The 288,358-nt window shown below is 36.7% G+C and overlaps 1 long non-coding RNA gene across 3 annotated transcripts; it reads left to right on the forward strand.

Moving 5' to 3' along the window:
* Positions 1-5,917: 5,917 nt before the first annotated feature.
* On the forward strand, positions 5,918-237,662 carry LOC118151523 (uncharacterized). 3 transcript variants are annotated; one of them, XR_013526387.1, is made up of 5 exons: positions 5,918-6,071; positions 44,254-44,330; positions 47,538-47,627; positions 50,643-50,713; positions 117,331-117,461. It is a non-coding gene; the product is annotated as an uncharacterized LOC118151523 (long non-coding RNA). The 3 variants fall into 3 exon arrangements; XR_004739886.3 differs by lacking the exons at positions 44,254-44,330; positions 117,331-117,461 and adding an exon at positions 237,602-237,662; XR_013526383.1 differs by lacking the exon at positions 44,254-44,330.
* The last annotated feature ends 50,696 nt before the right edge of the window (positions 237,663-288,358 follow it).

Here is a 288,358-nt window from a genome sequence, read left to right on the forward strand (position 1 = left end):
GATTTGGGCAATGGTGTATTGCAAGCACTTCCTTTTTGCATATTTGAGTGTCTCATCAAAATTGCTTGCTTTTTGTCATCGAACAATGTTCATTTATATGGTAAAGGCAACCTTCAGAGTAGAGATGTCCATCAACAGTCAAGCAGCATGGACCCTCCCAGTTCTTTCACACATGTCTGGTTTGGCTGCATAGCAACTGCAAGGTTATTCATATGTATTATCTATATAATAATGCTTCATTTGCATATCTTTGTGTATGCATGCTATAACTGCCAACATTTCAGTTAAAATAATATTGGAATTAAACATAAGCAGAAGGAAAAAATTAATAGAGATGGAAAAAGGATGCACTCATGTGTGATTAGAAAATGATGAGGATTTGATGAAGTGGAAAGGTAGAAAGTTGTTCTGGATGCCAAATACCTGTATAGGCTCCAGCATCAATGATAGTGACATGTGATGGCAGTCTGCTTCAGAAAGAATCCCTTTGCAATTTTGGTAAGTAGACACAGTAAGAAAGTCAGAATCCATTGATGAACTTAAAGAAGCATTTGCCAGGAAGAGAGGAGCAAAGGATCATAACGGTTTATTATTAAAATGCTTTCTGTGCCTGCAGTTCATTAACAGAACTGTTCATTCCTCTAGTCATTTGTTCATTTAAGACAAAGATATCTCTACCCTTTCCTGCTCTCTTTTTAGAGTATGACTTGGAAATGAATCCCTATGGGAAATTAAAGCAGAAAGCAAAATGAAGACTGAAATCAATAGCTATTTCTTTGTGTGCATGTGTTTTTATGTCATTTTGTTATAAGCAAAATTTTTGGCTAAATACTTATTTTCAAATTATTTGAACGATAGGAAATGGTAAAGCAATTAAAACTTTGGGGCAATTTCTAATTTCATTTTCTTTGGAAATCTTATGTTGGAGAAATACATGTAAAGATACATGAAATGGAGGCAAGCCACACACCAATTCAGTTTGATGTGGATTCTGTTCTATGGTGTTAGTCATGAGGGACTGAGGCCTTTCTTACATTGTAGAATCAGAGATGGTTAAACAGAGCCTGCTGTTTAGAATAAGAAACTATAGAAAAGGAAGACATACTTTTGCAATCAAAGATCAGGGGATTTGGTTGAAATTTTATTGTTAAGTTTAGTAAGGTGAAAGTGAGAGACAAGTTTCTATTTTTGGTGTATGAGAAAAATATATATGACCCAGTCCACTGTGTCAGAAATGGAAGTCTGGTGGCCTTTTTGAGTGCAGTTTTGGAGTTTTATTGCTGAAGTTCCCAAAGGCAACAGAGATATGGCAAAGAATTTATTTGTTTGATTGTTTTGTAATGTTGATTTTTTAAAAAATTAAGTAAAGCATTTATTCTTAGTAAAAGATGAACAATTTAGAAAAGCATAATAAGGAAAAGCATAATGAAGAAAGAAATACTACCATGGTATTAGATAAATTCCTACTTTGACTATTTTATAAAATCAAGATAGTGTTTTCAGATGAAAGATTACATGATTATATAATTTATAATTTTCGCAGCTATGACATATTAAATAGAATTTATCAGCATTCATATTGTGATTATGATTTAAATTTGTGATGCTTTTAATTATTAATGCTTTTTACATAATTTCCATTGTATAGAATAGTTAGGACAGATGTTATAAGACTTTTCCCTGAATATTTAGGAGGTAAACTGCACTCCAGCCTGGGTGACAGAGTGAGAGTCTATCTCAAAAAGAAAGTATATTAAATTTTGTCTAGTAATTTAATGTATGAGAAAATGGATATACTGAAGCAAAAAGTAAGCAATATTAGCACAAAATACTACAGGCATTTCAGAGAGGATATCCCATAAACAAAATCATTTATGTATTAATTTTAGAAAATAGAACAGTTAAACATACTTTACTTTTGCTATAACAAGTCTTTACTTAAGGATCATGATGTTTTATTAAAATTCCTTCTGTGCCTGCAGCTCATTAATAGAACTGTTCTTTCATTCCTCTAGCATGCCAAGCATATAGATTTTAAAAGGATTCATAGTGAGAAAACATTTTACATGGAAAGACTGAGGCTGCAAAGTAGAAACTCAATAGAAATTGAAATTTTAAAATATGGTCCTGCTTATCTGTTTTTTTTTTTTTTTAAGCTTCTATTTTGTAGCTGTGACCAATTTGGTCTCATTTTAAATATATTTCTTGGAAAAATTTAACAAATCTTAGTCAATTATTTCACGAAGGAACACATATTCCTTTTCCATCAGTCTGGCTCAGATTTTGCTGGTTAGAATGAATGAACACTGGGTCTTGAGTAGTGCAAGAGGTTGTTCTCCAGATGCAGAGCTGAGTATCTGTCTGGGGAGCTGGCAATGCTGATCAGCTCAATCTGATCACCCTCCTTTTCTGATGCTCTGTTTGGGTGGCCCAGGGATATGGCAAGATACTATTAGTGTGCCCAGATGGCTGGGTAGATTCCTCTGTCATCAGTCCCTCCCCTCTGCTCTGAGAAAAGTGCTCCCTCTACCTGCCTTGACTCTGGCCCAGCAAGTAGAGCATCCTCTTTCTTCCTTGATGGTCCTGAAGCCACACTCGGCTCCTCTGCTCTTTGCAATAATATTTTCAATAATATGTTAACTAGGGCTAACTTCTATGACAAAGTATATGTCAATTTCCTGCTTGTAATCTACATGCCTTTTATGTGCACTCTCTATCTCATGGACTGAAAGAAAAAGCACGAGGATCAACGGGAAAAGTTTGACCAGGTATGAAGGATAAGAAAGGGAGAGTTCCTTGTGAGAATGGAAGGAGAGAGAAAAGTGGAGTGGCTGGCTCTGGTCAGAGAATCTCCTTTTCCCACTTGCAAGGCATTTGTTTTCCTACCCAGTTTGCTAAAGCAGATTGAGTTTTTGTGTTCCTTGCTGTATAGAGTGTTGTTCATTGCTGATTTAAAGCTGATATTCTTTAGACTTCGTTCCACGTGTGTGTGTGCCAGAAGCTAAGACTGTTCACCATTTCTCCTTTTCCAGAATAGGCCAATCCTGATCAGAAAGGAGAGAAATAAAGGGGCCCTTACTGACAGTGGTATAATACAGCTGTGGGGTAGTTTTGGGGGAATATCTTCCTTTCTCCTATGCTCTGCTCAATCAAAGTTGGAGGATGTGATTCTCAATTCCAGATAAAAATTTAAAATTAATAAAGGGAGATCATTTCAAGGTGAGAGTCACCAAAAAGAAAAGGAACAAATATTTATCATTTTTTGTAGGCTCAAACCAAAAAGTACATTACAAGGACAGGAAACTATGTATCTTTGTCTCTGTTCATCTTTCATGACTTAAATACCAGTAATTGTTCTTTTTTTTCAAAAGTCCAATTTATACCGGACAAACGTAAGATGTGCTTAAGTTTATGATATGCTAGATTAAGCAAGAGATTAGCAAGGGGATGTTGTTTGTGGGGACAGAGAGTACTTTGAGGTAAGAGGAAGGAATTTGAACTAGGTGCTTAATTAATGCAGTCTCCTTTGGAAATCAACTAATATTTAAACAACTTGCATAACCATGAGTGCAAAAGCACAATAAAAGACTGGCCAGTATAAGAAAGAAGGTGATTATATTTTTCTGAGGCAGCAAGGCATTGTGGCTGAGAACGTGGATGCAGGATCTCTGTTTATGGGATTTGAATTGCGGCTTTCCCATTTACTGGCTGTGAGATTGTGGGCAAATTACTGAACCTCTCTGTGCTTCAGTTTCAATGGGAACAATGATGATGATAGTGCACATCTAGTAGACTGCTGAGGATTAGAACATTGTATATGGAAAATGCTTATACCATAGAAATCATCATAAAACAATTCTTATTGAACATAAAGCTTTAACCAAAAGAGGTTAGGTTTCTAATGGAGTAATTTTATCTGTAGGACCTTGTTTACTAAAGGCAGAAAGTATGGAGAGTAAAGCTGAGGTATAAATTAAGGGTCAGTGTTAATTGTCTTTATATTGTTAATTGTGCTCCACTTCCTAAGAGTGGTTTGACTATGCTGTCATTTGTCCTCATCAACCCATGGAACACTGTAATTAGGTAAGCTTGTCAGAAGAGACAACACGGGCATTTGCCTACTAACTGAAAAGTCTAAGAAAGCTAAACTTGATTTATACATCATTAATGATTATATTTTTTCAAAAAATTTGAGTCTAGAAATTAAATATATTTAAGCTGGGCATGGCATGGTGGCTCACACCTGTAGTCCTAACACTTTGGGAGGCCAAGGCATGTAGATCTCTTGAGCCTAGGAGTTTGAGATCAGCTTTTCCAACACAGTGAACCCCATCTCTACAAAACAATACAAAATGTAGCTGGGTGTGTTTCTGCACACCTGTAGTCCCAGCTACTCTAGAGGCTGAAGGGGGAGGATCACTATCCTAGGGGGTTGAGGCTACAGTGATCCAAGCCCTGATCACACCACTGCACTCCAGCCGGAGTGACAGAGCCAGAGTTTTCCTCAGAAAAGGAAAAAGAAATTAAATATATTTAGAAATTAGGCATTTAAGTCCTAATCACCTGTCTGTCAAAGACTTTTTGAGAACCACGTTGACAGCTACTCTGAATAGTCTCCATACACATAACCCTAAACTGTCTAGTATTTATTAAGGCTCTTAAAATATAGGTCAAATAATTTTTACAAATCATTTTTAAGGTGATATAAGAACAGGAGCACACAGCGCAATCCACCCAATATATGATTACCCAGTGTGAAAATGTACATCATTGCCATTTAGATAGTTCAGTGATCTACTGGTTTTAGAAATGCTGTTAATATGTATATGGCTAAATCTGTATTTAGTATTCTGCAGATGAACTCAAAGTACACTTTGCCCTTAAGGGGGAAGATGACAATCAGAGTACAAAGGGAATATGGCATAAGAAGACTGCCTGTTTGATTTTTGAAGGCCACGCTGTCCCAAAAGAAGATTAGGCTGCTTTTGACTGTCTTTTGTTTACAGAATCAGGAATAAGATTACAAATTACCAAATAAACTCCCTGAAGAGTACTGAAAGCTTTGAGTTTGCAATTGCTTCCTGTGTCAGTCAGGGGCCTGTGGAGAGGTGTGATGCCATTTTTAATGCATGCTCTAATAGATCTTTTTCATGATTCTAAATCATCTCATATTATCAGTCAAGCTGACTTATTCTCTCCATCTTCAAAGAGAAAATTCAAACTATATCCTTCCCTGAAATTTTCACTCATTATCTTCTATGAATGACTTTTAATGCACCTTTAGTATCAGTAACTTTCAGAATATCAGATGTTAGTTATATTCAATGCGTGAGTTTTTATTCACTATTAAATCAATAAATATACTGTTTGATCCGCCTTCCCCCGCCATGGGATGTTAAAAATGAACATTTTAGTGAGTTTAACTCTATGTTTCTCTGGAATTAAACTGAAATTATTTTATATTGAGAATGTTTTCTGTCTTGTTTTTATTGAAGAGGAAACATGAAAAGAAGGCACATTCAGCTTCAAGGTGAATGAATGGTGCTCAGTGTTGACACTGAACAAAGATGAGGAAAGACATCATCGTTTGCCTACTTTCTTTGCTCCTAGTTAAAACCTAAAATGGGGGGTCCAAAGTGGCTCCCGCCGGAGGTCATGGCACTCGCGAAGGCGAGGTCATCAGTTCAAGGCTAACCTGAGCAACCTCATAAAGCTCAAACTGATTGGCAAAAAAAAAAAAAAAAACAAACCTAAAATGGAATTAAAGCTCTGCTTTGTGGTACATGCAGAATTCTAGATAATGTTGATTGCTAATGTGGATGTCCTATCTGTGTCACCAGTGCACTCTATGACATCTCCTTGACACTATGACACTCTAGGACATCTCCTTAAGAATGGGCGTGGTGCTGAGAATGCTGATGGATGCCTGCTTATATTATAACAACACTGTTCACTCCCTGAACAGTAACTGCCTATTAAACAGAATCCATGCATACACCCTATGATGAAAATGTTTGAGCCTAGATGTGCTACAGAGAGGGAGATCTAAAGTCTTTTGGAAGCTGATGAACGTAAGATAGTAAGATTGAAGGGGGAATCTAATAATGAGATTTACCTATCGATCCTCCAATCCAGTGATTTGGATTCTGTGCTATTTCAGTCAAACATAAACTCAATCTAATTGTAAATTTCTGGACAAAACAATTTCTTATTGGGCAATGCCATTTTGGTTATAATTTAAACAGATACTAATTTTATCAGAAATTTGTCTACTGTGGGAGTACAAACTAAAGCTCTACCATTAGTTATATATATAAAAAAAAAGCTTCCACACATTAAATGTCTGTAAATATGCATCCTTTTAAATAGTTGTTTGTTCTTTATGTTAATTATAACTTAGACTCCATTTTATGTGCATTTCTGTTTCCAGACATGTAATACCCAAAGTAGTTCTTGTCAGAAGATACATGAGCAAGCAAGGATTTTAGTTTATCTTGTTCTTTGAATTTTTGAGAAATACATAGAGTCATTTAATTAATTCTTTCAACATTTTATTTCATATGGAGCAACCTGGTAACCTTGAGCAGCAATTAGCTATTTCTTTATTATCTCTCCTCATTTCTGGGGTCTTAAATATCTGTCTTGACTACAAATTGATGTCACATTTTTGTCATGACTGCTTACTCAACTCCTTCAGGTTTCATGTTGAATCGTGGTCATCTATTATATGCTACCTGATTATCTATTGGCTTTTCTGGGAGCTGCTGAAAATGGTATACAAATGGTTTGAAAATGGTTTCAAACATAATTTTATAAGCATAAACGGAGCTAATGCACTATTTCTCAGTATGGGATTTTACTTAGTCCACTTGACTACTTGTAAAGAATGTGTCTGGACAGTGACTCAAAGAACCTTTTTAAAAGAGCATATGAATCATACTCAATGATTTATTCACATATCTATTTTAAAAATTCCATTGGTCATGCTAAAAAAGGTTGCAAGCCCTTTGACTTAAGTATTTCTATAATGGCTGTTAAAATCAATTCTGGCATTAAAGTCTCTAAGAATGAACAATGCATTGAGTGGAAAATTGATTACATGGTCAAAGAACAGTCCTTTGTGGCCTCGTTTGCTTTTTCGATTAGCACAGCTGTCATAGCTGTTGTAGGTGGTCCTCAAAACTTATAGGAAAAAAAAAAATCTGTCCTTGACACTGAATGTTTGTCTATGGATTTCTGGGAAAGAAATATGTTTTTGCTTGCTTATTAGTACCTACTGATGTAGGTACCAATGTCAAGTTGAGTTTTGCAAAGATAAAGGGAAGGTACAGCGACTCCTGTGTGAAGAAAAATGAGCTGAGTGATACAGAAAACACTTCTAGGATTATTATCTTAGTTTATGAGAAATACATTCTTTTGTAAGGCAAGCTGTTCTGATTGTAACTATAGTCATGCCTGTATGACTTTTTTTTGATAAAAAATCAGTTGATATATGGATTTGTGAAAGACTGTAGCTAAAGATACATTTTCTTTTCTGTCATCAAAAAGATGCTTTCAGGCGAAGCCTTGTCTCTGGATCTCAGGGAGGGATTTACCCCCCTACATTGATCTTGCACACTTTACCTTGACTTACAACCTGTGAGTGCATAATAAGTGCTTATCAAGGTGTTATCAGTTTGTCTTGGATATATTTTTTCCTTATTGACTTATTTTATACTTTTCCTTTATAATGAATGGGTGTCAGATCAAAACTTTCTATAGTTCTGAAATGTTAATCTGCTCTGCTTGCTTTGAACACTGCCTAGAAAAACAAATATAATAATCCCTCTGGCTTTCCTCGCTAGCAGAAAAAGGACATGTTTCTACTTCTGTTCCTTTTGCCTACTATATTAGTTTCCTCTTACTGCCATAAGAAATTACCACAAACTTACTGGCATAAAACAGTACAAATTTATGATCTTACAATTCTGAAGGACAAAAGTCTGAAATGAGTTTCACTAGGCTTAAGTGAATGATGTGGTCTGGCTGTGTCCCCACCAAAATCTCATTTTGAATTGTAGTTCCCATAATCCTTATGCGTTATGGGAGGAACTTGGTGGGAGGTGATTGAATCATGGGGGCAGTTACCCTTATGCTGTTCTTATGACAGAGAGTTCTCACGAGATCTGATAGTTTTATGAGGGGATTTCCCTACCTTCACTCATTCTCCTCCTTCCTGCTGCCATGTGAAGAAGAATTCCTTTGCTTCCTCTTCTGCTGTGATTGCAAGTTTTCTAAGGCCTACCCAGCCCTGTAGAACTATGAGTCAATTGAACTTCTTTCCTTTATACATTACCCAGTCTGCGCTATTTCTTCATAGCAGTGTGAGAATGTAAGACAGTGACGATGTTGGCAGGGCTGTGTTCTCATTGGAGGCTTGACGGGGGATTTCATTTCCTTACCTCTCCCAGATTCTGGAGGCCCCCTGCATTCCTTGGCTTGTGATTGTCTTCTGTCTTCAAATTCAGCAATGTCCAGTCCATTCTTTTTCACATTGCATCACTCTGCCACTGACTCTCTTGCCTACATCTTTCACTTATAAGGACCTTTGTGATTACACTTGATCTACTCAAATAATCCAGGATAACCTCTTTATTTCAAAGTAACCTGACTACTAATTTGAATTCTCTCTGTAACTTGCCATGTAAGAGCATATGAACAAGTTCCAGGGGTTAGGATGCGGACATCTTTGTAGGAGGGGTGTGGCATTAGTTTGTCTGCTACACTTATGTTGACTCAAAGTAAATTACTGCATTCAAAGCATTTCCAATGAATATGTCATCGTAGCTGTGTCTTTGACTAGGAGAGGTACCATGTGTCTGTAGAATTTCAGTGGTCTTCCCATGAGCCTCTATGCAGCTGGTATTTCCATCTGCAACAGGGATTTTTAAATCTGAGGTTTATGGACTTTTGTGGGTTTCACACATATGAAAGTCTTTGGATCTTTTGAAATTCTATGTTAAATATATTGGTAAGTCCATTTTTTCTTTTCAAAGAAGTCATTAGCAAAGATTATATAATTTTTATATATAATTCTACATGTTCCTACATCCAATTGTCATTGTTCCAAAATTATATTTTTGATTCTTTTCCTTCCTTCTCAGAAAATGAGAGTAGTTTGCAACGATTTTGTGCTTACATTGAAACTTACAAGCATTTGATTCAAGATCTTCCACCAGAACCTACTTAGTATTCTAGAAAGTTAACATGGAAAAATTTCTGTTATTTTAGTGGTTTTTCTTTAACTGGACTAAGTACCTTTGGTGACTAAATTATTAGTAAATATTTGAGTCAAGTTTTCCATTTCTACAATTTTGAGCACCAGGCAAAACATAAATATATTCCAGAGCTGAATCAAGAAGAATTAAAGTTTATAGGAAGATTTTATCTTTCCACTTCCACTGCCAATCCTGTTTCTCTTTATTCTATTTGCTATCTGGGGTGCAAAACTTTCTCTAAACTTTTCTAAATGTCTTTTGCTTTTTACATCTAGAATTCTTTTATTTGCATAAATTGATGAGGTACAAGTGTTGTATGTTTGTTATATGCATAGATTGTGTAGTGGTGAAGTGAAAAAAAGATATTATTGGTATGGTTTTGATGTCACAGATAAAATGTGAAGGAAGAAGTAAGTTTGTTGGCTACCAAATTTCTCTCAGAAACACTTTCTTCTCTCAAGTGTCTTATCTTTCTCTCATCTCATTGTCAAGTAAAACTGTGTTTCTTAACTGATAATTAAGACTCTGGCTTTAGCGTGCTTGGATGGTAAAAGGAAGATGGGAATATAGGAGGAAATCTCCACATTTTTCCTCTTCCCTGGTCGTTCTATGAGTTGAAGGCCTGTGAAGCTTTTGTCCTTCACGTCCTTGGTATTCCTCTGCTGAGAAGCTTCTTAAAACCTTTTCATACTACATTGGGCTCTGATAGGGCAAGTAGGTGAATTGTTTGTGAGAATCTGCTATGCTTCCCTCTCCCCAAAGTAGTTGCCATCTATCCCACCTTGAGAGGCAGTGGATGAAGAAGGATTTGGCACGACACCTCTGAAATATTGCCAAGCCTTGCTAAACCCCACTGTCTAGCTACCTAGCACTTTCTCATCCTTCACATCTTAGCTCTTCAGTTTAATTAAGCCTTAGCAGACACCTGCCAGGCCTCCCTTGTAAGGGTAGGTTTTAAAAACTCATGTCCTAAATCAAGAAACTTTTATTAAACACTTACTCTATGCAAGACACAGTGTTATGTGTCATGAAATACTAGGCCATACATCTTACTTTACCTGATACTTGCTCTCATAAAGCTTAAAACATAGTTTTAAAGGTAAAGAAGAAAGAGACAGGGCGAGAGAGAGGAAAGAAGAGACACAGAGAGGGGAAGAGAAAAAGAGGGAGATATAGCCAAGTGGATTGATAGATATAGATATTAAATAATACCAATTAAAGAAATATTACAGGTGATATTTTTGCCAAATGGCTAATTGCCAAATGAGGGCTATGAAGTGACCTGGGTTCATAGACAGGAGATATCATTGTGGATTGGAGGGTGAACTTGAGATGGTTTTGAAAGGTAGCCAGGTAGAGAATAGAGTGGATCTTTTGAATAGACGGAAATAACATGGACTGGAGACTGGAATGATCTGATATAGACCATTTATTACAGCAGAGTTTTTAGCTGTATTTATGCCTTACAAACGTCCATGATTTACTCTTTTTAATTTTTTTTTTTTTTTTTTTTTGAGATGGAGTCTCACTCAGTCATCCAGCCTGGAGTGCAGTGGCATACTCTCAGCTCGCTGCAACCTCAGCCTCCATGTTCAAGCAATTCTCCGACCTCAGCCTCCCAAGTAGCTGGGACTACAGGCACACCCCATCACCCACAGCTAATTTTTGTATTTTTAGTAGAGCTGGGGTTTTACCATGTGGGTCAGTCTGGTCTCAAACTCTGGACCTCAGATGATCCATCCACCTTGGCCTCTCAATGTGCTGAGATTATAGGCATGAGCCACCATGCCTGGCCTATAGCTCCATGCAGTGGTAACCATAGAAGAAAATAAGGGTTAATTTACATTGACTATGCATGTAAATATATGCTTTAATTCATTATTTACAAGCAAAAAGCACACATTTGATTATTAAAATATATAATTAACCCTGCCAGCAATATTCACAAAGTCACATGCTGAAAACATGCTTTTATTTCAGCAATAGAATTTTTTTTTTGCCAAATTGCCTTCTTTAGAGTATGTTAACTTTTCACAATCATGAGCTTCTTGTGGGCCTCTGTCTTCAGCTTGACATTTCTTTGATATTATTTGTTGTTGCTGTACTATATTTGCTTGTGATTAAATGGAATGCTCAGCTTGTTGATGATAACTTTTAGCTTGTAAAGAGCAATACAAAAATTTAAATCATTTAAAGTATAGCCCTTCCTTGATATCAACCATCCAACATTATTCTAATAAAAGAATACCTAACATACTTTGAATGAATTTCCTTTTATACAAGATAAAATATTTAGCAAGAGAATTTAAGATGCCCATTAGAGCATCTCATTCATAAATGTCCAGGATGTTCATCTTGCAGGACCCAGTGATTCAAAAACAAGGGTTATGTACTGAATAGACTTATCCAGCAAGTGAATTTACCACTGGAGAAGACAGCACCAAAGCCATGACTATCAAAACTTGGCATACTAAAAACAAAACATTTTTCCTTCTTTAACAAATCTCTGTAAAACAGGAAACTCACCTTCCCCCACCCCCTGCCTTCCCCCGCCACCCCCGTAAGAGGCACATAGATGATAGAAAGGAATTTTCAGCTGAATTCTAGTTAGTGACTTTGAAGGAACTGTTAACATCTGTTCAAGGCCAAAATAGATTACTCTGTTTTATGCAAAACCTATCAGCATTTTTGCTATTGCACATTTTTTTGTTTTCTTAGAGTTAATTGCTAAATGTCATCCACTCCTTCTGTTCTAGTGAGCCTGAATTTTCTCAAGATGTTTTATAACTTTTTCCTTAGAGATTTCAATCTCTGTCAAATATTCTATTTTTTTCTGAAACAGTACCTTAGAAGGGGGAGCATTCTGAATGTCCCTTATGGTAAAGATAAGTAGAAACATTCATCTTCCTTTATGTTTTCCTTATTCTTGATTAGAAATTAGAAATTTCAAGGGGTCTATATATTTGAAAAAAATAGGTTGAAGTTTAAATATTTCATTCATATTCTTCTTGCCTTTTTATTTCTCTGGTCTCTTCCTTTACAGTAGCTGTGCTTTTCTAATTCTTGGATTAAATGATCAAATTGTATCCACTGTATTTTTCTATGTATGTCTGAAAAACATAATTTAACAGCGAGATCATAGGTTCTAAAATATCTTCTTTTTCAAAAATACTCATGCACTTTAGTGGGAGTCTCTTGAGCTCTTTCAAAAATGTCTAGGTTGAAGACATTTGTTTATATTCCTTACCTAAAGGGTATCTTCCTCTTTTCACAATGTAACTAGGTCCTTTAGTCAAAATGTCAAACACCAGCCTGTCAACAAATCATGAAATAGGTAAGTTTCCTCTGAAGGTCACGCATAGAATTGCTCATCATAGAATTATACCCAAGGTCTTGTAGCTTGACCACTTATGTTTGCTCATTTCTCATTATTATTTTTTCTTTCTTTTTTTGGTACAGCTACCACCATCCCATCTGGATTTCTCCACTTCGATGCTTACATTAGCATCAATTTTTTATTGTTTTGACTCATAAGGAGTGCTCATCTAAACCTCCACTGCATTCACTACTTTAAATAGGTAGATAGAAACAAAACAATACAAAACAACTCCCTAGGTGCCCAGGTATCTCTGTTTTCTGCTTGGTTACACTGGGCAGTGGGGATGTGGGGAAGGATGTCAGGAACTCTCAGAAAAGACAAACCAACAAAAAAACTAAAACCAAACCAGCAAATGTTAGGACCTTAACGAAGGAAAAACACCAACAATACCAGAGTGTAGATTTCTTCAGAATGAAGCTTTCCATACGGGCACCTCACATTAAAGGCTTTTTAGTTATCTCACTCAGCCACCCTGCCAAGTTGCCTAAAAGTTAATCACTGGACAAAGACACTGCTGCAGGTAAGTCACTGTCCCTGGAGGCTGACAGTTAAACATCTATTGGTTACCTCGGAGAAGTAACACACCACTTATCTTCAATGGCATGAACTTCTAGACACTTAGATATGTCGGCTACATTGTAAAGTGTGGGCTTCTGAGAGGCTGGGTACAGATTATGGGATAAAGATTTTGGAACATTGCAGGAGTAGAAAACCTATGTGGTCTCAAGAGGTCACGCCACAAAGTCAATGAGGTTACAAAAATAGGTGGCTATTGAAATAGGTGATGATAAATTTTGGATGCTTCAGTTTTTCTAGCCTTGAAAAAAAAACCTTGTCCAAAGTTCAGAGTGTACACTGTACATTAAAAAAAAAATAGAAAAACTGATGGTCCTTCCCAGAAAACAGTAATACTATTCCATGAATGCCACACATTTTTCAATAGCCTTGAATGGACTGGAAAGTCTTTAAGAATAACAAGGGAACCTGAAAAATCAGTTACATCGGACCACAGCATTTTAAAAAGAGTTTGAAAAGAGACATTCCTAAAAATGAAGGAGTTTGCCCCTGGTAGACTGTCACGGTTGCACTTGAGGTTGGATTTTTCCTTCTGTTGTATCCACTGAAGGCAGTGCCCAGGCTTATTGAGAGACATTGAGTCATTCTCAGCTGTTTTCTGAATATGGTGTTACTTATTCTAACTCATCCATCAGCTCTCTTGTATGAGTTATTGATAAAACTATTTTAATATTCTGTTTTCCAATTTTAAAAGGTTATACTAGATCTGTCATTATTTTTAATACCTGAATATTATTCTATTGTATAAAGGAACTGTAATTTAATAACACAGTCCTCTATGGTTAGACATTTAAGTGTTATTGATTTTTCAACATTACAAATAAACTCGTGATAAACATCCTTATTCAAACATAAGAATATCTCCATAAGAACTGGCTACCAGTCATAAACTCACCAATAGCACGTGAGTGCCCATTTCCACATATCTTTATAAACACCATATTTTTTAAAAAAAAACCTTTCCCATCTGGTAATTTGTATTTATTTTACATTTCTCTGATTATTAGTCATATTACATTTCTTTTACTTGGTTGAATCATAGGTCAGCAAACCATAGCCCACAGGCCAAATCTGATCCATAGCCTGTTTTTTATACAGACCCAAGTTAAGAATAGTTTATATACTTTTAAAGGGTTGTAAACAAACAGGAATATGTGATGAAGAATATGTGAAAGAGACTATATGACTTGCAAAGATAAAGATATTTACTATCTGTATGTTTGCAGAAAATGTTTAAAGCCCTGACTTAGTTGAAATAATAGTAATTAAAAATAGTAAACATTATTAATCCTAATTAGAGGGCAGATACAGTGCTAAAGGTTTTGTATGTACTATTTTATTAAACCTCTGCAGCAATTCTACCAGACAGATACTCTTTCACGACTAACAGCTCAGAGAGGTTAAGTAACTTGCCCAATGTCTCATCTCCTAAGATTGTACATCTAACCATTATGCTAAATTGTATATGATTTTGTTACATTCATACATTAATTTTGAGATAACTCAAATCTCTATTAAGGCTTTGTATTCAGAGACATGATGTCTCAATTTATTCACATCTTCTTTTATGTTTCTCTGTAAAGTTTTGCAGTTTTCTTTATAAAGATGCCATGTATCATTAATATTTTCTCCCAGGCATTTTATATTTTTGGTTGTATTATGAATGAGATAATTTCCCATATCTAGATTTTCGACAGTTATTACTACCTAGGAAAGGAATTGAATCATGTTATGTTAATTCTGTAACAAGTCATAGTTTTTAACGTCTCTAAGAGGTGTAGTCAAATTTCATTGGTTCCCTTTGGTGGTATCTAGGTAGATAATCATAACAATAGGCTTGCTGCCCCATCTATAATATTCGTATTTTTCCCTGTTTAATGATTTCACTGATTGTACTTTCAAAATGATGTTGACAGGCATCCTTGTACTCAGATTCTCTCTTTTTTTTTTTTTTTTTTTTTTTGATACAGAGTCATGTTCTGTTGCCCAGACTGGGGTGCAGTAATATAATCTCAGCTCACTGCAACCTCCATCTCCTGGGTTCAAGCAATTCTTGTGCCTCAGTCTCCCTAGAAGCTGGGACTACAGGTACAGCCACCACACCCAGCTAAATTTGGTATTTTTAGTAGAGACTGGGTTTTGCTGTGTTGGCTAGGCTGGTCTCAAACTCCTGACCTCAAGTGATCTGCCCTCCTCAGCCTCCCAAAGTGCTGGGATTACAGTCGTGGCCTGTATTCAGATTCTTATAGGGATGAGTCTATTCCCTATCATTCAACAAGATCCCGAATGTTGTTTTGTGATAGGTTTTAAGTCACGGTAAGAAAATGTTGTCCTACACCATCCTGGTCAACATGGTGAAACCCTGTCTCTACTAAAAATACAAAAAATTAGCTGGGCACGGTGGCACGTGCCTGTAATCCCAGCTACTCAGGAGGCTGAGGCAGGAGAATTGCCTGAACCCAGGAGGCGGAGGTTGCGGTGAGCCGAGATCGCGCCATTGCACTCTAGCCTGGGTAACAAGAGCGAAACTCCGTCTCAAAAAAAAAAAAAAAAAAGAAAAGAAAATGTTGTCCTACATACATAGGAACAATACACACTGGGGTCTTTTGGAGAGTGTAGGGTGGGAGGAGGGAGAGGATCAGGAAAAGTAACTAACGGGTACTAGGTTTAATACTTGGATGATGAAATAATCTCTACAACAAACCCCTATGACGCAAATTTACCGATCTAACAAACCTGCACTTGTACCCCCGAACTTGAAATAACAGTTAGAAAAGAAATTATTGTCCTATTCTTATTTTACTCAGAATTTATTATTTTGAATTTTTGTAGAATCTTATTAAATACCTTTTGTGTATCTACTGAGATGACTGTATACTTTTTATTCACTATCCTATTAATGTGATGTATTCAATTGCTAGACTTCCTAAGAGGAAACTATCTTTACATTCTTAAAATATCTTTATTTGGTCATGGTGTGTGCTAACCTTTAAAAACACTGTTATGGATTCATTTTGTTTGTTTGATTCAGGATGCTTTGTATTTCAGTCCTAAATAATTTGCTCTACAGTTTTCTTTCCTTGAACTTTTCTTTCTTTGCTAATGTTAACACTGTAAAAGGAATTATTATATTTTTTCATGGTTTTAATGCTTTTGAAAATATCTTTTAAAGCATCTGTAGGAATGATTTGTCTTTCAAAAGGCTAATCAGTAAATTTTGTCTGTTAAAAAATGTGGATCCTATGTTCTTTTCAGGGGTAGTTCTTTGGTGAACTTTCTTACATTCCATAGTTGTTAGATTGGATAGCACTTTGAGTCAGCTTTGGTAATTTATTTTGATCAAACATTTTAATTTTATTATTTATCATGTATAATATGATGCTTTAATACATGTAGACATTGTGGAAAGCTAAAATGAGCTAATTAACATACGCATTACCTTACATACTTATCTTTTTTTTTTGTGGTGGGAACACTTAAAATTTACTCTCAGCAATTTCCAAGAATACAAAACACTGTTATTAACTGTAGTCACATGGTGTCCAAGAGGTATCTTCAGCGTATTCCTCCGAATTGAAATTTTGTATCCTTTGACTATTATCACCCTAATCTCCTTCTCCATCCAGCCCCAGGTAACTACTATTCTATTCTATGCTTCCGTCAGTTCAGCTTTTAAATATTTCACTAATGAATGAGATCATGTCGTATTTGTCTTTCTGTGCATGACTTATTTCACTTAATGTAACATACTCCAGATTTATCCATGTTGTCACAAATAACAGGATTTTATTCTTTTTTAAGGGTATATAATCTTCCATTGTATGTGTGTACATATATGTATGTTATATATACACATATACATATATACACACACACATGCACATACACATAAACACTATGTTTTCTTTGTCCATTTATTCATTGATGGGTTTAGGTTGATTTCCTATCTTGGCTATTGTGAATAATGCTCTAGTGAACAAGAGAGTACAGATATCTCTTTGGCATACTGTTCTAATTTCCTTTGGATATGTACCCAGTAGTAGGATTGTGGAATCATAAGCTGTTTTACGGTAAATCTAAGTATTCTGTTTGCAACTATGTTTTCAACATCCATCCATTCGCTCATTCATTCAATGTATTTTAACATATATCCATTGGCCTCTCCAATGTGTTAAATTCCTGGAGACAGAATGCTGAAAAAAAGCATAGACTCTGTCCTCAGGAAGCTTTTATTTTTATGGCAGAGACAGGCAGAAAACAAAGAAAAGATGAATGATCAAAATAATTACAGAATGATCAAAACAATTCAGTGGTAAGGCCACTGAAGGAAAGAGCAGGTTATTGGGATAGGAAATGGCAGTGGAGGAGGTGACTGTGGTAAATGAGAAGAAGGCAGCCATGCAGAGCTTGGGTGGCAGAGGATAATGTATATGAAAGCTACATATTCCATCTCTGTGTCCTCAAGTGGGAGCAGAACCTGGCATGCTCTGGAAATGTTCAGGGTTGCAGAAGCTGGAGCCTGGTGAGCAGTTACATAGAGAGGCATCAGCTGTGGTGGAGTAGAAATGGTAACAGATTTTATAGGGCACATAAGCTTTTCTTATGGGTTTGAATGTTATATATAATGCAATGAAAGTCATTGAAGAATATGAAGCAGGGAAATGAAATTATCCAATTTGACTTTTAAAACGTATTTTTTGACAGCTGCATAGAGATTATGTTAAAAGCTCTTTAGGGTAGAGGTAGGGAGATCAGCTAGGAAGTTGTTGGGGTAGCCAGAGTGACAGATGATGGTGGATTGGATTAGAATAATGGCCCTGGGGACAGAGAAGACCAGAAAGTTTCAAAATATATATTTTGCATATAGAATGGAAAAGTTTGCTTGGTAGATTGAATATGGAGCTTGAAGGGAGGAGAGAGAGGACTAAGGGATGTCTCCTAGGCTTCTGGTTTAGCAACTTTGTGGTGCTTTTTGCTGAGTTAGGGAAGACTACACGAAGTGGAACAACATTGAAGAAAATTTTGTTGGGACATGTTAAGTTTGAGGTGTGTATGAGAGAGCTGAGATGTCAAATAGTAGCTGGACTGATGAGTCTAGAGTTTCCTGGAGCTATAAGCTGACAGTCATAAATATATACATGGTCTTTCAAGCTATCAGAATGGGTGCCACTGTATAGGACAACAGGTAAACATATGAGGACCGAGAATCCCAAGGAATTTCAACATTGAAAGTTTGGGTGGAGGAAGAGGCAGCAAAAGAGAGTGTGAGGAAAACTGGAAAGAGGTTGTGAGACTGAGCGAGGAGGACATTGTAAGGGGATTTCTGAAGATTCATTGCTTAGTGGTGCTCCTTCCATAAGTGATTTTCTTAATGGGGTTTTTATTTTGAATCATTTCTTAGTTGGCTGGAGACATGTTGTAGTTATTTCTCATCTCAGGTAGAATACCTACTGGGTCATTGATATCTGAGACAGTCTTGCTGTGTTACATGTGAATGAACTTTGGTAAATGTCTAAATCCTGGATCACAATTCTCAAAACTGAGTTATCCTCTCCGTGCACAGACTATTGCACAGGTGCTTATGGTCACTGTGAAGTTCAAGAATTCTACCAGGCTATTTATAATTATTAGTTCTTTCTAATGATGATTTTTCTAGCGCAGGACAAATTATTTTTATTCCTGATTCAGAATGTTCTTGAGTTTAGATGTGTTTTTTGTCTGTTATCTCTTTGGATATGGACAATTTTTCATTTCTACCAGTCGTGAGAAATACAAATTGCCTGTATGTAGGGTTTTGATTGTCAGTTCTCAACCTTCTCTCTAATCATTGCAATTGGTTTTTCTTTTGCAGTGTATTCTGGGAGGTTTTTTCAAGGCCAAACTCTGTATTTGACTTTCAGACAGTTCATTTTGTTCTCTGGACCTTATTAAACACTAGAAATTTTAATGAATTAAGTATTGACATTCCATTATTACCTGTTTCATTTCAAATCATTCCTGATCTCACATGCCTTCCTTTGCACTTCTGCTCACCAATTCGTTTGTTCTCTTTCATCTCTGTCCTGTGACTTATTGCCTTAATTTGCATCTTTATTTTTGTAGAAACAATGTTTTTTCCAGCTTACATCTGAAATACTTTTCCTGAATTAAATATCACAAAAATATTTTCTGCTTCTGATCTTGTTGACTCTACTTCAGTTAAAGATTTCTTTTACAGGCCCTATTATCTATATCTATTTTCCATTTATTTCTTCTCTTAAATAGTGAGCATTGTGACCAAGCATGAAATTATCTCTGGAAACAGGAAGAATTGTTGTTGGGTTTCCTGATTTGTTTGGATACAGATGGACACCTGCCTTTAAACATAAATCTCAAAGCTAATTCATGATCAGTTACTTGAGAGAAGCAGGAGAAAAAGGGAAGTATTTACTTACCAAGAACAATGGTGATATTGAGAAGTGTCCTCTGGAGATACTCCATTCAGTATTGCCACATGATATCTGTTCGTTATCCCACTGCCTCCACTACCTTGGCATTTTTCCTGGAGTTTTGCTTATTCATGGGATTTTCATCTGGAAATTTTCTGTGCCTTCTTAGCCCCTGAGTGTTTGAGAGGCCTTGGAGCTCCACCTTGAACTTTCTGTGATGAGTCATCTTTAGTACGTCTTCCTTAATCTTTCCAGCAGAACTTCTTTGGTGCTTCTGGCATTTTCATGACGCTCTTTTCTAGTTCCCAATGTTGATGCAGTCCTCCCATTTTATGTAATTAACATTATTGGTTTTAGTATTGGGGAAGGGGTTGGTGATTCAGGAAGTAATCATACATGTGCTCAAGTTCTCATCGTTCTCTACTCTCTGTTCTACACGATTTGTAACAATAGAATATTATGCAGCCACTAAAATTACTTGCTAACTGAAATATAGAAATGCTTTCTGTAGTATAATCTGAATTTCATTGACAACTGTTCCATATATTTTAGCTCTATGTATATAAACAAAAGGCCTAAAAGCAATATCCATAAAACATTACTCATGATTATTTCTAGGGTATAAAATTATAGGTGACTTTTACTTTCTTCTTTGTAACCAGGTATACCTCTCTAAATTTTCTATACTAAATATGTATAACTTCTAAAGTTATAAAATGTGCTGTCAATTTCAAATGCCACACACTCCATGCACCAGCCACAGGAACTTTCCATTCCTTTCCTAACACAGTATATTTTTTGCCAGGTCCTAGGTTGGAAAGTAGTTTGTCTTTGTTGTTTCTACGTGGCTCACCATAATCCTTTCTTCCCCTGAATGGTGGGGAGCTCACAGGGCTTAGAGTCCCTTCCATTTCCTTCCTGGGCACATTTCTCTCTCATAAGAGAAGAAAGCAGGAGCCGTCCATGTGCACATACCTCAGACCTTCCCTTTTACCTTATCAAGAACAGAAAATGTTTGAAATTTCTAATATGTGGGTGACAACCTTTCTTATTTTCAGGCTGCATTTTTCCACGTAAGTTTGTTTTGAGAAACTTTTTTGTTAAAGAATTTGAAAAACTTTGATGGGCTTGCTGGTTACTCAGTGGGTGATAGTAATACAGGTTAAGCGAAAACTTATTTTTTTGGGAGGGGAGATTTTTTCTCTTTAATAGAAATGAAAGGCTATTTACTGGTCCCAAAATACATACAAATTTGTCAAAAGGGAAGAAAAGTTACATTTAACACATTTCTACTATAAATGTGTGATATATTTAAAAAATTTTGTTATGGAAAATTTGAAGTACATTAAAAGATAAAGAGAATAATTAAAGTTCTGGATATTCATCACCTAACTTCAATAATTATTATCCCATTTCTGATTCAACTTTACTTTCACTTTTTTCTTATAGTATATTAAGCAAATCAGACATTTCATATAAATATTTAATTATGTTTGTAACATATAAGGGCGTTTAGAAAAAAATTAGCCACAGTGCCATTGTTGCACATGAAAAAGAAACAGGTTATAATATTACCTACTATTTATTATTATTCAAATCTCCCCAATTAATTTTTTAAAAATCCTTTTATAGTTTGTTTGTGATATGGTTTGGATATTTGCCCCCACCCAAATCTCATGTTGAAATGTAATTCCCAGTGTTGGAGGTGGGGCCTGGTGGGAGATGAATGGATCATGGGGGCAGATTTTTCATATGTGGTTTAACACCATCCCCTTGGTTCTGCCCCTCATGATGGTGAATTCTCATGATATCTGATTGTTTAAAAATGTATGGCACCTCCCATCCATCTCTTTTTCTTTCTCTCTCACACCTGCTTTTTCCATGTGATGTGCCTGCTCCTCCTTTGCCTTCTGCCATGATTGTAAATTTCCTGAGGCCTCCCTAGAAGTCGAGCAGATGCCAGCACTGTGCTTCCTGTAAAGTCTGCAGGATGATGAGCCAATTAAATCTATTTTCTTTATAAATTACCCAGTCGCAGCTACTTATTTATAGCAATGCAAGAATGGCTTAATATAATTTACTTAAATCAGGATCCAAACAAGTTATGTACACAATATGTTAGTCCTCAGGCTGCAATAACAAACTACCTTAGTCTGGGTAACTTACAAGCAACATAAATTTATTTCTTTGGTTATGGAGCCTGCAAAGTCCAAGATCAAGGTGCCAGCATATTCAGAGTCTGAGGAAGGTAAACTTCCTCATAGACTGTGCCTTCTAGCTGTGTCTTGACATGGTAGAATGGGCAAGGCAGTTCTCTGGGCCTCTTTTATAAGAACACTAATCCCATTTTTTAGGGGATGATCTAATCACTTCTACCTGCCTCCTTACCACCTCCCAATACCATCAGCTTGGGGTTGGGATTTCAACATATGGATTTTGGGAAAATGCATTCAGAACATAGCACCCAGCATCTGGCTGGTATGTCTCTCTCTTTTAAATCTTTGAGTGCCCTTCTGCCCTTTTTGTGCCATTTATTTTTGTTAAGGAAACATGGCCACTTACCATGAAGCATATTCTGTATTTTAGATTTGGCTGGTTGCTTCCTTGTAATGTTTTTAGCCTTTTGCTATTCCTTTTATTTAATGACAATGATTTTTAAAGAAAGTTTTGTTTTTGTTTTACACATCATAAAACTGTGCCTTAGAGAATTTAAGTAACAGAGCTGGAATTTAAATACTCACCTGCCTGATTTTAAGACCTAGACTCTCTCTACAATACCTTACTTCATAAAAATATAGAGACTTAAAAAAGGAATGAGGAGGCAGAAAGGAAGAATAGAGGTGGGAAAAAGCTGCAGAATTTTCTTTCCATTGTAGAATTTTTTCATGGTACAATACGAAGTAAGGAGAAACTGGTATAACTCCCTTGTTGGCTATCAGTTTGTATTCTCTTTCTTTTTATCACATACTCACGATATCTGGGATTCGAAGGCTTTTTACATTCCCAATAAAATGATTCCGCTGCACTGAAAGAATGAATGTGCAATGTAATCTGGGTAACTTATAAACAACAGAAATTTATTTCTCATAATTCTGGAGCCCGCAAAGTCCAAGATCAAGTTGCCAGCTAAAGATTTTACTAAAGATCTTGTGCACGGGCTGCATTTAACATCCCCTTGCCATGCGTATTATTTGTAAGGGTAGGTGTAACAAAGTGCCACAAACTGGGTATTTTAGAGAATAGAACAGAAATGTATCGTCTCACAGTTCTGGAGGATAGGAGTCTAAAATTAGGGTGTTGGTAGGGTTGATTCTTTCTAAGGGCTATGAGGGAAGGATCTGTTTTGTGATGTACATATTGGCCTTACGTGTCTTCATGTCTCAAATTCTCCTTATATACGGTCATTAGTTATATTGAATTAGGAACCCCGCCCCCACAATGACCTCATTTTAACTTGATTATTCCTATAAAGACCCTATCTCCAAATAATGTCATATTCTTATATGCTGGGATTAGGACTTCAGCATATGAATTTTGGGAGGGATAAAATACAACCCATCATAACATGTAACACATATTGCAGCACATGGCTTCACAAAACTTGTGTATTTCTTTCAGGTCTTTCTACCCTTGCCAGTATTCCTCATAAACAGCAAGCTTCATTACAAATGCATTTGTCTTCTTGTTTCCTGGAAGCAGCTCCATACATTTCTTTTTCTGCCAGGTTCCAGGGCCCTGTTTCCAAGGGGGTTTTCAAAGCATTCAACCTACAAAGAATCCTCCTCAGGAAGATTTTTATACTAGTGTCAAGCTAGGCAAAAACTAATGGCCAGTTCCAGGCATTTTAAATTCAAATATATGAAAATCTCGATTGAGGACAAGCTCAACTAGTACCTAAACCTAAAAATATTTTGTGAGCTCGAAAGAATCATTCCCATGTTTTATGAGGACAGACCCAACATTTCAATAAACTGTGGTTTAATTAGTGTTATACATTTTTTTATTTCTTTAGATTTTATTTTACTTTTTAATCCTAGTTGTTGGCACTGTAACTAATGTTCAGCTGCTTTTATTAAAGATATTACTTCTTATTTTTATGAAGCTGATGAATGAAGAAATTTACGTTCTATTTCAGCACACTGTGACTGCAATTTAAACCTGAAGATTTTCAGCTTACACAGTGCTACCTCTCCTAAGTGGATCTCAAGTCTACTCATGCTTCTTTGAAGGGAGCAAATAAACACTGAGAACATTGGATCTAAACATTCCAAATAAAAATGGTAAAAGACACCTTAGTGAAGGAATATAGAGTCATAAATGATCTAACATAATGTAAAATTTCAAAATATTTTGAAGTGTGTGGAATCACTTTTAACTTAAAAAGATTTTATTTTTCAACCTGGAGTTACTTAAGCTACTATTCCTTGAAGTAATGTTGGTGGCTATCCAGGAAAAGAGGGTTAGTTCAGAAGTGGGTCAGTTGTTAGGTAGATGCTAAGCAAGAATTAAAAACAATGTGACAAATAACCCACACATTGGATCATCTACGTTAATAATCTGAAGTTGTCTGAGGTTAGAATTTGTAAAATCTAGTAACCTATAGGAATATTTCACGTAATTTGTGTAGGGAAGAAAATCTCCTGCAATATATAGAAATCCAGTCATTTTTGATCTGTTACTTTCTCTCAGAAAACCTCGCATACATCAATGAAGTTTCAGTTAAAAACAGCACTCTAGGAATAAAGCTGCTCCATTATCTCGAGCTCTGCCAGTACCCTGCATGTCAATACTCAGACCAGAAACCTTTTTCTAAGGTTGATGGATGCACTGTGTCTCAGTGTGTATGTGCCTATAGTTAGATTTTGCTTTTAAAAAGGAGCTATTAACCATGCCTATTTAAAAGTGTTTTCCCTTTTTTATCTACACTATCAAGCTGATGTTTAACTATTTCACAACATGCATTTCTCTAAAGTATAGCAAAGGTAAACCAGAATTTTCTTTAGCACATTAATTTTATTTTGAATGATGTAGAGAGTGTCTCCCATCTGTTCAGAAAAGTACATTATTATAGAGGATTTTTTTCCCTCAAGTCTGATAACTCAAGCAATCTGGGGTCTAGGAAATTGCAACCAGTATCTGAAGCTAGACTCTTTGGTTGACCCATATAAAACTGCTAATACTATATCATTCTTTTTTTTTTTAAGCCGGAGTTTCGCTCTTGTTACCCAGGCTGGAGTGCAATGGCGCGATCTCGGCTCACCTCAACCTCCGCTTCCTGGGTTCAAGCAATTCTCCTGCCTCAGCCTCCTGAGTAGCTGGGATTACAGGCACGCGCCACCATGCCCAGCTAATTTTTTGTATTTTTAGTAGAGACGGGGTGTCACCATGTTGACCAGGATGGTCTCGATCTCTTGACCTTGTGATCCACCCGCCTCAGCCTCCCAAAGTGCTGGGATTACAGGCTTGAGCCACCGTGCTCGGCCACTATATCATTCTTTACCTGTTTCATATGTGATATGGTTTGGCTCTGTGTCCCAACCCAAATCCCACCTGGAATTGTTATAATCCCCACATGTCGAGAGAGGGACCTGTTGGGAGGTAACTGAATCATGGGGTGGGTTTTCCCTGTGTTGTTCTCATGATAGTGAATAAGTCTCATGAGATCTGATAGTTTTATAAAGGGGAGTGTCCCTACACATACTCTCTTGCCTGATGCCATCTTAAGATGTGCCTTTGCTCTTCCTTCGTCTTCTGCCATGATTGTGAGGCCTTCCCAGCCATGTGGAACTGTGAGTCCTTTAAACATCTTTCCTTTATAAATTACCCAGTCTCAGGTATGTCTTTATTAGTAGCATGAGAACAAACTAATATAGTGGTTATAATAATTTTTATAATTTGAAGAATTATATGTTACATTTTGACTGAAAATAGAAAAAAAGTTACTTAAAGGTGAATGGAACAAATAAAGAGTAACAGGTTTTTGTTTTTAATGAAGAAATAGATATGATTAACTACTTCCATGACTCAGGTTCGTCATTTTAAGAAGCATACCTTAATGACAGAGAATCAACTTTTGCGTTGGAACAGTCTAAATGTAATATACAAAATTTCACAATGGCAAGAGTTTACATTTATTCGTAATTAGTAAATAATCTTAGATAATTTCAGACCTGCATTCTTATGAAGCAGACTAAAATAGGATGATACGGTGGGGAGTGATGAGGGACCAGTGTTGCTCAGGTGGTCTGGAAAGGTCTCCCTGAGGATTTGAGGGATTAATTTTAAGAGACTGGATTTAATACCTCAGTCATGAGAATGAGGCAATGATATGAAGATTGGGGGAAAGATCCTTTTAAGGAGAAGGAACAGAAAGTGCAAGGGCTTTGAGATGGGTATGAACTGGGGCCTTTGAAAGAGAGAAGAAAGATCAATGTGTCTAATCAACTGTTGTGCACTTGAGGAAATCAAGAGAGAAAAATGTAAACTCTCTGCAAATAGATGTTGACTCGCTGGCTGACGCAATAGCCCTGGGCATGTGACTTAATGTTGCTGAATCACAGATTCCGTATTTACAAATGGCAAGAATTCATAACTATCACAACAGCTTTTTTGGACAATGATAAAGTATAAAGGGCATGTGACCGACACAAAGTAAATCCTCAGTCAATCCAAGCTTTCATTTTAGGCTTGCTATTTTCAGATGACCAAATCTTTAATGAACACTTTAGTGCCTAAGCCAGCAAAATAAATGAATCATATAATTTTTGCCTTCCTAACATTTATAATTTTCTTGAGGTTATAAAATAAGCTTCTAGATCATATAGTACCAACAAAATAAAAATGTACATAGAAGGCAGGGAAAAGTGAAGTGGAAATAACCTTGAGAAGATAAGAGAGTCATTTGGGAGATATGTAATTTAACTGGCCTTGAACATTGAGTAAGACCTTTTCTTTAAAGGGCCTTCTAGGAGGGAGTGTAAAAGCAGGAAAAAAATATAGTAGTAAGATTAAGAATGGCGTGTTCAGGGGAATGTAGGTAACAGGAGCTAGGTTGTTCTGAGTAATGGAAGCATGTTTCAGTGACGGAAAAATTGGCAAAATGTGTAGCTAAGGAAATTGAGGGCGACGAGCTAAGAAAACAACCTCGAAAGGGAGGAAGAAGAGCCTGAACTTGAAGCAGTAGGTGTCAGTATTTCTTTAAACAGCATGCCAGGAAGGCTATGCTTAACAGTTGGAAGGAAGGAGACCTTGGAAGGAGAGGATTTCGTAGGATAAGAGCCATTGGTCTAAAATGGAAGAAGTAAATATAAAAGAAAATTTGAAGGGATTAAGCAACACTTAGTGGCAGAACTTTTATTTTGACAATATAGCTACCCTGAATTAAGGATGATTATTTCAAGAACTAGACTAACTGCTGCACATGTGTCATCTCTATTAATCTGATGACCTAGGGACTATTATTCAGGTTTTACAGACGTGAAACTAAACCTTGCAGAGATTAAGGGATTTTTAAAAAATAATAGATTGGTCTCTTCACCATTGCTAATGGATATCCACACCTCCTAGAATAAACCAAGATGCTTCCTTAGCCCTGAAAATCTTAGAAGATTAGCATCGGTTTGGAGAGATTAAAATATGTTACAGAAGTCACAGCAACAAGCACAAGAGGGCTGGGCAATTTCACAACCTGCTCCCTCTTGTAATTTATCAGTTCTTCATTCTGGAGCTTCTCTCTCCTGACTGGTGGCCACAAGGAGCAAACGGCAGAGAGGCAATGTCAATGCATGAAGCTTGTGGAGACTTTTCTTTCTTTTTTGTCGCCAGGCTGGAGTGCAGTGGCGCGATCTCAGCTCACTGCAACCTCCGCCTCCTGGGTTCAAGCAAGTCTCCTGCCTCAGACTCTCAAGTAGCTGGGACTACAGGTGCGCGCCACCACGCCCAGCTAATTTGTGTATTTTTTAGTAGAGACGGGGTTTCACTATGTTGTCCAGGATGGTCTCAATTTCTTGACCTTGTGATTCGCCCACATCGGCTTCCCAAAGTGCTGGGATTACAAGCCTGAGCTACCGCACCCAGCAGAGACTTATCTTTATTACTTTGGTTGTCAAAGCTTGAGTTATTTTACATTAGTAACAGAATTCTCTTTATTTTTTCTATTCAGACCACCTGTTCCTCAGGTGGTCTGCAAAGTTTCCTCTAAGGATTTGGAGGATTGGATATTAAGAGATTGGATTTAAGACTTTAGTCATGAGAATGAGGCAGTGATATGAGAATGAGAATGAGGTTTTATATATATATATATATATACACATATATATATATGATATAGATTTTTTGCAAGTATCTAGCATGAATATACTTCTGTGGTCACAGATAATCAGTGGCAGGGTATGCATTTTCATTGGCTTTGTTCTTCTAGTTTGATCCACTCAAAGCTGAGCCTCTGAAGTTTCCAGAATAAATCTTAACTAATGAGGTGATAAATGATAGGATGTCTCTGACATGCAGGGCACTACAGTAGGCACTGTGAATAAAACAAAAAATGGCCTTTAAGAAGCTTATACACTTAAGCAGCTGAGAATCATGGTAGTCAATTACCCAAAGGGCAGGGAGACAACCCACTGTGATGACCATAGCCTAAGAATATTCCTTGGAATATGTTCTAAATGCTTTATCTTTCCTGCTCTTTCTCTCTCCTGCTTTGAATGTCTATCTCCATCTGCTATACCCTTTGCTTGTGTCTTTATTTTCTCCCCCTTAAAACTTTTTCTACCCCTGACTCCATTAATAAGCATATTTTTTAGTATCAGGTTTAAGGAGTAGGTTTTCTGTCCCTAGGTATTAATTTTAAATGCAGACAACTTTAACACCTTAATTGAAAAAAAAAATAAAACCTTGGATTAAGTTACTTTGTTAGACCATTAAGTTTTTGTCCCATGAACTTTGATTATAAATATGCTTCCTTATCTCTAACATTATTTGAGGTTTAATTTCCAGATATCTTCTTTTCAATTAGTTTTGTCTAATAAACCTAATCATAGACACATACACATACACATAGAGATCCCAGGAGTGTTAAACGAAATTTTTAATTTTTCTGGGCATTCAGCCCAAATTGATTTAGCTTTTGAAAAATTCTCATTGTGTCCTAGATCCTGTTTTAAAATAGGCAGTTTATAATTACTAATTAGCCAGAATATGAAGATAAGGAAGATGATTAGCTCATGAAAGCCTTGGTTTTTCTCAAATATTGAAATCACAGCAATAGATATACATAATGTAAACACTTTCCTATATAATGAAAGCTTGTTTCTTCCCCAGTAGTACAGATCCTCTTCATTATTATAAATGAATTAACCCTGTTAGAAAATTCAATCATCTTATTAGCCTACTGAATTTTATCTCCCTTTATTTTCTGTTGATCCCATTTTTTGAGCAGTGAATTCGTTCTAACAGACTTATATGTAATTCACCATTGTTCAGGTCTTTATCAGAGTGTTCCCAAAAGGTCACAAAAATAAGAAAATGTCTATTCCATAAATATTTTTACTGGAGATGTAGAAAGTATCTTCCGAAAGCTGAGAGGCTGTAGTTCTCTAAAAGTAGCTCTTCAAGCCCTGCTCAGTTTGAGACTTAAGATTTAGATAGCTTTTTAAGAGTATACAGCCAGCCCTCCATAGCCACAGCTTTCGCATCCATGGATTCAGCCAACCTGGTGAATCCAGGAGGATCTACTGTATGTGTTTTTCTTCCATGTTTGCTTTAATCTGAAGATGCAGAACCCTATATATGGAAAGTGACTGCACTATGCCATTTTATATAAGAGACTTGAGCATACATGGATTTTGGTACGATTAGGGGTCCTGGAGCCAACCCTCACCCTATGGATACGGAGGGCCAACTATATATAATGGGGTGTTGGTAAAAGTTCAGCAAAAAGCCCTGATTTGTGAAGTACACTAATTTCTGTGGTATATTCCCATCATATCTGATTTTAAGCCACCAACCTGAAATCACTAGATGCAAAGTTTCAAAGATGCCCCCTAGCCTATTATTACATACTGTCACCACTATACAGAAAAACAACCTCAAGAACATTGACAATAGTAAAATCTAGTGAAATTATTAACAAGTGATGAGTTTTGAGCATTTATTGCTTTTGTTTTAAATCTTATTTTACAAATGTGTAATAATGGCTATGTTTGACAACTACTCACAACATTCCTAAAAAATTAACAATAAACTCTGTAAACTCATATGAGCTAACTTTGGCATACCGTTGAATTACAGTATTAAAATGCTTAAGTGGTTCCAGATAAAGAAATTTCAAATTTGTTAATTTGAGCTTCTAGTTCCACCTAAATGTTCAGAGACCACTTTCAGTGATTTGGACAAAGAAAGGGAAGAAATAGCTAAAGGAAACAGAGAGCAATACAAATTTTTAAAGGAAAAAGACAGACATCTGGAAAAAGTGATGTATTTAGGAACCTAAGATGGGTGAATGAGTTGAGAAAATTGTGGGAGAATCTATATCTATATTTTTTGAGTTTAGCTCATCTCCAGTTCATGAATTTATCACTGATAAACCCTGAGCCATGATGAAATGTATTTCTCAGTTTATGTTCTGTTAACAAGAGACTTCCAAATATGAGTGGCTTATAGCATCAATGATTAATTTCTAACTAACACAACATGTCCATGGCAGGTTGACTGCAGTTCTGCCCCATGCTCTCTCTATTCCAGGACCTAGGTAGATAGAACAGACTTTATCTGGAACTTAGCGTGTCTCATAGCAGAGAGAAAAGAGAGATGGCTGAACTATGTCCGAGTTTCTAAAATAATGCTTGTAGTATGTGCTCATATTTCACTGGCCAAAGCAATGTACACGGCCATGCTTGATATAGTCAGGATGTCTACTCTTCTCTCAAGGAGGAATGTCAAAGAGAGGGAGGGAGCTGCCAGGAGGAACAGCAAATATTTTGAATATAATATGATCTCCCACATGGAGAAAGGAAAAGTTATAAAAAACATGACAATTATTGTAGCAGAGGATGCTGGAGTTCCCCAACATCTGTATTCTCCTCTTCTTCTTGATCAGACATTGTTTAGGCTCCATCAAAGACAAGAGTGGACACATAAGTGAGTTCTGGCCAAGGCCAGAGTTGCCACTTCTGCTTACCTTTCCTTGGCCAAATCAAGTTATATGGCCAAGCTTGAGTTCCACAGGTGAAGATGTACAGTGTTCCTCCAGAGAGGGCTGTCAACGGGTAGGGCATCCCAGGGTGAGGCAACAAATCTTTTGAACATTGATACAGTCTACCCCATGAAGGATGCAAAACGTGTTGTGGCCGAGGCTGCTGGTATTCTCCTTATGACCTCACAGTTCTCTGTCTCCTTCCCCATCTGCCCACTGACTGGAACAGATGCCAGGAAACAAGTGAAGAGCAGACTCCCAAGATGGAAAGCACCTGAATCCTTGAAGGATGAGGGGACACAGAACCCTCCTGCCACATTGGATGATGATATGAGTGGGAGAGACACTCTCATATGTGCCGCCACTGGGATTTCAGGCTGTTTTGTTTTTGTTGCCACAACATAACTGTATTAGTCAGGGTTCTCTCGACGGGCAGAACCCTATTATATATCTACATCTAATAGGATCTATTATATATCTACATCTAAATGCAATCACATGTATCCTTGTAAAAAGTAGTCAGAGGGAGATTTGAACACAGACCAGAATAAGAGATTTTGGTTTCAGCTCAGTGACAGTGATTTAATTGGCACCTGGTTCTCTGTCATCACTTTATCTCAGTGCTTGTATTAAGTTTTTATGGCTGCTACAACAAATTATCACAAATGTGGTTGCTTAAAAGAATGGAAACTTGACCAGGCACTGTGGACCATGCCTTTAATCCCAGCACTTTGGCAGGCTGAGGTGGGATCTACATCTAATAGGATAGATGTAGATATATAAGGGATTTTATGAAGAAGTGTTGACTCACATGATCACAAGATGAGGTCCCACATATAGACTGTCTGCAAGTGAGGACAAGGAAGCCAGTCTGAGTCTCAAAGCTGAACTTAGAGTCTAATGTTTGAGGGCAGAGACATCCAGCATGGAAGAAAGATGTAGGCCAGAAGACTAACCAGTCTAGACTTTCCACGTGCTTCTGCCTGAGTTCATTCTGGCCTTGTGATAGCAATTGATTAGATTGTGTCCACCCAGATTGAGGGTGGGTCTGCCTTTCATAGTCTGCTAACTCAAATGTTAATCTCCTTTGGCAACACCCTTGCAGATACTCCCAGGAACAATACTTCGAATCCTTCAGTCCAATCGAATTGACACTCAGTATTAACCATCACAATAACCTAGTTTGCTTTGACAAATATAGGTTGCTCCTGAAGTTATACATGAGTGTGGTATCAACCCTTTTGAACACTGAGGATTGAAAAATTACCCCCACAAAAATGTATTCATCGTAATCTCTGGAATCCATAAATGTTACTTTATATTAAAGCAGGGTTTTTGCAGATGTGATTAAAGATGTTGTGATGGGGAGATTGTCCTGGATTATGAGGGTGGACCCTAAATGCAATCACATGTATCCTTGTAAAAAGTAGTCAGAGGGAGATTTGAACACAGACCAGAATAAGAGATTTTGGTTTCAGCTCAGTGACAGTGATTTAAGACTTCTGGCCTCTAGAATTATGAGAAAGCAAGTTTCTGTTCTTCTCCTCCTTCTTCTTCTTCTTTTTTTTTTTTTTTTTTTTTTTTTAGAATGAGTCTTGCTCTGTTGCCTAGGCTGGAGTGCAATGGTGCATGATTTTGACTCACTGCAACCTCTGCCACCTAAGTTTAAGCAGTTCCCCTGCCTCAGCCTCCCGAGTACAGGTGCGTGCCACCATGTTCAGCTAATTTTTATATTTTTAGTAGATATGAGGTTTCACCATGTTGGCCAGGCTGGTCTTGAACGCCTGACCTCATGATCCACCCACCTCAGCCTGCCAAAGTGCTGGGATTAAAGGCATGGTCCACAGTGCCTGGTCAAGCTTCCATTCTTTTAAGCAACCACATTTGTGATAATTTGTTGTAGCAGCCATAAAAACTTAATACAAGCACTGAGATAAAGTGATGACAGAGAACCAGGTGCCAATGTTCAGTCTCAACAAGGTTTTGTCCAAATGAGAACAACCAGAGACAGGTTAGGTAGAATATTTTTGAATTTTCTTATAAGACTTTATAAAACTCAAAAGTCTTATGATTTAGAAACTGAGTTCATATAATTTCAAACCATCCCAAAATCTGAGAGCAAGAATAAGAATTTCTGCATCTAAAATCTCCAGTCTCCTAATTTTACATGTAAAAAGAAACCTGAGACCTAGAGATGTTATGAGACTTGTTCCCAATTAAACAGCTTAGTCTTCGAGTCAGTACTTGAACCTAATTTTTTCAGCTCCCAATCTCAAAGACATTAAAATTGCAAAAGCAAAGCTAGGGGTTTGTGTGTGTAGATAGGAAGAAAGTATGTGAAACCTCCTCTCAGATGCATCGCAGTGGCTCCTGTGTTGAGCTACTACATCCTGTTCTTTAGGACTGAAGCATTTATTCACCAGTGGCTGAGTGCTGGCAACTGACACCTCATAGCCCTCTTTTGAAGTGAGGCCCTCATCCATAGTCATGCTGGAGCTATTTTTAATTTTTTGAGAAGTCTTCCTACTGTTTTGTTGAAATAGCTATACTCACTTACAATATTACCACCAGTATATTAGGGTTCACTTTTCTCCAGATTTTCACCAATACTTGTTATCTGTCATCTTTTTTTATAACGGCCAGTCTAACAGGTATGTGGTGATGAGCTCATTGTGGTTTTAATTTGCATTTCTCTGATGATTAAAGAAACTTTATCAGGTGTCTGCTAGAAATTTGGATGTCTTTTTTGAGAAATGTCTCTTTAAGTCTTTTGCCCATTTTTAAATAGAGTTATTTGTTTTTTCTTATGAAATCATTTGAGTTCCTTGTATGTTTTGGATATTAGCTCCTTAGCTGATGCTTGATTTGCAAATGTTTTCCCTAATCTATGAGTTGTCTATTCGCTCTATTGTTTTCTTTGCTGTCCAGAAGCTGTTTAGTTTGATGTAATTCCATTTGTGTATTTTTGCTTATGTTGCCTGTGATTTTGGGGTCATATACCAGAAATCACTACCCAGACCAATGTCATAAAACTTTTTCTGTTTCTTCTAGTAGTTTTATAGTTTGAGGACTTCTATTCAAATATTTATCCCTTTTGAGTTGATTCTTGTATAAGGGTGAGACAGGGATCCATTTTCAGTTTTCTGTGTAGGAATATCTAGTTTTCCTAACACCAGGTAGTGAAGAGAGTGTTCTTTCTCTATTGGGTGTTCTTGGCATCTTTGTCAAAAATCATTTCACCATAGATATGTGAGTTTATTTCTAGGCCATCTATCCTACTTCATTGGCTAGTATGTTTGTTATGCTAGTACCATGTTGTTTTAATTACTATAGCTTTGTAATATATTTGAAATCACATAGCGTTTATACCTCTCTCTTTGTTCTTTTTGGTCAAATTGCTTTGGGCATTTTGGGTCTGTTGTAGTTCCATGTAAATTTCAGGATTATTTTTTCTATTAATATTTTTGTGAAGAATGACTTTGGAATTTTTTTAGGGATTGCATTGAACATGCAGATTGCTTTGGAATGTTATTATTTTTTAGTTTTATTTTTCATCTTAGCAGCATTTAATGAAGATGATCATTTTTCTTCATTGAAACACTTTATTTTGTTTTCAGAATTCTACATGCTCTTGGTTTTCTCTTTCCTCTCTGGCTCTAGTTTCTTACTCAGGAAGTAGATTTTGGACTTTATTTTCCTCTATCTACATTTTTCCCTTGATATTTCATTCAAGTTCATGGCTTTCTTTTTTTATGTTTTAGATGTAGAATCTTGTTCTGTTGCCCAAGCTGGAGTGCAGTGGTGCAATTATAGCTCACTGAAGGGACCTTGAACTCCTGAGCTCAAGTAGTCCTCCCATTTCAGCCTCTGGAATAACTAGAAGTATGTGTGTGCCACCATGACCGCCTAATTTTTTAACTTTTTTTGTAGAGATAGGACCTTGCTGTGTGGTCTCTGGGCTAAGTGATTCTTCCACCTAAGCTTCCCAATATGCTGAGATTATAGGCATGACCCACCATGCCCTCTTACCAAGCTCATGGCTTTAAATGTCACTGACATGCAGACAACTTTCAAATGTTTTGTTAAAAACCTAATATGTCCACTGAAGTCCAACTACCATTGCAACATCTGTACTGAAATATATACTAAGGGTCTCAAATTTAACTTTTCAGAATGTAAACTCTTGACTTTTCCCTGCAGCCTGTTCTACCTAGATCTTAATGGAGTTGTGCTTCACATCTTTTCTCTCACACAACACATTTGATCCAACAGCAAATCCTATGTGCATTACCTTTAACTTTTGTTTAAAATCTGACCACCGTCAACATCTTCTCTGCTTCTGTCCTGATTGGACACCGCCTTCTTTCTTCTGGATGACTGCAGCAGCCTCCTAATTTCTCCCTGATTCAATTATTTCCCCACTGCTGTCAGTTATTTGTGCAGCAACAACCAGAGTGAACCTTAACAATGTCAGATCATTATCATTTACTACTGAAGTCCCTCCAATATTCCCATCTCATACAGGGTAAAAGCCAAAATTTGTAAAATAGTATCTTTAGGTCTATTATCATGTGAACCCTTATGATATTTGTGACCTCATCTTATACTCTTCACTTACTCATTTTGATTCTGCCTCTCTGCTGTTACTCAAAGGCCCTGCTCAGGGCCTTTGCACCTGCTGTTCCCATTACCTAGAATGCTTTTCCCCAGACAACTGTGTGGCTCATCAAGTCACCTTTCCCAGGCCATTATTCAAATGCTCCTTTCTCAGTGCAGCCTTCTTGGACCACTTTATTTAAAATTGCACACCCGTCCCAACCCACCAATTAAATATTCCCTAGCCTCCTTTCTATTTTTTATTTAAATAACACATAATCACCAGTTAACATAATACACTAATTTTTTTAAAAAGTATGTATCTAGGGTCAAAAGTGCCGATTTCTTACATACATAATACATATTTGATTTATATATCCATTCATCTTCTCTCCTTGAAATGTAAGGTCTATGAGAAAAGAAATTTGTCTGTCTAACTGTTATGCCATTAGTACTTGGAATAGTGACTGGCACATAGCAGGGACTCAATAAATACTGACTGGATAAATACAGTGTATAGTTTGAAATAAAGACCTCCAGTGGTAGCCGTGGTATACTCACTGCCCCATCACCTTTTTCTACTTCCATCCATTGCCTCTTCAATCTTGTGATGAAAAAACATCAAATTCACTTTTGAAACAGTAGTGTTGACTCCTACTCTTCTGCTTAGTCTTAACACATTCTTGAGCAAATTGCTTAACCAATCCTAAAATTGGTGTGAAACTGCAAAAGACACAGAATGGTCAACGCAATCCTGAGAAAAAAGGTTAAAACTGGGATCATCACATTATCTGATTTCAATATGTACTACAAAACTATAGTAATTAAAACAGCCATGGTACTGGCATAAAAATGGTCACCTAAAACAATGGGACAGAATAGGAAGTACAGAACTAAATCCAAACATTTATGGTCAAATAATTGTCCACAAAGATGCCAAGAACACATGATGGGGAAAGGGCAATCTCTTCAATAAAAAGTAATCAGAAAACTGGATATCCAAATGCAGAAGGATGAAATTACATCCTCAACTCATACCATATGTAAAAATCAAATCAAAATGGAATGGATTAAAGACTTAAACATAAGACCAGAATCTATGAAACTACTGAATAAAATAAAGAGAAAAGCTCTATGACATTGGTCTGGGCAATAATTTCTTTGGATATGATCCTAAAAGCACAGCCAATATGAACAACAACAACAACAAAAAAGGAATTATATCAAACTAAAAATCTTCTTCACAGCAAAGGAAACAAGCAAGTAAAGAGATAACTCATAGAGTGGGAAAACTGGTTTGAAAACCATCTGTCTAATACGGTGTTAATATCCAAAATACATATGAAACTCAATAGTAGGAAGACAAAAATTAGATTTTAATATGGGCAAAGAATTTGAATAGATTTTTCTCAAAAGAAGACATGAAAGTGACCAAAAGGCATATGAAAAAATGTTCAACATGACTAATCATCAGGAAAATGCAATTTAAAACCACAATGAGATATCACTTCACAGCTGTTAGAATGGGTATTATTAAATACACAAAAGATAAGTATCAGGATGTGGAGAAAAGGAAACCCTAATACACTGTTGGTGGGAATGTAAATTAGTACAGCCATTTTTGAAAACAGTATGAAGCCTCCTCAAAATATTAAAGATGGAACTGCTATATGGTCCAGTAATACTGTTACATGGCATCTATCCAAAGGAGATGAAATTAGTGAATTAAAGAGATATCTTCATTCCCATGTTCATTACAGTGTTATTCAGAATAACTGAGATATGAAATAAATCTAAGTGTTCACCAATGAATGGATAAAGAAAATGTAGTGTATACACAAAGGAACACTATTAGTCTCCTCAAAGAAAATCCTGTCATTTGTGGCAGTGTGGATGAAACTGGAGGACATTGTGTTAAATAAGTCGGGCACAGTAAGACAAATACTATATGGAAAGCAGAAAAGTCTAATTCATAGAATCCTGTCATTTGTGGCAACGTGGATGAACCTGGAGGACGTTGTATTAAATAAAATAAGTCAGGCACAGTAACACAAATATCATATGGAAACTAGAAAAGTATAATTCATAGAATCAGAGAAAAATGGTGGTCACCAGAGCCTGGGAAATGGGCAAACTGGGGAGATGTTGGTCAAAGGACATAAAATTTTAGCTGGACAGAAGAAATAAGTTAAGATATCTATTATACGTTATGGTGACTATGGTTAATAACAATAGATTGTATACTTGAAAATTGCTGAGTGTAGAATTCAAGTGTTCTCACCACACACACAAAAAAATGACATGTGAGGTAATACAGACGTTAAATACCTTGTTTTAGCCATTCTACAATGTATGAATATATCAAGACATCATATGTTGTATGCCATAAATATGTACAATTTTTATTTGCCAAAAAATAAAAAATAAAATAATCTTAAATTACCAGTGTTGGTTGCTATGGCTTGTAAACAGATGAATTGGGATACAGAAAGATCAAAATATGAGAAAAGATAATCTCTATGATCACTCAACAGTCTCAACTGCTTTGAATATAGTCGCAGGCCACTCAGCTTGCTCTGTCAGGATATTCTCCTCCTGCAGCAGTAAGCAGTGGATAGTTTCTATCATCCACTCACAATTCCTACCTTACATCATTCTGTTGTAAAAAAAATTGCTCTTTATAAATAGTGTAAAAGAACAATATATTTTGCAGATGACATTTTCTCAGAAAAGGCCACAAGTAGAAAGGGATATGTAGTCGTTACAATTCCTCTTTTCTCCATCTTTTCACCAATCCAATTGGAAATGCATGAACCGAAATGCAGAGATAGTATGGAGAATAGGGCTTTGTTAATATAGAGGAAAAAATCAGAGACAGAACAGAGGATTTAATAGATGTATAAGCCCTGCTTTCCTTATTCCTGTTCTTTACTTTTTTTGTCCCTCTCCTCTTTGCCAATAAGAATCCTACCATTATCACACAGAACATGCTGTTGATTTTAAGTATCAATTTCAAGTAAAATACCTTAAATATTAAAGCATGGACATAAAAGATTCGCTTATGAACATAGGTGTTTATTGCAGTTTGGTAAAATGAAAATAAGGGAACAGAAGAGATATAAGAGCAAAGAAAGTACAAAGGATGTAACAGTAGAAGAGACACCAACTAAATTCTGAAGGCAGGAAATATTGTAGATGAGCAATAGCTGTTACTAAAATCAGAGAAAACCAAGAATTGCAGGTTAATTTCCACTAAAAAACCTGGAGTAAGCTCCAAAGGAGAGGCACCAGATCATTGTGCGGGAGAGGGCATAGTGAGAAGAGAGTGTTGGTTAGCAGTTTTTAAGCAGTAGTGAAACTCTGCAGACCCTTATTGTTGGCTAAGTGTTTTTGTACACAGTAGATAGCTAACAATTTTTATTAATTGAAATTGCATGGCTTTGTAGTAAATTTTCACTAACATTCGACAAATAAAGGCTGTTTTTAAAACCCAAGAGAAGATAAGTAACACTTGATTAAAGGTGCATTGAACTCTATGCACAGACATATTCCAGGAGGTGCCTATGATATAATGGTGGCGGACACTGGGAGAAAGAAAACGTAACTGGTAAAGCTGAGTGACAGATGCATGGGATTCATTTCACTATTTTCTTTATTTTTCCCCATTAAAAAGAAAAATTTTAAGTGCTTAAAGGAAAGATCCAAAGTTGGCAAAGTCTGTCTATTGCTTTACCTCTTCTCCGGAATTAATCTGAGTATTGACCTTATATGGGCAACCCATTTAAGAGAACAACTAGTTCATTCTGCCTGGTGCTATTGTTTCCACAAATCAATATTTCTACTGCATTGTTTGAGGTTGTGCTGCATATGTTTTACAAGTGGTTTAACTTGGAGGCACTTGTGGCTACACCCGAGTGGAGGGTGGTTACTGAATCACTGAAAGAACAATTGAAATCACATGAGTCTAGGAACAGACGAGAGCAAAAGAGGGACAGCTTCCTGCAAGTGACAGGGTGGTCTTTATAGTCTGTATGAAGACTGCAAATTGTCTTTGGGATGTTGTGTCTTTTCATTTCTGAATCGTGAATGGGCTTTTACTTCTTAAGAGATACAGATGTTATCATCACAAGACTGATTCGTTTGAGAGCTGAGATCTGGTCTTAACATATCATACTGTGATTAGGATATAAATCTTACTTGTTTAGAAAATTCTAAAATAAGGAGAGCTTAGAAATGGGAATGAGAAAGACAGGTATCAAGTAAGAGACGAAAGATGGATGGGAGCGAGATGGTGGGAAAGGGAAGGAAATGACATATTTTCCTTTCAGTCTGTGCCTAGCTCTTATTTTGAGTATAGTAATTTGATTCATGCTTATACTCTGTGTCTGATTTATTACTGATTTCATCATGAGTGCCCAGCTCCACTGGCTCTTGCCCATTTGTCTCCAAGGTAGTGAAACCACCATCCACACAATGACTGTACCAGTTGACCCTGTTAGCACTTTTAACTTTCCACTTAAACATCTCTTTTTGCTAGTTATTTTTAGATTTATAGTTGTATGGGATGTGTACGTTGTATAGCAATATGATACCTATGGAATGTTCTGCACTGTGTAAATCAATCACCATAATAGCGTCTCTGGGTGAAACCAGGGGCAGAGAGGACAAGATGAAATGGGAACAGAGAATGGAATAGAGGAGATGGGCAACAAAAAGCGACAGACAGGGCTGAAAATATGGCTGGAAAAAGTATTAGGAATTGGGAACAAAGAGTGATCTTGGAGGGGGATGAAAAATGACTTTTTAATGAGAGAGTAAACTAAACATGAAAATTTAAGCATGAATAAGGACAAAAGCATAATTAAGAAAGTTATTCTACAGACCGAGGAGCATTTGAGGACAAATTGTAAGTGGATTTTTGTATAACTTACCTGGGATTTAATAAAATGAGAGAATATGAAATCTTGATTATTCAGTGTATTATGCATACCTCTAAATAAAGGAAGTCTTTGATGATATTCTAAAGACTGGCACAAAAAATTATACACAAATTGGGGGCAGTAGAATGTCTTGGTCCCCAGGGACTGGTAAAAATTGGTTACAATTAAGAATCAAAAAGACATAGTAATCAAATGTTCTTGTGAAGAAATAAAATGAACAAAGTTTGAGGCTTATGTAAGGGTAATAAAATACAAAAGTAGTTTTCAAATGAGAGTCTTGGAGGAAAAATTACTCTTCTAAATTTTCTCTGTTAAATTGTTAACACTGGACTTCATTGTCATCTTCTTATTGTTTGTAAATTATAGGAAAACTTCTTTAGGTGTGTGGTACCTATGTATTGGTGTATTTGGTATTCTGCCTAAGCATGCCGTGTTTCTATTATGTCTCTTGAGTTAATAATGAGAAAAAAAAATTGAACCACCACCAATATCTTGTAGAAGAGTATAACATGCAGGGATGTACTGTCAAGACCCTTTTGATGATTTATTTTACCTCTTCAGAATAACTTGATTTTAAAATACCAGTAATTAAAGGTTAGCTTTAATTATGGAATAATCTTCACTTTGTCATTTTCTTCTTAAGACATTCAACAATTGTGTTTTTTATTACCAAATGTTCATACTTGGTTTTAAGCAGAGTTACAGCAATTGTTTTAGAATTTTTAATTGGATGAATAATAATTGAGGTGAAGGCTCTTTAGCTAATTTCCCTAAAAGTTGACTTGTTACTAAATAAGCATGAAAGAAACTTTGTTTCGATTATATTATTATATTAATAATTATACCAGTTAAAGTTTAAACACGCTTCAAGGACAAAATTCAATGTCTTAAGATGAAAATAAAATAAATTTACATTGTTCCTTGTCATTAACTTTATTTAAATTGTATACTTTACTAATTTTTAAATGAAATACTTTGTTTTCAATTCACATTTGAAGAACTAAGTGAGAGGTATTTAAAGCTGTGGACATATGACAAATATCTGAGACAAAATAACCATGGATAATCTTCATTGAACTGTGTTAACTAATACACTGATAATCTATTGATCTAAGAATGATTAAATAGATTTTTGGTTATGCCTGTCTTTTTGGAACCTTTTTTACCCCAACAACATAATCCCCTATAGAAAACAGACTAAATAAAACTGAAATTATACTCCTAACATTTGCAGATTATCTTTAACCAGAAAATATAACTTTAAATTAAATATAAACTTTAGTTTAATTATTGCTGTACCTGAAACATAAATAATTGTTTTAAACCAAAATTGTTCATGTAGTTTGTCTTTTTGTAGTGAAGCCAAATTTTCTGAAAAACCGTTGTGAAATGATTGTATTGGTTAAAGTACAAATCACAAAAATGAGGCTTGACTTTTTCAAACTTTAGTTGTATTAAACAACTTCCTGTAAGACAAGTTTCAGCAGATCAGCACAAAATTTTCTTAATTTCATTACAGTCTGTAAATTAAAATTAATGAGTCTGACACCCACAATTAACAATGAAAAATGCAGAATGTTATAATTACTTAAGCAATAACATTGCTTTACATAGAAGACTTAAGGTGCTCCACAAATTATTTACAAGTGTTACATAAAACACAAAAAATGACAATTTCAATTTATTTTGTCAATGCAAAAAACCAAAATCCTTACTAAAACCTTTCTCGTTTGGGAATCTCTCGCCATGCATAATTAAGCAAATTTGATTGCAATTAAGCCTGGCTTCTACAGTAGAGTTTTAATTAATGCAAATCTGGCATCTACATCTATAAGATTAATTTTAGTGAATTAAAAGAAAACAACAAAGCACATTTGAAAGTGCAGTTGTATTGTTGAAAGGACAGAATTTAAAAGCTGGTTATTTTTCAGCCTTCCATGTGTATAGCCTTTGACTCAGACTTTAAAGAGTGGATATTTTATTTAGATTTGTTGTTTTATTTTCAAATGCATTATTAAACAAGATCATCAAAATTATACAAAGCCACTTCAGAGAGAGATTTTAAAAATTCAATATACCTTAGGAGTAAAGTACACACACAAACACACTTATACACACAAAGTTACACACACACGAGCCTTTGCAGAAATAGACGCGAACTCATCCATAAATATATGAGTACGTAGATTTTATTTTGCATGTTTTAAAACACGTTTAATGTTTACATCTCAAATTTTATAATATCAATGGGGTACCATTGTTGAGGGCGTATTCTCTTTAATAATTGCTTGAAGTTGAATACTAGCTAAAGTATTGTCATGCACATATTTGTTAATACTATTGGATGTAACTGTATTTAATTTTCCATTGAAGTTTTCTCCATATTTGACAGAAATATAGATGTTCTTGAACACATTTTTAAATGATTAAGTATCTTAAACTAATACATGACATGGTTTAGAAAGAAACTTAAATATTTTGATCTTCTAAAGTTCCTGCTTTTTATTTTAACAATCATTTTCTGGAAAAAATCATTTGCTATTAGAAAAGGAATTTCTTGATATCTAAAATTTCATGCTCTTTTTTCATATGAATATGTTGATGAGGTGGCTATAAAATGGGAATATTTCTACCTTTATTTTGGTCAAGGCCCTAATACCTTAGATGATAGAGAAATTAGAACAGCGCAGGACTTGTAAGGGAGCTGGCAGACCACCGATTTTATGAGGCTCAGCCAACACTAACTTCAAACATATGAAAGTGTCGAAGTGGGAGAGTAAAGAGGCTACTACTTCGGAAAATGTTAAGGTAGTGTGACGTTGTCAGTTTTCCCTCGCCCCCAAGCGAGGGCTTCTTCTCTCTTACCCTTGTGGAGTCAGGGTTTTCAGGTTATTTGAGGACGTTAACAATGATCCTGAAATTGAGGGGCTGGTGTTGACCCATGTGAGTGCTCAAAGGGAATAGGTAGACTAGAGAGAGAAACTGGGCTGTACTGAGGGCTAGCTACATTTAGCATTTAACAGAAGACATTGTCTGGCCAAGAGAGCTACCAGAAAGCCCCCTACACCTGAGAAACACGCTAAGGTGTCAGTGAGGAAGAGTCAGCTTTTTCCATGTGCAGAGTCCAGAGAGTCTTGACTTTAAAAACTGTTCAACCTCAGAAGACTCCATTGCCATTTGCCATGTTGTTAGTCAAGTAAAACCTGTTCCTACCTATTATCTGCTCTGCCTCCTATAGTAACCTAGAAATCCAGAAGCATCTTGGAGGGAAAAGAAGACGCAGGATGTAAATTAAAGGTTAATAAACAGAAAAGAAGTCACTCACCCTCTTTATTTATTGCAGCAGTTCCAACCAGTGCACAAAGCTTTAACATTAAATGAGATTTGGGCTCTTAACTATGACACAGACTGTACATTTTCACTACTGAGATGAGATGGGACTTTTTTTTTTTTTTAATTAAAAGTGACCTTAGTTACTTATTTTTTGAGAGGCACAGAAAAGTCGTAGGATCAAGGAATAGAGACTATCTGGTAATGCTGAGAGGCTCTGAATAGGCACCCGAATTCTGTTAGCCAATTACATGGACAAGGTAACTTTGATAGGTCAAGGTCATGTCAATAACAAGTAAAATTGTAACCATTACTAGTTATTGAGCACTTACATGACACTGATTTCAGTCTACAGTGATGTCAAAACTATATTGTCTTTTAAAATGGATTTCTGTGAATTTATTGCTAAAAGGACTGTAGATTTCATATATATATCTATATATCATATATAAAAATCATATTTATACATTTAATATGATTTATTTATTAAATACTTATATATTTAATATTACCAGTACCATGGCTAAACAGTGACTCCATTCTCTCTCTAAAGGCAGTCTGAATGGGCAGGCAGAGCCTGTGTCAGGCCCCAACCCAGCAGGCCTGGATGGCCAGTATCGGACCCCAAAGGTGAGGACGGGCAGGGTCCCAGGCCCATCAGCCTCCCTAATGGGACAGGACACCTGGGGGCAGCTTAGGTTTGGCTTCAGTTATGGTGAGGGACCTTGCCCTTCCCCTCCCAGCCCCGGGTCCAACCTGACCCTGCGGTCTTCCATGGCCATTCTTTGTCCCACATGCACCACATCATATCTTTCCCCACTCCCACGGTTTAGCATGAGTCCTCCTTATTGTCCTGATTTGTCCTCTTTGTGGGTTTTAATTTGTGGGGAGGGGCAGCTGAGCCAAAGGGTCAGAATTCTGCCTTTTGTCTCTACCACATAGCATTCTGGTTTTGGTTTCTATTTAGTTTTGGGTTTTTCTATGCTGGTTGTATTTATATTAAACCTCTGTTTAGTATAAAAGTTTATCATATATGTAAGATTTTATCTATTTGATAAATTCTATACATATATATCTCTCATATATATCTCATATATATATATATGAGAAATACAGCCTTAACTGTATTACTCTCAGTGGCAGCATCTTACACAGTTATAATACAATATCAAAGCTAGTAAATTCATGTTAAAATTCACAGACATTATGCAGACTTCACCAAAGTTATACTTTCTTTTAGGATTTCTTCTACCTTCTATGCTTTAGTGTACCACCCTCTCAATTAGGCAATTTTAATATGTAAGAATACCTATATATTATGTATTATGTGAATAAGAGTATTGCAGTACATGGGCATTCACAGGGAGAGTCTACAGGGAGACGAAGACTCCTAATAAAGAATTACCATATTTCATGTAATCTGAAACACTCCCGATTGTAAGATGCATCATTATTTTATTTGACACTGCAAAATTACACCAAATAGTAACACTTTTGCCATTGTAAGAGACATCTTGATTTCAGAGATGTTAAAAGGTAAAATTTCAAAAAGCGCATTTTAAAATTGACAATATGCAATATAGTAAATACTATAATAGAGATATTAGTATAATATTACAGAACATGATTGAAGGAGCAATTTGTTTCCTCAGGAGATTGATGGCTGCGAAAGGCAGAGAGAAATGTGGCACAAGAAAAAAAATTTAAAAGCGTAGGAGCTCGCTAGATAGATAAATGTAAGAAAGGCACTCTAGGCTAGAGAACAGCCCATAAAGAGTGAGACATGAAAATGAGCAGGGCATTGTTCTTGAATATGCAGTGGCTGATGCAGAATGTTACTACGGTGGTTAATGTATGGAGGCACCAACAGGAAGCTGGGAAAAGCCTGGAAAGGAGGCTGGAATCCATTGGCGGAAAGCCATACATGCTGCTGTAGTGAGGGTGGACTTCACTGCGTATTCATTGTGGGGATATTTAAGCAGGAAAGTGGCATAATCTGTTTTGGAAAGTAAAATCTTGCAACAATGTAAGAATGAATTGTAGGGGAAAGACTGGTGGAAAGAGTGGTTGGTATCAGGTATGTAAAATTCATCACCAGTAGAAATCTAGATTTGACATTATGTTTTTTTCTTAAGAAGAGGCATTTAAATAAAATACTTAAAATATCTTTTAAATGAATATATTACAACCTTATAATGTTAGAAATCATTCTATTATAAAAACACATGCACACATATGTTTATTACAGCACTGTTCACAATAGCAAAGACTTGAACCAACCCAAATACCCATCAGTGATAGACTGGATAAAGAAAATGTGGCACATATATACCATGGAATACTATGCAGCCATAAAAAATATGAGTTTATATCCTTTGCAGGGACATAGATGAAACTGGAAATCATATTTTCAGCAAACTGACGCAAGAACAGAAAACCAAACACTACATGTTCTCACTCATAAGTGGGTGTTGAGCCATTGAGAACACATGGCTCACAGGGAGGAGAACATCACATTGGGGCCTGGGAGGTGGGGGTAAGGGGAGGAATAGCAGGGGGTGGGGGGATTGGGGAGGGATAGCATTAGGAGAAATACCCAATATAGATGATGGGGTGATGGATGCAGCAAACTGCCACCATGGCACGTGTACACCTATGTAACAAACCTGCACGATCTGCACATGTGCCCCAGAACTTAAAGTATAATAAATAAATTTTTAAAAAAGAAAAAATATGTATTATAGCTTCAAGAAAAAAAAAGATGAAATTTACAGAACTAGACTGTTTTATAGAGCAGCAAAAAAACCAATTGATTCTGAAATGGCGCATTGCCTTCCTTTACATTATTCACATAGGTTTTCAATGAGTTTCAGACATTCTTGCTTTTTCTTTATGATGTAGTTTATTTATCACCAATGAGTTTACTGTATAATATGGCTGAAAGATTGAATATTGTTTAATTATTATGAACCTTTCACATAGGATTAATATCTCTAATATCAGGAATGAAAAAATTAATAAAGTCATTCTTAAGCATTTAGGAATCACAGACACCTTAAAATCTGATAAAAGCAGTGGGTCCTTTCCCATATGAACCTTTATCTACCTCTGAGGCCTCTCCTTTTAACTCAGGACAGATGCAACTTGCTTGTCTGATGCCAAATGCAACTCACTGTATGATGGGTGTAGATTCTGGGCCAAACTACAGTAAATGGGTAGCTTAGCTTAAACTCCTGTTTAGCCCTAACTTTAGACCAGAAGAGTCTCATAATTCTTGAGGAGGTTTTATTCCTCATGCTGGGCTACCTCCAATGATTCCAAAGCCAATTCTCTCAACTTTTAAATCTTTACACAACCGTGGCATGAATATAATCATATTTACACTGTGATTGTGATGCCTTTGTCGGCTTTTGATTAAGCTTTTTATCAGCATCCATTTTTGACAGTAGCCCCCTCTTCATGGTGTCTTCTCAGATAGTTTTTCTTTATTATTTTGATGCTTTTGGCTTTCTAGTCTGACCACAGTATATCTTTCTTAGGTCTATATGAGTTTCGGGTTAGGTGTCAAATAATTCATAAGCTGATGAATATAGGTGAAAACTGTTTTCCACAATCTCTATACTACGTTACAAATGCATATACTTAGAAGAATAAATTTTAAAAGGATAAAATAACAACAGCCAAAAAATCCTCCCTTAAATGAACCCTCCCCCTCGTTAGTCACAATTAGAGATGTCTTCCTTTCAGGTGCTACAGCATATGATTTATTCATCTATCTAGTATGTATTCCACACTATCTCATTTTACAGTGTTCTTTGTCTTTTACATTCCCTTTAGCCTGCAAACCTCTTGGTCTGAAAGACTACTGATCACTGCACCTACAGGGAAGAGAATGTAGGAGCACGGAACAGGGGACTTCGAGTACAGGTGAGGACATCAGGTATGGAGTTACTGCAGTTTACACAGGAGAGAAAGTTCATTTAACGTAGGTGGTAGCAAAGAAGCAGATGCATAGAGTTGCTTAGGAACTAAAATTCAGAATTCCTGAATGTTAATGGTCTGTAATATGAGGAATAGGCGGGGACCAAAGAGGATTAGTCCTGATTGCTGGTAAGGGCATCTGGATGAAAAGCTGTCCTTTGTTGACCTGGGGGACATTGGAAAAGGAGAAGTTCTAGGGGAGAAAGTTGATGTGGGCATGTCATAGTTAACATCACTTTGAGATGAGGACTGGCTGAATCATTTACAGGCTATTGTTTGAATTTCAAGATGAAGCCAGCCTGAGTCCCTTGTGATGGCTGCATGCCCATGAATCCGGTCCTGTTTGAGATCTTCAGCAAAGATGTCTTAAACAGGCAGATCTATATATGAGCTCGAGCTTAGATCACTGTGCTGGGCTGAAGAAACCCATTAGTCAAAATAGTACAGAAAGCAGGTAAAAGATAAGAAATGGTTATAATCCTCTGGCACCCTTGGGAAGTCTTTCCTTCTAACTCGCAGGTCTTCTTTCTATCCCTTTGCATATCTTTGGAAGTCTCAAGCTGCTTCCAAAATTGCTGGCTCCTTACCTTATCCCAAGAATCTTAAGACCTTCTCAATGTGACATTGTATTAAAATTTCTCTTTTGGATCCATTAACTAAGTAACAATTTTTTAAAAAAGTAACGATTAAATACATCTGAAGAGAAAATATAGAGTGAGAAGAGCAAACTCTTGAAATGAAGGAGAAGCCACCAAAAAAAAAAAAAAAAAAAAAAGCTGCCCCCACCCCCACCAAAAAAAAAATAGCCAGAGATGTGAAGGGACTACTTGCCTTTCCCCTTTTGCAGTATTCATGTTATAATTGCCCTCCACTTGCTCTGAAGACAATTCTGTGAACACAGCTTTCTTTTTATCTCTTACACTGACACTTATGGAAAGGTGTTCATATATTACTAGGTTAAATTTAGCTGGAAGAAAATAGAAAATTAGCCATCCTATTGATTATGGAGATTAAAAAATTAAAAAGCCTCTCTTCTCATTACCACAGATCCATTCAGGAAATTCATGGAAATGTGTAGAAATCCACTGGCAATAACACACATTGCTCTGGGTTGAGCGTGGTGTGCTGTGTCCTTAATGTAAGTGGAAAACAACAGAAGCACATCAGAAGGATTGTGAGGTGTTGGTGTGGCATAACACCGAGGTGATTCTAGAGCTGGCGAGACAGGTCCAGTGGGGTAGTTCAGGCCCTGAGCAGCTTTCCTCTCCCATTGCCTTCCAAACATCTGTCTGTGGGCAAGAGACTGTATTTAGGAAGGCAACTCTTGGAAAGGAGTGTGTGGATACAGAGAGGTTCACTGAGGTTTGGGATTCAGATTCACCCAGTGGTAGTGAAGAACAGAGTCTATGTTGCTGTACTTACTCCCTTTTCTGACCAGGACAGGCACAGACTCTTCTCTAGGTTTTCAATAGCTGATACTATTGAAACTCAGATGACTTTCCCAAGAAAAATAGACAGTGGATAGTTACAAGCATTGTAACAGAAAGAAAGACAGCAAATTAAACAATGAAACAAGTTGAATTAGAATAAAAGGACAAGACAGAACAAGATTTTAAGACTAGTCTAGTAAATATTCCTCCAAACAGAGCAGTATGAGAAGTATGAAACAGGAATAAGCACCTGTAGAGAAAAACCAATTGGAGATATTGGATATATGAATATTTTAGTTGAAATAATTCAGCAGACATATTAAATAGCAGTGTGGCATAGCTGAAGAACAAACTGGGCTGGGTGCAGTGGCTCATGCCTGTTTTTCCAGTACTTTGGGAGGTCACGGTGAATGGATTGCTTGAGCCCAGGAGTTCAAGACCAGTTTGGACAACATAGTCTCTACAGCAGATACAAAAATGAGCCGGATGTGGTGGTGCATGCCTGTGGTCCCAGCTGCTCAGGAGGCTGAGGTGGGAGGATCGCTTGAGCCCAGGCTGAGCCTGCAGTGAGCCATGATCGTGCCACTGCACTCTCGCCTGGGTGACAGAACAAGATCCTGTCTAGAACAACAACAAAAAAAGAACAAAGTAAAGAGTTAGAAAATCAGATTGAAGAACTCTTAAACAAGGCACGAAGACGACGAAACAAAGAGATGGAAATATAAAAGGACAAATGAGATTTGAAGGAAACAAGAAAAGTAAAAACCTGTATAAAAAACCCGAAAGGGAATATAACATAAAGTAATAATAACATAGTCTTAAAGTGGAGTGCTAGATAACAATAATGGGAAACAAAAATTTCAGTTCAAACTTTAATATGCCTCTCTTAGAGATTGACAGGTCAAGCAAACAGATATCAGCAAAGACTTGAATAATATAATTTGGAATCTCAAAAGAATGTGTAAGTATTATGTATGTTAAACAAACAGACACACATGCACACACAGAGTCAGCTTTTGCTTTGTATGGTAGTGTGGGATTAGGAAAATGAAACTATATAAAGTACTTTTAATAATCAGTGAGAAAAATTAAGATTGTTCTGTAACCTTTAAAAATGGTTCTCAAAACATTGTAAACAGTGTCAAAATGTATGTGAAATTTTAAGTAACATTAATATTTACTTAGTTGACTAATTTAAAACATTAGAAAATTGAGAATTAAAACTTTTTTCAAAAAAGAACTTACCAAGAATAATTTTGTCTTCTCGTTGTATACTATGTGACACACACACACACACACACACACATGCACACACACACATCATTCATATATACACATATAAATAAATAAATAAAGATAATATATTGTATATATATCAAAGCAAGCATCTTTTTCTATGCCTTAGGGAATTGTTATACTCTTTGTTAAGTTTAAATCCGCTTTCAACAGTTTATCTTTGGCACTTTCAACACTTCCCCTGGGATATCTGCAACCTTTTTGTCACAAATACTTTTCTCGTTTATGCCCATAGGCTCGCCTTCACTAAGTTCCCCTGGCAGGATATCTACTCTCTGGAAGAGTGGCAGTTTCAACGTTTTCATGGTAAGTTATTTCTTCTGTAATTCCGTTTATGTTCAATTTGAATTTTACTTCTATCATGACCATTTTCCATTTCTTTGCTGCACTGTTATTTTTGTTGCCCAATTCCTCTTTTGATTGCCCATTTTTGCACATTATAACATGGGTTTATCACTGGGAAACAAGAAGACATCAAAAGTACATCCTTTGTGTCTGTGTGTGAACTAAGTAATAGATGTGTAGTGGCTAATCACAGACCAACCTTAAAAGAAGCGATGCGATTGCTCAGTGACCTACTGAAAAGGTGGCAGTGAAGTTTCGTGCTTAGTGGAATTACTCATAATTAATATACTATGGTAACGGACATTGCACCTGTGTTGTGGGGAGATGTGTTCTTTAACTATACCACATTAATGGAATATCATGCATATCAGAACCAGGTAAGGTGGGACTTCCTCTCTGTTGCATGGTCACATTTTAGAATATACAAAAATAAACTCCAGATAAATTAATGTAAAAACAAACTCTACAACGTGAGAACTCCAGAACTCTTTAAACATAACAACTCTGTCCAAACCACTGCACTAAAGGATGATCAAACTCTAACATGGCTTCAAATGGTATAAGACTGTCTCTAGGATGATTCCAGTCCCTTAGAATGCCTTCCTGAGAAAGTGCGATGCCACCGAGCATTTAGTTTGTTACAGCCAAAACCTCGCGACAGGCAGGCAGGCTCCTGGGATACTTAATTGTACGTGTGAACTTAATTGGGCCATGGAGTACCCAGATATTTGATTGAAAATCATTGTGAGCATATCTGTGACGGTGTTTTTCAGAATGATTGTGAGCATGTCTGTGAGGATGTTTTTTACAGAACATTAGCATTTGAATCTGTGGTTGAAGTAAAGCAGATTGCCTTCTCAAATGTGGGTGGCCATTGTTCAGTCAGTTGAAGACCTGAATGAAACAAAAAGGCTGACCCTCCAGCATATATGGGGAAACTTCTGCCTGACTACTTGATCTGAAACATTATTTTTTTTACCTGGCTTATCCTAATGGTTCTGCTTTCCTGGAGAACAAAAATAGCCCTGAACCCACTCCTAAAGCAGTTACTTTAAAAGGCTTATAACTATAAGTTCTTTTTATGCTGTTTGAGGTATAAAATTATCAATTCAAACTGTTTTCTCATGGACCTGAGAGCCATCTCTCTTTAAAAGGCAAGCAATTAAGGAGACAATTCTAGCTCCGTCTCTCAATCCTGTGGGAGGATAAAGGCCTAACTTTCATGGGTGCTGCTATAGTTTGAATGTTTTTATCTCCTCTGAAATTCATGTGCTGGAAACTTAATGCCTGTGTTAGTCCATTTTGAGTTGCTATAAAGGAATACCTGAGACTGGGTAATTTATAAAGAAAAGAGGATTATTTGGCTTATGGTTCTGCAATCTGTACAAGCATGGCACAGGCATCTGCTTGGCTTCTAGTGAGATCTCAGAAAGGTTTAACTCATGGCAGAAGGCAAAAGGAGAACAGACATGTCACATGGCGAGAGAGGCCGTGGAAGAAAGATGCTAGACTCTTCTAAACAACCAGCTCTTGCTTGAAATCATATAACAATAACTCCCTCATTACCATGAGGATGGCTACAAAACATTCATGATGGATCCTTCCCCATGATCCACACATGCCCTTCAGCATTGGGGATTACATTTCAACATGAGATTTGGAGAGGACAAACATTCAAACCGTATCAATCCCCAGTGCAACAGCGTTGGGAGGCGCGGCCTTTTGGCCAGTGTTCGGTTCATGGGGCTCCACCTTAATGGAAGGATTAATGACTTTATAAAAGGGCTTGTGAGAATGGGTTTGCTTTCTTTTTCTCTTCTTCCTATGAAGACACAGAGTTCCTCTTTTAATCTTCTTTCTGCCTTCTGCCATGTGAAGATATAGTAACAAGGCCCACACCAGATGCTGGTGCTTTGATTTTGGGCTTCCCAGTCTCTAGAACTATGAGAGTATAAATTTCTATTATTTATAAATTGCCCAGTCTCAGGTATTCTGTTATAGTAACACAAATAGGCTAAGCCAGATGCCTTGCTTCAAGGTGCACCACTGCATCCTATCATAAATATGGGAGAAGTGTGTTTTTCCTCCTGAGAAGCACAAGCTATCAAATCCAGGTGTCCTACTCCCACAGTCTAACTCTCCTGCATACCCCTCAGTGCCTTTTCCTTAGTATACCCAAGCCCTTCAAAAATCTTCAGCCTGCTGTTTTGACAAAGTTGAGTTTGGATCACACTGGATCCTCTTCCCTATTGCAATAGTATTACTGACTAAAATCTGTCCTTGCTACTATAACTAGCGCCTGTCTTCGCTCATTTTGAAAAGCTATTGAAAGAAAATGTAAAATTTTTTGTGACTTTGGCTGGAGATGCAGAGAGTGCTGCTTATATAACAACTCCAAAACATAAACCATAAAGAAAAATAATAGATGATTGGGCTAGATAAAAATAAGATCTTCTGCTCAATGATAACAATGTGGTCAACATGTGGATAAGAGACCATAAAAAAGCTATTTGCAAAATTTAAATCTATTTTGAAATAAGTATTTCAAATATACCCTGTAAATCCCCAGCCCCTCTCTATATATAACTTTTTCCTGACTTTCAGATCAGTTTCCCATTATATATATATATATATATATATATATATATATATATATAGAGAGAGAGAGAGAGAGAGAGAGAGAGAGAGAGAGTGAGAGAGGATTTACAGGGTATATCCTGTAAATATACATATATATATATATATATATATATATATATATATATAGAGAGAGAGAGAGAGAGAGAGAGAGAGAGAGAGGTGGTGGGGAGAGGGAGAGAGGATTTACAGGGTATATCCTGTAAATATACATATATATATATATATATATATATATATATATATATATAGAGAGAGAGAGAGAGAGAGAGAGAGGGGCGGGGGGGAGAGGGAGAGAGGATTTACAGGGTATATCCTGTAAATATACATATATATATATATATATATATATATATATATATGGCTGCAGGGAACACTGTGCAGCAGTTGAAGACTATGAACTGGATGTATACACAGAAACAAGTAGATTTTATAAGTATTATGTTGAATAAAATATGTAGGTGATTAAGATCTGTAATATAATTTTATCTATGTAAACTAAAAACCATACATGCATAAAAACTCAACATATATCTTTTCAAACCTATATTTATATATATAAATATACATATATATATATATACATATATATATATATATATATATACATATATAAACCTACTGTGTGTGTGTGTGTGTGTGTGTATGAGAGTGTGTGTTGGATAGCTAGGGAAGGAAGGAGAGTAGAGTTGAAGAACAAAGGGGAAAATAAAAATTAAATGAGACAAGAGAGGGACCTGGTAAAGTCTTAGTGGGCCACGATCTGAGGAGAGTGATTAATTCAACTCTGAACCCAAGATCTAATTAAAGAAAGAAAAAAACAAAGGAAAGTCTGAATCTAAGTCTCTATGACTGACTTTTTAAAAGCTGGTTTTATGTGTATATAGCTCTATATTTTGTAGATTTGAGAATATTTTAGCTGGAAAGCTAGTAATTTCATGCTCCTAAAACATCTAATTATTTTCACAAAACTGAAAAGGAGCCCTGGAATAGTAATAGATAATATTTATTATTTATGATAGGACAGACACTGCTCTCCTCAACTCATATGCATTATTACATTTTATTTTCAAATTGGCTTTGTAAGGTAAATTCTATTATTCTCTTTCTTATGGATGAGGATGCGTAGGCACAGGGAAGTTAAGTAGCCTGTCCAACTTTGGTTATTAAAAGGTGGAGACAATAAGTAGAAACTAGTAGAATCAGTGACTCTCTGAATTTAAAGGTGGTGCAATGAACTGATACATAAGATTGTCACCTGGCACTCACATCTGCTCCAGATTCTTTCCTAAATAACAGCATGAAGACTAAGTGGACTATATTTCAATTCATTCCATAGGTATTTTCTTCAAATAGGTAGAATGTAATGCATTCTATCTTTTTGGAGTGAACTTTTTCCTGACTTTCAGATCAGTTTCCCATTAGCTTATTAAGTTTTATTCAACAGAAATTCTTCTCAACGAAGTGTAGAATTTTCTTTCTTTTGTTACTTAAGCAACAGGATGTTTTTAGGCATAATTATTATTCTACTTACTGATTACTTTTACTACCTTTTCCCTGCTCCATTTCTTTGAGAAAACATTTAATCTCAGATTTAAGCTGTTTGCAGCATTCATCCATCTGTCATTATCTGAATACATTGATGAATATTTCCCATGGAAGAGATAAGGCTGATTTCTCATGGAATGATGAGATATTGAGAAACTGAAACTATGGGGTGATTTTTTAGAACACATGCAACAAAACATCAGATTATCTTTTAGAAGAATTCCTTCCTCCCCCTGAAAATTTCAAAGAAAAGAAAAATTAGGTCAGTTCTTAAAGGTTAGTACCTAATAGAAAGAAACAAGAAAGAGCTAAGAAAACAAACACTATAAACCAAGGGAGTAAAAGGATAATAATAATAGCAATAGCAATAATGATGCCAATGGCAGTGGCTAACCCCTATGTGGCACTGTGAGCCTGGCATGGTGGTGCGTGCCTGTAATCCCAGCTACTCAGGAGGCTGAGGCAGGAGAATTGCCTGAACCCAGGAGGCAGAGGTTGCGGTGAGCTGAGATCGCACCATTGCACTCCAGCCTGGGTAACAAGAGCAAAACTCCATCTCAAAAAAAAAAAAAAAAAAAGAGTCTTACTTAAATGACTTCATTCAGTGTTCAGTACAACCTTATGATCCAGCCAAGGAGGTGAAATTTTTGAGCCAGGCATAAACTTGGACTTTATTTCTTAATGAGTGATATGGTTTGTTTCTGGGTCCCCACCCACATCTCATGTCGAATTGTAATCCCTATGTGTTAAAAGAGGGGCCTGGTTGGAGGTGATTGAATCATGGAGGTGGACTCCCCCGTTGCTGTTCTTATGATAGACTTCTCATGAGATCTGGTTGTTTGAAAATGTGTAGCGCTTCCCCTCGGGACTCTTCCCTCTTTCTCCTGCTCCGCCGTGAAGACATGCTTCCTTCCCCTTTGCCTTCTACCATGACTGTAAGTTTGCTGAGGCCTCCCAGCCATGTTTCCTATATAGCGTGTGAAGCTCTGAGCCAATTAAACCTCTTTTTTTTCATAAATTACCCAGTCTCAGGTAGTTCTTTCTAGCAGTATGAGAATAGATTAATACAGCGGGAAAGGCAAACACATAATTATCTTACTTAATTGAAATCTGGGTAGCTTAGTGTTCAGGCAAAAAACAGGATATCAGAGGAAGAGATGCAGGAGCCACTGAAAGGATAAATTCTTAACAAGATCCTACTAAGCTGCAGACTGAAGTCCTTTGCCTTATTGGTACAAAGGTCTTTGTTCTTCTTTGCTTTCTTCATCTCTAGCCCTCATCTAAACTGGAATTTCCTAGAATTTGGTGTTTGAAAGATTATAGAGCTTGTAACACAGAGTTATTCCAAAAGAATTGTTTTGTTATGTGAGTTGTATTTTTAAAGGTATTGGTAAGATTTATGTTTGAGAAAAACATGAAAAACAAAGTGATCTTAGCTTTCCTCTGAGTGTCACTGTGGACAGAAAGATAAAACTTCATTTGGAGTGGGAGATGAAATCTATTCTGCACACCCTGAGAAGAAAGATGTAAATTACTGTCTTGGCCATTTAGAGAAAGTGAGGCAATAGCTGTTACTCTAAGAGATATGGATTTGTACCCGCCTGCCTAGAAGTGACACCGTGATTTGAAAACAAGAACACATGAAAATATTACCAATTCTTAATGTCAAAAGTGGTCCAGAAGGCAAGATGTGTGAATTGAGAATGTGGGACATTTGAGGCCTTTAGGGAAAGGGTAAATTGCTTTTGATGCAGTCTGTTTCTATCCCTAGGGAAATCCTACCACATATTTGATTTTCAGCTGCAATGTGTTACCATATATTTATGCCTTTGAATATGTATTTATTGCAGTTTTATACAGCCCATTTTCATGACGTGAATTGTTTGTCTCTCTTAAGGGATAACTATAGTTTTTTCCCAAGATCATATCAAATGAGAAAAATATGGAAAACAACTACATTTGAAGCAGAGGCAGTCCTATTCTCCTGCAAATCAAACCCAAACAATTAAACACAACTAGAAAAAAAAAGAAATTTGTGCCTCTGTTCTTTACAATTTTTTTCAGCTCATTTCTGATCACGGTTATACACTCCCTTTGAAAAATGTCCCCTTTCTGTTCTGAAATAAATTCAAACTTAAAAATACTTTGTAGATACATGAATCCAAATATTGGAAATTTTGAATACTGTAGGGAGATTTTGGCATAATAATCAGGACAGGGGCAGAGAAATTCTAGGCAAAAAAGGTAGGTCCCTGGCAAAACTCCATCTGTAAGCCAAAAAGCCTGAAACCCTGGCACAAAGTGAGAACTCATATTTCTGTTTTCCTATTCAAATGTTGCCTTTTCCTAAACCATGCATGGCTCTGCCCACCCACTCCTGTGTCTATAAAAATCTAAGACTCAGCTGGTAAACAGGACCACAGCTGGACATTGGAGAGAAGTGTCTTGAATTCAGAGGGCAGCTTAATGGCATAACTTTAGAGAATAATCCAGCTAGAGATGACTGGACTTCAGGGGAAGATTACCTACCCACCCCATCCCTTTTTCAGCTCCCTTCCTGCCGAGAGCCACTTTCATCACAATAAAATAACCCACATTTACCATCTTTCAGTTATTCATGCGACCCCATTTTTCCTGGATGCCAGACAAGAGCTCAGGAGCCATGAGTGCGGATACAGAAGGCTGTCACACTGGCCCTTTGCCCTTTCTGGTGGAGGGCAGCTGCCTCATGCTAAAGGGCAGAGGGCCCACTGAGCTGTTAACACTCAAGCATCCATGGATGGCAAAACTAAAAGATCACTATAACATGCCCTTAGGTGCTTTAAGGGTCACAGGCACCCCCACCTAGACACTGCTGCATGGCCTACATGGAGTTTGCTTCTGCGAGTGCCCAAAAGCACTCACTCTGGCTCCTGCACCCACTCACCTGTGTGCTCCCTCCTATGAGGGGTGGAATGCAGAGGATCTGAGCTAGTGAAGTTTGATCTCACCAGCATCAAAGTGGCTGGCCAGTTCCAGTGCTCAGGCACTCCAGTTCTTTCCTTGTTTACTCCCGCACTCCTTCCCTTGAGGAGTTGAGAGTGGTGGACTGAATAAACCAGGTACCCCTGTCACAAGTCCTGTGAAGGAGGGAAATATCCTGCTTTAAAAGCATTAATAAAGTTTACATTTCAGGTGCCTTCTTCTGTCTCCTACGAGTATGGAGCAATCACCAAGCACCCTCATCATCTCTGCTTTCACCCCTGCAGTGGCAAGTCTGAAATGAGAGAGGATTTTTTTGAGCCATCTTGGAGGAAAAGTAAGCTCAAGCTTTGGAGTAGTTATTGTATCCTGCCCAGAGCTTACCATTTTCTCAGATGGGCAATGAGGTCCAGCCCCACAGATCCAATAGTGATGGCTACAGTAATGAAAAAAAGAAGTAATTAGAGTTTATGTACTGTCTCAATCTACCTCTTCATTTTTATGGATGCCTTTTCTAACGATCATCATTAGCAATTTACCATGATTCCCTGGCCCCTGTTCTTCTTTTATTTTTTATTTATTTAAAAAATTATTCTAATTTTTTTTTTAGAGACAGAGTCTTGCTATGTTGTTCAGGCTGGTCTCTAACTCCTGGCTTCAAGCAATCCTCCTGCTTCTGACTCCAAAAGTACTGGGATTATAGGCAGGTACCACTACATCCAGCCTTCTCAGCCCCTATTCTTTAGCCCAAAGTGGCTAAAGCCAAGTTTAAGTCAGGCATTCTAAAGGCAAAGGTTACAGACATTGTGTTCATACATCTCAGAGTAAGCAACTGCTACATTGAAGAAGTCTTCCAATATTTGCTTCCAGAGACAGCAAGAGAGAGGTTCATTTCATTCCTCATAATTTGTACCAATGATTTGTTCAGTTGCTCTAATCCTTGATGTCTTTCAGCTTTTATCCTGCAATCTAGTAGGCTTAGAAACCAGCAGAGCCATTTAGCACCCACACAAGTAGCAGTGTAAGCACAGGGAACAGAAAAGCACAGAGGGAGAGCCTGCACTTGTCGGGATGCGTTTCAGAGCCTTAGAACACATCAACATGGAAACCTACAGTGCCACTGAGCCATGGAATGCTCAGCCAATCCAGTGCTGGTTAATGGTACCAGTCTTTGCTAATCACTGCTTTTTCATGAGCTTCAAGCAAGATAGCTTCCCTTAGCATCAGCCAGAGCTGGGTGCCAGGCATTTCCTCTTAATGCTTAGGCTCTGGTGTGGACCCCTGGGTTGGGCACTAGCACTTTGGTGGGCTATCTACCTCTGAGGAAAAGCAGTGAGTCAGGATTTGCTGGTCCAGGTGATTTTCTCTCAGAACCTCTTGGCTTGGTCTGTGCCACATGGACAGATACAGGGCTGGCTTTTCTTTTAGCCAATAATTTAGGGTTTTGCTTTTTGTCTTACTCATACTCAGCTTACATTTCTGTTCTTCCACTATTATCTGCTTCATTTTCTACACTAAGCAGAACCCAGGCTGCCCTTCTCACACCAAAGACTCTCTAATTAGATTTAAAGTTATTATTAGCTCACTAATATAACCATAAACCATGGGTCTTTCAAGCCATACAGGAGGCCTGGATTTGGATTTCAGCATGGATTTTCATTCAGGTCCAAATCAGTTATTATGCCCATGCCTAAGATGAGAAACCAAACCAGGGCTGGATTTGGGCACTTGCCCTCTTCTGGAGCCCTCTGACTCCTGGTTAGCTTGGAAAATGTAGAGACTTCAAGGTGTCCAGGCTCCAGGGCTCTTAGTGTGCCACAAGGCCACTGCTGCTCTGATGGTATATTCAGCTTCTGGTGTGGAATCATCACCTCCTGCCTTACCCTCTCCAGTGCTGTCTCTCTCTTAATGTTTCTGAACTTTCCCATTTCTGCCAATTCACACTTTCAAGTTCACACATACTCTTGCAGTCCATCTTGATGCTAACCTAAGAAGATCTGGTGGTGCTAATGGGCATTCAATCTGGAGAGAATATACTCAAGATGTCCCCATTAGTCACAAGAGTGGCCTTATAGACAATGGCCACACCTGTTGTTGAGGAATGTTCCAACGGGATTAGTGCTACAAGAAGATTGCAGGTACAAGCTGTCATAAACTGTGAAGCATCTCAGATGTTACCTTATTTGCAAGCTAACAAACTGGCCTGTCACAGTTTCATAGATGCTGGTAGGAGACACAAAACTCATTACTCAGAGACAAAGGACCTCATTATTCAAAGCAAGTCAAATAAACATCTTCATATTTGCTCTGGGGTACCTGAGCTCCAGTTCCCAGATGCTGCCATGAAGAGGGGGACCAGATGACATATTGCAGAAGTACATACAATGGATTGCATCACAAAAGAGAAATCATGAGCTTAATATACCCAATTCTTTCATAATGGGAAGTAAATGTGCCTACAGTTTGCTCAAGAGGGAAGCACAATCTCTACTCTCTAAGGTGGCAATCAAAGCTGCCCTTGGCTCTAGAGAGAGATACTATCTGTATCATCTTAGGATGTTCACCATATAGACATCCTTTAAAGGATGGAATAAAGGGATTGTCCTTGTTCATAAAATGTGCATAAATGTGTGGTGAGATCCATAGAAAATTGTCTATCAACAAAATCTACAAATGGGTTTAAAAAATGGAACAAAGAGAACCCATTCCAGAGAGAAACTTCAGAAGAAAAAAACACCAAATTTCTAAGGAATAAAAGAAGTCAGAGGTACTTAAAACGTGGTAAATGTGAGAGGGTAAATAAAAAACAATAAATATGTAATATTTACAAGAGTTGCTTCTAAAATATGCAGAATATTTGAAAGGGAATAAAACGTATGTTGGGCAAACAAAATGAAGAAAACAGGTACAATGAAAATTATATTTTATGTTGATGAGAGTTAAAAATCTACCAAGACTATATAAGTAGCCATAAATATGTATTAACTTCATTACATAACTTTGAAATATTAAAGTAAAAACTGCTTGAAACCCAAGGAGATTTTCACAAAAAGTAATTGTGAAAGATTTTACTCCATATATTTTACAGATCAAAAAAACAAAAATGAAAATGATAAAAAATATAAAAAACTTAATTAATTTACATATGTAAGTATGTTTATAAAAAATGAATAATACACATTTATTCAAACATGATGAGACAGTTATAGAAACTCTCCACATCACAAGGCAATATAAATCTTGCAGTGGTGAATAATAAAATTCTCATTCTGTGTGTGACCACAAAGTGATGAAAGTATGCATTAATAATAAAGTGATAACGTTCCCCCATCCTGTCACTTGAAAATGTAAATGCAATCTTCCGAAAAAATTTTGAGGTGAAGAAGAAATCAAAATATGTATTCTAAAAATGAATAACCCTTTCAAAACTCATGGGATGCAGCCAAAATACTATTCAAGGGAAAATCTGTAATCTTAGAATACATTCCTTGGATTAAAATCGACTGACAATATGTGTCTAGACTTTCAGTTCAATAAGTTAAAAAAAAATAAAAGTAGAAGGAAATATATAGGTAAAGCAGAATTTTGTGAGATTAAAAAATAAACATAAAGTTGAAGAATAAAACCAAAAAGTTGTTCTTCAAAAAGACAAATAAATTAGACTAACATTAGCAAAACTTTCTGGAAAAAGAATTCAAAAAACAAAATGAATATTATTATAAATGAGAAAAAGACATAATCATACTCCTTACAACTACATTCCTATAGATTTGAAAATGGAGATGAAAGATTTCCTGGTAATAGAAGAAGAAGAAGAGTAAATATTAAAAGCTCCTATAGGCCAATAATCATAAGGGAAATTGAAAAGGAGGTAACCTTTAACAAAGTTACAACGCCTAGATAATCCTATAGACAAATTGTGGCAAATCTTCTTACATTATTCCAACTTCTCAAAAATAGAAGAGAATTGGCAGCTTTCCAGAGCCAGAGCATAACCCTGACATCAAAGCCAGACATAATTTTAGGAAAAAAATGGGAAATCAAATAGCAACCTAAAGTATAAAGATTCCTTTACAATTTCTAAAAAAAATTAACAAATAGAAGTCATCCACGTATTAAAAGACTAATATATTATCAACAGTAGAGATTATTTTTGCAATCAATATATTTAATTAATAAATTTCAACATTAACATGTTTGTTAATATAGATAATTACAGTAACGTTTGAAGGGATAAGAAAAATAGAAGCATCCTGATAGTCACCAAAACAATTTGTCAGTCAATTTAATTAAATCAATATGAAAAAAGAAAAACAATTTTTTCCAGAAATAAAAGGAAATTTTCTAACCTGATGTTTGTTTGATACACGGAGTGCATATCTTAATAGTGAAATAATAAAAATATTCCCATAAATACAACAAGGATACCATTGCTATTTAATACTGCACTATTTAATATTGTAGTCATTTTAGCTCATGCAAGAAAATAAAGTAATATATAATGTTAGGAAAAAATTGTCACCATTGGAAGATATTAAAACTGGCTATGTAGAAAATTCAGAGATCCACTGAAAAACTGTGAGAACTAATAACTCTAATTTAATGAGGTGGCCAGATTAAAAAAATCAGCAACTTATTAGCCATTAAGAATTAATAAGAAGTTCAAATGGGGGAAATCAGTTTACATAAGAAAATAAGCCAATCAGTAAATAATTTAGAAGCAAATCTAAGAACAATGTGAGAATTTTGTATAGCAAGAACTTTAATGAAACTCATGTAAGAAATTCTTAATAGCAAGAAATATAATAATGGGGATTACTTAGTATAGTAACAACGTCTTTTCTCCTAAATAAATGCACCAATTGAATGCTTTTTTCTGCCAATCCCAACATAATTCTTTTGGCATTTGACAATCTGATTTTAAAATTTACTTAGGAGAGAAAAGGTACAAGATAACGGATTATTTTTGGAAAGAGAAATACAAAGTAACTTACTTTTAATCTGCTTATTATTTATATAGAGTGAAATTGAGAGATCCTAAATGTATTGTTTGATGAGCTTTGATAAAAGCATATGCCCACATAGCTTTCAGCCCAGTCAAGACTAGATCGATCACTCTCAGCATCCTAGAATGTTTCCTCAGATGGTTGTCTAGGCATCCTTCAACTCCAAAGAAGCCAGTATCTGTGATAACATCTATCATCACAGCTTGAGTTTTCCTGTTTCAGAACCTCATAAAAAATGTACTCATACAGTATCTGCTTTTTTGTGTATCTGGTTTTATTTGCTCAACATAATGTTTTTGAGATTCACATTTGTGATGCCCATATCAGGAGTTTGTTCCATTTTACTGGCAAGTAATATTCCATTGCATGAAACTACCACAGTTTGTCTCTTCTTCAGTTGAAGGACATTTAGGTTGTTCTGATATATGGCTTTTTCTCTGGAATCATTCTAATCTGTTCCTTTGATCTTTTGTTACTCTTGCTAAATAGGCTGGGTGTGCAAGAAGCTCTGAGGGACCATGCTTTCTCATTCCAACGTTGATTAATTTTATACGGATTTTCTGCCAAGAACAAGCCATATATATATATATAGTATAATATTCCTGATTCTACTATAAATTCTTATATTTGCCTTTAAAACTAGCATTGTATAAGGAAGAATGATAAAATTCATACAAACAATGCAAATGTTTTATTTTTTAATTAAATGATATTAAACAGCAAATAGAAATGATATTAAATAGCAAATACAAAGCATCATACAGACTGAAAGATTGTGGAAGAAAGAAAAAATACTTCAGGTTTTAGTACCTTTAATGACATGTTTTTCTTGCTTTCTGAAAAAGAGCCCTGCAGAGTATCTACCAAACTTGCCTCAAATACAAACCATATGGTATGAGAAAAAGAAAATAAGAATATCACCTTTTTCAGTATAGACTACCTCAGATATTTTGGGGCATCCCCTGAGGGTTTTCTGGACAAGAACAAGCCTGCTCCTGTTCCTTAGTTTTGTTTTTCTCTCTGTGAGTCCGTGTTGATTACTGCCACTGCCTTCTGCCGGTGCCAATGCTGCTTAGCTCATGTATCCACTGGGCATCAACATGCTTCACCAGGGACCATGAGGAGGGCTTCCAGTGAGTCACTGTTAGTCCTCAAACCAATTGTGCAACAGAATTTCACTGACTCCAACTTGACCAAATGTATTCTGATTAAAATTTAGGAAGCTGCTCAGGACAATGGTTTGTTTCAAACCATGATTTGGTTGAAAATGAATAATCTATAGATTTTGTAATTTCTAATTCATTTTTAGTGAAGGAACTATGAGAGTAGACAAACTGAAGATGAATTAGAAATAGCAATAAAGAAACAGAGAAGATATTCCCCTAATCCTGGGAAGACAAAAAAAATGATGAAGATGGATAAAGTATGGCAAAACCACTCTATTGTGCATTGATGTTTACTAATTAATTTCACCCTCTTTCTCATAAACAAATACACATGTTGTGACTGTGGAGCACTAATTTTACTTTTAGTTCTATGACTTTGTGCCTATTGTTCTGTCTGGTCCCTGTGGTCTGCAGTAGAACTGGAAGGCAAACAGCCTCTTCTCTCCTAGTGGTGACGGCTGTCTCCTGGGCACAGAAGTACCTCTGTGTGCACAGGAACACTGCAATTATATTGCCTCTGCTTCCTTCAGTGTCTGCCACTGACTGTTCTCCATTAGGGGAAAACCAGTGCTGGAAACAGCAGATTCAGAGGTTCTCATGGCATGCCAAGCACCAGTGTTCCTCCTCTCTGCTCCCCTATTCAATACACAGCCATATAAGCACATACCCAAGAAATAATCTTCCACTTTCGGGCCAAAAAGAAGCAAATCCCCATGGTTATAAGGGCACAATGGATAAAGATGCATGCTGTAAGAATCTCTCCACAGAGTCCATCAGTTCCACAAATAGCAAGCTGAGAAACTAGTTTGCTCTCATATAGGAGTAAGAGTGATGAATAATACCTCCTAAAAAATGTTTATAGGAGACTTAAATATAAAACAGTGACCTTACTAATCTTCCTTGTATTTTTTCCTACAACTAACCTGCTTTATATATTATGCCTGTCTTAGAATATTTGCTCTTCTGTAGCCTCAGGGATTTGTCTTGGCTGTGTTGTGCCATTGCTGATGTGTGTTGTTAAATTAAATTAGGTCCAAGTCTGTCTCCTTTCCTTGAGTTCCTTTATTAATGAACTGGAACCTAACTTCATATATAAACAAACTGAAAACCTAACTTAAGATTATGACAAAACTGAAGCCAATCCTAAGCAGCTGAGTTTCAGCCAACTATAGGCAGCCAACTGATCAGACCATGTTCAAACAAGGCAATGTCTAGCTGTATCCCAGTCAAGCTATTTGTGCCCTTTAGTCCCCTGTTCTGTTTGTAAATAATCATTCTCCGCTGTTACAGAGCAGAGCTCTCTGAGCCTCTTCTGGTTCTGAGTGCTGCCCGATTCATGAGTCATTCTTTGCTTCAACAAACTTTGTTAAATTTGATTTTTCTAAAGTTTTTCTTTTAGCAAAGTATTAGGTAATGTTTTCTCAAAAAGACAGAGAGCCAACATAACAAGAGTTGTATGTTAGGAGGGCAAAATGCTCCAATGATTTTTTTTTCTGATACTGCATATGTAATATGTTTATATGTTTATTTGCTGAGTCATATTTACCAAATGCCTCTTGTTGCTGTGGATTCAAAAGTGTATAATACATAGCTGCTTTATTTAACCAGCACTTAATTTACTGGGATAGCCAGCTCTATGCACAATTGCAAGACAGGGAGTTGAGTGCCTTTGTTAAGGTTCAAGCATGTTACTGTTGGAGCATAGAACTGGGAACATCTAGCTCTCTGCCTCACGTGGACAGTAGAAAAGAAGTTTCCACTGAATAACATGTCAGCAATGTCTCAAAGAATGACTAGAGACAGGATTTTCAAAAGGCATTTCAGGCACAAGAACAGAACTTTTGCACAGTTACAGAGAAGGAAAAAACAATGAGGCACATTCAGGAACTATGTTGTGAGTCGCAGTATGGCTGGAGCATCAAATATGCCTTCAGGAGTGACAGAAGGTACACTGGACCAAACTTCTATTCAATATGAAAGTGTTTGGACTTTATTCTACAGAAAACTTCTCAAGATTTTGAACACAGGATATTCATGATGAGGGTAATTTTTATAGAGATCATTCAGGTTAAGGGATAGAATAGAATTGATTGAAGCAGAATGGGAGTCCAGGAAAACAAAAACCTGTCATGAGGCCAGGGCAGGAATTAGACTAAAAATGCTGAATGAACAAACCAAGCAGGGACAACAGGAATAGGGAGGAGGTAATATTTCTGAGAAGCACAGAGATAGGATTTACTGGACATCAAAACTGACTTAATTCTGGGAGTGAGAGTTGAAAGAGCCATCATTAAAAATTTTTAAAACATTGTTCTTGATGCATAATAGATGTACATAGTTTTGGGGTACATGTGATAATACATTCATATAATTTGTAAAGATCAAATTGGTGAACTTGATATATCCATCACCTTAAATATTTGTCTTTAAGCAAGAAATTCAAATAATTCTCTTCTTTTTGAAATGTACAATAGAATGTTGTAAACTACAGTCACCCTACTTATCTGTCCAACACTATGTATTATTTGTTGTATAAAACCATATATTTGTGAGTGGGTGGCTCATACCTACAATCCTAGCACTTCAGGAGGCTGAGGCAGGTAGATTGCTGGAGCTTAGGAATTTGAGACCAACCTGGGCAATAGAGTGAGATCTCATCTCTAAAAGAAAATAAAATAAAAATTAGCCAGGTGCCAGAGTAGCTGATAGGAGACCAGACTAACATGCCGTTCCCACTTGGATGAACGGACAGCATGTAGAGAGCCACATCGTGAACTTTTGCTCCAAGATTCACTGCAGGAACATACCAGGAAAACTGATAGAATTCACAGACCCTTTGAAAGAAGTGGCTTGCTGCTGCAAACTCTGTGACACAGCTGAAAAACTGTGAGTTCCCAAAGGATGAGACACAGGAAAAGTCTGCCTCTAAGCATGTATTCCCACTGGCAACCTGAAAATCCAGATCATGAGCGGATTTAACCTTACCTAGAGCTGAAATGGATTTAGGGAGCTGAGCAAAATATAACCATAGAAGAAGCAGTGGGAAGTGTCCTGTAAGCCCTCAGTCCCCAGCTGAAGCCCAGGAAGCAATCTCTGGCTTTATCTCACAGGGGTTTGTGAGGAAGGCAGCCAGTAAGTAGAATTGGGGAGGGGCCACAGGGTAAAGAAAGCTTCTAGTTGAACTTTGTAATAATTTCAACTGACCACGAATTATCCTGAGCAGAATCCAGAGGGGCAAATGAAAAGCACGGATATGAGCACAGAAGCCACAGCCTGTGGTGTGGGCAGGTAGGAAGGGGCAAGTCCAGAAAGCCCTGCTTGCTCTCTCAACACAGAGGCTTGTAGTCAAAGGCAAGATCTCAGCCCTGTGTGCTGGCTGCCTGGATATAAACATGGTGCTGTTAGCAGGGCACACATGGAGGGGTGGGGAGTGAGACTGGCCTTGCTGGTGCCTAGGAGCTGAGTGAGGTCTGTCACTGCTGACTTTCTCCCACTTCCCTGACAATATATATACAGCAGAGGTAGCCATAATCCCCCCTTGGAACATAATTCCACTGGCCTGTGAACCACTTCCCCAAACCCCACAGTGGCTGCAGCAAGCCTCAAGGAGTCTGAGCTGAGACCTGCATAACCCTGCCCCCTGCTACTCTTTCTCTACCTTCCCGGGTAGCCAAATACCAAAGAAAAAAAAAGAACTCTTGGGAGCTCTATGGCCCTGTCTATTGTCTGAGAAACCTGAATACTTATCCTGGCCAACACAGGGCAAGCTTATATCCCCCTTTTACTACTGCAGCTGGTGCTATCTGGAAAGCGCCACCTCCTGGCTGGAGGCCAACCAACTCAAGCCATTACAGCAACTCATGACAGAACAACTGTATTAGTCTGTTTTCACACTGCTGATAAGGACATACCCAAGACTGAGAGGAAAAAGAGGTTTAATGGACTTACAGTTCCACATGGCTGGGGAGGCCTCACTATCATGGCAGAAGGCAAGGAGGAGCAAGTCACATCTTTCATAAATGGTGGCAGGCCAAGAGTGAGCTTATGCAGGGAAACTCCCATTTTTAAAACCATCAAATCTTGTGAGACTCATTCACTATCATGAGAACAGCACAGGAAAAACTTGCCCCCATAATTCAATCACCTCTTACTGGTTGAATTCTCTCACATGTGGGAATTGTGGGAGTTACAATTGGAGATGAGATTTGGGTAGGGACACAGCCAAAGCATATCATTCCACCCCTGGCCCCTCCCTAATCTTATGTTCTCAGAATTTCAAAACCAATCATGCCTTTCTAACAGTCTCACAGTCTTAACTCATTTCAGCATTAGCTGAAATGGGCAACGTCTGGTCTGAGACAAGGCAAGTCCCTTCCACCTATGAGCCTGTAAAACCAAGGAAAGTTAGTTACTTCCTAGATACAATGTGGGTACAAGCATTGGGTAAATACAGCCACTCCAAATGGGAGACATTGGCCAAAACAAAAAGGCTAAAGGCCAAAGGCCCATGCAAGTTCAAAATCCAGCAGGGCAGTCAAATCTTAAAGCTCCAGAATGATCTCCTTTGCCTCCATGTCTTGTTTCCAGGTCATGCTGATACAAGAGGTGGGTTCCCATGGTCTTGGGCAGCTCTGCCTCTGTGGCTCTGCAGGGTATGGCATGCCTTCTGGCTGCTTTTATGGGCTGGTGTTGAGATTAAAGTGGGAGGGTTGTTTGAGCCCCAGAGGTTGAGGCTGCAATGAGCCATGATAGCACTACTGTGATCCAGCCTGAGCAACAGAGCAAGACCCTGTCACAGAAAAAAAAAAAGGTTAAAAAAACTAACTAAAATCATATATTCATATTCATCAATCAATGTCTTTTCATACTCCCCTACTCTGTACACTTCCCAGCCTCTGGTAGCCACAGATCTACTCTGTTTCTTCATGAGATCCATTGTTTTAGCTCCAACATATCAGTGAGAACATGGTATAGTTGTCTTTTCTGCCTTGCTTATTTCACTTAACATGATTCACTTAACTCTGGGTTCATCCATGTTGCCACAAATGACAAAATCTCATTCTTTTTATGGCCGAATTATACTTCATTTTGTATATAAACCACATTTTCTTTATCCATTTATTGTTGCACACTTGGGTTGACTGCATATTTTGACTATTGTGAATAGTGCTTTAATAAACATAGGAGTGCAAATATCTTTTCAATATATTAATTTTCTTTCTTTTGGATAGATACCCAGTAGTGGAATTGTTGGTTTATATGGTAGCTCTATTTTTAGTTTGGTAAGGAACCTCCATGCTGACCTTCTAGTGGTTGTACTAATTTACACTCCCATCAATAGCATATGAGGGTTCCCCTTTTTCCACATTCTTGCCAGCATCCATTATTGCCTGTTGTTTGGATAAAAGTAATTTTAACTGGGATAAGATAATATCTCTCATAGGTTTTATTTTTCCAGAAAATTAAATGAATAGAGTGTGGCTACCCCATAGGCAGAGCAGTCCTCTCATTGTTGTTTTGATTTGCATATCTTCGATGATTAGTGATGTTGAGCATCTGTTCATACACCTGTTGACCATTTGTATGTCTTCTTTGGAGAAATGTCTATTCATATCTTTTGCTCATTATTAAATTCGATTATTTATTGTGGGTTTTTTTTTTGTAAATGAGTTGTTTGAGTTCCTTACATATTCTGCTTATTTGTCCCTTGTAAGATGGGTAGTTTGCAAATATTTTCTCCCATTTTATGGGTTGTTTCTTCACTTTGTTGATTGTTTCATGTGCTGTACAAAAACGTTTTAGCTGACGTAATCCCATTTGTCTATTTTTGATTTGGTTGCTTGTGCTTTTAAGGTCTTATACAAAAAAAAAAAAATCTTTCCCAGACCAATGTTCTGGAGCACTTCCCTAGTGTTTTCTTCTACTTTCAGAGTGTTGGTTCTTAGATTTAAGACATTAATCTATTTTGACTTTATTTTGTATATGTTGAGAGATATGGGTCCAGTTCCATTCTTCTGCATATAGTTATCCAGCACCATGGGAGCAGCACTGCTAATCACAGATGCTGTCCTTTCCTCATTGTACCTACTTGGTACCTTTGTCAAAAATGATTATGCGTCTGTTTCTTATGCCAGTATGATGCTGCTTTAAATATTATAGTTTTGGGGTAAATTTTGAAATCTAAGTAGTTTGATGTCTCCAGCTTTGTTCTTTTTGCACAGAATTGTTTTGGTAATTTGGGGTCTTTTGTGGTTCCATACAAATTTTACGATTGTTTCTCCTATTTCTGGGAAAAAATGTCATTGGTTTTTTGATAGAGATTGCACTGAATCTATAGATTGCTTTGGATAGATAGTTTGACTCTTTTAGCAATACTGATTCTTTCAATTCATGTTCTTTTTATTGTGTCCTGTTCAGTTTCTTTCATTAGTGTTTTATAGTTTTTCTGGTAAAGATCTATCATTTTCTGGGATAAATACATTCCTAAGTCTTTTATATTCTTTGTTGCTCTTGTAAATGGCATTGTTTTCTTGATTTATTTTTGAGATTGTTTGCTGTTGGGATATATAGGTGCTACTGATTTTTATATATTGATTTTCTATCTTGATGGTATATATAAGTGCCACTGATTTTTATATATTGATTTTGTATCTTGCAGTTTTCCTAAATTTGTTGATCAGTTCTAAGAGTTTTTGGTGGAGTCTTTATGTTTTCTTTCTAAGATCATGTTATTTGCAAGCAAGGCTAATTTGACCTTTTTTTCTTTCCAATTAAGATGATCTTTATTTCTTTCTGTTGCCTAATTGCTCTGTCCAGAACTTCCAGTACTATGTTGAATACAATGTGGTAAAAGTGGGGATCATTATCTTGTGCTCTCAGAAAAAAAAGACCTTCAATTTTTCCCCATTGAGTATGATGTTAGTTGTGGGTTTTGCATATATGATCTCTATTATTATGAGGCAAGTTCCTTCTGTAAGGCTGGTTGCCTTGCCGGGAGTCAAACAGACACATTCATCACTCTCCATGCCTGATAACTGCGTCATCACCCGAGCTCATTATCTGGCTTCTCCACAAAGCTACCCTGCACCTGCCTCTGCATACCATGCCCAAGCCCACACTCAGCACTAAATTATGCATCCAACCTCCAGCTCACTGTTAATAAACCCTGCAAAGAAATTTTTTTAAAAGAAGCCCCACCATTCCCTGCCCAGCAACAGCCTGCCCTGTACACCGCTGGCAGGCCTGAGTACCCAAGGTCCTGCCCCCTACCAATGGCAGCTAGTTTCATGTACTTCCTACTTTAACTCCATGTACTTCCTGCTCCTCAAAAGCCAATAGAAATGCCTTCTCTTTGTTTCCCCAGTAGTCAATCAAGGCCCACTTACCCAAGGTCCTGCCTACCAATGGCAGCTAGTTTCATGTACTTCCTACTTTAACTCCATGTACTTCCTGTTCCTCAACAGCCAATAGAAATGCCTTCTCTTTGTTTCCCCAGTAGTCAATCAAGGCCCACTTACCCAAGGTCCTGCCTACCAATGGCAGCTAGTTTCATGTACTTCCTACTTTAACTCCATGTACTTCCTGTTCCTCAACAGCCAATAGGAATGCCTTCTCTTTGTTTCCCCAGTAGTCAATCAAGGCCCACTTACCCAAGGTCCTGCCTACCAATGGCAGCTAGTTTCATGTACTTCCTACTTTAACTCCATGTACTACCTGCTCCTCAACAGCCAATAGAAATGCCTTCTCTTTGTTTCCCCAATAGTCAATCAAGGCCCACTTACCCAAGGTCCTGCCTACCAATGGCAGCTAGTTTCATGTACTTCCTACTTTAACTCCATGTACTACCTGCTCCTCAACAGCCAATAGAAATGCCTTCTTTTTATTTCCCCAGTAGTCAATCAAGGCCCACTTACCCAAGGTCCTGCCTACCAATGGCGTCTAGTTTCATGTACTTCCTACTTTAACTCCATGTGCTTCCTACTTTAACTCCATGTACTTCCTACTCCTCAACAGCCAATAGAAATGCCTTCTCTTTGTTTCCCCAGTAACCAATCAATTGCCTGCACTCCCCATAAAACCCCACGCCCTGAACAGCCAGGTGAGACTTCTCTGGCCCCCACTTGGGCCACTGAAGCTTGCCCGGGAGCTGAATAAATTGGCTTCTCACTTTTTTCTACTTGTCTCAGTTTCCTCATTTTACCTCGGCAATAAATCTTACACCTTCTATACCCAGTTTGATGAAGGTTTTTAAAATTATAAACAGATGTTGAATTTTATCAAATGCTTTTTCAGCTTCTATTGAAGAAATCATATGGTTTTTCTGGTTGGTTCTGTAAATCTGATGTATCATATTTGTTGATTTCCATTTGTTGGACCATCCTTGCATTGCTGAGATGAATCCCACTTGATCATGTTGAATGATCTTCTAATGTGTTCTTTTTTTTTTTCCTTTTGAGATGGAGTTTCGCTCTTGTTACCCAGGCTGGAGTGCAATGGCGCAATCTCAGCTCACCGCAACCTCCACCTCCTGGGTTCAGGCAGTTCTCCTGCCTCAGCCTCCTGAGTAGCTGGGATTACAGGCACACACCACCATGCCCAGCTAATTTTTTGTATTTTTAGTAGAGACGGGTTTCACCATGTTGATCAGGATGGTCTCGATCTCTTGACCTCATGATCGACCCGCCTCGGCCTTCCAAAGTGCTGGGATTACAGGCATGAGCCACTGCACCCGGCATGTGTTCTTGAATTTTGTTTGCTAGTATTTTGTTGATAATTTTGCCTTTTTTTAATTTTTATTATCATTCTCAACAAACTGACACAAGTACAGAAAATTTTGCCTTTATAATCATCAATAATATTGGCTGGTAGTTTTCTTTTCTTAGTTGGGTCCTTGTCTGGTTTTGGTATCAGGGTAATGCTGGCCTCACAGAATGAATTTGAAAGTACTCCCTCCTCTTTATTTTTTGGAATAGTTTGCACAAGATCAGTATTGGTTCCTCTTTAAAAGTTTGGTAGGGCCGGGTGCAGTGGATCAAGCCTGTAATCCCAGCACTTTGGGAGGCCGAGGCGGGTGGATCACGAGGTCAAGAGATCGAGACCATCCTGTCAACATGGTGGAACCCCGTCTCTACTAAAAATACAAAAAATTAGCTGGGCACAGTGGCGTGTGCCTGTAATCCCAGCTACTCAGGAGGCTGAGGCAGGAGAATTGCCTGAACCCAGGAGGCGGAGGTCGCATTGAGCCGAGACCACACAATTGCACTCCAGCCTGGGTACCAAGAGCAAAACTCTGTCTCAAAAAAAAAAAAAAAAAAAAAGTTTGGTAGTATTCCACAGTAAAACTGTTAGGTCCTAGGCTTTTCTTTGATGGGAGACTTTTATTATGGCTTTAATTGCATGACTGTTAATAATTTACTTACGTTTTCTGTTTCTTTATGGTTCAGTTTTGTTGGTGTTATGTGTCCAGGAATTTTTTCATTTCCTGGTTTTCCAATTTGTTGATGAATAATTGATAATAATATTCTCTAGTGATTCTTTATATTTCTATGGTCTCAGTTGTTATTTCTCCTTTTTCATGTCTGATTTTATTTATTTGGGTCTTCTTTCTTTTGTTCTTAGTGTAGCTAAAGGTTTACAATTTGGTTCATCTTTTCGAAAGGCCAACTTTTCATTTAATTAATCTTTTAAATCTCAATTTTATTTATTTCTGCTCTAATCTGTATTAGTTCTTTCCTTATACTAATTTTGGGTTTGGTTTGTCTTTGCTTTTCTAGGCCTTGCAGTGCATTTTTAGGTTGTTTATTTAAAGTCTTTCATAATACAAGAAGTGTTTATTTTACAAACTTCCTTTTTAGTACTGCTTTTGCTGTATCTCATAGATTTTTGTATGTTGTGTATTCATTTTCTTTTATTTTAATAGGAAAAGCCATCCTTTGAAGACAGGCAAATAGGAAGTGGTGCATTTCAGTGAGGAACAAAGCTCAGTGAGAAACAGAGTGGCCTCAGACATGCTGAACATCTAATGGCAGTTTTTCACAAATGTAATTAATATGCAGCAAAATTCACTTTTTGGTATACAGTTTTATGGATTGTGAACTACCATCAAAACTGAGATAGAAAATATATATCTGGCACCCTAAAATGTGTAGTGAGCATCTTTCCCCATTCCTAACCCCTGGAAACCACTAATCTGCTTTTTATCCTTACAGTTTTTCATTTTCTACAGTGTCATATAAGTGGAATCATTCATTGCACAGTTTTAAAATCTGGCTTATTTTATTTAATATAATGTTTTTGATATTCATATGGTTATTGTGTGGATTCACGATTTGCTAAATTTTATTGATAAACTGTATTCTACTCTGTGGGCATAGAAAAATTTGTTTATCCATTCATAAGTTCAATGGAGATTAATATTCTTCCCCATTTTGAGATTATGAATAAATCCATAGAAAACATTTACATACAGTTGTTGTGTAAACACAGGTTATTTCTCTAGACTAAATACCCAGGAGTGGGATTCTTTAGTCATATCATAAGCATATATTTAACTTCATAAGAAAGTGCCTATCTGCTTTTCAGTATTTTGGCATTATCATGAGCAAAATAAAACTAGCTGTTAGAAAAATTATGTACTGACATATCATTGTGGTTTAAATTTGATTTGACCTAATGATTAATGTCATATTTTCATTTATTTCTTTGATATCAATATAACTTTTTTTTTGAGATAGAGTCTTGCTCTGTCACCCAGGCTTGAGTGCAGTGGTGCGATGTGTGATCTTGGCTCACTGCAACTTCTGCCTCCTGGGTTCAAGCAATTCTCTGGTCTCAGCCTCCCAAGTAGCTGTGACTACAGGTGCCACCACTACTCCTGGCTAATTTTTGCACTTTTAGTATAAACAGGGTTTCACTGTATTGGCCAGGCTGGTCTTGAACTCCTGACCTTGTGATTCGCCCACCTCAGCTTTTCAAAGTGCTGAGATTACAGACATGAGCCACCACACCCAGCCTGATATCTGTATAACTTTTTTTGTGAAGTGTCCATTGTGTATTTTGCCCATTTATTTTTATTGTGTTGTTTGTTTTCTTCTTTTGAGTATATATTTATAAATATACTTGAGATACCAGCCATTTGTCAGATATTTATTTTGCAAGTATTCTCTCCTGGTTTGCGACTAATCATTTCATTGCCTTAACCCTTTTATTTTTTATAACAGCTGAAGTTTTCAAATTTTGATGAAGTCTAATTTTTGATGAATATACCAATTTATTTTTACAGATGGAAATTTTGGTGTTGCAGCTAAGAAATCTTTGTCTAACCAAGCTACTGGGGTTTTTCCCTATGTTTTCTTCTAGAGGTTTTATACTTTTAGATTTTACATTCCTGTCTATGATCCATTTTGAATTAACTTTTGTATGCAGTGTGATATATGGATTGAGGTTCACTTTAAATTTTTTGCAAACAGATATCTAGTTGTTCCAGAACCATTCGTGGAAAAGGCTATCTTTTCTCTATTGAATTGTCTTTAGACCTTTGTCAGGAGCCAGTTGAAATGTGTGTGATGTTTTTCTCTGCTTCTCACTATATTAAAATCTCGTGGAAGCTTAAGATCTTTCTTCAAATTATTTTTTTTCAGTTCCTATCATGATGCTTTGTAGATAGGAAATACTCCATATGTGTTGGAGGTAGCAAAAGACAGCTTTAAGAACATCAAAAACTAGGTTCAAATCTTCCTGCTTCCATTCATTAGTGTGATTTTAGATCAATTATGTATCTTCTCTACATTCGAGTTTCTACATTTTTGATTCTCATAATATTTAGCTTACAGAATATTGGGAGGATTAAATGAATACAGGGAAATAATTTGGTATTTGGTACTATGATGCCTAATGTGTACTAGGTATTCCATAGTTATTTATGTAATTAAAATTAATTGAATAAGGATGAATAATAAAAAAATGAATATTGAATTATGTGAACTCAGTTAATTTTGCATGTTTCCCAGAGACTACTAAGACTTCCATTCACCAATGAAGTAGCAGCTGCTTTCAATTACGTACTAATTTGAATAAACCAACATCTACTCAATGAGATTGTAGGAGACTAAGGAAGAGGCCAAGTAGGCACCTAAACAGTTTCTATTCTGAACTGAAAATCTCAGTAGCTCTGCCAGTGGGTCAGGGAGCAGTAAATATTTTTTTTATGTTTCTGATTGCAGAACAGAGCTTGTTTCTTTGGATATTTCTGCTAAGATGTTGCTATGTTGAAAGACTATGTGCATGGCAGAAAGCTTTGTCCATGTCACTACAAGGATCTTCTGACCTGCCACTGCCTTTGACATGCCACTGACTTCTCTGCAGATTCCCTTCCCCATCCTTTCATTAACATAAAAATTGCGAAACCTGTTCTAAAACTTTCTGGGAGCTAAACATAAGGCTTTTGTTTGACAACAGAATGAGTAACAATAGCTACTTTGACTATATGCATGTTGTTAGACATTCATTCATTTCCTGAGACTGCACAGGCCAGCTGGTGTAGCACCAAGTCAGTGAGTAGCACCTGGGCATGACTGACATGCTGCCAGGCCAGATGATTTGGGGCATTGGTACCAGAATTTTCTCACTTTGTTATCCCTTTTATGAGATTTTTTTTCTACTGTATACAAACTCTCAGGAATTTCAAGCTCATACACAAAATTTATGGTGACCATATCAGGGCTGGACACTTTTATTGGGATAGGAATTTAAATGGAGAGCTTTCCCTAAAAAAGTAGGTGGGCTGGTTGAACCTAGCTTGTACTTTGGCTGAGTGCGTTAGGCACTAACAGATTTATCCCAGGAGAGCACCTGGGAATGAAGTGTCAATAGCAGCTCTTGGCGATGCTGTGGATGCATGGCCATCTCTCAGTGGCAGAATAAATGGCACAACTGCATGTGGCTCTCTCAGGGGTAGAGTTAGGCTTGGACCTTTTAAAATGCCTTTGACTGACTTTTTATTTTTCTGTCTCAAAGTTATAAATCACACCCAGGAACTCTCTAAATTAGATATGTGCACAGATGAAAAATCGTTATTTTCTGAAGATACAGTAAATTCAGCCAAAGCTTACTAGTGCCTTGGCAATTCAATTAGGTTTAAATGAGTTTTATTAGATAGCTTGATTCTGACGGTAACATTCATTGGCTACCAACCACTCACACACATGATAAAGCACGGAAGATTCACATTTTCAGGGATTTCCCCCACCCCCCCACACCCAATCTAATCATTATCAGCCTCACAGGCATGCAACCTACACAATTACACAGGGTCCCACACCTAGAAGTGTCTCATGTTTGACCTCTATCACTGTTGTAAAACTCTAAACTAGTTTTTAACAGAGGAGCAGAGAAGGCATTCTTTGGAAGGATATGAGTGGCTCAGAGGGTCAATGGCAGGCCTTGAGAAACAGTCAGAAAAATGCTAGGAATTACTGAGACTGGGTATTTCACTCCTTAGCACACATCTTGCAACTGGGAAAGTGGGTCAGGCAGTGCTGCTGTCCCCCGTGCAGAGCACAGGGTGCCCAAGCCACTGTCCTGAGGGAGAAAGCATAAACCCTGCCTGCTTATTTGTGTTACTTGCTCCCAATCCAAATTCCTGCTTGGGAACCTCTAGTTTCCCGAGCATAGGTCATGGTTTCTAGCCTGGCTTCCAGGACTGGGATAAGAAATAAATACACTCTGCAATTTTCTGTGCTGAGATCTGCCAAGTTGGGTGAGTAGGACTCACACAATGACCCATTCCCCAAACAGTTAACGTTGTGGATTGCCGAAATACAAGGAAGAAAAGTGGCACGTGCTCATCTCACCTGACTTCCAAGTTTTCAAGATTCCTAAACATCTTCCATTGTGTTCTTCTCTATATTCTCTTCTAGTTATTTTCATGGTGTTGCCCTTGACTATTCTACCTTATTTTTGCTTCTCACTTACATGCATTTCTAGGTAAACACTTTTATCTACGTTACTGATGACCTTAAATGACTCTGAAATCAACTTACTTATCTTTCTCTCCCAGACTCAGGGAGAGAATATTTCTGGGTAATGTGACTGAAATGAGAAATCACTCTTATACTATCACAATTCAAATAAGCCTAATTTATTTGCATTATTGCTTATAACCCCAGTGAGAGATATCCACTGGCATCTTCCCCAAAACATAATGCTTCCGTATCTAATTTTATAGAAACAAAAGATCTTTTTCCCAATTATTAATCTAAGGAAGGGAGCTTACATATTGAGGAGGCTAAATGAAGATATCTAATTTTTGTATTATGCCAGGATTATTATACAGGCAAAATGGAATCATTTTAACTATTCAGCTGGGTTTTTTTGTTTGTTCTAGTTGTATATGGAACAGTATATTGCATTATTTCTGAAGTTATTATAGAATTTCCTTCAGTTCTTTTTGCATTGACCACAGGCTTATCGAGTCTTTGATAAAGTCCTTTTAATTTGCACATCGTTAAGAAATCCATGCATTACCAGGTTCAAAGGAGAGCAAGTCAGGTTTGAATAAACTTTACATAAGTCAAGGAGTGCAGTTATCCTGCTTTAATTTCACCATTTTTCAGGATCATTTTAATTTTTACTGGAGCCCTGTCTTAGGACTCTATCTTGCCACCTTTCTGCAAAGTACATGGAAGAAAAAAAAAAAAGACAGATGAAGGTGGAAGGATATAAAGAGGGATAAATTACTCCCAAGTTAAGACATCTTCCCAGCTTTTCCCCTCACTTTCTCTTACCTTGTGTTTCCTGGCTCTGGAAACATGAGCTATGCGCAGAAAATAGTGATGAGGTCTGTTTATCACATACTAGTAAATGTTCCTTAACTCTGTCTTTCACCGTGCTTTTATTAAAGTGAATGTATTCTGTAAAGCATTTTTGCTGTTTTTTGGTTTTGTTTTGTTTCGTTGTGTTGTGTTTTGAGATGGAGTCCCGCTCTGTCACCCAGCCTGGAGTGCAGTGGTACGATCTTGGCTTACTGCAACCTTTGCCTCCCGAGTTCAAGCAATTCTCCTGCCTCAGCCTCCTGAGGAGCTGAGATTACAGGTTTCTGCCACCACATCCGGCTAACTTTTGCATTTTTAGTAGAGACGGGTTTCAACATGTTGGCCAGGCTGCTCTTGAATGTTTGACCTCATGATCCACTCACCTCGGCCTCCCAAAGTGCTGGAATTACAGGTGTGAGCCACCATGCCTGGCCTGTAGAATGTTTTTATCAGATCATTTGATCAGTTAAAAGGTAATTTTGATATTATTTCCTAAATTAAAATCTTTACTGCTGTCTTCTATACAGTTTTCAGTAATGAGAGCAACCAATTTAAATGCCTCCCCCATGGACAGGTTTTATTTTCGTGGTGGTTATTTTAATCTATTCACAGGTGTTCATTTAAAACATCATCAATGAATACTTTATGCTTAATGCAATATTTTAGATATTAAATCATCATTTAAAGTCTTGCAGGGAGTCTCATGAATATAAGAATAACTGAACAGAATATGGAGCAGCATATAGACTCTGACAATCATGTGCTGGAAAAACTAGAATTGCATTCAAGGAAGAAAGGCATAAGTACACATAATGCAAAGATTTACATTTGGACTTTTATACATATTCTCTTATCTCAGTTATATCTGCCTCTTTTTCAGGGCATAGTCAAAAACAGAACACTGCAGTGAGAAGAACTGAGAGTGAGATTAAGTATTTAACTACACTGCTGCTCTTTTTATGGTGTATGTATTTTAGAAATGCCTAATGTTAAAATTGTAAATTTCACTTTCATGAGACGTCATGATTCTCACTGGTGTAATGCTTACCATTTTGTTATTGCTTGTTGTAAAAGTCAGGCTGAATGAGGCTAGATAGTAGCAAAAGAATGGAAATGACAAAATTAAACATATATGTTTAATATATGCATAATATATACTTACATAGAAATATATATTTTTCTATTTTTATATATATATGTAACTATCCACTTTATTCCTGTTTCACTTTCCTGTGTTTTTCAGAATAGCATTTACTATTAGAAATTAAGTTTCTAGAAATGCCATGGTCTCTGGATGTCTTAGTTCTGACTCCATTTGGTTCTCACTACACAGTGTCTTTCAACCATGAAGGACTATTATGGTATGCCAGTGTTAGGTTTTCTTATGATCATACTAGGTTTCTTAGGATCTACTCTCTTTCCTTGGTTCTATGAAGATTACAGTCACCTAAAACTATCAGAAACTTCCATACCCTACACATGTACATTGAGTTGACAACTGTATCCATCCGTTCTTTAACTGTACTGTCTGGAATCTCTCTCCTCTAAAGCCATTGCTTTAGTATGAAGCCATGTCACCTCCTGCGGAAATTATTATTGCACAATTCTAACAGGTGCTCCTATCTTCAGTTGGCTTTCTGTTGATATCACTCCCATTTACGGCAGAATTAACTTTCTAATATTCAGGTAATCAGTTTTATTTTGCGGGTAGGAACTACAATGGTACTCAACTGCCTTCAGAATAAAATATAAAATCCTTAGCATGACTTACGTATAAGTCTGACAACTACTCCTTCTTGTCTCATTGCACTACCAGCCCTAAATTTATGCCCAGACTATTTAAGCTACTCTTTCTTGCTAGAAGATACTGTTTTTCTGCTTCATCCACTCACCTGCCAAGGCCCAGTTTATATTCCACCTTCTCTATGAACACCTTAATTGCTGTCCTCCCACAACAAAGAATTTTCCAATCCTTTCTCTGTGACCAACTCCTTTATCCCTACTGCTTTGTACAGACTTCTATCAAGCAGAGGTAACATCCAAATATGTTTTATTTCTTTACCTGTCCTGATCATTACACAGAAACACAGGAATTATTTTTATGAAGACTTTGAAAGCAAATTTTAAAAAATTAAGATATAATTCAAATCTCATGAAATTCAGCATTTAAAAATATATATTTAAGTTGTTTTTTGTACTCACAAAGCTAAACACCAATCACTACTATTTTCAGAACATTTCATCATTCCAAAAAGAAATCTCATAGCAATTAGCAGGGAGATCTCCCCAATTGCCTCTTGCCTCAGGCCTCAGAAACCAATATACTTTTGGGATCCATGGATTTGCCTATTCTGGACATTTCATATAAATGGAATCATACAGTATGTAGCCTTTTGTGTCTGACTTCCTTTACTGAGCATAATGTTTTCCTGATTCCTCCATGTTGCGGCATGCATCCATACTTCCTGCTTTTGTATGGCTAAGTAATATTCAATTTCATGGACATACCACAGTATAAAAATCCATTTGTCTAAAAAAATGTGGCACATGTACACCATGGAATACTATGTAGCCATAAAAAAGGATGAGCTCATGTCCTTTGCAGGGACATAGATGAAGCTGGAAACCATCATCCTCAGCAAACTGACACAAGAACAGAAAACCAAACACCGCATGTTCTCACTCATAAGTAGAAGTTGAGCAATGAGAGCACATGGACACAGGGAGGGAAGCATCACACACTGGGGCCTGTTGGGGAGTGGGAGGCTAGGGGAGGAATAGGATTAGGAGAAATACTAATGTAGATGACGGGGTGTTGGATGCAGCAAACCACGATGGCGTGTGTATACCTATGCATCAAGCCGGCATGTTCTGCACATGTATCCCAGAACTTAAAATACAAGTAAAAAATCAGTTTGTCTGTTGACACACATTTAGATTGTTTTCCCTTTTGGCTATTATGGATAACACTGCTATGAACATTTGTGTACATGCTTTTGTGTGGGCATATATTTTCATTATTCTTAGGTATATACTAAGGAGTAGAATTTTGGGGTCATATGGTAACTTGATGCTTAACGATTTGAGGAGCTGACAAACTGATTTCTAAAGTGGCTGTGCCATTTTACATTCTCACCATTGGTGAAGCATGAAGGCTCCCATTTTTCCATTGGTTCTTGTCTAACTTTTTTATTTAGACATCCTAGCCAGTGTGAAGTGGTATCTAATAGATTGCATTTCACTGACTAATGATTTCTGTGTGCTTCTTGCTCTTTTGCAACCTTCTTTGGAGAAAGATGTATTCATAATTTTTGCCCATTTAAAAAATTTTTTTTTAAATTTTTTATTGGATTTTAGGTTTTGGGGTACATGAGCAGAGCATGCAAGACAGTTGCGTAGGTACACACATGGCAGTGTGCTTTGCTTTCCTTCTCCCCTTCATCCACCATTTTAAAAATTAGATCTTATGTTTTTTTTTCTTTTTTCTTTTTTTTTTTTTTTTACAAAAGTTCAGATGTTATGGTTTGAATGTCAAACCATATGCCAAAACTCAGGTGTTGGCAATGTGAGAGTATTAAAAGTTGGAGCCTTTAAGAAGTGATTAGGCCAGGAGAACTCCTCCCTTGTGAATGAGAATAGGTTCCCTTATAAAAGGGCTTTTCGGAGAAAGTTCATCCCTTTTTGCCCTTTTGCCTTTTGCCATGTGAGGACACAGTGTTTATCCACTCTGAAGGCTGCAGCATTTGAGGCACAGTCTTGGAAGCAGAGACTAGACCCTCAGCAGACAACAAACCTACCAGTGCCTTGATCTTGGACTTTCAGCCTACGTTACTGTAAAAAATAAATTTCTGTTCTTGATTAAAAAGGTTGGTGCAAAAGTCATCGCAGTTTTTGCTATTACTTTTAATGGCAAAAACTGTGATGACTTTTGCACCAACCTAATAAATGATCCAGTCTGTGATATTTCAGTATAGCAGCATGAAGTAATTAAGACAAGATGTGAGAGCTCTTTATACATTCTGGATACCAGTCCTTTTTCGGATATGTGATATACAAATATTTTATTCTATTTTATGAGTTCTCTTTTCCTTTTTGCTAGTGTCATTTGAAGTGCAAACATTTAAATTTTTCTTATGTACAGCTTATTTATTATTTTTTTGGTTGCTGGTGCTTTTGGTGCCATATCTAAGAAACCATTGCCAAATCCAAGTTCATTAAGATTTATGCTTGCGATTTCTTCTAAGACTTTTATAGTTTTAACTCTTACATTAAGGTCTTTGATCCATTTTGAGATAAATTTTGTATATGCTGTGAGGTAAGAGTTCAATTTTTTCTTTTGCACACGAATATCCAGTTGTCTCAGTGTTATATGTTGGAAAGACTATTCTTTCTCTATTGAATTGTTGTGGTACTTTTGTTGACATTTCTACATCATAAAACCATGAGTCTATGTCTTAATTTTCAATTCTATTGATTTACATGTGTATTCTATGCAAGTACTACACTGATTTAATTACTGTAGATTTGTTGCAAATTTTGAAATCAGGAAATGTGAGTCCTCTGACTTTGTTTATTTTTTTTTCAAGATTGTGTTGGCTATTCTGGTTCTTTAAATTTCCAAATTTATTTTGAGAGCAAATTTTCAATTTATGCAAAATAAGGAAGCGAGGATTTTGATAGAGGTTGAATTAAATAGGCTAGATCAATTTATCGAGTCTTAATAACATTAAGTTTTCCAATTCATGAACAAATGTTTTACTTTACTTAGGTCTTTGATTTCTTTCACTGATGTTTTGTAGTTTCCAGCATAATGTGCTTCTTTTGTTTATTTCTAAGTATTTTATTCTTTTTGATGTCATTATAAGTGGAATCTTTGTCTTCATTTCATTTTTAAATTTTTAAATTTTTATTTATGTTTTTAGAGAGAGAGTTTCATTCTGTTGCCCAGGCTGGAGTTCAGTGGCATGATCTTGTGATCTCGGCTCACTGCAACCTCTGCTCCCTGGGTTCAAGCTATTCTTCTGCCTCAACTCCGGAGTAGTTGGGAATACAGGTGCGTGCCACCATGCCCGGCAAATTTTTGTACTTTTTAGTAGAGACAGGGTTTCACCATATTGATCAGGCTAGTCTCAAACTCCTGACCTTGTAATCCACCTGCCTTGGCCTCCTAAAGTTCTGGGATTACAGGCATAATCCTTTATCTCAATCATATCTGGCATCATCATTTTTGAATTTTTTATTTTCGGTGTATGGAAATACAATTGACTTTTAAATATTAGTTTTTTATCCTGTAACATTGCTGAACTCATTTATTATTTCTAATAGTGTGTGTGTGTGTTTCTGTGTGCTTCCTAGAATTATTAAGATAGTTTTACCCCTTTGGTTCCACTTGAGATGCCTTTTATTTTATTTTATTTTTTTTGCCCAGTGGGTACAGCTAAAGCACACAGAACAATAATGAGCAGAAGTGGTGAAAGTGAGCATCCATCTTTGTTTTGTTCATGATCTTGGAAAGCTTTCACCTGTAATGTTAGTTGTGGGTTTTTCATTAATGCCCTTTTTCAGGTTGTGAATGTTCTCTTCTAGTTCTAGTTTATTAACTATTCTTTATGACCGGGATGGCCGGGGATGGTGGCTCACGCCTGTAATCCCAGCACTTTGGGAGGCCGAGGCGGGTGGATCACAAGGTCAAGAGATAGAGACCATCCTGGTCAGCATGGTGAAACCCCGTCTCTACTAAAAATACAAAAACTTAGCTGGGCATGGTGGTGCACGCCTGTAATCCCAGCTACATAGGAGGCTGAGGCAGGAGAATTATCTGAACCCAGGAGGCGGAGGTTGCGGTAAGCACTCCAGCCTGGGTAACAAGAGCTAAACTCCATCTCAAAAAAAAAAAAAAACCTATTCTTTATTATAAAAGGGTATTAGATTTTGTTAAATGCATTTTCTGCATCTTTTGGAATAATTATGATTTTATCCTTTATTCTATTTATATCATTTTTTAATCCTTCATTTCATTAATGTGGTATATTACACGGATTGATTTTCATATGTTAATGTGCGATAGTAATGCTAAAGTATGATGCCTGTCTGATTTTCTTGTAAATCGGGGAAGGCAGCTTTCTTTATCTTTAATGCAACTTCAATTTTTCTTCTTTGTGCTATCTTTTTTGCTTCATCTAGGAGAAGAGTTTTAAGTTCACGTGGTAAGTAAGAAAATAATTCTTCTAATTCCTCTATTGATCAGACACCATGACAAATCTCATTCAAGTGACCAATTCCTGATCCCTCCAACTATAACATCATCACAGTTCTTCTCTCTTATTATGTAATTTCCAGTGTCCTGTAGGTGACGTCCTGATTGAGATAAAGGACCAGTTTTCCCCCACAAAATCTATGTTATTTTACTAGAATTTTCCAAATGAAGTTAAGTACTAGGTCAGAACTTGCTTTGTCATTTTCTAAAGCTTCTGCATTAATCCTGCAAATATTGACTTCATGGAAGGTCAAGTATGGATAGGGAGATATGCCCATGATTATCTGGGACAGTTCAGATTTATACCTGTTGTCCAGGTAAATTAATAATAGTAGTCCTCTCTTTTATCCTAAAAACTGTTCTGGTTTGGATGAAAAATTGTATGCTCCGTCCCCCAGTAGGGACAATCTCTGGTAGTCAGAAAATGTTTTCCATCTCTTCTGCCAGTTTTGATTTTAGAAGACCCCTTAACTTCCACATTGGGCAGTTAAAATTGAACAAAACCTGAAATGTAACTACAAGAAATTTTGTTTTTTAAATTAGGTGTAGAGAGGGTGCTTGTAAATTACAAGTGGAATTGAAACGATACTCCTGTTATTCAAACAAATTTAAAAATAATTCCCACATGGTGTTCCAAATATTGGAAGAAATTAATGGCCAATTAATGATGTCTTTTATGGAAAACAATATTTTTCTTTCACAATGCGATCATTACATGAGCTTTGTTTTCTTGGAAAGATTACCTGTTGGTCTAAAGTTATTTATAATATTGAAAAGAATGTACAATAGGATAGTAGTTGGCAGATCACATAGTCTACGCTATCAAAAGGATCAACTTTTCCAGGAAATGTGGCCAGGAAGCCCTGTACAAAAGCACATGTAAACTAGTATAAGAAAACAACTTTTTTGATAATAAAGAAATATTTTGAAGAAATTAAAATTTCTTGGAGTGTTCTTAGTTCTATGACAAGTTTTTTCAATTCACAGGTCTGTGCCTATTTTTAATAACCCGTGAATTGCCAGATGCTATTTTTCTTGGTATTATCTGTACTTGCTTTAATTTCATTTATGGAATTTGTGGACATTAATTCATGAAATTGTCCCAAACTTATCTGATTATCTTGAGCATAAGGTCACTCTGAAAGAATGCTACATGGTAGAAGGATATTTTAAAATAAATATATGGGAGATTAGCCATTAAAATCTTCCAGGCTTCTCATAATTCAATTTTTTTACATCCCTGTAGGACTAGGCAAGACTTCCCAAACAAGGTACAGTTTGAATAGTGTTATGTCTATACCTATTGTTTTCTCTTTTTAAATATGAGAGTAGACGTTGCCATGAACTAAAGAAGTAGGACATCAGGGGTTACTGCCACAGTAGAGGTGACACAGGCTAATCTAAAGGGCTGTGATGATAATCAGTATGGCACCATTTTGAATAAGAGGAGAGGTTTTCTTCCCAGTTTAATAGATAACAGTATTTCTAGAGGCATTTTTTTTTTTTTTTTTTTTTCTGCCGAGGGCTGCCTTAGCTTTTGATATGGTTTGGCTGTGTCCCCACCAAAATCTCATCTTGAATTGTAGTTCTCACAATTGCTGCATATCATGAGAGAGACCCATTGGGAGGTAATTGAATCATGGGGCAGGTCTTTTCCATGCTGTTCTTGTGATAGTGAATTAATCTCATGAGATCTGATGGTTTTATAAGGGGGAGTTCCCCTTCATACACTCTCTTGGTCCACTTCTATGTAATATATGACTTTGCTCCTGCTTTGCCTCTGCCATGATTGTGAGGCCTCCCCAGCCATGTGGAACTGTGAGTCAATGAAACCTCTTTTCTTCATAAATTACCCCATCTTGGGTATGTCTTTATTAGCAGCATGAGAACAGACTAATACCGCTTTCCCCCCCACCCCACCAATATTTGATGACGTTTCATTAATACCTGGAGTGATGTAAATGACAAATATGGTCTGGAAAAGACAACTTTTTTTTTTTTTTTTTGAGATGGAGTTTTGCTCTTGTTACCCAGGCTGGAGTGCAATGGCGTGATCTCGGCTCACCACAACCTCCACCTCCTGGGTTCAGGCAATTCTCCTGCCTCAGCCTCCTGAGTAGCTGGGATTACAGGCACGCGCCACCATGCCCAGCTAATTTTTTGTATTTTTAGTAGAGACGGGGTCTCACCATGTTGACCAAGATGGTCTCGAGCTCTTGACCTCATGATCCACCCGCCTCGGCCTCCCAAAGTGCTGGGATTACAGGGAAAAGACAACTTTTAAAGAGTTGTTATTCATTAATTAATGTGTGATGATGGTCTTGCAAAAAGATGACCCATCTGTAAGTTAAAAGGCGGTGTTTGATAACAAATGGCTGTTAAAGTTGAAGAAATATTTAATCTTTCAGCAGTCAATGGAATGCAAATTTAAATAATACAGGTCAGTTTCCTTTATTAATTTTGTGAAGGTTATAAAAATAGGTAATACATATTGCTGGCGAGAATGCAGAAAAATAGGTAGTTTGTAATGTTCTACTGAGAAAATAAAAAAACACAAATTTTCTAGATAGAAATTTGGCAAAAGTGAACATTCTTAAAAATGTTGCTATCCTTTCATTCTAGGAATATATCCTAAGGAAAATATTCCAATTATAAAGAAGTATTATAACAAAGTAATCATGAATGTACATAGCATTTTTGTACAAAGATGGCACTTAAAATACTGTTTGTAATTATGAAACATTAGAAGTAACTAAATATGCAATTTAATTAATTTTGTAATGTGGTCTAAATGGGATATATTTATAGGTAGAAAGAATATTCATAGGAATGGAATGATATTTATTAACATTAACTACAAAAAAGCTGATTAAAAATAGCATGATGCTGTTTTTGTAAGTACGCCTGAAGGCACATGCACCAATGTTTGTTATCAGTAGAATGGACAAATAAATTGTGGTATGTTCCACAATGAGATACTATAATACAGTTAAAATAAATAAATTGTAGTTGTACACAGCAATTTGAAAGAATATTACAAATATACAATGCTGAATAAAACAAGAAAGAAACACAAGAATAAATACTGTGATTCCATTGATGAGGATTTCAAAAACAGGCAAAACTAAAGTACAGCAGTTAGAGATGATACATGGATGATAAAAGGAAAGGAAAGTCAGAAGTGAGGATGACTCCAGTCAAGGTAACAGTCACCTTGGAGAAGGGGTGAAGGTTATGGTTAGAACGAGAAACAGAGGACTTCTGGCATGAAAACAATGTATGCTTTTTTTTTTACATGGGAGTGGTTATATGAGTCTTTGCATCTATTTATTAAACTATAAATATTGGTTTTATGCACATTATATGACATATTTTATACTGAAATTTGAAAAAAAATGTTTTCAGAGAATATCTGTGGTAGTAGAATTATAGGTTATCCTGGTTTCCTTCTTTTCTTGTATATAAATTCTAAATTTTCTCTAATGAAGAGGGGTCAATTTAAAATAAAAATCCCCAAGATTTTTACCATAGTGTTAATTCTAGGGTAAGGATTGTCCTATGTATACAATACAATACAGTGGCTAACGGTGATTATAGTAATTTCTCACTAGTATTAATTTGATGATGAAGGCAATTCAGAAAACTTTCTTATAAAACTTCAATAAAAAATATTCAGAAAGTTGGAGGAAACTTCATAATCAACCTAGGAAAACAAACCTAACCAGCATAATAGCTTAATTATACATTGAATAGATTTGATTTCTATCTTAATGGTCATATGCATTTTTTCTTTATTTTAAAATCTAAATGGTCTACCAGTTTAGAGGTTTTGTAATTATGATCTTCAAACATGAGAGCAGACATCTCTGAAAATGTAGGATATTTACATTTAACCAAGACTTATCTGAAAAAGTCATTTTGATGACATTGCAATTACAACATTGTCCTGATGCACAATATTTTTTGTTCCTTCAAGGCTTGTAGTGATTTAGTATTAAAAAAAAAAAGCTGACAATTCTTAAGAGGATTTGTACCTGGTAGAAAAAGGAGTGGGACAGTGAGACTGTCTATTTCCATGGGAGGCTGTGTTGAGCTGAGCTTCTCTGTTTCTCTCTATCTCTCTCTCCCCCTCCCTTTTTCCTAGGAGCTGGGCACTAGGGAGGCTCCTGGCATAGTGTGCACTGCACAAAGGTCTGGGCATCAAGAGGGAATCAATGTTCCGCTAGTTAAGCTGGGACTTCTTTCAGCCCGGTGCCGTCTGCAGAAGGAAGGGACTTTATTTTTTCTGTAAAGGCTACATTTTTTTTTCTAATTTATTTTCCTAGAGGGGGCAACTTTTAAAATTTTATGCCAAGGTTTTTATAGAGTTACATGAACTGTGCCTATGACTCTATTGGGTATCTAACAAAGCAGTATTATCTCTTATTGAGAAGGCTCACTGAGCTTGAGTGAAAGTATGGTAGCGAGATATTTCCTTGTACATCTGAGAGTCACAGGCATTTGTAGAACTAACATCTAGGGAGATGATGCAAGTCAGTGAGTTCAAGCCAGGACTCTTAAATCCTGACCAATACCATGTCTAATGTATTTGCTTCTATTTTCTGTTGTAACAAATTACCACAGACAGTGACTTAAAACGGCACACATTTACTCTCTTATTTCCAAAAGTCAGAAGTCTGAAATCAGTTTCACTGGACCGAAACCAAGGTGTCTGTAGGGCTGTACTCCTCCTAGAAGCTGTGGGACAATCCATTTCTTTATCTTTTACAGCTTCTAGAGCTTCATTGCTTGCATTCCTTGGCTCCTGGAGCCTTCCATAATCTCCAGTGCTAGCAGTGTAGCATCTGTCTTCAATGCTCACATCACCTTCTTTTTGGTATCAAATCTCTTTTTTGCCTTGTGGTTCCATTTAGGACACATCCAGATAATCCATGGTAACTTCCTCATCTCAAGATACTTAATTCTGTATCCAAAGTTTCTTTTGCCACATATGTAGCATTCACAGGTTCTGAGTTTTAGAACGGACATATATTTTGCATCTGTTATTCAGTCTACCACATATGCAGTGTTCCCAATTTGATCAAGTAGCATGGACATACCTATTAATTATATACGGCACAACATATGGTTTTGGTGTTTTGATTATATGGGAGATGTATACAGGAATTAATTGTAAGGAAAAGTAAACACCACCTGCACAGAATATTTCCAACATATCTTTGAAGAGGGAAAAAGAGGGCCAGGCGCGGTGGCTCACGCCTGTAATCCCAGCACTTTGGGAGGCCGAGGTGGGTGGATCATGAGGTCAAGAGATCGAGACCATCCTGGTCAACATGGTGAAACCCCGTCTCTACTAAAAATACAAAAACTTAGCTGGGCACGGTGGTGCATGCCTGTAATCCCAGCTACTCAGGAGGCTGAGGCAGGAGAATTGCCTGAACCCAGGAGGTGGAGGTTGCGGTGAGCCGAGATCGCACCATTGCACTCCAGCCTGGGTAACAAGAGTGAAACTCCATCTCAAAAAAAAAAAAAAAAGAGGGAAAAAGAATATGGAATTATCAGCCAGGAGGCATCAAGTTCCTTTTATTGATGGGTTAGGTAGTATTAGGTAAGTCATAGAATCTCTGTGGGACTCAGTGACTGTTTGGCCTTAAAATGAGACAGCTGAATTAGTAACCTCTAAGTTCCCCTCTGGCCCTAGTTATCATCAAGGCACATTATTGGGCCATGGACAGTAGCTCATGCCTGTAATCCCATAACTTTGGGAGGCTGAGGTGGGTGGATTACCTGAGGTCAGGAATTCAACACCAGGGTGGCCAAAGGGGAAAAACCCCTCTCTATTAGATATACAAAAATTAGCTAGGTGTGGTGGTGCATGCCTGTAATCGCAGCTACTCAGAAGGCTGAGGCAGAACTGCTTGAACCCAGGAGATAGAGGTTGCAGTGAGCCTAGATAATGCCAGTGCACTGCAGCGTGGGTGACAGAGTGAGACTCTGTCTCAAAAACAAAAACAATCAAACAAAGAAACACCACGTTATTAAACAATACTGTGTATAAGAACAGGCAGCCTTGTAAATTGTGGGGATGTAAAGATGAAAAAGTTTACCTTTAAAAGTAATGAAAAAAAGCAATGGCATAAAATGTCCAAATGTTAAAAGAGAGCATAAAAATTAGAGAATAATCTGTGTTGATTATTTTGCCACCAAGGAGATAAAAGAAACTGGCAAGATGCAAGATGAAGGAGAAATACCTTTTCTACTGATAGCGTTTGATACATGTTACTGCAAAATATGGCACCGTCCCATGCGAGAAGCCAGCAGAAGCAGGAAGGCCACGCTCCACTTTCCCCCTTTCTCCTGAAACAGATTTTAAAACCTAGGAAATATTTTTTCTGCTCTTTCCCTGAAACTAGTCTTAAGACCCTCATTTGAGAGGTACCAACCTGTGCCTCTAAGGGAACATCCTTATCTCTGAAGACAGGGAAATACCTAAACAAACAAAGCTGGCTAAGTTTTCCCTAGTTTTTTAACCATTAGATCATGCCCTCTTTGTCCAATCATACTTCTCCACCACCATCCATATCTTCATTAAATCGAGCATAAAAATATACATTGCTTTACACGTTTCTTTAGGTTTTCATTTCCTTACAAAACTTACATTAAATACATTCATATGCTTTTCTCTTGTCAATCTGTCTTTTGTTATAGGGACCTAAGCTAAGAACCTAAAATGAGAAAGAAAGACACTGTTAATCCCCTAAACTATCTAGGATATGCTCTTGGTATTTATGTTTAGGAAGAGGGGATTTGCTGCTCATTTTTTAAATATAGGAAGGTTTTTTGATAGTTGATGAGTAGTTTCTATTTAAATATTGCAATTAACTTATAAAATATTTGTGCTACTGTATTGTATTAGTTTGTTTTCACACTGCTATAAAGAACTGCCCAAGGCTGGGTAATTTATAAAGGAAAGAGGTTTAACTGACCCGCAGTTCAACATGGGTAGGGAGGCCTCAGGAAAGTTATAATCATGGTAGAAGGCAATGTGGGAGTGAGGCACCTTCTTTACAAGGTGGCAGGAAGGAGAATGAATGAAGGAGGAACTACCAAACACTTACAAAACCATCAGATCTCATGAGAACTCATTCAGTGTCATGAGAATGGCATGGGGGAAACTGCCCCCATGATTCAATTACTTCCAGCTGGTCTCTCCCTTGACATATGAGGATTATGGGGATTACAATTCAAGATGAGATTTTGGGCAGGGACACAGCCAAACCATATCATGTATTCACAGATGTATATAACTTGAGCTCGTTATCAAATTATATGAGAAAGCAATGTTTTGTACTGGATAATGATAGAATTATATTCTCACATATGTAGATTAGGTATTAAATGGTAAATGTACATATCTAGAGTAAAATTTTTAGAACTAAGAGACAGTTTAGAAATCATGTATAAAATTTTTTAACAGATAAAAAGAGTGATTCAGAATCTCTCAAATATTTACTAAAGAAGAATAAAACTCCAAATATTCTTTTTTTCTTATATCAGTGTTTTTCTCCTACAAACATTGCCTCCCTCAAATTGGAGTTACAAATTGCTTAAAATATATGCTTTATCTGTAATTAACTCCAAATAGAATATAGAGAAAAGTGAAACATTAACAGATTAAAAAAATTGTGAAATTGTTTACTGTTTTATTTCTGACAATTATTATGCTTTCTGCCTGGCCTTTAACATGTGTTAACATGAAACCAAGTAATATAGTGGGGAAAAATGATAGCAAATCAGAAATCCTAAATTCTCATTCAGATCTGATAATTGTTAAAACTGCCATCATGGGGGAAAGTGTTTAAATTCTCATGGCTCTGTTTATTCATCTGTGATAAAGGTGAGGGTACAGGCACTGAATGAAATGAATCTGACTTGGTGAGGTAAAGAACAATCTTGTGAAATACAAAGTGGGGACAACTGCCAAAATAAAGAGCCGACAGAAAGGTAAATTGAGGCTCATTAATCAGTCTAGATAATTTTTCTCTATGTGAACCCATGTATTGGCAGGAATTGATATTGTTGTTGTAGCTTAAAGACAGGACCTTGACTGTCCTTTACCGTCAGCACCTACCTACCACTGTGGCGTGTGTGAATTAATGCATAAGACTTAGACCTGAAATAGTAGAGAAATTTGATTTCAATGCCATTGTAGTCTTCCTATCTATCAGTTTTCATAATATTTAGGAGGGAATACTGCTTAATTCTTTTTTTTGATTATGGAACCACAAGATGGATCTATATCATTTTATTTTTAATTACAGCTTTAGCAGGAAACACGTTTCTTGCCTGCACACCATTGCACCTTCCTTCTAGGAATTTATTTATTTTATTTCATGTGTGACATATTCTTCATCTCTTATTTGGGGAGGAGTCTTGGAAATAGAAAACAGTTGTGTTAAAAAGAGAACTACTTAAAAAACAGACATATTCATTGTATTGCGAATTTATGGAACATCCCTTTGTTATACTCCAACTGAGGTTTGCAGCAGGTTAAAAAGTCATAGTAAATTTACATCGGATTAAAAAAGTCATTGTTTGAGAACACATGGACACAGGGAGGGGACCATCACACACTGGGGCCTGTCGGATTGTGAGGGGTGAGGGACGGGATAGCATTAGGAGAAATACCTAATGTAGATGACAGATTGATAGGTGCAGCAAACCACCATGGCATGGTGTATACCTATGTTCTGCACACGTATCCCAGAACTTAAAGTATAATAATACAAAAAAAGTCATCGTTAAATACCCAAAGACCATGAAAATCAGATTTACTGAATGTTTTATGTTTAACACTATATTAATTTTATCCCCTCAATTAAATGTTTTCTTTTTTTCTAAAATGGCCACAATATTTAAAACAACCCTTTCCCATGCCCCACCCCCCAGAAAAAGAAAAATTCCCCCATACACCAGAAAAAAAATTAAAGAAATTTCATTGCAAATGAGACCATGACACCAGTGATTTAAGTGGAATAGCATGTTCTGGGTTTCAGCAATAAGATAACAGCTCCCTTGGCTTCTGCTCTTGGAGAGGTTTGAACTATTCTGGCAGCTCCCTGGCATGATTTAAGGCAATGGGTCTGGCATGCTGTTCATATTAAAGCAGAGACAGAGCAGTGCAGGAGCTAGTGAAAAGCTTGCCTGCCATTGACAGAGAGCTCAGGAGAAAGTCAAAAAGCCACTTAAACTTGTAGTCCATGATCTAAATTTTCATAGATTCGTGATGGAAAATAAGAGATGTTTGTGTCAGTTAAACATTGGAGGCAACCAGTATTTAAGCAAATAATTGTAGCATTTCATTGGTGACTACATAGAAGGTACTAGTCCCTATTTGCAAAGACTAGCTTGTTGATGGTGCCAGATAATGTGGCTGGGGTTTACCAGATGCAAAACGAGTGCTTCTAATATGGAATGTCACTAGATGTCACTCTGGATTTCATTATTTGGTAGTTTGGAGATTGCCATTTTGCTACCAATGCTTCTTGCAGAACCTGAATAGACAATGTGAAATGTGCATGAATAACAGGGAACTGCTGACTGAATGTCAATTTTCAAGTGTGTGACTTCTATTGATCATTCATTATTGACATGAAGGTCTCTAGTGTCTTTGCTTTTCACTTTAAACTCGTTCTCAGCTAAAATTTCCAAGCATCTGAACTGCGAGGCCTTGAAGAACGGGATGATTCAGGTCTCACAGGATGTTTTACACAGTACTTTGACCTCTGCAAGAAATCACAAGTACTTTTCATAAGGACTCAACAACTGCTTTGAATAAAAATTCAAATGCCAAGACAGAAAACAAAGTACATCCCTTTCCTATTTAAACAGGTTCATTCTCACTTATCTGAGTTTATAAATAGCCAAGAAGAACTTTGATGAAAAAAATTCTTACATTTTCATTGTTGTTTCGCGTATCAACATGCTTTATTTGGTGTACAGGTAATATGACTGTAGTGTTCCCCCACCCCATGGTGACAAGTGACATGCTGTACAGTATCCTGTGATTGTGGACCCACGGCTTTATTTCTTTTAGCTTTGTATACATTAATTAGGTATACACAATCAGAGCGGAGTGCAGAGGCAGCTAAATAAACAAATGACACTGTGGAAAGGTCTTTCTGCATACTAATCATATCCTACATCTGCAAGCAAAGGCTCTATAAATCGATTTGCTCTTTCACATCAAAAGACAAACAGTGATGCAAGTCAGCAGTTCCTTTGTCAAAGTCACAGAGATTGCTGTTCTTCACAAACGCATCTTTACAAAGCGGGATTCAACCATTTGACGATTAGCATTATTGGCAACTCTTCAAAGAAGATTCATCAAGTGATTTGCAATTGGATTGGTTACCATTTTTATGATGCTACTTTATAAAATCTAACTAAAGGTGATTGACATTTGAATTCTTGCTTGGAGGATGAGGGAGCCAGAAAAAAAAAAAGTCTTCTGATTTCATAGAGACTGTGCCATGGTTGTGTGTGTGTGGGCTAATGTGTCAGCCACAGGGCTTAGTTGGCAGGACCTAACATGACATGGATGCTGGGTGATGGGCATCTCTAAGTGGAGGCCAGGAGAATGTGTTCTTGATTGTCATATTTGTGCTAAAACACAAATGCTAAGTTTCAACGAGTTTTGCAAGGGTGTATTAAGATATCCTAGTTTGTTCTTCTGTTTGAGAACAAAATGCCAGTTTGCATTGAGTAAAATTGAGGTGGTTTACTCCAGCTAGACACTGATTATGTTGCATTGCTTTGATACAAGGGAAAGGCAGGGGAAAGAAGTAGAGAAAGTAGAGGCGGAGTCTTCAGTATAAAGAACTACAAGATCTACAGAGAAATGAACAGTTAGGATAATAGTCACAGTACCAGGTTAGTAAGACTTCAGTGTCACTATTATCTCTAACAATAGAGATGATAAAATTTGCCTCTGGTAAGAACCTGAAAATTGTAGTAACATTTTCTATTGAATTTGGCAATTCCTATGTAATCTAGTTATTAAGTGTTGTGTATTATTTAGCCATACACGAGACACTGTTGAGAGGTAAGCCATCCCCAAAATTCACTAAGAAAGATAATATCGTGTCCTCTCCAGGTGACATTTGAAACAGTTCAGGTACATAATTCAATTCAGCCACTATTTTCAAGAGTTCTGGCATTAACCTTGAAAGGCTTAGTTATTAAGAAATGTTCCTGATACAGTTAAAACTTTAACTTGCACATTTATTTTTATCTTCAAATTATACTTTTAATTGAAAAGAATTTTCATTTTGGGGGAATATTCTTAAACTGTTACCTAAAACATCAGAGAATCTGTTTCAAAACTCAAGCTCTTAGTCACTTCTGTTAGAAGCAGTTACAGAGAGTCTTTGAGTGAAACGCAGGCTGCTCTTGCAGGATGCTGCCTTCAGGAACATTACCGAGTGTTTCACTCAGGCCAGGAACTGATTTTTAGACAAGTGATTCAAGCACATTGTGCCTCAATTTCCTACCTGTTAAATGGAGGCAGAAATATTGACTTATTAGGGAAGAGTATTCTGGAGATTAGCTAATAAATGATGGTAGGAAAGCTCTGTGCAATTCTAAAGTGCTATATAAATGATATATTGTTATCACCATCACTGCTAATAATTATAACGATCGTAAAAAGTGAATGACTCTGCTGTGGAGAGCTTGAGTCTCACAGGAAAGTTATTTTTTCCTAGTCTGTTTTCATGTTTTAACTGGGTCCTTGAAGCTGCTTAATTGAATAAAAGTGAGGATTTCAGTGCTCTCAGCATTTGTAGCCTTACTTTGAAATCCTTGTTCCAAAAATCTAAAGTGGCTAAAATTATCTTCTGTGTGGGCTTTACATTTAGGAAATTGTTTAGATTGTTTTTAGAGGAGAATTGGTATTAGCAATTATTTCCCCTTTTTAGTTAAAAAACAGAAGTGTAGCCTGTGAAAAATGGTGTTGTAGGAAAGAAAATACCACGAAGTATTGCCCTCTTATTATCTAGAACTCAGTGATGTGCTTCTGAAAAGAGAAACCAACACAAAATCACACAGGGAAGCAAGCACAACCATGTCTAGAAAATATACATTCACACTGAAAATTCTAGAAACAGATGTCACACACTTCCTTCACAGAAGAACACTCCAAGTCGATTCTCAGTGTATTTTCACTCTCTTTACACAAAATTTTTACTGGTTTTCTTGAGGTAGCAAATTCGAAGGAAGAGGAGGGCTGCAGAGATCAAATGCAACCACAGAGTTGGTTGTCCATGGCTGCATAGCAAACCACCCCAAATCACATTTATTTTGTTCATGGGTATGAAATTTGGGCAGGGAGTGAAGTGGGCAACCCTAAGTCTCAGGGTTGGAACAGCTTTGCAGGTTTACCATGCACAGGTTATAACTTTAGCCTGGGGCATCATGGGCTCCCCTTTTCTGCTTGTTTCATGAGACAGAGCACTCTCACATGCAAGTCACATGGGGTTATGACTTACAGAGAAGCAGCAAGAGACAGCAGCCTAGAACTCGGAGTGATCCAGTTCCCTGAGGCTCAGGAAAGCTGCCCAGTGTAGATGGAATCTTGTCTGTGAATGTCCCACTTGCACTGGAGCTGAGGGAACCAGGAAAGCAGCTTGGCCTGGGTTTTATATCCTAGAGCAATATCACATGCTGGGCTGACACATGGAGGGACGTTCTCTCTCTAGGAGGCACTGGAGTAGAGCCTGGGCTATTCCAGCCATTTCATCCTTTTCTCAGGATGTTGCTTTTCCAGCATACTCTACAGTTATTATTGAGAACTACTGGTAAGAACGGGGAAGAAATGGATCATTCCAAGGCCATCTAGAGACGACTATGGTTCTTCAGAACGATGTGATGGCTCACTTCATTTTATGTTTAACATTTGGGCTGCGAAGACTCAAACAGCTGGGGGCTGGAATCGCTGGCGTTCCTTAGGACTTTTTCTCTTTTTGTGTTTTCACCACATGGTCCCGCCAGCATGGTGGCTTCAGGGTAGCGAGACTTCTTTCACATTAGCTTTAGGATCCTAGGGAATGTACTTTGAGACTAAAAGAGGGAGCCAAGAGGAAGCTAAATGATCTTTATGGCCAATCCTTGGGTATCTCATGGGTTTGCTGTCTTAAACAGCTCAGGCTGCTCTAACAAAATACCACTGACTGAGTGACTTAAACCACATCTATTTATCCCTTACAATTCTGGAGGCTGGAAGTCTAAGATCAGGGTGCCTGCATGGTTGGGTGCTGGTGGGAGTGGAGCCCTCATCCTGATTTGCCAATCTACACCTAATTATCCACTAAAAGCTTCATCTTTTACTACCATGACACTGGGGAGTTAGGGCTTCAACACATGAACTGGGGTTGGGGATACACAAACGTATGGTCCATAACATTCACTTTTGCTGCATCCTGCTCCCTAGAAGCAAGTCTCTGAGACCAGCCCTCTTTAAGGGGAGACAAATTAGACTCTCCTTTCTTTTGGGAAGATGGAAAAGTGTTAACAAATTTGCAGCTAATTTTTAAACCACTGTTATCAGAATGGAGAGATGAATGCCAGAGGTCTGCATCCTCAGCAAGACTCCAAAGGTGGTGTTGGACCCCTGCCAGCCTCACCCTGGCTTCCTTTACTAAGTTGACTGCCTCCTTGCTTGCTTGTTTTGGTTCTTACCTTTGAGAATTTGCAAGTGGTGTTTTCTTTGCTACCTGAAAGTCTCCATGATTTCTTCTTTCCCCGTTCCTCTACTTCCTCGCCTGAACTCCAGCAATGCAATGTGGGCTTGAATTAGAAATCAGCTACCAGCGTTGTCACTCTAAGCAAGATACTTTAAGCCCTCTAACTGGGGTTACAAATAGTTGTAACAGCTATCTATTGCTTGCACCACAATATGCTTCAGAACAGGGGCTTAAACAATGACTTCTAATTTCTCGTGATTCTGGGGTTACTTGGATGATTCTTCTGCTGGTTTTTCCTGGGCCCACTCAGGCAGTTGCAGTCAGTTGGTAGACTGGCTGAGGCCAGCAGCTGTAAAACAGCTTCACTCGTACATCCGTGGTCGGCGAGTCACAAGGCCACCCCAGATTAAGAAGTGGAGAAAGAGACTCTACTTTTTGACAGGAAATGCTACAAAATATTGTGTCCATGCTTTTCAACTTGTGATAGTAGACTTACCTATTAGGGTTTTGTGATAACTAAATAAGATGATCTCTATAAAACACTTCATACACCTGAGTATAATAAGGGCACTATAAATTCTAACTGTCTTAATGGAGGTTATAATAGAAATGCAACATGTCATAGTAGTTGATTATGGATTCTAAAAACAGACTAACTAGGTTTGTGTGACAGCTGTACGAACTGACGGTGTAAACTTGTGAGCACCTTCTAGTTTTCTTTCTCCTCATCTGTAGAGCATTATAGAGTAAATGTTTAATAATACTGCTGGATAAGTCATTATAGTTTAGGTTTCAGATGGAAGATATGTCTGCTCCCACCCAGTTCCACTATTACATCTCTCGTTGTCTTCTGTACTTTCTTCCATAACACTCATTCCAGCTTTATTTGTTTGTTTAATGGCTATTTTCCCCATTGTAAACATTTCACCCATGATGATAGGAAGAGCATCTTTTGGGCTTTTGTTTCCCCATAGCATAGTGCCTGGCATACAGTGGGTATTCGGTAAATACATAAATATTTGCTAAACTGAATACCTGCTAAGCAAACAGAGTAAGTAAAAAAGGCAAACAAATCACTCCAAAAGCATAGCAAACCGGATCTGCTTAATAAAAATAACTTCCCTGTTTGTAAAGAGGACCATAACTACACAGATATTTCTAAGTAATCTAAGAAAGTTCTGCTAAATAAGGCAGATAATGGTGTAATCCATTTTGAAAGCAGTTAGAAACTGTGTTGGTCTGAAGAGGTAAGTCGCCTGTATTTGGAGACCCAGATAGTCTTTCATTTATTGGATTTTTATGAAGCACCGCTAAGTTTCAGATCTATGAACTAGGAGGGATCCATCAGTGAAACGGAAGAATCCTTCCCTCATGGAATTTATATTCTTTACTAAGTGACTCGTCCCCAAAGACTCTCAAAAAATCAAACTGTTACTGTATAATCATTTGAAGCTCATACTGGGAAAATCTTTGTGGAACTAAAGTCTATGAGTAATTTTCTTTTTACTGCTGATTATTTTTTTCTTGCAGAGTATCATTTTTAAAACATGGCTTGGATTTTCATAGATCGTGTGCTATTTTTTCTAAATGCTCCAACAAACCTGTTAAAGACTTATTCATACTTATTCATTCCATATGCTCAGACAATTCGAATGATTTCTGTCGTTTCTTTTTTTTTCCCTTGGACATCTTCCTTCTGCAACTCTCTGCCCTCCAATTCCAAGCTGTGCAACCTGAGATTTCTCTGTGCTGCTCTCCTGCATAGGAGCTCCTGTATCCTCAATCCCATGGTTTCCCCCTTGGTAGGTTTCTTATTTATTTTTCTAATGAATACCCTCTAGCAACTGCCTAACAGAAGAAGCGAAAGACTACTTTTTTGCCATTGTATATTAATATTATGTTTATTCTACTTTCACATTTGATTGATAGCTTTGATACATAAAGTATTTTTGCTGAAAATAATTTTTCCTCCAAATTTTGAAGGTATTGCTCCAAAGTTTTCAGCATCCAGAATAACTATTGCGAAGTCTGAAATGATTATGATTAATGATCCTGCATATATGACCCTTTTTTCTTCTTTCTGGAGGCTTTTAGGGAATGCAGCAGTAGCCTTTGGCATGCGGACTTAAAAAAAAATTTTTTTTTTATTGTGTGGCCCTTTTCAATCCAGAAAAATGTGTCTTTCCATACTGGAAAAATTTTCTGTAATTCTCCTTGGTAGCTTCTCTTCTGACTACAATTTCTAGAACACTTAGAAAAAATCAGTCGTTGGGCCTCCAGATTAATTGTCTCATTTTCCTTTTCTTTCCAATTTTCCATATAAATGTGTTTTAGTTTATGAATAGATAATTATGTCTTCCAAGACTCTTTTTGAATATTGCATTTTGGTTATTCATAAGTTCTAGGAACTTTTTCTTCTGATCATTCTTTTTTCACAGCACATTTGTATTATTTAATGATCATAATAACTTATACTATCTCTATAAGGGCATTAATTAAATTACTTCCTTAAAAAATGTTGTTTCATTAAGCCTTTGCAATAACAAACTCATTCAAAACTTAAAGGGTTAAAACAACAACAATTTATTATTCTTCATTATTCTATGGGTTGATTGACTGGGTTTTTTTGCTGGTCTTGTCCGTGCTCATTCAAGTGGGTGCAGTTGGTGGGCAGATTGGCCAAGGGAGATAGCTGGCAGGGATGTCTTTCATTCCAGTTACTTCTCAGCAAGATGGCCTCAGGTGCAATGGAACTTAAATTTTTCAGGGAGGGAGAAAATTATTCTTATTCAATTATTAGTGTTATTACAGTTAGTGTTGTTAACATAAGGGAGATCAGTTAATGGGACAGTAAGTTTGAATCCCTTATGTGTGGTGTTTCTTATACTTTATGTAAATCACACAGAAGTTTCCTTTTACCGTCAAGAGCATTTGCACCCATTTTATAAAACATTTATGAGAAGCCGTATGTTTTGAAATGAAGGAGGAGTCAGGAGACATGAATTCTGAAGATCTGCTGAATAAATGCATCTGCCATGAACTGATGATGTTACTCTGAGTCATTTGATGCCATTGTCCTAGATATTTTCATCTGTGAAACAAACATTTTTAATTCAGTTACCTGTAGCCTCTCTTTCACCTCCAGAGTTCTATTGCTTTTATAATGAGGCCACTATTTCAAATTACTATAAAAGTTAAATTCAGTGGTTCAGAGGATACGTATATGGAGAGGCAAACTCATGCCCTTCAGTAAAATCAAATTGGCTGAACATCTTCACATGAATTTCTTTTGGCCTTACCTGGATCCTGAGCCCCAAAATCTTATTCACATCATCCACCTACCCCCACCCAGCCCTGTCTATAATATTTTTTTCCTGTGTTGTACACAGTTTGTCAGTGTTATGTTTCATTCAACATCAAGTCCTTAGTTAATGATACAACTTCCATTTCAACATCATTTCTTTGGAAAATATATTTACAGAGGTCTAGGAAAACTGTGATAAACAGAGAAGACAACTTATATAGCTATCTGTTGTTTATTTTACCTAAGAATACTATTTGATTGCTAGGGCTGCCATAACAACACATCGCAGACTGGGTGGCTTCAACAAAAGAGACTTATTTTCTCACAGGTTTATTTGAGGGATGGAAATCTAAGACCGAGGTGTCAGCAGTGTCGTTTTTTCCTGACACCTCTCCATGGCTTGCAGATGGCCACTGTGTCCTTATATGGTCACATCTCTGGTGTCTCTTCTGTATCCAAATTTCCCCTTCTTCTTCTTCTTCTTTTTTTTTTCCAGACCAGGCTCTGCTCTGTTGCCCATACTGGAGCAAAGTGATGCCATCATGGCTCACCACAACCTTGAACTCCCCAGCTCAAATGCTCCTCCTGCTTTAGCCTCCCAAGTAGCTGGATTTATAGGCACAGGCCACTGCACCCTGCTAATTTTTTATTTTTTTGTAGAGACAGGTTTCCACTGTGATACCCAGATCAGTCTCAAACTCCTGGGTTCAAGTGATCCTCTTGGCTTGGCCTCCCAAAGTGTTGGTATTACAGGTGTAAGCCAGTGCACCCAGCTCAAATGTCCCCTTCTTATAAAGGCACCAGTCAAATTACATTGGGAGTCACTATAACATCATATTTTTAATTTTATTACTTCTTTAAGGCCCTATCTCCAAACACAGTCCCATTTTGAGATACTGGGGATTTAGGGTTGTAACAATTAAACATTGGGAGGACATATTCTGGCCATAACAAATACTTAACATATTGTTCATATTTATTTCTCAATTTTGATTAGGTCACATTTAATATTTAAAAATGATGTCATTAGAAATAGTTGGGGTTTTTTTTTGCATTTAAAAGTGGATGCAACTAGAAAGAATTCTGGATCAAGATTTGCATTTGCAGCTAGTCCAGGTCCAAAAATATTGCTTTCAGTTTGTCCAATTACAATCTATTCAAGTCAAAAATGAAAGATACATTTCTGTCTTGAAACCATTGAACTTATCTGTAAATAAAATCATTATATTGTAATATCGCCTCCCCTATCTTGAGCCAGAATTCAGAATCTCTAGGGTTGAGGTCCATATTTTTAACAGCACCCTGGTGATTTGGATGTACATGTAGCCTTGGGGGTCATTAGATTAGACAACACAGTGATACCTAAATATACTCATAACAAATTATGCATATTTATTTTTTTAAATAAAACAACGGAAATTCACATGTAATCTCCTGTATCTCTCTGGAAGTAGGACAATTCTACTTCTCTGCTTTTCTGCCCTGAAAGAGAAATGAAACCAAGTGTTAGCTGGAAATGTGATTTCAGTGGGATTGCTGGGTAGTTGTTCCTTCTTCATTTTACCATATATGACTTTGTCAGTGTTTTATAAAATGGGTGCAAATGCTCTTGCTGATAAACAGGGAACTTGCTTGTAATTTTCATAAATTATAAGTGCAGCAAACATAAGATTCAACTTACTGTCCCATTAACTAACTTCACCCAAGTTGAAGATACTATAATAATATTAAGGGTTGAAATAATTTTATTCTGTCCTCCCTGCAGATAGATATATATATATCATCTGTTCCCAATGAAACAAGATAAAGTTACAGATCAGAAGTTCCAAATGAGTAACCTGCGATTGAGCTTCGCTTGTTGCACACTGTTAAAATATTTTTCATATTACTAGTCAGTATTTAACTGTGTGAGATTTCATATAAAAATACATGTTAAAAACATGTTCTGAAATAAAAACTTAGATCTGGCAATCGAGAGCCCACATATCTTCATGGTAACCATCAGTAGAAAACAGGCAGCAGCTGCCCCACCTTACAGCATTTGCCTTCCAGTTCACCTTGGATCCATTGAGTCCACAAGGCTGAGGCTAAGGGCCAGTTCTCTTCCTTCCTCACTCTTTCACTCTTCTTTTTTTTTTTTTTTTGGATGAGTTAATAGGAACTGGAAATATTTATTATACTTATGGGTCTTTTAAAATTAGAAAAACAAAAAGCAAATTTCAGGGAAAAAAAATGTTCTTTCACATCTCCCAGTAATTCATTTAGATTTTGTGTTTAGTGCTTAGAATCGGGTCCTTTAAGTGTACAATGCGTGCCAAAGTGCAATGGTTTCAACTCTTTTGCTGTGTCGTCATACTTGAGGTCAGCACAGACTTCCGTTAGTAACAATGATGGCACTTTGAGATGGGTAGTGGGATGTGCCCAAGAAGAAATATGTTAGCATTGTAGACAGGTAAAGGGGGGTGGTGAGTGAAGCCTGAAAAATTTCTCTCCACTTTTGATCTACTTCCCTGGGAAGGATGAAGTTTCCCCCGCTCTTTCTATTTAAACAACACTGTCCTCTAATATCTGCTTTAAAATAGAATTTCAGCTCTAAAATGCCCCTTTATATAATGTAAAACTAAATGCCTACTCCTAAACTAAATATTCTATTGTGTGTTTAATTTTGTTAGTCACTATTAGTATACACATGACCTCTTAGACTAAATTCACTTTTTAAATGTTCATAACATTTTTTAACTCTTTGATTTTGGAGAAATTCCTTTGCTTTATTAAAAGGAAAAAATAAGCTTATCTAAGTGAAAAATTCAGCATTGACTTCATTGAATGTTTCTGGAAACAATATAAACCACAAGATCAAAAGATGAATGGCTGGGGGAAGATCCAAAATTCAGTAGGCATGCCCGGGAAGCTCAATTAAAATCACAAAATAAATGCTCTTAATGTTCCACACCACCACTATGAAGGCATTTCCTAGGTTAGAAAAGTGAGCTTTTCACAACTCAGGAAAATAAATTCCTTGCTAATTTCCTCAGTTGTCTTTCATTTAACAGAGCTCAGGACGCCATTACTGTTATTGCATAGCACTGGAAGGAAATTCCAAACACTCCATAAAAGTTCATATTCAGTTGAACTTCAGATAAACCATTTTTTAAAGAAAAAATAAAATAAAATAACCATTACCAGATTTAACTCTTTGTCTTAGAACAGAATGTTGAGAATTAATGACCTAGAAGTCAAAACAGATATTTGGTGAAGACTTACTAGTTAGTGATGAGATTATTCAAAGAATTGCCTTCAAAGTTTTAAACATTCCTTTACCAACTCGTGACATTAAAACCTGTATCTTTTTGCTGCCGTTCTCTTTTAGTAGCAGATCCGCTGAATAGACCCTGTATCCGTAACAACTGGGCCTGTAACAATTAAATTGCTTTCAGCTCAACTGTTTGCTTTTAAATGAATTGAAAATCTTTGATTATATATAAATTCAATAAGACAATGGTTACTTATAAGCAAAGTAACCTGACCATTCCATAATTCTTTTCTTTTACTTTTCTTCTTTTAAGTAAAGTTGTTTAGTGGTGGTAGACTGGCTAGCAGGTGAGAATTCTTAAAGTTAACCATTTATGTGGGAAATACATTGCAATTTTTTCACAAATAATAAATGTCTCAAAGTCCTTCCTGAGAGTTACAGAAAAAAAACCCAACAATAATATTAACTGTTATTAAAAACTACCTGACTAATTGTACATAACACAGACAATAGTGCAGAGCTGGGTATGGTAGCTGAGGTGTCAGGATGGATGCCTGAGTTCACAGAACGAGAAGAGGGCTAGGACCCACTCATGCAAAGGGTATTAGCTTGTTTGTTTTTGCTGAAGGGCTTGAAAAATCTTTTCCCCTTAATTTATTTCTTAAAGCTCTGAATTCAACTTCAGTATTAATTAGAAAGGGTAACTTTACTACAGATGCCATAGAACACTGGAGGCAGAAGAGTGGCTATAAGTAACTGAATTTAAAACGTCTGTCTCACAGATGAAAATATCCTGGCCAAGGGAATTTAATAACTCATTTATAGCAACACCGTCGGTTCGTGGCAGGTATGTTCATTCAGCAATCTTGAGAACCCAAGTCTTTTGACTCCTTCATTTCATTGCATCTGATGTCCTTATACATATTTTGTAAAATGGGTGCAAATACTCTTGCTGATAAACAGGAAATTTTCATGTAATTTACATGAAGTATACACACCACACACAAAAGATTCACATTTATTGGTCCTGTTAACTGACTTCACCTAAATTAAAGATACTGTAATAACACTACATGTTGAATACAAGTAATTTTCCCTCTCTCCCTTGCTTAGAAATGATTTGTAGAACTTATTTGGATGATGGGTATCCATTTAAAAAGAGGAGAATTGGAACTACTACCTTATTCCTAAGCTGTATGTAAAATTATGACTTTGTCCTAGTGTGATCCTCATCTACATGCATAGTTTTCCCCAAAGTCATCTTTTATATTTATCACCATGGAAGAATGGTTGCTGCCCTGGATGTGTGCCTGACCACCATGAAAATGGCAGATGCATTTCCAGAAGTTACGTCTTGAATTTTTTCTTTGTATTTTCTTATTGCCATTCGCTTTGTTAGAATAGTAACAGCCACTTTTAAAGTAGCAAAGTCCTGATTCAGAAGTGAAATTCTGTAAAACTCTTCAAATAGTTCACATGGATTAAAAAAATTAAACCAGCTCAATGGAGTGGAAGTGTTGCTCCCTCACTCCCTATGGTTTCTGAAAAGCCATTAGCAACACATGTCTCCTTTGAAGCATTTATGCTAACATTATTTTCTTTGGTTTGTTTCCCAGTCCTGCTGCCTTTCTTATAAATAACATTTGCAAAGAGGAACTTAACTGCACATAATGAGGAAAAAAGTTGTCTAGTTCCTTTGTGGCATTGCGGTTGCCAAATGGCTTAAAGGATGACCAGCAATTGTACACTCAACCAGTGAGGCAGAGAGATAAAACCATGGTGTCAGTACTGACCCTCACGAAAGCATCATACCTGGAAGATGCATGTTTGAAATGCTATATAATGGTGTTTCTGTGAATACGTTTTTGGAAACCTGAATTTAAAATGTGTGTATACATTTAAAATGCACCTATACTTCAATACAAGGGATGGTGATTCAGTTTTTCATTGGCCCACTTTCCTGCCACATACTTAACATAACCATAACTTGTAAAAAGAATGGTGTTACTTTTCACCACTCACTATTGTGTCTTGTCTCTAGAACTTAAAGAACATTCATTTTTATTAAAATCATTTCCAGTAGGGAAAAACTAGGTCATATGTCATGCGAGGACCAAGACTCAAAATGAGATTTGACATAACTCATGAGCCATATTTTTTATGTTAATTAGAGTTTTGAAGAGTGAATCTCCTCCAGCAGAATATGTTAATGCAGCTATTTTGGGGAAAGGAGTAAAAAGAGAATCAAGTGGTATCCCCGCATGTTAGGGGGTTCGAAGACATTGGGAGCAGATGATGCAAAGGCTGCAGAAGAGTAGGAGCACCCCAATAAAAGAGGGCAAGAACACGACAGACCAACTGTGTTAAAATGAGTGACTTTGTCATTACCAGGAATACTGTCATTGACATGACGATGCAATAATCGTATTTGTATGCACTAGACATTTCATCAGACAAGATTACCTTTGAAAGTCACAGAATTGCTTTTCTCAAAAGAAGTGAACAAAAATAACTGAAGAACTATTTTACGATTATGTTGACTTGATTAATATCAACCTGTGTTCTACCTACTCTAATTTTTCTACCCCAAATATGTGTAATTATGACGTGGTAGTAACACAATTGCTGGATGAGGGAAAAAAACATTCAATGAGGAATAAAAATGAAAGAAAAATTGAAAAGGGGTAAAATAAAAGTATTTTTTGTACTTAACTACATTGTATTTTATTGGAATAAATATCAGTAATTCAACAATAAAACAAATTGTGTAAATACTACAAATCCCCTCCATGTATAATTACCTCATTTAAACCTAACAATAATCTCAACTGTTTCTTTAGTTTTCAGAAAGATGAGAAAATGAGCAGAGATTAGTTAATGACTTGGCTAAAGTCCCCTTGTTAATGAAGAGAATGAAAGAAAATGCATGATCTCATTGATTTGTATCCCATAAAACAAATCCCATGTATTTTTAAATCACAACAAAATATGCTTCCTTCTAATACTAATGTATATATGCATCACAGCATATATAAGACACTTAGGTTTAGTGTGAAACAAAAATTAAAATAACTCCACAAAAATCAGAGGCCATTTAGAAAGCCAGGCCTTGTAAGGATCCTGTCATACATCCAGGTGTATTGCCCAGATGGCACAGGTATAAAACCTATGAAATGGGAAAAATGAGATCGTGACTGCCGTTATGACTGTTCTACATCTATAATACATTCATCCCAAGAGGCAGTTGTACAGCTGTTAACATATATGGGCTTGTATTTTCACTTGTACTTGCAAAGATATTTAAGATTTATGATGATGGGTATCTTTCCTCTATAAAGACTACAAAATAAGGAAATTTACCAAGGGTATAATCAGGTGATGAGATGTTTTTGCCAAGGATTATTACAGCAAATGAATAAGTAAGATAGTAAGGCTTCTATGTCATAGGAGCCATCTACAGAATAAGTAAAAATAAAATTTTTGTTACTTAGGTTTGGTACTTTGGTTTTGTCTGTTATTGCGTTATCTTTCATTAACTGCACTGCAGAAGAAATGGAAGGAATTGCAACCTTGCAATTCCATTTTCAGAGGAAAGGCATTTAAATATACATTTAACTTGAAACCACTTTTGGAACTCTTAAGAATTTTTCTACCATAAATTGCAAAAAGTTTTTTGCAGGGGTAAGTTATGATATTGCTATTCCACAATTTTAGTTAAAAATATGTTTTATCTGTCTGCATGATTTTAAAGTAATGTCAAAACTTGCTCTAAAAAGTCTTTTAAAATAAATATTGGGGGTAGTATTAGTTCCCATTCTTTCTATAACAGCCACAAACTTAGTGGCTTAAAGTAAACACAAATGTATTATCTTACAGAGGTTAGATGTTGAAATGGGTTTCACTTGGTTGAAGTTAAGGTGTCAGCAGGGCTGTGTTCTAGAGGATAATTTGTTCTCTTCCCTTTTCCAGCTTCCAACAGCCACCTGTATTTCTTGTCCCCGGCCCCTTTTTCCATTTTCAAAGCCTGTAGCATGGTGTCTTCAGATTTCTTTCTGACTTTGCTGCTTCTCACTTTTACTCTTAAGGACCCAGTGTGATTACATTGAGCCCACCTTGATCATCCAGGATAATCTCCCCATCTCAAGATCGTTAACTTAATCACACTTGCAAAATCTCCTTTGCCATATAAGGTAGACATTTGCAGGTTCTGGAGATTAGGATATGGACCCTTTTGGAAAGCCATTGTTCTGTCTACTACAGAGAATAAATGCATTTTACTTTCTTATGAAAAATTTATCAGCACTATCACCTTTATATCCTATCTGAAATTTTAAAAACTTGAGGTATATGTTGTATCTGAGTATCATAAGTTCAGTATTGAATTCCAGATCCTATGCAATGGTTGACATGTATATAATGGTCAAAAGTGTTTTTTAGTTGATGAGAAACAATTCTCAAGAAAGATAACAATGTGTTCAGATTTTCAAAGTGAAACATTGGCTCTTCTCGTCGTCATAATCCCGGAATTTGAATTCAGCAAGTGCTAGGCAAAATATCGGTGTTCTTAAAGAGATGCTTTCTCTGGTTTTTCACTTAGCAGCTCCAATGATTATCAGGAAATAAATCAACCATCAGCAGTCATAGACAGCTATTTAAATTTGAGGTTTGAACAACTTAATTGGTACGTTAAAAGTTAAAGAGCCAAAGTCATGTTAGATACATGAAACTGCGTATGTGCATTAACTATAGCACAGTATTCCATGGTTAAGAAAGCGTCACATTGTTTCCGTCATTGAATTAACTTATCTTGAGACTTTCATTTGGAAAAATTAGAAAAATTATAATTAAAATCTTAGGAAATGTTGCAATACAAAGCAATTGTCCAATTGTCCACAGCAAATTCAAAACACTCAAAATTGGTAAACAAAAAACATGTCTGTTTTTAGGCATTGTAATTATACATCAAAACTGTCCTTTAGAGTCCCTGACCTGAGAATCCACAGTTGTTTACATTCAATGTAATTAAGCTCAGTATACTTTCTTTTTTATTTAACATTTTTGGGCCAAATAATTTATTTTCTCCAAATGAACATGTTAAATATTGGAATCATTTCACTTTTTGGGATCTATATGGACTTTGAGATCATTGTAACAAGACTTTGCAACATAGAATTCTTCAGATTTCCTTCACTTTCTTCAAAACCGCAGTCATTAGGGGGCAGTAATATGGATATGAGTTTTTGTGCCATAGAGTGAGTTGCTAAGAAAGAGATCCTACTCATCCATCAGATACACAATTAGTTTTAGACAATGTAATTCCTAAATTCTAAAGTCTCCTTTGAAGTCCATTAAGATATACTATTCTACCAAATTAGTTAGTTTCACTAAGTCAGTTTTACGACCGATCCAATTAATGAATGATAGCCTTACTTATATATAATAAAATTATCTCTGTCTATATTTCCAAATTATTATCAGATATCATGCAAAAACTTAATTTATAGAACAGACTGATATTTTAAATATTATTTTAGGGTACTAAGTAATCAGTGAAATCTTAGAAGTTATAAGTACTTTACATTTTGTAAAATATTTTTTAAAAAGCATTAATTATATCTTGTAAAGGCAGTAAATAGGGCTCTTAGATGCAAATTTTGATGTAATAATGGAAGTAGCATTTTTTTTTCCATTGAACACATTTTTAACAGAAGTGATTTTTGTTTCACAAAAAGTATTTTTGTATTCAACTTTCCCATATACCAAAGATCTTTAAACATGGAATATTCCCATGCCAACTACTCAATTAAAAATGTGTGGGTTATCTATTTTTGGGATAATTTATGTCAATTTAAAAATCCTGGGTTAATTAAATTTGACCCCACATCCCAGCATGTTATTGGATATTTATTTAAGGAATGCAAATAAGTTTAAATCTAATCTTAATATTAACCACTGATTATGTAATTAAAAAGTAGAATTGACAAGGGAGAAGAAAGGAATGCATTTTTAAGTGTACACACACATCCATGAAATGTCTGTGATCATCTATAATATGCCCTCCTACATGCATGGATAATTTAAAGCTGGCGATATGGCATTGTCATTGGTTATTTTTAAAATTGCTCAAAAGCAACTTTTTAGACCTTTAAAAAACATTTTCCTGACCACACATGCTCATTAGACTATTTATACTGCAGTAAAAATAATGTTTTTATTGCAAAATACCAACTTTACTTTCCCAGTGTTCTATAGTTACTAGAATATTGCCTCCGGTTCTTATGGGAAGCATATTTGTTCTCTTCAGAGTAGCCAGAGAGCAGAACTGATTATCAAGTGAAGACTTGCAACCACTCTGCAGACATTCCCTGACTTTGCAATGTAATAGTTGCATATTTTATAAAATCATGCATTGCTTTATAAAATGATTTAAGGCAATTGCTTACCAATATATTTTATTCTATTTTAAAATATTAATTTGAATGTATCCAATAGCACATTTTAGTTTCTTATTTTCACTTGTCTACTGGATTTATGACACTCTTCACATTTTAATCATACACATGCTATCTTTTCAAATGAAACTTTTTAGCAACATTATTTAATTTTTAAATACACAAATTCCCAAAACAGAAAGTTTTAAAATAGTATATATCTACATATATATATATCATAATGCTCTCACTAAATTCAGACTAGCCATTGAATATTGCAACACGTTGGCTACCACCTTCTTGCTAAGTATGTGATATGAACCATGACATTACAATCTTAAAACTGTAACAAGAATGAGTTATGTTTGTACTATTTCCCATTCTCATTATATTCTTTGTCACACAATGAATTAATGTTGTGCCATTTTCTATTCTCATTACAATCTTTTCCTTATGAATGGGGTATCAGAATTTTAATGTCTTTTGTAATCTGTGAAATATAGTGGTATGTTTTGTTATACTACTATGACCTTGCTAATATTTTGCATTTTGATTGGTTAGCCCAAGCTGTAATATACAGGGTAAGGTTAGAGTGATTGGCCAATGAAATAATTCTTATTGTTTTGGACTGTTTTAATAAAATGAGTTTAAGAAACATGTTTAAAACCTTAATTTTTACACGCGTAAAAAACGATAACCTTGGGATAACAGGCAAGTACATTTCTGTTTAGAAATCATATAGTGACTTTTCCACATAAATTGAATGTAATATAGATTATTTCAGATTATAAGAAAAAGTTAAAAATGTGTATTCCTGCAGATTTTATTGCTCTTTTATTTACTCTTTTTCTGGTTTGAATGCACATAAGTGTGCACAACAAAATGATTTTATTGTTTTGTCTACACCTTTACTTACATCTTTATGTCAGCTAGTCATTTGAAAAGTTGTACTGATGCTCAATATTTTTGCTCCATGAGATTCTCTATTAGTTTTATATGTTGTAAATTTGAAATCTTGTCTTAATGTTTCCTAAGGTTATAAAGTATTTCTGTACAATTTCTAATAAAATAATATTTTTAAGAGAATGATTTAGAGATAAGTAAAATCCAGATTTTTTTTTTTTGCTCCTAAGCTTCTTTTATAAGATTGTTGCTAATTGACATTGTCTCATTTATATTTATATCTTCACTTGTCCTAAACTTGTTTGGAAATAGATGTCAACAGCATGGGAAATATTGATATGTAAGAGTGGCTGCTTTTAGAAGAAAGTATATGACTGACAGGTAAATTGCTACATGTTTGTTGGGGGTTTGAAAACAATACATAAAGTTACAGAGGAATAAACAAGGCAAATACATGGGCAGTTGGAAGTGAAAATTGTAACTAATGTAAGGTGGCTTATTTGAGCATTAATTTAAACAGTGCATTCTGTAGGACTACAAAAGTGGTAGAGCCTTAGAAGGAGAAAAGGGAAGATAAAATTCCTGTTCTGTAAACTCTGATGATCTCGTGTTTTAATGAGTGCCCAGGCCACTTGGAAGTTATAGGCAAATTCTCAGTATAGTACAGACACTAAGAAATTCATCAAAATTTTGTCTTAAGTCATTGTTAAAGCAAGTACTCCATTGGCCCATTCTGTTTCATTAAATATGATGTTAGTGACAGCCTTTCCATGGTGAAATGGAAGTATCCAAGAGTATTTTTGGTTTCTAGAGTCCCAATTTTTGAAAGTTGCTTTTAAGTCTTTTAAATGAGTTGCTTCGTTTCTTTTAATTACCTTTTTTCTGATTCAAATACAAAAATCTGTATCTTGGTACTACATTTTACAACCTGTAATTGTTCTTTTCTTCATTCAGTCATTCAAAAACATGTGTGATTATTTCTACTGAATGTAGAGCTATATATTGTAACTTCTAATGCATTTATCCATTTTATTAGTAAGGAAGAGTGATCTGTTGCTCAAGAATTGAAACTATTATCTTTATGCCATTTATATACACAGCAATTTCCAGTATTCATGTTAACAAAAACAAAGCTTTCCCAAAGGCTTATGATGGCACTTACAAATATAAAAGAAAAAGATTCAGAGACAAGAAAGTTCATTTTATTCATAATCTACTCTAAACCTGCTGTGTCAAATCTGAGAATTTCCTTACTCTTTGGCAGAATAAAAGAACTTTATCATGCTTAAACATCTTTAAGTGTGCATGAGGTTACTTCTTTCCAGTAAATCTTTTATTCAGCAAATCATCCATTCTTCAGAAATAATGTAGATTTTTTTTTTTTTTTGAGATGGAGTCTTACTCTGTCGCCAGGTTGGAGTGCAGTGGCGCATCTCGGCTCACTGCAAACTCCGCCTGGATTCAAGTGATTCTTCCGCCTCAGCCTCCCGAGTAGCTGGGACCACAGGCATGTGCCACCACGCCCGGCTAATTTTTGTATTTTTAGTAGAGACGGGGTTTCACCATGGCCAGGATGGTCTCCATCTCTTGACCTTGTGATCCGCCCGCCTCGGCCTCCCAAAGCGCTGGGATTACAGGCATGAGCCACCATGCCCGGCCATAATGTAGATTTTTATAGCAATTACAAGTTTAAAGTTAGGCTTCACATATTTGAATGCCTTTTATTGTTTATGGTTGGAGTGCTCTAGTTTGCTGAATTCTGTTAAAGATGATGCAGGTATCTTGCCTATTTTTCTAACTTCAAAGTATCTTTGGTATGCAATATTTAATCTTTTTTATTGGCATTTACTTTATCAATCACTATTTACATTAAACATTTTAAAGTAAATTATGTCACTTTGTTGTCTTCCTTTAAAACTGTAAACATCATAGGGGTTTATTACCACATTTTTCCTTGTTCATTTTTGAATGGCTCTTAAGTTTTTTTCACTTCCTTCCAAATTAACATTTCATTAAACAAATTTCTAGATTTTTCAGAGATTACCATGCCTAAAAACATTGTCACATTTTCTCGTACTTTGCTGATGAAAAAAATATTGGCTAATTTAAGAATCAAATCCATGCAGCAAATGGAGTAGTAGAGAGAAATTAAAGTATAATCATGGATGAATCAAGTCATACTCAGATCTTTATTAAAACATAATTGGCAGAGTAACCTCAAGGTGCCTCAACAGTTATAGTAGCATCTAGGGATCAAGTTCTTCAATAATAATACTTGTTCAAGTTGTCCTATATGATTAAGAAAGAACAAATTGTCATGGTATCTTTCTTAGTCTCCTTTAACGCCAAGTTTTGCCTTCTGGCTTGACCCCAAGATTTCCATGAAGTCTAACAAAAGTCATGAATACACATCAAGGAAATACTTTATTTTCAAATGGAATAAAGAGAAAATGAAAGCATTGTGTGGCTGCTGCCTTTTAGGTAAATAAGCATATATGATGATTATCTAAAATCTAACACTGACTTAACTAAGCCATGTTATTTTTGGTTGCAAGTCTAAATAGTGGTGAGATTTAACATGGTGTTTGTTTCTAAAAGAAACAAACTTTTTTTGCTAAAAGAAAAATGGTTAAAATTTCAAAGACTAACTTTAGAGGTGAAGGATTAATTATATATATTTCATATTCACCATGGGTCATGATGGATTGTTCTCACCAGATTAAAAAACACTCAGTTTAATTTTCATGAATGTTAATAAAGCCAGCATTTTTGAGTTCTCGCTTCATGCCAGCCACTCTTTTAAATTTTTATACACAATTACTGCATTTTCACAACAGTTATTCAAAGTAGGAACTATTTCCTTTGCTCTTTTATAGAGAAGGAAACTAAACCACAAAAAGAAGTGATGTAAATTTCCCAAGTATACAGACTAAATAGGTGGTGGATATGAGCTTTGAACCCAGATAATGTGGCTTCAGAGCTCTTGCTCTTAATTGCTAACCAACCTTCCTAAATCAAGAAAATATCTGACTGTAAAGCTGTTTTCCTGCTTGTAGTATCAGCTAAAAGAGCTTGGGTTCATCATTTCCCAATTCAGGGACCTGTGCCTTTAGGAATTTAATGGCCACTACACCAAATGTAATTCCCCAAATACGTTAAATTAGAAAAATATTTTTCAAAATATTTCCTAATACATTTTCTCTTCTCAGCAATCAAACATCTTTTTGTTTTCCTGCAGTTTTTTTCCCTCTAAGGCAAAGATGAGAGAATATAAAAAATAAATAAAAATAATACAAAGGAAATCCTTCTTTAACAGGAAGGGTATAGACAGCCTTCCTTTTATCTAGGAGAGAGAGAGAGGAGAGAGAGAGAGAGAGCAGGATAATCAATTTGCCAGGAATGTCTTGTTTCCTGACCCCTCCACCCACTTCAGTGAAGTCTGTTAAACAATGAGAATGGTTGGAAGTAACTGCAGAGCTAGTTCCTCTGGACCTCAAGATCATACACTCGGAACATTTCAAGTTCTCTGATTCAGTCCCTGTACCAATATGTGGACCTGAATCTGAGGAGAAATTGTGGCAGGGTGAGGTAGAGAGTGTGAGAGAGCCTGACATCCCTTATTTCTCGTGGCCTCCAAATGTCATGAAAGAGATTCAGAGGTTGTCATGGGATGCTATGGGAGTCTCAGAGAGTATCTGAGTGTGTCAGCTAAGAGAAAGCCACCATGTGGCGGTGCGAAGGCAGAATTTCTAAAATCATTGGCCAAATGAAGACGGAGTTGAGTTTCAGGGGGCTAAGCCATGGCGGGGGGGCGCTAGGGGGAGGAACAGTTGCTTTCTCCAGGAGCCACACTCACAGACACTTGTCCATACAAAAAGAATTCCCACAAGTTATTGCAGCTGGATGACATCCAGATATCAGTCAATAAAATGACATCTCAAGTGGAGATCAGTTAAAGCCTGTAGAGAAGGACCACACAGAGGCAAGACACCCCTTCCTTCCCCGGTGAAATTACATGAGCTTTCCTTGTGCCATCTGGAAGCTACCAGAGGCATAACAAAGACGAAGAAGGGTGAAGAACCCTTGAAATATAACAAACTTCTCCAAAGAGATCCAGTTTATGTCAAGGCAGGGGGTGGGGGTTGTTTAGAAAGAACCTTAGTATTCTTTCTACTTCCCAGTGAAAATGGTAGGGGAGAAAGGAGGTGTCCAGAGCAAAATAAAATTCATTTAAAAAATCTAAAATGTACATTTTTGCATGTTCTATAGTTGTGAATAAATTCCTGTCTTTTGCAATATACACTATGGTGTTTACTATGCTTTGCACATATTGATATCTGCTTCTTAGAAGCCTGTCCTTTCTCTTTATCTCCATCTTCCTGTTCCCTTTTTTTGTTCATCTGTTGAGATTTGCCCCAAGTGGGAAAAATCCTTTGCCTTGTGGAAGGCTTCCAAAATCTGTTATGAAGCATACCTGATTTCAGTTCCCACAGAATCCTGAGTGTTACTCTACCATTAGGTTTTATTGAAATTTATGTTCTTATCTGTTTTCTCCCACTAGGCGATGATTCTAATGGAAGAAACCGTATTTTGTTGATCCTTGTATTGCTACTCACTCGCACAATACCAAGTAGAGCAAATACAGATGGAAGACTGGGATTTTCAAATATGGCAGTCTGTTCAAAATAAAAATTTCACACACATCTCTTTTTGTCATAAGAATTATCACATTTGATTTTTTTCTTTTTTTTTTAGGTAGATTAACACTTTATTTTGAAAATGCAATGTCACAAAGATTTCTAGCGTTTTAAATTATTATTATACTTTAAGTTCTGAGATAAATGTGCAGAACATGCAGATTTGTTACATAGGTATACATGAGCCATGGTGCTTTGCTACACCCATCAACCCAGCATCTACAATAGGTATTTCTCCTAGTGCTATCCCTCTCCCCCCACCAGCCCTACACCCACTGACAGGCCCTGGTGTATGATGCTCCCCTCCCTGTGTCCATGAGTTCTCATTGTTCAACTCCCACCTATGAGTGAGAGCATGTGGTGTTTGGTTTTCTGTTTTTGGGTTAGTTTGTTGAGAATGATGGTTTCCAGCTTCATCCATGTCCCTGCAAAGCACATGAACTCATCCTTTTTTGTGGCTGCACAGTATTTCATGGTGCCTATGTGCCACATTTGATTTAAAAAAAAACTTTCGAAAGTGTCTTTGAAATATCATGTAATAGAGTCACTCTGTTAAAACTCCTCAGGTCAGGCAATATCACTGTACCTGACCTTGTTTTTTGGCATGTAGAATGTTTGAACAAAAAGCAACATTGAGCGTGAGAGTCTAAATGTTGTTCAGATAGAGGAAGTGGGAATGAATCAAAAGATTTCCCAACAAAAAAATCACAGCCTATTCATCTGATGGCTCGAATATCATTTGTCCCCCTGGCCTCAGGAGTGCTGGCCGGCTCTTTTCTTTGCCTCTCTGTTTCAAACACAATTCACTTTTCTGAATTCCCCACAGCCTGGCTTACAGGAAGGGAAGCTGCTACCCTGAAGACCATACTTAGAATCCAATGATGGAAGGAGAATAATTATATGTTGAATTTTAATATTAGGAACTCTCTGTCTTTAAAATATCAGTCTCTTTTTCTTTCTAAGATAATACATTTGACAATCAAACTTTTTAGTGTTTATTTAACAACTTTGAGTAATTAAAATACATTTATATCCTTTTGAGACTCAAAACTTGAAATAGATATTTTTGGTATATGTGTATTTGGATTGAATGTAGCGCCTGAAGCACTGTTGAAAAAAATCAAGTTTTAATAAACTTTACACATGACTTAATTGCAGTTGTACATCCAAAGAAAACAAATATAGTTCCTAATTAATTCACCTTAGAATAGCAACTATTTGTTTAAAATAAGCTGTTTAGCCAAAATTATAGATAACTATTTGTAGAATTTTTAGTGTGTGGCTTTGTTAAAATTTTAACTGACATAAAATGATTGCATATTTAAAAATATGTGTTTGCAGATCCTGTACTATAATTGGACTGTTTCTGAAGCCATGTTCTTACTGTTTTATTTGTATGTAATAGCAATAGAAACTATCCATGTATAATATAATTGTCTTACTGAAAGTCATTTTTAATGAAAAAAATAACCAAATGAGAAATTTTTGATTTTTTACCCTTTATTCATTAGTGTATTTTCTGTGCTCAGATTTTTTTTTCTTTGAGAAAATGTGGAATTTATTTTTATGCATGGTTTTGCCCCTTGGTCATTTCCACATTTGATTGTGAACACAATACCCTCTTAAATGAGATTATACTTCATATAAATTCTGGTAATGTTTAGTTATTTACATCATGTTGAATTTGTCATCCAGTCAATATATTATGTATCAAATAAATATCTACCGTTAGGAAGTACAAAGACGCATAAGACAGGTTTTCTCCCATGAGGGATCTATTTTTTTTAAAAATATGTATATATATATTTTTATTGCATTTTAGGTTTTGGGGTACATGTGAATAACATGTCAGATTGTTGATAGGTACACACATGGCAGTGTGGTTTGCTGCCTTCCTCCCCATCACCTATATCTGGCATTTCTCCCCATCTTAGAGGGATCTATTTTAAGAAACAAAACACACAAACACAAACACACAAAATGCAGAAAGCAAAACACGCAAAACACACATAAATATCAACACAAGGGATTATATATGTTAGCTGAATGAAAAGTGCGAGGATTGGCTGAAAGCTCTGTAATCCTGAAACTGTGTCATCAAGCCTATGGACAAGGAGTTCTTAGGAGGGGAATGATCATTCTGGGCAATGTTCTCAGCATTAGACCAAACAGATTATTTGTGCCAATACCTCACTGTTCCCTGGAAGTCCTAGTTCTCTATTTTATAGCATTGGTTGAGTAGAGAAAGTTGTTTGATATTCAGGTAACTAAATAACAATACAGGCAGGAGAAATGCTTCGAATGCACGCATAATAGTGTGAATGTGGATGGATGATTGTGGGATCATGAAAGAGTAGCCAGAGATGGCTGGAGTCAGGGTGAACGTTGAAAAGTAGTGCAAATAAGACTAAATGGGAGATGGGTCAAATTATGAAGAACTTTGAATGCAGGGTAGGAGTTTGCATTGCATTGAATAGACTGACATCTCTGGAATTTTGTGAGCGTGCATTTCAAATTGGGCAGTCTAGTATTTTGACTATTTGTTCAGGAAAGAAATCAAGAAGGTAACAGATATTTTGATAAAAGGAACATTCTGTCAGAAAACCACAAGGATCAAGGGAAGAATTAGGAATTTGCAGGCAGGCTTTGGTGTTTCAATTTGTGTGGTTTCTAGCCAGCTCCCCCTAATGAATGGGATGCGGCGGTGAAGAGGGACATGCTGAAAGCTTCTAGTCATTCATATTCTCTTTAATCTGGGGCATTTGAAATGCAAGAAAGTGACTGGTGTGGCAGCCTTCCCTGTGCATTTCAAATGTGTGAATTACAACATTGAAGAGGAGGAAGTGGCAAAGAATGTGGCAATGTGGTTTCATGATCCATCTGGTTAGTCTGTGATCAGCCTCTTAGAAAACCCACCTCTAGGCTATGTGGCACCATTGGAGGTTTTGAAAAGGGAATGGACATGATCAAGGTTGTTTAATTTGACTTTTAAGGGATGAAATATTAGAAATGGGGAAACCAGTTGAGAAGCAATTGCAGGAGTCTAAATAAGAGGTGATAAAGTCCGGAACAAGGTTACAAAGCAACAAAACTGGAAAGGAGGGAACCAATACAGGCAGCTTCCGAAAAATGACTAATATGACCTGGATTAGAAGCGTCATTGCTCAGTAGAACTGGCTTATACTTTGAACAAAACAGACCTTGTGCATTTGAATTTTAAGGACAGTACCTACTAGGTATATGGCGTTGGCCAAGTCACTTATTGAAATATTTCATATTCATCTTGAAATATTATAAGCCGTGGAGAGGATAGATAAAGTATTGAATATAGATGACAGTGATCATCATTATTTTTATTATTGTTATGTATGGAAATAAGATGGGAAGATGAGATGGGAAAATAAAAGACAGGTGATGTTCTGCACCTCAGAAACTGAAAGAATTGTGGTACCATTCAAAGAACTAGGGAGCCAAAAGGTTGAATTAGTTCAAATGTATCCATTACATTGAATGACACTTTTCTTAAATTATCTTTTATTAATAGCTAGCACAGCTATATGCAAAGAAGCGCATTTTCTTTGTGTGAAATAGATTTCTCCAAAAGAAAACAGGAAAAATAAACAAACAGACCCTGGAACACTCGAGCAGGTGATTTAGACTCTACTGTGAAGAGGACTTCTGATGTTAAATGAGGGTTCTAAATTTAGTTTAAAATCCATTAGACTACTTTGTATCTTACTCATATGTTGAATGTTTGATATGAGTTTAGCTAAACATAATGTGTTTCTATATTATACTTCACCAAATGATCTGCAGAGGCTACCATTGAAATGCAAGTACTTGAGGAGCTGATCATTAGGTTCATGTAAGAAGTGACTTTCAGAAAGCAATCATTATGACTGCTAAATCTAAAAATCCAAAGGATATAGGATAGTATAATTGTCTAAATGAGAAAGTGGGCTAGAGTGCAGCTGTACCCTTCTTGGTTTCAGTATCAAAATGGTTTTCAGAAGGCACGTCATCTCTGGCATAGTTTATGACTTTGCATACAGTGATCTTAGAAAAAATAATATTTTAAAAGGATTCTGTTATGTAGAATTTTTTGTTGTTTCATCATCGGGACTAATGGGAATTTCTCCATGGCTTCTTTTGAGACATTTTATTGTGTGTCGTGAATTTTGTTAAAAGAGCAGGTTCTGAAAAGCTCTGACAGCCTCTGCAGCAAAAGATCCAAGATTGTCAGCCATTGATGCAAAGGCCTGAATCTGCTTTGACACCGCAGAATAGGCTTCTGGCAATGTTATGTCTGTCTTTCAGATGTTTGGGTAAATCTCAAAGCCCAGAAACCGCATCATACATTATGCCTAAGTCAAACAAATGCTGCTGAGGTAAGGGTATTCCTTAGTCCACTGTACTTTGTTCAATGTTTTGAAAATATAGATGTCACTTGAATACATCAGTAAACATTTCTTAGGGGTTGAATATGCATTCAAAGTGGCTTTTATAGCTCGTTTATTTGAGTTGCTTGAAAGAACTAAGCAATACTAATTCCAAGAAGCCATATTTCCTACCAGTAAAATAGAAATGTAAAAAATACGTGAAATAATAAGCATTTATGAAACAAAGACTTCCTAATTACAGAGTTTAGCTGGGCTTAGTTATAGGCAGATAATACCTCTCACAAAGATCTCTGTATCCACATCTTTATTCCTGTAACTTGTGAACATGTTAGGTTATATGGCAAAGAGGAATTGAGGTATAATGAAATTAAGTCTGCTAATAAGCTGATTTTAAAATAGGAAGATTATCCTGTATTATCTCGTGGGCTCAGTTTAATTGCAAAAGCCATAAACATGGGAGAGAAACGTAACAGAGTTAGTGTCAGAGTGATGCAATGTGAAGAAGATTCAGTTGGCCATTGTCGGCTTTGAAATCAGGGGGCCACGAGCCAAAGAAAACAGGCAGCAACAGAAGCTGGAAAAGGCAGGAAATCAGCTTCTACCTCTGAGCCCCAGCAAAGAGCACAGGCTCGCTGATATCTACGTTTTAACCCAGTGAAACCCATTTCAGACTTCTGACCTGAAAAGTAAGATAATATGTGTTGTTTTAATCCACTAGGTCTGTGATAATTTGTTAGAGCAACAGTAAATTGCCTTATTAAAGGCACTCACCTTTAATAAGAAACTAGTTAATACTATTTTTAAAATAAGATTTATATGTGTCTGAATAAGGAAACAAATTTTTCTAAAATTTTAATTGATTAGAAACAAAGTTAAAATTTTCCATAAAATGAAATGTTTACTCTTAGCCTTCAACAAAACTCTGCATTTTGAGCAATAAATTAAGTAAGGTATAATATTCTAAAACTTTTCATTTTTATGAATTTAGTCTCAGATATTTAAAATTATGCTACAAGATTTTTTTTTTAATAGAAAACAGTTTGGATGAGTTCCAACAAATCTCACCTCTAGTCTTTTTCTCCAGCAAAAATTTTAGTAATTGACAATTAAAAATAATTGAAAATTATCAAAAGTTTTTTGTTTTGGAATACATTTTCAACATATGCACTGAGTATACTGTTGAAACAAAACAGAAAAGTAATATACAAAGTGTACTTTGGTAGACACCTAATTATATTATACATGGATAGTTTCTATTGCTAAATATATATCAATAACATCTAGAGAGCTATAGAAAAATTCTCTCTCCCAATACTATTCCAAAATTGCCACCCAGGAATATTAAAGGAAAATCAGAAAAATATGACACACTAGAATTGTAGCCTTCAAAAAATCACCATAAAATGTTTTAGATTGTCCACCCTCAAATATGCTTTGAAACTGTAATTGATGAAACTAGAGAATCTTCCAAACTTAAAATAATATTTTTTACATATTAATTTGTTGCATTTTTATGATATCAGAAGTTATTACTAATTTTTAAACTTTTAATACGGAAACTTTTAAACATATACAAAATAAACAAGATTGTGCGATGAGCCCTATGTACTTATCACTCACCTTTAAGAATTATTAACTCATGACCAATTTTGTTTTATCTACACCTCACTTATTTTACTCCTCATCCCTACTATATTTAAACAAATTTCATATTCATATAGATTCATTCATATATATTGCAGTATATAGCACTAAATTAAAAGAATTCTTTGTTTTAATATAAACATCTTATTATCATATCTTTGAAAATATCTTAATACTGTCAAATATCCAGAAAGTATTCAAATTTGTATTTCTCTCATAATTTCATATTTTTAGTAATGTGTTTAACTAGAATTCAAATAAAGTGCACACATTTTGAATGATAGACATGTGTCTTAAGTGTCTTTTAATCTATACCTCTCCCCTCCCCATCTCATTCTTTGTCTTATAATTTACTTGTTGAAGAAATCAGGCTGTATATCCTGTAGCATCTTCCTCTCTCTGGATTTTGCAGACTGCATCTCCATGGTGTAGTTTGAGATGGTCCTCTGTCCTCTGTACTTTCGTATATTGACAATTAGATACAGAGGACTGATAGTTCAGCGTCATGAGATCATCTGACTGCCACGCTGTCAGAATGCATTTTATTTTTCACTGTTGCTTTTAAATGAGCAGCCTGGCTCATTTAAAATTTAATCAGAGTATAAAACGTGGTCAAAGAAAGTTTTTAATACTGTGGCATCCCCATCCCAAAGTCTCTTCTGATGTCATTTATGACTAGAATAGAAAATGTTTCCTCCAGAATAATGGAAATACTTTAAGAGACAAAAGTTCACTTTTTAAAGAGCTCATACTTTGCTTAAATGGGAGGCGATGGGGGTAATTTAAATATTTCTTAATTTAAATAATAAAGGAAAATCTAATATAGGATATTTCTTAGTTAAGACTTCATCTCTGCCCAAGCTGACTTAGAAGAAATAGAGAGGTCATATGCAAGGAAAGATTATATGGAGCACAACAGGTGGTATGAAAAATAACTAATATTTATTTAGTTTTTACCAGGTACTCTTCTAGGTTCTGTATCAATATTTTCTTATTAAATTTTCAGAGCAACCTCATTATAAAAATGAAGAAGTTGAGAAAGGTTAAATTATTTGCCCGTGGTTCTCTAGTGAGTGAATGCCAGAGCCAGAATGCAGTCAGAAAGAAAGGATGATTCCGACATGTCCTCTTAAATGCTTAGCAAAATTGTCTTTAACAACCTGCACTGGAAAGGAAGACTTACCTGTATAGGTGATTAAGAGCTGCACTGTTTTTGTTTTGCTTCTATAGATGTTGCCTATGAATTTTGTGTCTGAGTTTTGTTGCCTTTTGTTAACTGTAGGGTAAATCCAAGCTATTCAGGTGGAGAGGTTTGCTTTTTACTTTCCAGAGTCCAGAAAAGGGGGCTGCATGAATGCATCTTAGACTGTGAAAAAAGAAACATACATATTATCACAGATATTTACTTCGAACTCTATTTTTTGATGCTTGGTTTCTTCCACTTTTATACTGTATAATTTATACATTTTAGTTACTCAAGAAGTGGCAAAAATGCATTTTTATTGTTTACTCTCAATCTGTTAATCCTTTATTGTGTAATTAGGCACAAGGGTTAACATATACAACCTCACAAATTAGATGCACAATTGTAGAATTAGATCTCTCTTACAGTTTTTGCTTTCAAGATGTAATGCATAACAGTCCATGCACTGAGAGAATTCTTTAAAGCAAAAGGTAAAATAAAGATAAATGAATATAAACCTTGGATCTAGATTCAAAGTATATTCTTCTTGTAACATTCATATTAGTGGAACACACACACACACACACACACACGCACGTGCACGCACACGTGTGCTTTCAACTGCATAGATCTCCTTGGACCTTAAGCGGCACCATTGCATGGTAGCAAAATCATTAAGCTTTGGAACCAAGTTGTTTTGGATTTGAAACTCTTCTCAGCCTCTAGCTGTACCTGTGGAAGTGTGTGGAACCTCTTTGAGACTCAGGTTTTTCTTTTTTACCACAAAATCGATACTACTAATGGATATTTATAACATGCAGATAAGGTATGTGATTCATAGTGGCACTTGTAAATTTTAATTTTTATGTTATAATTACTATTTCTGCCTTAAAATTTTACTTTATATACCCTGCTTGAAGATTTCCTTCTCTCTCTTTCAAATATCTAAACATCAAAGATAATGTTGAGGCATAACATTTAGAAAAACTAAGCATACCCTTTACCCTGCAAATGTGCAGGACTTGACACAATCAAATTTTGAGTAGTCCTTCTCAGGGAATAGAGCTACCAGAGGAGAATAGTGTACTTTAGCTAAGTTTTCAATCTGAATTCAAACAATTGCTATCTTTGGAACCTTAGGTGATTTCCATAAAATCACTGAACCTTGGTTTTTACATCTGTAAAATGGGGATAGTACTGCTTGCATTATTAGGATAAAGCTAAGTTACTGGAATTAAAAAGCTACCAAATTATAATGGCTTGACGATATAGTTTATTATACAGTGCTGTAGTGAGTGATCAAGGTATTAAGGCAACAATACTCCATGTAGTCATTCAGGTATCCAGGCTTCTTCCCTCAGGTTACTCTGCCACTTCCTAGGGTGACATTATATGCATGGTAAAAGTTGGGTAGTTTCAATTTCTGAGTTCCTGTAAGAATAAAAGAAAAATATATTGTGAAGGTTGCAAATTCTGCGGCCTCAGACCCAAGTCTGAGGTTGTATACATTACTTCTACTCAAAGTCCCTTTGCAAGAACTTCATCACATGGCAGTGTCTAACTGCAAGAGAGTCTAGAAAATATAGTCCAGCTGAGAGGACATTTGATTGGAAAAAAGAGGATATAAATTTTTGTGTTTCCTATCAGCCTCTGTCACTTCCTGTTTCACAGGATAATTGTGAAGATTAAATGGGACTATCTATAGCTTTGCACCCTGTGACCACTGGAAAGTGTTAATTGGGCTAAATTTCTGTCATGCATTTCCAATGTCCTATGATGTAAAGATTAAGGAATCAAAGAATAAAGTTGGTTTTTTCCAATGAGAATACATTTAAACAGCCTGGGCAACATAGTGAAACTTCATCTCTACAAAAACAAAAAAAAAAACCCACAAAAAATTAGCCAGGTGCAGTGGCATGTGCCTGTATTCCCAGCTACTCGGGAGGCTAAGATGGGAGGATCACCTGAGCCCAGGGAAGTCAAGGCTGCAGTGAGCCATGATTGTGCCATTGCAATCCAGCCTGAGTGACAGAATGAGACCCTGTCTCAAAAACAATAACAATGAGAGAATATATTTAATGAGTAAATTGATGAAAATAACAGAAATAGAGGCATTTGGACATATTGAATTCAATAAAGGGTTAGCGCTTACACACTAGCTGAACAACTTTCTAAATAATTCATGTTACTTTCGTAAACCTCCTAACAGTTTAAATGAGTTAAACAAGAGTACTCTTGTTTTTAAGATAAGGAAAACAAGTGGAGGGGAAATTGGCCAAATATCACATAGCTGGGCAATGTTGGAACAAGAAGGAAGTAGGACTTCATATACAGGTATCTTGACTCCTGAATTCTCCGACAGAAACTGTTCTGTTCATTTCAAGAATGGGGAAAACAACAAGACAGATTAAGAATGAAAATTGGCTGACAATATACTTAATCATATTTGGGTACCTTGGACAGTGAGTGAATTCAGGAGAAGAGAATACTTAAAAAGTGAAACAAAGAGAGTATTTCTTATGCATTATGTCACTGCCACTAATGGAAAAAAGTAATTGTTGGAAACTTAACTACAAAGGTTATCTTGGCATTGTGTTTTGTTTTATTTATAGATTGTCTTAATTAACTAGTTAAAAATCTATTTGGTCTCTTGTTACAGGATGATCTCCTTTTCCATAAATTATAGCATTGTCTATAAAATTTTCTCAATAGTGGGGAACCTAGAAAAGAGATCTGTAAATGGAAGAATGCATCCCTCAAATCAGTTAATCAGAAAGTTGTTGTGAATATCAGAGGTTGTCAGAAATTTCAAAATTATGTAGAAGAAAATAGCAGAGCAGAAAAAGAACTTAGGATGATGGAAAATGCAATTCAATGTGAAAATAAACAATTGAAAATGCTTTATTTTTGTAGAATCAGTCAAATATTATTTTTCCAAACATATTTATATGTGGGTAGACACCACCCCACACTCTACATACAATTTCTGTGCTTCGTACCTACTCTTAAAAGACCAATAGGTCTTAAGATGAGCTCTGAATCTTGGTGAAGATTTGTTTAGAAATAAAGAAATAGGAAGGACATTTCGGGTAGAGGAAACAGCATGAAGAAAGATGAGAAGGTCTTCACGTAGTAAAGCTAGTCTAATACTGAGAAACATTTACCCTGGAGCATTAAGGACGCATAGTGGTTAAGGGCATAGATTTTTAGAGTTAGGAAAGTTTGATTTTTGTGTCTACACTTAATAACTGTGCAATCTTAGACAACTTTCATATCTTCTCCAAGTGTTTGTTTTCTTATCTGTAAAAATGGGGATAATAGGCCAGGCGTGGTGGCTCACACCTGTAATCCCAGCACTTTGGGAGGCCACGGCAGGCGGATTACCTGAGGTCAGGAGTTTGAGACCAGCCTGACCAACATGGAGAAACCCCATCTTTACTAAAAATGCAAAATTAGCCAGGCATAGTGCTGCATGCCTGTAATCACTACTCTTGGGAGGCTGAGGCAGAATTGCTTGAACCTGGGAGGTGAAAGTTGAAGTGAGCCGGATTGCACCGTTGCACTCCAGCTGGGACAAGAAGAGTGAAACATTGTCTCAAAAAAAAAATAGGGATAATAAAAAATAAATAGTATAATATACATAAAACACTTGTCCAAATGCCTGGTCTATAGTAAGTGTCAAATAGCAATAGTAATAATAATAACAGAATATATTTCTTAGAATTGAGGCACTAGCAATCTCTAGTTTTCTGAGTTGTCAAATCAGACACAGACACACATAACACATTCACATTTAAGAAAGATTTGTGTGGCACATGGTTGTCATATAGGTTGGTGTAAAATTGTCCGCCAGGAAGTTATTAAACTAACCCTAGTGTTAGTTTCCCTGTGCTTTTTTTCCTGTCAATTCCTGCCTTTATCACTTAAAATTGTGTAGTGCATTATTGTTATCAAGTTAAAGTTTTGAATATTTGTTGCTAAATCCTCCAGTTTTATGCAAAGGCTTCTTCTCATTTCTTTCAGTGGGTTCTGCCAATGTGGTCCATTGCTTGTTGAGGTGGTATTCACTTACTATCCCCACCCCACATTTGCAGATCTATTCAGAAAAGACAATGAACTGATTTTCCTTTTTGTCCTGCCACAAGATTAAGCCCCCAACCCATGCCCCAGCATGAACTAGGATCTCTCTGAGCAGCCCCACAAGCCCTTCCTCTTCCTCCAACCTCTGTGTGGTTTGGAGTAGAGAAAGAAAATGCATGGTGCTCTCTTTCTATGCCTTCTCAAAGTACTGAATTGGGAAGCACTGAATCGGGTCCAGAGGTGGACCTGATATTTTTCCCACACATGACTCATCACAGTCACTTTTCTCTTCATAGCCTGACACCACCTTTAAATTCAGATAGTAAGAATCCACTAGTGTCTGCAATTATTACATCCTCCAAACTTGAAGGGATATCATCACACTCTCCTAAGGTCCATAGTAATTACAGCAACAGAAGGAGGCAGCAGACTTTCCAGTCAGCTCCCGTCAGCCTAAGAGCTCCCATTGTTGTTGGAAGCCTTGCCTCTATGAGTGATTTTCTTGAAGTCCTCTCCAATGTGACTTGGTGAGTTTTACCCTCTCTTTCTCCCTCAGAAGAATGGGGTTGAAAAAAGCTCTTCGTCTCAACCACTACACTTTTTACAATGCAGAAGATGACTCAAGTCTCCTCTTCAGTCTCGTCTTACGTAGCCAGTGAAGTTGGGTTGGATGGCTGATGGTAATGGTAAAATCCGTACTGCCTTTTTCTCAGCCTTGCTGGGTTTGTTAAAGAAATCAGGACTTTTAGTGCCTTATCTATGTGAGCTTTGAGACGAATGGCCAATCCCAGGACATATGAAAAATTCCTCTCAATTTTCTATTAAAATATTATCAAATTTATTATTTAGCTCTATCCCATGAGGAAGGTATGAATAGTATTCGAATTTCAGAGGCAAGGAAATTGGGATCTCTTAAAGATAGAGAAACCTGATTGATGTTACGCAGTTGATTGTTAGTCTTGCTAAGATTGGGAATTACGCCTGTCATTCTCTGAAACCACTTTTACATTTATACTATGGCATTTTAGTTCAACAAGTAAATCTGTTTAGTTCCTATAGATTTAATTTTTTTAGCACAGATGTATAGAATTGAAGAATTATACTCAGTAGGCTCATGATTTAATCAGATCCAGTTAAAACACAAGACATAAATCTTGAATTATTAGTATTATACAAGTAAACAAGCACCACCTGATAGATTCCCACTTATATATTATTTATAGACTCAATTTTAAAGAGAGTGGCACTGCCTATAAAATAGAGAAAGCAAATAACCGTGGGTAGAGAGTGAATCTGCCTGTCTATATTTGATAAGTTACGGGTGAGTTGTAACTATCTATCACTGAGCTCTTTGGCTTTAAAAAATAAAACTGATCACCTTATTATAAATTCTTGGAAATAAGCATCTACTTAAAAATAATTTCTTCTATTGGCCTCATACTTGGCATTTCCCTGCTAGAAAAAAAATAAAGTTGAGAATCAGCAAAACCAGAAGAAGAAAAATTGTGTCATTATATTAGCATTTCTCTGTAAACTCAAATGAGTTAAGTATGACTCTAGTAGAAGACACATAGTAATATTTCATAATATGTTTATTCTGGCTTTTTATTGCATTTTTCCACAATGCAAATGGCATAGTTATTCCAAGCTTCTTGGTGTCTGGATCTGCAGGTATTAAGGCAATCCCAGCTCCACAAGGAATTAATGAATGTGGAGCAGTGCACTACCCACATCAGGCTGCCAGTCAGCATCAGGGCAGTTTGCCTTTGACACAGGTGCACTGTGATTGAAGGCAGACTCCTCGAGTGCATGTTATGAGCCTATGGATTGAATGTTGTATCCTTGGCTAAAAAAACATCGCTTTGCAAATGTAAGAAAGTTTGTAACTGATGGATACGTAGATAGGTAGAAACAAGTTAGATGGATGGATAGGAGGTAAATTAATATGTTGATTGAAAATTACTTTCTAGGGATCTTTATACTAAGCTTAAATGTATTTGTAACATCTTATGAAGGACCATGATGCCAATATATGTTGGGTTTAATGAATATAAAAAATATAAGACCTTCAATGGGCATATGTAGATGAGAGATAATATTTAAAAATGCAAAAGTTAAATGATGAAGTACTTATTTTCAGAAAAAAATTGGGCTTTAGTCATAAGAGTGAGTGCAAATATGTTTATTGAGACCAATTCAGAAGAATGATAACTATTGTTTGTATCTTTCTATCTACCTATCTATCTATCTTCTGTTTATCCTGTCTCTCTAATCTTTCTATCTTTTCATTTCATTGTAGAGACCATGTGCCAACAATACTAGGGAGGTTTAGTTTTCTCTTCTTTGAGTTTAATAATTCTCTCTTGAAAAGGAGCCCTTGCCTTCAGTAAGATTTATCAGGTTAAAAAAAGGTTTTGATTTAATATTTGAAGACGGAGTTAACCTCCTGCTGTGCTTGAAGCATTTGAAAACCTGCTGTAAAGTGGCATTTCAAAGACAGCTTAATATTAAATTCAGCTTGCAATATTCATGTCTAATTGTTATAGGATGTGTTGTTCTGTTAATAAGTAGCAGTGTTATTATGTTTGGCTTTCACAGGCATTTTTAGACCTTTGTCAAAGGACAGTATTCCTGTAAACGTGTTGAGAAACATTTATACAAGCCTGAACTCCTACAGTTAAAACAATGGATTGTCATTTTTTTATCTAGCTAAGATATTCTTGTATTGGTACTGTACTTTTTTATTTAAAAAAGAGTCTAGTTCTAAGTTCAAATCCTCTGTACTATAATATAAAATGCCAATGGCGACAATATAATACCATCAAAAAAGATACTGTCTTTTCTAAAACATGATTTACTGAGATCTACATGTTATAAAAAGTTTTTTAATAGTTGACATTTTTTCTTTCTATTATAGCTTTTCTGTATGTTCAAAGTACCATATGTATGTGTGTGTGTGTGTGTGTGTGTATATATATTTTATTGCACTTTAGATTCTGGGGTACATGTGCAGAACATGCAGGATTATTGCATAGGTACATACATGGCAGTGTGGTTTGCTGCCTCCATTCCCTCATGACCTATATCTGGCATCTCTCCCCATGTTATCCCTCCCCAACTCCCTACCCCTGCTGTCTCTACCCTACCTTTTTACCTCTATAAAACTGAAAATACAGTAATGTTAGAATGCTACTTTTGTCTGGGTAAGAAAGAAAATGACTGCATATACAGTTATTATTAATCATTAATAGTATGACAGAAAAGTTGACTGTAGTGGGTAAAATCAAGTCAGTTTCATTATTCATTAAGACAATCCTGATGTAGCTACCTTTCATAGAAAGAAATAAACAATAGAATCATAATATTTCAGTTATGATGTGAAATATGACCATATGCTAAACTGCTTGGCCTTTCTATAATCAGATTTTTCTAATGATCTGTGCAAATTTAAACAATGTCATTACCATCTATTATGATCACCATTATACAGTATTTGTTGTTTGATTTTCTTTGGAAAAATATTAATAATTTTATATTTTCAAAAGAAAAATCTTATCCCCAAATGAAATTTTAAAATATATTAACTATTATCATAATCATTAAAAATTATCTTAAATGACCTTAAGAGTATCATCCCACATTTGATCTAAGCAAAGTTCCAATTTAAACTCAAGAGTCGTTGACCACGATCTTGGCTTCTATAATGATTATTTTTGTAAGGTATCGGCATAGGCATATAATTCGTTTTTCATTGAATTATATTCATGGGTTTTGCTCATTTTGGCTTAGGTTTACTGGAGAGGCGTCTGAAGAAGTTGTTTGATATTTGGCCTTACAGCAAAATAATGTATTTTCTTCAGTTTATAAAGGTAGTGAGATTTTAATACCTGCTTGATCACAGAGGTCATATATTTTAATTTTGGGGTTTTTTTTTTGTAGATAATCTCTTCTCCTAACTAGGAGATAAATGAGAAAGTAAAAAGTCATCTGATGTTTTTCCTTACGTTGTCATTTTCCAAATTTCTGCTCTCTCTGTATCATCTAACACTTCTCTTTCCTCCCTCATCTAACAGTAAGATAAATATTCAACCTAACTATCCATTCTCCTAGACTAAGTCCTTCATCTATGCCTTCTCTCCCTTTCCTTTAGACTCTTCTGAGACATAATTAGCACATTTTCCTCTTGGTTCCTCGGTTCCCTTAACCTCTCATTTTCTTTCCTTCCTGGCCATATTTGTTGAAAATCCAGTCTGCACTCATTATCTTTATTTCCTTTACTTTCATTTCTTAACTCACTTCAATTTTCTTCCTTTTTCTCTTTCTCTTTAATACAGAATGAATTGTTCCTAGCTTCCATCAAATATTTCTAACAGGGAGAATAGCTGTATGTATCAAAAAATATTCACTGTAGTTATTGAGACAACAAAACTTGCAGGATCCACTGGGACACTTTTCCAGAGATCTAGGAGCCTAGAAAAATGGGGTAATGGGAATGGCAGGAGTTGGAGAATTCAAAGTGATATTTGGAAGATAGAATTGCAATTGCGACTTACCCTGGCACCCTTAAAACTCTGCTGGAATCTATAAAACACTCAGCTTTAACACAGGATATAAATACCTGTGTCCCCAGGTTAGGATTAACCAAAGAATATATTTAAAAACATTTGAAATTAAATTGCAATACATAGTGTAAAATGATAGGTCTCAGATTGGGAAAATAAAGGCATCTCAAATTCATTTATTCTCTTTATATATTTAACAAAAAGTAGAACCAACAACAACAAGAAACTATCTTGCTCCTATGGAGTAGAAGTGAATTTTAAAGCCAGCGCGCAGAACCATTGTTTTATAGCTTATATAATTAATGTAGGCTATAAATCCCAACTTTATATTAGAAGTACTACATAAGTAAACTCAGCCCATATTTCTTTTTAACATACATTCATTTCAGATAGCCAGAAAAAATAATTTCTTTTATAAGCCCTGAGAATTTAATTTGAATTTGAGAATTAGTTTAGTTCTATATAGTACATGGGTTACTCATAAAGTTAACACTTGCCCTTAAATAATATTTTTCCCCTAACAAAAGAATTAACACATTCTCATTAGCAAGTCATGTTATATAAATTTTACTGTATGTACTCTTTGCTAATTTCACAATTGTTCCAATAGATTTCTCACTGGCTTTATTTTTCCCCCTCACTAATTATTTAAAGTATTTGCTTAAGAAAAATGTGTTGAGTGTTGTTCCAAATTTCTTTGTAAGTGCTACAGATGCAAGTAAGACTTAGGGGCATTCTCAGTTCTTGCCTTGGAAGGGTGCTTGGCGCAGGAATGGCTCCTTTCTGCTACAGAGTTTTTGCAAAGGTGATTCCATCTAGAAAGCTTCTCAACTACCTGCCTCTTTAGGTGGCCTTAACACACTCTTAGAGCAGCCTCTACTTTTTCTTTTACATTTCTCACAGTCATAATTACACAATTACTCATGCAATCATTTATTTGACAGCCATATCTTCTGCTCAGTTATTAATACCATAACAGCAAATATTCTTTCCCCAGAGCCAAGCACAGGGCCTGGCATAGAATAGCTGTTCAAAAATATTTGTGGAATATATGAATGAATGAATGAATGAATGATTTAATTGCCAAGAAAGAGTAGGTGGAGAGAGAAAAGGAGATAAATAGAGGCTCACCAGTATTTTGTAAGTAGAGCATGGAAACGAAAAACAGAGTTGGAGACTATCTTCATTTTATGGAAATTCCTGAGAAGTAATCTCCATTAAAAAAATAAAAGAGTTAAGTGTCATGTCATAAACTTCAAAGTTACAGTTTAGATAGGAATTGTGTGTTAAATGTGGTAAGAAATATTTCCTAACCCCCTTGTCTCCTGCTCTCTTAATCTACTTAATTGATCTTCATAGTACAAATAGATTATTTCATATAGCTGAATCAATCCATTCATATATGCATGTATTTGGGTGTATTATTTTTACCAACTGTGTTATTATTATAATAAGGTTGTTAAAATTTGCCTGTGGTCTATAACTAAGAATGTTAGTTTTAGGAGTCCAAGGACTTGGGGTATTTTTATTTTTGGCATCTACACTGTCTAGGAGAATACTTAGTACATAAGGGAAAGTGAAGACATTTTAGTTGAATGGTGTTGTGTAGATTATTAGATTTAGAAGTTAGAAGGGCATCGATGACCTTAGAGGATTTTGAAGATATTGTAGCCAAGACGATACTTTCATGTAAGTGCTGTTGAGCTAGCCCGTAGCATTTAATTTCTCACCTAACTTTCCATTCTTAAACTCACTCTTGTCATATTGTTGAGATTGAAGTTTGGCCTCTCTGGCTGACATATTTCTAATGAGAACGATATGACAAATTATCTGTCCCTTTCCCACCCTCCACCACACACATTTACACAGTATGCAATGACCACACAGGGCAGGAGAGCTGCCTTTAGCACTTCTATTTGGAAAGAAAGGAGTGAGAGACAAACAGCAGTCTCTAGTCTCCAGCAAATCTATCTGGGCAAGATTTTGTGAGACCCCTAGTTGGGGGATGGTTTCTTGATTAAGAAATAATTCTGCTCTATTGAGACAACAGGCTTTTTCCAGTTTTCTCCCTGGCTCCTGCCTCCACCCCGCAGAGGTTTCTTTCTTTCCTATTATGCTCTAAGATCACATTAGAAATGTTATTGGCAATACACTCTACCTGAAGCTTCAGAGATTTCTCAGGCAACCTCCTGCTTAAGAGAGGTTGGAGACAAAGAGGCACCTAAATCTCTTAACAGTCACAGATTTTGTAATCCAGGTTCAGAGTTTCTTGGGAAGGCCAACTCTCTCAAAACGCCCATTTCAGTTAGTTCCATAAGGCAGTAAGCACACCTACAAACATTTCTTTTGCAAATAGTTCATAGGTCTGTTACGTTACTCTGCTTTCACGTCTCCTAATTTCTCTCTCAATTTAAAGAAGCCCCCTTTGAGGTTATCGAGTTTCTGAGGGAAACGTATGCCTCAACCTGCCCTTTTTCTGGGTCACTTCAAACTCTTTAGGGGTCTTAACAGTAGATATAAAGGTTGTCTCCTTGGTCTGAACTTTGTCACAAAACCAGGTTGTTTTCTTTCTTTCTTTTTTTCTTTTTTGAGACAGAGTCTCGCTCTGTCGCCCAGGCTGGAGTGCAGTGATGCGATCTCAGCTCTCCCCAACCTCCACCTACTGGGTTCAAGCGATTCTCCTGCCTCAGCCTCCTAGGTAGCTAGGACTACAGGCACCCACCACCATGCCCAGCTGTTTTTTTTTTTTTTAAGTAGAGATGGGATTTCCCCATGTTGGCCAGGCTGGTCTCCAATGCCTGCCCTTGTGATCCGCCCATCTCGGCCTCCCAAAGTGCTGGGATTACAGGCGTAAACCACCGCACCCGTCCCAAACCAGGTTTTAATCCGGGTTGGTTGTACAAATGCCATCAATTCTAAAACTGTAAGTCTCTAAATTTTTAGAATTGCTTCATTATTTTTCATATCTGTTTTCAATCTAGTGTTTTTTTTTCTGAACGCACAACTTCTTTTAATATCATGCCAAATACAGCCATTTGCACAAAAAGAACACAGTTAACGCTCTGTTTTCTGATGTCTCACTCTAATGTGGCAAGTTCATCAAACACACATGCTGCTTCACAAATCATAGTGGGCAGTGATCTTAACAAATATTTGCTTCTGCAAAGAATGGATTGCCATCTTTCTACAATTGCTACATCTTTCTATCCAGTTGCTAAGACAGTGCCATATATTTTGATTTTTTGTTATTACAACACTCCATCCCCTGTGTAAATTCCATATTAGGATTAAACTAGGCTATGCTACAATGGCAAGCAACCTCTAAATATTAGAAACTTAATTCCATAAATCGGATTTCTGTTTCATAAAGAGTTCAAACGAGGAGCAAGGCAACTGCCTAGTCGCTCCCTGCAGCTGACCTTGTGGTTGCACCATCTCAGCAAATCATCTCATGTGCAATTTCAACGCCAGGAAAGCACTCCTTTTCTTACTGCTCTGGCTTCCCTGTTGATGTGGAGGTGAAGGCTGTTGCTCATCTTGTTCAGGGTTGCAAGTGAAACTTCAGAGAACCTTCAAGAGAATCAATGAGCCTCAAACATCTGTTTGGTTCATGGGAGCAAGTAGATTAACCTTGCTCCGCTCCTTCTCCTAGACATAACTGGCCTGACGTGTCGTTCTGTTTGTCCTTGGAGAAAGTTCCTGCAAACTTGAGCAATCCTTCAGTTTCAGCTCGTCTGAAATGCATCTTCATATTGCATTTCTCTCCTTCTCTGCCTCACTTTCGTTGTTCAGTACTCCAGCCAGCTGGTTTTGTGCACCCCATAAAATCACAGATAAAGTACAAATGAAGGCAGTAACCCAAAAAGTACACAAAATTGCCTAAGAAAGCAGCCAAGCTCCTTATCTATCACTCAGGGTCTCACCAGCTTTGAAATGCTGTTCCTTCTCAGAAATCTGATTCTTTTATTTAGAAACATAGATCTAGAATTTTAGTTGCATCTGTTAGAACACCTGTTGTTTTCTTATTTGGATTATATCCTTGGGGTGCCTTTACACATTAATATACTCATCAAATAGTTGCTTAGAACCAGTCTTTATACTGTACTTAAAACAAGAATTATACCAAGCAGACATAGATGCTGCCACACTAGAGTGGTGGAAATGATAAACTGGTCACAGTTGTTCAGGAATTAAGTAGGACTCCAGGATACAACTCAGATTGACCTGAATTTCAAGGCCTGTATTCTTCTTTGAAAGTTCTACTCACTATCTGAATAAATATTTCTGAATTATTATACTCTACGTGAATATAGTAAGTTATTTATTTTCTACATTTGTGTATGTGGGAGTGTTAAAGTATTCAGACATCACATTTTCAGGGCATGTGGTCGTGGAGGAGATTGTTAGAAAGATGATACTCTGAGGACATCTCACATAGAAATCACATGAAAGTATAAATTTGAGGGAGGAGAATTAAAACACCATATGTAGCCATGTAAGAAAAAAGGCAGATATTTTGGCAAGAAATAAGAACATCTTCCTTCTCTCCCCTCCTTTCCTTCTTTTCGACAGCTCTGTTTTTTTAAGACATAACCTTGTTCTTTAGATGTGAAATAAGCATTCTAAGTCTCAGCCTCAAGAAACTCACTAATAAATAAGAATGATGTATTTACTTAATTAGAGGGCACAAGAATGACACTCTGATTCCATTTGAAATATACAGAAAAAAGTGTAAAAGTGTTTTATGGTGTTGCAAAATTCTCCTACAATGTCTCAATTACTTTACCTCTACTTCTATGATGCAGATATTAAAGTGAAATTTTAAAAATCAGACAAAAATTGATGAATGCAATATTATCCATTTGGGCTGCAAAGCATACCTTCTTATATATGTGTGTATATATATATATATATATATATATATATATATATATATATATAAAATAAATTTAGTATTTTTAGAAATCGAAACATTTCTTTTTTCTATTTTATTTTTCATATATATTTTTTATTGTACTTTAGATTCTGGGGTACATGTGCAGATCATGCAGGATTGCTGCATAGACACATGCAGGGCAACATGGCTTGCTGCCACCTTCCTCCTGCTGCCTATATCTGGCACTTCTCCCTATGTTATCTCTCCCCAACCTCCCTACTGTCCACTGTCCCTTCCCTAGTCCCCCACAACAGACCCCAGTGTGTGATGCTTCCCTCCCTGTGTCCATGTGTTCTCATTGTTCAATACCTACCTATGAGTTAGAACATGTGGTGTTTAATATACTGTTTTTGTGTCAGTTTGCTGAGAATGATGGTTTTCAGGTTCATCCATGTCCCTATGAAGGACATGAACTCATCATTTTCTATGGCTGCATAGTATTCCATGGTATATATATGCCACATTTTCCTTGTCCAGTCTATCTTGATGGGCATTTGGGTTGGTTCCAGGTCTTTGCTATTGTAAACAGTGCCACAATGAACATATATGTGCATGTGTCTTTATAATAGAATGATTTTTTTTTTTTTTAGACAGAGTTTTGCTCTTGTTACCCAGGCTGGAGTGCAATGGTGCAATCTCTGCTCACCGCAACCTCTGCCTCCTGGGTTCAGGCAATTCTCCTGCCTCAGCCTCCCAGGTAGCTGGGATTATAGGCATGCGCCACCATGCCCAGCTAATTTTTTGTATTTTTAGTAGAGACAGGGTTTCACCATGTTCATCAGGATGGTCTCTATCTATTGACTTCATGATTCACCTACCTCGGCCTCCCAAAGTGCTGCGATTACAGGCTTGAGCCACTGCACCCGGCCTTATAATAGAATGGTTTATAATCCTTTGGATATATACCCAGTAATGGGATTGCTGGGTCAAATGGAATTTCTATTTCTAGGTCCTTGAGAAAGCACCACACTGTCTTCCACAATGGTTGAACTAATGTACACTCCTACCAACAGTGGAAAAGTGTTCCTATTTCTCCACATCCTCTCCAGCATCTGTTGTCTCCAGATTTTTTTAATGATCGCCATTATATCTAGCATGAGGTGGTATCTCACTATGGTTTTGATTTGCATTTCTCTAATAATCAGTGATGATGAGCATTTTTTCATATGTCATATGTTTGTTGACTTCATGTATGTCTTCTTTTGAAAAGTGTTCATGTTCTTTGTCCACCTTTGAATGTTTTTTTTTCTTTCTTGTAAATCTGTTTTAGTTCTTTGTAGATTCTGGATATTAGCCCTTTGTCAGATGGGTAGACTGCAAAAATTGTTTCCCATTCTGTTGGTTGCCAGTTCACTCTAATGATCGTTTCTTTTGCTGTACAGAAGCTCTGGAGTTTACTTACTTAGATCCTATTTGTCTTTTTTGTCTTTTGTTGCCAATGCTTTTGGTGTTTTAGTCATGAAGTCCTTGCCTATGCCTATGCCTGTGTCCTCAATGGTTTTGCCTAGGTTTTCTTCTAGAGTTTTTACAGCATTAGTTTTAGGTTTTATGTTTAAGTCTTTAATCCATCTGGAGTTAATTTTAGTGTAAGGTGTTAGGAGAGGGTCCATTTGCTATTTTCTGCACATGGCTAGCCAGTTTTCCCAACACTGTTTATTAAACAGGGAATCCTTTCCCCATTGCTTGTTTTTGTCTGATTTGTCAAAGATCAGATGGTTGTAGATGTATGGCGTTGCCTCCAAGGCCTCTGTTCTGTTTATTGGTCAATATCTCTGTTTTGGTACTAGTACCATGCTGTTTTGATTACTGTAGCCTTGTATTGTAGTTTGAAGTCAGGTAGTGTGATGCCTCCAGATTTTTTTCTTTTTGCTTAGGATTGTGTTGGCTGTGTGGGCTCTCTTTTGGTTCCATATGAAGTTTAAGGTGTTTTTTCCAGTTCTGTGAAGAGGGTCATAGGTAGCTTGATGGGGATAGCATTGAATCTGTAAATTACTTTGGGCAGTATGGCCATTTTCACAATTGTGATTCTTCCTAACCATGAGCATGGAATGTTTTTCCATCTGTTTCTGTCCTCTATTTCCTTGAACAGTGATTGGTAGTTCTCGTTGAAGAGGTTCTTTACATCATTTGCTAGTTGTATTTCTAGGTATTTTATTCTCTTTGTAGAATTGTGCATGGGAGCTTGCTCTTGATTTGGCTCTCTTTAAGTCTTTTATTGGTGTATAGGAATGCTTGTGTTTTCTACACATTGATTTTGTATCCTGAGACTTTGCTGAAGTTGCTTATCAGTTTAAGGAGCTTTTTGGCTGAGACGATGGGGTCTTCTAAATACACAATCATGTCATCTGCAAATAGAGACAATTTGGCTTCCTCCTTTCCTATTTGAATACCCTTTATTTTTTTTCCTTTCCTGATTGCCCTGGCTAGAACTTCCAATACTGTATTGAATATAAATGGTGAGAGAGGGCATCATTGTCTAGTGCCAAACTTCAAAGGGAATGCTTCCAGTTTTTGCCCATTCAGTATGATATTGGCTGTGGGTTTGTCATACATAGCTTTTATTATTTTGAGATGTGTTACATCAATACCTAGTTTATTGAGAGTTTTTAGCATAAAGCACTGTTGAATTTTGTCAAAGGCCTTCTCTGCAGCTATTCAGATAATCATGTGGTTTTTGTCTTTGGTTCTATTTATGTGTGTATTACATTTATAGACTTGCATATTTTGAACCAGCCTCACATCCCTGGGATGAAGCCAACTTGATTGTGATGGATAAGTTTTTTGATGTGCTGTTGCAATCGATTTGCCAGTATTTTATTGAAGACTTTTGCATCTATGTTCATCATGGATATTGGCTTGAAGTGTTCTTTTTTTGCTAAGTCTCTGCTGGGTTTTGGTATCAGGATGATGTTGGTCTCATAAAATGATTTGAGAAGAATTCCCTCTTTCTGGATCATTTGGAATAGTTTCTCAAGAAGTGGTACCATATCTTCTTTGTACGTCCGGTAGAATTCAGCTGTGAACTCATCTGGACCTGGGCTTTTTTTGGTTGCTAGGCTATTAATTGCTGCCTTAACTTCATTCAGCCCTTGTTGTTGGTATATTCAGCGTTTTAACTTCTTCCTGGTTTAAGCTTGGGAAGGTGCAAGTGTCCAGGAATTTATCCATTTCTTCTTCCAGGTTTACTGGTTTATGTGTACCTCCTGGACTTGAATGTTGGCCTGCCTTGCTAAGTTGTTTGTAGTAATCTCTGATGGTCGTTTGTATTTCTGTGGAATCTGTGGTGATATCCCCTTTATCGTTTTTTATTGCATCTATTTGATTCTTCTCTCTTTTCATTTTTATTAGTCTGGCTAGCAGCCTGTCTATTTTCTCGATTTTTTTAAAAAACCAGCTCCTGGATTTATTGATTTTTTTGAAGGGTTTTTTGTGTCTCTATCTCCTTCAGTTCTTCTCTGATCTTAGTTATTTCTTGTCTTCTGCTAGCTTTTGGGTTTATTTGATCTTGCTCCTCTAGCTCTTTCAATTTTGATGTAGGGTGTCGATTTTAGATCTTTCCTTGCTTCTCATGTGGGCATTTATTGCTATATATTTTCCTCTAGAGACTGCTTTAAATGTGTCCCAGAGATTCTGCTACATTGTGTCTCCATTCTCTTTGTTTTCAAAGAAGATTTTTATTTCTTACTTCATTTCATTGTTTATCCAGTCAATATTCAAGAACCGGTTGTTCAGTTTCCATGAAGTTGTGCGGTTCTGAGTTAGTATCTTAATCTTGAGCTCTAATTTGATTGCACTGTGGTCTGAGAGACTGTTTGTTATGATTTCACTTGTTTTGCATTTGCTGAGGAGTGATTAACTTCCAATTAGGTGGTCAATTCTAGAGTAGGTGCTATATGGTGCTGAGAAGAATGTATATTCTGTGGATTTGGGGTGGAGAGTTCTATAGATGTCTATTAGGTTTGCTTGGTCCAGATCTGAGTTCAAGTTCTGAATATCCTTGTTAATTTTCTGTCTCATTGATCTGTCTAATATTGACAGTGGAGTGTTAAAGCCTCCCATTATCATTATGTGGAAGTCTAAGTCTCTTTGTAGATCGTTAAGAACTTGCTTTATGTTTCTGGGTGCTCCTGTATTTGGTGCATATGTATTTAGGATCGTTAGCTCTGCTTGTTGCATTGATCCTTTTACCATTATGTAATGCCCTTTTTGGTCTCTTGATCTTTCTTTGTTTAAAGCCTATTTTATCAGAGACTAGGATTGCAATTCCTGCTTTTTTTTTTGCTCTCCATTTGCTTGGTAAATGTTCCTGTATCCCTTTATTTTGAGCCTATATATGTCCTTACACATGAAATGGGTTTCCTGGATACAGCACACCTATGGGCTTTGATGTTTTATCCAATTTGCCAGTCTATGTCTTTTGAGTGGGGCTTTTAGCCCATTTACATATAAGGTTAATATTGTTATGTGTGAATTTGATCATGCTATTTTGATGCTAGCTGGTTGTTTTGCCCTTTAGTTGATGCAGTTTCTTCATTGTGTTGATGGTCTTTACCATTTGGTACATTTTTTTGGAGTTGCTGGTACTGGTTGTTCCTTTCTATGTTTAGTGCTTCTTTCAGGAGCTCTTGTAAGGCAGACCTGGTGGTGATGAAATCTCTGAGCAATTGCTTGTTCGTAAAGGATTTATTTCTCCTTCGCTTATGAAGCTTAGTTCATATGTCTGAATGTGAAATTCTAGGTTGAAAGTTCTTTTCTTAAAGGATGTCGAATATTGGCCCCCACTCTCTTCTGGCTTGTAGGGTTTCTGTGGAGAGATCAGCCATGAGTGATAGACTTCCCTTGGTGGGTAACCCAATCTTTCTGTCTGGCTGCCCTTAGCATTTTTTCCTACATTTCAACCCTGGTAAATATGATGATTATGTGCCTTGGGGTTGCTCTTCTTGAGGAATATCTTTGTGGCATTCTCTGTATCTCCTGGACTTGAATGTTGGCCTGCCTTGCTAGGTTGGGGAAGTTCTGGATAATATCATGGAGTGTTTTCCAGCTTGGATTTATTCTCTCTATCGCATTCAGGTACACCTATCAAACGTAGATTAAGTATTTTCACATAATCCCATATTGGAGGCTTTGTTCATTTCTTTTCACTCTTTTTTCTCTATTTTTGCCTTCTTGTTCTATTTCATTGAGTTGATCTTCAATTCTCTGATATCCTTTCTTCTGCTTAGTCAATTTGGCGATTGAAACTTGTGTGTGCTTTGCAAAGTTCTCTTGCGTTTGTCAGCTCCATCAAGTCATTTATGTTTTCCTCTGAACTGTTTATTCTCATTACCATTTTATCTAATCCTTTTCGACATTCTTCGTTTCTTTGCTTTGGGTTAGAACACGTTCTTTTAATTCAGAAAAGTTTACTATTACTCACCTTTTGAAGCCTGTTTCTGTCAATTCATCATGCTCATTCTCCATCCAGCTTTGTTCCCTTGCTGGCGAGGAGCTTTGATCCCTTGGAGGAGGAGAGGCGTTCTGGTTTTGGGTGTTTTCATCCTTTTTGCACTGGTTTCTTTCCATCTTTGTGGATCTGTCTACCTGTGGTCTTTGTAGTTGTTGACTTTCAGATGGGGTCTCTGAGTAGACATCCTTTTTGATGATGTTGAAGTTATTTCTTTCTGTTGTTAAGTTTTCCTTCAAACCATCAGGACCCTCTGTGGTAGGACTGCTGGAGGTCCGTTCCAGACCCTGCTTTTCTGGGCATCACCCTTTCCCCCGCTGATCTAGACTGTCCTGGGTCCAGCTATACTTGCTGTTAAACTCAGTCCAGAGCATTTCAGATTGCTTGTCTTTGTTGGGTGTGGTACCTTGGGGGTGGTAGCTGAGCCAGATCACCTGGCTTCCTGTTTCATCCCCCTTTTATTCAGCTGAATGGGTGGCTCTGTATCCCAGGCATTCCAGGCACCTGCTGAAACGGCCACCTGGATTTGTGTGTGTTTTTTTGTGGAGACCTGAAGTACCGGCTGAAACAGCTGTGCTAGAAACTCATGGTGCTTTTCAGCCCAGGAATCTCCTGGTCTGTGGGCAGTAAAAACTTGTTTGGAAATGCAGTGATCACTCACCCTCTGCATTCTTGCTGAGAACTGCACTCCAGAGCTGTTTCTATTTGGCCATCTTCAGAAATATTTCTTAATGTAAAATCTTTGGAGATTGAATCTTTCAAGACAAAGCTAGTGCAGAAGGAATTCATGTCACTAACAAATAAGGAATACTTCTTATCTATGGAAGATCATATTAAATATTTTTCCATTATTTTGTTACCAATTTTTCTTTTTATTTCTCTATAATATCTACTAAGCATCCTTGATAAGAATGGAAAATATTTCCAAAAAATATAGGGAGCCAGTTTTACTATGAATATAATCATAATTATGGATTTTTTTGGTGAAAGTTTTCATAGACTCACTAAAATGTAACTCGATTTTTAAAAGTAGAAACATGGCCCAATTAATTTCTTATTAAATTCATTTGTTCTACAAAGCTTTGATTTTTTTTCTAAACATTTTATATAGGACATTTAGAAAATTTCTGTTCTCAAGATGGATAATTATTTTGTTTACTAATTCTTCTAAATATAAAGCTATACTAATAGGAAAATTAAAAAATATTATTAACATAGTTATGTATGAAACCAATCTACCCTTTGGATGGAGGACTATAAAGTTATATAATATAATTTCAGTGTCTTCTAACAATAAATCTTGTTCTTGACTGAAAGTCTTATAATCATATTTTAATTATTATAGAATATGAAAATGCTTGCTATCAATAAACTAAAAGTCATCTAAAATAAATGAATTATCACCTCTACTTCTAAAGTTAATATGAACAAAATTAATGCACTGAGAGGAGAAAGAATGAAAATTAAGATAAAATGTTGAGAGCACTGGACTTCATGTCACACCAGGAAGACCAGGACACTGTCCAACCAGAGGATATGTGCATCCATGTAGGATTTGAATTTTATGCAAGATATTAGCCTTAAAGAACATTGAAGATTCCAGGTTTGAAGGTTTTATAGGGGATGAGATTTAGTTTGGTTTTGTGCATTGAGACGAATAACTTCCATTCAAGAAATTTCAATGCTTTCTCCATACTATAAAGCTATTTATGTATACTTGTAGGATGAAATGATTTGGAGACTGCAAACATATTTTTGTGTATGTGCAAGTTTCAGATAGGACCTTGGTTTATAATGCAAATTTTATTTCCTGTGTGCTGCATACCATTACATTTCCTTGGTAAATTTGCTAGATTATATAAATCAAATACATTTGCATATAACATGGAATTTACATTTGATTTATTCACTTTCATGTTGCAGATATAAATTTAGCAATTAATAAACTTATGGTCTTCTTCATTTTTAATCAGCAAAGAATAAATCATCTGGACAAGAGTTGTATAATAATATAAAAAGGTTTTAGGAAGAAACTACTGAATAATATTTATTTAATATTTTATTCAAAAGAATAACATAAAACAGATTCTGTAAATGATTTCAATATAACTATAAGCATCTATGATGGAAAGAATTTTAACTCATTGTTATTTTCAAAGATTAAAAATAAAAAGTCAACCAGTCACATTACATAAATGGGCCACTAATGAGAAATAATGACACAGTTAATTTTCTTTAGTGAATAATGAAAACAAGTTTTGAAAAGTAAACATTTAATTTCATGTTTATTTAAAAATATAACTAGAATTTCTTGCAGTATTTTAATGAAAATAAACTAAGAATGTCTTAGCCTATCAAATGTTGATCTGAAATTCTTAAAAACAATTTTTTAAATTGATAGATAAAATTATATGTATTTATCATAATTCTTTAATTATTATAAAGTTTTTGGGACTTGTACACCATGATTTACTTAGTGTAACTTCATATTGGCTGGATATTTAATTATATATTTAATTTGACCATTCAGTCATTATCATTTTGGATCTTTAGAGTAAATGAGTCTCAAACATATATTGAGTGCCTATCTACTACGGTGTGTTAGGTACTGTAGAAGATTTTACTGAGAAAATCTGTGCTTCCTAATTTTCTTCCCAAAGCAATGGACATATAAGATATACTCATTTAACAAACCCCAAGAAATGCATAAATGTTCTCAATCCATCCATATCCAGTCATTTCCAATCTGCTTCTCATTCTGCACTCCAAAGGCCATAGATGACTTCTAACTTGCTTGTCTAAGTTAATCTGCTCCACCCATAGTAGCAGAGTGTGTATTGCTGACTATCTTGTAGTTCTATTATTTACTTCAACATCTTCTCCTCAAGGCCTGAGGAGACGTGTTATGTTAAAATAACATAACACAAGTGTCAGAGAAAAAAAAATCTCCACTACTCTGTCCATGCAACAGAGACAGAACAATGCAAAGAAAAGATGTTTTTTCCCACATCAGAGAGACACAGTTAAAGCAGAAATTTTTAAAAATGAAAGAAGACAACACACAGTGGAAGGAGGATAGAGGAGATTCAGTGACCTAAGTTATGATGAAATTAACATGTATTTGAAATTTAAAAAATTGGTAACAGCACACGGCAGCAACAGCAAAAGCAGCCATAGCAGGAGAGCAATCATGTGCCATCAAAACCAGGAGAACTAAACTAGCACACGTGCGGGAGGCAAGAGTGGACTCCATGATACTCAAGGTCTAGCATTTCAGTTGCAGATGAGGCAAAGTCAGACACTTCCTGATATCTTGAAGAGAGTTAAAGGATGATCAGAACAGTTATTTATTACCATTACTACAACTCCAAGATTATGTGACCTATCCTTGTACTCAGAGGCTCCTTTTCATTAGCAGCCAGATTTTTAGAAAAAATAGTCTGTAATAACTGTCTCTCTCTAGTTTTAATCACCAACACTCATCAATGCTAATCACACTAAAATATGGCTACGAATACCTCCAATTCCTCTTTCCTTTGGAAAAGATTGCCGATGAACTCCTAATTATCCAGTAATAGGCACTTCTCTTCTTGAACTTTGTAGCATTGATGAATTGAACACTTGCTTCTTTTCTTTCTTTTTTTCTTTTTATTATACTTTAAGTTTTGGGATACATGTGCAGAATGTGCAGGTTTATTACATGGGTATACATGTACCATGGTGGTTTGCTGCACCCATTAAACCACAATACTGTCATCTAGATTAAATGTTTCTCCTAATGCTATCCCTCCCCTAGCTCCCTAGCTCCCCACACCCCGACAGGCCCCAGGGTGTGATGTTCCCCTCCCTGCATTGATGAGTTGAACACTTTCTCCTTTTCAAATATCGGTTTTCACTTTGCTCCAAGTGCTTTTTCGCTTCAGTACTTTTCCGACAAGGTGCTGCTTTTTCTGATCCGTGCCCTGTTTTCTTGATTACTCCTCTTAGTTTCTTTACTGTCTTTGTTCATTGTTTTAAAAATGTGTCTCACCTGGGTTGTTTCATTGGTTCTTTTTGCTTTCCAATTCACTCTTCTCAATTCACACTCTGGGTGATCTCACCCATGTGCATTGATTTTAAATACTAGCTAGAAAAGAGAAAGGGATCTAGGAATGTTTTCCCTTTCTTTCATTCACATAGTTCCACTTCCTCCAGAAAGTTCTCATTGATGACTGATGCGGTTTACTTATATAACTGCTAGTTAAGCCCAAGTGTACTTACCCTCATAGACATTATTTCTCCTCAGTGTTGCCCACTCGTTCATTTGATATTCAAGAGTTTTATGTGCTTTGTCTCCTTACTTTTTCTTAATTACATTGAAAATCAGGAAACATGTTTAACTTATGTGCTGCCTAGGATAATTCATAAACAATGAAATCTCTTTTGGGTACTAAAAACTGTCCAAGGTTTTTCGAAGACATTTTTGTCAATAGTCACATTTTCGGAGTCCCAGTTCTTTCCATATTGAAAGCACATATACACACACACACAGAGACATTAAAAGCAGAGTATGTCACATTATTTGAAAATAACAGCCATGATCTATTTCCAGAATTCAAGTATTTTTGTTATATATTTTTATCCATTAATCACATTTTTAAAGTACGGCTGCCTAAAAGCAAGAACATCACATTTTTATAATGAATTGAAATCAGCTTAACAGTCTTTTAAAATTGTTGTTTAAACTCAGATATGAGTCTAAGACTAACTGCACAACATTATGAAGAAGTATAAATAAAATAATGTTCTAAAAATTAAAATGTACATGTGAAATATTGGCATTTAAATTAGATAAAGACTAGGCAAAAATAACCATTTATCTTTTATTATATCATTTTACTAATTAACAGATAATTCAAACAAAACTCAAAATAAGATATTATCAATAAAATACATGATATTCCTTTGCAAGATGGTTTAAGAATAATAAATAAATTTTATTCAAGGGAGTTAATGGCCGGGGCTAATGATGTTTCTTTCTCCAGACAAAGGTATCTTTTTTTTTAATCTTACAAGTGCCTTTTTTTCCTAATTAGAAGCGTTGGTGTTAAGATGGAAGCTACAGCTTTTGTTTATGTCTTAAATCTATACTAAAAAGGTAAAGTAAAAATTAAATATATTAATAAGCTGCCATGAATGAAAAAGAGAAATCTTTGACATAAAAATATGATGATTTAGTGTCTCCACTGATTGATTATGACGGCTCTTCTCTTCCTTCATTTAATTGAGGCAAGTTGAGAAAAAGAGCTTATTAACATTGAAAAGAAAAGCCTCAAAGTGTGCATTTAAAGTAATAATCTGAAGAAATGTAAAAGTGTCTAAAATGTATGATTTTTATTCATAAATACATACATATAACATGAAGAAACTTTAAATGCCTTTGCATTTAACAAATTAAAAAATTTAATTATTTGACTTTTTAAAATGCTTTCTAATGCCAGAAAGTGTCAACCTTAGATATTTCCAATATTTATGTATTTGCCATCCCAGCCTATAATTTCTGCAGTGATTTATTTACTTTGGGTTTGTTTTTGGTATTTCTTTTCTAAATTCAGTTACCCTAATTTCAGCCTTTTATTGTCATATCATGGCTTTTTAATCCTTGTTTTTATTTTGAGCTTTTATTTTAAAGAGGATAATAATAATAGTGTGTGCTTACATTTACATGGGATGTAATATTTACTGGCTGCCGCCCAAGCACTTTACTTTTATCAAATCATTTACTTCTTGTTAAGAACCTATTATTATCTTCCTCATTTCGCCAATGAGAAAATTGAAACATAGAAATGAAAGCAATATTCCAGGTTATTCAGCCAAAAAACTGCAAAACTCAAATGGAATCTATGCAGTCTGGTTGAGTGTCAAGCCACTACATATTGCTGCTTATTTAACTTTTTGGGAAATAATGTAGGGTCTGTTTGAATTGTCCTTTTGCTTTTTGGCTTATTTTATCATCTGGCATATAATCTTTCTTTCTCTGTCTCTGTCGCTCTCTGTCCCTCTGCATGCATGTGTGTTTGTTTTGGTGAATTCGTTTTGCTTAGTTCCATGCTGGATGCTGGTTTTTTCTTTCCCTCCCTCCCTCCCTTTCTTTTCTTTCTTTCCTTCCTTCCTTCCTTCCTTCCTTCCTTCCTTCCTTCCTTCCTTCCTTCCTTCCTTTCTTCTTTCTTTCTTTCTCTCTTTCTCTTTTTCTCTCTCTCTCTTTCTTTTCCTCCTTCCTTCTCTCCCTCCCTCCTTCCCTCCCTCCCTCCCTCCCTCCCTCCCTCCCTCCCTCCCTCCCTCCGTCTGTCTGTCTGTCTGTCTGTCTTTCCTGTTGGGTTCTCACTCTGTTGCCCTGGCTGGAATGCAGTGGTACAATCAAGGCTTACTGCAGCCTTGATCTCCTGGACTCAAGTGACCCTCCCACATCATCCTCCTGAGTAGCTGGGACTATAGGCATGCACCACCACACCCAGCTAATTTTTATATTCGTTATAGAGATGCGGTCTCCCTATGTTGCCAAAGCTGGTCTTGAACTCTTGGACTCAAGCAATCCTCTTGCCTCAGCTTCCCAAAGTGCTAGGATTACAGGTGTGAGTCACTTTGATGTTTCTTTTATAATGATTACTCATGTTTGAGTGAAGGAAACTTTTTAAAGCTGAGTATTTTACAGAATTTTGAATGATAGAGTACAGGAATGAGCTTGAAGAATTGAAGAAATGAGCAGGCACCTTCAGCTTAGGTACTGGGTCTCTGAACTCTTTTTTCCCCACATCTACTTTTCTCTTTAAACTTGGTATATACAGCCCTTGGATATTTGAAGGTCAATCATCACTTTCAGTTGATCGTGATCAGCAGCTGCAAACCCCTTTGCCACTGCCCTCCACTTCACCACTTTGCCACAATCACACCCTATATTCTTATATATCCATAAATTCCTTCAGTCTGGGTGTCTCGGCTGATCTGAGGTGTAGAATCAGATTCAGGGAACCCCTTGAAGCTTGCCCGTGACTTGGAGCTTCCTTTTCGGGTAAGGAACAGGGATGCACATGGGAGAAATCTGGTGCTTCATGGGATCTGTACAAATAGGGGTCACCTGCGTTGATTTCACCCACATTTCTCTGCCATTTGGAGCTGTTTCACAGAATTCATGGGCAGGAGTTGTGGCTATTTCTTACATTTGCTAAAGACAGGTTTTTTTCGTGTGTGTTTTATTCATTTTTGGTTTTACCTGGTGCAAGAGAGAATGGGGAAATTGTGCTCTGTTCATAAAGACAGGTTTTTTTTTGTGTGTGTTACTCATTTTTGGTTTTACCTGGTGCAAGAGAGGATGGGGAAATAGTTCTTTGTTCATTTCCTTGGCTTACGGCATGACATCTTATGTTACTAACACGTTCCCCCTTTAGGAAAGCTTATCAATGATCTCCAAACTCCTAACATCATAGACACTTTTCTGAACTCATCCCTGGTATTTGATGACGTCTCTCTGTCCTTATTTGAAATCCTGTTGTTGTTTAGCAGCAGTAAGAATAATTGCCCTGCCTCTCCTCCTGTCAACGATTGTAACTTTTTTGACCTGCTTTTTGTCTACTTCCTTTCTTTTTCCCTCCATGCTGGTATTCTCCAGGCCTCTACCCTTGACTCTTGACTTGTTATGCAATATGCTCTCCCTCAGGGATTTCATCCCCTTTCATCAAACAGGTGCTTCACCCGCACTGATAGCTCCCCCATTGGTAGCTTCAGCCCAGCTTTCCCACTATTTGTTTCTACATTTATCCCACATTCCAAAACACTTTCCACTTCATGTCTTACAAGTGTCCCTTATATTATAAAGGGATGCAATTTTCTTTTCTGACAAACTTGTTCCTTCTTTATTTCATATGTTGGTTAACGGTATTGCTTTCCTCTCAGTTAAGCAAACAAGAGACTTCGTCTCTCCCTTGAGTTTTCATTTTCTGCGTCCTGTTCTTACATGAGTCGATCCTGTGTTTCTGTTTTTGTGATGTCAGCCACATCTTTTTTTGTGCTGCATTACGTAAGCCTTTAGTTTAGGTCATCATCAAACATCATCTGTTCTAATGCAATTATCTCCCAATTTGCCTCCCAGTATCTGCTCCTACACCCCTCTGATCCACTCCCTCCCTTGCTGTTGGAGGGATCTTTCTAATATTCAAAATGGGTCCTGTCACTTCTAAGACTTACTACTGCTGTGATTTAACCTCTCAGTTTTTCAGTTACCTCCACTGCAAAATGCAGACAACAGTTTACTCCCTCATACTGTTGTTTTCAAAATTAAGTGGGGTACATCAGGAGAAGTGCCCAGTGCACAGTAAGTGCCTCCAAAATGTGCATGCTTCCTGTGGATGCCCTATGTTCCCTCAAACTGAAATCCCTTCCATTTCCTGTGCTCCCTATCATCTTCACACTTTTCAGATGCTTTTTCCTGTAAAGCTTTCCATCTTTCTTCAACTGAAGAATTTCTAGTCATCCTTTGGGTCTCAGTTCATCATCCCATCCTGAGAAGCAATACCTCTGATACTTGCATAGGAGATTCGTTGTCAATATTCCATGCTCCCAAAACATCCTTCATGTCTCCAATCTGCTGATATCTTTAACTAGATATTAGACATTGTAGAAATCTAGCATAGTACTTAGCTAGATACCAGATATATGTAGAAATGCTTTGAATATTTCTGATTGAAGAAATAAAGATGTATTTTTAAAGGGCACAAGATGTAGGCTTTTATTACTTTTTAAATTTTTTAATTTGATGATCTGTAGTTTTACTCTCAAGATATATCACGGCGGTTCATTCATTTGCTGTACGTATGAAGAGAATTCAGCTCTGTGTTTCTGGTTCTGCTCTGATTTTCTGTAAAGTGCACATAGACCCAATCAATGGAAATGAATTTCTGCCTGCCTTGGGTATTACTAATAAATTTCTCCTAATATAGCACTCTTTCACAGTATTGGAATTATTTGCCTGTATTTAGTCATATATCTAACTACCTGGTCAATCTGTGAGTGTCTTTTATTACTCGTGTTCTATCTTGAGCACCACGGTGGCTATTCTCAGTTGCTAACTCCTTCCCTCAGTTCTCTGCCTTTCTATGACCTGCCCTGTGCCCTTAAAGGCTGACTGTGAATTACATCACTTGGGCTCCCTTCTCCCTGGCTTGCCATTGAGTTCAGCCAATGGAAAGCATGGACAGGAGGTGGTGAGTGGTTCAGGCATGGAGAGGAAGGTTCAGGTATAGAGAGGAAGGTTCAGGTATGGAGAGAAAGGTTCAGGTATAGAGAGGAAGGTTCAGGTATGGAGAGAAAGGTTCAGGTATGGAGAGGAAGGTTCAGGTATGGAGAGAAAGGTTCAGGTATGGAGAGGAAGGTTCAGGTATGGAGAGGAGGGTTCAGGTGTGGAGAGGAGGGTTCAGGTGTGGAGAGGAAGGTTCAGGTATGGAGAGGAAGGTTCAGGTATGGAGAGGAGGGTTCAGGTATGGTGAGGAAGGTTCAGGTATGGAGAGGAAGGTTCAGGTATGGAGAGGAGGGTTCAGGTATGGTGAGGAAGGTTCAGGTATGGAGAGGAAGGTTCAGGTATGGAGAGGAGGGTTCAGGGATAGAGAGGAAGGTTCAGGTATGGAGAGAAAGGTTCAGGTATGGAGAGAAAGGTTCAGGTATGGAGAGGAAGGTTCAGGTATGGAGAGAAAGGTTCAGGTATGGAGAGGAAGGTTCTGGTATGGAGAGGGGGGTTCAGGTATGGAGAGGAAGGTTCAGGTATGGAGAGGAAGGTTCAGGTATGGAGAGGAAGGTTCAGGTATGGAGAGGAGGGTTCAGGGATAGAGAGGAAGGTTCAGGTATGGAGAGAAAGGTTCAGGTATGGAGAGAAAGGTTCAGGTATGGAGAGGAAGGTTCAGGTATGGAGAGAAAGGTTCAGGTATGGAGAGGAAGGTTCTGGTATGGAGAGGGGGGTTCAGGTATGGAGAGGAAGGTTCAGGTATGGAGAGGAAGGTTCAGGTATGGAGAGGAGGGTTCAGGTATGGAGAGGAAGGTTCAGGTATGGAGAGGAAGGTTCAGGTATGGAGAGGAGGGTTCAGGTATGGAGAGGAAGGTTCAGGTATGGAGAGGAGGGTTCAGGTATGGAGAGGAGGGTTCAGGTATGGAGAGGAGGGTTCAGGTATGGAGAGGAGGGTTCAGGTATGGAGAGGAAGGTTCAGGTATGGAGAGGAAGGTTCAGGTATGGAGAGGAGGGTTCAGGTATGGAGAGGAGGGTTCAGGTATGGAGAGGAGGGTTCAGGTATGGAGAGGAAGGTTCAGGTATGGAGAGGAAGGTTCAGGTATGGAGAGGAAGGTTCAGGTATGGTAAGGAAGGTTCAGGTATGGAGAGGAAGGTTCAGGGATAGAGAGGAGGGTTCAGGTATGGTAAGGAAGGTTCAGGTATGGAGAGGAAGGTTCAGGCATAGAGAGGAGGGTTCAGGTATGGTAACGAAGGTTCAGGTATGGAGAGGAAGGTTCAGGCATAGAGAGGAAGGTTCAGGTATGGTAAGGAAGGTTCAGGTATGGAGAGGAGGGTTCAGGTATGGAGAGGAGGGTTCAGGTATGGAGAGGAAGGTTCAGGCATAGAGAGGAGGGTTCAGGTATGGTAAGGAAGGTTCAGGTATGGAGAGGAGGGTTCAGGTATGGAGAAGAGGGTTCAGGTATGGAGAGGAAGTTTCAGGTATGGTGAGGAGGGTTCAGGTATGGAGAGGAGGGTTCAGGTATGGTAAGGAAGGTTCAGGTATGGAGAGGAAGGTTCAGGGATAGAGAGGAGGGTTCAGGTATGGTAAGGAAGGTTCAGGTATGGAGAGGAGGGTTCAAGTATAGAGAGGAGGGTTCAGGTATGGTAAGAAAGGTTCAGGTATGGAGAGGAAGGTTCAGGCATAGAGAGGAGGGTTTAGGTATGGTAAGGAAGGTTTAGGTATGGAGAGGAGGGTTCAGGTATTTTGTCTCTTGCTGCTTCCTAACTTCCTGCTGTTGTAGCTCATGCCTGTATGACTACAGCTCCTATTTAGAAGCATCCCTTCCCCATTTCACCATAGCTACACATCTAAGCAGACTCTGGTTTTACATCTTTTTTTTTTTTTTTTTTTTTGGCCCCTCCAAGCCTAATAGTGAGACTAATGACTTTCTGAATTCTTAGTGTTTTTGATCTTGGAGGCTTGAAAATTCGTTGTTTTTTCTTAGCTTTGCTCATACCTCTGTAAATAGTCTCTAAAAATTTAGACTAAATAATCTCTTCAAAATCTCAGCTGAGAATTTCCAGTCTTCTGTTACCCAAAGAGATCATGTGTGAAAATAAGCGCCTTATAGTGCCAGGCACAGAAAAAATGCTGAAATATAGCTTACGAAACAAACAAAATAAGCAAATGAATGGATGCTTAGTTCATTCAGCCCATCCTTTTCCAGTGAAAATTTTGTCATTATCTTGGTTAAATAATCTGCCCAAGTAAGATTAGTGGTAATCAATTATTGTGAATCTTTGAGAACTTAATTCCCACTCACAAAGTACAATAACTGACAAAAATATCTCATTAGAATAAAACATTTAATCTAACTTTTCATATTCTGTGGTACATTTCCTTCTTTTATAAAACAATGCATATTTTATGAAATCCATATGGTTTTTTTAGAGAGTAAACGGGAATATCTCATTATTTAAGATGCATGTGTAGGTGGAGACAAAGTTGGGTGAAGAGAAAATGGTGTTACAGGCAGTGCTGAGGTATTCAGTGTTAGAAGGCAAGAGATGCTAATATTTAATAGAAAGTGCATCTATGGAAGGTTATATTTCAAGCTGCATATCTCTTAAATTGATTACATTAAAAAATGCACATTGATAGATATTTCACAAGAACTATAAATTATCTCACAGTAGGATAGTAGACCGGCTTATATATGCAAGCAAATAGATGCTTACAGAGAAAACCAGAGAAAGGTAATTGTGAAAAGATCAAGAACATATGATAGATAAGAAGGAAGAGACAGTTCCTAAAATCACTGAAACCTAAAACACAAATCTCAGAAACAATGTTAGGAAAAATTGGAATCTAGGAAAATTGGAAAGATTACTTTAAATAATAAGTAATTTATTTAAGTAATAAATATTACTTTATTACTATTTAGTATTTAAAGTAACAAGGTTTACTTTAAATTTGAGATTTTTTAAATGCCTTTGCCCTAAAGGACTTAGTGTTCTGGATAACAAAACATAAACTGATTATCCAATTGAGAAATTATGTTTCTGATGATTTGGCTAATATAGAAATTTAATAGATACTTTGATGTAGTTTTCTTATTTTTGATAATTGAGGATAGTTGTTGAAAGCCAAGGAGATTCTATTACTGCAAAAAATATGTAAGTAGATCTATTTCTTTTTAGTTTACAGACTGGATTTCTACACCCTGGTGTTTGTATTAGAGAGAGGAGAACAATGCATTTCTCCTATAAAATATTTAAGATGTCCATCATGGAAAATGCTATTCCACAAGACCCTGTACAGATATACAAGCTATTTTATGTCACAACTACCACTTTAGAAAAAAATTCCCAGAGCGAGAAGGCAATTGCTGACTATTTTTCTTCTCTGTCTCTCTCTCTGTCTCTCTCTCTCTCTCTTTAATTTTTACTCTGAGGGTATCTCCCTGTGAAAGATTTTAGGTGAAAATTATATTTATCATTATTTTGTATCATTCTTTTTACCAATGAGTAGATGTGTTAACTACAGTAACTTTAGATGTGCACAGTTTGTTTGAAAAGAATTATGGAAAACAATCAAATAAGTTTTCCATTAAGTTATATTTTTAAAGAAAAGGTTACACAAGTTAGATTTATCTAATCAAAGAATAGGCACACAGATTTAGATATTTCAATTTAAAATTCTAAACATATTTAATGAAAGAATAGGATTTTACTGAGTTAATATTTGCTGGGGGAAACTAATTAATAGATTTCAGGAATCCTTTCTAGCTCTTCCTAAGATGATGTGAGGTGAATAAACCAACCAGTAATAAAGGTGATCATTTAATAGTTTATAGATTGACACGACTCTTATAAAGGTTAAATTTTTCTCCACTAGTTTTTTTCTCATTAAATTTCTGTATGCCATTGTCTACAATGTGTTCTCTGGCAAGCATTGAGTCATTGGTGCACGCAGGCAAACAGCCCATAAATTCACCCCATAAACACAGATATGCGCTCACATTCACGTGCGTGTAGAGACTCAGAGGTTTCAGCTCTGAGGTGAGGCGATTTCAAGTTCATCTGTTTAGAAGGACACTTTCATTCTCAGCTGTCAGAATGCAGTGCAGTAAAGAGCCTCAGTGTGGAGCTCAACCACAGCCTACAGCAGAGGATCTTAGGGCCCTACCACCTTGGTGCAAGGTCATTCAAATTCCTTCCCTCGGTTTTTCTCTTTCTCCTTTATCCAACTGGGAATTCAACAATATGATCTTGAGTGGAGTCTTCAGACTATACCATTAGCTTATTGAGCAACTGCACCTGCTTTTAAATTTTAATGATGCATTTTTAATATGATAAATGTAGTATACTTGAATGGTTTTATATGCAGGTCGGATAAACTATGATTTTTGTTACTCTTCAAATACTACCTTCCAAAGAATAGGCTTATAATTGTAAGGCTTATATAGTTACAGATGTGCCCGGGGCTTAAAAATGACTGCTGTTCTGTCTCAATGAACATGTTTGAAAAGCAAGTGTTTTAAAAATTTCATAAATTGAGACACTTTAACTTAGAATTCAAGAGAATAAGAAATATACTTTACTAATATTCTTGCTAATTGTGTTTAAGAAAACTTTAGTTTACTGAAACAATATAAAGATGACGTGTAGAAGTTACCATGGAAACTATTCGGGACTCCAATTTTTTTCATGGCTTGGGGAAACAGAAATTGTGAAGGTTTGATATGGTAATTACCTGATTAAAACAGGAAATCATCTGGAAATCAGATTTATTTAAAAGTTGGGAACTCCTTACACATCCTAGATACCTTTAATCTTACAACTCCACAGGGAGCTTACAATGACCCAAAAGTAGAGATAAGGGGAAATAGTTCTATTTTTATGAAAGGCTATTTAATCTGCAAAGTGAAATAGAAGATTGTGATGAAAGTCGAGGCAATTTCTCAGGTAATTAAAAAAGTTCTTTTAAATTACCCCAATTATCTGGATATTTCACAAGAAGAAAAGATGTTTGATTGGAATTAATAGGGTATTACACTAATTTCTGTAGTTTAGTTTATTTTCTAAAACATGCTTTGGAACATATCATTGATTTTTGAAGACTTATTTCTTTGTAAATTTAAAAATTTCTAGCATTGGTTAAGAAATATTTTATATTTTTGAATAAGTAACATTATGCCTTTGCTTTAAAATGATTTTTTGTGTGGCTCTTTTGAGCATTGTATATAGTTTAAAACTGCTTAAGTGGCTAAAATCTGAAACAATCATATTAAAATCATCTTCATTTAAAAAAAGCATAGGGAGATCAGAAAGCTTGTTTTCTGAAAAGAAGCATTAGCAAAATCACTTTAATAAATCTAATGTGATATTACAGTAGTTATTTGAAAATGGCTCAATTTAGCCTTGGCTTTCTCATAAAACATAACAGAAAGTCCTATTGAGTTTGTAACGTTAGATTCTGAAACACTCTGATACTCTTACATCAGAACTACTCATATACACATGAAGTTTGGATAATACAAGCGATTATAAAGGAAAAAAGTCAAATGTGTTCTCCATATGCAGAAGGACTCAGGATATAAAATTCATATGATAAGAATCTTACATATTTGGGTGAGAAAATTCGCCAGATAAGCATGTCAGTTTTCAGAACAGTAATACATTTAATCCAACAGCAATCTTATATACAGCCACTCCTATATCTATCCCTTTGTCACAGAATTTGGCAATGGCTCAGTATGTACTAAACCCTGAAGTTAATTTAGTAAATTGCTTAACCCACAATAATGGAAGGAATCAGGAAATTAGACAGGACTAACAGATAGTGTGATAGATGTCAGGTGTAACAATATCTATCATCAGTGTGTGATATATTAACCCCAAATAATTTATGTTACTATTTGAAAACACTTTAAATCTTATTTTATATATTTAAACTAATTCATTGATTCATTGTGCAAACCACCCCTTCTTAGAAAACAAAATCAACCTTTTAGCAAATGGCAGAACTAGAAAATAGAAGTGAAGTGATCATCCTTCTGACATTAAGGGACCTGGGTTCCGGTAGTCCTTTAGGAGCAAACACGATATGGGAACCTTCTTTCTTTCACTTGGGTTAGAGTCAATAATATTAAAGTTTTTTTTTTCAGCTCTAAAATTCCTTGAAAGTGAAGCTATTACTATTTCTAGTACTGCATATATCAGTCAACATCATTGTCAATCATTTGTGGGTTTGTCATCTCCACTAGTCTGTGACCTTTTCCCAAGCAGGAATTGTAACATTTCATTTCAGCAGACTCAAAGCTGAGCACCATGCCTGGCACATAGGTGTAACCTAATAAGATGTGACGAATGTGTATACACAGCTATGATTCTTCTAATAAATGCAAATAGTTCTGTGAGTATCACATTGCACATCCTTATGGAAGCCAATCCGCTAAACACATTGTGACTCACTTTTATGATATAGGTGGGATAAAATGTTTCCCTTACTAGAGATAGCAATAAAACCGCATTCCTAATTCATGTATGAGAGTCCCATAAAAGATGGACTTCAACAGGCATCACAGTGAGGTTGGCTAACATTGTCCAGAGACCATGGATGAGATTACCCTCTGGACATGAGGGAAAGATGAAATTCTAGGATCCATGTGTACCCTGGCCTCTTTGCTGAGATTACAAATGTGTGCACATTTGCTCCTGTGTGCTTTTGAGCATTAATTTACTAGAAACTGAACTGAGTCCAAAATCTATTTCTATTCTGGCAGTGTAGCATGCCAGAGGTTTTTTTTTTTTTTCTTTATGTACTTTTGGCATATGTTCAATTATAATTAATTCTTAAAAATAATATTTCAGTTCCATTCTGGCTCAAAGACATTAAGTCTCACCAATATTTATTTGCACAAATAAGGACCTAGTTCATGCCTAAAAAGCAGTAAAAGTGACAGCTTATTTTGGGGTAGTGGTAAGAGGAAGGGAGAATTGTCAAGTACAACATATGACTCCAAGAGGCTCTTATTTGTACTTGCAACATAGTGTGATTTAATGTAAATAGGACATTATTGATATGCAGCCCACAAGCCACTACCTGAAATTGTATTTTTTTATTTGTTTCCTTTTGTGTTTTCCATATTCACCATTAGACTTTGAGCTCTGTTTTTTTTTTTCCTGCTTTATCCCAAGTGGCTGGTTACTCAACGAGTATTTACTGAGTGAATTAATACAGTCATTCTCCAAGAATCTGTGGAATATTTACTGTGTGCAATATTGTTTTAGCGACTTGGTGGACTCAAAAGAAATCATAAAGATACTCACCTAAATAAAAGATGACCACTGGTTACTTATAATAATTACCAAAGCATACAAAACAGTTTGTAATGAAATACAGGATAATTATACAAAATGATTTTTTCTTTTTCAGTAAGCATATTGAGTAATCAAGAGATGAATGAACATGGTTTAGAGACACATGTCTTCATGTAGCCACTGGGACTTCAACATAACTTGATGACATGTTATATATTAGATATATATACATATAACCATATGGGGTAACTGTGAACTAAGAAGTGATACTAGATGTTCTACCTTTGGGGACAGTAAGGAGTTTTCTTTGACTAGAGTAAATGGTGTAAATGGAAAGTAATTTGGAGATTAGCATGGGTACCACTACAAAGGTCCTTTAAAGAGGTAGGGACATTTGTTTATGATTTAGTAGACAGAAGAATGACATAATGAAGATGGTATTTTGGGAAAATGAATGTAGCAGTGATATTTAGGATCATTGGGAATGTTGGTGGACTCTGAAATCTGGGTCATTATTTAAAGAGAGATAATAGCAGTAATTCATATATTAGATCATAGGGGCATAATACCATAGTCAGAATGGAGAAAGAGACTCCAAAAGATGTTATAAAGAATCAGACACTTTTAAGTAACTGGAGTAGATGAAAGGAAGAGATATGTCAAAGGTGATTAGGTTTCGATTCAGAGTTACTGGGAGAATGTGGTATCTATTGTTAGAGAAGTGTAGAGGGAAAACTAGGTTTGAGGAAGAGGACAGAATTTGATTTTTGGATAGACACAACTGGAGTCACTTGGGCAAATCTGCTTGCCATTCTTGCATAACATTAATTAACTCAACGTTGTTTGTTGAGCACTACCGTGTGCTAGATGACATGCTAAGCAGTATAAACCCAACAGCGAAAAGCAAATAGATATTCCCTGCCTTCAGGGAAGGAGATGATATCCAACTAAGATCTTTGGGGTAAGGGAGAGTGAATTGGCCAAAGAGAGAGGAACAGCGTTCAAGACAAGATGGGTAGTGTATATAAAAGTTTGAGGAAAGGGAAAGTCCAGAGTATTTTAAGGGGTTAGTGTAGTACGGCAGGAGGATGCGTAGTGTGCCTTCTCCTAAATTCATCATGATTCTGGTTTTGTTCTCTCATCTTGGTATATGTTGTTCATACTAGTGCACAAAAAACAGATCAGTTTCTTAGGGGGAAACTGAAATAAGTACATTAATTACTTAAACATGATGAATTATATATAGGTATTGCAAGTGTACATAAAAATAAATAACCTCAGATTGTTTTGGTTAAGAAGGACTTACTACATCATCTATCTTTTTCATAGAAGTGACACTGTGTGGCCTCCTGTTTCTGTAAAGATCTCATTTAATCCCCTAGGAGAAAGTGTAGTAGAATCTTCTGTACCCTAAGGGAAGCCATACAAAATGCCACTTTATATGCTAAACACAGGGAAGGGAAAACTTGCAAGTGGCCTATAGGAACCTTTTGGCAAATAAGAGATTGAGACCTCGAATTACTGATATCTGGGGTTAAAAGTTAGGGAAATCCATTAAGGTGGACTTGGGTGGCTATGATTCAAACTGTAGATAGTAGAAAACATCAAGAGCTTCAAAAGAGACCTTTAATCTAGTGACCTGAGCATAAGCCAGAGCTAAGTACTAAGGAGGAGGGGGACCCTGATACCTGTGTGGCTGAGGCTGGGGTTCCTTAGGACTAAGAACACCTAGCATTATATTGTGCTTACAGGAAAATGACTGCATATATGAATGGAAACTTGGCATAGCTTGAGGTCCAGAGCAGTAATCGAAGAGTATCTGGTAGATTGTCCCATATCAGCTTTCAACAATGGTGCATGTGGAAATAGCAACAGTAGTGAGGGGTTTAGCAAGTGGGTTGGCTGCTTTGGGCCCAGTGTGGCTCAGGGTGATTGGATAGTCAGAGACCAAGAAGGCCTCACAGAAGAGACTGAACTTCCTGCTTAAAAGGAGGCTGAGGCAGGAGAATTGCCTGAACCCAGGAGGCGGAGGTTGCGGTGAGCCGAGATCGCGCCATTGCACTCCAGCCTGGGTAACAAGAGCAAAACTCCGTCTCAAAAAATAAATAAATAAAAGAGTGATATTTGGGTTGTCAGAATATTAATAGGAGGAAACAAAAAGATGTGGCTGTAACTACTTCATAGGATTGCTGTGAGGATTAAACTAATTCAGACCCAACATTTAGATCTGTGCATGGTGTAGATTAAGTACTTAATAGTGAGAACTTGATTTGGTGAAGTAGCTCAGACTGGAAATAAGTAAATTAGATAGAGATAGATAGATAGATAGATAGATAGATAGATAGACAGATAGAAGATAGATAGATAGATAGATAGATAGATAGATAGATAGATAGATAGATAGATATTACCAAAATGCACTTCTCTCAATAGAGGAACTATCTGGGAAGCAGTATCAATTTTTTTTCTGATGGGTATGAAATAAAAACCAGTGACAAGTTGGTCTTAAGTTTTTTTAGCTGAGACACCTGTATGGATAATAATCCCAAAGGAACCATGGTGATTAAGCCCAAGTGGTGAAATTTTTCTGTGCTCTGGGCATTTCCTAGGTGGGTGGTACTAACACTTATCTTTGTCACTTGTTTTCCTCAAGATCTGAGGCTGCCAACTTACTCCCACTTTGTTTAACCAAGAATTGTCCAGGCTCATACACCTGGAAGCAATTCTGTTTCTGTGTCTGGAAATTAACCTTAGGGTTATGAGGTATGCCAACATGACTTATTAGGACCATCCTCCACAGACATGGAAGAGAAAGAGGAAGAAGTTGAATTGAGCAGAGAGGAGAGCTCCAGGAGGGCAGAGGTCACATATCTTTCCTGCAGTAGGTTTTAAGTCATAAACTTATTAGATGGGCTTGAGAGAAAGCCTTGCCATATAACATGACAGAGGTTCTGGGGGTAGCACTTTGAGGGTGAAATGTTTCTGCATTCTTGCATCATGTGATCTGGTTTCAGGTAAGCACCATTATTTTCTGAGGTCTAAAGAACTTTTAGAAGTATTCTCAATGTTACTGTCAACAATCTTTCAGAGAATAAAAGGAATATAGACAAAAAATTGTTGTAATTTTAGAAAAGAAATCTTTTTAAGTTTGTAGATCTATAGTTCCTAGTATTCTAGAATAGTCAGTGAACAAAGGAAGTGACTGTAGCAGTTAGTGTGAATTTAAAAATTGTGCTAATCGCATTTCCTTCATGATAGTTTTGCTAGATTGGGAGATAAAGTAAGTGTCATAGAGTGTACTTGACAATTTACCATGAAAGTGTTGTGGGTAAAATGGGAAAATGGTGACTGGATTTATAGGATGTGTCCTCATAACTGGCTGCGCATCAAACCCAAACACATATAAACCCGAGAGGAGTCTTATGCCTTTTACTACAACACTGACCATGTCTTATTTACTTTTTCTCCAAGCACAGTGAGTCCTTCTTAAATCTGTAGATAGAATTGAGTGGAGAATCCTAATTAGATGATAAGTAGGAGAATCAAACACATCTCAGTAGAATGTGTGTGTGGGTCCACACCAAAAAATTTGAGGCAAGGTATTCTTATATGTGGTATTCTTTCAGTCAACATTTACTGAGATGCATTAAGAAAATGTACTAAAACTCTACCTGCCTAAAGAGAAACCTAATACATTGCATGTTTCAGTGACAATTCCCCTGCATAAAAATACCATGTGGAGGAAGAGCTTCAAAATAGCAAGAAGAAGATGAATGTTTCCAATAAAGGGCATATTCAATATATATATTTAATGTATATATGTAGTTTTAGAGCAAGTAAAAGAAAAAGACATGATGTGTTTCTAGTTTCTGGTCTCAACATTGCATTTTTCTATTAGACCTGTGAAATGAAAATTCAATGTTGTAGTTCTTAACTTGCCCTGTTCACTAACATCCCAGGTTTTGTAAACCCCTTTCATCTGAAAATCCCAATGGAGGTAGAAACTGCTTAACTGACATTGGGAAAAGGCTCCCATTCATGTGGATGAGATGCATTACAAATATTCTATAGTCTTGGATTTGGTACTTCTTTATATATAGTATAAGCTCAGAGAGTTCAAGATGTCTCTTATACTCTTCTGCAAATTCTAGTTTGTTACCAATAATGTAATAAGTTTTCAATTCTCATTGTTTGTTGCTAGGGTGACAATAAATATGCAGCATCCTCCATCCTTTTTCCTTCCATTCTGTTCTCCAGTTAATATAGATTCCTTTTATTTAGAAAAAAAAAAAGATATAAATTCTAAGTATTTCAACCTCCCAGTGAAGCCAGCCTATTATCCTCTAGTTAAGTAAGCAGACGATGGATCAATACTGTCTTCTAAAATATCCATAGGACATTATCTATCAGCATTAACCTTATTGGCTGGAAGTTACCATTTTTCTATAAATACTGTTACTGAGATAGCCCCTTCTTGGCAGGTTCCCCCCCCACACCAACAAAATGCATTAGAAACTGTGCTTTAGAGTAATAACAGAGATTTATTCCTTACCTTTATTTTATAAAAGATAGCACAATTACAATGATTTCTCCCTCCAGATTTTTGCCTGGAATCATGAAGGCTAAAATATTCATTTCGGTATCATTTACCAGAGTTAATTATAACACACTCACTAATATAAAACACCTTAGTTTCCTACTTCATTAAACTCTATTATAATTACTCTTTATTATTCCAGTCTTCCTAGTCCTTTGCTTTTGAGGGTGGGAGTGTATAGGAAGTAGAGTGTAAAAATATTTTGGATATTGGAAGATGAAATGACCTTTTCTATTACTCACATTTGAACTATGTTTCACTTTAGTAGCAAAAAGTACAAGTTGCTGTGGAAATGTATGATGGTTTTATGTATCAAATGTGGGTGTGTGTTCATTGGTCTCTACTGTTCTGGTAAGGAAAGAAATATTGGAGTTATGTTGTAGAGAATACAGAATGCTCTTAAACATTATTATAAAAAGACGCCCAATTTTAGTGGCATGATGTAGAATTTTTCATACCTTGCAGGACAGTCAGATTTCCTGGTACAGGATTGAGGGATAATAAAAGCTGTTCCATTTACAGACACTGGAGGAGTATGTGTGGAAAATAAAGAAACAGTTCGGGAGCACACATTCACACTTATGCTAGGTAGTTTTGTTTTGGACTGTATCCTAAGTGCACTTCCCTTTCAACTTGCAATATAAATCTCATTACATGGTACAGATTAAGTACTTAAAAATCTTGAATTTGTGATTTAACTTGATGGGCAATGAGTCAGAGTTTTCAACCTTTGTAAATTGAATGTATTAATATGCACATAGAGCTAAATCCCACGTAGAAGTCTGGCAAGCAGACAGGTATTCCTGAAATTTAGAGATGGGGACTCTTAAGAAATGCAGTATCGAGAGCTAAATAGTTTGACTCAGAAGACATGAGTTTTGGACCTTGGAATTGGTCTTGGCATAGTATACTTGACCAGATATTTTGACTCTCAATCTCCCCCTATTTTCTTTTATCAAAAGAGTGCTAATTTTGTGTTCTAGAAAGAAATGGAAATGTGAGACTGAATTAATTAGTTCATAAATGACTTGAAGATTCAAAAACAATCACTGAGAAAGTGCCCAGAATTCATAAAGGGTGCAGCCTTCAATCATTTTCCTCACTTCTCCAAATACGAGACCTAAAATGATGGAGAGCTTGGTTTCCCCAACTGTTCTCATCATAGACAAAATTTTGAAAAAAAAAAAAAAAAATCAAACCAGGGCTCAATTCATGTTTTTTCACACCTAATGAGGTGAGAAATTCTAGACAGGCCCAGGAAACATTTTCAGTGTACTGGAATTTGATCTCTGTGAAATTTAGCAGCCTCGTTGTGACAGTTTTAGCTTAATTTTACATAGTTGTTCCCCTTGCATTGTTTTAAGCTTATGCTAGCTTTTCTTTGTTAATAACACAGATGGCACTGAAACAAACCAAGTGAAATCCTGCTTTCTTTATTTAAAGTGCAGGGAAAAAAATTAAATGAAAATTTACATAAAAACTTTCAAGTTAGAGAAGAATCCCTTTTAAACATAATGTTAGAATAAGAAATTTCACAGAAATTATTAGGACTTTGATTTTCAGAGTAAAGAAAAAATATAATATCCATTGCCATTAAAATGTCATATTTACTGGGTATCAATAGATAATAAATTGTTCTTGTAAAATTTAAAAAATGTGGGCATTCTAAAAATATTGGAAAAAGTATTTACCCAGAATGTTTGTGTATTAATAAGTTCTGATTTTATTGCATACAGGTCAGTTAATTCTTCAAAGATGTGTTAATTCCTTCAGGCCACTAGGCATGCAAGGCTGTTATATTATTCCTTTTATAGAATTCAGTAATAATTTCTAAAGGCTTGTAATTTACTCTGAAAAAGCAACTTAATTCACTAAGAAAGTATGACTAAATAGTCTACGTAATCCAGGAGTGATAGAGGGAATAAATATCATTTTCAATTGAGAAAAAAAGATTGGAATGTATTCTAGCATTTTTTCTTCACAATTTCTCCTTCCCATTTCTGTCTTAGATTACTGTAATAGCTTCTTAAGCAGCCCTTTTAATTACAAAGTTTATCTTCTAAGTTGAATATACATGTTGATATAGATGTCTTTCTGAAGACTTTAGTCATTTCTCAGCTTAGAAACTATCAGTGACTACTCCTTATCTGAGATCCCCCACAAGACGTGTTTTTTAGTTTTATCCCTCTAGTTCCTCAAAATCTTAATGGTCTGCTGAATGCTGAAAATAGCCTGGATGTGAACCAGACTGAATTTGAATACCAAACTCAACAGTCACTCACCAAATTACTTATATATTCTGTGCTCCAGTTGCTCATCTATTGAATGGAGATGAAAATAATAGTCTCAGCTCCAAGGACTTTTGTGAAAATAGAATGAATGAACACATGTAAATGCCTAGAGGGGTGACTAGTGTACAGTAAGCATAGCCTAGACGTCAGATATTACCATTACTTCTGCTTTCTCTGTGGTTTGTCCCTGCTGTCATCACCACCTGACAAGTCTTGCAGTCTCTGCATATCCATTTCCCACTCTTTAAAGCCAGGGTCAGATGTTTTATACATCATGAAAATGTATTATTATTAAAATGAAAGGCCATGCTCTCAATTACTAAATCATGGTTTGCTCCAATCATAATGCACTCTTCTTAGCCTGCCTGGTATCTTAGCTGCATTTATAAGTATCTTATCTTGCCCATGGGAAAATGAACCTTTAGGAGCAGAAATGACATTCTGTATACTCTTGTGCCCCTGGATATGTCAAAATAGAAATCATTGAGGATAAATATTGAGAAATATCTCCTTAATGTCTAAATATTTTAATACTGTATATTTCAATATTTGGCTCTGATGTTAGTCTGTGACTAAACTCTTTTTTACAGCTTGAAATTTAGTTAACAGTTCTCTGATAGGTCATCTTTGTCAGCACAGGTTTCTCCTAAACTTAATGAAGCAAAACTAGAATTTCTTTTAAGAAAAATCCTATCTTGGTAAAATTATATTTTTCTACATGGTAGAGTGTAGTGTGTTACTGTGGAGTGGTCTTGGATATCTACATTTAATAAGTAGAGTCCTTAAAAGCAAGGCCAACTATATGTATAAAAATACATAAAGAGAAAAATGTAAATTTAAAATTTATACTATGGTATTTGCCCACTGAAGTCTTCAGATATTTCTGAAGGATTCACTCCCTATCTCTTCTTTTTTCATTAATTTTTCCAGGTACCATATAATACTTAAATTTTAAGTTAAAGTTTCAAGGGGATGTGGAGAAGTGTATTTACAAAATCCAGATATTCTTCATCTGAATTTCAGCCAAGAAGCAACTTATCATGCCACTGAAGCAAGATATGTCACTATGGAATTTGATTTATTACATGCTTCAGTTCTTAATGGAACAGAATAAGGCAATCTACCATGATTGTTGCTTCGAGCATAAGGTTAGAGAAGAAGTAATGCAAACAACCTCAAAATGAGGATGATGGAAACTATCTGCTTCTGTCTAGGCTTCGTGCTGACATCCACCTTGGATCCTCGGGTCACTCTCAGCCAGATCATCTCAATCATCAGCCTCCTTATATGACATCTGTACAAGCTGAAAAATAATTTTTTTTTAAATTGGAAAAATAAGTGGTTACACTGCATTCTCTGTGGAAAATTTGGAAGTATACTTTGTAAATATGAGAAATTCATGAGGCTCAAGTGATTTATATCCTTCTTCAAGAAAATAGGGACTGGGGTAACAGAGGACCTTCTTATAACTCATGCAACTCATTCCAAGGTCAGTAGCCAATAAAGACATCACCATCCATGATTAATTGTGGATGGGCTCCACCCCCAACTTTCGTTTTATCCCGGAGACCTAGATAAATGTCATGATGGGCCTTTAGTGTTCCCGCTTTGTCCTTTTTGGGCATCTAGCAAGACATAACAAGGGAGAATTAAAGAAAATGTGAAGCTGATAAAATTTCATCTCAGAAATAAAATGCTAAGAGATGCTTTTGCAGGGTGAGGAATAAAGAAGTAGATTATTCGATTGGCATGAGAATTACCCTAATATGCATGCCATCATAATTTACAGATTTCTTAATTTCTATACAGGATTCAACTAATCTCTCCTTCTCTCTCTCTCTTTCTGCTTTTTCTTTCTCTCTGTGTGTGTATGTATATGCAGAACTTCTCACAAAATGCTTAAGTACTCTATATACCAGCCTTATTTACAGTGAGGAAATGATTGGTAATACTGCCAAATGTTTGTAGAAAACTTCTCAGTTTTCAAAATAATTTTATGTGTGTATATATATTTCTTTTGAAATATATAAAGTAACCCTCTAAGAGATATATTGCATATTGCCATTTAATTTCATTTCTCAGATGAGGAAAAAGCCATTAAACCTTCAATAATTATGCACAACTATTATTTACACATAATAATTAAAAATAAACAAATTAGAAAGAGTAAGGATAAATTCTGGCAATTTGTGTATGTTTCTGTTTGTTTTTTATAATGCAATAAACCATATTTTTCTTCTAAGTTAAAAAATGCTATCAATCATAAAATGCTATATTATATATTTTAAACTTTGAATGATTACTCTATCATAAGTAGTAAAGCCAAACTGTATTCAAAGTAAAAATAGCTATAATTCATGTTTCTTTCTGTCTGAATTTGGCCTCCAAATTTGTTGAATTTTTAATAAGACTTTCTGCTTGAAACCCTGTATGTATGGAGCTGAAAGAATTATGCTTAAAATGTATGTCTTTTTTATGCCCTTGAAAAAAGTTATATGTACAGTAGAGGAAAACTGCTACTGTGAAACACAATTCAACTCCTAAGTAAGTGGTATAACTTGTTTCAAGGGCAAATGGTCTTGATCAGAAAGTGAGATTTCTAGGGTATAGCACTGAGGGAGTGATATGGTTTGGCTCTGTGTGCCCGCACAAATCTCATCCCAAATTGTAATCCCCATATTCTCCACGTGTCAAGAGTGGGACCTGGTGGGAGGTGATGGGGTCATGGGCATAATTTCCCCCATGCTGTTCTCCTGAGAGTTAGTTCTCATGAGATCTGATGGTTTTTATAAGTGTTTGACATTTCCTCTACACACATTCTTTCTCTCTTCTGTCATCTTGTGAATAAGGTGTCTGCTTCCCCTTCCACTATGATTGTTAAGTTTTTTGAGGCTTCCCAGCCATGCTGAACTGTGAGTCAGTTAAACCTCTTTTCTTTATAAATTATTCAGTCTTGGACAGTTCTTCTTTGTTTTGTTTTGGTTTTGTTTTATATTTTTTGTTTTGAGATGGAGTCCCACTCTGTTGTCCAGGCTAGAGTGCAGTGGTGCCATCTCAGCTCACTGCAACCTCCACCCCCTGGGTTCAAGAAATTCTCCTGCCTCAGCCTCCTGAGTAGCTGGGATTACAGGTATGTGCCATCACACCCAGCTAATTTTTGTATTTTTAGTGGAGACAGGATTTCACCATGTCGGCCAGGCTGGTCTCAAACTCCTGATCTCAGGTGATCCACCCACCTTGGCCTTCCAAAGTGCTGGGCTTATAGGCATGAGCCACTGTACCCAGCCATAAGCAGTTCTTTATAGCAGTGTAAGAATGGATTAATACAGGAGATTCTAAAACAAAAAGATAGTTAGGCTTCTCCATGTAAGAAATGGAGATTAACGGAGAAAGAGCAAAGAATAGATGATACGAAACGGAGGATGAAGAGAAAGGTCCTCTGAGCAGGAGTCAGGATGGCTACTGAAAGCACAGGTGGTGAAAATTCTTGATGATCAAGATGTTATATTAATATTATATTATAAGGCATTTGCTGTGTGGTTCTGAAATTTTATTCTTATATTACCCCAAGCTGTCAGTAAAATTTTCTATATTTACATGCTCTACACATATATTCTCACCGTACCGAAATCCTGAAAAGGGATTGTTTCACAGCCAGGTTTTTCAATAGTGTATGCAAACTGTGAAAGGCGAGACAGGTCAGCAGAAATCAACTCTGAATAAAGTGTTCATGAAAATGTGAACAGTTGGGAATTTGAAGATTTTTGGAGGAAAATGTAATCTCGTAGGAGAACAAGCACAAAATTAGAATGAATCAATTCAACACACTCACTCTGTATTCTCTTATCCTTCTTATGTTTATTTGCTTATTGTCTACATTTTGACTTTCTTCCCCAAAGTCTTTTAAAAGTGTATTTCCATGGTTTACTATATAATTATGACATCAATTGTACTGTGAAAACTCATAGAATTCAAAAAAGGTGGGTTCCAGAATCCCAAGTAATACAAAAATTGTTTATTTAATGATGGAAGATCATAGGTGTAAAGGAAAGAACAATTTACCGAGTAACAGCCACAGTGTATTGATTAGTGTCTCTCTGTTTGTTGAAGAGCAAAGCGAATTTATGCCGAACTCTCAGTTCTAGGACCTGAGAATCCAAATTGATCCTTCTCCATGATTCCTGAGACTTCTTGAGGGCTTATGTCCTTGAAATCCTTTCTGCTGCATGCTCTCTTATCTTTGAAAATCAAATATGTTAACAATTCATGTACACACACACACACACACACACACACTCGACATTTTGTAAGTATGTCTCACCTTCCTGAGGCATCTTCCTCTGTCCTTAGTTCTAGTCTCTGTTTCCATCATCTCTGTTTCTTTTCTTTCCTCTCAGCCTCAAAAGTGGAAAAATTCCTCTCTTCTCCATATTGCATACATAGCAACTTATAGGCACATTTGTATTTTATTATTTAAAAAAATTTTGTGGCCATGAAGTAGGTGTGTATATTTATAGGGTACATGAGACGTTTTGAAACAAACATGCAATGTGAAATAAGCACATCATGGAGAATGGGATACCCATCCCCTTCGGCATTTATTCTTTGAGTTACAAACAGTCCAGTTACACTTTAAATTATTTTAAAATTACACTTATTTGCTATAGACATCCTATCTGGCACATTTTTTATAACTTGAACATACCTAAGTATGTTCTTTTCCTAAGAACATTACACTTCATACCTTGGTTAATGTAAGAATTTATTTCACATGGCTATGAGTTATCCCTAAGAGGAATTCAGAAGTTAACATTTTCTCCAATTTTTCAAGTGTATAAATATCTGCTATTATATCTATATTGCACATATCTGCAGACCACACTTATCTAAAATTGTAATTACCAGAACTCTTCTGATGATTTAATAAACATTGAGAATAGGCAGCTGAGAGGGTCAGAACTGAGTTGTCTGGCTTTTATAAATAATACTCTTAGTTGTTGGCATGCTTGATAATGTTTTATTACATTCATTGTCTCGAGATTTATCTAGTATGTTTATATTGAATATAATTGAATCAAATGCTTAATTTATTTTAAAAATGGTAAATTAATACATCTGTGTTTTCAGAGGTTGTCTGTGAAAAACCCTATTTTAGAAACTCCTAAATCCAAATACAGTCAAGAAATGAAAATTACATTTTCTCTTCTCTTTTTTTCTTCCTTATTTATTTATTTAATTCTTTTTTAACTTTTGTATTTCATCTGCTGTTACATTGTGGTGCCAAATTGCTCTTCAAAAATTCTTAAGCCTATTTCAAAATTCTCACTAATTCCAAGTGATAACTAAAATCATTGGTTATAGATCTAGTGTCAAATAAGTCTTTATCTCTTCCTGTGGGCAGCTATCTTCCTGACTAATGTAAGTGAAAAAAAGAACTGCAATTCTTTTTTTCCAGTTGAAAATGGACAATTTAGCCACCACATGTCTGCCAATGTACCTCCGTATGAGATGTAATTATACGTGAAATAATAACCTTGCTGCCAAATAGTTTTCAGTGCTTTGCTTTATATGAGAAACAATACATTTTTAGTTCCAAAAGGCAATAAGATAATGACATTCAAGTCAATCTCTTGCTGCTTTTACTTTCCTACTACGTTTTTAGTCTCTTGCTCATCCCTCTCTAGTTTTCAATATGTTAAGATGATAATCTCTTATTATAATTTAGATAACGTAGCCTTTGGTTAATTTTCAGTCTAATTTTTTTTCTCTGAATATGTATGTATTGAAAAGCCTATTCTCAATTTATGATAACAGGTTTTAGAAAACATTTCTCTCATATAAATCATCAGCTATTGTGTAGTGTTAGGAGTTTATAATATACTATCGTCACTAACCTATTTTAGTGAATTAAAAGCCTATTCAATAAAAAAAGAAGCCAGGTAAAATAAAAGTCAATAATAATAGCCAATATTTGTTTAGCACTAACCATGGATCAGTCATTATGCTAACAGCTTTATGTGCATTCTCTAATTTGTTCCTTTGTAAGCTTCTATCAAGTGAGTAGTATTCTTATTTCCATTTTATGTATGCTAGTTTTTTTGAATATGTGACTTTTTTCCTTTTTCTTCTCAAGAAACTAGCCAGTCTTTTTAATTATGGCTGAGTAGCATTGTGCTACAGAGCTAAAATCAAAGTTATTAGACACCCAGAAGATCCTCTTGTCTTGTCTTTTAATTGTAATATCCTAGGTTCACTGAGGCACAGGGATTGCAGGAAAGAGTGACTTAACATTTTAAGACAGAGCAGCAAGCCAAATGGGGGAAAAAGCATGGAAGCAGTATAAGGTGGTTATTTCACATGTTATTTCTCACCTTTAAATACATTTGGGGACTTGGAAATGAAAATATCTGTGGAGACAAATCCTATTAGTTACCTATTGCTGTGTTATAATAACCTCCAAGCTTACCTGCATAAAACAGCCATAAACACTCGTCTCATATAATATCTGTTAATTAAGAATTAAGGAAGACCTCCATTGGGAGGTCCTGGCTCAGGGTCTCTTACATAGTCGCAGCCAAGATGTTGTACAGAGTTGCAGTCATATGAAGACTTGATGGGAGCTAGATGATCTGTTTTTGAGATGGCTTATTCGTATGGATATAAATTGTTGCTGGCTATTGGCCAGAGGCTCTTCAGTTCCTTAACACATGGACCTCTCCATGACATGATGGCTGGCTTTCCACAGAGTGAGTGATCCAGGTGAAAGTGGCAATATCTTTTGTGAATTGACTTAGAGGTCACACAGTGTCACTTCTGCCATGTTCTGTTGGTCACATAGACCATCTCTGACACAATGTGGGAGAGGGCTTTATAAAGGTTGGATTGCAGAAGATGAGAATCATTAGAGACCATTTTGTAGTCTGGCTACCACACCAGTATGCACTGAAGGCTGAAAGATTGTTAATGTCTGTTAAGCTCCTAGGACCCATACATGACGACTAAAAGTAAAGAAAATACTCCAAAAGTAAATGAGATTAAATGATTTGCTCACCTGGTAACTTGTGGGAATGTTCAGTCAGTCAACAAATATTTGTTGAGCAACCTCAGCATCACTCAACATATCTACATAACAAACCTGCACACATACCCCCGGAATCTTAAAAATTGGAAAAGAAATAACAAATATGCATTGAGCCATCTAGAAAAGTGTTTTGTGCCATCACTTTTCTAGATATAAAACTGAAAAGCGCTTCCCCTCAAAGAGATTGTATTCTAGTATAAGAAATAAAGAATGTTATTTCTTTAACACCTAAAAATAGGTGTTGATGTAATGTAAACCAGTGAGGAGATTCTGTAGTTGGGACTCATAGAAGACTATTCTGAGGAGGAAACCTTGAAAATGAAATCTGACTGGTGAAAGAAGACAGCCATGTAAAGATCTGAATGAGAGAATAGGATGGACATAAGGAGGAGTAGGGCAAAGGAACTGGGAAGGAAACAAGCTTAGAGGTTTAAAAGGACAGAAAAAAAAGCTATTGTGGGTAGAGTGTTGATATTGTTTGGCATGTCCCTACCCAAATCTCATCCTGAACTGTAGTTCCCATAATCCCCACATGTTGTGGGAGGGACCTGCTGGGAGGCAATTGAATCATGGGGGTGGTTTCCTCCATGCTATTCATGTGACAGTCAATAAGTTCTCCCAAGATCTGATTGTTTTATAAGGGGCTTCCCCCTTTGTTGGCCCTTATTCTTCTGTCTCCTGCCACCTTGTGAATAAGGACAGATTTGCTTCAGTTTCTGCCATGATTTGAAGTTTCCCAAGCCCCCCGCCCACCCCCAGCCCTGTAGAACCATGAGTCAATGAAACCTCTTTCCATTATAAATTACTCAGTCTTGGGTATGTCCTTACAGCAGCATGAGAATGGACTAATTCAAGTCTAGAACTATATGATGAGTTAGGAGCCAGATCATGTAGCACCTTAGGTCATGGTGAAGGATTCTGATTTTATTCTAAATGTAATAGGATTTATTAGATGATGTTAAATATGGAGAGATGTGTTCTGATTTATGATTTAGAAAGTTAACATTGGCATCTCTGTGTAAAATTGAAGAGCAAAATGTGAGAGACTTTTACAATGCTGTCTGCTATTCAAGGGATAATTTCGGTGTCTTGAATTGGAGTTGAGGCAGTAGAGTTGGTAAAAAGTAGTCAGATTCAGAATGTTTTTTGAAAGCAGAACTGAAAAGACTTGTCATTAAATTAGAAGAAAGGTTGAAAGAAAAAAGGGAAATCCAGGATGTCTACATATGGCCGGAGGTATGGGCAGATGGTGGCACCATATGTGGAGATAGGGATGACATCTGGGAAAAGCTGTACAGAGGTTGAAGGAGACTATTCCATTCAGTCATTAAAGTAAAACCATCAGTGTAGGTCCCATTAATTGAACAGGGTTGTTAGATGTCAAAGTGGAAATGTCATATAGGCAATAGTATATATTGGTCTTTGGGAAGTCAGAATTGGAGACGTAGATTTGAGAATCATCAACATAGAGTATAGAGTCATCAGCTTACAGATGGCATATAAAACCACAAGATTGGTTAGGTCACATCAAGAGGGAGTATAGATAAATGAGCACATAGTGGGATATTGAGAGATGAAGAGGAGGCAGCGTGGGATAATAAGAATGAGGCAATAAGGCAGGAGGAAAAACCATGAATGTATATTATCTTGAAAGCCAAGTGAAAATTCATTTTGTGGAAAAGGTAGTGATTCAGAATGGTGTTGCTGATCAATCAAATAAAGTTATTAGTAAGATTTCTCCAGAGAAATGGAACAAAAAATAGATATAGATATAAATAGACATAGACATATATAAAGAGACTTATAGGAAATTGGCACATGAGATTATGGAGGCTGAGAAGTATCATGCTGTGTCATATGCAAACTGGAAACCTAGAAAAACTGGAGATGTAGTTCTATGCTGACTCTGAAGGCCATTCGTGTAAGTCCTGGTCCAGAGGCAGAAGATCAGTGTCTCAACTCAAGCAGTTAAGCAGAGAGGAAGAATTCTTCCTTCCTCTGCCCTTTAAAAAGATATTCAGGCCCTCAATGAATTCACTGATGCCTATCCACATTGGGGGAGAGCAAACTGCTTTACTTGGTTAAGAGATTCAAATGCTAATCTCTTCTGGCAGAAGCACCCAAAATTAACACTTAATCATATATCTGGACATTACATCATTGCCCAATCAAGTTGACACATAAAATTAACTATCACAGATTAGAACTGAATTAACTATTAAATTTGGTGAAATGGAGGTCATGTGTGAACTCCAGAGCAGTTTAGAACATGGGGAACCAGTAAAGAGGAAGGATTGGCCATTGTGGCAAGATGAGCACTAGTTGAGTTACAGAGAAGATGGGGTTCAAAATGTTTCAAAGGTATGAGTGTCTTAAATGCTGTTTGAATGTTAACTCATGTAAAAGCAGAATATTGATCATAAATTTATGTAAGTTAATGGCCTTGATAGAGATAGTTTCAATATAGTGGTGGAAATGAAAGTCCAAGGATAGAGAACTGAGGAGACATGATAAGTGAAGAATAAAATATTATTTTTTTGTTGTTAAAAAAGCAATTGCTAGATTAATGAAAATTAATTATTCTTAATTTTGAGAAAATATTGGACATATCATTGAAAGATTTTTCACTGTATCCCTCTTCACTAAGACAAGCATCACCAACCCTCTTTACTTACTTCAGACCAAATAAAAGATGATTGTTTATTTATTTAATTAACATCTGAGTTCATTAACCGCCACACAACATAAGAAATAAAATATTAGAAATACAGTTGAGGCCCTTGGTTTATTCTTCCCTAATTGCATTTCCCTCTCTTGGAAATTGCATTTCCAACAGGTATCTGTCATCCCGAATTCAGTGTTTATATGTTTATACAATTAATTACTTATATTATATATCCATTATATATATATAACATTTATATAAATTTAAAGCATGTGAAATATATATGGCATTATTTTGCATGCTTTAAAACTATAATAAAATCATTATATTACATATATTCATATACAATTTTTTGCTCATTTTATATGTGAGCTTTCTTAATGGTGAAACATTTAGCTATGCTGTGTAGTATTCCATTATGTTAAAATTTGGCCACATATGTCTCCATTTTTATGGTGATTAAAACATAAAGTTTCCAATTTTCTACTGTTATACACATTGCTGAAAACAGCTTTCTTGTACAAGCCCCTTAGGCACATATATGAGTGTGTCACCCATCCATGTAGAAAATTTCCCTTTTCTCTAAGAAATAGACAAAAGTTATCATCACAGCTTCAAAGTCCTATTTTAGGGCCTGAATAGACAAAGCAAACCTAAGCAAAAAGAACAAAGCTTGAGGTATCACATTGCCTGACTTCAAACTATTAATATACTACAAGGTTTCAGTAATGAAAACATGGTACTGATACAAAAATAAACACATAGACCAGTGGAAGAGAATAGAGAACTCAGAATTAAAGTCACACATTGCAACTATTTGTTCTTCAACAAAGTTGGCGAAAATAAGCAGTGGGGAAAGGACTCCCTATTCAGTAAATGGTGCTGGGATAACTGACTAGCCATATGCAGAAGATTTCAACTAGACCCCTTCCTTACATCATATACAAAAGTCAATTCAAGAGTGGAGATTAAAGACTTAAATGTAAAACCTAAAACCATGTTTACTTAAATGTAAATCCTAAAACAAACCTCTGAAGAAAACCTAAAAAATACCTTTCTAGCCATAAGCCCTGGCAAAGATTTTTTTTGAGGGGGGGGGATTGTTTAAATTTAATATGGTACATTGTTTTTTTTATTGTACCTTAGGTTCTGGGGTACAAGTGCCGATCATGCAGGATTGTTGCATAGGTACACACATGGCAAGGTGGTTTGCTGCCTTCACCCCCACATCACTCACATCTGGTATTTCTCCCCTCTTTATCCCTCCCCACCCTCCCCATAGCCCACTGTCCCTCCCTTAGACCCCCAACTATCTGCAGTGTGTGATGCTCCCCTCCCTGTGTCCACATGTTCTAATTGTTCAACACCTGCCTATGAGTGATAACATGTGGTGTTTTGTTCTCTGTTCTTGTGTCAGTTTGCTGAAAATGATGGTTTCCAGATTCATCCATGTCCCTGTGAAGGACACAAACTCTTCATTTTTTATGGCTGCATAGTATTCCATGGTGTATATGTACCACATTTTCCTTGTCCAGTCTATCATAGATGGGCATTTGGGTTGGTTCCAGGTCTTTGCTATTGTAAACAGTGCCTCAATGAACATACATGTACATGTGTCTTTATAATAAAACAATTTATAATTCATTAGGTGTATACCCAGTAATGGGATTGCTGGGTCAAATGGAATTTCTATTTCTAGGTCCTTGAGGAATCAACATACTGTCTTCCACAATGGTTGAACTAATTTACACTCTCACCAACAGTATAAAGGTGTTCCTATTTCTCCATATTCTCTCCAGCATCATTTGTCTCCAGATTTTTTAACGATGGCCATTCAAACTGGTATGAGATGGTATCTCAATGTGGTTTTGATTCACATTTCTCTATTGACCAGTGGTGGTGAGCATTTTTTCATATGTTTGTTGGCCTCATAGATGTCTTCTTTTGTAAAGTATCTGTTCATGTCCTTTGCCCACTTTTGAATGGGTTTGTTTGTTTTTTTCTTATAAATCTGTTTTAGTTCTTTGTAGATTCTGGATATTAGCCCCTTGTCAAATGGATAGATTGCAATTTTTTTTTCCCGTTCTGTTGGTTACCAGTTTGCTCTAATGATTGTTTCCTTTGCTGTACAGAAGCTCTGGAGTTTAATTAGATCCCATTTGTCTGTTTTGGTTTTTGTTGCCATTGCTTTTGGTGTTTTAGCCATGAAGTCCTTGCCTATGCCTATGTCCTGAATGGTTTTGCCTAGGTTTTCTTCTAAGGTTTTTATGGCGTTAGCTCTTATGTTTAGATCTTTAATTCATCTGGAGTTAATTTTTATGTAAGATATCAGGAAGGGGTCCAGTTTCTGATTTCTGCACATGGCTAGCCATTTTCCAAACACCATTTATTAAACAGGGAATCCTTTCCCCATTGCTTGTTTTTCTCAGGTTTGTAGATCAGATGATTGTAGATGTGTGGTGATGCTTCTTAGGCCTCTGTTCTGGTCCACTGGTCTATGTCTCTGTTTTGGTACCAGTACCATGCTGTTTTGATTACTGTGGCCTTGTAGTATAGTTTGAAGTCAGGCAGCATGATGCCTCCAGCTTTGTTCTTTTTGCTTAGGATTGTTTTAGCTATGTGGGCTCTCTTTTAGTTCCATATGAAGTTCGAAGTGGTTTTTCCAATTCTGTGAAGAAGGTCATTGGTAGCTTAATGGGGATGGCGTTGAATCTGTAAATTACTTTGGGCTGTATGGTCATTTTCATGATGTTGATTCTTACCAACCATGAGCATGGGATGTTTTCCCATCTGTTTATGTCCTCTCTTATTTCATTGAGCAGTGGTTTGTCCTTGAAGAGGTCCTTAACATCCTTTGTTTGTTGTATTCCTAGATATTTTATTCTCTTAGTAGCAATTGCAAATGGGAGTTCGTTTTTGATTTGGCTCTCTGTTTGTCTGTTATTGGTGTTTAGAAATGCTTGTGATTTCTGCACATTGATTTTGTATCCTGAGACTTTGCTGAAGTTGCTTATCAGTTTAAGGAGATTTTGGGCTGAGATGATGGGGTCTTCTAAATATACAATCATGTCATCTGCAAATAGAGACAATCATGTCATCTGCAAATAGAGATTCTTTTCTTAACTTAAAACCCTTTATTTCTTTCTCTTGCCTGATTTCTCTGGCTAGGACTGCAATACTATATTGAATAGAAGTGGTGAGAGAGGGCATCCTTATCTTGTGCCGTATTTCACAGGGAATGCTTCCAGTTTTTGCCTGTTCAGTATGATATTGGCTGCGAGTTTGTCATAAATAGCTTGTATTATTTTGTGATACGTAACATCTATACCTGGCAAAGATTTTGTAATGAAGACACCAAAAACAATTGCAACAAAAACACAAATTGACAAATTGGACCTAATTAAACTAAAGAGCTTCTTGCTCAGCAAAAGAAACAATCAACAGAGTAAATATAGAGCCCATAGAATGGGAAAAAATCTTTGCAAACTATGCATCTGAAAAAGGACTAATATCCAGAATCTATAAGGATCAAATTAACAAGCAAAAAATAAACAAGCCCATTAAAAAGTGGGCAAAGGGCATGAACAGACATTTCTTGAAAGAAGACGTAAATGTGGCCAACAAGCATATGAAACAATGTTCAATGTCACTAATCATTAGAGAAATGCAAGTCAAAACTACAATGATATATCATCTCATACGAGTCAGAATAGCTGGTATTAAAAAGTCAAAAAATAGATGTTGATGAAGCTGTAGAGAAAAAGGAATACTTATACATTTCTGGTGGAAATGTAAATTAGTTAAGCCAACATAGACTAGAATAGAAAGTAGTTTGGAAATTTCCCGAAGAACTTAAAACAACTCATTCAACCCAGCAATTCCACTATTGGGTATATACTGAAAGGATTATAAATAATTTTATTATAAACACACATGCATGAGTATGATTATCACAGCACTGTTCACAAGAGCAAAGACATGGAATCAACATAGATGCCCAACAATTGTAGAACAGATAAAGAAAATGTGGTACATATACACCGTGGAATACTACGTAGACATAAGAAGAATGAAATCATATCCTTCGCTGCAACATGGATGGAGCTGGAGACCATTATCCTAAGTGAATTAATGCAAGAACAGAAGATAAAACACTTCATGTTCTTCTCACTTATATGTAGGAGCTAAACACTGAGTACACAGGGAACAGTAGACACCAGATCCTACTTGAAGGTGGAGGGTGGGAGGAAGGTGAGACTCGAAAAACTACCAATTGGGTACTATGTTAACTGCCTGAGTGACAAAATAGCATGTACATTAAACCCCTGCAGCATGCAGTTTATCTATGGAATCAACATGCACATGTACCCCTTAAACAAAAGTTTTAAAAGGCCTATTTAAAAATCTGTATAAGCATTGTTGATACCAATTGCAAATAATGACTTTCAGTAATTTTTCATTATAACCGCTTAAAATTCCTTCTCCTGTAAGTCAAATTCCAGCATGTTAGTCTTGTTCTCAAATAAAATAATAATAGTACCCAGTACAAACTACTGTACTTTAATATATGTCATTCTAAAAATTTCTTCTTGGTTTAAGCAAGAATATTCCATAGAAATAATAACAATGTGTGATTTTGATAATGTTTATTCTGATGCTGTAGTTCTTGAAACAAATGTACCTCAAGATAAGTGATCCTGGTATGTTCATACAAGTGTGTGTGTGTGTGTGTGTGTGTGTATGTGTGTGAGTGCATGTAGTTAGGGTGATTACAGCAAGTAAATTTGTGATAAGATGTAATTAAATATGCTTCATCTGAAATTTTCTGAATTATTTGATCAAAATATGTATGTTTAAAGGTTGACTAACAGCTTACAAAACACTAATATTCCATTTTCAGAAAAGCAGATGGGGAATATTTCCCCAAACATTTAAAAATTAATATTTTGTTGACAAGAATTTAGTTGGTGTTTTTGATTTGATGCAAGAGCTTTCAAAAAGCTCTATTTCTCATTTTAAATATAAAGAATCATTTGACTGATTGCTGGTTTTGAATGTCTGAATGGTAATACTACTTATAATGGATAAGAAACATAAAAGAAATGAGTGTTTTCAATTTTCTCTTGGGTAGTATAGTCTAATTGGTAAAATGTTGGATGGTGTTTCTGTCCTCTTTATTTTCCATTTCTAATATAGAATCAATTAAGAGTAAGCAGTTGGAAATAATTCTTAACATAATTCTGTGATCCCTTTTATAATATAGTTAATGTAATTCCTTCAAGTAAATGGATATCAATTTCAATAAGTTTCCTAAATGGACGGTGCTGTGTGAGGCCTTTCATCCTGCTCTTTTAAAACTGACAATTAAGTACATACGAAGTAAGTGGTGATTTCATTAGAACCCTACAAATACCTGGCCAAGTCATCTGCTTTTCCTATAGTCATTACTTCTTTTTGTCTAAAAATATGCGAGATGAATTCTGTTCATTTCACTCTAGGTAATTAGATAACAATTAAATATTTGGTAATACCTAATATATTTATAAAATTACATATACTAATTTTATGCATAATTGTGTAATATATATATATATATATATATATATATACAATGTATTTTATATTTTACTTTTACATATTTGCCTTCCTCAGTTTAATAGAATGATAGGCAACACTATAGCCATGAGAGTAATATAAATACATAGTAAGCATAGATAGAAGACTGACTGAGTGAAATGACCATATGCCTTTATTCAAGAAATACTGATGGAACATTTACTTTGTAAGCTCTTGGCACATAAATTCTAGGTGGAGGTGAACGTAATAATGAAAGTACATGAGTATATTGTATAGTACGTTGGAAGAGTAAAAATGTTTTGGGAAACATAAAGCAAGAAAAGGAAGACAGGACCTGTTAAGGGGGGAAGGGTCTTATCCTCATGCGTTCATTAGTGAAACTTTAGCAGTACTATACTGTGAAGGAATGCGTTTCATAATGTTGACCGGCATATTAAATATGTATGTGTATATACGTGTGTATACATTATATGTTACCTATATTTACAATAGATTTTACATATAAAGCAACACCTTTTCGAGAGGTTTAATTATATCCTTTAAGGTCATATGGTGAGCTTATTCATATCATTTACTTTGTATCCACTGATATTTTTATCTTCTGTTTATTTCTATAATAATGCTATGTACTATATTGTGTGAATTCCACCTCCCTTTATCTTCTTTATTTTTCTAAACCTATACACCAGGTTTAGTATCTCATATATTTTTATTATTGCTTAATCTCATTATCCTTATTATAAAATAAAAACATTTGACATTATTGTAATACAAAAATCATTTTAAATATTCCTTTTTGTATAATTGTAAGTTGCATTGTGAAATCAGAGAGAATAATTTAATGTTGTGATACATTAAAGTAACACTAGAACATTATTGCTTACCACTGTTTCATGTAAAACAATTTAAACTTACATTAATGTGAAAATATTCTACTCAAAGAGTGTTTCTATTAGGTAGTATAAATTGTAATTTCTGGAAAAAATACACTAGATAATAATTTTCAAGAAACACATGCTATCATCTGATAGTCTTTTTAAAATGAAAATCTAACACGATTAAATTTAATGAAAGACTGAAAATATGTAGGAAACAGAATTGAATAAAAATGAAATGTACAGGATATAAAGGTATACTTTTAGTGTTTTTCATTTCTCTTTTATTTTAGATAAACGTGTATTATTTATCTCTTCCTTTTCAACAGTAACCACCTCCAACCTTGTTTAGCATTAGATCTCTGAGGAAATATAAAGCCTATTCATTCACTCATTTATGTATTTATTTAACAAATATTAATTGAATATGCCATAATCCATGGCTTCTGTTACTTGCTAGGGGTACAAAATATAAAGGCACTTGTAGGCTAGTGATGGAAGCAGACAAATGAGTAAATTTTCGCCACATGGTGGAAAGCACTAAAATAGAGCTATGCCAAAACTGTCATGAGAGCTTGGAGAAAGGGGTGCTTATTAAAACCATAGAGGGAGGACTGAAAGGATGATTGACAGTGCTCAAGGTGTATCAAGGGGTGTGAGAAGGGCATTGCAGGCACGGTGAAGAGCAGAGACCAAAAAGTAGTTACCAGAATGGTATGGGAGAAATTACCTCACAGATAATTTTAAGTTGTGGGGACACTATTCTGTAGGAAGCATATGGACAAAGATATGATAAGTGTATGTCATGACTAGATTGAGTACTAGAAATATCACTATGACAACATCCTGGAGAACAGTTTAGAAAGTAAATGAAAATATGGTAGCTATTCATTAGATTATGTTAATAGTTCAGGAGATAAATATTAAGGAAGTTGAATTAAAAGAGCAGTGGCATGCTAGCGCAAAGTAGAGTGTGGGAATCTCAAGATATGTCAGTGGTAAAAATTAACGTGGTGGTATGAGAGAAAGAAAGCAATGTAATAGCTTCTAAAATTCATGTGTGACTAAGTAGGTGGGGTTAACATTGATGAAGATAATACAGGAAGTGGAGCAGGTTTGTTGAGCAAAAGGAAGAGTACAGTTTTAGACATGAAGTTTTAAAATTCCGTATGAGAGTTCAGGCACCATGGCTTGTGCCTTTTAATCCCAGCACTTTGTGAGGCCAAGGTGGGCAGATCACGAGGTCAAGTGATCGAGGCCATCCTGGCCAACATGGTGAAACCCTGTCTCTACTAAAAATACAAAACTTAGCTGGGCATGGTAGAGTGTGCCTGTAGTCCCAGCTCTTTGGGAGGCTGAGGCAGGAGAATCACTTGAACCAGGAGGCAGAGGTTGCAGTGAGCTGAGATCGCACTACTGCACTCCAGCCTGGCGACAGAGCAAGACTCTGTCTCAAACAACACACACACAAACAGATATTCATATGAGATATTCATATGAAGGAGCTCAAGTTCTAGAAACTTGCATTTTGACAATATGGTACATTAAATATTCAGAGAAAACTCACTGAAAATATTTTAAAAACATATATTTAAATATAACTGAGGTCAAAGTCAAAGAAATAACTGGTACAGATATTTGTAAAAAAAAAAAAAGCATGAATCTGGAGAGGTAACTGAGTAATAGCACCTGTTTTGACCTTAAAGGAGTCAGCCATTCTTCAGCAATTAGAGGCTGGGCTAAGGGGCCAACCTGTTGTAGGGTCAGGAGGCAAAATATCAGTGAAAGAGGGAGGCAGGATAAAATGAAGAGTTCCTAACAGTTGGCATTCCCAAGTGACACTTATAGTGGGCAACTAGAAAAAAATATGCCCTCGATAGGAGATGGTAATAATGCTTATCTATCTTAACTTGCCTCTCAGTGAAGAAAAAGAATGTCAAGCTTACAATAGGATTGAAACTGAGAGTCACACAATTTACATGTCCTACAAAACCCAAGCAAAAAATTTAGTTTATTGTAGACTCTGGTTGATAATGTCCAGAGAAATTTGGTAGAGGAGGATTGATAAGTTCTTAGGAGGGTCACTTTTGTAAACACAGGCCTTAAATTTATCTCACAGATAGTTTTAAGAAACATGAACTCACAATTTAAAATTACTAAACACAGGATATAATAAGGTACCATGGATGCAAGTTCACAAAGCAAAATGCTGGATTTGACCAGCAAGAACTGTGGATGTTGGGATTATCAGATACAAAGTAGAAAATAAATATGTTTTAAAAGTTTATAATAAAGGTATTACCCCTGCCCTGCATCCTACCCGACACTAGCTTGGTCCACCTTTTTCTCCAGCCATCACTGTGCTAACCAGCTTTCAGTTGGTGTAAATTGAATATGTCTTGCCTTAGCTGAAATGTGTATCTTTTGCTTTCATCTGCAGGCATCTCTCATGCCAAATGTAGGATGCAGCACATACTCACTTGGCATGTTTTCACGTGTACATGTATATGAGAGCAGGTTTTGACCAGTTAGGGCTGGGAGCTAGTAAGTACATGCTCCCCTCTTTAATCCCTTCATGGTAGGGAGGTGGGAGGGAGAAATCCTAAAGAACTTTCTACATAGCTGCTCAGAAGGTCTTAACAGGAGCAAATCCCAATTACCCGCAACAGTGACCCTGCTGATGGCAGGGCTTTTTATTGGCTTTTTCTGTAAAACTTCCCATCCCCTTCCCATCTCCCTAGCTGTATGCAGCTACCTGCATACAAGGCTGTGTCTCAGGCTCTGCTTACTGAAGAAATGAAGGGACCCAGACACTGCTTTCTGTGGTTGGAAGAGGAACTAGGCTAGAGAGTTAGGACTGTAAGTGGTCCTAAAAAACAGACATCAGGATGAAATTCTGGAACTATCATTGATGAGAAAATGTGGCGTGGGATAACCCATGGCATGCGAGAGCATTACGAGTACTAAGACTCTCATTGGCAGATAAAAATAAAATGTGAGTGAAGGCTTATGCAGTAGCAATGGCCCTTGAAAATATAAGGGCTGTGATAATTGTAAAGATTGTAGAGGATGCTGCCTTTTGTTATCTGCTTTAGGAGCTTAGAAAAAAAGAAAGAAAATGACAGGCTGGCTAACCAACTATCATTTCAAGGTGTGCTGTGAAAGTAAGGGGTTCTGTATGTTCCTATTTGAAAGGCTTCTTATCTCAGATAGCCATAGAACAAACACTGATAAAAGCCAGACCCAGAATTTAATTGTAAGGTTAACAGAATGATAAAGAAGACAATGCACAGCCTTCACAGTACTGTACTGTGCTAAATGCAGAACCCTAATGGATAAAGTGTGGCATCTTCAGAACTGGCCTGAGGACATTTGAGTTGAACATGCTGGAAAACCTTAAGCCACAGACTCTTCTGAACCTTGAATTAAATTAGGCTTCCTTCAATTGGAGAACCTGGAGAGACCACAACTGGGGCAGGTGCCTCACAGATTGATATGGTGTCTTCAAGCTCTAGCACTACCTTTCCTCATTGCCTCCAGATCTATAACCAGACACTACCTTTCCTCATTGCCTCCAGATCTATAACCAGAGTCAGATCTCAGCATAGCCCAAATGGAGAAATATTGACCCTGTTCTGGGAGGAAGTAGAATGTACATCCCCATACTACAAGCGCATACCAGAGGAGCTTCAAAAACACATGGTTGAGTGGAACTTGAGGGTGGTGGATTGGATGGATATTGTAAGGAGAGTATTTTCCCATGACCTTGCTAGGTTTTAAAGTCCTGGCAAGTGATCTTCATGCTGCTCAGTGGATCCTTGATGTGTGCACATGCTTCTATCTTGAAGAAAATTAAGTAGAGCTGGTAATCATAGCACTTTGGGAGGTTGAAGCAGGAAGATCACTTGAAGCCAGGAGTTTGAGAGCAGCCTGGGCAGCATACTGAGACCCTCATCTCTACAAAATAAAAAATAAATACAAATAATAAAAAAGAAAATTAAATAAAAATAGATAGAGGAGATGCCTTGGCAAAGCGTTGAGGAGGAGTCAGAAGTCTCTAGGACATGTTCATTGTAAAAAGGGTTTATTACATGAGATCAGCATTCCCATTACTTGAGTTCCTTAAGAAGGTACAAAAGGTTTCCTTCACTAATTCATTAAGTTAATAAGTAAGGCAATGTTAAGGGAATATTTCTTTGAGAAACTAGGTGGTAGCTATCCTCTACATGCTAGAGTTAAGAGTAACATGTGGTGTCACAATGTTAGGTTCCTTGATAATTATAGGAATAATGATTGAAAATTCAGAGGCCAGGTTGTGACAGTTAACCAGCAAAGGCAAAGTGGATATAATATTATTAATGCTAGCAAGACCAAAGTGTCAGATGAATGACTTGAACAGCAGGAACCTGTGGTGTTAGATAATAGCCTGTTGTATTCTTAGGGGTTACATAGATGGGCAGTCAAGTAGGGTGTTATTTGATTGGCTTAACCAGCAAAACTGAAAGCTGACAAAGTGAAGGGTGACATCAGCTGCTACAGTGGAAAATCGGGGCCCTTCATCAGTTTTAGAACTGAGCTAGTTTTCAACTCAGTCTTGATTGAAGCGGAGATTGGGTCCCTTTGAGTGGAAAACATAGCACATTGCTACAACTGTACATGACAAATAGTCTCCCAGTCTTCCCTGAATAGACCTGTGGCCATGTGCCAAATTAACTGAACACTGGAGAAAAAGGTTTTCAGCTGATATGTATGCTAGGAGACCCCAAAGACCATCCTTGTTCCCTGTCCAGAGTGGAAAAAAAAAAAGTGGAGGCCAAATGATAAATGGAGATTGGGTCAAGTTGATTTCACACTGGGCCAATGGACCTGTGAAGCTACCTGGTAACTATTTCTCTGGCCCCTACTGGATACTTGGAAAGGATACATTTCGTAGTGGAGAAACTGACATTTGTTCCCTGTCCTCTGCATTAAGAGCCATTATGCTAAGAAGGGCCAAGTAAAAATCCTAAAATTACAACCTCCTCTGATCCCTAATATATTTGAAACAATATCACAAGGAAAATACATCATAATCTTACTAATTTTCTGGCAGTTGGTCCATAGTTTAGATATAGCAAATGTGTTCATTTTAATCCTTATTCATAATGAAGCTCAAAGGCACATTGTTTTTATATGAGAGCAATAGAAACGTATATTCACCGTCCACCTTCAAGGTTGTTAACTCTCCTATTCTCTCTCAAAATGTAGGTTTAAAACACCTTGTTCATACTGATGGATGTCAGAACACTGTACTTACTCACTATATTAATAACGTCACACTAATCACACCTGGTGTTCAGGAATGGACGTATACTCTGAGTGGCCTAAGAAGACAGATGTGTGCCACCTGGATTCAGGGTCTGCCACATCAGTGAAGTTTTTAGGAATTTTTCAGGAAATTCCTTCCAAGTAAAGAACATGTTGTTGAAATATTTACTATGCAGTCCTTGGTGAATCTGTCTGGATTTGAGAGACAAGATATAAAATCCTGTTTGGATTTGAGAGGCATTGTCTTTGGGAGTATTGTGCTGACCTATTCATTGTGTGAATTGAAAGGCTGTTGATTTTGAATGAGGTCAAGAGCAAGAGAGAACTGTAGCAGGACTAGGTTGGACTGCAGGCCGTCCTGCTGCTGAGGTCACATAATCAAGCAGATGTAGCAGCGCTAGGAGTATCTGTGGTGGAAAATGCTGTGTTTGGAATCTTTAGAAAGTTCTAACAGAAGAGTCACAATACAGACCCCTAGGTTTCTGAAGAAAAAGAAAATGCTCTCTATAGCAGAGAACTACTCACAATTTGAAAGCAGCTCTTGAATACCATTGTCCCTACTCTGAGAAACTGCTTATAGAATTGGGTGGATACTGGCTGTGCCCCTACCCTCATCTCATCTTGAATTGTAGCTCCCACAATTCCCACATATTGTGGGAGGAACCCAGCGGAAGACAACTGAATCATGGGGGTGGGTTTTCCCATGATGTTCTTGTGATAGTGAATAAGTCTCATGAGATCTGATCATTTTATAAACGGGAGTTCCCCTACACAAGCTCCCTTAACTGCCGCCACCCAGGTAAGACATGACTTTGCTCCTCATTCACTTTCCACTGTGATTGTGAGGCCTCCCCTCCCATGTGGAACTGTGAGTCAATTAAACCTCTTTCCTTTATAAATTACCCCGTCTTGGGTTTGTCTTTATCAGCAGTGTAAAAATGGACTAATTTATATACAAACTAATTATGTCACCAGTGACCTGACATGAACTGGGTTTGATAAGATCCATTGAGCCCTAAAGTCAGCTGAGTGCAGTAACTGCCCATAGTGCAATGAAATGATTTGTACCTTCAAGAAGTCCCAAAGAGCACAAATAAGATGCACTTAGCAGTGACCAGACCCCTCTGTTACGCACTTCTGCTGTATGAGTGACTCTCCTTCATTTCACACCTATATTTTCATGTGATTAGGGCAGGCATTCCACATGACCAACTGACAGAGAGGGAAAACTCAATCTTGGTTTAAAGGTGAATTGGTCTGATATGTTGACACCAGTGGCAGTGGCCTGTCAGTGCATGCAGTACGACTGTGTTCCTATCCCACGGTGCCTGAAGGACAGTGGTGAAAATGAATCCCCCCCCAGTTGAAAAAAAAACCGGTAAATAGTGCATTTGGAAATTTGCTTTACATGAAGAAAAAATAGCCTGAGTTACAGCTAAACGTGGACTCCTGGACAGTGGCTGATGCCTTGACTGATTAGCAGCAGTTTGGAAGGAACAACACTAGAAGATTGGAGACATGGGAGTTTGAGAAAGAGGTCAGAGGTTGAGCCCACATGAGTGGGTGCAGAGTGCAGATCTCTTGGCTTCATGTTAATGCCCACCAGAAAGCATCAGCTGCAGAGAAAATTCTCAGCCAGCCAGCTGACCAGGTGACTTGTCATTGAATGTTGGTCCGTCTCTTTTGCTGGCCATTCCAGTCTTGCCTGAAATAAGCCTATTGACAGAATAGTAATATTATCAGGTTTGGAGACTTTCTCTGGACATAACAGCATAGGCTACTCCTTTTAATAGCTTCCACTCTCCTAACACTCAATCTTTCGTACCCAATCCAGAAATATAGGGAATTAACATCGCTGCAAAAAAGGATAAAGGAACCAGTGGATTAATATCCCCTTTTGTAATTCCTCAAATAAATGACCCTAAAGTTTATTCTACACACCTCCTAATATAGTCCTGGTGGAATCATACTCCAATTTTGCCTAATACTGACCAGCTGGAAGGAACAACTTGACACTGACTTTTTTCTCTTTTTCTGGTAACCTACTTCTATTTCTTGGAATCACTTTACCAGGACACTTTACCTACAAGCAACCCTTTGTTTCAACCTCAGTCTTTTGGGAACACCCAGACTGAGACATGAAATAACAGGGTATTTTAGGAGAGCTGATGAAGATGGCTGACTACATACAGCTAGTAGGCTCTTCCTCTGCAGAGAGGGACCAAAGTAACAAGTAGATAAGCAACCCTGGAATAGATGCCTAAGAGGGAGCACTGGGATTTCATAGAGAAGTGACAGAAAGAATTGAAAGCAAAGGAGAGAGAAACAAGGCAGCCTGCTCTTCTGGGAATGCCTGGCAGCCTGGAGAAGCTCCCAGATGTGGAGAAAGGGTAAATGGAGACCCTTAGAGCTCCATATTCCTGCCACAGATTTTAGCAAACCTAGCTACATGAGAGTTCCTTGAACTACAAGGGCCATGAGACTAACACAAGAAGCTGCCTAGAGATTACACAGAGGCATCGCTACAGACAGAGAACTCACACTGGGCCCCACAGGCCTCTGGGCCCTAAGCAGCTGCAGTGTGGTACCATTCTGAGAGTGAAGACCTCAAAGGACTGCATCCTGCCTTGAAGCCAATGCTGCCTCTTCTGCCAAGGAGGGAGAGAAAGGATGGGCACCTTCAGGCATTCCAAGGACAAATCTTGCTGTTTCTGCTGTGGGCCGCTGGGGGTGCTGAGGAGCAAGCAAGCCACATTCTCTCAGCCACCTACGTACCCTGCCAAGGTGCACGGACAGCACCATTCTGAGAGCCCAGCCTCCAAAGGTCTGCATCCTGCCCTGGGGCCAGGGTCGATGTTGCCACTGCCTGCCAGGCCAAAGAGGGAGAGGGGAAGCCAGCACTTTCATGCACTGCTAGGAAAAATTCTACTGCCACTGCTGCGAGTCGCTGCTGTGGAAATAAGGCACGGGGAAACTGTGCATCCCATAGCTATCTGCTTACTCTGCTGCCACCGAGAGTGGCCCTGTCCTCCTCAGTAGCAGGCCTGCAGCACAGCTGTTACTGTGAAACAGCTTCCACTGTTACTGGAAGCCTGGGGATTACCCCACTCCTACCTACCACAGCCAGTGCCTGATTGCACTACTGAGGAGCCTGAAAAGTCCACCTGCTAGGGTCCATCCCCTAAGTGCTGGAGGATCACCGCACTTACCCCAGAACTGTTGGCACCTGTACACTTCTCCCAGAGGGTGAGGTTTAGCTGGTGGGACCTATGGATATGAACACAGCTGGTACCCACCCATACATGCTATGAGCAGGCAAGGGGACCTGTCTGACCAAACTGTTGCAACCACTGTCAACACCAGCATTATCTGATTGAGTGGGTTGCTGATTGGGTGGGTTGTCTGACCCAGTGGGTTGGTCCATGGCTGCTACTACTTTCACTCACATCACACCCACTGCCCAGAGATGGGAGAACCTGCTCACATGCCTGGCATACCATTGTCACTACCTGATCTGAGAAAGACACCTAGAGGCCCAAGAATTGGCCGTCTAGGACCCACCAACACTTGTGCCAGTGTGTTCTTCTCTGAGTCCCCAGGACAGGCATACTTAACACTTCTGCCAGCACTGGGGTCCCAAGGTTGGCTCATGTGGCATCCCAGTCCTCAACAAAACTTCACCATAGCCTCTGGTAATAACTCACCCTAAGTGACTGAGGAAATCACAGACACCACTGACACTGTTTACAGCTGAAGAAATTACACAGAGATTATACTACTGCATGCACCCAAAGTTAAAGCCAAAGTGCCCTATCTAACCAAAGACATTTATGGAACTTCTAGAGAATGTCCTCCCCATGGAAGCAATTTCAAAAAATTGGAAGACGTTATTTTTATAGCAGATGCACCGATATCAACATAAGGATACAGGACACATGAAAAACAAGGAAATAGGATACCTCCAGAGGGACACAATAATTCTCCAGCAAAAGATATGAATCAAAAAGGAATTCCTGAAATCCTGGATGAAAAAGCCAAAATACTGATTTTAAAGCAACTCAGTGAGATACAAAAGAATTCTGGAAAACAATACAGAGAAACTAGAAAAACAATTCAGTATATCAATAAAAAATTCACCCCAGAGATAGCTATTTTTAAAAAGCCAAATAGAAATCTGGTGCTAAAGAATTCATTGAATGAAATTCAAAATACATCCAAAGGCTTCAGCAATAAACTAGATCAAGCAGAAGCAATAATCCCAGAACTTGAAGACAAGTCTTTTAAAATAATCTAGTCAGACAAAAATAAAAAAGAATAAAAAAGAATGAAACTATTATGAGCATCTATATGCTTACAAACTGGAAAGCTTGAGGAAATTGATAAAATGTTGGAAACGTACCACCTACCAAGATTGAACAAGGAAAAATAAAAAATGTGAACAGACCAAAAATGAGTAGCAAGATTGAATCAACAACAAAAGGTCTCTCAGCAAAGAAAAAACAAGGACTGGATAGATTCACAGCCTAATTATACCAAGTACATAAATAAGAACAAATGCTAATTCTCCTGAAACTATTCTAAATATTAGAGAGGAGTGACCTCTTCCTAACTCATTTTGTGAGGCCATAATTAGCCTGATACCAAAATCAGACAAGGAGTCAACATAAAAAAGAAAACTACAGGCTAATATTCCTGATAAACTTAGATTTGAAATCCTCAACAAAATGTTAGCAAACTGAATCCAACAGCACATCAGAAAGATAATACATCATAACCAAGTAAGGCTTGTACCAGGGATGCAAGGATATTTAATAAATGCAAGTCAATCAACATGACACATCTCATCACCAGAATGAAGTACAACAACTGTATGATCATCTCAATAGAAACAGAAAAGACATTTAATAAAATTTAATATTCCTTCATTAAAAAAACTCTCAATGAAATAGGGATAGAAGAAATTTATCCTAAAATAATAAAGGCATTTATAACAAACCCGCTTACATTATATTGAATGAGGAATAACTGAAAGCTTTTTCTCTGAGATCTAGAACAAGACAAGGATGCCCACTTTAACTACTCCTAATTAACGTAGTACTGAAAGTTTCAGACAGAACAATCAGCCAAAAGAAAGAAATGAAAGGTATCTGTATTTGAAAAAAGAAGAAGTCAAATTGCCCCTCTTTGTTGAAGATGTAATTTTATATCTAGAAAAATTTAAATTCTCCACCAAAAACCTTCTGTGATCTATAAATAAATAAAGTTGCAGAATACAAAATCACCATATAAAAATTATTAGTATTTTTATAAACTAATGAGCTAGGCAAGATAGAAATCAAGAAGCAATCTCATTTATAGTGGTTACTAAGAATACCTGAGAATAAAATTAACCGAAAAGGTGAAAGTTCCATGCAAGGAAAATTACAAAACACTGATGAAAGAAACTGAAGAGACAGAAACAAATGGGAAGACATCCCATGTTCATGGGTTGGAATAATTATAATTAGCATAATATTGTTAAAGTGACTATACTTCCCAAAGCAACCAATGCATTCAGTGTAATCTCTATCAAAATATCAGTGAAATTCTTCACAGAAAATAGAAAAAACATTCCTAAAATCAATATGAAACAACAGCAACAAAAAAGAGCCAAATACCCAAAGCAATCCTGAGCCAAAAGAAGAAATGCATCATGCTGGGAGCATCACACTACCTGACTTCAAAATATATTATAAGGCCATCATAACCACAACATCATGGTCTTGGTGTAAAAACAGACACAAAGAATAATGGAACAGAATAGAGAACTTAGAAATAAATCCATGTATTTACAGCAAACTGAATTTTGATAAAGGTGCCAAGAACATACACTGGGGAAAGGATACCCCTTTCAAAAAATGGTGCCGAGAAAACTGGAAACCAGTATGCAAAAGAATGAAACTAGACCCCATCTCTTCCCACATTCAAAAGTTAAATTCAAAATGGGTTGCAAACTTAAATGTAAGACTTGAAAGTACAAAACTACTATAATAAAACAGAAAGGAAACATTTTTAAACATCAGCCTGGGTAAAGATTTTATGGCTAAGACCTCAAAAATACAGACAACTGTAATAAAAAGAGACAAGTGGGACTATACTAAACTAAAAAGCTTCTGCACCTCAAAGGAAATAATCGACAGAGTGAATAAAACAACTTTTTGAATGAGAGAAAATATTTGCAAACCCTTCATCTAACAGGGGGATGAAATCTGGAATATATATCAGTATCTCCAATAACTCAACACCTAAAAACAAAACAAAAGAAAACAAAAACAACAAATAATAATCCCATTAAAAAGTACCTAAAGACATGAATAAGTATTTCCAAAAGAAGGCACACAGATGGTCAGGAGGTAAAAATATGCTCAACATCATTGCGGATCAAGGAAGTGCAAATAAAACTAAAATAAGATACCACATTATCCTAGTAGCGGCTATTATTAAAAATAAAAAAATAACAGATATTGGTCAAGGTTCAGAGAAAAGGGAATTCTTACACACTGTTGGTGGGGATGTTACTTAGTACAACCATGCTGAAAAACATTTTGGAGGTTTCTCAAAAAAAAAAAAAAACACCATGTCTTTTGCAGCAACATGGATAGAACTGGCAGTCATTAGGTTAAGTGAAATGAGCCAGGTACAGAAAGACAGAAGCGAAATGTTCTCAACGGTATGTGAGAGCTAAAAAGAATTAATCTCAGGAAGATAGAGAATAGAATGACAGATACCAGAGGCTCGTAAGGGTGTGTGGTTGGAAGGGAATGACAAAAAGAGGTTGATTAGTGGTACAAACATAGAGTTGAATGGAAAACCTAAGCCCTAATATGCAATAGCAGAATAGAATGGCTATAGGTAGCAAAATTGTATTGTATATTTTAAAGTAGCTAGATGAAAGAACATGAAATGTCAATAACATATATAAATGATAAATACTCAAGGTGATAGACACTCCCAAATACCCTGACTTGATCATTGATTATTACACATTCTATGCATGTAACAAATACTAACATGTACTTCACAAATATGTAAAATATTTCATATAGAAGAATAAACATGCAAAATATCTTGTATCAATTAAAAGATGTCCAGGGTACAAGAGTATATTAATTGCATATATATAGTATATGCAACATATTATGTTGCAGGAGGAGGTAATGTAGAAAATGGCAGAGAGGCAATATTTTAAAAACTGATGTCTAAGAATTATCCAGAACTGATGAAAGGCAACAATCCTCAGACACAGGATTCCCAATGAACCCCAAATTGTGTACATAAAAAGAAATTCAAACCTAGACTCATTATAGAAAAATTGAAGACAATCAAAATAAAGAAAAGACCTTTACACTATCAGAGAAAAAAGGGCAACTTACAGATAATAACTATTAGACAGCTAACTTTTCAACAGCACGAGTGGAAGGTAGAAGACTGAGCAATTTTATTTGTTTATTTATTTATTTATTTATGAGATGGAATCTCTCTCTGTCACCCAGGCTGGAGTGCAATGGTGCGATCTTGGCTCACTGCAGCCTTCGGATCCTGAGTTTAAGTGATTCTCTTGCCTTAGTCTCCCAAGTAGCTGGGACTACAGGCACATGCCAGCACACCTGGTTAATTTTTGTATTTTTAGTAAAGACGGGGTTTCACCATGTTGGCCAGGACAGTCCCTGTCTCCTGACCTTGCGATCTACCCGCCTTGGCCTCCCAAAGTGCTGGGATTACAGGTGTGAACCACCACATCCGGCTGACAGGGCAATATGAACTTCAGTGTACTCAGAGAAATTAGAAACTGGAATTATACATTCAATGAATTCTCTTTTAAGACATGAACAAAATAAAAATATCAAAAGACAAACTGTAAGAGCTTACCATCAATGATTTCTCACTGATAATATTTCTACAGGTTACACATCAAGAAAAAGAAAATAAACCTAAGAGAGAAGACTGGGAGACAATACTCATAGTAGAAAATAGTACGTAAATATGGGACTTTATAAAAGAATAATGATCATGCCTAATTTGTGTGGTTAAAAAAATCAAGGTAGAAACCTGTAGTCCCAACTACATGGGATCACTTCAGCCCAAAAGTTTGAGGGTATAGTGCACTATGGTCATGCCTGTGAGTAGCTGCTGCACTCTAGCCTGGACAACATAGTGAGACTCCACCTCTAAAAATAAATCAAGACAGCACTGAAATCCTGGACAAAATTATCATTTATGCTGTGATGGTATTCATGAAAAAATAAAGAATTACTTCATATTGAATATAATCATATTGCTTAGCATTAAAGTATAAGTTACATATGTATATATTAAATATTTTCTGGAATAAATATCAAAAGAACAGAAAATAAAGAAGTGCATAATTTCCAAAACAGGGCAGGGAGAAACTGTGGAAAATTGGGAAGGGGAGGCAAGGATAGTAATATCAATCAGTCCAAAAGAAAGCAAGAAATAGGAAGAAAAACATACATAGACAACGTGGGTTACAGGGAAGGCACAAAATAGGTTATCAGCATCTATGTCAATAACTATGCTCTCTAAAGGGTAGGATTATCTGATCGTATTAACAGTTTAAGTACACACTGTTTGTAAAAGACACAACCAAAACAAAACAAAAAACAAAACCCAGAAAATCTGAAAGGAAAAGCCTTATAGGCAAATCACCAGGCAAAAAATAAGCATAAGAGAGCTGGTGTAATTATATTATTATTGGACAAATTAGCCATTATGGCAAAACTTAAAAAAATAGAGTCTCATATTCTCCAACATTAATACAATTATTACAAAAGAATAACAAATGCATAAGCATATTTTTAAAAAAATTCTAAGTAACCCACTAGTTAAAAAGCTATTTTAGTGGAAATAAAAAGGTTCCTAAAACTGAGCCATAAATGATTACTTATCAAACTGTGGGACATAGCTAATATGTATTTAGAGGGAAATTGACAAGCTTAAGAGCTAACATTACACAAGAACTATGTAAGTTGACAAAAGAACAAAATAAATTCAAAGGAAGTAGAAAAAGGAAATACAAAAACATACATAGCTACTACTGAATTAAAAAGGAAGCCTGCAACAGAGAGGATCAACTAAGCCAAATGTTCGATCAACTTCCTAGTAAAAAGCTTAATTTTAGAAAGGATCTGAATAACATTATTTACATGATCCAATGATCATTATTAAAATTTTGAATCAGTATTTTAATATATTTTCAAAAAAAGAATCGAGGCCATTCAATTTTACCAAAAATTTCAGAAAAAATAAAACTTTTTTGAAAAAATAGGATTCAGTGCCAATTTCATTTTTATTTTAGTATACCATAATTAAATTGGATTTATTACAGGAATGCATTTTATGTTCAATATTAGACAATTGACTATTATAATTTACTAAGCAATAGATTAAAGGAGAAAAACATATTATCTTCTCAATAGATTTTAAAAAATCTGATATAATTTAATAAGCATATTGATTTAAAAAAAACACTTAAGCAAGGTAGGAGGAAAAGGGAATGTCCTTGCCTTGATAAAGAACAGCTGCAACAGCTACAGCAAAATATCACATTTGATGTCAAATGTTAAAATTTTTCATCCTGAAGTCAGTAATAAGGATGTCTCCTCAACATTATGATGGTGGTCCTGGAAACACCAATGTAATAGGAGGAAGAGTGTCCTCCAACTGGATCCTTAGAATATGACATTATTTGAAAATATGGTCTTTGAAGATGTAATTAGTCAAGGATAATGGATGAAATTACCTGGGATTTGGGGTAGACCTTAAATCTAATGACTGATGTTTTTATTGGAGAAAAAAGAAGGAGATTTGGAGTTAGACTGTCCCCAGCCAATGAATGCCAGGAGCCATCACAGCTAGAAAATGAAAAGAAGGATTTTCTCCTAGAGCCTTTGGAGAGAGCATCGGTTTTCCAGTATCTCAGTTTTGGACTTCTGGCCTCCCAGCCTGTGAGCGAATACATTTCTATTGTTTTAAACTGCCAGGTTTACAGTAATTTGCTATGGCAGCCCTAGGGCACAAACACCACCAGTAGGAAGGGGGGAAATAATAACAAAAGAAGAAACAGGCATTGTCCACTGATGATAGGATAGTCTACTAGAAAATTTCAACCTATACATAAATCATTTATAGAAGGTCAAAAAACCAAATTCTCTTAAAGAAGAACCAGGTACTGGTAAAAATAAGACATATTTTAAATCTATAGCAAATTTAAAACTGTAGTAATGGTGAAGGGATATACAAAGAGATTAATGGAACAAGATTAAAAGTCCCCAAAAAGTATGTAAGAACTCTCATCGATCAGTTGTGAAACAATGCACTATTTAATAACGTTTAGATAATAATAGGTTGCTGTGTGGAAAAATGAAATCCCTATTTGATATCATAAATAGCAATAAGTTCCAGATGGACTGGTACTCAGTGTGAAGTGCAAAACTTTAAAACTTTTATAATAAAATATCTTCATGAATTGTAATGAATGATTGTTTAAGTCAGAAAAAAATCAAATAGAGATTGTATTTGAATATACTAAAATGTTTAAAATTGTAAACTAAAGACACCTGAAAATGAGTAATTCTTTTAGACATGTCATGAGTCAAATGTTAGAAAACAATATTTATGACATATATAATTGGAAAAATATTAGTATAATGAATATGTAGAAATACCTATGCATTAATAAGAAAAACACAAATAAGTAAGTGGTATTATTGTCAAAATACACAAATAGACTCTCCACAGAAGAAACATGAGTGGACCTCAAACATGAAAAAAAGACACCCAGGCTTATTAGGAAAAAGGGAAAGTTCAAATTAAAATCACAAAGTGATGCCATTTTATATCCTACAGATTGGCATAAATCATGACAACACCAACTTCTCATAACATGCTGCTTGTTCCTTTCTATAAAAATTTCAAATCACATTGTTTGTGATTTGTGATTGAACAGCTGCAAGTAGACATATGAGAAGGGGAAAGAAAGGTATCACCAGAAAATCAGGTTTTCTAATCATTCACAACTAACCTGTGAATGAGGTGCTACAAAGTTTCCAACTTTATCCTGAAGTCAATGAAGTGGTATTAATGATAAAATTTGAGGTTACTGAATCAGTCTTGATGGCAATGTTGTATAAGAAAGACAAAGATATATGTGTTATTTTCAAACTTCATATTACTTTGTCCCTTGCCTAATGACTCGGGGACATAGCAACAACAAAGATTTCTTGCCTTATCTGAGAAAATTATTCACATCAGTATTATTTTCCAGGATACATGATACTGAGCTAACTATTGGAGGAATAAAGACATGGAACATATAAAATTCCATAACCAATCTGGAAAGACAGCTTAAATGTATTATTGGGTAATTCCTCATGATGTCGAAGATAATGTCTTCCATGAATGTATTATCTATGTGGTCATAAATACCTGATGAGACTTAGCTGGGTATGACTGTATGACTGACTAGGATATATCCTGGGTAGCAGATATAAGAAGTTTATTAATTTAACAGACAGGGAGCTATCTTAGCTAAATTTCCTTTTTTGTTATTATTGACATTGGATTTCAATATTGTGAATCTTTTCCCGTCTATTCTCTTTTCAACAGTAGAGATTTTAAAACAACAGTGACCCTTAGTTGGTCTGGAATATGCTACAGTTAATTTCATTTATTGAAATTGGTCTTGAGGACATCCTTGAAGATTGAACATCATGAAACATGTAAAAAGTCGTGAAAAATGTTGGTGGAACTTTGTAGTTGAGGAGTAGCTTCCATGGTGCTTCTCCTCAGCTGATAGATTAGGAAATGAGATCTTTAAAAAGATAATATAAAGAGGTGCATGTTTTTTTACTTTATTTTTGAACAGTAGTCATCAAAAAAGAGTGCTTTTTGATTATCTAAAAAATACTTCAAATCCAAAATAACCCATTAACAAGGGATGTGAGGACTAAAGAAGGGACAAGCAAAATCTTTACTGATGAAAATAACAATGGAAAATCACAGAAAGAGGTGATCTTGATTATCTTCTCTTAAAAACACATCCCTTGAATTCCATGACTTCTGCAGTAGGCTCTTACGTACTTCCTCAAAGAGATTTCCCATCATAATGTCCTAATGTGACAAGTTTAATTATTCTAGACTTTTAAAATCAGCATTTCATGAAAATTTAGAGATAAAATTGACCTTAGAGATAATGTTGTCCAGAGTGCAAAATCATCGTTTGTATCCGTCTTTTTCGTGGCAATGATTCCAATTAACTTTAGATGTAGTTTTTTTCATCTCCTTGAAAGCTTTGCTATCATAATTAGAAAGGAATTCAAGTTGGAATGCCCAGTGGTTCAATCCCTTACTATATGCTACTACATATTTTTTAAAAGCATTATTTTATTCAAATCTAGCTCCTAGGTTGATAAATTCAACACATATAGTCTATTAAGCATTACTTTATAGTGAGCATGATCTTTTGTTGCATAATAACCAGCTGTTCATTCCTGCACCAGAATAGAAGCAATCACTTCTTTCACTAGGCTCTCCACTTTGCTCAGACCTAATTACTATCCATACATCAATTCTCTCAGTCTTACCCTGGGTTATCAAGGCATCTTGTGATTTCTTAACCTACATGGCAAAAATTCTGTCCATCCAGGATACTTTGTTGCACCTTTAATGCTGTGTGAGATGTTTTGGGGCTTCTGTTTTAAACACTATATTAATGATTTAGTAATTATTAAATGACTTTTCCAATAAAATTTGAAGTCAGTGATTTAAGGGCTCTTATTTTATCTTGGTGGCACTATCCAGGTCTGTTCCAGGTCAGAAACCAACTGACTGTTGCAGTACTTTTGAATAAAATAAGGAAGAAAGAACTGGTAATGGAAAAATTTTTACTTCAAAAATATATTTTAATGGAAAAAAATCACTATCCTTGTAAGCCTTGCCTTTGACATCCACCACAAATATATACTGACCATATTAATTTTAGCCTAATTCTAAGGTTTAATGATTTTTAGTATCTCTATTTCCTAGAGCAAAATGTATTGAAATTAATAAATATTAAGAATGAAGGGTCAGGCATGGTGGTTCATACCTGTAATCCCAGTACTTTGAGAGGCCAAGGTCCAAGGATTGTTTGAGCCCAGGAGTTCAAGACCAGCCTGTGAAACACAGTGAGACTCCTGTCTGTATACAAAAATAAACATACAAAAGAATGAAAACATTCTTTATTGAAATTAATAAATATTTAGAATAAAAAAATTCTTGATTTTTAAAATTATTCTTAACATTTCAAGTGTCCTAGGTTATCGTTCAAAAAGATATGAAAATGAGCATATGGCTCACACCTGTAATCCCAGCTACTTGGGAGGCTGAGGTGGGAGGATTCCTTAAGGCAAGGAGTTCAAGACTAGCCAGGACAAATACCAAGACTCCATCTATAAAAAATAATAATACATAAAAAAGATATGAAACATCATAGCCACCTCATCAACTTTTACCACATTTGTAAATTCTAAGAGAAAGAAAAATTTTCTTAATTGAAATTTTTACAATATTAGCACAATTCTGTAATGCTTCACAAATGGGGAAACTTAAGCTTAGGTTAAATGACTTGCTGAGCCTCACAAATCAAAATACCTTAAGCTGCAACTTCTCTGCTGAGCCTCTTCGATAGCACCTTTATTGTGAATTCTTCTTAGCCCTTACAGGATTGTGTTCACATTGCATGTTTATGTTTCCCTAGAGATTGTAAGTTCCTTGACGTCAGGACTTCATTGCTTAGCTCAAATTTGGCATTATATTAATGTTTGAGCTGATCTGATCACATGCTTCTCTTAGAATTATAGATTAATGTACTCCCTTCATCATGCTACCATGTAAGCAACAGTCGAGTCCTCCGCTTGAAGATTATTAGTACGTGCTTGTTGATAAATATCATAGGTATTACTAAATATGGATGCTTGAGTCTTCTGCCTCTGCATATCCCAGATGATGCTTATACTTCCACTGGCATTGTTGATAATAGAAGCATTAACTCTCTAGTCTGAACACACTTGACAATTAGCTGTTCAGAGTTCTAATTTGAACCTGCTTTTATACTGGGTGTGGAAAGTATAACTGGAAAATTGAATATGTAAAAGCGAGACTGAGAAGTTAAATTCAGGCCGCTCATAGGTCTAGCTTATTTTTTTCCTAAATGTGCCTTACATTTTTCTTGCAGAAGGTAATCATTGCATTGCCTTGGTTCTAGTCCATGTGAAAAATATTTTGCATGAAGGTCTTGTCTAGAAGTAACACCTGGTGCCATGCAACTAATTTTGGTACATATTAACCAATTTGATCTGTGCTTCTAAGGCACATTACTTTTCTACTGGGAAGTGACCAGATAAATGTTTGGCAAGAATACTTAAGGAGAGCAGTATGATAGTAAAATATAACTATGCTGAAAAGAACATAACAGGCCTGTTATCCTTAGAAAGACCTGTTTACAAGGTTGGCCATTGCTAGCAGCTAGAAACTTGGGTTTCAGGAGAAGTTTAATGCCTTAACTGATAGAAGTGGCTCACTGTACCTAAATGATTTGTGCAAACTACATGGCTTATGCTCAGGCCAGGCACCATGGCTCATACCTGTAATTCCAGAACTTTGGGAGGCTAAGGCAGTCAAATTGTTTGAGGTCAGGAGATCAAGACCAGCCTGGCCACCATGGTAAAACCCTCACCTCTACTGAAAATACAGAAGAAAAAAAATTAGCTAGGAGTGGTGGCATGCGCCTGTAGTCCCAATTGCTCAGAAAGTTGATGCATGGGAATCATTTGAACCTGGGAGGCAGAGGTTACAGTGAGCCAAAATTGTGCCGCTGCACTCCAGCCTGGGTGATACAGCAAGATTCCGTCTCAAAAACAAAACAAAACAACACAAACCAATATGGCTTATGTTCAATACCTGCTTTCCTTCTGTAAGTCTGCAATTTTGGTACATGCTAGGCAGAAGGTAGCCATCTGATCACTCCCCATAAAAAAGGGGAGTGATCAGATAAGGAATCCTCCCACCTCAGCCTCCCAAGTAGCTGGGATTACACGTGTGAGCCATATGCTCATTTTCATCTTTTTGAACAATAACCTAGGACACTTGAAATGTTAAGAATAATTAAAAAAAATTATTCAGACCCTGGGCCTGAGTCTCTGAGCAGCTTCCCTGGTAGACAGGGCTTCACAAGTGTTGTTACAACTCATCCCTGGTCAAGTTAAATATATCCCATGTCACTCTGCTGGAAGAGGACTCTTAGAAGCTTGTGTCCTGTTTCCTCTGGCCTCTAACCAAAGTGCCCTTCCCATTACTGATTTTGCTTTGTCCTTTCAGTGTAATAATCTCAGCTGTGAATCAGATTATATGTTGAGTCTTATTAGTCCTCCTAGTGAGATTAAATCTTATAGGTGGCTTTGGTGACCCTCATGCACTAACCATTAACAATTATACTGGCTAAACTCTATCACATTTACTCTGTTTTAGGCACTGTTCTAAGAACATTATATGCACAAACTCATTAATTCCTCACTCCAACCTTATGATGTAGATACTTTTGTTAATATGCCCATTTTAAGGATGAAGAAACCAAGGCACGGAGAAATATCTTGCCTATCTATGGTAAGTTACTGATCCAAGATAATAAAACAGCAACTATGCAAAAATCTTCAGGGAGAGAGCTCAAATCAGTAAGCCATAGACTTTAATTTTTGCCTAATTTAGCTTTGTGTCTAGCTAATGATGGGCAACTTGAATATAAATTTTATTTATTTGATTAAAAGTGAACAAATAAATAATGTGATTAGATTTGTCTATGCAGTTACGACTATGAGAACTCCAAGTTGTTACTCTCAACAGTGATTTCTTCATATCTTTCAGTATTTGATTGGTAAATGGTTTTCTGTTACACAGCCCATATACCCATGGTTTTTCTTTTCTTAGATTGATAGTTTCCTTCTTAGATTGCCCTTCTGGGGCAATGATAAGAGAAAAGAAAGTCTGGAAATGTAATTTAAACTCTTTGGGTTAATTAATCTCTTTCTACACCATTGTATCCATTCTCTCTTTTCTATGTTCATTATTTAAATTAAGAATTTTATTTAGTATTTATTAGAGTAAAAGCAATATTTTTTCCAGACAAAATTATTTACATCTGCTGGACCTAATTATTTTGTATCATGAATAGTATTCTTGAAAATTCCACCCTTGTACACGTCACTTTATTCTAAGATATAATCCATTTCCAGCCATAGCCTTAAGAGGGTGGGCAAGGGGAGAAGGTGAATTCGAGTAGATTTATATAAATGGTGAGTCAACTGACAATTTATTCTTAGATCACTAAGTCCAGATATCCAGAAACCAGCTCTCTGTTCAAATGTTCACAGAGAATGGACATATATAGAATGAAAACTCACCAAAAAATGAGACCGAAAGTATTATGAGGCAAAGGATATTTACAGAGTTTCCCAGCATCTCCTCTCAAAGTGCTGACAGATTACACGGTGAAAAATAAGAACCTTTTAGTGGCTGGATGTGGTAGATAACCCTTTAACTAACTAATCAATGTTAAAATCACTAGCAGCGGGATAAAAAGACTTCATATGTCTTTTACTGTGACGCAATGAGCAGGACACAGCATCACTTTTAAGCTATTCTTGCCAGAAATGCATAACTTGAATCTCATCAAGAGTGTACATGAGGCAGATCCAAAGTAGGGACACTCTACAACATAACTGCATACTTCAAAATGCTAAAATGTTAAAGACATGAAGAATAAATAATTTCTGTAGACTGCTCCAGACCCAAAGAGACTAAACAGCTATGACCATTACATGAAGCATACAATCTTGGTCTAGATCCTAATCTGAGAAATGAAAAAATATATGCTATGTAGTTCATTAGTGAGGCAACTGGTAAAATTGGAATGATATTGGTATATTAGAAATCATACTGTATCTATATTAACTTCATCATTTTGGCAATTGTGCTGTGGTAATCAAATTTCCTAAATTTTCTAAATTAGTCTTAATTTTAGGAACTAGGCACAGACATATTTAGGGTTGGAGGGTGTCTGCAATTTGCTCTAAAGTGCTGTTAAAGCTCATGTGTTGTAGGGGTGCTGAGAGAGAGAGAGAGAGAGAGAGAGAGAGAGAGAGAGAGAGAGAATGAGGGCAACATGTCAATATGCTAATATTTACAGGTGAGGGCTGTGCAGTTATTCTTTGTACTACTTTTGCAACTTTCTTTTAGTCTGAGATTAATTTGAAATTTATATTTTATATAAACAAGGTCAGAGTCAGAAGGGGCTCTAGAGTTAGAGCAAAACTCTGAAGCTGAAGGAAAAAATATGCAAAAAATCATTTACACTCTTAAACCACTTTCTCTGTCAGCCAGCCTACCTTACTGAGTGGCTGTTCTGAGCCAGGCATTCTTCTATGTGCTAGACATATACACATGTGAATGAAACATTAAAGATCCCAGCTCTCGTGTCCTGTATATTATTCCAGTGGGAGAAGATAGACAAAAACAAAAACAAAATTTTATAGTGTATTTGAACTGGAAAATAAATATAAAGAAAAATAAAAAATAGATTAAATCAAGTGAGCTCAAGTGGGCAGGGAGAAGGCTGTGGTTATCACTGTAATGACTGTCCGTCTGGGGAACCCTTTGACCTATTCCTCAGGTAAACCCTCCACATTTCAATGAGAGGCTCTATTCGGTTGAGACCCACCCTGTGTCAGTACTTTTGCCACCATACTATAACCACAGCCACCTAGACTGCAGGATGACTCACCTAGGTTTGGCAGGGGGCTTGTTCCCTTTCCACAAAAACCAATTATTACTTTTGTGGAAAATATGACCCATAGCAAGAAACACAGCACTATTTCTCTAACATTAGCCACTACTGAGATTTGGTAAAAGTTATATAGGTGAGCAAAATTTCCAGTTATTTTCCAAGATCTTTTTTGAGACAACTATCCCAGAGTTTTATACTTTCAATCACTTCACCGTCCCATTCTCAAACCTTCCACTTTTGCAGCCAGCCTGTCTTACATTTGGGACAACTTGACCTTCTGAATAGGAAAAGTTCACCTCTGGGTCCCGAGACCTCTCACCTTCCCAGGAAGGAAGCCCCGATTTGGTTGTTCAGCTGTTCCAGCTTCGAGTCAAACTTGTTGCCTGTTATACTCTAAATCCACACCCCAGTTTTAGTTTAGAGTGTTTGCTTTCTTCTTAGACCTTGTACCAGAGTTCCTCCCATCCAGCCTTTCTCAAGACAGTGGAGGCCTCTCTGTGCCTGGTACTCAACTCAGAGCAGTTATTTCTTCCCCTGAAAGGCAGATTGACTTAACAGCAGCAAGAAATGCTATTTACATATTTAGTATGTGGCAGACATGTATTACTTCTTCTCTGATGTAGGTGCCCGGATATCATTGTTTTGTGTGCAAAGAACACAAGGAACAGAGTCCTAGAGGGGGCAAGTTGGCCAAGCTGCTGTTGCGTTGGGGTTGAAATCCACAGTCTGCTCCAGAACTGGAGCCTCTCCTTTGTGCTGACTTCAGGGTCCCTGGATTTCTGTGTGATGCTCCTTCCTGTCTGTTTTTTTCTGTGCCTTCTGTGCCCATTTGCTGCTTCACTCGCCCCTTGTTAGATTTGCATAGATGTCCACCTAAGATTGCTCTTCATTCTCTTTGGAAACTGCTATTTGATGGTGGAGCTTTCTCCTGGAGGCTGTTTGCAAGCACTTTATACACCCCAGGTTCTCCTGGATGTCTTCAATTTCACTTCTAAAAGACAGTATAATAAAGTACATCTTCTTAGAACCAGTGTCTACTCTCTGCCACCTTATCTAAAGCTCTACGAAGTAGGCAAGTTAGTCTTTTATTTCAAAAGCAGAGGTGATACTCGCTCATCAAGGTGGAGTAAAACTAATAAATCTAATGTGGGATAGCATACATGAAAGCATTCACGTGGCTCCTGGATGTTGTTGAAGTTTAATCTCTGTTCCATTGTGTGTAGGGTTTAATTCACTACTTGGTGCTTAGAAAATTGCATTTATGCATTTGTAATACATAGGTCTGTAATGGAATTATGTTACTTATTACTCTATGGATCTTAAGGGGACACATTTTCCCTAACACTCATAATGATTTTGTCAGCAATTTAAAAAATTTAAGATGGCTTAAGAACCAAAGTTGCTCCCAAGCCAGCTTTCCCTACCAGCACATCAGCAGGAGGCCAACAAATTGCCTCAGGAGTGACTTACTTCAGGGAAATCATTCTCAACACCAGAAGGATACACACCTTTCCAAGAGGGCATTCATCCATTTCTGTTGGGGAGGGTACAATGTGATTCCCCTGGATATCCCCGTGTACTCCTCAACTAAGTGCAAGCAGATATTTCTGCCCTTGAGGGAATTTGTCAAAATCTGGATGAGAGTGGGTACAATTTGAAAAGCCCTTGAGTTATTCTGATGCCCCCCCATACATCCCTGCACACACTTTAGGGGTGGAGTTCACACTGGCCAGCTGAAAAATCATTGTACATTATATGCATATGGAACAGCAGTTAAAATTTTTTCACTCCTACCATCTACATGATAAATGAGCATCCAAATTATGTCAGTCTAATGTTGAAAAGATTACAGGAGTTATATGTGGTTCCTTTTAAATTCATGTCTTTGATATCTTGGCACTCTAATAATGTATTCTCTTTCCTAAAACCATTTTACAATCAACTTATAATTAATTCTCCAAAAAGATTTCATCATTTTACATATTTTTTACTTTACTACCTGTGGAGCAACCAATAAGATTATATGAAGATACAGGGAACTAAATGATCTTGTCACAGAATGGAATAATATATTTATCTGCCATTCTAAAGGCCATATAGATATTCAGATTTTATACACATGTATGTATTAAAACTGGATTACATATATAACACATATATAAATTATATTTCAGTGTGTTTGATAATACAGGGCACTGTGCTTGGCATGAAGCAAATCTCAAATAAATATTTTCTCTTTGCTTTTCTCTGTAAATGGAATTGCAGAAGGATAATCGAGAATGTTATACATGTGGTTTTGTTCTAATTCAAGAAGAGAATTGAGGGGTATGAATATCTTTATTAGGTCTTCAGAAAGCTAGGTACATGAAGATGGTGATGATGATGATGAAGGAGGAAGCAAGATGAATTAAGTCTATGAAAAGTCCAGGAGAACCCCCAATAATGTGTGCATGGAACAATAGTTAACTTCAGGCCACATTGACAATTCAGAATGATCATAGCTCTCTTCTTTCACTGAAACCTAGGAGAAATGAAAGAAACTTGTATTTACTGAGCACCTCCTACATGCCAGCCTTTGTTAGATACTTTTCTTAGCTTACATCTTTTAACCTCCATAAGAATTCTATGAAGATGGTGTTATCAGCCCTGTTAGTCAGGAAAGTGAAGTTCAGAGAGCTTGGGAAACGTATTCAAGCACAGTGTTGTGGTTTCCTATGTGGTGTGTCTGCTTTAAAAGTCCTAAGTCCTTGCTTGGTCTACTGTGATAACGCGGGGTGGGGCATTGGTGGGGAGCTCTTGGCGGGGAATAGTTGCCAGCTGAAACTGTTCCACCTCGGATCATCAGTCATTAGAGTCCCATAAGGAGCGGCAACCTAGATCTCTCTCATGCCTAGTTCACTATAGGGTTCGCACTGATGTGACAGGAGGCGGAGCTCAGGTGGTTAGGCTATCTTTACCCTGCTCACCTCCTGCTGTGTGACCCAGTTCCTAACAGGCCTAGGATCAGTAATGATCCTCCCCCTGGGGGACCCGGGGCTCTAATGCACCTCACTGAGCACGCACTGCTCCAGCGGAGATGGGGAAGCAAGAGCGCAGCCCATTTAGCCCAAGTTTCTAACCAGATACATGGCACAAACTGAAGGCGGAGCGCTTCACCCCCAACCTAGTTAGCTCTTTCTCCAAATTCATGATATACCCTGTAAGCAAATACATGCACAAGCATAAATATAGCAACTGTCTCTAGTCCTAGCCTTATAAGCCTTGGTAATCTTTTCTGTTGCCAACCCCCTGAGAAACCCGTGTGAGTCGGCAGCGTCAGGTTTGGTCTATCACAAACCTCTTGGCCCCATCTTTTCTTTGATTTGCCTAAACAATGGCCTCACCATAAACAATTCGGACCCCGTGCTCTGGAAGGAATGGTATCTGGCCAGCTATCCACAGTGGCCTTATCCTACAACACTTTAAGTAAAGTTCTTTCCCACTTCTCTCTTCACACTATGTTGACCTTCTTCTGCAGAAGGTCACAACATTTTCTTTTCTCAGCTAGATACATGCAGAGTTGCTGACAGGCTTTCCAATTTGTCCTCTATTTCTAAAGACTCTGATAATTTCTTTTTTGAAATTTTTTGAAATTTACCGTTGAACCGTTCCTAAACAGGATAACTACGAATTCTGTAGTTACTTGAGCATGAATGTGAAAAGGTAAGAAAACAGTAATTACTAAACAAATGACTTAAATGATTGGCAGCTATGCCAGTGTGTATTGCTGTGCACAAATAACTGAAATATATGTGCATCAATGTATTCGTTTTTTGTTGTTGTTGTAACAAATCACCACAAACACTAGTAGTGGTTTGAAACAACACAAATTTCTTATCTTACAATTCTAGACATCAGAAGTCTAAAATTAGGTTGGCTGGAGGCTCTAAGAGACAATTTGTTTTCTTCCTGGCCTTTTCCAGCTTCTGGAGGTTGCCAGCATTCCTTGGCTCGTGGCCCTGCACCACTTCAACCTTGCTTCTGTTGTCACATCTCCCTCTCTGACTTTGGCCTCCCTGTCTCCCTCTCATAAGCATGGCCAGGTCATCAGGTATAACTTCCTCATCTCAAGATCCTTACCTTAATTACAACTGCAAAATCCGTTTGCCACATAAGGTAACATATTGGCAGGTTCCAAGGATTTGAATGCAGGTATCTTTGGGAAGACATTCCACCAAAAACAGAGTGAAGGGAAAAAACAGTTTGGAGTGTGTTAAATTAGCATAGAGATGTTCAAAGACAGAAGCTGAATGTACAGGTTCCATGAGCACCCAACAGTGATATCACTATAGGGCAGTGGTAGATCTGCATTACTGGTGAAATATGAATTGGAAAATGTAAGATTAGATTGTGCTTGCTCAAGTTTGATTAGATAGGCTAATTAAAACTCCCATCATGAGTATCTTTGATAAATTTGATGGCAGTAACTAAACTCGAAATGTCTGAGATGTGGCTCATGTATCATTATTATAAGCGAAAATAATATGCACATACATATATCACACTCACCTATACACACAAATACATATACATAAATATATATGCATATAAACATATAATTGATGCATTTATGCATATATATGTATGTATGAGTTAGGAATACTCAAAAAAAGGAATGAAACTTTCTTTTTTAAGTATTCCTAACTCATACATACAAAGACTTCCTGGATTGTCTCCATCAGAAAATATAATCGATGCTGTTTTCCGTGTGATGCAAACACTGTCTCCTACTGTTTTCAAAACACAAAGGAGCTGCTGTGTTAGAAGTGTTCCAGCCTAGCCCGTCTACCTGCAGGTCTCACATATTCACTGCACATGATTTACCAGCAGGTTGTTTAGTGAGTGCACATGTAACCTACTGGACAAGACAATGCAATGTCATCAGAAACACGGAGCGTTTAAAACTGTTTCAGTGCTCTAGTGTCGGTTATAGAAGTCACTGGACATATATACCTGAAAACTTTCAGTTCCTATTTATGGTTATGACTAATAAGGGGGGAAAAGGAAAAATAAGTGTGCCTCAAAAAAGAATATAGCATATAAATACCTAAGACAAGGATTTCATAACAAAAGGGCAAGCTAACCTTACTAAATGCTGATTACCCAGTATATAACAGAAAAGGAAATAAAGCGTTTTTATAAAATGTATCAAATCCTAAGAGTGCTGTTAAACTCATTAAAGAAAAAATGAAGTTAGAGAAACTGGTCTTATTTTTTTTCACTCCCAGTAGAGTTCATTTCTACTTCAACAACTAAGCCAAGGTCACATTTAACTCACTTCAATTTCACCCAGTGCACAAGCTAATGTCAATAGTACAGCTGCCATGCAGAGCTAAAGACTGATGGTTAGACAAAGCCATTTACACAAGGCTGGGTCTTTCATCTTCTCTCAGCCAGTGACATAAGAAAGCACTGAGGTTATTCTCAACTAGAGACGAAAACTGGCGTATTAGAAAGAATGTTATTCTCCTTAGCTGTCACACAAAGGATCTGAAGAAATGTAGAAATGTTTTTTTTTTTCTCCCCCCTCCCTCTGGTCATCTGGGGAGATCACAAAGTGACTCTAATAGCCTTCACTCTGAAATTTTCACATGGTTTAAGTGATTGCCAAGTCTGATATTTTCCATTTACACTTCATTGCCATCAGAAAAAGAAAAAAAAATCAATATACCTACCTACTCAACTGTGTCACAGGATGAGCTTATAAAAGAAGACATCAGTCTTTTTAGGGCATGAAAAATATACTTATTCAAATATATCTTATTTAAAATGACATAAATTGCAGTGGTTAGTCAAGATTCGATTTCCTCTAAAATATAAGATTTAAAATATTCCTTGACTTGCCAGCAATCAGAATCCTTCAAATTGTTGATATATACAGATGTACTTGTTTTCTGATGTAAGTCATTCTGACTGTATTTTATTTTAGTGCATTAGTGACTACCTTTATTAATTTCACAGGAACTAAAGCATCTCATTTTATGAGACCGCACAAGGTAGTCAATTTTTTTTTTCCTTCTCAGGAAATTATTCTATTTTGAACCTTACTTTTTTATTGTATGGCTTTTTGCACTTTTATCTTTATATCTTAGAAAAAAATGAGGATGTTTCTTTATATTATTCTAATAATATTGTGCATTAAGATTCTATTCTGTCTTAACTTGTTTTAACTATTAAACTTCTTTATGCAGAAAAGGTGTAATGAGTTCGGTGTAATATTTCAAGTGCTTTTGTTAAAATCAGAGGTAATTTTAACTGTCAAAGGAACATCCATGTCAGATTGGTCTTTCAATTAAAAGAAGTCTCATGTCAAGTTTGAGTGCAATGACTGTGTGTTATATACATCTCTATATTGCAGATATTTAGAAATCTTCCATTTCAGGGGCTCGTCTTTGGAAATTGGTGCAAGAGGGAGACTCTCGGTGGCTGTGCCCTAGATTTCCTGAGTTAATCACTGCTCGAGTGTCTTCCTCCCAGACACCTCACTGCGTGTGTATAGCATCATTGTAGCAGGAAACCAACAGGACCAATACAGTGCTTGCAAGTTTAGACATACTATTCAAATTCACTTGTCAGCGAGTTCTGAAACAGTGGTGGAATCTTCACCTTCCCACTGTTGTGCCAATGATAGGTCTGCAGAGTTTTGTATTTGTTTATCTCTGCTTTCTAGCCCCTACCTGCTAGATGAGGATGGTGCATGTCAACCTAAAGGGGGACGGGGGAGGGATGAAGGAGGAGGAGGAGGAGGAGGAAGAACAAGAGAATGAAAAAGCGAAATTTGGTGTCTGGGGTCACTCTTGGGCTCAGTTCCCCGTGTGGCAATGCAACACACTAACAATTTGAGTTACTGGGCCGTCCCCCACAGTTACAAGTATTTCAAGGTCAATTTATCAATTTAACAGCTTCATCTTCTTAATCACTAAACTTCTGTCTCTTTGAGCTTGTGCTGAAAGACTCTGGCTGCTAATTAAAATGGAGCTTTACTAGCAAGTACACAAATTAGATCCTGTCAGTAAGTTTATTCTAACTATTGGTCATTTCTAAATGCCTTTTTAATCCCCTAATTTTTACATTAAAATTCAAAAGCCTAACAATCTTAATCACCCCTACATCAAATTCATCATTAAGAACAGGAAGCCAGATGGTATAATTTTGATTTACCGGACTTCAGCGTGAATTAATGTACTGAGTGCCGATAATGAATACATCAAACCTGATATTGCAGAAACCTATGAATCTGGCATGTTAAATTAATAACACACTCTGCACAATGAAAGCATGTAAGCTCATATAAAACTGAGGAGTAATGGGCCCTTTTATTTTAAATGGTCTTTATTAGCCTTCCGTTTTGACTCTTAAGAAAAAGATGAGCATTTTGTTTAGTAGTATACTTGTTCATTGTACAACTATTTTTCCCCAAGGTAATACAACATGAACAAAATTAGGATGATTAATAACAAAGCTGGTATTGAAAAATTTGCTTGAAAATTCCTCAGAACAGCTACTAGCTCTACATTTATTTTGGGAATTGTACATATTCGAGAGAGTTGGGACATTTCTGGAAAACATTATATATGTAAAATATTATGTTACTGATTTCTTATACTGGACCAATTGTTCATAATATATACATCTAGGAACCACTCTTATGTAGTAAGCTTTTTAAAAACAATATCCCTTATTGTTTAATTATCCCTAAAGGTATACTGTTTTATACCCAGAAATTAAATAGAATCCATAGCCAATTGTAAAAGTCACATATGCAAAAGAATGTTAATAAAGCATCACAAAGAGTTGCTCATTATATAGTAAATGTCGACACCGGAAGGAAATTGAAGCTTTTGTAATAATGCTTATAAATGCTTCTGCTAATTTATTTACATGTTTTGTTAAATATATCTTCATTTTTATGATTTGTAGAGAATACCTATTGTTGTTAAGAATTAACAGGATTAAAAAATAAAATATCTTCATCAATTAAATGAAAAAATCTGGAGAGTAAAATTAGGACCTGAAATATGTATATATTTTAGGCAACTTAGAGTTTGTACAAAATGGTGTCATCCAGTCAAGCGAGAAATATGAATTATTTCCATCTGAATTTTCCAAAACGCAGGATTTATTAAATCAGATTGTGCCTGTTCTTTAAGAATGCTTGGGTGTTTTTCTTTCATAGGAGCAGCAGGATTACAAATCGGCTGTCCGATAAGAGCCTGAAAATGGCCCTGTGTAATATACTTTGTAAATGAAGTCTTTTAAACGCTTGAAGTGGTTTTGCCTTATATTCCTAATACATATCAATAGGAAGATCCAGAAATGTAGAGGGGAGCAATCTTTGCTTTTGACTCAACACCATCTATAATGGTATTTGAAGAAGGTGAAAATGCCTATTTTACTTTTAAAGTGGTGATAGGTGACCAAATGCTGCAGGTTAACAACATGAACTGCCTTTCAGTTGCACGGACCTCCGTTTTTCACTGCTGGGTAGGTGTGCCAAATATTTCAGCAGCCTGCCTCTGAAATGAAGGCAGTGCCACAAATAGGATAATGTTCAAAAAAATGGCACAAACCTTACACTAAGTGCTATTTTCTAGATAACATTGCTCATTGGTTCAATCCATACGCACACTTGCAAGACAGTACAGAGGATAATTTGTATCTCTTAGAGATACAGTGCTAAGATTTATTACAGAAAAGAGAAGGGATCTATTAGGGTTTTATCTTAAGGGTAGGGAAAATAAAAGCACTTTTGGGGCTTCTGGTATTTATTTTTGTGACTTAGCCTTCAAAAATTGTGCGTTTTAATAAAGATTAGGCTTTTAAGAAGTACACCTTTAAACCTTACATCAATTTGAATGGAATAAGTCAGTTATTTCTGGCTGAAAATTTTTCTTACTCTTAAATCTCTTTAACTGAAGCTCATTTGACAAACCTATTATAAAATGAATAAATGCAGCACTGTGTGATTTGTCCACTGTCAACATGTTAACACACTTTATTTGAAGGTAGATTGATGGAGGGTGGCTGAAGGAGTTTACCCTCCTGAGTTAAAGAATAGAAAACCCTTTTTTCTTAGTTTTTTTTTCTTCGAAGTTCACAAGAGTAGATATACAATTATCCTCGACTTGCTGATGCAAAGGAACAGAGCATTTAGTTTCTTGTCACTGTCTCTGAAATTCCTAAAGGTACAATTAGCATTTCATTTGACATAATGTTGAAAGGTTCATAGATTGATCTTCCCTAAAATGCAGCAAGAATTTTTTGAAATGCAAATTTTGACATTTATTAACTTTTATTCCAGATCTGTTTATAGACTGTAAAACTGTGCATACATTTAACTCGAAGAAGCTAAAAGGACAATGTTTAGGTGGATACTCTGTGTTATAATAAAAGTCTATTTTATTGTTTCAACAATGAAATTTTTATTATCAGAGATTTATGATATCAGCACAGCAGTTTTTACTGCATGATTCACAGTGTTTTTATAGATGTATATTCAACAAAACAAGGAGAGAAATTGTACTGCAGTAGTCTCTCTCAGGAGTGCATTTCCCCATTGAAATAATGTCAGCAGTTTTCCACCTTCAAAGCCCTATGTTTTCAAATCAATTAACAATTCTAATTGTGCAGGAACAGTTGTTCACTTAGCTTGGCAAATGGGACAGGAAACATTATTTCCTTTCTTTGCCTAAAATGAAGACTTTAATCTTCTGAACCATATTTAACATATAAAAAACACACAGCTGAAAAGTTAGACAGTTTGAAACTCAGTTTGCTGGGGCCTTCTGCCTTTCTGCATGGCCTACATTAATTTCCCTGTCTTCCTCAAGCCTTGCAGGAAGCCTGGAGTCATAAAGAGTTTTACATCTGCGGGTGGACAAACCATCTTCAGATTCATTTAGACTTTTCGTTAATCAGATATTTATCTAGCCAGGCAGTTGTAAGAGTTATTACTTTTCTGAGGTAGCAAACCAAACATTGGTTCTGACCTGAGTTGCGACAGGCGGGGCAGATCAGTATCGGCAAGTGAGAAACAGCTGACGTGGCAGCGTGGGGGAGCCAGGTCTGCTGTTTCACTTAAAGTCCTAATGTCATTTCCACTTAAAAAATTTTTTATTGGGATTAAAGTGCAGCTTGTATGATATTGAACAATGTGGTTCATAAAACAAGGAACACATGCAATCTTATAAGACATTATTAAATATGTGCAGTTTAACCTTTTCTTTTTTTAAACCAATGTATATTTGAGTTATAGCTCATAATGTCTGTTCATATTTATAAAATGGATAAATGCTATGATTGGAGGAGATTTTTAGTATTTTAGCGTCAGTGAAAAAATGTTCTTTATTATGTTTTCAATAGCTTCTGAGATTATTCAAATATATACGTTTAGAAAGATGGCTTGTATTCTAGAATGATTAAAAGTCTCCAACAAAATAAAGATTTCTTGATTTGCTTCCCCATGAATTTTAATTTACTGTAGTCGCGTGGATGGATCTCGGTGTGGAAGCCCTGTGGCTTGTTATTCCATTTGAATCTTGCTGATTTCAAAGTACACACATTCTGTTTTTGTCTAGTAAGGATCCCAACATTTCTTGATCATGTTTTCTTGAGCATGCCGTTGCAAGTAAATATTTAGGTTATTCAGTTCCCCCAAATAAAGGTTAAAATATACTCTTTGTAGCTCAGGAAGATCCAATTTGCAGGAAAATGGTACATAAATCAGGCCACCTGTGTGTAGACTTTGTTCTCTCAATGGAACTGTTGCAGCTGATTGAAAAGTAGGGATGCGTTGTCTGGCTGATCTGGTTTAACAAGGAAGTGCAAAATCACATTTTGGTCAGGTGGATTTCAGATGCTTCTGAATGTAGTTCAAGATCGTCAGTAAAAGTCTCTTGGGCCAATGAGTAGTAGCGAATTCCCTAACAGTGTAACAGATAATATAGGACATCTCCATGCATGTTTTCTATTAAGCAACAAAAATAACAGGGAAAGAAATTCTGTACAGATGTACTATCTTCTCAATGGGATGTAAATGAAAGAAACCTGGTATTTTAAGCATGTTTATGTGTTTGAAAGGATTTTTTTTGTGTGTAGTCACATATATAAGGTGGTCATAGCTCCAGAACCTTTAAAATGCCACTCATTCCAGGACTGAAGATTTCCCTTATCTCTGCCAAGTGAGAATGAATGGTCTCTCCTCCTATCTGTATTCACATAGCGCTTTTAACAAATCACCCTAATTGTACTTACTATTTTCAACTTTAAATTATAACTATTTTGTATAATATGCCATATTCCATGTTGAACTTTTCGAAGGGGTCAGAATATATTTCATACAAATACATGCTTTTCATTGCACCAGGTGCTGTGGACAGAGTGAGTTGCACAGTCAAGTACTAAGTGAATGCAGAAATGGGAATACAGGGCTCGTGTACAGCAGGGTTTCTCAGCCTTAGCTCTGTTGACACTGGAGGCCAGGTAATTCTTTGCTATGGAGGCTGTCTGTGCATTACAAGATTTGAGCAGGATCCCTGGCCTCTACCCACTAGATGCCAGTAGGACTCCTACTCCAAGTTGTATCAACAAAAAAAAGTCTCTAGACGTTGCCAAATTTCCTCTGGAGGAGAAAAAAAAATCATTATTTCCTTCTTCCCACATTGAGAGCCACTGACACACAAACACACGCACACACACAAACGCACCCCTCCAAAATACAGAAGGAAAGGCCAGTATAATGTTTCTCAAGGAAGCTATAAGTTATCAACATAATCTATGAAACATTCCACCCTATCAAATCATCTCATTGGTTATACTCACATCCTCATAGCTGCATCACTCTTCCCCACACCATCTTGATAGCGTCTCATCAACATTTTTTATTAATTTGCTCAGGTCTACGCTAAAATACCTCCTTGTTATTTTAGGGTGCTGTGAGCTTTTATGCCTATACTCACTTCCCCATGTGTGATTTTGAGACTACTGTCTTAAGAGTGAAATGAGTTTGGCTAGGCTGGGTGTTCTGTCATCATTGTTGTACCAAGGTACGTATTTCAATGAGGAATCAGAATCTATCTGTGTAGCCTCCATGGAGTTTTATTTGCATTATCTATATGTTTGTGACTTAGACCTGAGTATGTTCATATTTGAGAGTATTTTCAGTACTGAGTAGAGTGTTAAAGAAAGAGGAAATGGAAAGTAAATGTGGAGATTTCAAGAAAGGAATTTTATCTGGGGAAAACAATAAAGACAAAGAGAAAAATCAGGAGGAAGGGAGAATTGGAGAACGTCTCATCAATAAAAATTAGTCATGCTTTGTGTGTCCTCCTTTTTTTTTTCACAGTTTCTCTCTAGCTTAAGCCAGATGTTTTTATCATTTAGCCTACCTACCAAACCAAAAGCTTTGCCTTACTTATTCCTTTATAATTTTTAGTCCCATCATCATTGATATTATTTTTACTATAATATTTTAAATTATCATTATACCATGCCTATAGAAAGAAATTATGTATTTTGAAATAATAAAAGAAATTTAAAATGCCAATTTCAGAAATAATTATAAGAAGAAATATAACAGAAATATTGAATAATCATTCAAAATTATTTATTCATTTATTTATTATTCTCCTTTAACCAGAAGAAAATAAGGAGAGATGTTAAAGCTGGCATATGCAGACGTTAACAATATGGTCAGATAAAATACATTAGCCCTAAAATAGGGACAATTTAATGGCAAAGAAGGAGGCAATAAGGTAGATCTAACAGGCATTAGCAACAAAATACACCCCAATAAACTCATACATTTACTGGAGATAAAGGCCAAAATTGCTTCAAACGTTCTTGTAGGTAATACGAAGAGGAAACCATTATGGGTAGGATTCATAGTCTTTTAGATGAAAAACCACACCATTGTTTGGGACAGGCAGAATTATGTTTTTTCCTGAGATCAGAGAAACATTTTTCCGTTGGGAAAAAGATGGTGAACTAGTTATAACAACAGAGAACTAAAGTAATTTAACATTTTTAATCAACCAAGTAAAAGGGAAACCACTTTGAATTATGTAGTTTTAAATATTTTCCCAAAAGCCGAATACAAACGTTAACTGAAAAGAAAAAAAATATTTCCCTGTCACTAAACTATAGGAAAAATTTGTTACATGAATGCTCCAATAAGAGATTTAGGGTTACATGATGTTCAAACTCTTCCACTAGCTTTTTCAAAAGATATAGAATGGCTCTCCAAATAGATGAATGACTATTCTTCAAAAATGACCTTTTGTAAAAGCTGAGGGCATAAAATTAAATCATAATTCAGTGAAGGCATTTTTCCAGAAAATAAGATAATATAATCCAGGTATATTACTTTCAGATGCCCTCACCTAGGTCAGTAATAGCATTTAGAGAACTTTGGAGAGACAGAAAATGAACATCCTTTAGATCAATGGTCCTCAAATCTTTTCTGTCCCAAGCAGTGCTGAATTAGGCAAAACATGGGAGAAAGAGATGAACAGACTAGAGCAACCTGGAAAGATACTGTTTTACCTTCTGCATACGTGTACATTCTGTTATTCTGAAAAGCTTCACTTTAATTTAGACTATTAAAAGTATTTTAATTTTGAACTAATGTCAACAGAGACTGAGATATTTCTAATTTTTGAGCCTTTATTGGCCTCAGTAAACCAGAAGAATAGGATTTTCTTCTATCAGTAGTAGAAGTATTGAAGATATGATTCTCAACCTGAGAGTTAGGGCTGGTGTGTTCCAGGGCGATAGAATGATGAGGGGTGAAACAGAGAGGAATGGAGTCATCCTGAATATCCAATTTCTAGCCATCAATGTAGAATTTGCAGAAGCACTCAAGGTGATTCTCCAGTGCTTTACTCTGAGTTCACCCTCCCTAGCCTCTTTCTAGATACTGCTTTCCTCTCAAAAATTAGCACTTCCACTGAGCTTTTGGTAGATGTTTGTCATAGTTAAATTAAAACTGAATTTGCTCATCAGGGCCTGAAGTGCCCATCTTCTGAGCTTTTGATTAAATAAAGGTGCATATCTTACCAACTGCACAAGTGGCAAATCAGATAATGCTTTGAAAATGAAGGAATTTCAAAGGTATTCTGGCTCAGGTAACGGGAAGTTCACTGCAGGTGGCGTAGCAGTGTGTGTCTGGAAAGAGCTCCTAATTTTTCTCGAAGAACGTCTTTATTCTGAATTAGATAACGGCAATGAACTAATAGCCCAAAATTCTATGCCATTAAAGCACAGGTGACACCCCAGTCACAAAAAGAACAACAGTCAGAAGTGATTTTGAGCATGACTTCATTCTAATTGATTTGCCAACATGACCCAGTTGCCAAATTCACTTTTGCATAGTGAACTGGGGACCTATTGTAGGTGTCCAGAACCTAGGATTTTAAAATGCATGCTAGAATCCTTTTTTTGGTAAGAATACAGTGCGTTCCTATTTATTGTTATTTCTTTTTCCCTACACTGAATAAGCCAGGATTATCCAATCAGTAAAAGTAAGCTGCCCTAGAGTAAATAGTATGAGAAGATAGACAGGTTTTACGATTCTTGTCACCATAATGAGAGCCTCATTTCCCCAACAACCTTATACATGCATTTATGTTTGTGTACGTAATTGAAGACCCCCATATTGTTTTTAGGATCTCTCAATTTGCACTCAGTACTTCAAAGTCAGAAATAATGCTGAGTTTAAAATAAACAATTTTAATAGAGCTATTATCATTTCTATATTACGGCTATATCAAATAATCCCATATATTAATGTATGCTACTCATATTTTTAAAGAAAATATTTGGCAAAAATAAATGAATTAAATAATTTGTTTGTTTTATATTCATAGCTTGTATCCTTAGTTTACATTTGTTACAATGTGAATAAAAGCTGGAAAGGAAAGACTGACAAAGATCTCTGTGGGGACAGGAAATACTGAAGAAGTACTTGTGACTTGAGTTTGTTTTGGGAGAGGGTCTGTGTCTTCTGTGCCAGTCTCAGTTCCCTCTTTCAGCTCCATTTAGTTATGTTCCTACATTTTCTCCTCCACTCCATTTCTGATGTCTCTTTCCCTGATTTGAGGGGAAGCCCTGGTTTTCCACCACCCATTCTGGGGCTGACTTTGAACAGAGTGTCTCATCTGCCTTTGCATCTGAATGAATTAACCTTCATCTGTTCCTCCCAGACACACGAATCCTTTCTTTTCTTTTCTTTTCTTTTCTTTTTCTTGAGACAGGGTCTCGCTCTGTTGCCCAGGCTGGAGTGCAATGGCATAGTGTTGGCCCACTGCAGCCTCAATCTCCAGGGCTCAGGTGATCCTCCCATCTCAGCCGCCAGAGTAGCAGGAACTATAGGTGCATGCCTCCATGCCCAGACAATTTTTTTTTTGGAGAAATGAGGTTTCAGCATGTTGGTCAGGCTGGTCTTGAAATTCTGTGTTCAAGCTATCCATCCGCTTGGCCTCCCAAAGTGGGCGGGGATTATAGGCATGAGCCACTGTGTTGGGCCAAGTCCCTCTATCTTGACAACTGTCTCACATTTCACTATGCTTCGATAGCCTCTATGAACCTAGAGCTGTGATGACTGGCCCCTTTCTGGGGATGGCTTTCCCTGGCGGCTGACTCTGTAAGCTCTCTTCTCTCCTCCTTCTTTCCAAGAATCTGTCCTTTCTCACATCCACATGCCGCATTTATTTCTGAGAATTGACATTATTGAGGAAGTCGGGGAATCTCTGAACAAGAGAACAATAATACAAAATAGATTTAAGACAGATATGTGAATATCAGCTGAAAATAATTAGGATCATTTACTCAGTGGAAAAAAGAGGACCAAAGAATCTGAGAAGTTTAGAGTGATCATCAGAAAGCATGCAGAGTAAACACATAGGTTACAGAAATATTTAAGAAAAGGGTCAATTTGTCAGACTACAGGCTGGGGTAATGACTGTAGTGTTAGCAGTTACATTCGAAATGATTTCTTTATTGACCTACATATTTTTAATAAGCAATATTTTAAAGGTAACATTTTTAGAATCTACTTTTACATCCTATGATGCTACTTTTCCTCCCTTACAATATCTGTGATTGGGGAAAGTCTATAAACAAAGCATGCTTTTTTCTTACTAGGTCAAAACGAAGTGTTACACTCGCCTCTTAATAAATGTCAATTACTTTCCCTTTTCCCTGAGCCTGGTATTATGCTAATAACATTCTCCTGAATATTCATAGACTCAAAGATGTTTGATCAGGAGACGAAGTTAGAGATAGCCTCACCCAATTCTCTCTAGTAACGATGAAGACACTGTGGCTCAGAGACTGGAAGTGCCTTGCCTAAAGTTGCCCAGCAAGTTAACAATACTGTCAAGACCAGGAGCGATGTTTTGGTGTAAAGAAGCAGCACAAATAAAGGTTCTCACTTAAGGAGATGACACTCGCCAGGAAGCTAGGAGAACTGTTGTTTCTAGGCCATAGAGTTAGGTAGGTGCCAGACCATGCAGGAACTTGAAGGCCGTAGTAGAGACTTAGAGAGTAATGAGAGACTTTAGATGTACAAAGAAAAATGGCGACATTACATTGCTATTTAGAGAAAATGCATTTTTAAAACATTTTCATTTAGTAATAAGATTCTCTCTTCATGTATATGTGTTCTCTCAATTTAGAATATAAGGCTACTCTCCAATCGGATTGCTTTTTACCCTCATCTTGATGAAAATTTCTCACCCTCATATGTCTTCACTTCTGTGAAGCCTCCAGGCCAGAACACTCTGCTTCTAGGTTGTCTTCAGCATAAATTTCAAGCAGAGGTAACCCAGCTTCTCTAATTCTCAGGTTTTTTTCTTCCCATTTTTTGATTCATTATACCTCATTTCAGATTTTTTTAGGCTCTGCTAGTCCTTAGACCTTTTCCAGGGATAAATAAAACCTCCAACACCTTCATTAAATAAGACCTTGGAATCTAAACTGTCCCATAAATATCTTCCCCAAGTAAAAAGATAGAGGAAAACTTTGTCTATTAATTAGAATTTTCTTATCTAATCTTTATTTTCTGTAAACATTTGCTGTATTGCTGGATCATGATATTTGTATATTTAACAAGGCATTTATAGTATTTCTTTTCTATTTTTTGTCTTATGTTCTTGACACTGTCTTCAACTGCTACCCCTTAAAGTCCAAGATTGCATTATTTTAAATATCACATAATACTAGGATTAGAGAAGGCAGATAGCACTTACTGAATAGTTGCCATGTAATAGACACTGTGCTATGAAATTTTCTCATCAGACTGAGTTGAAACAAACTAGGAGTCAGCGTATGGACTTTGGCAAAATGCACAAGCTCGAGACCCTCCTATGTATTTCTTTGTGTAACTAAGCACACAAGGACAAGGGGACTTCTACATTTTGGCTGAAGGCAGAAGGACAGAGTTAGTAGAAAGATGGCAAGCGAGAAAGAGGAAATGGACAAGATATGAGGAAGGCCTGGCATCTGTCTTCTGCTGGCTGGAGAAACTGGTTTTGTGGGTCAAAGAAGAGATGACGTAGAACCAATAAGTGAAGAAGTAATGTTTATGGAAGACATTTCGTTCTTGGCAAGCAACAAAAGCCTGCTTCAGAGGTACACATAACAAAAATACAGGCTCAAACTGGGAAGAAAACAATGTACTTCCCGAGTCTATTACAAACCATAGTGTAACTTGAAAGATCAAGGAAGCGTTTAGCTGAGGAGAGCTGGGTCTGGGAGTAGAGTCCTCTCATGGAAAGAAGGAAGAAGTGATGACATGGCTCCATGCCAAAAACATGACATGAGACAGACATGTGGTTGGGCCTCAGAAATAAGCTGAAAGGGGAGACCAGGCCATGCAGGTGGGCTCCAGTGGCCATACACATTCATTTTATCTCTTTTATTTCAACAAGGAATAGGAGCCGAGGACATATGCATTACATCATTCAATTCTTTAAAAAGACTTTGAAGAATAGGGTTATTATCCTCATTTTCAGAGAAGAAAATATGTGTTTAGGCAGATTAAACACTTATTTAGTTAACTAATGGTGGTCCTGGGATTCGAACTTAGCCTTGGTAGCTCTCCATACAGTTGTTCCTTATGACCACCCCACATCACTTCCTGGCTGCTTGGTACTAGCTTTATGATTTGTTGTATGTACCAGGTGGGAGTTAAGCAGAATAAAAAATTTCTAACTCAGTTATTCATTTATTTATTTATTTGCTGAAAGGCGTCATGGAATTATGGGAAGTCAGACATACCTGAACTCAGATCCCAGCATTGAATGGGCTTTGAAGTCAGGCACACCTGAGCTCAGATCCCAGCATTGTCATTAATGAACTATCAGTCCTTGGAAAGTTTGCTTTTCCTTCCTTACCCTTGGTTTCCTTTTCTGTACAAAGGAATGTTAACATGTTTTTTGGATATCACTGTAAGATTTAAATGAGTTAACAAATGCACATCTCATATTATGATGCCTGGGACATAGTAGATTCTCACTAAATGACAACTGTTTTTATTATTGGCAGTTCCTACAGAACTCCTTGCATCCAGAAGAGGAAGCATGCGGAATATGTCAGTACAGAATACCAACAGACACATGTTTAGTGCTATCAATTCTCACATCATCATTCATCTTCCCTAACATGTCTTTTTTCTTTTTTCTTTTTTTTGGCTTCTATATAGAAAAGAACATATGGGAATTGTTTTGACTCCTACTGCTAGGAAACAAACCATAGCTTCTTTTTCTCTGAAAGGAAAGGGAGGGTATTGACATATATCTTTTATCTTTGGCAAGCACCCACACTACATGTTTATCGACATTTAAGAGTTCTTTCTTAAAGCATCTCACTCTATGCCTAGAAAGTATGTTCCTTTCACTTGAAAGAACATCAAAGAGGCATTCTGTATAAAATTTACTGAGCTTTTTCTTAACTATGAATTGTCATGAGACCATATGGCCGTAAATGATTTAGTTTTTCATGAAAAATGGTTTTAAATCAAAAATGAAACCTGCTAAAAAGAATTTGCATACTTGATGAAAAATAAAGGCAATAAAATGTTTAATCTGCCTGTGAGAAATGTACTGGGATTTCATAAGCAGCCCTTCTATAATAAGGAAATGCATTTTCATTATGACTGTTGCATTACCAGTGTTATGGAAAGTTGGCCTCTTTAGATAGTAATACAGAAAACTGGGGCATAAATGATGTTCCCCTAAAGATTCAAGCCAATCTGGCATATCTGAAATATTAGTGAAGTTAATATTATCTCCCTTGTTTAAACAAGGAATAGGGACGGATGACATATACATTACATCATTTAATTCTTTCAAAAGTCTTTTGGGAATGGGGTTTTGACAATTTGTTTTTATAGATGTGGTGATACAGTGCAGTTCTGTTACATGGATATATTTTATTAATTGTTCAGTGGTAAAGTCTGGACTTTTAGTGTATTCATCACCCATAGAGTGTATGTGGGCCCCAATGGGTAATTTCTCATTCCTCATCTCCTCCCATCTTCCCACCTTTTGGGAATAAGTTTATTATTCTCATTTTCCGATGAGTAAATAAATGCTTAAACGGAGTCCGTGTAAATGAGGAGACTACCTGGAAAATACTTAGACTGAGGTTGTCCAACCCATAGCTTACGGGCTGCATGTGGCCCAGGACGGCTTTGAATGTGACCCAAAACAAATTTGTAAACTTTCATAAAACATTAGGAGATTGTTTTGCATTTTGTTTTTAGCTCACAAGCCATCGTTAGTGTTAGTGTACTTTGTGTGCAGCCCAGGACAATTCATTTTCGTCCAATGTAGCCCAGGGAAGCCAAAGCTTGGAGCCCTCTGACTTAGACTAAAGGAAGAAATGGGACAGTGGAATCGGGTGTTAGGAAAAGAGAGTCTGATCACAGCACTGCATACTTCATGAAGGACTAGAAAGCTTCATCTATAACCTAAGAGCAAGAAAACACCTAAAGAAGAATTTGAGTCAAATCTCTCTGAGAAGTTAAAAGTGAAAGTAAGCAGCCACATCTAAGGCCATCTTGATCCAGATGTGACTGCTAGTCTTGCTACCAGCATGAGCAACATAGGGATGCTTTAGAAAGCATGAACTGAGAAGGGAGATGCCACCCACTAGAAAGCAGAAGAGGAAACAAACACCACTATCTAATTGTGGGAAGTAAAAATTACATAAAACATTCTCTGAGGACTCAGAAGTATTTGAGAAGAGGTTGAGGGGACTGAAGTTCCTAAGGAATTGATGTGATAGAGAAAGAAATCATCATGATGACTTTAGTTTTACCCCAAATGGGTATCACAAGTTACATACTGAATTTCTTCCTACTTAAAGAAGCTAATGAATCATGCCACAAGATGCAATTCATAGTTGTACATTTTCTTTAATGGGTGCAAGGCTGATTAACACATGTCTAAAGTTCATTTTTGCATTGTTCATTTTGAATTCGTATTGAGAGACAACATTGAGACAATATGAAAAGAAAAAGGTAGTATACAATGTAGGAACATACAATGTGCACAAGCAAAGATTTCATGATGAAAATGCTAAAAGCAATAGCAACAAAAGCAAAAACTGACACATGGGATCTAACTAAACTAAAAAGCTTCTGCACAGCAAAAGAAACTTACAGAATGGGAGTAAATTTTTGCAATCTGTCCATCTGACAGTGGTCTAATATCCAGAGTCTACAAGGAACTTAAACAGATTTACAAGAAATAAAACAAACAATTCTATTAAAAGTGGGCGAAGGACATGAACAGACACATCTCAAAAGAAGACATTCATGTGGCCAGCAAACATGAAAAAAAGCTCAACATTACTGATCATTAGAGAAATGCAAATTAAAACTACAATGAGATACCATCTCATGCCAGTCAGAATGGCAATTATTAAAATGTCAAGAAACAACAGATGCTGGCAAGGTTGCAGAGAGTAAATTAGTTCAACCATTGTGGAAGACAATGTAGCAATTTCTCAAGATGTAGAAATAGAAACACCATTTGACCCAGCAATCCCATTACTGGGTATATACTCAAAGGAATATAAATCATTCTATTATAAAGATACATGTATGCATGCATACATTCATTGCAGCACTATTCACAATAGTTAAGACATGGAATCAACCCAAACGCCCATCAATGATAGGCTGGATATAGAAAATATGGTACCTATACACTGTAGAGTATAATGCAGCCATAAAAATGACAAGATCATGTCATTTGTGAGGACGTGGATGGAGCTGGAAGCTGTTATCCTCAACAAACTAAGGCAGGAGTAGGAAACCAAATGTCATATGTTCTCACTAATAAGTGGGAGCTAAATGATGAGAAGTGGCACATGGACACCTTGTAGGGAGCAACACACACTAGGGCCTATGGGGTATGGTGAGGGTAGGGAGAGCATCAGGAAGAACAGTTAATGGGTGCTGAGCTTAATACCTGGTAATTGGTTGATCTGTGCAGCAAACCACCATGGCACATATTTACCTATGTAACAAACCTGCACATCCTGTACATGTGCCTTGGAACTTAAAAACAAAGATGAAGAATAAAAAATGAGGCAATTGTTAGCTAAGTTGCAAAGAAGCTTATTTCTCACATCACTACATCAATTGGATAACATTTGGTCCTTGCAATGAGGTTAATTCTATGTCATTCAAGAGGCTATTCAATAGTTACCACCAGGATTGTAGATAATTCCATCATAACAGGCACCCTGGGCTGGCTTCATGCTAGAAAATTCTTCAGAATGCAGCCATCCTGGAATAGATTCGAGGCCCTTGAGTCAGCCACACAGAATCGCAAAGATGATGAATTATTTCTGAGTCAGTCTCCTAAGCTTCAGTGTCCACATTGAAAAGAAATGGTCACCATACTGCATCCTTCCCCTACATCTTGAAAACAATAGTTTGTGCCTAATGTTTATTTCTTTAAATTTGTTACCATTTTGGAATCCTCTAGTTTTAAGACATATCAAGACATGAAAAATCACATAAAATGATTTTCTGCCTCAGTCTCTCGAGTACCTGGGACTTCAGGCATGTACCACTCAGCTCTTTTTTTTTTGTTTTGTTTTAATAACATTATTACTTTAGAATAATTTTATATTTCTATAACAGTTGCAAAAATAGTACCCTCATATATAACCCTCATATAACCCTCACTGAGTTTCCCGTTAACACTTTTCATGACCGTAGTGCACTTGTCCAAACCAAGGAGCCAACAGTGTTTTGTTACTATTAACTAAACCTGACTTTTTATTAGAATGTCACTAGTTCTTTCCTAATCTCCTTTTTTTCATGTTCCAAGATCCCATGCAGAATACCACTTACATTTAGCCACTGTCTCTACTTAGCTTCCTCTTAACTGTGCAGTTTCTTGGACTTTTCTTGTCGATAACCCTGAAGTTGTGTTGTAACCCTCTAGTTTGACTTGAGGTTCAATAACATTTCAGCAAAAGAACAATATTAGATTATAATCTTTGTTATATTTTTCTGAACTATGGTGAGTCCTAACATAGTCAGTCCTTGCCTCACTCCCAGGTTCCCCCCTCCTCTTTTTTTTTTTGAGACAGAGTCTTGCTCTGTTACCAGGTGCCAGGCTGGAGTGCAGTGATGCAATCTCGGCTCACTACAGTCTCCACTTCCCAGGTTCAAGTAATTCTCCTGCCTCAGCCTCCCGAGTAGCTGAGACTACAGGTGCACGCTACCACATCCAGCTAATTTTTATATTTTTTTAGTAGAGATGGGGTTTCACCATATTGGCCAGGATGGTCTCGATCTCTTGACCTCGTGATCCACCCACGTTGACCTCCCAAAGTGCTGGGATTACAGGCGTGAGCCACCGCACCTGGCCACTCCCAGATTTTGTGAACCAGTCAACTCTGTCCTACTCTGAGTGACTTGGTAACAATGCCTCCCAGAAATCTAGCATCATGAGTTCCTTATGACTTAGGTATCAGTAACAACCTTTTATTCAAAAACACGAGAAAGAACACAACCTGTGAGTCAAAGCAGAATTGTTGAGGATATGTATGGATACAAATTACATCTTTCAAAGATTGACCAAATCCTGTACATGTTAAGCTTTAAAATATTTGCTCACCACCAGAGTCATGAAGTGGAAAGCACTAGGTTTGGTATTCAGACCAAACTCTCCATGCATTTTCCACCTCCAAACTGTGTGGTTTCAATCCCAGCACTTAACCTCAATAATTCCATGTATACCAACCTGTTATCTAACTCTCTAATGTGATGATATATGTAAAGAAGTTTTGTGAACTCTGTAGCCTGATATACAAATTATTTTTGTTGTTCATCATTACTCCTATTGCAGGTTAAAGCAATTATAAACTAAAAAGATTCCATGCATGTTATAATTTTCTACTTCAAATTTATTTTCTTAGTTGAGTCCTATTTTGGAATAGCTGTGAAAACTATTTTAGTCTTCATAATAAAATATTGACAGCCTACTGCTGTGATGGAGTGCTTACAATGCACCAAGTATTTGTTTCACATTTGCTGCAACCCTATGACATAGTTAGTGACATGATTTTCTTTCTTTCTTTTTTTTTTTTTTTTTTTTTTTGAAGTAGTCTTCCTCTGTCGCCAGGCTGGAGTGCAGTGGCGTGATCCCGGCTCACTGCAACTTCCATTTCCGGTTTCAAGCAATTCTCCTGCCTCAGCCTCCAGAGTAGTTGGGGCTACAGGCATGCACCACCACGCCCAGCTAACTTTTTTTGTATTTTTGGTAGAGACGGGGTTTTATCATGTTGGCCAGGATGGTTTCGATCTCTTGACCTTGTGATCCACCCGCCTCAGCCTCCCAAAGTGCTGGGATTGTTGGGGTTTAGGGGTTCAGGGGAACCCTTAGTTCCCCTGAGAGGACATTTCTCCAGGTTCTTGGTCTATCACTCCCCAAGAATGGGAGAAGAGACCATGGCACGGCGCGCTCGTTAAAGTAAATGCTGGACTTAAAAGTGTTTGTAGAAAAGTGATTTATTTAGGTAAAGAAGGAGAAAAAGGAGAAGAAGAGAGAAAAAAAAACGGGTGGCTGTCACAGAGTGAGGGAAAGAAAAGCCGCTCTCACGCTGAGTGAGAGGGGTTCCCAGAGGAGCAAAACCAGAGGAGGAGAGCTCCTCTCACACTGAATGAGAGACTCCGGAAAGGTGGAATCCAGGAGAGGAAAGCCAGCTTCCACACTGAGTGGAAGGGAATTGAGAGAGAAAGATGGAGTGGAAAAGCAGCTTCCACACTGGTTGGAAGGGGACCCCAGAGGGGGAATATCCAGGAGGGGAGAGTTCCCATTATGTGGGAGGGGATTCCAGAGAGCTGGAAATTCGATGAGGGTGAAGGAGCAGGGGAATTTATCCTGGGAGAAATTCCCACCTTCCCAAGTTCCTCTGGCCAATGAAAGGAGTTCCTTTAAACTTCTGCTGGGGTGATTGAGTCTTAGTTTCTTCCCTAGCCTGTGAAATTTAAATATAAACCATTAAACTGTTACATCTCCCGGGTGGAGAGGCATGGGAGGTGGGCATGGTGCTGGGAAGTTCTTGCCCTTAAAACTACGCCCCCTTGTGTTCCCTCAGGATTACAGGCATGAGCCACCATGCCCAGCTGATTTCCATTTTAAATATAGAGAAACCGAGGTCCAGAGAGGTTTATAAAACTTACTCAAGGTTACACAGCAAGTAAGTAGAGAAAATAAGAAATGAACTCAGATAGCTTGGCATTAAACCACCCATGTGGGCAGAGCTCTCATAGCCTAATCATCTCTTAAAGGCTCCACCTTTCAATGCTATCACATTGGCAATTAAATTTCAACTTGAGTTTTGGAGGAAACAAATATGCAAACCATAGGAGGGGGTTATGATGAACACAACCTATTTCATTTGGTTACTGTGAAGATGAAATGAGATACAATGTGTGGTGCGGGGCAGAAACAGAAGCTTTAGCATTACTCTGTGTAGTACCTAATACATTTAGGAGGCCGCGTTGCCTGGGGTTGTCTCCTGGTTTTGTTGTTACTGTTGTGTGACCTGGGGCACGTTTCTTAACTCTCTGTACCTGTCTCCTCATCAGTAAAATGGATATCATTTTATTATAAAGTTTGAATGAGCTAATTTGTACAGTGCTGAGAACAGTACCTGACACATAGGTTTGTTATGGGCCGATTACACGAGGTCAGTGAACACAGCTAGTACTCACAATGTGTTAGTCACTGTTATTATTGCCTGGAACTGCAGCCTAATGCTTCTGGCATTGCTTGAGCAAGAAGTGAACAATGAACCTTGAGGCTGGTCCCAGACATATCAGGAAGCCAGGTTTTTGGCTCAAGGCTGCCAGCAGAGGTCAACCACCAGACAGATTACTTATTATCTCCTGGTTTTGTTGACCCTTGTTCAAAATAAGGAGGAAGAAAGGACCCAAAGAAAGAGGCAGCAATTTACCACAAACCTCCAGAAGCATTATTTTAATTTTAAGAGAGCTTTTCTGAGCTTGGGAAAGAAGTTTGACTACTTCTGCCACAGATCTTTATTCACCTGTTAGCATGATATTATATTCGTTTCATTGCCATAACAAGAAGAGCCATTCCATTATTAAAGTGTAGTTAAGTTAGCCAGTCACAAATGCTCCAGTTTTACATAGGTACAAAAATTGCATTCATTTACAACTGGGGCTTGAATAAATCAGAGAAAAGTGAGATAACTTTTTTCCCAATATATTCAATATATTACCAACTAAAGAAGTTCTTTCAATCTATTTACACTATTTTTACCTAACATGTAAGATAATTATTGTCTGGGATATTGTGATGTACTGAACCATACAAAAGTAACTCTTCAAAGAAAACCTGTACAAACCATTGAGCAACATGAACAGGACTCTTGGCACAAACACAGACTGACAAGCCAATCTTTGGTATTTTCACACAATATTGAAAATAAGTCTGAACTGGCAGGTGTAAAGTTCCTAGATTTACACTTGACAGAATAATTCAGTACTGATACTCTGTGACTGATAATAGGCACAAGGTGTGCAACAGACAATAGCCCTACTGGAGAGAATAAAGTTTTATTCAAGAGCAGATAAAATATAAATATTTTATATAAAGTTTCTCAACAGCTTAATGCACATAGAATTCTGTTACCATAATACTCAGATTAGCTTGAAAACTTCACAAACAAACACAACAAAACTCTCCTGACTGATGATAGTATCTATTGAACACAGGCCTTCTCCAGGCTTCTCTGACTACCTAGTTGGCAAATATTCACAAAAGTAAAAAGTTGCCTTTCCATATTTATGTAAATTCTATGCCTTTATCCCTCTGATAGTGCCCGCTCAATAGAGAAGCGTGCCAGGCATCTCTGCCTTCCCTTGCTTGTGCATGATTTTCTGTAGTAACTCCAAATCAGTAATGGACTTCATTTTTCCCTCTCTTTTCATCAGGGATTTTCGTCTGGTAATTATTTTAAGAATCCATTGAATGGATTAGACTTCTTGTCACTAAGCACCTAAAAGATTCCTTGGGGCACTTCTGGTTGGGGTAGCCATCTGATGTCACATGACCAACAAGTGATCCAACCACATTTCAGTCTAGCTGGGTTCCAGGGGTATTTTACCCAATTGAGCCTCCAATACTATGTCCTAGGACAGTGCTTCTCACACTGCAATGTGCATGCACATCATCTGGGTTCTTGCTGAAATGCAGACTCAGATTCACTAGGTCTGAGATGAGACCTAAGATTCTGTATTTCCATGAATTTCCTATGTGATGCTGATGCAGCTGGTCCAAGGACCACACTTTGAGGAACAAGGCTGTAAGAGAGTCAGAACAACTGAAGATAACTAGAGAGGATACCTGCCTGAAATCTACCAACATTTCCTTTATAACCTGTATCCTCAATATAGTGTATATTTTTAATCTTAGAAAAGCAGAATTAAGTGGTCACCTTTGCTTTTGGCAGATGGCATAAACTGAAAAAATGTTTATTTTTATTATTTTTAGACAAAAAGGGCCAAGTAAGGAACAGCATGATCTAAAAGATGATAGAATTTTCTTGTCTAACTTAAAGCCCGTGTCCAGCGCACCACCACCAGAATTGTACTTCCCTTTGATGGATAAAGAAACTCTCTGCCACACTGCCATGTGTGTACCTATGCAACTGTATTGCATGCTCTGCACATGTACCCCAAAACCTAAAATGCAATAAAAAATAAAAATATTAAAAAAAAAGGAAACTCTCTGCTCCAAATTGGTAAGTGCCATGTACAGCTCTATCCATGCCCAGATGCCACAAAGACTGGCATACTAATATTTACATTTAGGAAAATGTTTAATTTTGCAATAAATGAAGGCATGAAATTGTGACTAGTTGGCATTGATTTAATTATAAATATAATTACTTATAAAATCATTCACAGAAAACAAGTCTTTCAAACCAGGGCGTGGTGTTAGAAGGAAGAAAAGTTCCCTACTAAATGTCTTAAATATTGGGTAGACTCTCTGGACTGCCTAAGGGTACCTAGCATGAACCATTTGGTTTTATTGCTCCTCAGTGACTCCATGGTGATTGGCTCATTAGGAGCTCACAAAAGGAAGCTGGGGGTTCCCCACATCTACCAGGGTTCTGATGGGGACCCAGGAGTTCCACTGTGATCACTCCTTGATGTGAAATTCTTTGGACAATTACTTGCTCAAACTCTTATTTGTTTGTGCTTGTTAATGTATTCAACTCAATCCAGCATTATTGAGTTTTATTTAGGAAAATAAATAAATTATTGAGCATTATTATCGGGCTCTGGGGGTCATAAAGATAAATAAGCCTTGATTTTTATATTCATGGAGCAGATAATCATGTGGATTATTTTGTAAATGCTATTCTGTTGAAATGTGTGCTTTTGTAGTTTTGTCTTGTTTTCTTCACCAACTAGGGTAGAGGCTCCTTGAAAGGGAAGGTCTTTCCTTAATTATCCTTGTGCTCAATACTTGTGGAGTTTCTAGGGAGGAAGTTATAGCATGACTCCAGGAAGAAAGGACTGGTTTGGTGCAAGCAAGTTTGCTTTCCCTCATGACCAGAATCTCTCCCCATGTCTACCTATTGACAGGAAATCAGGTCATCCCAGTTCAGGGAAGGGAGGAAGAAGGAAGAAAGAGCATTGAAAGAAAAAAAAAGCATTGTCTTTCCTAACATGCAGCAAAGCTACCTTGAATTAACTTTTTATCTTTTTTGTTAAAATATAAGGCATGGGTGTTTGCAGTTTTCTATTTCTGTTGTTTTTGCATCAGTTTGTCTCCTGGACATGCTGTGAGGACCAGGTGATGGCAACAACAACAGTATTTATATGCTGGGTATTCTTCTAAGAACCCTACAAATAATAACTTGTTTAATCTAAATAGGCCATGACATAAGTCCTTACTTAGGAACTGAATGAATCGAGACACCCAGAGATGAAGTAATTTGTCCAAAGTCACACAGTCTTTGGAGGAAGGCTATCGTCATGACTTGGGACTTCATGCTCTGGCAGTAAGTTTATTACAGCCAAGAAAGATAAAAAGAAAAGTAAAGCAAAGTCAATTTCAATGCATGCAGACAACTTCCTGCAAACCATCCCTGCAGGTCTTTCTTATAGGAATACACACTTGAATTACTGACTCGATTCCACTTTCAATGTCAACTGCACTGTCTGAAGACATAGGCGTCCAAAGAACTGTTAAGTTTCCTCTGTGTAGCCTCTGACACACTGCAATAACCCTGTTTGTCCATGTAATTTTTCGATTAATACACATTAGCATGCTGGGTGGCAAATATCATGAAGACAAGACCTGTGTGTTACTCGTGCCTGGGCCACAGAAAAGGCCCCATGATTTTTTTGTTGAACAAAAACAAATGAATCCTCGTTTTAAAAATGAGTGAACTGAAGCCCAGAGATATGAAAAATAACTTGCTTAAGCTTAGACAACTCCAACGAGATAGACTAAAGAAGGCTTTGCATCTTGCTTTTCCCAATTTTGAAGCTCATTTTCCATTCCATACCACATTTTACACTATACTTCCATTAATGAGAACATTTATTTCCTGAATGGAGTCATTGCAGTATTTACAGAATGCAAGTGATATATATAAGATACTGGGACATAAATTGAAGGATCTTTTGCCTTATTGAAGGTTGTGGGAACATTTGTATTTAGTAAATGGCTTTTTTTTTTATATACACCACATTACAGTTCCAGGAGTTTTGAAAATGTTCCTAGTCAAATACCTCAGGCTGCAGATTTATTTAAATGTCGTAGAGTTCTCTTATTCTTTTTAATATATATTTTTAGTTTATAACAGTGTCTTTCACCTAGTAGGGATGTAATACCTATTTGAGAAACTAAATTGAAAAGACTACCTTTGAAGCAAAGATTTCTTTATGTTTAAGATATTGTTGATGAAAAAAATTGTAATACTGACACTTGAGGTTGATTGCTCAGTCTACTTTTTCATTTTATGGAAACCATTTTTATGTCTGAAAATGATATTCCTAATAAGGACATAGCAAAAAACAGCACCAGGCTTTCTATTAATGGCTTAGGAATAATTTAAATAGAAGTCAGCACAGTATTACATTGTTAAGCTTTATTCAAGAATTATAGGAAATATGTTATTAGGTTCACTTAAAGTCTAAGCTGAAGAATTCTCCTCTGGAAGACATTTCCTGATTAGACCTGAACTGTTTTTGTATGTCACCACCAAAGACAATGCAAATGCTGATTAAAGCAATTAAACCTTTCCTTTGTTTGCAGAAAGAGATGTACCCAGATATGGCTTTTTGTCTGTAGACATCTTAGTAAGCACTAGCAGACTGAAATGAAATCTGTCATCAGTTATATTTTTCTTTTAGACAAAGTGTCTACTTCACATACATATTGAGCAAGATTTGTTACCAAAGCTTCCTTATATTTCTGTTTGTTGTTGTAAAATGGTAAATGTAGAAATAACACTAGATCTATCAATTTGATAATATAATGCAATACATCTGGCAGCTGAACAGGAAAAAAAATGTAATGACATATTTGGCATAGTGAATGGTTTTTATTATGGGATTTCTCTTTCTTTCTTTCTTTTTAGCACAACTGTGCCATTTATTGTAGACTAATGTCAAAGAATAAAAAGTATTATTGGGGATGGGGAATTTAGCTTTTGTACAATATAAATTGAATGCCATGTAAATATAAACATCAGTTTTATTGCTGGTTAAACATTTATTTACTGACATGGTTTGAACAGGAAATCTTGCTGAAGGGAACCACATCTGTTTTTAACTAGGTATTGCTAAATTCTTTTATGAATTTGGCTTTTCTTTTGCTTCATATTTATAATTTTACATTAAACTATATTGTAGAATATTGTAAAATATAAGAACAAATTTTCTAGAATGTGTAGAAATCAATTCTATAAAGCTAGGATAACTAAAATTTACTTTTCTTTAATAGCAATGTAAAGCCACCATTTTAATGAAATTGACTTTTCAGTAGCACAAGGGAGCATCATTGATTCATTCATTCACTCATATGTTCATCAGACTTTTCCTGACCACTGTATGTCATGCATCGGGCTTGCTTCTGGGGGCACTAATGTGAATGAGCCACAAGAAGCCCAGCCTTGCCAGGGAGACAGATGCGTATTAGGTGTTGGGTATTATAATAGAGAAGCTTGCTGTGTGTGCCCATAATACATAATCAAAACAAATCATGGCAAGACACTAGGAAAAATTGTCTCTGACATTATTTCTACATCTTAGAAATAAATAAAAGATAATTCGAATGAAGGAATCTATTATAATATTAGAGCTCTAATGGCCTCTAAGAATGTTAAATTGGGTTACTCAGAAAGTATCATAGGGCTGCTTGTATGAAGATAGGTTTGAGATTTGAAGTGCAAAGGGGAAAGAGTCTTCCTTGCAAATAGGCTTTGAATCACCCACTCGTTTTCCCTAGGCCTGGGAGCATGCTGATGGAGCAGAAATAATTCAGCCACTGATGGAGAGATGGCAAATGGTGAGTACAGAAAGGCATAGAAAGCAACATATTACACAATCATTAGCAGAATGAAAAGGCAAAGATTGAGAACGATGTGACTGTAAGTTAGGCTGTAATGCTACAAGTGGTTGTCTCAGCACAGACAAACATGGGAGGGAGGAGAATCAGGTGGGGCCTGAGAAGACAATCCAGTCTCTGCATTGAACAATCCCCTTAGACATACCAAAAAGGGCTATCATTTCCCTTCATGGGAGGAAATCAGAGGTGATGATCAGGGCTCAACGTGTTTCCTTCTTAGTCTGATGAATATAATAATGTAGAACAAGTATATGATAATATCAGAATATCGGTGGATTTGTTGGGTATCTTCATAAAATTACAAAGAACATAAACCATGAAATCCAAGACACTTGGAAATTAGTTGACCCGCATATTGTATTGGGGGCCAGATTTATGAGCCAATTGTGAGAAAAATCAGAAAAATGATCATCACTATAGAATTCTTTCTGTAAAGGACCTATTTCCATTAGTGTACCATGTAATTCATGTTTCATATCAGAAAATGAATGAGAGATACATTTATCTGATATATTTAATCCATGTAAGCAGTCATTCTAGAAGACTCTTTCCTACACTAATTTTATGATTTTAAATGAACATAAACACACCATGGTTATTTTGGGTGCCTCTTGTACACTCAGCCCAAGTTTCACTTCTCCCAGTGGTGCGGTAGTCAAGCAGAAAGAGAACAAGATGAAACCAGAGGTTTGGGTCACACCTGTCCCATTGCTGCTGAACTGTGGACAAGGTACTTGGTATCCCTCAACCTCCAGGTTATTATCTGAAAATTAAACCAAATAAAACTAATACTTACCTCAAAGTTTGTAGTCAGCAGTCAATAAAAATAACACTATTGTTAGTTTTTATATACATTTTTAAGAAAATTGGTTAAATAACATAAAATAAGTGGAAAAAAACACTTTGAAAGCTGAAACGTGCCTTGTAACACATTCTGAGTTGCTGCTAGTAAATGTTAATTCTACAGAAAAATTAGAAAACTACACTGAATTTCAGTGTTACAGTGTAAAGCTGGGGATAATGGAGTTATATTAGATGAAATTATACATGCAAACATCTAGGAGAATCTCTGAACTTATAGATTCTCTGAAATGTAATTGACCCTAACTGACTATACAATTTACTGAATAGTTAATAAAAACATGTATCATTTCTAAATGCAACTCACCGTTTGAGCATCCAAGTTATTATTCATTGGCAAATATCTTTTGGTTTTCCATTGAAATGAAAACAGAAAAAGAGAACTTTTAGGAAAAACAAACTCAATATACTTTAGAGAAGCATCTGTTTGTAACTTACAGTCCATTTCATTAAAATAACAAACACATACTAAAAATTTAATGAATATGTGATAAATGTCTAAATGGACCAAAAGCAGGTTACAAAATTGTATGTATTCACTGAACTCAGCTTTGGGAGGGTCTGTTAATAAGCATATGTGTATTTATGTGTTGAAAAAAACAAGAAAGGATTACATCACTATATTAATAGAGGTTATTTATGAGAGATGAGTTTTTCCATCTATTTATGTTATCTAAAACTTTTACAATAACTTGTCCTAGATTAATTTTTAAAAGGCTTTTTGTATTTTTAGAAGTATTTCTCTGATAAACTTTCTAAATAGTTTTCCGAAAACAAATTGTTAATGTAAGCATTCTTATCTGATTACTATCAATAGTTCTATAAACAACTAATAAAATCATAATTTGAAACTGCAGAATAAATCTTTTGGTTTAACTAATATTATAAGTAACTGTTTTAGAGATATTTTTGAAATAAATGATCTGAAGTGTTTTAATTGTTAAGTCCACCAATAGCCACAGATTCTAGAAAGGTTTAGATCATTTAAAGATTAACTGCTTAGCCTTGCTAGACAAATAATATTCAGAATTTAAGCATATTATATTTTTCCTGAGTTGATCACAGACCTAATTTGGTAAAGAGGTCAGTACTTGGCACATTTGAGCAAATATCAAAATGGCTTGGGATATTTATAGAACTAAATTAGATGTTAAACAAATGGAAATTATAATTTAGACAAAGAAAAAGACAGGATATTTATAGCTCATTGAGTACAATAAGAATCTTTTACTTTTTACTGGAAAGCAATTTTTTTAAATTGTCATTTAAAAATAAACCACTTAAAACATCTAATAAATCATTTTTACCTTCATTATGAAGATTTTAAGTTAACTTTGTAAATGTTACTGAAATACTATTCTGAGTTTTCTTCACCATAGGGAAAATTTGATTGGAATGTCACTCATGTGATGTTAAGTCAGTGAACACTGAGGTTGAATTGCTCTGGTGCAACTTCAGAGCCTAGAGCTTCATTTAACCTTCCAAAGAAAGTTCTTAGGTTTGCAGTAGTTGCCATTGTATCCTGCTGTAGGCCACAAAGGATTCTAAACCTCTAAGCAGGAGTGCCCAGCACTAACTTATTCTCTAGAATCAGAATAGAACCCACATCGTAAGAACATTGATCTTGAACAATTTCAATTATCTGTGTTTTCATTTCAACATGGGGCCCAAATGTTAGCCAACTGCCTCACTTGGTATTCAGCACTGTTCCAGAGCTAGATATATCATTAGACATACCATGAAATGTGCAATTTTCTCTTTCTTGGGGAAATTAAGAGATTTTGAAGTTAATTTAGACTACAGACAATATTTATTGTGGTGTGGTGATTTTGGATCTCAGCCTCGGAGTAAGACGTGATTCTGCTAATAGAGCAAACTCTTCAAAGCTCTGAGTTTCTCTGAAGCAAATTCTATTGAACCTAGCAAATCATTTGCTCAACAATGGGAGTTTTAACTCTAGTATATGAAACTTCTGAATTTCTTCTATTTCATGATAAATGGAGAGACATAGAAGTGAGTCTTAGGAAGAATAAAAGAACAGTAAGCCCCACCTTAAAGGACATGGTTAAAGATTTTGCCTTAGGACATATAAAGAAAACTAAAGGTACCTAAACAACTGGGACTTTTAATATATTCCTGAAGCTAAACTGTTTGCAGAACGGGCTTGAACTGTTAGGGGAGTTGCTTTAGAGAGAGAATTTGAGAAATATCTTTCAACATGTCAGGAAAGTTAAACAGAGATTACCCAAAGCTTTGTTAAATCTCAAGCATCCCAATTACTTTGTATTTCTGGGATTTGGAGGCAGCAGTTAACAGTTCTGATTCTTAAAACTAGGAAGGCATTAATGTTTGATTTGGAGACCAGACTAGAAAAAAAATGTCTGTGAGAATGCAACTTCATGAAATAAAACAAAATAATTTATAAGTATTTTATTTAAACTGCCAGGAAGGCAGAAGCTAAACTATTTCTCTGGAGCAAGAGATGAAATATACAGTAGTCTCTAATGTTACTTCATTTGTGTAAACATTTTAGTGTTTGTGCAAACATTTACAAAGACTTTCATAGAGTCACTCCCAGCCACAGTGCAGTAACATTTTTTTTTATCCCAGAAGGATTTGAACCACACATGATTCTACCCCAGGAGTTTTCAGAAACAAAACTGGGTGTTAGGCAGTGGCTCCTGCACCTGACACAGGAAGCAGGACATTCTGTATGTGAATAAAGGAAGAGAGTATTAGTTAATGAGTCGCAAGGAATGATTAGACACTTATGCTGACTCACCATTGCAGCTATGGAAATGTCAAGTCAAGGTCATTTGGGTTTCAGGGTTATTATTCAGGTCTACCAAACTTGTCCTCATAGCTACCGAAGGCTCTCAAGTGTTTATTCATGAACTTCTAAAGCTTTGTAACTTAGCTACGTCCTACTAGTCCTATGCTGGAACTACACTTTTTGCTATTCTCAAACTAGTTGGTGTCTTTGAATTTCACTGAAGTCTCCTTTATAGACTGGTAACATCCCCTTAAATGTCCCCGGGACCGTATCAGGCAAGAACAAATCAACAATCCTTCTGGCATCCAGCATTTATTTCTGTTTGCTCTGATTTGCCTTTGGTGGTTCAGAGTGTCATGACTGTTTGCAAACTGCTTCCTCCATCTCTTCCAACGTCGAACCTCAAATTCTAGGAACGTGTCCAGAGCAGCTAGAGTCCTAGCGCAGAATCTTTTTCTAAAAAAATTTTTAAAAATTACAATGCAAATCCTCTTGCTGGTGGAACTGGCTTCTGAGAATGACAAATTTAACTTTTCTATAGCACAAGGTTTCCAAGAATAATAATCATAATAACCTTTTTAAAAAGTTTTATAATAGTATACTTTTCCCCACACATGACTATTATAGGCAGAAATTTTACATAATTTAAAAATTCCCCTGATTCAATATTCACTTTCTTTCTTTTGTATGAAAGTCTTCCATTGAATTTAACAGGAAAATGAAAAAAGAAAACCAACAAATGTTTTGATCTTATTATTTAGCTTCCCCCATCTATTTTTTTTCCCATTTTTTTCCACAGTAGTTCTTTTCCTTTTCAATTGTAAATGTTAATTGAGTAAATGGCTCATTAGACTTGAAGTCAGGCAATTTTATAATATACCTACCTCTTATATAACATTCAGATTATGATTCAAACACCAAACTGGCTGAGAAAATAAGACCATATCATTCTATTTCATATAGTAGTTGCTGTTGCCAATTAATAGAGATGATCCGAAGAGTCAAGATTTGAAGAAAAAAAGATCTTAAAATTACATTAAAACAAATCTTTAGTTAGAATTGTTAGTAATAGCATTTTTCCCCTGGGCCAATCCTTCAGGTTGGATTCAAAGCTAGAACTAGCTTTAATTGGCTGAAGTTTGTTCCAGAATCTGAACAATAATTATTATTCTCTCTCCTGAGAAAGAATATGACAAACAGTAAGCTATTCTACCCTCCCAAAGATATCAAGTGGATAGTAGTGGCCAAATCACCTGTTCTGCAGGTGACACACAGTGGAATGATAGGTGTTACTTAACAGAACTTGGGTCCACTCACCTGGCACAGAAAAACCAAATACTGACACCAGGATTGTAGCAAGAGAATCTGAGGCTTTTATTGCAGGGAGCAAAGCAAGGAAACTCGGGACCTGAACTCCCTCACGGCTTACAGGTAGGGGTTTTGAAAGGCTGGGAGGTAGAGGTTGCAGGCAAAGTCATAAATCAATTCCTACAGACTACCCACTGGTTTGACCTAAAAAGGCAAGACATCTCAAAGCAGGGGCCCACAGGTGATAGGTGGGTTCAAAGATTTTCCTATTTGCAGTTGGTTAAGGAGGTAAAGTTTTGTCTAAAAAGTTGGGGTCTGATGAAAAGAATGTTAGCTCTGGCTCATGGGTGTGACCTCCTCCAGGCCCCTCAGGAAGAAATTTAGAACAAAGAACAGTGGTCAGAGTTCAGTCCTTAGTTTTTCCTGAGAAGTACTCAGTACATCTATATGTAAGTACGAAGAAGGACTTCTTTCTTCTATAATGAAGTCCTTGTGAACAAACGGCAACTGGTTAAAAGCTTAGGTGGGCAAGACTGGAAACCTAACTAAGTAGTGTGCCTCTGTAACAATAACTGAGACTTGGCCAATCCCAACGGTTGAAGTGGCCACACTTCAAGCATTCATACACTGCAGAGGTTCAAACTGTGTTCAAATAAGGCAAAGGCTGAGCTATAACCATTCCTGCTGTTCTGTACATCTCTTCTGATTTCTGTAGGTCATTTTCCTTTTTTTTGTCTATAAATCTTCCATCACGAGGCTGCACTGGAGTCTGTGTGAATCTGCTGTGATTCTGGGTGCTGCCCCCCATTCACGAATCATTCATTGCTCAATTAAACGCCTTTAAATTTAATTTGGCTGAAGTTTTTTTTTAATCGCCCTTATTTGAGGCCTACATGCCAGCAGAGGTATTAGGTGAGGGTGTGGGTTTCTGAAAAACAACTCAGGGACATAAGCTAAGATGTTATCTTTTGTTTCTAAAGGGGAACTAAACTTCCTGTGATTCTAACTTCCTTGGCTCCGTTGTTTCATGCTACCATTACCTTCTTGCTTGTCAAGTCACTTATTTACTTTTCAGGGATAGCTAGGGGCCTGAAATTTCCCTTGAAAGGAGTCAAAATTTTCTTTTATTTTCATGCTTGAGGCCTGGGACTGAGGATCTCACAGGGAGCTCTGAGCAAGGCAGCATTCTGGGCTGGGCTCTCCCCTCCTGGGTCTCTGTTAGCCACATGTCTTGCAGTTGATGGCATCCACTAGGGCTCTTGCTAGCAGCTCTCAGCACTGGCCGCACTCTGTGTTTTTCTGGTTAACCATCTCAGGAAATGGTATTTGGATCATTTCTGATAACCTTCTGTTCTGCCACATCTGGTCACACCCTTTGCAGCGGACATCATAACTCATCCAGGATGGTGCAGGGTGGTTTATAAAATCTGTGCACTAAAAGCTCTTGATGATGCAAAGCTATTCTGTTCTTTCAAGAAATGACTCTTTCAAGGAATTTATTTGGATCCCCTAGAGCTGTGTTAGGGAAGCAAATGCTGTAAGAGCACATACATCACCTTCTTAGCCAGTCCCCTTTGCCTGTCCCGGGGCAGGTCTGGGGTCTCCTGTACCGCTCCTTTTATTTAGGCTTCATTTTCAGTCCTTAAGTGTGTCTTCTGCAGAGTTACTGCCATCTCATATTCCTTAGTTCTAACCGTTTCCAATCACAGGTGTTTCGGCTCCCTGGCAACTGCTACAAATTCTGCTTAATTTGTCCTCCTATAGAGCTGTAAGTACCTAGGCAAATCAAGGCTCTAGAACAGCTGACGACATTTCAGCCTCTTCCAAGGTAAATGTGCCAAGCTAAGCCTACTAAGGATCCTGCCTTCCCCAATCTAGGTAACAGAAAACACATGGTGATGGTAAGAAATGAGTTCCGAAGAAAATAAAGTTGCTTTTGGTTGCTATTTTTATGTAAAGAAAGATAAAGACACCTGTGCTTTAGAGGTCTGAGCCAAGCTTTCCCAGCACAAGCAGTTCCCAGCACAAGTGTGGACAAGATAGAGCAGGAAGGAAAGGAGCTTTACAGTATACCCTCCTTCCCTCCCGCTGCTGCACTCCCAGTCTGATAGGCAGGTTTATCTCAGTTCAAACATTGGCATTTGTGAATCTCCCAATTAGATTCCTCTCTCAGTCATCCTTGATTGAGGGACTGCTGCATGCATAGGAGAATGAATATAGTATCTTAAAGTGGAGGAAGAGGGGATGAAGAATGAATATTGCTTTTCTATTTATGAATTTCTTCATTTGCAGGTCGGCAGATTTTGCTGTGAATGAAGAGGTGAATTCTGTATGTTCTTTGGCTCAATTATTAAAAGTGAAGTTTTCTTTTTTATAGTTTTCCTAATTTTCAGATAAAGTGTTTTATATTTTTGTAGTCTTGATACTGTAACATTTTGAGCTTCAGTGAAGGGCACCACTGCCTGGGAAAAATCAAATCCAAATCAGAGTAGTGCTGTTTCCTCTTTTGAAAAGTGGGAGCAGGATAATCAGATATCAAAAGGTCATTGTGAGGGATACATGAAGTAACATACATGACAACAGCCAATGTAATGCTGGGCACACAGTGACAGTAAAAATTAGAACTGCGTCTGAATGTTGCTTCTTTAGTCTGCCAGCTTCTAAAAGGCAGAAGTTCCCATTTTTCTTACAGTGCTGATATATTATGCAAAAAGCATGTGCTAAAATGTTTACAAACCTGAAAGATGGACACCACATCTGTACACACATTATACCAAAGCATGAAAGAGTGAAGGGCTAGTTTCATTACATATCCTCTAAATAATCCCAAATCCTTTTTTTTTTCCAGTGCATGTAAGAATTCCCACTATTATTATCCTTCTCTTTGCTTTTCATTTTCCTGTTTCTTCCCCAGGGCAAGTGACTCAGCTAAAAGTCTCACACATGTTAAAAATACACTGACTCAGAACTACTGGTGACAACATTTCTACCTCATATAGCTAGATACTGCTCAGGGAATCCCTAAATCCCAAGGAAACTCCTTGATCAAGGAGTAAATGTGAGAGATGTGTACAAACAATTACTCAAGTCAATATGTTTATGGTGGGTACTTTGTGCTGAGTCACAGACCTCAGGGAATGAAAGAGAAAATGAAAAACAAGTGACAAGATTATGATCATAGTAATTCTTATAAACTGAATTTTTAAAATATTTGCAGTTTAGAATCAGCTGACAGGAAATCTGTCTAGGTCATCCTTTATCTTCTTTCCTTGTAATGGTCAATATACAATGTGGCAAAACCAATCAATTTATGTATGACCATGCATATCTGGCCATAGCATGTAAATGTGGGAAAATTGAACAATTTCTATCAGGTTGCTAACCACACCAATAAATACAGTTTTAACCTTTTCAAAAAGGATAAAGAAAATGTGGTACAAATACACCATGGGTTACTATGCAGCCATAAAAAGGAATGAGATCATGTCCTTTGCAGGGACATGGATGGAGCTGGAGGCCATGGTACTTAGCAAACTAACAAGGAACAGAAAACCAAACACCACATGTTTTCACTTATAAGCGGAGCTTAATGAGAGAAGTTATGGACACATAGAAAGGAACAACAGACGCTGGGGCCTATGGGAGGGTGGAGGGTGAGAGGAGGAAGAGGACCAGAAAAATAACTAAGGGGTACTAGGCTTAGTACCTGGGTAATGAAATAATCTATACAACAAACCCCATGACACAAGTTTACGTATGTAACAAACCTTCACATGTGCCTCTGAACTTAAAAGTTAATAAAATGGGGAGCTTAAGTGTTCAGAAATATATAAACATATCACCTCAGTAGATTTTTAGTCTGTGTAAAAACTAAGGCATTGATTCCAATGTATGTTCTCTGTGCCTGAACCCGATAGCAGATTTGTTGCACAATCTCTGTGAAGAATTTCATGAGATCTTTTCAACAGATGGTCAAGCCCTTTGTTGTCTTTTCTTAATGTATGCCATTCTTCTGAATTTATTTAACTAAGTTGGGCAATAGGGACATTTTGGGCTAAATCTGGCCCTAGCACTCTATTTGATAAAACATCAACGTTGTAGTTATTTTCTAGTATGAATTTTCTCCGAGGTATTTTTCCCAGTTTGTTCAACCTGAGCAACTAACCTCAGGGAGCAGGACCCATCATGGATAATAACTACTGCAATTTAGCTTCAAACAACTGCTGTGATAAAATCATAACACTAATTGGCTAAGGAATTTAGACTCTAATGTAAAAGCGTGGTTGGGATTTTGTGTATATATATCATACTGAAAGACAGAAGAGATCCATTCTGGCTGGGAACTTAATAAAGCAATAGGTGACCAATACAGGACCCAGCCTAGCTGTTGTTATTCTTTTGATTTCTTAATTCAGCTGCTGGCAGATACTCCAGTGAGTCTCTATTGTTTGCATGTAGATGGGATTATTATAACTGGCTTTCTTTCCATGAGGGAGAAATAATTCTTCTCTCATAGACCCAGCAAGAACCACTGGCCTTGATCCCATCTCTCTTTCTGTCTCTCCCTTTGAGAAACAAGTCTAGGCTTGGTATTTTTTTTTTTTTTAAAGTTCACTTACAAATGAAACAAACATGTCAGGTTTATTAGGTAAGACCAGATATCATTCCTCCTAAAGGGAAATATTTTCAATGACTGTTGTCTTACTAGTTGAAGTGCTGCAGTCCAGTTTTAGGACGGTGACTTGGAGATAAAAGGAGCATATCTTATTGACTATTTCTTTCTACCATAGTACATATTTCAACTTAAAATCTTACATTAATCATATTTTCCTTTTATTACATTCTTCCCTATCCTTAGAGTAATTCATATTTATTTAAATCATAAAAATCTTGTGGTGGTTAGCAAAATATAAAGAGCAAGTTATAATTGAAATTCCTTTTTTTCTTTTTCTTATTGGTGAGTATACTGAATAGCAAATTCCATAATTTGTGGTTTGTGAATAAGAGTATCAATTTCTCTTAGGAACAAGTTACTGAAATACTGACAAATCCTCCCTGGCTTAATACTCTCTCCAAAACATAAGGGCATAAAATGCAACATCAGGGAGAAATAAAAAAGGAGGATGAAAAGTAATTTTACATACATATACATATAAATATACAGAGAGAAGTTTGTGTGTGTGTGCATGTGTGTGTGTGCGCGCGCGTGTAGGCAGCAATATTCTTTAAGGTTTCTAGAAGTCTGACCTCCGATTTGTGAATTGAAGAATTAGGTTGAATATCTGAGATAAATTTAAATGCTGCATGTCAATGCTACAAAACCCTTTAGTCAATGTATAACAAATCAACAGCTTCTAAATCTGCTGTTGAGAGAGGAAGTTCAAATTTGTTGAACCCTCGTTATTATAGGCTTGAAAGGCTTCTCGTGCAGAAGCAAGATCTGCATGATTATGCTGCCAAGCACGAGTTGAGTTGGGCTGAATGCTGTTCCCTGGAAGCCTAATTGACAATTTTGTTGCCCTTCTCTGACTATTTAAGAAGAGTTGTGAGGTCAGTGGCAATGATACTTCTCTGAGTCATAAATGCCATCCAGCAGGACATTTTTTTTTTAACCTGTTCTTTTAGAAGGCTCCAGTGTCAAATATTTAAAAATAAAATGTTTTACAGGAGAAGAGGAATCTGACAACACAGCTGACCCACATTTCAGAAGGAAAATGAGAAATATAGGGGTCAGATCCCAGCCAGTGGGAACACAATGAGCACTTACGCTGTAAATGAAGTAGTGAAATCGTCCACTGGAACAAGCAATTTTCATAACCAGTATACTTCAGTAAAATGAATTTTATCCTATCCTGTGACCTCCTCAAGTTCCCAAACCAAAAGTCTTCAGGGCACATCAGACTGGCAAAAAAACACACAGTCACCTCCATAAGTGGCAAAATAAGTATCCAAATACCAATTCTAAAAAAATTAACCCAAATAATATACTGTGATTAGTGCTCAGGAGAATTGAATGTATTAATTTATCATTTATTTTCATAATTTTCTTTTTTCACAAGTTTGGACATTGTAAAGTCAAAATTTCTAAATGGAAGGATTAAAACCAGCAGATTAAATAGAAGTATCAGGATCGAGGTATGGAATCCAAATATCTAAGTACTAAGTAAATGTTAAGGTTAAAAGCATAATAAACTAGCAGCTGCTGGATATATTTCAGACATTTGTTTTTGTTTTTTAATGTATAAGAAAGTGTAATTCATTTTTTCACTTGACAGTTAAGTATTTGAATAATATTGAGACAATAAGAGCAGTTTTGATACTTCCTCATGAAGTTTGAAGAAATAGCTATTTAAAAAGCCATTGTTTTAACTCTTTAAATTTTTTTTTCAGTGTTTATGGGTACACAGTAGGATTATCCATTTGAGGAATGTATTATTATTCAAAATACATAGATCATAACATCTTAATTAATCTTTCACATTTTCTAGTTCTAAAAGTGAAAAAAAGGGTATATTTATATAAACAAAAATATAGTTTCCCTTAAACTGTTTCCATGTATCTTAAAGCAAATATATATTGAAAAATATGTTTTGAAATTATGTAGTTATGAATCACATAAGATCCCTTTGAAAGCCTGATGCAGATAATAAAGTTTGATTGTAATTTCAAGTCTGAATAAAAATAAAAACCATCTTAACTCTCCAAATTCATCAATTTAATTAAAGAGGACTACAATCGTGTCATAAAATTGACTAGCATAGCCCAAATTTTGTGGATCACTGTGAAGAATGGAGCTTACTTAAAACATAACACTTTTCATAAATGACATGAGCTATGACTAGATCATTTAGAACAATATAGGATGAATATCATCACATTACAGAAGACATACTTTTCTCAAGAATAATACAGATTCACTGTTATGCCACTGCTTAATCTCAGTGACATATTTTCTAGGATTATCTTTGTAAAGGCCTTGATTTGTACTTCCACAGTGGTGGATCAGATTCTTTAAATGATAATAAAACTGAGAGTCATAAAAGAGATGGTCAATAAGTTACAGTTTTTTCTTTCATCTCTCAATTCTGGTTTTTCATTCTGACAGCATTTCCCCAAGTACACTTCTGTCAGTACTAAAAGAAAATGTAATTCATATACAATCTTAATTTTTCAGAGGTGTCGTGGCTGTATTTTTGTTTCTCTATAAGCACATGAATACTGCATGATTAACAATAGTAAATAATAAGTTTATTTTTAATTTCTTTTTTATAGTCGCATCAGAACCTCAAGTTATTTTGGAATTTATACCTAAGGCACGTATTAGCTAAAACTGAAAAATATGTAGTCTATACACATTATTTTATTGTTTAAATGGTCCTCATTCATGTTTCATTTCAATAATATTTCCCCAGCTTGTAAAGCTTATGTTACATTGAGCTCCTCTTTAAATTCACAATGCATAAAACTGCCAGGTGGCCTAATAACAGAGTGCATTAACAGATTGAACTATAAATCAGATGGTTGTGTTCACGTACTGTAAAAATACCACCAATTTCTTTCAGATTATAGTTTGTACACTGATTCCACAGAGTGATCACAAATGCATTGGGAAATTTAAAATGAAGAAAGAGATCATATATCCCAATCTAAAAAATAACATTTTCTTCATTTTCACTTTATCAGTCTTTTTATCAACCTTGTATTGTTGTGAAATTAAATAAAATAATAAATATAGTCCCCATGCAACACTGGCTCGCCAGAAACCATCATTATTGTTATTACTAGTATTTAAACCTATTACATCTATATTAAAATCATAATTTTTGATTAATGATTTAGTATTATGGTAAATAGTTATTTATCTCAAATTTATTGAAAACATGCAGTGAGTCACATATTGTTCGTTATACAAAGTAGTGAAAATGGGGAGTATTTATAGAAATTGTATATCTCCAGGATGCTTAAATAATTTGAAAAATGAGATAATTTATATTTTTTCCAAGAGGGTGGGATGTTTGTAAAGCATTTAAATTTAAGCATAAATGTGTATAGCAACCTGGACTTTTAATACCTGGAAAGGGGAACCAAAACTGATGATTGCACGATGCAGTATGTGAATAAGGAAACTGTAAACCGAGAACTCAGCTTACTTATTGATGGTTGTGCATTTCAGTGGCAACTGAAATAGAGCAAGAGCCTTGTCAGCACATTAAATAACTCCCCTTTGCATAGTGCATAAGAGTTTACCGAGTGCATGTGTGGACTTCATCTACCTTATAGCAACACGTGGGGAGAGTTACATGGTGACCCAGTTTTTCTACTTTTAGGTCCAAAGCTCTATGTGCTGTCTCACTCCCCCAGTCTAGTGTTCTTTCTATTATTTTATGGTATTTCCACGTCCAATGAATGTTTTCATGTTAACAGAATGCATTTTATGAACCAACAGAAGCAAAGAGAATTAATTTCATGTTGCAAATTGAAATACAGGTAGCACAATTAAAAACATATATAGACCATGCATGGTGGCTCGCACCTGTAATCCCAGCACTTTGGGAGGTTGAGGCAGGCAGATCATGAGGGCAGGAGATTGAGACCATCATGGCCAACCCTGGTGAAACCCCATCTCTACTAAAAATACAAAAAATACGCTGGGCGTGGTGGTGCATGCCTGTAGTCCCAGCTACTCAGGAGGCTGAGGTAGGAGAATCACTTGAACCTGGGAGGCAGAGGTTGCAGTGAGCTGAGATCGCACCACTGCACTCCAGCCTAGGTGACAGAGCAAGACTCCGTCTCAAATAAACAAAAGCATATATAACCTACATGTGAATGGGTTAAGTCAATAACCTTAGAGCCCTATGTGTCAAAGTCATAAACTAAAAATTCAAAAGCAGAATGAAGACTGATTAAGAAAGCTTTCATGATTTGTTGACTTTTTAAAAAAGTGTTAATTTATCAGCAAAAGAAATCCAAGGAACAGTTTCATGTCAAGGAATCCTAGGTCAACACAAAGAAGTATACAAGCTGCAATGATAACATTTAGAGAAATCATGCTGGGATAAACTAACATTTTAGCAGTGAGAAGAGTGTACTATGAGAGTTTTAAAAATATTCATATGCCTATGATGCCGAAGAGCCAGTGCACATGTAGAATTTTTGTGAAGCAACAAGCTATTGCTTATGTTACAGATCCTCCCATGTTTGTGGGGCACCTACTATGGATGCAGGCTGATATCAGCAGTGGGAAAAAGAAGGAGCCAGAGAGTCTCCCACTAGCAATTAAATGCTCTCACTCAAAAATGACTCAAGTCACCTCTACCTATAACATAAGGGCTGGAAGTAACAAGTCATACTCAACCACAAAGGGAATGGGAAATTGTAATGCCCCCACAAGCCTGAAAAGGAGGAAACCATGGGCAAGCATTAGACAACTCAACTGTGGACATTATTAAAATGAAACTTATCCCTCTAATAATACTGCCTGTTGACTCTTTCAGACATTTATGAGGGCTGATCATTACCAAACATTGAATATATTGCTGTCTGCAAAGCATTATGGTTGTCACTCTGAGGGAAGGGAAGATGGGAAAAATGATTCTCGCTCTAGCATTCATACTCAATAGCAGGGCTTCTCAACCTTGACATCATTTACATTTTGGGTTGGATAAATCTTGTTTGTGGGATCTGTTCCAACCATTGAAGGATTTCTTCTTTTTTTTTTGAGATGGAATCTCCCTCTGTCTCCAGGCTACAGTGCAGTCACATGATCTCAGCTCACTGCAACCTCCACCTCCCAGATTAGAGATTCTCCTGCCTCAGCCTCCCAAGTAGCTTGGACTACAGACACACACCACGCCTGGCAAATTTTTGAAATTTTAGTGGAGACAGTGTTTCACCATGTTGGCCAGGATGGTCTCCATCTTCTGACCTTGTGATCTGCCTGTCTCAGCCTCCCAAAGTACAGAGATTATAGGCATGAACCACCGCACCTAGCCATTGAAGGATATTTTGTAGCATCTCCGGTTCTACTCAGGAGATCCCAGCAACAGTCCTGATCTCCCCTGCAAATTTTGACAATGAACATTTTCTTCAGACACCACTAATGTCTGAAGGGCACAGTTGTTGCATGCTTTATAGAACTGTGAATACAAAGTACTCCAGGGAAAACATTAGATGTTCAACAAATCACACTCTGGTAGTTTGGAAGGAGAGGGATTAATTTTTGCTGGGAGAACCCAAGAAAGCCTTTTAGAGAGGATGAATTTGGCTGAAGACCTAAGAAAGAATACATTTTCTGACATGGTGGAAGAAGTAGGCTTAGATGGTAAAAGAGCTGGAGCAAAATCTCAGAAGAACAGTAAAGTAGGATGAGTTCAGCGAGCAGCCAGACGTGTAATGGAGAGAGTTAGTCTGAAATTACCTTTGGTTATAGATAAGCCATGAAATGAAAAATGTATACACAGATAATATATATAATTATATCTGGCTTTTTCTTACTTTTTTTTTTTTAAAAGAAACAACTTAAATTTTAATTTCTATTTATGGATAGGGTAGGGAGCAATTGGAGATGGTTCAGGGAAGACACCCACACAATGATTAAAAAAGCTAGGGAATAAAGTCTACAAGTTCATGTTTTGAGGAAAGGGGGTATCTTAAGAAACAAAAGGCATGAAAAATTTGGGGATGTGTTTTCCATTGATGTATCTTCCGCCTAGCTCTCTTGTGTGGCAGAGACAATGGAACTCACCAAACCTTCCATCTATTCCCCTATGTCTTACCCCTCTGCAGCTTGGAGGGCCATGTGTTCTGACCAGTAGGATGTGGAGAAGTGATGGACCAAAGCATAAAAAGCCAGTCTGCAACCCCACAGCTAGGTCTTCCCGTGCTTAAGCAACCTAGAAATCAAATGCTCCAATAGTGTAGTGAATGATAAGGTTGCCTCAGTTATCCTGGATCTCTGAATAATCATGTGGAGCAGAGTCTCCAGTCAGCCCATACTGTACACTTATTCTGTTTTGAATGGGACATCTATTTTTGGTGTATTTAGCCTCTGACACTTGGGACATTGTCTTTTTACCACAGCATTAATTAGCTCCTTTTGACTAATATGAAGTATTGTCTAGAGTTCTATCCAGCACTAAGGAGAAAATAAGTATAAATTGAAGATAAAATTTAAAGTGGAAGAACTAATAAAGTCACCAATTATATAAAAATCATAAGAATGAAACATGTCTTTATATCAATTCAGTTTTTAATATGCCCAAGTATGATCTTGGGCTAGAGTGAAGTATTAAAATAGATACTCCTTGAGATCCTCTTTTGTGCTAAGATTCTGAGAATGGCTCTAATTTTCCTTTCTAAGTTTTTCTTTCTACAACTCACCCATATAAACCACCTTCTCTAATCAAATAACTTCTCAGAGCTTCTCTACCTCCAAATCTTTCATACTTTCTTTCACTCTAAAATCTCTTCTCTTTATTTCTACTTATCCAATTTCTATCTACCTCTCAAGGCTAGTTAACCCCAACACTCTCACATGAGATCTTTTTATTTTTTATTTTTTTTATTTTTTTGAGATGGAGTTTCGCTCTTGTTTACCCAGGCTGGAGTGCAATGGCGCGATCTTGGCTCACTGCAACCTCCACCTTCTGGGTTCAGGCAATTCTCCTGCCTCAGCCTCCTGAGTAGCTGGGATTACAAGTGTGCGCCACCATGCCCAGCTAATTTTTTGTATTTTTAGTAGAAACGGGGTTTCACCATGTTGACCAGGATGGTCTCTATCTCTTGACCTCGTGATCCACCCACCTCGGCCTCCAAAAGTGCTGGGATTACAGGCGTGAGCCACTGCGCCCGGCCTCACATGAGATCTTTTACACCCTGACTTGATGTTATTCTTCTGAATTTATTAGCCTTAGAATAATCATTTAGTGTTTATAAAAAGCATTTATTTCTTGCTTAGTCTGTATTTTTCATTTCCATGTCATCTCACAAAATGCATTAAAAAATTCCTGAGAGCTGAATGTCCATTTTCTTACATTCCTACTGCTCACAACAGTAGCAACGTGTTTTGCACGTAGTAAATACTTAATAAAGGTGTCACGATTGTTACTGCCCTATGGATTTAAGCTTTAGCTATTAAATTTACATTACACTTATTTTCATTTGTAATTTACATAGCTAACATCATATCTAATGTTACATCTAACACCAAAGGGTAGGTCAGAAAGATATTCAATAAAAAACTTTCCATGCCACCACTAAGATGAAGAGAGAGTTGAAATAATGTAATGTGAATAATTGATATTTGTTTTCTCTTTTTGTCAGAACTTACCCTCTTCCAAGAAATTTATTATTTTTATTTTTAAAAGAAAAATAAATATAAGGGTGTCTGACCACCCTTATATTCTTTGTAGTCACTGTTAGAATGTATTAAGAAAAACATTAACAAGAAGAAGGCACACAAAGGGCAGATGAAAGATTCATAGAGAAGCTGAAACATCCAGTTCTAAGCAAAAACTAGGTTTGACAAGAAAGGACCCCAGAGGAAGAACAATGTATTTCCTGTGTGATCAATATATCTTGTGATGTATCGCAGAATAATTAAAACTCTGTGCCAACCAACAAAACAATTATACCAGGCCAAACCACTATTCTCTCTGCTTCCAAACAAAGGAGTTTTCAGAAGCTGAAAGATATTTGCCCACCCACCCCTGGCAGCCTAGGTAACGGAAGGGAAAAGTTAGAACACGTTACAAGAAGGAATCTATTTACAGTGCTTCTGCCCTAACTTTTGTGTCTGCAAGGTTGAGCTAGGTTAATTTTTACCAGACAGTCTTTATGGGTACTGACTTTAGTGACATGTGTGTGAGTAAATTCCTACCGGAAGGCCTATGTCTTACTAAATACAATGGTATAGGCATATTCATCCTTCAGTAGCTTTTTGTCTAAAAATGCAAATTAGTGAACAGAAACCTTTTTCATGAATGTTTTTATTAGTTTTTTTCAAGTTCAGTTAATCTTGAGGCAATCCATTTTTAGATTTTGGATTAGTATCAGAAGTTGTTCCATATCTGAGTCTATCTAACTGCGGGCATCAAACATCTACCTTCTTGTAGTCCGCAAAAAGGTAAAAAGATAGCAGCATATAGAGTAATATGAAAGTGACATATCACTCTAATTTAATACTTTTAACAAGTCAGGTGTTCGCAAATGCTACTGTATAGATGAGCTAGAAATAAATTATCTTTCCATAAAATAGATTTTTTTAAATGTAGTACCAGTTCAAATTTTTTCATATAAATTATCCCTTATCTGAATCTACTTCTGAGGGTAAGTAGAATATATGTGGAAGAATTACTGGAGAAAAAATTTATTATTTCAAACTTTAGAAATTTCATAGAAACTGTATTTTCAAGCATGAAATTAAATGTGAGGTCCTTAGTATATTGAAAGTCCAGATTTTATGTTTATTTTCTGGGAATAAGGTCAAATCCACCATTAAAACTATGTCAAAGCAAGATATAGTGGCAAGCCTTTTGAATTTAAGAAGTAGAACAAGAAAATTCTTGTCCTGTATGTGCGACCTCATGACATGGATAATTTCTTTGGCTGTAGTTTCTCAGCTTTCTTATCTTTGTGGCTTTTCCCAAAAACATAAACATAAAATATAAAGGTTAAGTAAACTTTGAAACAAAACAAAAATAAGAGACCCGTCTTCATTATTGGTTTTAAATAATAGTGGCATAAAAACAGTACTGATCCCATTGCCTCTTGGTAATAACTCCAAAACAGTAAGGATGACGAGAAACAGAAAAGAACAGAACTACCCTCAATATTTGGCACAATTAGACCTTATAACCTGAGCCTGGGCAACATAGCTGAGATCCCCATCTCACAAATATATATATTTTTTAAATTAGCCAGGACTGGTGGTCTGTGTCTGTAGTTCAGGAGTTCAAGGCTTCAGTGGGCTTTGACCACACCACTGCACTCCAGCCTGAGTGAGACTCTGTCTCAAAGAAAAAAAAAGAATTGAATTAATAGTCCATTTAAGTGGAATTATCTAAGGGAGACTGAAGAAACTGAGAACCCCTCACAGTGATTCCTTGGTGTCCCCACCCAGTAACCATCTCTCTGCTGGAGTTAGGGGGCAGTTAACGGGGCTGTCTCTTACAGCCATCAGTGGGAAAGAATCTCATCCTCTGTACTAAAGGAGGATACATTCCTGTGCCCCAAGTAGACCCATACATGTGATATCTTTCAGAAACATCATTATAGAAATGATTGCAAAGATAACTACCACAAATATTCTTTTGGATAAATGGGCTTGATAAGGTTTGGCTCTGGGTCCCCAACCAAATCTCATCTCAAATAGTAAACCCCAGGTGTCAAGGGATGGACCCGGCGGGAGGTGACTGGCTCATGGGGGCAGTTCTCCATGCTGTTCTCATGATAGTGAGTTCTCACAAGGTCTGATGGTTTTATAAGGGTCTCTTCTCTCTTTGTTTCCTTTTCTCTCTCTTGCCATCTTGTGAAGAATGTGCTTACTTTCCCTTTGCCTTCTGCCATGATTGTCTAAGTTTCCTGAAGCCTCCCCAGCCATGCAGATATGTGAGTCAATTAAACCCCTTTCCTTTATAAATTCCCCAGTCTTGGGAAGTTCTTCATGGAAGGGTGAAAATGGACTAATACAGGGCCATTGGGGATTTTCCTAGAAAACCAAATTCTCTTCACCACAATGTTTTGAAAGGGAAAAAAAATGCAATTCCTTGCCAATGCATCTTTGTGACAGGACATGCACATGAGTGGAGAGTTCTCTGTATCTATATATGTTTGCAGTTCAGTAGTCAAGTTTTGTGAGCTCAACACCAGAGACCAAGAGGTTCAAGGTCTGGTACTGCCATTTACTTTAAACAAGTTGTATTATTTTTCATAATCTTGATTATCTTATTCCTAAAATGGGGATGAGAAATGAATTATGAATTTCTTAGGATTAAGAAATTTGTCAAACATAAAAGGGTTTCTTCACACTTATAGTAAGATTTTTTTTAATTCTGAGAGGGCATTTTATAATTATTTGAAATGTTTTAAATTGGTTTTTGTTTTGTTTTTTTTGAGATGGAGTTTCGCTCTTGTTACCCAGGCTGGAGTGCAATGGCGCGATCTCGGCTCACCGCAACCTCTGCCTCCTGGGTTCAGGCAATTCTCCTGCCTCAGCCTCCCGAGTAGCTGGGATTACAGGCACGCACCACCGTGCCCAGCTAATTTTTTGTATTTTTAGTAGAGACGGGGTTTCACCATGTTGACCAGGATGGTCTCGATCTCTTGTCGTGATCCACCCGCTTCGGCCTCCCAAAGTGCTGGGATTACAGGCGTGAGCCACCGCGCCCAGCCGTTTGAATTGTTTTATCTGAGGAATTAAAAAAAATTCTCCTGTCAAAGCTTGATTAATTTCATTCAACTCTTGCTTTTGTTTCACGGTAAGTTAGTGGGGCTGTAATAGAGGAAAGTTCCAAATGGTAAGCAGGACAGGCAAAGGGCTGTGCTTTGCTGCATTTGTACAAATGTGAAGGAGTTTTCAGTCTGAGCACAACTTTATTTTTTTAAAAGCAAATATAATCAAATGTGGTACTAACAGTATCAAGTTGCTGAGGCTTTTGGAATATTGAGGTAATGCTGAACTGCTAGAGAAAACACAGAATCTATAAAATTTACGATAAGATGAGGTTAACAAATCAGGAACTTGAAAAGTCACTTTGATAAACATTATGTTTATGGCTGTAGCACGATGATTTATGGTAATCACTATTTTAATCAGTCTATGCTCTTAAACAGAAATGCCGAAAAAAAAAGTACTTTCCAGTTTCCCTGAGATGACTTTAATTGCAAAATTATACCTATTTTCTACTATTTCATAAAATGTGGATTTCACTGAGAATTTTTAAAAGTATAATTTAAAATATTAGAAAAAATGGATGACAGGCAAAGCCCCTTAAATACAAAAGTAGAAAGAAATCTATTCCAATTAAATAGAGAAGAAACAAATCTGGCTTTGGGCTGAGTTTATATTTCAGTTTGAAGCTATGAACCACAAAAAATAGCAATATTTCATATGATGGCCTTTTGATCTGTGCTTTTTTTCCTTTTGGTTACTTTTCACCAAGTATAGTTTTGATGTTTAGCCCTCAGTATGGGTACTTATTCAGCTTCATTAAATTTCTTATTATGTCCAGGTTTTTGTCAATAGCGCATTTGGAGAGCAGATTTTTCAGGATTGTATGCAATAGCCTTCCTATTGCTGATATCTAAGCAGAAATCGGGACATTTGTGTCAGATTGTCCCTATTGATCCATGTTTGTTTCTTTTTGGAACTAAGCATCAGAGACATCTATGGTTTTATTTATAAACTCTGTCTCCTCAGTCATGATGGCATGGGGTGTAAGTCAAATCACAGAATTGATCTTGAGCTCCTAAAATCTGATAACCAATGATAAGCCTTCTAATATCAGGTGAGGTACCACCAGAAGATGATTTTAAAATCTCTGTTGTAATGGAGCTGAACTCCCAAGAGTTCTAGTTCTAGTTTTGTAACCTTCAGTCGCTTCTGTGTTTTTGACCTTACGGAACAGCTGTTAAATGAATTATTCCTTCATGTTTGGCAGTTTTGTTTTGTGACTATCTTAAAATTCCCCGTAAACAGAGATATAGTGATCTGCATGAGCCCATTTCAGGAGAGCGAAGTCTGACTTTTTATTGCAGACATAGTATTTTATTGTATTGTCCTAGCTTCTGTTATCATCCACCTTTCTAAAAAGATTGTAAATTGAATGCTATGCTGCTGTGTGTCATAAAATTATAACTTCCCATACTTCTAAAAATATGCAGGTGTCTCTGCATAGATTTTGCTCCTGTAATGGAATAATGTTTATTTCAACTCAAGTATTAGACTATATATTTATCATCCTCAGTTTTGAGGACTAGAGACCGAGATGGCTCAGTACAACAGTACCTTATCAGATTGTAGAGAGATAAGTGCAATAGAGATGAACTGAGGAATATAGGAATAGAAATATTTTTGAAAGTATTACATATGAGAAAGAATTCTACACTGGTAGTGTGATAGAAGCTTCTGGAATTCTTGTTGTAGATTTGCTACTATTTCAAGAAAGTGTAAGATGTAAGAATAAAGTCTTGGCCAATAATTTATTTGCCCTCGGTGTCTCCTCAAATGGAAGACTTTTTAAAAACCTGAAAACCACTGAATTAAAATTCTTAGAAGTCATTTATTTTACCCCAGTGTTCATGCAGACAGTACATGACACCTCACTGCTAGATAATGTCTAACCTTCCAGGCCTCTGAAGGAGAGTTTTCTACAGCCGAATTCCCAGTGTCAACATACAACAACCTTCCCTGCTGGGGTTCCTTTTTTGTACCCAGGTCTCATTGCTCAGACTTACCTGGATTTGGACACCATTGCTCTACACATAAAACATTCCATATACTTGAAGATTGTTAAATTATTTCTGACTTCTCATTTATAAGAGAAATAATTCTTGTTCTTTTAGCTTTCCCTCAAAGGTATTAGCCTTCAAATCTTTTATCACTTTCATTGCTCTCCTTTGGAACCTGTCCAAGTATTTCACAGGGCTCTAAAGTTTTGGAAGTTAGGACTATAAGCCATGTTCTGACAAGTGAGAAGATGACTTCAAGTTTAGCATAGTATACATTTTACACATTCCTGGAGCATTGTGTTTGCCCTTGTAAACTACAAGTGATGCAAAGCAAATCATCTGTTATTCCACATGACCCTTCGTTCATCCCTAATTTTCCCAAAATGTAGCAGACAGACATTTCCTGTCTCAGAGCTGTGTGTCATATTTAATCTTCCCTCCAAAAATGTGGGAGTAGACAGCAAAACACCCACAGTCACCAAGAGAGGAGCAGCTGTAGTCTATTCATAGACACATGGCAAAGATGGTCAAATGTAAAACAAACATGAGATAAGCCAGGTAAAGCCTGCTTGTTGTAGAAAATGAAAGAAGCGTGGAACAAAAGCATGACAGATCAAAGTGGTTTTAATTATTACTATTATAGTAATAATGCCAGCATTATTTTCAAGGGTCTGATGCAATGATCCATTGCCTGCTGTGAGAGTCCAGCCTTGCAGGGGAATGTCCATCGCAGTGGATTGTGACGTGGAGACGAAAGTGTCCACATGGAGTGCTGTGGTGAGTTCTGAACTGGGAGAGCTGACAGACTCCATTCTGCCTGCCAAAAGTAAATTTGTTGAAACTGTGGCTTGGGAAGTATGGGCTGGATCTAAATATAACTTAACTTATTTGCACTAAAGGACAAGGGTGCCTCATAACATTTTTGCTCATTTGGTTCAGTAATTCTTGACTATTCTCATCTGCGTTTTCTACATTGCTGCAGAGGCAGGTTCTTCTCTACCTCCCCGGGCCTCTCTCAGCACCCATGCTCATATCCATTGTTGCCAACCATACTGAATCCCTTTGGTTCCTTGGAGGCAACATGCGAAATTCCCTCTGTTCCATCTGGAATGCCAGTCCCTCTGTTTGGGCTGTTCTTCTCCTTTCTTCCTCATTTAGCTTCCACTCACCTTTCAGTATTAGGTTAGTGTCAGTTCTCCTCAAATACCTTCTCTGAACCTCCGACCTTTGTCCAAGGACTCCTGCTGTGTGTTCCGATATCACCTACACCTTCATCCAAAAACATACCTTGGTTTATTACAGTAGCTCGTGGAGCTATTCCTCAATAGGTTGTAAGAGACTTGTGAAGGCAAGATCAGCTTTCTGATTTTGTTTTTTGCCATATGCCCACAGCTTAGCATAGTTCTTGGTACAAAAGAAAGTTCAATACCTTTGTTAAATAAATAACTACTGGCACTAGCATTCTCTCATTAAACTACAAATATAATTGGGTTACTCTTTTATCTTAAAAACTTTGATTATTCTTCACTGATGACAGGATGAAGCACAACATTTTTACAAAGCATTCTTTTGTCCTTCATGATTTATCCACAACCTAACTTTTAAGATTTTCTCTCTAAGTTTTGTACCCCAGTGTTCTCTCTATACACAATATGCACTTCAGTTACATTAGACAACTTGGTTCTTACCGTATGTATCAACACATATTCTACTCAGCCTGACATATTTTTGATCTAATATTTAACTCTAGCCTTTATTGAAGCAAGCATTTATGCTAAGAGGTACTCTGCCATCTTGCCTCCCCTGCACAATGTGTTTCTTATCTCCCCGCGATGGCTTCTCTGCCAACAGCACCTAAAATACTGGCAGGAATCTGCTCGGCCATTCTACACCTGCTGGAACCTTCTAGTGCACATGAGTTAACACATCTGGGGAAACCTTTTACTCCCTGGAAGCAGAGCCAGCAAGTAGACTCTTGATCCATCTCCTGAGCAGGTGATTCTAAAATGTGGTGGACATGCTCCTCTGCGGGTTTCCCAGGAGCTTGAGCCCAGTTCACAGGGGCAACTATCTCAGGAAGATGTCCTTGTTTCATTTTTGAAGTTATATAAATGTATGGGTTACAAGCACAATTTTGTTACATGAATAGATTGCATAGTGGTCAAGTCGAGGCTTTTAGGGTATCCATCACCTGAACAATGTACATCATATGCATTATTTCTCATCATCCAAGGAATACAACTTTGCATTGGTGTTTCCTCTTTCCTGCTGTTGCACTTCGTTGTCTTCCCCTCCTGTTCCATGTGAGGGCCTTGTAAATAAATTCTCTACAGGCGAATCCTTAACTAGTTTGGGGAAAACCCAGAGTAAAACTATTTTAATATGCCATGTGTACCTTTACACGGATTGCTCCCTCTGCCTGGAATTCTTACCCAGCCCACCCCGAGCCCCCTCCTCTTTCGATGCTCTATTCATCATTCAAGCTCTACAATAAATGGCATTTCTTTCAGTTCCAGATTTAACTACTCAATCTTCTGGATCCTGATTGCATTTTGTATGCATTTCTTTTATATCCAGCATTATAATCAAACATTACAAAGCTATGAGAATACGAAAAGTACATATATTCAGCCATTTAACTTATTTATAAAATATTTTATGACAAATGCTTATATGCAGAGACATTTTGAAAAGGATCTAAGTAAAATGTTCTATTATTGATATTCAGGATTACATTCTATATTTAATAAACTATTTGTAGATTTCCTTTGATCAGGCTGAATTTATACGGAGCACTTATTCGTCATTGAGCAAATAGTCTACATTGATTATTCTGTAGGTTAAGCGTTTATTTTGTACTTGGTGGTATATAAGCTTTTTTATTCCCTTGGGATGAAGGAAGTAGGGGATTCCAGAGGCATTTTTGGAAGCTCAGCCTTGAGGGAGAGTTGGATTGACAGATTCAGTGATAGAGAAAGCAGGACCCAGGTGCTGGTTTCTGCCCACCAGCTATAGGTTAAGGAGTTATTTTCATGTCACTTGGCAATAGTCAGGCCATCTTATGCAGGTCTCCCAAGTGACTGCGTGTGATGGAGAGTCACACAAGAAAGATAACTGTGTTCTCTCCTATTCTGCATCTCTCTGACACTCTGATGGAACAGGACAGAACAAAAACACAGACCATAAGGTCTGGCAGAAGAAAAGCAATGCGTGACAATCTGGAGCCTTCTCTAAGTTCTCAAGGGCTGATCTGTATGGGTAGGAGAAACAGTTCAATTTCCATAATGTTTCTTTTTGGAACACTACGAATGCCCAGTTTGGAAAGTTCCAGAGAAGCTCTGGCTACATAGTGAATGGACCCAGAGGCCCTAACATTGTGGCAGAAGAATAAATTAAAAGTATGTTTTTCACAAATTTCCTAACTATATGACAAAATAATATATAAAGATTGTGTGTTGTCATCCGAACTGAATATGAAAACTTTGTTTTGGCTTAGAACTAGAAGTGTTACTTTTAACCTTAAAATGTTAATATGATGATTCCTTCCAGGCATATATTATGAGAATATGGATGTGTCGGCCTTTTATGGCTTCTGTTAATTGGTACTTTTTAACTTCTCATGTAAAACAACTTGTAAGGCTACATTTAATGCAGAAAACCTGCATGACTCCTTAAATTATGAAAATCTTATTCCTGAAAAGTCAATAATCTCAGGGCCCTATGAATTTATTATAAACATTAAGCTTTGAATAATGTAAGTGGATCCTAACTGATGGAATTTGTCTCCTGTCTCCCTCTCACAACATATCACAACTACCAATGATCCTCTGGGATAAAGCCCCAGTGGATGAAAGTGGCTTCCTGGGGCCATCTCCCTTGTGAACTGATGTCTTGGTGGAGCGTGAGTATTCTCCAGCTAGTCAGCCTCTTCTAAAATGGTGCTCTTAGTTTAATAGAGGATCTCTTAATCACTCATCAGTGTGTTGGTTAACTGAGTGTTTTGTGAACAATATTGCTTTAGAATTGACGCATAGGTCTCAGAGATAATTAATATATGAATTATCTGGGAATGTCAGTTACTTATGATTTCTACTATAAATTACATTTTTGGTAAGTAATTTGAAATCTATAAATATCATGATGAATATTTTTATTATAACAATATGATACATCTCATTATAGAAGCCCCAACATGTATTTACATTACTTAAAATGAGAAAGAATACTTTAATAATTTTTTCATTTAAGTGGCATTTTTTAAAATGACAAGATGTTGATTTTTACAGAATAATAATATATTCTAAATTCTACGTTGGGAGTAAACATATATCTTAAGTTTTTAAGTGAGAACTACGAAATGATTCTTTCCATAGTTCCAACACTTACTGAGATATAGTATCCAGCTCCAACTTAATAGGTATCTGTGGACATGAGGGTTCTTGATGAAGTAACAGTAATTGAATGAGGCAACATAAGTTCAAATAGTTGATACAAGTTTGCCTACATATGTAAAGGATCAGAGACAATGAGGCTGATTGTCTTTTCACTATAGAGAAGAGAATTGTCTACTGCAGATTTTTAAAGGTATGGCCACAGCTCTTTGCAGTCTAGTCTCCAAAAAAGGGCGTGGTAAGAAAACAGAGACTGAGCTCTGGAATTCCCCAGCAGAAGACCTTATCCAGGAAGGAGCATTAGAACTGTCAGTGAACTTTTTCAAGGCAATATATTTACATTGGGAACCAATTCTGACCTACTGAATTGGGACTGCTATGTGTGGCAAGAGAGCTGATGGCTATCTTTAGAATGCTCTTTAGTCACTTGGATGAGACCACATGGTTAAGGATCATTGCCTAGGGCCCTGCTACTCTAAATTTAATAGGCAAAATAAATATCCAGAAAGTTTCTTTGAAGTGTGTCCCCTCTAAATTCAGGTTGAGCATCCCTAATCCGAAAATCCAAAATAGAAAATTCTCCAGAATCTGAAACTTATTGAGCACCTACGTAATTTAATTTCAGATATTCAGATTAGGGATGCTTAATATCAGCAACTATCCCCGAATCTGAAAAAAATATCTACAATCCAAAACAATACTGGTCCCAAAAATTTGGGATGAGAAATACTAAACCAACCTATATTCTTATTTATAAAAATAGTGTTGTGTTCAAGAAACTAAATATTAATACACACTTGAGTGGATTCTAAGATAAGTGTTCTGAGGTCACACTTAAGAGGAACAAGGATTTGTCTCTCTCTGGGGAGTGATTTAAAATGGCATCCGGTGAGCATATTACCCACTACCTTAAAAGCCTTCTGTGCCTTAACGGCAATCTAGTGATTGTATCAAAGTTACTTGTTTTCAACGGACAGGTCTTTTCAAAAGTTTTTTGTTGATATAGTTATACTTGTTTTTGGGGGGAGGGTACATGTAATATTTCAATGAATGTGTATGATGTGTAATGATCAATTCAGAGTAATTGTGATATTCATCGCCTCAAACATTTATCTTTGTGTTGGGAACATTCCAATTCTTGTATCTATTTTGAAATATACAATAAGTTATTGTAAACTATAATTTCCTTACTGTACTTTTGAAAACCAGAATTTATTCCTTCCTAGGTATATTTTTATACTTAATAACTAACTATACATACCTGTTAACTACATATAACTCACTATATTTTTATACCTATTAACTAACTTCTCAACGGATATGTAAAAAAAATTCTTTCTCTACCTTTTTAAAAACAAGTTTAATCAAGGGACTTAAGGATCCAAAGAATTCTACAATATTTGTTGGGTGGGGGAAAGAGAGAGAGAGAGAGAGAGAGAGAGAGAGAGAGAGAGAGAGAGAGAGAGAGAGAGAGAAAACAGCCATTCCCCCATCTCCATTTTCCTCACCTCAGAGGCAACCATTTTCATTATTTTTAGCTGGTTATTTTGCATCCACAACAGTGTCACTAAATAATACATATATATATTTTAAACTTCTGTTAGCTTTCAGTTTTAGTCATGTGTTGACTTTCTTTCATCTTCCACTTTCTCTTCACATGTACAACTTTCCAACCCTCTCCCACTCCGTTCTCCCAATATAGTAATATCATGATTTCGATTAGATAAATATTCTTGCATAGTCTTTCTCTGGAGCTAATAACTACTTATTTTTCATTTGCTTCATTCTCCATGTATTCATCATTAATTTCACCAAACTCTTTACCTGCTGCCTGAATTTTTCTCAGTCTCTTCCGATGCATCTGGTACGTTATCTGCTTTATCTTGTTGGAGACGTCTCTGCAAGGCATCTATGATCTGCTCCGCTCTGGGGGTGGCCACCTCACTGCCAGGCCATTGTCATCCTGGGATCCCATCCCCTGCTTGCATCTTTACCTCTGTCCAGTGTTGAAGTTCTTGCATCCTGAGTGTCTTCCTCTCTCCTTGTTTTACTCTCCCATTTTGACAAATGTATCACAGCTTCCTGCATAAAAGCTACAAAGAAGGTTGATATTTTGCCAGCATGCATGCCTGAAAATGCCTTTCTTCTACCCTCAAAGTACTCCTTTCCTGTCAGTTGTAGAGCTATCAGACGTAGCTAACCCATGAGTCTTTTGCTATTTCGTGGTACAAAGAGTTTTGTTTTGTGTGTTTGCTGTTGGTTTTTCTCAACAGCACTGGACACTGTTTTCCATATTTTCTTCCCTGAAATATTCTGTTTTGTTTCCAGGACAGCAGTCTTTCCCAGTTTTTCTTTGTTTTTCTGGCTGCTCATTTTCAGTCATCCTTAAAAGCATATCATTCTTCTTTACTTGCAGCTTCTGCAGGATCCATTTGGACCTTCTTTTTTCTTTCTTTACATTCTTCCCGGTCAACGTTATACTGTCCCTTTTGTTCAAGTACTGCTACTCACTGATCATTTCTAAATGTATACATTAGTTCTCTCCTCTGAGCATCTATGCAATGCTCAACTTGATCCCACTCCATAGATATTGCAAATGTACTTGAATTTCTGCATTTTCTAAACCTGGGTCATAACACTTTTCCTTTTCTTAGTCTTCAATTGCTTTCCATCTGAATAAATCACATAGTACACTGTTTACATGATTGCTTACGGCAGGGAAAACTGGGAGTTGTTGTTAGCACCTCCCTCTTCCTAAAGGTACCTCCCGTGCTGCATCTATCACTAATACCTGCTGGTTTTCCACCAAAATCTCTCACAGTGTCTATTCTTTCCATCTGCATCACCCACTCCTGACCATCTCACTGACGATGGTATCAGCTGACCAAATTGTCTTCTTACTTTCATTTGTGTGCCTACACTCAAAGAATACTTACCATCACATTCAAGAATATCTGCATTTGATTTACTCCATTGTTCTTTGGAATTCTTGAGAGCAATGAGTAAAAGTGGTTCAATGGCCTTTCTGGTGTTGTACAAAGAAATTATGTTCCCAGGTGACTTTCAGTCTCCTCAAGCTAGAATTATATAAATACAATCCCTTGGCTAAAAGAGAGTAACAATTAGGCCAGGTGCAGTGGCTCACTCCTGTAATCCCAGCACTTTGGAAGGTCAAGATGGGAGCATCACTTGAGCCCAGGAGTTCAGGACTATCCTGGACAACATAGGAAGACCCCATCTCATTTAAACAACAACAAAAAAAAAAAAAAAAAAAAAAGAAGAAGAATTAAAGCTCTGTCTTAAGGAAATGATAAATGCTTGAGATAAAGGATACCCCAATTACCCTAATTTGATCATTACACATTGTATATCTGTATGAAAACATCACATGTAAGCCATTCATATATGTGTTATGTATCCATAATAATAAAACAAACAGTAAATAAAGTTAATTTAAACATTAATAAAAACTATTATAACAAAATATCATTAACTGGCCAACTTAAAACAACAGAAACTCATTCTGGCACAGCTCTGAAGGCCGGGCTTCTGCCATCAGTGTGCCAGCAGGGGCACACTCCCTTTGGAGGCTCCGGGGGTAAACACGTCCTTGTGATTCCAGTTTCTGGTGGCTGTGGCATCATTGTGTCTGTGTCACTGCAGGCTCTGCTACCATCTTCTCATGACATCCTCTGGTTCTGTGTCTTCTCCTTTTCTGTCTCTTAAAACATTACCTGTTGGATTTATGTCCTACCCAGATAATCCATGATGATTCCATCTTGAAATCCTTAACTTAGTAATATCTATAAAGATATTACTTTTTCTAAATAAGGAAAAGAGTCACATTTGTTGGTTTCGGGTAGACATGTCTTTTGGGGGCCATCCTTCAACTTACCACACAGGTCAAGAAGATGTTTTCTGAGTGACTAGATTCTAAACTCGTAGTTCTCAGTGGAGGATGCCTTAAGAGGGAATGAAGATGGGAAAAGCCTGTTGTCCATCACAATCTGTTGAAGGATAGATGTGAGAAAGGAAGAAGTGAATGTGCATGTATTTGAATTAAGCTCCTAAAGGAATTCTGTCTTACTTCCTCCAGAATGAGAATCTTTGCCTTGTATAATGAGCTCGCCAAATCTCTTATTTTCATTCATTTGTACAATTTGTTACAAACTATACTTGCTTCTGAGGGATCCTGGAAGTAGAGCCCACTTTCCCAAGTTTTTAAGGTAATTCTTACACATAGCAAAAACATCTACCGTGAAAGGAGCTTGTCCATTTTTCTACACATTCTAGAACTCTAAAACTCGAAAGGACTACAAATTAAACAAAAGGTTGTTTATTGTAGAATACGAAGGAGTTATATTAAAAAACAGAAAGCTGTTGTGTGAAAGCTAGGGAAAATGGATCTAAGTTGTTTTGGGGAAGATTCAGTTGGACTGTAAGAAAGAAGTTAGTTCCCAGTAAATGTTTGTTCAATTTGAACTGAATTGTTAGTGAAAGAGGTTCAATCTAGAAATGATTTCCTTTAAATCAAGGTGGACTTCCATCTGGCCAGTGTGGCAAAATTGTAATCTTGCCTAAAAAAATGATAAGAAAAGAGACTAATGCTGGGCTAAGTCCATTGACCGATGGCATCAACCTCATATCACTTAGATGATTAATAGAAGCTCAGAATCCAGGCCTCAACTGCAGAATCACTGAATCAGAATCTTCATTTTAAAAAGACACCCAGGTACTTCCTATAGCCATTAAAGTGCGAGACGCACTGGCCTAAGCTAATTTTGTGTACTTCTGCTTTTGTGAATAAACAGAGCAGGTTTTACATGGGCCACTTCTGTAAGTTGTATGGATGCCTGGCTTGTTGAAAGCCTGCTCCTTGATTAGGGGCATTAACATTAATTAATTCTCCAGGTTGGCCCAAGATGGCTTTTCCAAGTTTTTGCACTGCCAACAGCTGCTTGAGGGAATGTTACACCAGGCAATGAGGGGTGACTTTCAAAAGGGAGAAGTGACATTTTCTCGTTGGTGGAGAGTTTCATCAATTAGGAAACAGGACCCCATTCTTCCTCAGAAATGGTAATATTGGTGCCTTAGTGAAATTCCTTTTCATCTCTTATGAGCTGTATTACAGTTCTAAGTCACTTGGCTCCCATCCCTATGTCTCTACAGTTTTTCTGAGACACTATGACCTGCAGAACCACATCACCTCTTCCTTTTAAAAATGGTTTGAGAATATAACAAAAGCCCACTCTTTCTTAGAAGGACTGCAGTGGTAGAAAGTTATAGGATTCAGTATAGAATGCTGCTTAAACCAGCCTGGCTGAACTTGTTTTGCTTAAGAGCTAATCAAATCTGTATCATCATACAAACTTTTATGCTTGCTTGGCCTTGTTTTAAAAACAATACCTTCTAGCTGTTGGGACTATATCCAGTATTACACAACACAGAGGTGAACCTTTTAGAAAATATTGCTCAGTATGAACATGAACTGTAGAATTAGGCTTCCAACACTAAGCATTTTCATCCTGAAGAATTGCTCAATAATTTTTCTATAGTAGTCATACTTTTAATTAAAACATTTTAATCAGTGTATGCTTAGAGACAGAGGGAGAGAGCAATTCTAAACAAATCCATAGCCATGAAGAGGTGGCAGAGGGGCTCAAGGATGTTGTTTCATTGTTGTTGAGGTAAAAAACACTGCAAAAGTGAACACTTTGCAAAGAAATGTTTGGAATTTTTTCTAAAGGCTTTACTTTGTAAGATAGAAATAGAGTTTTGCATTGTCATTTACTTTTTTAAATGTTTCTGAAAGGAAAGAACTTTCTAGAAAATGAGCAAACATTACTGAGGAACTAACTAGTAATTTCATTTAATGCCATTTCTAGAAATACTACAGATAAATTATTCTTACAAAACATATTTTAGCCCTCTGGTTATCTGATTATTAAATTACAAAAAGGATGTAGTTTAAAAATAATTTTATTGCTATGTATTTTATCTTTTACAAATCTACATATATTAAATTGGAGCCCAGAATCCAGCCTTACAGGAAAACAAATAGATTAAGAGCTCAGACTGTATTATCAGATAAATCCAGTTTGCATTCTCACTGAACAATTTTCTAGCTGTGTTACTTTGGACAAATTGCCTAACCACTCTGTGCTTCACTGATCTCATTTAACAGACAGAGAGAGAAAGAAATAATAATATGCTTACTTAATGGGGCTATTTTATAGATAAATGAGAAAGTATATAGAATGTGCTTGGTAAAGCAGCACTTACTAAATGACCAATATTATCTAATTACTACTGTTTTGATCACTCACAACACTTAAATGACATAAAAAGACACAGCTTTTTAAGTATGCAAAGGAGTTAATGAACAATTATATTTTAATAAGTGTTATATTTTAGTTTCTGATGAAGAAGCTATATAATAAAATAATTTAGTAATTTCTTTCAAACCTATGCAAAAAATATTTTCCCGTAAAGAAAAACAGAAATACTGCATTAAAAATTAAACATGAGACTTTAAGCCAAAATAAAATCAATAATTTATATTCTTTGTGTTTATATTTAATTTACCTCAAGAATTTTATTTACAAAAATGAGATATGCCATAAATTAACACAAAAATATAATCGTTATATTTTGAGCACTTTCTATGTGCCAGACACAGAACAGGTTGGCTCATTTAGTCTTCACAGCGACGCTATGAGATAGGTACTCATGTTACAGATGAGGAAACTGAGGCACAAGAAAGTTATATAATGTACCTAAGATCTCACAGCTAATAGGGCATGGGATACTTTTCCAAGTCAAGCAACCTGGCCCTAGAGCTTGTCCTTAACCACCAGGCTGTGTCATTTGACTAACACCTAAAGATTAACAAGCAAAAATACTTATGGGTCAATTAATCAATGTCACAATTGACTAAACCCCAAATATGTGTTTCCTGACATTCAATGATCTGAGGTTGATTTATTTGCTAAAATTAAATAAAATATGCCTATTCCTAGTTAACGCGTGTGAAGCATTCATATCCCTTCCCTGTCTTTATCCCACTTGAATTTTGCTTATAGTAACCCCCCAACCCCACCACCAGCAATCCTATTTTCAGCATCCTACTGCTTGAGTAGCATTTCTCAGTTCCAAACTTGGGGTGTTAATTTGTTATGTTCCATTATTCAGGAACTACAGCATGGGATGAGACCCTCTCACTTCCCAACACCCTACCCTGGCTCTCCAGCCTGGCTTTCGAGTGCTTACTACAATGTTGTTAGTTAAACTGTGTCCCCCAAAAAGATGTGCTGAAGTCCTAGCCCCAGCACCTCAGAATGTGATTTTATGTGAAAATAGGGTTGTTGGAGATGTAAGACGAGGTCATAATGGAGAAGACTGGACCCCTGAGCCAATATGACTAGTGTCTTTATAAGAAGAGGGAAACTTGAATGCAGACAGAAACACGCATGAAGAATGCACAGTAGAGGCAGAAATTGGAGTGAAGCAACTCTAAGCCAAAAATGCCACAGACTAGCAGCCACCACCAAAAGCTAGGAATGGACAAGGAGTATTCTGCTGAGTCTCCAAGGGACTATTCCCTGCTGACAACTTGATTTTGGACTTTAGCCTTCAGAACTGTGAGAGAATACATGAATGTTGTTCTAGGCCACCCAGTGTGTGGTACTTTGTTAGGACAGCCCAAGAAAATTAATATAAATGCCCACCAAGCTTTTGATGCTCTCACCTTTGTATCCCTCCCACGCCAAACCCCAATATCTCATTACTTTGAATCTGGGATCTCAGAATTTCCCAAACTGAAAATCAGCTAATTTGAGAGTGAACGTGAGAAGGATAAAAGGCAATCTAACTACGATATTTGCTATCTTGCCAGGTAATGTAGCTTCTTTTGAACAACTACTTTTGGTGAGAAAGTTTATTCATGTGTCACCTCATTTAATGAATCAACTTTGTTGTCCAGAACTTCTGGCTGTCAGGAGAGAGGGTAGTGGCAGAGGGAAGCAGGGAAGGAAGTGTCTGAAAGCTGACAGAGTTGCTGCTAGTTCTTGACATGATTCCTCTAGCGTTATTCCTGAATGTTCCCACAATCCATTCACAGTGTTCTTTCCTGGCCCTCGCTGTGGTTAAGTACAAGGATCTTGGTATGTGTCTGCAATGTCTTACATAGTTGCAGGGCCCAGGTCACAGTCTTTGTACTTCTTCCTCCAACACCATCTTCTCTATAGACAAAATAGTCAACACCTGGGCCTCACTCTTCCTTCGTCTCCTTAACTTTAGGCACCTCACTTCCACTCCACAGTAGGTGTTGCCGGGCAGAGCCATAGTCTTGACTTCATCATAATTCGCCACCATTTCCCAGGTATTAAATTTCAAAATAGTCCCTCCTCTGAATTCTCCAAATATTTTATTTATTTATTTTAAATGCTATGCTTTCCAGATTGCTAGTCCTCCACCTGTGTTCTAGAATCTTGGAGCTCATCATCCTCTTTTGCAGCCTTGCTTTCCTTCCGTTTACTGACTCATGGTTCCCAAGGAACCTCCGTCTTTATCCATGGGGCCCTTGTGGGGCTCTTGCTCCCTTAACTTTATACTGGCCCCTGCCTGTTTGACCACGGCACTGTTTTTCTGCCCCAGTGTTCAGGCAATTGATTGCTTCTGGAGAAATTCGATCTAATATTTTCTACACAAACTGATGATTATTCAACTAAAACTTCACACACAGCATTCCTTTATATCATGACCTGATTCCCAATCATGCTTCCTATGGTAACCTAAAAAAATTTCTAGAATTTTGCTTGAAGCCACAAAAGACAAGTGCACTCTGCCCCACTGTATGGCCTTGTATACCTGATGATTGGACTTCAACATCCTCAATTTCCATATTTTAAAATGGTAAAGGATTGTTTTCAATTATATACCTGTGCCATAAATACATGCTGATTTGCTCACAGAGTAAAATGGGCTCTGCAAAAGTATGGATCCCAGTATTGTAATCCAGAGTTGTTTTGATAAACCCAGAAATGATGGTGTTGAAAGAAAGATGACTCAGTGAATAGTACTAAGAAATTAATTTTAAACATCATTTTTACCCCCAAATTGCTCTTAAAAGTCTTGAGGGAAAATAAGGAAAAGAAAGAAAGGGCAAGGTAATCCTACATTACAGTTCCTCAGATTCTCCTGCTGCAGTTATGCTCGGGACAGTTTGAACCTCCTCTGGCAGGAACCCACCCCACAGACAAACACAGATTAGGAAATTAAAATCTGGGTTGCCTGGGCACTCATGTGTGACTTGGCACATCTTTTCCAAAACCCACCTCCTTGGTAATTAAAAGAGCAGTGTTTATTTATCTATTTATTTATCTTAATACAATACTGTTTTATAGAACTGGCAGCCAAAGACAGCACCTGGAATCTTACCTCATTCTCCCTGGGATCCCAGCCTCCACAGCTGTCCTAAATTTTTCTTAAAGTAAAAAACACTGGATAGTTCTTCCAGTGCTTTTTAAAAATCACTAAATACTCCTCTCTCTGTTTCTTTCTTCACACACACACACACACACACACACACACACACACGCACACTCCAGGCTGAGAATGCTGAGAGTTGGTATGCTGATGAAGAAACCAAACACTGGTTTTCCTTTTTTATATTTCAAATATTTTGAAAAGAAGGAGTAAAAATTATTATATAATGTTCATAGTAACAGAACAGGACCAATGGAGAAAGAAGAGAAAATTTGAGAAAGAACCAATTATTACTTCTAGAAAAGTATATAATCACTAAAAGTAAAAACTCATGGAATTTCAGCAGCATATAATTATGAGACATTTTGTAAACTGGGGGAAAATATACCTAATTTTATTGGCCATAGTAAATATTACTTCTAAGAGTAGTTACATAGAAATGTTTCTGTCTTCTTTAAGCGCCTTGCCTGGTATAGAACTACTTTCTTAATTCCTAGTCTAGACATTTCAGAAGGATATTTTGTCATTATGAGGCCAAGCATGAAAAACTCTAAGTCTGTTTAAGCCATTTGATAATGCCAAATATATACCCTAAGCCTAAACATCTTTTGCTTTTAAGATTTTTTTACATTGGAGGATTTCGTTATTATCTACCTTATATATGAATTGAATATCTGTTGGATTGTTAAATAATAATAGTTACCACTGATTAAGTATTTGCTTATACCAGGCTCCCTGTGAAGTATATTACATGCATTGATCATCTAATTCCCCAGGATTTTGAGGAAGTGTAATTAGCTCCTCCTTTAGCAGATGAAGAAACTGAGCCTCAGGCTACATTTCCAGAAGTACGTAGCCAGCAAGTGCTGAGATTTGAACCACTGTAGTCTATTGGATCCATACTCTCAGTGGCAGCATGCTCCATGCTTACAGACAGAGAATCAAAACGATGAGCTTTGATTCAGTAACAAATTCTCAGCTTTGCCTACATGAGACCCAGCAACTGATTTAACTAATATTTCCCCCCAAATGAATTGATAGCCTTTTTTTAACCAATAGGATCCTATATCTGCAATAGTTTCTCTCTTTCTAAATCTCCCTTTTGTTTTTCTTTTTTAAATGCTACGTTAGAACAATCACCAACTTAATTTTTAAGTTCTTTCCAGACTTCTTTGACATGCTTTGAGTTCTAAAAAATCAAAAAACAAAAACCGATATAAAAGTCTGAAGGTTAAACCAACATCCGACTTGGGCTAGAACATGAAGATGTAGAAATGCAGTTTTGAATCTCTCAGCTCTGCAAATAAACAATTGTTTTTTTGACCTGCTTTTATTAGTCTACTGATTTGACAGTCTACTGCTGAGAGAGCAGAATCTGAGAGAAACTCAGCTCTGAATCATCAATGAAGATCTTTGATTGCTATCGGATTCCCCTAGTGCAGATAGATCTATCTTCAGGTTAATTTTAAGTCTTTACCTTTGTGCTGACTTTTCAAAATGGTCTACAATTTACATGTCTTCTGTGTTTACGTGAATGCTTCGAGAGTACAGTCATCAGCATCCTGAACTTCTTAAATGCCTGTCACAAGAAATTTTATGACTCCTACAACCTCTTAGGTGAAAAGTTTTTGGAAAGATAAAAAATTCTGCCAAATTCAGCTTCCAGGTTTCCCATTTTATCGGAATCTTGTCTTTCTTTGGAAGTGTTTGAATAATAGTTTATCTTATACTGTGAAGTAAGGCTTAGATACCCAGTACGAAATCTACCTTGTGCCTATCAGAGGATAATTGTCAACAGGCCAGTATGTACTGGCTAAATAAATTAATAAAGGAAGACCCTGATGCAAATGTGTGTGTGTGTGTGTGTGTGTGTTTGTGTAGTAAGGCCTTATAGTCACTAAAAACTAAATTGGGGTTTTTTTGTTTTGTTTTTTGAGATAAAGTCTCCCTCTGTCACCCAGGCTGGAGTGCACTGGTGCAATCTAAGCTCACTGCAACCTCTGCCTCCCAGGTTCAAGCAATTCTCCTGCCTCAAGCCTCCCCAGTAGCTGGGATTACAGGCACGTGCCAGCATGCCCGACTAATTTTTGTATTTTTAGTAGAGACAGGGTTTCACCATATTAGTCGGGCTGGTCTCAAACTCTTAACCTCATGATCCACCCACCTCAGCCTCCTAAAGTACTGGGATTACAGGCTGAGCCACTTGCTCCCTGGTAAATTATGTTTTAATAGAGGTATAATACATTTGGTAACTTATCTTTAAAATAATATGTTTGAAAATTGTCTTTAGTCTTTATGGTATAATAATGACACTTTAAGACAAATGCTTTAATTTTTCTACAAATGTAAAGTAATATTTTCCTGGATATTTGCTCTTTTGGGCTGATACAATATTTCTCAATTATCAGTAAAATATTTTCCCATAATGTCATCATCTGTGTTGCATATACCCGTATGCTCAGAAAGAGTGACTAGTGGTTAAATGGTTAAATAAAAACAACTGACTCATTAAAAAAGAGGATTTCCCTCAGAGAGAGTTTTAGGAAACATGGAAAGATTTTTAAGTCTAACATATTCATGTTCTTGCCTTAGTTTAGACTTACTGGACCATACATCTTTGATAATCAGACATCCTTGCTGCAACACAGAAGAGAGTAAGGCTGGGTGGGGAGAAGAGGATGGAAGAGAAATAATTTACATATAAAATGTAGAGAAATTTCATAGCAAAAGTGGTTGTGTCCCAAGCATAACGCCATTTGGAATATTACACAAAAGGAAGCATAGCTTTTTCTAAGACATCTAAGACATTATGACAGTAAGAAAGAACTGGCTTTATTATATTTAAATCATTTTACTTTTTCTATACTGTATATTTGTATAGTTTTCTCAGGCTCTCATATCAAATTACCAAAGACTACGTGGTTTCAACAATAGAAATTGATTGTCTTACAATTCTGGAGGCTAGAAGTCTGAGACAGATAAAGGGTTGGCAGGGCCGCTTCCTCCTGAGACCTCTCTTCTAGGCTGGAGAAGGCCGTCTTCAGCCTAAGCTTCCCTCTGTGTCCTGATCTTTTTTTCTTACAGGGACACCAGCCATATCAGATTAGGGCCCACCCTAATTACCCCTATTTAACCTGAATTACTTCTTTAAAGACCTTATCTTCAAATACAGTTCACGTTTGGAAGTACTGGAGTTACAATTTCATCATATAAATTTTGGGGATCATGATTCAGCCCATATTTAGGTGTTTATATTAATTTTGTATATCAACTTTTATATACAGAGATTCTCTGTCTTCCTCCTTTCTCTTGTAAATCTCAAGTTTCAGTAAATATGCCATGTTGAATTCTTCTGTTTTACAGAAAATTCATTTCATACATAACAGGTGCGTGATCATAAGGAGAAATAATGGTTAGATTATAACCTCAGTTATATATTGGCTATTAAACATATTGTCCCTGATTTATTTTAAACATTTAACCTTTATATGTGTTTAAACCAAATGTTCTACTCAATAAGGCTGACCAGTCACATATATTTCAGGATATTGTTAGTAGCTAGATTTTGTGTCCTAAAATACTGAGTTGTTTAAATAAAATCATAGCAAACACCTTCCAATTGTAAAAACAACTTTAATATATTAAAAATTTAAGTAAAATGGTTACATATTTGGCATGTGTGTGTTTATGCGTGTGTGTATGTGTATCTGTGTGACTATGGGAAGGTGTTTGGATTGTTAGATTCTCAGCAAAAGTTAATTAGCATCTTTTTATATTATTTTAAAATTAATTTTATGTGTACTTTAAAAATATTGATTTTTGAACAAGTTTATTTTTCATATATTAAGAATGAAATTATGACATGATAGAAAACTTTTTGAACAATATATAATAATTCAGAAAAAGTAAACTTCAATACTTCTAAAATTTTGCTGTCTTTTTTCTCTAATGTAATATTCAAACATTTTATTCAATGCTACATTCAAACAACTCCAAAAAATAATTAAAAAGCTGTATTATAAATTTGCAATTTTACACATTCTAAAGAGATAGCCTATTGCTTCCGAAAGACTCTAAGAAATTTCTGCACAAATCTTCCTACCCAAAATACCTCTTCTTTTCTGATTAATTTTTAGCTCTTCCATTAGATAAAGTGTTTATAAAACATTAATAGGCAATTTAACTTCAGTTTCCAGAGAGAGATTCCTGCTGCATCAGATCTTATATTTGAACTATGCAGTATTCCCTCTCTCAATACTTGCACTTATTTCCCAGTGGGTCTCACCCTCTGCTATTGATGCCTGTCTAAAGTAGGAAATCCTTCCTCAAGCAATTCTTGTTCAACTATTACTCTTCAATACTACCACTTTCCTAGGTTACAAATTGTTCCCGTATATTTGTACCCCAAAGTCAAATTTGCAGATAACTGTCTTCAAAGGTATTTAATGACCAACTGCCTTTTAATCTACTGAACCCAAAAGCAAAAAGGAAGAGTGTCGGAAGTTTCCAGACTCTAAAGAAGAAAGCAGCCCAACACTTTACATATCATAGGCAGGTTTTTCCTAAACAGCTCCCTGTCACGACATTTTTCTAAATAAAATCTTTAAGGAATTTGTATTGTTTCTATGCAAATGTATGCAATTAGATTTTTTTGTAGTAATAGTGCTATATTGAACTTTAAAAAATCTCATTTGCATTTACTCTTAAGTTATATATTTTGAAGTTCTCAATATGGAACATGTATCAAATATATATGTTTCTCATTTTAGTAATAGGGATTTTTCTGATGACCTTTATTTCTGTAGATGCAGAAAAGAAAAACCTACCATTTCATGGATCAAGAAAGGCTATACGAAGCTTAACTGATAACCTGTGGATATTTACACAGACAATGTGATAGATACCCAACTATATAAAGAATAATATAATTCTGTGTCATTATATGTAGGATGCAGTATGGATACACAGATGTGTATTGTAGCCATAGTGTGACAATCCCTATATATGTACATTATTATTTCTGAGATAAAAACTTGAACAAATGTATCAAAGTTCCCCAATAGGTATAACCAAATGCATACTTCACAAAGGATAAATTTGTTTAATTACTGGAAATATGGAGTAATATCATCCTATATATATGTATCAGTTGCCACAATAATGCCTAATAAACAACGGCAAAAGCTCCGTGATAAGCAAAAATAAGTGATGTTGTTCAGGTGTCTGCGATCAAATGGGAGTCTATTAGGCTATTTGATTTCTTGATTTTGGCTGGGCTTGTTCACTTCTTTGGGGATCCAGTGACTTTTTGCCTATCTAGGCTGGCCTTCTCTCAGGGGACTGGGGTAACTGGACTCTGCTCCATGTTTCTGTTATCCTTCAGCAGGCTAGCTAGAGCATGTTCTCACAACCTAGGCAACTGGCATGGTCTTGTTCAGAGTCCAAGGAGACAGTCACTAAAAATCACCAAAAAATTACATTTTAGAGTTATTCGGTAAAGGGCATTAGTACAGGAAGTGTTGAGGAACTGATGCCATTTTTCTTCCTTCTTTCCTTTCTTTCATTTCAGAGTTGTTTTCAGAAACAGCTTTGCTTAGTTGCCCAGGCTGGAATGCAGTGGTGCGATCACAGCTCACTGAAGCTTTGACCTCTTAGACTCAAGCAATTCTCCTGCTTCTCACTCATGAGTAGCTGGGACCACAGACAAAGGTCATCATACCTGGCTCTCTTTTTTTTAAATAGAGATAAGGCCTCACTCTGTTGTCCAAGCTGCCGAAATTCTGGACTCAAGCAATCCTCCCCCTTCTGCCTCCCAAAGTGCTGGTATTATAGGTATGAGCCTTTGCACCCAACCTCATTTTTCAATCTACCAAAATATGAAAGAACTTTCGAGGAGTTCCTGAGAGCATTCCAGATAGGATAATCTTTAGGGATTTCATCTGTAGCAGAACTGCAAACTTGAAGCCATGTAACTAGAGAATTTCTAAAAGATAGTGCTAACACAGCTAAATCAGACCATGTGGCAGAAACCAGTAGTTGCCTCCTAATATCCATTCTTCCCTTTCTTCCTTAGAAACAAAACCATAGGCTTTTGTTCAGCTAAAGGGTCATGTTACTTAGTCTCCCTTTCAGGTAGGTAGAATCGATGAAATGTCATTGAACCTCTTAAAGGAATGTTAGGAAAACTTCCTAGGGAGTGGGTATAAGCCCTTTGTTCTTCTTTTCTTCTTTATTTTAGCCTTGCAATTCTAGGTCTGAGTTTATTCTACCTGGAATGAATAGGTGAGCACCAGTAGGTATCTTGGATCATGATGGTAAAGCAAAAGGTGAGAAACACCCTGATTCCTGGATGAACATGCATCCACCAGACCAGCTTTAGATGGAATAATACAGAATTCTCTAAATGTGAAAGAATAAATACATATATGTTTCACCAATTACTTTAAGAGCTCTTCCCTCACAATTGCATGAAATTTCTAACTGATACAAAATGGAAATTTCATCACCGTCTGCCTCCAGATGCGTCTTCCTATTTCTCTCATAGATTCCCTCCAGTATAATCCTAACAGAGCAAGCAGAGTGAGCCTGTTAAAACATAAGTCAAATCATGTCATATTTCTGGTCAAAACCTTGAAATGGCTTTGGTCTACAATGACATATAGGGTCCCACATGTCTCGGTGACCCTCTTATTTCTTCTGTCATCTCTATGACTTCTTCGATTACTACACTCCCGTTATGCTGTCCTATCCAATGTTTCTCGAATAAGCCAAATATCCTCCCAACTTAGGGCTTTTGCTCTAGCTATTCCCCAGTTTTAGAATGGTCTTCTCCAAGATATCCTTTGACTTACTCCCTTGCCTTCTTCAAGTCTTTGCTTGAATGCCACCTTTCTTATTATGTTATTCTAACCTTCAGGTTTATTTTAACCACCTTCTGCCATCTTTCCCTGGTATTTTCTTTCTCCCTCAAACCTACTCCATTTTTTTTCATAGTATTAATCTCTATATTAATTAATATGGAGATCACTTAATAATTGATTTATTAGTTTATTGTGTGACTCTAAACAGATTAAGAAATACAAATATTAAACAAGGATCATGAAAGGCATTATCTAGGGAGAGCAATATAGCCAAAACCACTGAGGAGGTTTGAGACATCTACCGACTCATTTTCTCCTTAAGAACTTGCAGTGATGTCATACCAATTCTTCTTTAGTGTGCCTCTTTTAGAGTTTTCCCTACTTAGTTCTATTTATATTTTTATAAAAACACACTGTTAAACATTAATACAAGTGTTAGAAAAGTATACCTTTCATTATGTAAAGAAAATAATCAAAGAAAAGATAGTACATATTGTCTAAGAAATATTAAAATACTATAGAAACACAGAATAAAGCATAAAATATTACCAGAGGGGTAAAATGATATATTAATTATAATAAGAAAAATGTATAAAATGTTTTAATTAAAAGGAGTCACTGGACTTCTGCTTCTGGGAAGATGGAGTCAATGTGCTTTTCTGTATTTCTTTACTAAGCACAACTAAAACTCTGGAAATCATATGTAGAACAATTTTTGAATGTTTTATTATGTATTTATTTATTTTTTGAGATAGAGTCTCATTCTGTCACCCAGGATGGAGTGCAGTGGCATGATTTCAGCTCACTGCAGACTTTGCCTCACAGGTTCAAGTGATTCTCCTGCCTTTAGTCTCCCAAGTACCTGGGACTACAGGCACACACCGCCACGTCTGGCTAATTTTTGGATTTTTAGTAGAGATGGGGTTTCACCATGTTGGTCAGGCTTGTCTCTAACTCCTGAACTCAAGTGAGTCACTCACCTCAACTTCCTAAAGTGCTGGGATTATAGGCATAAGCCACTGAACCTAGTCTGTAGAAAAATTTAAAGAGACTCTGAAATATAGTTAAGAAGGTGGATTGGCTAAGAATAGCAAAGTGATCAGTTTTCTGGATGTTCTCTTTGCTCACATAATCCAGGCTTGGAGCTAAAAAGCTACCAATCCAGAAAAAATGGTAGGTGTAGATTTTTTGGAAAAAAACAAAAACAAAACAAAATCAAGAAAAACCCAGTTAATATCTGCTCTTCTAGCTAACATACAAGAGAAAGGGTAGCCTAGAAAGAAAACATTTTGTCTATAACTTCTGTGCCAGCAAAATACCATAGAGAAAACTGTGGCCAACTCACATCCACACCAGCAAAGGCCAAGTGAAAAGTCTAGACTTTCACACTCAGGAGGTAGTAATGAGACACCCTGATACTGAGCCACAGTGGTATAAAAGAATACCAAGTCAGCATTCAGGAACTTCATTTCTGCTAACTGGTAATGAGGCCCCCATGATGGTGTCGGTAGAACTACATTTGGATCTTAAAGATCCACCTCCATGTGGCAGTAACCAGGGGAGGAGGCCTACTGGAGAGCAAGAACTTTCATTGTCATCCAGTAGTATGAGGCCATATCCACCGATGTCGGTAAAGATCACATGAAAGCTGTAACTCACACATAAAACAATAATGAGGGGACTTCCCGCTTGGATGTCAATGGAAAGTGACAAGCCTATACCTCTACTTCCACCTGGCTATAAAGATGCAGCACCTCACCCTTTCCTTGCCAGAGAAGTAAAGGGAAAAACCAGCCAAAACAGAAAGTCAAAATCAGATCCAGAGACTCATAATATAGTATGAAAATGCTCAGGTTTCAGGAGACGATTATGCATCATACAAAGAAACAAGAAAGTCTCAAACTGAGTAAAAAGACAATAGATGCCAATGGCAAAATGATAGAAATTTAGAGTTAACTTACAAAAATGTTTTAAACAGCTAAGATAAGTATGCATCAACAATCAACTGTGAGCATTCTTAAATGAAAAACATAGAATGCCTGAAAAATAGAGTCTAACCAAAGAAAGGGATCCAAATGTTTTAATGGATGGGCTTAAGAAAGGAACGAACATAATGGTAAAGAATCAGTGAATTGGAAGATTAAGCAGTCGATATCACCCAATCTTAACAAGAAAGGAAAAAAAAAAGACTGAAAAAATGAACAGTGACTCAGAAATCTGTGAGACTATAACGAAAGATAGGACATTTATGTCTTTAGAATTCATAGGAGAGGAAACAGTGCAGGCTGAAAAAGTACTCAAAATAAAAAATAATGGCTAAAACCTTCCTAAGTTTCACAAAATCCATAAAGCTGCTTACTTAAGATACCCAGTGAACCCAAAACAAGATAAACTTAATAGAAATTCACATCATTAGTGAAACTTTTGAAAAGCCAAAAATAAAGAAAAACATCTTGAAAGCACCAGGAGAAAAAGACATACTTTATCTAAAGAAGAAAAACAACTGGAATGACAGCAGATTTCTCATTTGAACCCATGGAGGTCAGAAGAAAGTGACACAACATTATTTAACTATGAAAAAAAAAAAAAAAACTGACCCAGACTCCTATATCTAGTAAAATATCTCTTTTGGGAATGAAGGGGAAATGAAGACACTCATAAATGAATGACAGTAAAATAAGTTGACCTCCCAAAACATACCCTAAAAAAATAACAAAAGGAAATTTTCTAAGCAAAAGAATACAATAAAGGATGGAATCTTGCAACTTTAGGAAGTAAAAGAAAAATATGAGTAAATGCAATAGGCTTCCTTCTCTTGAGTTTCTAAATTATGTTTAATGGCTTAAACAAAAATTATTACAAGGCAGGGATGTCCACTCTCACAGCTCTTACTCAATGTTGCTAGATGATTTAGCCACTGCAGTAAGACAAGATAAGGGGGAGAAAATGCATTCAGATCAAAAAGGAAGAGATAACACTATTTCTACTTGCATATGACACGTAGAAATTCCCAAGAAATCTCCAAAAATCTTTTAAAACTAATAAGTGAATTAAGAAACTTGTAAGGTAAACATACAAAACTCCGTTGTATTTATATATACTAGCAACAAATACATGGAACCTGAAATTAAGAATATAATGTCATTTACAATCACTCAACAGAAGAGAGGAATACTCCACAGTCATAAAACATTAAATGGAACATAAAGGTTACATGCTTAAACAACTCACATATCCTTCAATGTGTTAATATTTAAACAAACTGATATATCCATACCATGGAATACTACTCAACAATACAAAGTAACAAATTATTGACATATGCAAAAACCTGAATGAGTTTCCAGTGAATAATGCTGAGGGAAAAAGACCAATCTCTAAATGCTATATAATGTCTGATTCCTTTGGTATGATGTCATTGAAATGAAAACATTATAGACATGGAGGACAGACAGTGGTTGCCAGACATTAAGCAGGGGCAAAAGGAGGGAAGTGAGTGTGGGTGTATAATGCAACATAAGAGGTCCTTGTGGTAATGAAAATGTTCTGTATCTTAACTCTATTGATGTCAATATCCAGGTTAAGATATTGTATTACAATTTTGAAAGATGTTACTATTGGGGAAAATACTAGTATCTTATGAATTTATCAATTTCTTCTAGATTTTCTAGTTTATTGGCATAGAGGTATTTATAGTATTCTCTGATGATAATGTGTATTACTGTGGGATCAGTGGTAATATCCCGTTATTTTTTATTGGGTCTATTTTATTCTTCTGTTTTCTTCTTTATTAGTCTGGCTAGCAGGCTATCTATTTTGTTGATCTTTTCAGAAAACCAGCTCCTGGATTCATTGATTTTTTTGAAGGGTTTTTTGTGTTTCAAGCTCCTTCAGTTCTGCTCTGATCTTAGTTATTTCTTGTGTCCTGCTAGCTTTTAAATTTGTTTGCTCTTGCTTCTCTAGTTCTTTCAATTGTGATGTTAGGGTGTCGATTTTAGCTCTTCTTGCTTTCTCTTGTGGGCATTTAGTGCTACAAATTTCCCTCTGTACTCTGCTTTAGCCATGTCCCAGAGATTCTGATATGTTGTGTCTTTTTCTCATTGGTTTCAAAAATTAATTTATTTCTGCCTTAATTTCATTATTTACCTAGTAGTCATTCAGGAGCAGGTTTTTTAGTTTCCATGTCGTTGTGCAGTTTTGAGTGAGTTTCTTAATTCTGAGTTCTAATTTGATTGCACTATGGTCTGAGAGACTGTTTGTTATGATTTCTATTCTTTTGCATTTGCTGAGGAGTGTTTTACTTCCAATTATGTGGTCAATTTTAGAATAAGTGTGATGTGGTTCTGAGAAGAATGTGTATTCTGTTGATTTGGGGTGGAGAGTTCTATAGATGTCTATCAGGTCTGCTTGGTCCAGAGCTGAGTTCAAGTCCTGAATATCCTTGTTAATTTTCTGTCTCATTGATCTGTCTAATATTGACAGTGGGGTGTTAAAGTCTCCCACTATTATTGTGTATGAGCCTAAGTCTCTTTGTAGGTCTCTAAGAACTTGCCTTATGAATCTAGGTGCCTCTGTATTGGGTGCATCTATATTTGGGATTGTTAGCTCTTCTTGTTGCATTGACCTCTTTACCATTGTGTAATGCCTTTCTTTATCTCTTTCAATCTTTGTTGGTTTAAAGCCTGTTTTATCAGAGGCTAGGATTGCAACTCCTGCTTTTTTTTTTTTGCTTGGTAAGTATTCCTCCATTCCTCTTTTTTGAGCCTATATCTTTGCACGTGAGATGGGTCTCCTAAATACAGCACTCCAATAGGTCTTCACTCTTTATCCAATGTGCCAGTCTATGTCTTTTAATTGAGGCTTGTTATGCGTGAATTTGATTCTTTCATTATGATGCTAGCCAGTTATTTTGTCTGTAAGTTGATGTAGTTTCTTCATAGTGTCAATGGTCTTTACAATTTGGTATGTTTTCACAGTGGCTGGTACCAGTTGTTCCTTTCCATGTTTAGTGCTTCCTTCAGGAGCATAAGGCAGGCCTGGTGTTGACAAAATCTCTCAGCATTTGCTTGACTGTACAGGATTTCATTTCTCCTTCAATTATGAAGCTTAGTTTGACTGGATATGAAATTCTGGGTTGACAACTCTTTTCTTTAAGAATATTGAATATTGGCCCCCACTCTCTTGTGCCTTATAGGGTTTCTGCAGAAAGATCACTCTCAGTCTGATGGGCTTCCCTTTGTGGGTAACCCGACCTTTCTCTCTGGCTTCCCTTAACATTTTTCCCTTCATTTCAGCATTGGTGAATCTAATGAGTATGTGTCTTGGGGTTGCTCCTCTCAAGGAGTTTCTTTTTGATGTTCTCTGTATTTCCTGAATTTGAATGTTGCCCTGTCTTGCTAGGTTGGGGAAGTTCTGGATAATATCCTGAAGAGTGTTTTCCAACTTGGTTCCATTCTCCCCATCACTTTCAGGTATGCCAATCAAATGTAGGTTTGGTCTTTTCACATAGGCCCATATTTCTTGGAGGTCTTATTCATTCCTTTTCATTCTTTTTTTTCTAATATTGTCTTTATGTTTCTTTTTTTTTCTAATGTTGTCTTCATGTTTTATTTCATTGAGTTGATCTTCAGTCTCTGATATCCTTTCTTCTGCTTGATCAATTCGACTATTGATACTTGTATATGCCTCATGAAGTTCTCATGCTGTGTTTTTCAGCTCCATCAGGACATTTATGTTCTTCTCTAAACTGGCTATTCTAGTTAGGAATTCCTCTAATCTTTTTTCAAGGTTCTTAGCTTCCTTCTATTGGGTTATAGCATGCTCTTTTAGCTCAGAGGAGTTTGTTATTACCCACTTCTGAAGCCTGCTTCTGTCAATTCATCAAACTCATTCTCCATCCAGTTTTGTTCTCTTGCTGGTGAGGAGTTGTGATGCTTTGGAGAAGAGGAGACATTCTAGTTTCTGGAATTTACAGCTTTTTTGCACTGGTTTCTCTCCATCCTATAGGAGATGTCTCCCAGTCAGGAGACACAGGGGTTAAGGACCCACTTGAGGAGGCAGTCTGACCCTTAGCAGAGCTCTAACACTGTGCTGGGAGATCCGTTGCACAGAGCTGGCTGGCAGGGATGTTTAAGTCTGCTGAAGCTGCACCCATACCCACCCCTTCCACTAGGTACTGTGCCCCAGGGAGATGGGAGTTTTATCTATAAGCCCCTGACTGGAGCTGCTGCTTTTTTTTCAGAGATGCCCGGCCCAGAGAGAAAGAATCTAGAGAGGCAGTATGGCTACAGCGGCTTTGCTGAGCTGTGGAGGGCTCCACCCAGTTGGGACATCTCTGTGGCTTTATTTTCACTGTGAGGGGAAAACTGCCTACTCAAGCCTCAGTAATCACAGAGGCCCCTTCCTCCACCAAGCTCCAGGATCCCAGGTTGACTTCAGACTGTTGTGCTGGCAGCGAGAATTTCAAGCCAGTGGATCTTAGCTTGCTGGGTTCGTGGGGGTGAGATCCACCTAGCTAGACCACTGGGCTCCCTAGCTTCAGCCCCCTTTCCAGAGGAGTGAATATTTCTGTCTCACTGGCGTTCCAGGAGTGAGTAGCCAGTAGGGTGTGGCAAAAACAAACAAACAAACAAACAAACAAACAAACAAAACTCCTGCAGCTAGCTCAGTGTCTGCCCAAATGGCTGCCCAGTTTTGTGTTTGAAAACTCGCCCTGCTGGCATAGGAACCAAAGGAAATCTCTTGGTCTGTGGGTTGTGAAGACCATGGGAAAAGCATAGTATATGGGCTGGGGTGCACCATTTCTCAGGGCACAGTCCCCTGTGGCTCTCCTTGGATAGGGGAAAGTGTTCCCCGACCCCTGCACTTCCCAGGTGAGGTGACATCCCACCCTGCTTTGGCTCTCCTTCGTGAGCTGTACCCACTGTCTAACCAGTCCAAATGAGATGAACCAGGTAACTCTGTCGGAAATGCAGAAAACACCCACCTTCTGCATTGATCTCACTGGGAGCTGCAGACTGGAGCTGTTCTATTCCCAGAAGGTCTCTGTTAAAACTGCCTATAAATTTACAATGTTTTCAATGTAAAAGGTTTTATTTTAAAAGAAAAGAATCTTATATTGAAAAATTAAAATCCACTGTTAGAAGTCACCCAACAATTAAGTTATCAAGATTTGAAAAAAAAAAAAAAAGCTGGACTCAGTTAGATGAGGAAAACATTCACAAAGACAAAATAGACGTCATAAACGTAACATCAGAAAAAGTAGAATTCAAGCCATAAAACATCAAATGGGACATAGAAGGTACATAATTAAATGCTGAAGAGTTTAGTATAGTCCTAAATACAAATATAATCATGAATATCTGATAGATATAGAGTGGCATTACATAAATTTTGTAAGTAACACTAATTCCAAGGGATGGCTGCAAAAGAGGGCATGTAGTAGGTGAGCATCCAAGATAATTTGGGCAGCTCTCAATATTATACTTCCCACTTTTAAAATTTGTCCTCA

This window comes from Callithrix jacchus, chromosome 1, assembly GCF_049354715.1.
Source record: "Callithrix jacchus isolate 240 chromosome 1, calJac240_pri, whole genome shotgun sequence".
In the NCBI taxonomy this organism is placed as follows: Eukaryota; Metazoa; Chordata; class Mammalia; order Primates; family Cebidae; genus Callithrix; species Callithrix jacchus.